General features: G+C 39.9%; 3 protein-coding genes, 2 long non-coding RNA genes, 1 other non-coding gene and 4 pseudogenes across 10 annotated transcripts; 7 read left to right on the top strand and 3 right to left on the bottom strand.

The window, feature by feature from the left end:
• Positions 1 to 28,216: 28,216 nt before the first annotated feature.
• Positions 28,217 to 31,150, top strand: LOC143658078 (uncharacterized). Its single transcript, XR_013163113.1, has 3 exons — positions 28,217 to 28,280; positions 29,721 to 29,755; positions 30,785 to 31,150. It is a non-coding gene; the product is annotated as an uncharacterized LOC143658078 (long non-coding RNA).
• A 60,213-nt stretch (positions 31,151 to 91,363) lies between these two features.
• Positions 91,364 to 91,915, top strand: LOC143656876 (ras-related protein Rap-1b pseudogene; annotated as a pseudogene).
• Positions 91,916 to 96,442: 4,527 nt separating this feature from the next.
• TRNAK-UUU (transfer RNA lysine (anticodon UUU)) lies at positions 96,443 to 96,513 on the bottom strand. Its single transcript has one exon. It is a non-coding gene; the product is annotated as a tRNA-Lys (tRNA).
• A 23,618-nt stretch (positions 96,514 to 120,131) lies between these two features.
• Positions 120,132 to 139,864, top strand: LOC143656874 (uncharacterized). The gene is made up of 6 exons (XM_077128636.1): positions 120,132 to 120,309; positions 120,468 to 121,294; positions 132,736 to 132,798; positions 137,565 to 137,718; positions 138,121 to 138,205; positions 139,487 to 139,864. Exons 1-5 carry the CDS (start codon positions 120,132 to 120,134, stop codon positions 138,123 to 138,125), a joined length of 1,227 nt encoding a protein of 408 aa, XP_076984751.1. The 3' UTR covers positions 138,126 to 138,205; positions 139,487 to 139,864.
• An 8,229-nt stretch (positions 139,865 to 148,093) lies between these two features.
• Positions 148,094 to 184,558, bottom strand: IL20RB (interleukin 20 receptor subunit beta). 3 transcript variants are annotated; one of them, XM_077130216.1, is made up of 8 exons: positions 184,339 to 184,526; positions 175,417 to 175,543; positions 174,444 to 174,634; positions 170,448 to 170,572; positions 168,215 to 168,365; positions 164,740 to 164,882; positions 161,309 to 161,345; positions 148,094 to 148,945 (listed from the first exon to the last, which is right to left on the bottom strand). In XM_077130216.1, exons 1-8 carry the CDS (start codon positions 184,409 to 184,411, stop codon positions 148,863 to 148,865), a joined length of 930 nt encoding a protein of 309 aa, XP_076986331.1. In that variant the 5' UTR covers positions 184,412 to 184,526; the 3' UTR covers positions 148,094 to 148,862. The 3 variants fall into 3 exon arrangements, with proteins under 3 accessions (XP_076986331.1, XP_076986333.1, XP_076986332.1); XM_077130218.1 differs by lacking the exon at positions 175,417 to 175,543 and having other exon boundaries at positions 184,339 to 184,558; XM_077130217.1 differs by lacking the exon at positions 161,309 to 161,345.
• On the top strand, positions 157,432 to 165,060 carry LOC143657633 (uncharacterized). Its single transcript, XR_013162933.1, has 2 exons — positions 157,432 to 157,808; positions 164,659 to 165,060. It is a non-coding gene; the product is annotated as an uncharacterized LOC143657633 (long non-coding RNA).
• A 9,560-nt stretch (positions 184,559 to 194,118) lies between the features above and the next one.
• On the bottom strand, positions 194,119 to 284,995 carry NCK1 (NCK adaptor protein 1). Of its 3 annotated transcripts, none has more exons than XM_077130213.1 (4): positions 284,889 to 284,995; positions 214,375 to 214,618; positions 196,595 to 197,307; positions 194,119 to 194,773 (listed from the first exon to the last, which is right to left on the bottom strand). In XM_077130213.1, exons 2-4 carry the CDS (start codon positions 214,598 to 214,600, stop codon positions 194,579 to 194,581), a joined length of 1,134 nt encoding a protein of 377 aa, XP_076986328.1. In that variant the 5' UTR covers positions 214,601 to 214,618; positions 284,889 to 284,995; the 3' UTR covers positions 194,119 to 194,578. The 3 variants fall into 3 exon arrangements, with proteins under 3 accessions (XP_076986328.1, XP_076986329.1, XP_076986330.1); XM_077130214.1 differs by lacking the exon at positions 284,889 to 284,995 and adding an exon at positions 197,734 to 197,933 and having other exon boundaries at positions 214,375 to 214,455; XM_077130215.1 differs by lacking the exons at positions 214,375 to 214,618; positions 284,889 to 284,995 and adding an exon at positions 211,848 to 212,380.
• LOC143656873 (ubiquitin-conjugating enzyme E2 S pseudogene) lies at positions 220,784 to 230,993 on the top strand (annotated as a pseudogene).
• Positions 233,013 to 234,753, top strand: LOC143656872 (chondroitin sulfate synthase 1 pseudogene; annotated as a pseudogene).
• Positions 234,801 to 235,673, top strand: LOC143656871 (chondroitin sulfate synthase 1 pseudogene; annotated as a pseudogene).
• Positions 284,996 to 288,358: the final 3,363 nt, after the last annotated feature.

Below are 288,358 nucleotides of genomic sequence, written 5' to 3'. Positions count from 1 at the left end.
CACAATGGAACAAAATATTTGGAAACCACATATCTTCTGAGAGTTTAATGTCCTTACTATATAAAGAAACTCTACAACTCACCACCAAAAATGACAAACAGCACAATTTGTTTAAATGGGCAAAAGACTTAGTAGACATTTCTCAAAGAAGAAATACAAATGAACAAAAACCACATGAAAAGATGCTCAACATCATTAGCCATCAGAAAAATGCAACTCAAAACTGTAATGAGATTGATTGTGTACCACGTACGGCCTGAATGTGTGTGAAGATTTGTCAACAAAAATATTTAAAAAAAAAAACTATGAGAGGTGGGGCACAATGCTGACATACTGAGGTGTGGAATTTAGTTTGTCTTCCAGAGCAGCTAGTAAATAGTCTGTAACTGTATAAAACAACTGCTGGGGGACATCAGTGACCTCACACATAGTGTACAGCAGTCTGGAATAGGTGGAATTTCTGAGAACTCCCCCAAGCTGCAGAGGCTGGTACTCTGTCCCATGAGCTTGGCAGGCTGGTTCCCCAAGGGAAAAAGAAATAGATTTTACTAGTAGCAAGGGCTTAGCTCAACCAAACTCCAATTGTGGAATTAATGGACAAATTCTGAAAACAGGCTCTGAGCACAAATAAACCTGTAACGAGTACTAAAGGAAACAGGAATTTTCAGCCCACCAGAGAAGGGGCAGGGCTGACAGAAAAAGAAACATTAAAACAAGAGGCCTTTTAAATTCAACAGCACAAAATACTGGAAAGGGGCTAGACTCCAAGAAAAGAGGGCACAAAGAGCCTCGAGATACACAGAGCAATGCACTGACTCAAGCTCCTGATTAGCAAATCTAGGGAGCTGGGATCCAGCCTGAAAAGGCTTTTTTCTTTTTCTTACTTCTTAACAGCTCATTAGATAGAACTGTAACCACTCTCAGGCTCCAGCATTGCCCCAGTCAAGAGTGGAATTTAGGCATGTTTGAGAGACAAAATAACTAGTTAGGTAAGGGGTTAATTCCCTAAAGGGCACATCTTCTCCAAGAAAAGGAGGATGGGGCCCAGCTCAACTGGAGGCTCTCATTCAGAGAATTCAGTCCTCAGGGGCTGGAAAACAGAAGCAATCAAAGCCCACCTACTACCTCAGCCACTGTCTCAACCATACCACTGGCAGGAAGAGGCTGCTGAAATTAGAGGCACTGCATCACTTTACCAAGGTGGGGAGCTGCAGGCTGACAAGCATCACATGCTACACAGGATAGGAAAAACACAGAATCTAAAGGCTTCATATGAAAGTCTGACAACCTGCTGGAACTCACCCTCAGGAAAACTGATGGGGTCTATAATATCTGAGGAGAGACTCCTTTAAAAAAAAAAAAAGGCTCCATACACACAGGGCAAGAAACAGAAAAACAAGAACTGAAAAATTCTGATCAATTAAACAGAACCTAAGCTAGAGATCTAGAATAAGTGCAACTAAATGTCAAGGAAAAAAATAGAACAAAGCCACCCATCAAGAAAACCCTAGGTAAAAGAGGGAAAACAACCTACAGAATAAAATAATTAAGGAAAACAAATGCCTACACTCCAGCAAAAAAAGAATGAGTCGTACTAGGAAAATCAAAGATATGGCCCAGACCAAGGAACAAACAAACACTTCAAGTGAGATACAGGACTTGAAATAACTAATTCAGGATACTAGAACAGACATGCAAAATCTCATCAAAAATCAAATCAATGAGTTGAGGAAGGATATAAAAAAGATATTGGGTGAACATAAAAACTCTAAAGTTTGAAAAATTAAATTGCAGAACTTATGGGACTGAAAGAACAATAGAAGAGATGCGGAAAAAAACAATGGAAATGTACAATAATAGATTTTAAGAGGCAGAAGGAAGTATTAGTGAACTAGAGGACTGGCCATCTGAAATCCAACACACTGAAGAAAATATAGAGAAAAGAATGGAAAAATATGAGCAGGGTTTCAGGGGATTGAATGACAATACGAAGCACAAGAATATATATGTTACAGGTGTCATAAAAGGAGAAGAGAATGGAAAAGAAATAGAAAGACTAATAGAGGAAATAATCACTGAGAATTTCACATCTCCTATGAAAGACATAAAATTACAGATCTAAGAAGTGTAGTGCACCCCAAACAAAATAGAGCCAAATAGACCTACTCGAAGACACTAATTAGACTGTCAAATGTCAAAGACAAAGAGAGAATTTTGAAAGCAGCAAGAGAAAAGCAATCCATCACATACAAGGGAAGCTCAATTAGACTATGTGTGGATTTCTCAGCAGAAACCATGGAGGCGAGAAGGCAGTGGTATGATATGCCAACCAAGAATTCTAACCCCAGAAAAACTGTTCCTCAAAACTTAAGGGGGAGATTAAAATATTTTCAAACAAATAGTCACTGCAGAAATTTGTGACTAAGAGATGGCTTTATAAGAAATGTTAAAGGGAGCACTACAGGAAGATAAGAAAAGACAGGAGAGACAGGACAATATTATGCTGGAAGTTCCAGCCAGAGCAATTAGGCAAGAAAAAGAAATAAAAGGCATCCAAATTGGAAAGGAAGAAGTAAAACTCTTTTTGAAGATGACATGATATTACATGTCAAAAACCCAAAAAAATCTACAGCAAAGCTACTAGAGCTAATAAATGAGTACAGCAAAGTGTCAGGGTAAAGATCAACACCCAAAAATCAGTAGCATTTCTACACACTAGTGATGAGCAACTTGAGGAAGAAATCAAGAAAAAAATTCCATTTACAATAGCAACCAAAAGAATAAAATATTTAGGAATAAATTTAACTAAGGACACAAAAGACCTATACACAGAAAACTACAAGAAATTGCTAAAAGAAATCAAGGAAGACCTACATAAATGGAAGGCCATACCTTGTTCATGATTTGGAGGACTAAATATAATTAAGATGTCAATTCTAATGTCAGGTATTTATGTGACACCTGAGATTCAGAGTTAGATCTCTGAAGCTATGAAAGTCAACAGTACCCCATACAGGAACCTTTGAAAAAGTTGAAAAAGTGATCAGACATTGAGTAGAGATATGAATGAAGCTGATCTGGATAGGACTAAGGATATCAGAAGACTGGATAAAGGATGATAGCATCCATATTTTTAAACTTCAACTTCTGTGTGAGACTAAAGGGAGAAATGTGTATTTGGTGCAAAATTTATATTTTGGGTAGTGCATTTCCTAATTTAACTGGTATGGTCAGTTTAATTGAATACCACAAATACATGGAATCTTGAATAGGGCATGAGATTTTGTTAGTTTGTCCAGGTCAGTGTGATGCCCCAATAAATCCCAGAGTAATTTGGACAGTGAATAAAGAAATATTTGCAAAGTGAGAAAGTATTTGCATGGTGAGAAAGGGGGAAATACTCAACTTCCCCATTTGAAGAATTTCTGATACTCTCACAAGCAGTGGAGACAAACAAATCAATAAGCCAATCCCTCAATCTTGGGGTTCTCCCTTGTGAAACCTATCCCTCCCAAGGATAGGCAAAGCCTACTTAAAATTAGGCCTAAGAGTCACCCCAGAGAACATCTTTTGTTGCTAAGATGTGACTTCTCTCTCTCTCTAAGCCAACATGACATGTGAACTCACTGCCCTCCCTACCTACATAGGACATGACTCCCAGGGGTGTAAATCTCCCTGGCAACATGGGACAGAAATCCTGGGATGAGTCTGGACCTGGCATCAAGAGATTGAGAAAACCTTCTCGATCAAAAGGGAGAAGAGATAAATGAGAAAAAATAAAGTGTCAGTGGCTAAGAGATTTCAAACAGAGTCAAGAGGTGTTCTAGTTTGCTAGCTGCCGGAATGCAACACACCAGAGATGGATTGGCTTTTAATAAAAGGGGATTTATTTCGTTGGTTCTTCAGAGGAAAGGCAGCTAACTTTCCACTGAGGTTCTTTCTTACATGGAAGGCACAAGATGGTCTCTGCTGGTCCTCTCTCCAGGTCCCTGGGTTCCAACAACTTTCCCCAGGGTGACTTCTTTCTGCATCTCCAAAGGCCTGGGCTGAGCTGCAAGTGCGGAGATGAGGAATGCCAAGCTGCTTAGCTATGCTACCTTGTGATCTCTCATTTAAGCACCAGCCAATTAAGTCAAACGTCACTTATTGCAGCAGACATGCCTCCTAGCTAACTGCAGATGTAATTAGCAACAGATGAGGTTCACGTACCATTGGCTTATGTCCGCAGCAACAAGACTAGGTATGCTCACCTGGCCAAGTTGACAACTGAATCTAACTAACACAAGAGGATGTCCTGGAGTTTATTCTCATGCATTATATAGATATCCCCTTTTTAGTTTATGGTGTATTGGAGTGGCTAGAGGGGAGTACCTGAAATTGTAGCGCTGCATTCCAGTAGCCATGTTTCCTGAAGATGATTGTATAATGATATACCTTTTACAAGGTTGACTGTGTGATTGTGAAAACCTTGTGTCTGATGCTCTTTTTGTTTGTTTGTTTTGTTTTTTTGTTTTTTGTTTCTTTTTTGCATAGGCAGGCACCAGGAATTGAACCCGAGTCTCCGGCACGGCAGGTGAGAACTCTGCCTGCTGAGCCACCGTGGCCCGCCCCGATGCTCCTTTTATCTAAGGTATGAACAGATGAGTAAAAAAATATGGATTAAAAATAAACAAATAATAGGGAGAACAAAGGTTAAAATAAATTGAGTAGATTAAAATACTACTGGTCAATGAGAAGGAGGGGTAAGGAGTACGGTATATATGAGTTTTTTCTTTTTTCTTTTTTACTTATTTGGCTGGAGGCAAATGTTCAAAAAAATGATCATGGTGATGAATATGCAATTATGTGATGATATTGTGAGCCATTGCTTGCAACCATGTATAGAATGCTTGTATGTATAAGTTTTTACAATAAAAATATTTTTTAAAAAAGGATGTCAATTTTACCCAAACTGATTTATAAATTCAATGCAATACCAATTAAAATCCCAACAACTTATGTGGCAGAAATAGAAAAACCTATAATCAAATTTATTTGGAAGGGCAGGGTGTCCAAAATAGCTAAAAAATCCTGAGAAAGAAAAAAGAAGTGGGAGTTCTCAAACTACCTGACTTAAAAGCATATTACAAAGCTACAGTGGTCAAAACAGCATGTTACTGGCATAAAGATAGATATGCTGACCAACGGAATCAAATTGAGGGTTCAGAAAGAGACCCTCTCATCTATGGACAATTGATCTTTGATAAGGCAGTCAAGCCAACCTGCCTCGGATACAGCAGCCTCTTCAATAAATGTTGTTTGGAGAATTGGATATCCATATGCAAAAGAATGAAAGAGGACCCATATCTTACATCCTATACAAAAATTACCTCAAAATGAATCAAAGACTTAATATTAGAGTTAAGACCATAAAACTTTTAGAAAAAAATGTAGGGAAATATCTTATAAATCTTGTATTAAGAGATGGTTTCCTAGACCTTACACCCAAAGCATGAATAATGAAAAACGAAATAGATAAATGGGATTGCCTCAAAATTAAACACTTTTTGCATCAAAGAACTTTGTCAGGAAAGTAAAAGGGAGTCTGTGCAATGGGAGACAATACTTGGAAACAACACATCAGATAAGGGTTAGTATCCAGAATATATAAAGAGATTCTTCAACTCAACAACAGAAAGACAAACAACCCAATTTAAAAATGTGCAAAAGACATGAAGACACTTTTCAGAAGAGGAAATCCAAATGGCTAAAAGGCAAATTAAAAGATCTCAACTTCGCAATGAGATATCATCTCACACCCACTAGAATAGCCATTATCAAAAAAAAAAAACCCAGAAAACAACAAATGCTGGAGAGAATGTGGAGAAAGAGGCACATTTATCCACTATCGGTTGGAATGTAAAATGGTACAATTGCACTGGAAGGCAGTTTGGTGATTCCTCAGGATACTAAGTATACAGCCATATGATCCAGCAATCCCATTACTAGGTATATATATATTCAGAGGAACTGAAGGCAAGGACACAAATGGACATTTTCACACTGATGTTTATAGCAGCATTATTTGTGATTGTCAAGAAATGGAAGTAGCCCAAATGTCTATCAATGGACAAGTGGCTAAACAAGCTGTGGTATTGTTCTAGTTTGCTAGCTGCTGGAATGCAACACACCAGAGATGGATTGGCTTTTAATAAAAGAGGATTTATTTTGTTAGTTCTTCAGAGGAAAGGCAGCTAACTTTCCACTGAGGTTCTTTCTTACGTGGAAGGCACAGGATGGTCTCTGCTGGTCTTCTCTCCAGGCCCCTGGGTTCCAACAACTTTCCCTGTGGATGACTTCTTTCTGCATCTCCAAAGGCCTGGGCTGAGCTGCGAGTGCTGAGATGAGGAATGCAGAGCTGCTTAGGCAGTGCTACGTTTCGCTCTCTCATTTAAGCACCAGCCAATTAAGTCAAACATCACTCATTGCAGCAGACACGCCTCCTAGCCGACTGCAGATGTAATTAGCAACAGATGAGGTTCACGTACCATTAGCTTATGTCCGCAGCAACAGAACTAGGTACCTTCACCTGGCCAAGTTGACAACTGAATCTAACTAACACAGGTATATATATATACATACGATGGAATCAACTGTAAGACAGAATAAGTCATGAAGCATGTAACAACATGGATAGATCTTGAGGGCATTATACTGAGTGATATTAACCAGAAACAAAAGGACAAATACTGTATGTTCTCACTGATATGAACTAACATTAATGAATGAACTTGGAGAATTTCAGTTAAGAACACAGGTTATCAGGAAATAGAAATAGGGTAGAGATTGGGCATTTGGTGTTGAAGGAATACAGGATGTGCAACAGGACTGACTGTAAAAATTCCAAAATGGATAGCACAGTACCATCTGATGGTAGCACAAAAATCTAAGTACACTGAAAGAAGCTGAATATGAGTACGGTTGAGGGAGAAGGGTTGGGGGCACATACGAAACCAGATGGAAAGATAGAGGATAAAGACTGAGATGGTACAATTTAGCAATGCCTAGAGTGGATAATAATGGTGATTAAACGTACAAATACAAAAATATTTTTGCATGAGGGAGAACTAATGAATATCAGCATTGCAAGGTGTTGAAAATGAGATGGTGTGCTGGTTTGAAAGGAAGTATGCACCCTAAAAAAGCCATGTTTTAATCAAAATCCCATTTCATAAAAGTAGGATAATCCCTGTTCAATGTTGTATGTTTGAAACTGTGATTGGATCATCTCCATGGATGATGTGATTTAGTCAAGAGTGGTTGTTAAATTGGATTAGGTGACGACATGTCTCCACCCATTTAGGTGGGTCTTGATTGGTTTATTGGAGTCCTATAAAAGAGGAAACATTTTGGAGAATGGGAGATTCAGAGAGAGCAGTACCACAAAGCAGAGAGTCCACGAACCGGCGACTTTTGGAGATGAAGAAGGAAAAACGCCTCCCGGGGAATTTCATGAAACCAGAAGCCAGGAGAGAAAGCTAGCAGGGCACCATGTGCCCTTCCAGCTGAGAGAGAAGCCCTGACTGTGTTCCCCATGTGCCTTCTCACTTGAGAGAGAAACCCTAAACATCATTGGCCTTCTTGAACCAAGGTATTTTTCCCTGGATGCCTTAGATTGGACATATCTATAGGCTTGTTTTAATTGGGACATTTTCTTAGCCTTAGAACTGTAAACTAGGAACTCATTAAATTCCCCCTTTTAAAAGCTGTTCTGTTTGTGGTATATTGCATTCCGGCAGCTGGCAAACTAGAACAGATGGTATACAGGAAAAAGTACAATCAATGCAAGCTAGGGTCTATAGTCAACAGTGGTAGTGTAATATGCTTCTACTGAATGTAACAAAGGCATTATGCCAAAATTAAATGTCAGCAGGTGGGGGGCATGGAGGAGGAGTATGGATTCTTTGTGGAAGAAAAGGAAATGTCTTCATATAGATTATGGTGGCAAAGACCACATGACTAATGGTTTTATGATGTGCAAATAAAACTGTTTAAAAATGAACAGAGAAAAGCAAGTGCTAGAGAAAATTCAGAGAAAGAAATGTACTTATTTACTGCCAGTAGGGAAACTGAGAGGTTTCCTCAGTATTTACTGAGCTCCTTGGAGGGCGGCGGCGTGTTTCCATAGGAGGTTAGGGGTGAGATTGCCATATAATCCTGAAACCACATTGCTCAGAATATACCTGGAAGAACTGAGAGTGGGGACACAAATGGACATTTGCACACTGGTGTTTCTGGTGGCAGTGTTCACAATCCACAATGGATGAAGGTGGCATAAGGGTACTACAACTAAGGAATGAAAGGAGGAACTGTGGTGTATACATACAACAAACTGCTGAGTGGCCACAAAAAGGAATGAGGTTGTGAGACATGCAGGTAAGTGAATGAACCATAAGGACCGTATGTTGAATGAAACATCAGGAACAAAAAGATAATTATTATGCCTCAATCATATGGACTAACTATAAAATAAAAACTCAGTGAACAGAAGTTAAAAGCATGGGTTATTAGATTGGAGCCTATTGTAAATAATCCTAGATTGTAAACTCTTAAAGCAGTCGCATATATTTAGAAGTTGTAACTGTTATTTCTAAATTCTGAGATACTGAGCTATTTGTGTATAACTAGTCACTCCCAGAAACTTCGGGTATTTATGTGACACCTGAGACTCAGAATCAGAGCTCGGAAGCTATGAAAGTCAACAGTAGGCCATACAGGAACTGTTTAAAAAGTAATAAAAGGGATCAGACTTCAACTAGAGATATGAAGGAAGTGGCTCTGGATAGGACTAAGTTAGAGTAGAATACAGGGTAAAGGGTGATATGGTCCATATTTTAAAACTTCAATTTCATGTGAGACTAAGGAAGTTTATTTGGTACAAGATTTATAGTTTGGGTAGTGCATTATCTAATTTAACTTGTATGGTCAGTTTAGTTGAACATCATACATGGTGTTACATGGAATCTTCAATAGGGCATGAGATCTTGTTGGTTTGTCCAGGTTAATGCCCTGATATATCCCAGAGTAATTTGGGTAGAGAATAAAAAAGTATTTGCAAAGTCCCCTTGGGGGACTGGGGAAAAATGAAGAAATATTAAATTTACCCATCTGGGGAATTCTTGATATTCTCATAAGCAGTGAGGACAACCAATTCAATAACTGAGCACTTAATCCTGGGGTTTGGACCTATGAAATTTATTCCTGAAAAGGAGAAACTAAGCCTACTTATAATTATGCCCAAGAGTCACCCCCCAGAGACCCTCTTTTATTGCTTAAATGTGGCCTCTCTCTCTAAGCCAACTCAGCAGAGGAACTCATGTGGGACATGATTCTCAGGGGTGTAAATTTCCCTGGCAATGTGGGATGAGACTCCCAGGATGAGCTGGGACCCCTCATCATGGGATTGCAAAAGCCTTCTTGACCAAAAGGAAAGAGAGAAATAAGACAAAATAAAGTCTCAATGGCTGAGAGATTTCAAACAGAGTCAAGAAATTATCCTGGAGGCTATTCTTATGCATTAGATAGATATCCCTTTTTAGTTTATGGAGTATTGGAGTGGCTGGAGGGACATACCCAAAACTATTGAACTGTGTTTCAGTAGCCTTGATTCTTCAAGATGATTGTATAACTATATAACTTTTACAACATGACCATGTGATTGTGAAAACCTTATGTCAGATGTTCTTTGTATCCAAGGTATAGACAGATGAGTAAAAAAATATGGATTATAAATAAATGAATAATAGGGGAGTGTTCTAGTTTGAAAGCTGCTGGAATGCAATATACCAGAACTGGAATGGCTTTTACAAAAGGGACATTTAATAAGTTACAAGTTTACAGGTAACCCAAATTAAGGCACCACCCAGAGATTACCTTAATTCAAGAGGGTCCCTGGGTTAGGAGCACCTTTGTCAGTTGGATAGTCATGTGGCTGGCATCTGCCTCTCCAAGTTCTGGCTTGCTTAACATCTCATGGCAATGTCTGCTGGGCTCCAAGCATCTCCAAACATCTGTGTCCCTGCTCTCCAAGGGTTCACATCTCTGTCAGCTGGGCTGTGAAATTTCTGTTGGCTCTGAGGCTTCTGTCATTTCTTTAGGCTCTGTTATTTCTGAGGTTTCTCCAAAATGTTTCTTCTTTTAAAGGAGTCCAGGAAACTAATTGAGACCCACCTGGAATGGGTGGAGTCACATCATCTAATCAAAGATAATATCCACATCTTCATGGAGATAATCTAATTAAAAGATTCCAATTTACATTATTGAATCAGGATTAAAAGAAAGGGCTTCCCTACAAGATTGGATCAGGATTAAAACATAGCTTTTCTGAGATACATAATACTTTCAAACAAGCACAGGGGAATAAAGGGTAAAAAAACTGGGTAGATTAAAATACTAGTGGTCAATGAGAGGGAGGGCTAAGCTATGTGGGATGTTTGAGCTTTTCCTTTTTTCTTTTTATTTCATTTTTTGGAGTGATACAACTGTTCTAAAAATGATCATGGTGATGAATGCATAATTATGTGATGATATTGTGAGCCATTGATTGTGAACCATGTATGGACTGTGTTGTATGAAGATTTCTCAATAAAAATATTTTTTAAAAAACTACAGTGAGATACCATTTCACTCTTACTAGAATGGCTGCTATTAAATAAATGGAAAAGTACATGTATTAGAGAGATGTGAAGACATAGCAACATAGATTCATTGTTGGTGAGAATGTAAAATGGTACAGCCTCTGTGTAAGACAGGTTGGCACTGCATCAGAAAGTTAAGTATAGAATTAACATATGACCTAGCAATCCCACTTCTAAGTATATTCCCAAAAGAATTGAACACAGGGACTCAAACAGAAATTTCACACCAATGCTCATACCATCATTATTCACAATTCCCCAAGAATGGAAGCAACCCAAGTGTCCACCAACTGATACATGGATAAACAAAAGTGTAGGATATACATACAATGCCATATGATACATCCATAAGAAAGGAATGAAATCTGATACATGCACCAACATGGATGAACCTTGCAGATATAATGTTGAGGAAAATAAACCATGCACAAAAGAACAAAAGAATTAGCATAGGAAAATTCATATATTCAGAAATCAGGATATAGATTACCAGGTGCGGGGTGAGGATAGGGAATAGGGACTTAAGATTGGCATTATACAGAGTTTCTATTTGGAGTGATTGGAACGTTTTGGTAACAGATACTGGTGAAGGCAGCCCAACATTGTGAAAGCGGTTAATAGCTAATGGCTCTGAATTAAACATTTGAACGTGGGTAAAAGGAGAAATTTTAGCTGTTACCAGAATAAAAATATTTTTAAAATTACTGTACAGCACTGTGAACCCTAATGTAAATCATTTACTATAGTTAATAATAAAATTACAAAATGTTCTTTCATCACTTCTAACAAATGTACCACACTAATGCCAGGTGTTAATAATAGGGGGTATATGGGAACTCTGCGTATTCTACATGACTTTTCTGTAAACCTACAATTTTTCTAATAACAAAAAATAAACAGCCAGCCATGGTCCAGCCCACCGGCTCCTCACGTGGTCCGTGTGTGAAGAGTCTAAGAAAAATGCCCTAAAATTCACCCTGTTAAGAACAAGCTGAAAGAGCATGTGCCAAGGCTAGACTCCACTTTCTGCCCCTTTATGTCCCTTTGTCATCAGCCTCTTCGCAATGAAGGCCCCAAAGAAATAATTTTGTAAGAGGCTCAAGTATTCCATTTTATATTGGATAAAACCAGTACACTCCACAATCACAATTGGTGGAATGCAATCATCAAATATTTCTATTTGTCTTTCTGCACCCCTTCAAATTTTTTCACTCAAGTAATTATGCCCCTAAATTCAGGCTAGTTCCATGACTTTTCTGATGACTTACAGAACCCCACAGGCACAGTTTTCAAAAGGCAGTTAGAATGTCCAGCCTCAGGTAACAGTTGAACCTTCTAACTTCATTTAAAGTTGTTCTCCTTCTTCCCGAAAAGCACTTGCTACCTAGGGAAAGGAAGTAATTGATTCCATCTTTCTTCTTCCCTCCTCTTTCATTCACCAGATGCTTCTTCCGACAGTACAGGATTGGGGGCTCAACGGAATAGGAGAGTAAGGGGAGCAGGAAAGCTGTTACTGGATTGCCACAATCTCAAGTTCGACAGTTATTACTTCATGGCACTATCTTATCCCGATTCCCTTGTGCAACACTTTCATGAGTTATCTGGTGCTTTAGTTCCCCAGCTGCCAAAACAAATACCATGCAATGGGGTGGCTTAAACAATGGGAATGTATTGGCTCCAGGCTGTGAGGCTAGGGGAAATCCAAACTTGAAACATCAACAAGGCAATGTTTATTCCCAAAAACTGCCATCCTGGGACTGGCTGCCAGCAGTCCTTAGTTCTTGGTTGTTCTGCCACACCATAATGCATATGGTGGCATCTTCTCCTCTCACTTCTTGTTTTCATATATTTCCAGCTTCTAACTGTTTCCTGTGGCTTCTTTCTCCCTCTCCCTCTCTCTCTCTCTCTGACTTTCACTTTGTTTATCAAGGGCTCCAGTAATCTGGATTAAAGCCCAATCTAATTCAATTGGGCCACACCCTAACTGAAGTAACATCTTGAAGATATCTTATTTATAGTCAGTTCACAGCCACCAGAATGCAGACCAAGCCAAGAAGATGTCTGAGCTGGTTTGAAAGGATGCATGAGCCCTAGAAAACCATGTTTTAATCCTAATACCATTTTGTAAAAGAAGTCATTTCTTCTAATCCCTACTCAGCACTGTATGCTTGAGACTATAATTAGATCATCTCCCTGGAGATATGATTTGATCAAGAGTGGTTGTTAAGTTGGATTAGGTGGAGGCATGTCTCCACCCACTTGGGTGGGTCTTGATTAATTTCTGGAGTCCAATAAAAGAGGAAACATTTTGGAGATTCAAGAGATTCTGAGAGCAGAACGCCATAGCCATGAGAAGCAGAGAGCCCACCACCCAGGGACCTTTGGAGATAAAGAAGGAAACCACCTCCTGGGAACTTCATGAAACAGGAAGTCAGGAGAGAAAGCTAGCAGGTGATGCTGTGTTCACCAGGTGCCCTTCCAGCCGAGAGAGAAGCCCTGACTGTGTTCGCCACATGCCCTTCCAGCTGAGACAGAAGCCCTGACTGGGCTTGCCATGTGCCTTCTCACTTGAGAGAGAAACCCTGAACTTCATTGGCCTTCTTGAACCAAGGTATCTTTCTCTGAATGCCTTTGATTGGACATTTCTATAGAAGTGTTTTAATTGGGACATTTTCTCAGCCTTAGAACTGTAAACTAGCAATTTATTAAATTTCCCTTTTAAAAAGCCATTCCAAAAGGACTTAAGGGCAAAGACACAAACGGACATTTGCACACCAATGTTTATAGCAGCATTATTTACAATTGCAAAGAGATGGAAACAGCCAAAATCTCCATCAACAGAAGAGTGGCTAAACAAACTGTGGTATATACATACGATGGAATATTATGCAGCTTTAAGACAAGATAAACTTATGAACCATGTAATAACATGGATGGACCTAGAGAATATTATGCTGAGTGAATCCAGCCAAAAACTAAAGGACAAATACTGTATGGTCCCACTGATGTGAACAGACATTCGAGAATAAACTTGAAATATGTCATTGGTAACAGAGTTCAGCAGGAGTTAGAAACAGGGTAAGACAATGGGTAATTGAAGCTGAAGGGATACAGACTGTGCAACAGGACTAGATACAAAAACTCAAAAATGGACAGCACAATAATACCTAATTGTAAAGTAATCATGTTAAAACACTGAATGAAGCTGCATCTGAGCTATAGGTTTTTGTTTTGTTTTGTTTTGATTTTACTATTATTACTTTTATTTTTTTCTCTATATTAACATTCTATATCTTTTTCGGTTATGTTGCTAGTTCTTCTAAACCAATGCAAATGTACTAAGAAATGATGATCATGCATCTATGTGATGATGTTAAGAATTAATGATTGCATGTGTAGAATGGTATGATCTCTAAATGTTGGGTTAATTTCTTTTTTTCCGTTAATTGAAAAAAAAAAAAAAAAGAGAAGGGATAATTGGAGATGAAGGGATACAGACTGTACAACGGGACTGGATATAAAAACTCAGAAATGGACAGCACAATACTACCCAATTGTAATGCAATTATGTTAAAACACTGAATGAAGCTGCATGTGAGGTATAGGTTTTTTGTTTTTGTTTTTTTTGTTTTTTTCTCTTTCTATTATTGTTTTAATTCTTATTCTGTTGTCTTTTTATTTCTTTTTCTAAATCGATGCAAATGTACTAAGAAATGATGAATATGCAACTATGTGATGTTATTAAGAATTACTGATTGTACATGTAGATTGGAATGATTTCTAATTGTTTTGTTAATTCTTTTTTTAATTAATAAAAAAAAAAAAAAAAGCCATTCCATTTCTGGTATATTGCATTCTGGCAGCTAGCAAACAAGAACAATGTCCAAACTGAGGTACACAATTCAACACTCTACATTCAGAGATTCTATTGCTATTGATTTCTCACCTGCAATTTCCTTGACTCAAGCAAATCCATCTCTTGTACAGTTGGTCACTTTCTTATATCCATAGTTCCTAGGCAATCTACCTCCAGTTTCTACAACTGGGTCCCATTGCCCCTCCAGAAACTTCTGCTGGAGAGGACTCCAGCTCTTTCATATGCATGCAATCATCAGGTCCATAGGAAACACTCAAGCCTCTTTGCCCTGACACAGGCTGTTACCAACACAGATACTGTACCTCTGAATCATCCATCAGCAGTAAGCTAACATGTACCTACCACTTTTAGACTTACCAGTGGGAGTCACACACCAAGCCACAGTGCCCTCCATTCTGCAGGGTTCGTGTGCTAAGCCCTCTAAGATCTATTACAATGCCCATCACTAGGCTTGAGTTGAAGTCTGGCACAACTCACCTCTTCCATGGGGGGTGGGGGTGAGGATACCCACCACGAAGCTCTCTCCAAAGAAAACCTCTTTGCAAATTCTCTGTAATCTCCAAAATAAAACCTAAATGCCTTTACCTGTAATGTGATGCATGTTGAAGAGGCAGAAAACTGTGTTTTTAATATATTTTCTCTGAAGTTTGCATCATGATCTGGCCCTTCACTGCAGTATCTGTCCACCAGTACCTTTGAGTACCATCAAAACTTTCATTTTAATACTTAGTTACTCAGTCTTTTATGGCCAGAATTGCCTGTGTCCCTCAAAGATTCCCACCCATGAAGCCAGGAACTCCAAACAAGTCTTCCTGTGGAACCCAATCCATGCTAGCTCACCCCACTGTGGGTTTAACGGGGAATCATTAAAGAACCAATTCTGCCTGGTCTCTTCATCCTTTCTGGTCTCATTATATCTGATTTCTAAGTGTTTGGATCCAAAAGCCAAAGGCTGATGCCTTGTGATTCAAACCAGCCAATTCAGAGCATGTGTTCTGATTGCAGTACAATAAGATTGCAACTTACAAGAAAAAAATGACCTCACCTAAAAAGACCCATGAATTTGGGATTTATAAATTACACTTCTAATTAACCTGTGGGCTAAAGAAGAAATCACAGCAAAGTATAGAATATTTAGAATTCAACAATGTAAAAGCTAGATATCAAAATCTGAGAGATATATCTTTAAAAAAGGTACTGAGAGGAAAGTTTTTAGTCTTGAATGCATATTTTCAAAAAGAAAAAAATGGAAAGTAAGAAACTAAGCATCCAACACAAGAAGAAACAAACAAAATCAAAGACAAATAGAAGTAAGGAAATAATAAATAATAAAAATCAATAGTAATAAATAAGAGGAAAAATCGATGATGTTTATAACAAAAGAAACAATAGGAATAGCAATAAAATAGACAACCTCTGACACAATTGATCAAGGAAAAATAAAGAGAGAAAGTACAAAAATTAATTTGAGGAAAAAAGAAAAAGCTCTAACTATAGGTTCAGTAGCTATTTAAAAATAAAAAAGGAATGCTACAGAGAACTTAATGAAAACAGTTGAAATGAGAAAGATAACTTCCAAAACTGTCTCAAAAAAGAAGCAGAATGCTGGATTAGAACCATAATCAGTAAAAGCATCAAGCTCTGACAGTTCTACAGTTAAGTTTTATCAACCTGTAAGTAGCAGATAACCCCTACCTTATCAAAATATGCCAAAGAATAGAAAAAATAAGAAAGGTTCCCCAACCCATTTTACAAAATTCATAAAACCTTGACACCAAAACTGGACCAAGAGAGTACAAGAAAGAAAATTTATAAGCCAATCTCATTTATGAACAAATAAGAAAAATCCCAAATAAAATACGAGCAAAGTGAATCAAGAAATTTATTTATGAACAAATTAGTTATGACAAAATAGAGTTTATTATAGTACAATTCTTGTACTGGAACATTCAGTTAAAAATCTGTTAACTACTTCACAAAATTTCAAATGGCCAATAAGCATAGGAAAAAGTTCCTAATATTATTGGTCATCAAGGAAATTCAAATTAAAACCACAATGAGATTCCACTTCATATCCACCAAAAAAAGACTAAAATTAAAGACCAACAATACCAAGTGTCAGCAAGGACATGGAACAACTGGAATTCTCATATGTTACTGACAGAAGTGAAAAATGGTAAGGCCACTTTGGAAGGCTGTTGGGCAATTTCTCATAAAATTAAATAAACACCTACCCTATACCCAGCAGTTCTAACTCCTAGGTGTAAAATCATGGTAAATGAAAATATATGCCCACACAGAGATTTGTTTTAAAATGCTCATAACAGCTTGAGACCCAAGAAACAGCCCAAATATTCATTAACAGGAGAATGGATAAATAAATTGTATAGTCATATAATGGACTACTACTTAGCGATACAAAAAGAACAGATTACCAATACATGCAACAACTAGTCTTAATCTTTAAAACATATTTATTTTAAAAGCCATGCATAAAAGAGTACACTCTGTATAATTCTATTAATATGAAATTTAGAAACAAGCAAAGGAAAACTGTGGAAATAGAAATCAGCATAACTGCTATCTGAGGGGAGCTGTTATCTGGTATCCAGAAAGAAGGGAAGGACATTTTAAGAGATTGATCTGGGTGGTGTTGCATGGGTCTACACAGATAGAAAAATTCACCTAAGATTTATGTATTTTATGTTATCTTTAGAAAGGCAAAAACAATTATTAATGTAATTCCTCACATGTACAGATTAAAGGAAAATTTTTCAATAAATGGAAAGAAAGTATTCATTAAAATGCAATGCTACTTCTTAACTTTCAAAAAAGGAAAAGACTTTCAGAAAATTGGGAATAGAGGGGAACTTCCAAAACTGACAAGGGGCCTCTGCCAAAAGCCTACAGCAAAGTCGTACTAGAGACACATTAGAAGCTTCACTTAGACTCAGGAATAAGGCAAGAACTCCTGCCATCACTGTCTCTATTTAGTATTGACTGGGCCCAGCCAGCAAAATAAGGCAAGAAAAAAATAGAAGGCAATGTAATGATTAGAATGGAAATTGTAATCATTATTTTCAGACATTATGATTGTCTACATTAAAATGAAAAAAAACCTACCAAAATAAATAGATTTATTTACTGAGACAATTTAGGACGGTGGTGGCCAGGAACTAGATCAATATACAAAAACAGCTTTTTTTTTTTTCACAGTTATAATTCAATCTAAACAAAGATGTTTGGAACTTTATGGATAAAATTATGAAGTTTTATTGACGGCCATGAAAGAAGATTCACATTAACCCAGTGAAATCAATCCAATAAAATCCCGATCAAAATTCAAAATGGATTTTTTTTCTGGAACTTGACGAGCCAACGGGAAAATTCTGTGACCAAGTAAAGGGCCAAGAATTGCCAAGAAACTTTTAAAGAAAAATAATAAGGAAGAGAGACTCACCACGATCCATATTAGACAGCTGTCATAAAACTGGTAGAATTAAAACCAGTGTGGTATTGACGGACAGAGCAGTAAAACAGAACAGAAATCCTGCAAATAGTCCCAGCATTCATGGAGCTTGGTATATGATTAAAGAGGTATTATAAATCAGAGGAGAAAAGATGGTGCTGAAACATATGACAAAGAGTGTCTTAACCAAAGATGGGGTTTATTTCTTCCTTGGAACAAAAAGACCTGGCAAAAGGTAGCCCAGGACTGGTGCACTGGCTCCAAAATATTATCAACATCTAATGCATCTTCCATCTTGCTACATAATCATCCTTCGCAAAGACTTCAGGTCCCCAGAGTTATGAGATGAAAGCTCCATCTCTTGGCAGCTTGCCTCTGATCCATTCAGGAAGAAGAGCCAAAATCCTTTTGTCTTAGCGACTTTCCCCATCTCTCATTGACCAGAATTGTATTTCATGTCACTCTCAGTTGGAAGGGGAACTACCGAATCTGGAAAACAAAAATATTCACTAATATGTGAAAAAATATTCACTAATATTTTTGTTTTCCAGATTCCGTAGTGGGGGAAGATGAGGAAAAGGAAACTGTGAATAGAAATGCCTGCCACAATAACGAAAAAGATAACATAACTGTCTACCTCACACTGTTCATGGGTTAAAAAAAAAAGCAAAAAAAACTTGAGAAGGATCAAACACCTAAATTGAAAGGCAAAATAAATAAAAAGAAAGATCAGAGCATTTTGTGATTATAGGGTAGGATAGGTTTACTAAACAAGACTAACACATAAACACATGGAGAGCACAATTTAAAATGGAAATAATCAGTATTTAATCACATCAAAATTTTAAACTGCCATACACTAAAGGACATGTGGCAGCCCAATGTCAGGCCCCCTCCTAAAAGCTTGTAACAAACCTGCTCTAGCCAAGGAAATAAAAGAAACAGTCTCCCCAGAGAGGGAAGAATATGACCATGAATATAAAAAATGGCATTGATTATATCTTAGTCTTAAACACTAACCTTAATAAAACATCAGATCTTAGGTCCCTTTAATGATTACATAGAGACCCAATATCCTTACACTATAAGTAATGTCTTTGTTCTGAAATAATACATTGCCTCGTGCATTTCTGTTCCCTTTGTGGAGCGCTACCATCCGGCTGGCCATCACCGGAAAACTCCTATTCGTAAGTCCCAATAAACCCATGTCCAGATCTGTGCCTGGTGTGGTTTTGGGTCTAGCAGCCGCTCCCTCCTGGGCTCTGTATGAGCTTGGTTTGGGCCCAAACAGACAATATAAACAAAAATAAAAGACAAGCCACAGAATGTGAGAGTATTTTTGCAATATACATAGCCACTAAATGATTAGTATCAGAATGTATATTGATTTTTAGGACAAACCAATAAGAAGAATATAAGAATAATCCAATAGAATTAGACAGTCAATTCTCTAAAGAGGAAACTCAAATGCCCAATACATATACAAAATGAAATCCAACCACACTATTAGGGAAACACAACAAACTTCACCAATTCATCAAACTGTCAGTTGGACAAGTGGGGAAAAGGCTGTTCTAGGTAGAAGGAACAAGTGTAAGGGTATTCAACATTATAAGAACACACATCTCCATTTGTGTTTCTGTCTTAAGAGCACAGCAAATTTTTTTAATTCAAGCAAGCATCAAATCTGGACAAAGAAATGCTTTTCTCTGTATCTTGGCACCAACCCACATGAAAGTCCAGTGGTTTGAAGCTGTGTGCACCCCAGAGAAACATGTCCTTAAATCTAATCCACTCCTCTGGGTGTGAACCCACTGGAAGTAGGGCCTTTTGATGAAGTGACTTCAGTTAATGTGTAGCCCACCTCAGTCAGGATGGGTCTTCATCCTATTACTGAAGTCCTTTAAAGGAGAATGAGATTCAGACAGAGAGAGGGAAAGCCACAGAAGCAAGAGCTGAGAAGGAACCCAAAGTGGAGGACGTGACCAGGAGACACTGCAGTGTGCTAGGGACTACCGGTCACCAGTGGCCAGCCCCAGGACGCCAGTGAAGGCATGACCTTGATGACTGATGCCTTGGTTTGGACATTTTCCCAGCCTCAGAACCGTAAGCTAGTACATTCCCATTGTTTTGCTGGCCCATTTCGTGGTATTTGCTCGAGGAGCCTTGGAAGCGAAAACAGGGCCCCTGGCCACAGTGATTAGATAAAGATGCCATTGCTTCATTTTAGCAACGTCACAGTCAAAGAAGATAAGACAAGGTAGGATTTGAGACAGATTTAAATCCAAATCCATTGGATTTAAATGGACAAATGCCTGGAAACATAGAAAACATCAAGACCGTTATCTCTGGCTGGACACATAAGAAACTGGCAACCACATTTATCTCCGAGGAGCATGGGAGAAGGTGGTGGGATGGAAAGGAGACTTAGTTTTCACCGCCACCTTCCTGGTCAGCTTGATTTTGTTTTAACCACAAACATGTGTGCATGTGTGTTTCTCAAAAACAAACATGGAAAAAATAAAACCATGAAACGGTTTTAGCAGTCATTACTCCCTAAAGGGCAGCATCATCTTTTATGTGTTGGGTTTTTGAGAAACTACAGTTCTGTATTCAAAATCTGTTCACCTTCTATTTGAGCCTTATTTAAAATATTAAAAGAAAAAAGGAAAAGGCCCTTTAAGAAATGGCACAGGCTGTAAAGTGCTAAAATGGCAACGAGAAAACCTGGTTCAACATGAGTTAAGCACTAAAAAGGTAGTGCTTACGTGAATGCAAAGACCAGCCTAACATGGATTAACACAGTAATTCTCTCACCCAACTAATTATCTCATGCTTGAAAGTTAAGGGTCACAGGGTCCCAGGAAAAGCTAAGATTCACCTGTCCAAGGAATTTAGTCTCGCTCTGATTTTTTTATATAAACAGCAACAGCAGGAAAAATATAAAAGAGATAGGTTTTAAAGGCCAGGTTGAAGAGCAGAAAGAAAAGGAGGTAAGGCAGCTACTGCAAGCAAGCTCATCAAGGTCATGTGTGCACCAGAGAATAAAGTCTTCTGGAGGCTATTTTCCAACAGAGGCCTGGTGGGATGGCTGAGCACACTCTGAGGAGACTGGAGGGGGTGCCCTTTGGGCCTCATGAGCTGTCATGTCACCCACAAATGAGCCAACCCCTAGGGACCTCACCCTTCTGAGGGGCCCTTTTAGACATGTTTCTCCTACCCGCCCTCCCAACCAGGTTTTAATACCACAGATATACTATTTACCTGCTTATGCGATGCATGCATTTCTGTGTTCTATACATTAAAAGAGTAAGAGGCTTTTGCCTCAAAAGTACCAGTTTTCACCACCACCCCGCCCTACCCATGGGGGGGCAATATTCTCCCATTTGAGGATACATGGTCTAGGCCAACAAGCTTTCCTCCAGTCTTGCCTCCGGTGGCATTTCATCCCAACACAATCAGCATGAAACTCTTTTCTTTGTATGCTGTGTTGCAGGGGCACATTTCATCATTTTTCCATGTGGGTATCCCGTTATTTCAGCACCATTTGTTGGTTTGTTTGGGGAAGTACATGGACCAGGAATCGAACCCAAGTCTCCCCCGTGGCAGATGAGAATTCTACCCGTGAACCACCCATGCACCCCCGAAGCTCTATTTTTCTAGAAGAAGCAGAAGGAAGGAATTCCCCGCGGGCGGTAAGGGTCTGCGGCCTCCAGAGAGGTTTTGTGTTTGTTCACAAAAATCTCGCACGTACCTGTCTGTCTCCACTTAGCGTCTGTCTCAGAATTTGTATTCTGTGAAGCCCCTCCAACCAAGCAGGCACGTCATGCTTTGTGGCTCAAAGTTAGTATTGTGGAAAAAACCTAAGTCTTATTTCTACGAAAATTTCCAAATGCAAACCATATTATAAATTTTAATGTGATTTTTTTTCAGGCCATATTGTCTCAAAATCCTGATGCAGCATCCTCGCGGTGGGAGCAGGGAACCCACTCTTCCGAAAAGATTGTTACCAAGTGGAGGGGGCAAACATTTCAAATTTGGCTGAAAAGGGGAAAAAAGCCTGGTTAAAGTCAACTAACTAACCACCCAAGTGGCTCTTGATTCAACTGAACCTTTTCAAATTGGGATACATTATAATACTAACTGTGATCATAGGTCCCATCACTCCAGTAACCTGAGAGGTTATTAGCCCCATTTTACGGATGTGAAAATGGAGGCCGCACCTCGCCGGCCACCACGTGGCTAATGAAAGCAGCAGAACGGCAGTTCACATTCAGCTCAGCTGAACCACTAATCCTACATTCTCCCCACAGCACGGAGCACCCTCGTGCAGACAAAGCCTTGTGGGGTGATAGGCGTGTCCAACGTCAAGCACAAATATTTCTGCTAAAACGTAAGCTGTGTCACTCAACTTCGTGGGTTTTTGAAAAAATTGGACAACAGCTCCATCCTTCTAAAGCCAAGCAGGTTGGAAGAGCCACCGTGAAGATTTGTTTTCACATCTGAGACCCACTCCGAGAGGGTCTTTGGCGTTCGGCAGACGGTGAAAAATCATCTACCTCTACCCACGAACAATTGGCGCGCAGAACCCCGGCTCTCTATCAACCTCCCGCCTCCAGCCGCCCGAGAGGGCTCTCTGCTTTGCATGCGACTGCACAGAGGCAATTTATTTTCTCATTGGAAATGGTGATGCCGAGACAGCAGAGCCGGGTCACACTTGGGGAAGCCACCACTATAGGAGCAGAGGCTCCTTCCAGCTTGGCTTAGCTGCCATCTTTCAGCCAGAATGGCCGCATACCCAATCCCCATCGCAGGCAGGATTGAGAGTGTCTCAAATCCCTGCCTTCTTAGAGAGAATAATAGCAAGGGTCCGTGGGGGAGAAAGGGAGGGGAGCCTCTCCCTTCAGACCCCGACGACTGGGCTCCTTAAAGATGGATTAGCATTTCACAGATTTATTCTGTTTCTTGGGTAGAGAAGCTGACTCACAGATACTGTAAATTTGGACGAGATCTTTTAGAGCTAACTCTGTGTCCTTAAGCAGAATCCTAAAGCAATAATTTTGAGAAGGCATAATGATGCGCTGTGACAACCCCCGAACTCCGTAAATAAGGAGTAGCACTCCTCTTATCTGATATTCAAGCATCAAGCACCCTCAGCTCTCCAGACCTACTGAAAACACAGAAGTTTCCCCAGCAGCCACCTGGCACCGGCAGGAATGAAAAGACCAGGGAAGAGCCTGAGAGGACCGATTACAGAAGGAGCGATATGATTGGTGGGTTTGCAATGAAAGCAGCACCTGCATAGGTAAGCGATGCCTCCAAGAATCAAATGCCATTAGGAGCAAAAAGAAGGAATGGGAGAGAAAATGAAAAGAATACAAAAAAAAAAAACCAAGTCCTAGAGAAACACACTATTCAGCAGCACCGTCCAATAGAAATATGTGAGCTGCAAATGCAAGCCACGTGTGCAATTTTCAATTTTCTAGGACCCACACTAAAAAATAAACAAGAACAGGTAAAAATACTTGTAATGATTCCTTTTATTTAACCCAATTCATTATTTCAACATGTAATAAAAATTTTTTCATTTTGGGGATATTTTGCATACTTTTTTTTTTGCACTAAGTCTCTGAAATCTGGTATGTATTTTATACTGATAGCACTTCTCAGTTCAGACAAGTTACATTTCAAGTGCTGAATAATCATATGTGGCTTGGGGCTGTTGTATTGCCCAGCAGTACAGCACGTGCCTGAGGGAATCACAGAGAGCAATACAAGGACATCCATTACAGCACTGTTTGTCGGAAGGAAAAAAAAAAGCAGGTGAATGGATCATGTAATTGTATAAGATGCAATAATGAAATACAAAGCAACAGTTAAAATGAATAAATTGGATCACCCTGATAGCACTCAAAAACATAATGCCAAATGACAAAAATCAGTCTGTATGTTTACCGGTTAGGTAGGTAAAGTTTTAAAATATACCCCCAAGAAAGTCATGTTGAAACAAACATGTAAGAAAAATGTAATATCAGGCAGAAGGAATAGTCGCTAACTTTGAGGTTAGTTCTGCTGAAGAAGGAAAGAAAAAAAAGAAGAAGGAAAAGGGTTTTGAGAAAGCAATGAGTCATAAATGGAATATGTACTATTTTATATATTTAAAAAATAATCTGACACAGCAAAATTTTAATACCATTAAATCACAGCAGTGGGTATGAAATTGCTCATTATATTATTCTCAGTCTTCTGTATGTTTGATCTATTTCATGAAGGAAAGAGTGAGGGAGAGAGGGAAAAAGAAAAAGACACAAGAGCATTAAAAAAATTAAGAGAAAAATAAAAAAGCCTGACATAGAGTTGGAGCGAGGAGCAGCCAGCGACCAGCCCAGAATTTCTGACGCGTTCCGCTTAGACTCTGCTTGCCGGGAACAGTAGGTCCCGTTTGACATCCACTCACAGCATGCACTTTTGTCGCGCTCCCTCCAAATGCAAACACCTCGGGGCATTCAAAAATGAGTAAAGACACACAGGCTCGTAGCTATGAACCTAATGAACAAGAAAATATTTCATTTTTTTCCATTCATTCTATGATGGCAGAAGAACATTTCGTTTTATTTAAACGAACCTATTTGTAAAGGTGACATAGAACTTTTAGCACCCAAGGAAGTTAATTTTCAGTCCCCTGGAACCCCGGCTGAGCGGTTCCCCTATTTGGCAGTAATGGATAGCTGATGGGTTCCATGCTCACACCGCCAAGCCCCCACCTTCATCACCGCACCGCACTGCAGCTTCCATACCTTTGGACTTGGCACACTTATACCTGGTCCCCAACCTTCCATCCATCCATCCATGTGCATGCACACACACACACACACACACACACACTCACTATCTCTACACTGCCTCCTCTCCTTCCCTCTCAGTGTGCTTGACTCAGCCCAGCTGGAACACGGTGCATTTCGTGTCGTCTGCAAATGGGAAGGTCTTAATGTCCTTCATGTGTTTCCGGTCATTTATTACAGATGCCTCACAGCGCCAATCCAGCGTGCTCCCCAATGTGTGCACTTCTTTACGCACCAGGTACCCATTTATCCCCAACCTTTTTTTTTTTTGTATTATCTGAACTCGGTTCTTCTCTAGGAATAATGGCTTTCTTAGTTCCATAGAAACAGCCTTCAGTATTAAACACTATCATAAATTTGTTGTTCATTTAAGTTTATGCAATTACCTTTTTCACACTGACACTTTGTTTTTTGACATGCTTACCCCAAAAAAATGAGACTTCCCATTCCAAAAACCAGTCTCTGGGTCTGACAAATTATTTTATTCTCTGGTGAATCTGTTTTGAGCTTTCTAGGTGTCCACGTGAGGCTGGCCAGCCTAAGGTTTCCAGGGCCCTTTCAGACTTTCTTAGTGATGATTATTTATGGACTGAATTCCTGTGCTTCCATTAGGAGATCTGGCAGCCCAGAGAAAGAGCTCTATTTCCTTAAATGAGGAATTCTTACTTTATGCCAGTGTTTAAAAATTTTTTTCAAGATAAATTTCTGTTGTTTAATAAAAATTTCGAATTCTCATGGATCACAGAATTCCCTGAAGTGTATTTATTTTAATGAAGGCTAGCATTTAGCTGTCCATAAATATATACTACTTGGGGGTGGGTACAAAAGAGATTTAAATTTTTTATCATCCAGACAAGTGTTTTTAAACAATCTGGAAAAGTCTTAAAATCATACGACTTCCAGCTCATGAGTATTGTTTACACATATGGACATGTTAACGTTGCAGAAATAAAAGCAGAGAAGCTCTAGATTTGTTTCATAAATTTAATGGGGAAAAAGTAGTAACGTTTTAAATGGTTCCTGGATATGTTAAGTACATCGAGATAGAAATTTATCTTTTCCCCGGAAGCTCCCCAGGATGAGGCTGCAGAAAGAAATTTCCTGCCTGTCCGTTTCAGCCCTTCTCAACTGTGCACTGCGAGGAGTGAAAACTGGGGGGATTGTCTTCCCTTAGAGTCTGAAGAAAGAAAGACCTTGTCTTCAAAGAGAAGGGTCCTAGCCAGCCACAAATGCTTTCAGCGCCTAGAGGCAAAACACAATTTGTACTTAGAATAAATGTTTAAGTCCCATTCTTAAATCTTTTAAAGGAGACCCTAGTTTTGTTCTATAATTTTAATACTTTGCTACTAAGACTATAAACGAATCTGTGACCCTCTGTCGGTGAGTTCATCCTTTCTTCATTTTCCTCCTTGCCCTCTTCAGATCCCTCTCCTTCCTTGCATACCCTATTTTCAGAGTTCTGCTGCAATTCCTTCCTCCAGCGAAAAGCAACATACTTTTGTCTTTGGCGCCCTCTTCTGGCCACTTTGTTATTATTAGTCACAGGGTCTTGCAATTTTAGTCCAGAGTAAATCCCCAATAAGGAATTTAGCCATTTTAAGGCTGAAAAACCATGAACAAATTTAATTTAATATGTTTCTACAGAATGCCAACAAACCATTCATCTAACCAGCTGAGGACCAAATTCCAAACTCAATGGGTCCAAGGGATACTTCCTTTGATGATGTCCCTTCTCTCCTTCTCCCTTCACTGCCTGAAGAACATAATTCCAGGCTGTCACCTGCAATGCATGTCCCATGGAGTAATCTTAGCTTCATCCAATCCTCTCTCAGAAATCGTCTTCCAAAACCATACCACCTTTTTAACCACGCGGTGATTCACGTCACAGGGAAACCTTCAAATTCCGTCTACTGTGTGAATGCGTTCATCCCTCTAAGCCCAGCGCTGGACCTGGGGCACAGGCCTCTCCTTCCCCAGCCTCTCAGATGCTGCAGCAGTTCCTGCCACACCTCCCAAATTGCAGCTGAAATGCCATTTCCTCTGGAAGTCTTCCCCAACTCTCTGGGATGGGCTTGACAGCACCACATCTCATGGTCTCTCCAGGAGTCCTACTTTCTCCATAATGGTCATTAACCAATGGCACCTTTCCCAAAGTAAGCTCCACGGAACTAACTTCCCTCTCCAGGAACCTCCATGGAAAAGGGTTCTGTGAGCAAAATACAATAGGACCTATTGTGAAGGTTGGGTTCATGTGTCAACTTGGCCAGGTGATGGTATCCAGTTGTTCGGTCAAGCGAGCACTGGCCTAACTGATACTGGGAGGACATTTCATGGGCTTAAATCATCATCAAGTTAATTGCATCTATGACTGATTACATCTACAATCAACTGAGGAGATTGTCGTCAGTGATGACTTTCATCCAATCAGTTGAAGCTTTTAAAAGGAGAAGTAATGATATCAGCAGTGAGAAGAGAGAATTTTTTTTAATTAATTAACGGAAAAAAAGAAATTAACCAAACATTTAGAAATCATACCATTCTACATATGCACTCAGTAATTCTTAACATCATCACATAGATGCATGATCATCGTTTCTTAGTACATTTGCATCGGTTTAGAGGAACTAGCAACACAACAGAAAAAGATATAGAATGTTAATATAGAGAAAAGAAATAAAAATAATAATAATAGTAAAAAAAAACAAAACAAAAAAAAACCTATAGCTCAGATGCAGCTTCATTCAGTGTTTTAACATGATTACTTTACACTTAGGTATTATTGTGCTGTCTATTTTTGAGTTTTTGTATCTAGTCTTGTTGCACAGTCTGTATCCCTTCAGCTCCAATTACCCATTATCTTACCCTGTTTCTAACTCCTGCTGGACTCTGTTACCAATGACATATTCCAAGTTTATTCTCGAATGTCCGTTCACATCAGTGGGACCATACAGAGAAGAGAGAATTTTAACCTCTACTTCAGCCGGCCAGCTTCTCCTAGGGAATTCATTGAAAACCTACATTGGCGTTTCCAGCTTGCAGCCTGCCCTATAGAATTTGAACTTGTGCATGTCCATAGTTTCATGAGACAGTTTTATAAAATCTCATAATATTTACAGATATCTTCTATCAGATTTGCTTTTTTAAAGAACCCTGACTAATACCATGCCGTATCTTCTTGAAGATTCCTCATGCATAGATTTATACTTTTGGAAACACTACCTTTCTGTCATGTTAGTACGTATGCATTCTCCTCTGAGGAGCCATGTCTGACCCACCTTTTATCCCTAAGGCAGAACTGTTTAGTCTTTACTGCTATCTCTCTGGGAGACCTCGGAACGCTCTACCCTCACAAAGAGCTCAGAGAACACTGCTAAGTGAGGATCAGACATCAACCTCAAGCCTCTCCATGCCTATAGGTGTTCAGTGGTTGACTTTCTCACTAATTCCTTGACTTCTTAATGCTCAGCACTCCCTTCCAATCCTCCCCCCACGCCCACCTCTTGGCTTGTCTACACAGACACCAGAATCTTGCTCAGTCCTGGCCTTTTGCCACACAATTTCCTGATTCTCCTGTTTGCCTGGGTAGGGACTCAACCTGCAGGAACTGTGCAAGCCCAGGGACTTCTGGCTTCTGGTCAGTGCCACACTGTCCCTGCCCTGATGTCCTGCCTTCCTCTACACACCACAGCCTCTCAGCCCCCAGGCATTTTGTTCTCGCTCTTTTAGGAGAATAAAATGGCACCTTAGTCAATTCTGTCTCCCATTATCTCCAGAATCTTCCCACTTCTTTCTGACCCTCCACACACAAATTCAGGCCACTTCATTTCTCCCCTGGATCACTACAGCTGGTCTCCTGCCTGTCTCCTTTCCCCCACCTTTTCAAAGTATTCTTCCTAAAATGCAAATCTGATTGGGTCACTCCCCTTTACAGAGACTTGCAGTGGCTACTTGTAGCCATCTGGTTCAAGACCAAATCCTTCACAGCCGAGCCCGTACCTGCCTCTCCAGCCTCGTCTCACCGTCTCCAGCCCTCCATGCTACAGCCACATAGAAGTTCTTTAGGTTCTTAAAGCACAGCTCTTCTCCCATGCCCAGCAGAGACTGCTCTCTTTGTCTGGAGCTCTCTCCCCCTCTGGTCCACTTCACCTTGCTCACCCTTTTCATTCTTCAAACCTTGACCTTAGACTCACTTTCCCCAGAGGCTTAGCTCACCTGACTCCTGGATTGGGGTCCCACTCTCCAGGGGCTCCCATGGGCTCCCTGCCCTCCCTCTGTTATAACACTCAGCTCACTTTGGTTTAATTAGCTGCTGAACGCATTCTAATTCATTGGCTCATTTGCCCCGCTGCAGTGCAGGTAGCACAGAAGGCAGAGGCTCATTCCCTACCCCAGCACCCCGCACAGGTCCTGGCACATGCAGTGTCTACTAAACATTTGTTGAATGAAATTTGGATCCTGCAATTTCCTTGTAACCATGGATATGCACTTACCCCCAACAATAGTTTTATGTTCTATTTGAGCTTTATGTCCTATTTTCTTCACTATCACACAAAGAAACGCATTTCTCAATGCTTTCTTAAAATCACCCTTTCCTTCATTGAACCCCAAACTTAAATCATGCCTAAAATAAAAACTAACTAAATCTTATATCACTTAAGAGGTCTTTCTCTTCCCATATTATCAAACATTCTGCCAACTAAGGTCAAGTTTGTAGTAAGAATAGCATTCTTCCTGTCTTAACACCTTAGGGTTTTCTAAGTGTTTTTACATGTATTATTGCACAATGTAGAATATGTATTCTTAAACAGTTTTATATGTATAGTTGCAAATTACCGTCTTCTAATTTTGTTTTTTAGGTTCCCAAAATTATTCTTCATTTATGCAAACACAGGTAAGTCCCTACTTCCACTATGTCATATTCTCAAGCTTGTAAGTGGTTTCTTGGAAAAGATGAGGTTCCCAGACCTGAGTGAAAAGAGGGGCCATTATACTGCTAGCCCATTGTACTGTTTAATAGCACGTGGCCCTGTGGACCCACAAGCCTCGGAAAGAATAAGGGAAAAAGAATCTCCTTCCCTTATTTGCCTGGAATCGAATCCTGTCCAAGTGGGAGAGATGGACAAACGTATCCATTCAAGTTAGAATAATCCTCCCTTCCTGCTCTTCTCTTCCTTCTCATGATAATAACCATGGCCAGCTACCACTTGAGGCCCTCTTCTTATAACAGGGATGTGCGAGCACCATTCTAGGCGACTTCCATATATCATCTTTGATGCTAGCCCCAAGACCAAATCTTCAGAGCAAAGCTTGGATGAGGAAGCTGTGGTTAAGAGCAGCTAAACACTCACCTAACAGCCACACAGCTAAGTCTGTCCAGATCCAAAGCTCTTTTCTTTGGACTGGACACCCCCTGTTCTCCAACTTCCCTCTCCATCCCATCAGGCAAGCCATGCATTCAATAGCTCCCCTGATGTAGCTCACTCAGGCCAACACACCTCCCCAAATTATTCATGCATCAAAATGCCATGCCTTCCTCTTCCTATCAAAGCATTCTGTGCTTCAATGCAGTTTACCATAATTCACTATTAGAAGAAAGTTGTGCCATTAAATTAATGACTTAATTAATGTAAGAGTCTGTGTGACAGACTGGCATAGAATAAGGACAATAATCATAATAAATTAATAATAACTCACATTTTTGAGACCTTACTTTATGTCAGGCTTTGCCCACCATTGCACTAATCATCACAACAACCCTATCAAGTAGAAATTATAATTATTCCCATTTTACAGCTGAAGTAATGAGGCTTAAAGGAGGTAATTTCATAACAGCTCAACCACTTATTAGTTAAATGATCTTAAGCAATTTGACCCCAAAACTTTCATTCTTAACAACTATGCCATTGAATTTGTAATACAGGAATTTGACAGCCAAAATACATGACAGAGATGGGAATTTTTCTCCAGACTAAGAAGATGGAGAAAAAAATCCTCGTGGTAAGGTGAACACATACTTTATCACTGTTTATAACTGAAATTCCACCAAAATGACAGTAACAGAACATAAAGGAAATAAAATGCAAGAATAAAAAGAGCAGGAAAAAGGACAACAGCAGAGAAGACAAGAAACACAAAGAGAAATGGCAGCTAATGCAGCAGAGCAGAAGCTGAATTCTAAATGCCTGCAAAAGGTTCCGACCAGAAGGCTGAAATCTCAGAGGCTTCATGAATTAAGGAAAGCATGGCAAAGGCTGCGAGCTGAAGGTCTATATATGAAGCTGTTAGACACACAGGCCATCAAGCTGCCAGGTAAGTACCCCACCCCACTCACATCTCAAGGAACCAGAAGGTCTCCAGACTCAGCGATCCCACGTGGAACAGAGCAGAAAGTGGAGCACCAAGGAATCAGGTTGAACACAAGGGACCACTACCTAGTGAATGCTGAGTTTCCCAGCACCTGCCCCACTCACTTCCCAGCAGCTCTGTGGCCAGGTATATGTCTGTTCTAGTTTGCTAGCTGCCAGAATGCAACACACCAGAGACAGATTGGCTTTTAATAAAAGGGGGTTTATTTTGTTAGTTCTTCAGAGGAAAGGCAGCTAACTTTCCACTGAGGTTCTTTCTTACGTGGAAGGCACAGGATGGTCTCTGCTGGTCTTCTCTCCAGGCCCCTGGGTTCCAACAACTTTCCCCGGGGTGACTTCTTTCTGCATTTCCAAAGGCCTGGGCTGAGCTGCAGAGTGCTGAGATGAGGAATGCCAAGCTGCTTTGTCTGTGCTACGTTGAGCTCTCTCGTTTAAGCACCAGCCAATTAAGTCAAACGTCATTCATTGCAGCAGACACACCTCCTAGCTGACTGCAGATGTAATGAGCAACAGATGAGGTTCACATACCATTGGCTCATGTCCAAGCAACAGAACTAGGTGCCTTCACCTGGCCAAGTTGACAACTGAATCTAACTACCACAATGTCCTAGGCAGAATAAGGGAGGAATCTTCTTATAGAAACAAAGGATCTTGGTGGTAGGGATCTATAGTTACTGGCATCTGAGCAGCCTCCCAGGAAAATGTTGGCTCCCCACCATTCAACAGACCCTATCCACACAAAAAGCTTCCAATCTCCAATAAGTACCTTATCCTCCATCAGGGTTCAAGCAAACTGCTGTCTTTGAACTGAGAATGTTTTTCACATCTTTAAAGGGTTGTAAAAAAGAAAGCAAAAAAGAATACGCCACAAAGACTGCTTACCACCAAGCTGTTGACAACAGATGTTTGCTGACCCTTGATCTGTATGGAGGGACAGCCAAGAGTAACTAGACATTTGAGAACAGTCTCCAGTGTAAAACACAAAGATCAAAACAAACAACCAGGAAAATGCAGACCCAGTGGAACTAGGGACAATAAGGGAGTGGCATAAAATTACCACTATGGCCTCAAAGACAAAAGAAAGCACTGCATTCACAAAATAAGGACAAGATGCCGCACAAAAGGAAAAGTCAGAAAACAAAACAGAGGAGCTCTTGGGAATTAAAAATAATGACAACTGCAATTTAAAGTGTAATGAAAAAGTTGGAAGATAAAATCAAGGAATGTTCCAGGAAGTCGAATAAAAAGACAAAAGTTTAGGCCACAGGAAAGAAAATATTTTTTTTCAAATGTAATTTTCCTGAGATATATTCATAAACCATACAATCCACCCAAAATATATGATCAGTGGTTCATTGTATCATCACATGGTTGTGCACTCATCACCATGGTCAATCTTAGAACATTTGCATTACTCCAGAAAAAAGAAATAAAAAGAAAACCCCAAACATGCCATATCCCTTATCAAATGCCCCCCTTATTGACTCCTAGAATTGCATTCTAGACAATTGAAAGACACACAATAAAGGTAATTTAACTAAGACAGTGTAGTATTGTCAGAAATAGATACATACATCAGTGGAACAGAATAAAACATCCAGAAGTAGATCCCTAGCAACATAAGCAACCAGCATTTTTTTTTCCATATAGCTATATAATCATTATCGAAGTTCAGGGCTACTGTATTATAGCACAACAGTTTCTGGTATTTCTTTCTAGTTATTCTAATATACTACAAACTAAAGAGAAATATCTATATAATGAGTATTTATAATCATTTGTTAAATCCGAATTTCTCCCTCTCATTTAATCATTCTTTCAGTCCTCAGGGCTATCTGGGCAATGACCATTCTACCTTCTTCATGCTGGAAACGGGTGTTGACCTTATGGGCTAGAAGAATGAAACTGGTTAACCGGTACCTCTGGGTTTTAGGGTTTATCTAGCATAGGATCAAACTGATGTCTTAAGTTTCTGAAAAAATAAACTTCCTAGGTAAAATATTTATAGAGCCCAGGGTATTCTTTAGGGTTTTGGGGAATATTATTGATTGGGGCTTGGCATACTGTGGCAATCTGCAGTATCTGGCTAAAGCTTGCATAAGAGCAACCTCCAAAATGACCTCTTGACTCTATTTGAAATCTCTTAGCCACTGAAACCTTATTTTCATCCGTTTTCTTATCCCCTTTTGTTCAATAAGGCATTTTCAATCCCACAATGCCAAGGCTAGGGTCATCTCTGGAAATCATGTCCAATGCTGCCAGGGAGATTTACACCACTAGGAGTTATGTCCTATGTAGAGGGAAGGATAGTGATTTTATTTGCAACATTGGCTTAGACAGAGAGGCCACATCTGAGCCACAAAAGAGGTTTCTGGGAATGGATCTTAGGCATAATTATAAGTAGGCTTAGCTTTGCCATTGCAGAGACAAGTTTCATAAGGGCAAACCTCAAGATCAAGGGCTTGGTTTATTAAACTGAAGTCCCTAATGCTTGAGAGAGTAACAGGAATACCTCAGGTGGGGAAGATTAATAGTTCCACATTTTTCCTCAGTCCCTAAGGAGACATTGCAAATACTTTTTCATTTTCTGCCCAAAATACTCTGGGATATATCAGGGTATTGCCTTAACCTATGGAAAATAACCAGATCTCATTACCTATTCTACTTTCCATGTAATTAGGTTGTTTAGATAAACTGACCAGACAGGTTAAATTAGATAGCGTGTTACAGAAAATTTAAATTTTGGACCAAATAAACATCTCTTCCTTTGATCTCATATAGAAGTTAAAGTTTTAAAATACAGACAATATCATCCTTTACCATGTATTCTGATTTAGTCCTAAGCAGACCCATTTCATTCATATCTCTAATTGAAGTCTGATCTATTAAGAAATTTTTTTTTAATTAGAAGATCAAACTAGGAGTCTAAAATGCAATTAAAGGGAATTTCAGAAAAAAAGATAGGAAAAAAGCATGGGTGTGAATTCATATATATTCCTATAGATATATAAAATGTTCCCTTAAGAAAAAAAATGACCCCCCAGATTGAAAGAAGCCAACATAAGGAAAGATGAAAACACCTAAATCTGCCAGGGGAACAAGTACTACAGCAGCCACTCTGGAGAAAACTCTGTCAGTACTGAGTGACCTTAAGACCCTCACATTTCCCTCTGGGGAAAGGTAAGCACGGGTCTGTAAGAAGACCCTAGCAAGGAAGTTCTTTGTACCGTTGTTTGTGGTAGTGGAAGGTGGAGGCACCTTAGGAGTCCCTCCCTGGAGGAGCGAATGAGGCATTTTCAATCCCACAATGCCAAGGCTAGGGTCATCTCTGGAAATCATGTCCAATGTTGCCAGGGAGATTTATACCACTAGGAGTTATGTCCTATGTAGAGGGAAGGACAGTGATTTTATTTGCAACATTGGCTTAGACAGAGAGGCCACATCTGAGCCACAAAAGAGGTGAACACTTACCAAGGGAATACTATACAGCAGTCAGAGGGGGTACCCGAAAGTGTGGACAGCAACATGAATAGAAGTTAAAACACAGTGTTGAAGGGTGGAAAGCAAGAAATTGAATTAATCAAGGGCACAATATCAATGATAAATATTTAATAGAAACAAATATACATAAAACAACAGTAACAAAAGTTTTATGTTTTTAAGACACATCTTCACGAATATACATCAGAAGTCACTGGAGTGGATGCCAAGGACACTAAGGAATAGGAATGAGGAGAAAAGTGAGGAAAGACAAAATTCAAGTCCTGGGATGGTGATGACAATGATCACATGATGATGGCGATGATATTGAGTCAACTGAGGACCAAAAATGAAAATAGAAACAGGAAAGAAGGAAGGAAGAGAGGAATGAGAGAAATAGGAAAAGAAGGGAAAAGGAAAGGGAAGCAAGGAAGGAGGAAGGAAGGAGGGGACAAAGAGAGAAAGAAGAAAAGAAAGGGAAAGGGAGGAAGGAAAGAAAGACACCAAGGACATCTTCATGATATTTCAGAACACTGGGATAAAGGGAAAATGATCAGAAAGACACTGGACTTCTCAACACTGGATGCCGGAATATGGTAGAGCAATGACTTCAAAGTTTTGAGGAGAAAATTATTAACAACTAGAATTGTTTATACTTTGCCAAACTATTGGTCAAGTGTGAGTGTCCAATGAAGACATTTAAGAAATTGGTTTTCCATATACTGGAAGGTTTGCTACAGCAAAGGGAGGGAATAAACAAAAAAAAAAAGAGGAGACATAAGACCCAGGAAACAAGTGCTCCAAACAAGGAGAGTGGTGAAGAGACATCTTAGGATGACGGCTAGGGACTGGAGAACAGCCAGTCCAGCTGAGAGCAGGGCAGAGGGTAGGGCACTGAGTACTGCTGTACAGGCTGTATCCTGCTCATGGACATTCCACTAGAAAGATAAGTGGGAGCTGGAATCCAACCCATGCTTGGCTCACCCAGTCCAGTGTTCTGATGTATGGCTCAGTACTTCAAGCTTTCTTCTAAGATTGGGGGACCTGAAACCCCTGAAAGAAGGCATGGGGGACAGATGGGAGTGGGAGGAACTGACAGAACATTTGAAACTTTTCTTGAGAGCTTGGAAAAACTATTGATAGGCTCATTGGAGCATTTGAAAAACATCAGCCAGAGTCCCATAGTAGACTAAGAAAATGAAAAGCAAAGTAATTACTAACTCCAGGAAAAAATAAAAGTTATAGGAGAAATGACCATAATATGCTAGCTCATGCTATCTGGTCAACAGTAAATGATATTTATATCATTGTTATAATATAAACACTGATTATGTTTTAACCAAAATTTGTGCTGTTGAGGGAATGGAGGCCAGAGATAATATAGGAGACAGAAGAGAGTGAGAATTAGCAGGTAAAATCCTACACCATGATAAATGAAAGATAATTGATAAAGTTCAAACCGGTGTGCCGGTTTGAATCTGTGGTGGACCCCAGAAAAGCCATGTCTCTTAATGCTCATTCAATATTGCTACCTGGGAGCTTTTTGAGTGGAGATGTGACTCACCCGGTTATGGGTATTAAATTTTTATTAGAGGGAGATGTGATTCCAGGTGGGTCTTGATTAGTTTACTGGAATCCTTTAAAAGAAGAAATAATTTGGAGGGAGTCCCTTCTTTTTAGAGCCACAACAGAGCCTGTGCAGTCAGAGACCTTTGGAGATGAAGAAGGAAAACGCCCCTGGGGAACGTTCATGAAACAAGAAGCCTGGAGAGAAAGCTAGCAGATGCAGCCATGTTCACTATGTGCCTTTCCAGTTGAGAGAGAAACCTTGAACTTCATCGGCATTTCTTGAGTGAAGATAATCTCTTGTTGGTGCCTTAATTTGGACATTTTTATAGATGGGACATTTTCTTGGCCTTAGGACTGTAAATTTGCAACTCAATAAACCCCTCCTTTTAAAAGCCATTCTGTTCCTGGCATATTGCATTCCTGCAGCTAACAAACTAGAACAACCAGTAACTCAAAAAAGAGCAGAAAAAAAAAGATTGTTTAGAGCTTTGGTAGTAAACAACTTAAAAACAGCTAAAGTAGCTGAAAGTCGTTGCATTTGAGAAGAAATCAGGGATGGAAAGAAATGAAGAAAGGAACTACTACTGAATTTTATTAAAAGCTTTATGCACTATTTAATGCTTTAACTATGTGCATATATCACTCTGGTTTAAAATTAATGTTAAAAATGTTTAGCTCTTAAATAACTCAAATTTTCACAATTGGGGAGGGTCACTGACACACAGACTCATGCTGTCATGTTAATTTCTTTGTGTACAAAATCCGGAATAATCTCCTCTCACCTGTTTAATTGAAACATATTCTAAGTTGCAAAAACAGCTCTTTAAAATCTCTTACCATTTACAACTACTCTTTTGTGTGGAATGGAATTGTCGCAAAACTACAGCCAGGAAAAAAATCAGAAATAAACTATTTCCTGAGCTTGTCAAACCACAGCGATCCAGAATCCAGTTTCAAATGTACGTGTTCATAAAAACATACTAATTATTCTCAATTACTTTATAATAAGTAAATGTTTTCTATTTTTCCTAATAAAATGCTACTTTATCTCTTCTACTATTTTTTTTTTCAGATAATGGGAGGAAAGATGTCATAGTTTGCCAGAACTGCTATCCCAAATACCACATAAAGGATTGGCTTAAATAACAATCATTTATAGTTTTCCAGCTAGAAGAAGTCCCAAATCATGGCATTAGCAGGCGAGGCTGTCTCCCCCAAATTTGTAGCATTCTGGGGCTGGCTGCAAAATGGTCCTTGGGCCCCTTGGTTTATCTCTGCCTCTTGTTGCCTACTGATGTCTTCTCTCTCTCTTCTGTGACTTCAGCATTCCTTTATAAGGCTCTAGTAATCCCACCTTCAGTTGGGTCACGTTGTCACTAAAAATAACATCTTCAAGGAGTCCTATTTATCATGAGTTCACACCCACAGAGACATGGATTAAGAAAAAGAACATATCTAAATTGGAGTTCATAATTCAACCTATTACAAAAGACATTTAGGAAGGCTGATCTTACCTGGGGGCTCCTCTTCCCTTTGTCTACTTAAGATTTCCAATCTGGTTGAAATTTACAAGCCTTTCATTACTGCAACAGGGGTGCCAGAGAAGGGGATGAGGGCACAGTCCTTGGAGTCCACTGCCTAGGCCAAGGACTCTCTAATTGTCCGTTCTTCCCACTAGTTTTGATAAATTATACAACTATGAAATTCCAAGCTTCGGCGTCCCTTTTTACATGTGATACAATAAATTATCTTTTCAGCTCATTTATAATACTCACGTGCAAATGTTAAATAAATATTTTGCCCCAAGGTTAGCTGAATATAAATTCTTATTCTTTATAGAACTATGCTTAAACAGTTCTTAAACTTTAGTAGCAAAACCAGGTAACAGCCTTACGCTGATTTGAAGGAAAGCAACTTTAATGAGTTCTTAATCAAACCTCCTGTTCTACTGCAAGTTGACATTTGAAGTTTCTTAGCATCCAGGATGTATTTATTGTCTGTTTCTATAGTTACTTGTTTACTGAAGAAGCAGGATAGTTTTATGTATATATATGATCTCAGGCTTTAAGTATCCAAAGGGAGTTTTACATAAGACCAAAAGTTTTAGAAAAAAAACAACACAATTCTCATTAATGTCACATTTTGGTCACATTGAAAGACTAAGTTTTCAAGGCTAGGGGATTTTGAATATCTTCCCAGATGCTCGGTATTCACCTCTGGTACTGTTACTTGGTGATAAATAATCTTCCATCATTCTCTTCCTCCTTCTACTCCTCCACCTCATCATTTTTGTCCTTCTCAATTTAGCATACAAACAGACATAAATTCCTTTGGAGACAGATAGCCCTCTTATCTTACTTGTGTTTTTTATAAACTTATAAACTAAAAATATAATCGCATATTGAGACCAGGTATGGCAAAGTCAAATGCCCACAGAGACCAAGCACATGATTATGTGAGAAAGGCACATATCAAGGACCTAGGAAGCCCTGTCTAAACTGGGCTCCTGCTAAACTCTTCCATGTTGCCATGTTGGCATGAGATTGCAATGCTGCTGATCATTCTGACTTTTCAAGAGAAGCTGGGATTCTTGATTTTTATGTGAAAAATGTCATTTTTTGTGCTTTTTCAGCCAAACCAAACTTTAAAAGGAAATGTGTAAGCTGTACAAAACAGGGCTATGGCCTTGACTCATGCCAACGGCTGCCAGTTTCAATTTCTAATTTAGATGATGATAAGAGATTCTCTGGCCATTTATTGAGCCATAAATTATACCATACAGGGTGTTAACTAACACTTCTAGGTTAAATGGGAGTAACGGTTACAAACCTAAACTGGGAGTAACGGTTACAAACCTAAACTATCACCAGTCCCTACTTTGAAAAGTAACTTATTTTTTTCTCCCCCCAACAGGATGTCTCAGGTCATGACCCTGCTTTGACTGGTTACTTGTCCCTTGGCTCTCTGGTCAGTTCCCCCCATTTGTGTATCAGCAGGAGTGGGGAGTGGGGGAGTCACCGGACCCCTGCAAACCACAACTCCCAGACTTTCTTCCCAGCTGATTTCCAGTTAGGTTCAGCCAATGCGGGGGTTGGCACTGGAGGAAACAAAAGAGTAGGAGCAGAGAAGCCATTGTTCACTCTCAAGCTCTCTCTCCCCTTCCCTTTCTCCCTCTCTCTTTCTAGGAGTGACCCCCAGAAGTAGCTAAACTTAGGTTCCTGGAATCAGCTCAACAGCAGACATCTCGGTGGCCTCCTGAGTTCTGAATCACCCTGCCTCTCAGTTTGCTCAACCAGCTCCAGGGTACTTGTGCTTTTCTGCACTTAGGACTCTTTGGGTTACATCACCTTTCCTTGTTTTGTCTTTCTAGCCCTTACAACTCCCTTGAAATTCTAATTGTTGGAAAATTTTTCTCCCCTAAAATGCCTACAGGAATTCTGTTCTTTTGTTTCAAACCTGGCTATTAAAATACTTGCCCATTTCTCCTTATGTTCAATGGCGTAAATACCATTTGGTCCTGAATGTTGATTGCATCTGCAAGGCATATCTTGTGCCCCTGTCATTCTTAGAAAAACTCCAGGGAACTTCTTTTTCATATTCAAGTTACCTGCCACTCTATCGATGGTTCTTGAAGTGTAGAGCAAAGCACTTTTCCTAATTTCCTTATGATATGAATTGCCTAAAGGCACTTATTTGAAAACAGTTTCACAAACTCTCCCTAAAACCAAGGAATCAAGTCTCTTGGGAAGTGATTGAGAAATATGTACTTCTTACAAACACTTTAAGTAGTTCTTAGCCTCAGAAAAGTTGGAGAAACACTCGGAGGGCCACCCATTCTAAGCCACAGTGATTCCTATGCCAGTTAGATTTGAAAGCCCCTGCCCCAGATGTTAATTTGGCTGAAGTCGGAAATCCAGGCAATCATTTCTACCTCTGGACACTTTTACAAATAAAAAACTTTATGGTCACTGACAACTTTACTTTTTAAGACAAAATTGATCTTCCTAAAGTCCCCTTGTGGGACTGGGGAGAAGGGAGGAAATAGTCAACATCCCTGTTTGGAATATTCCTGATATTCTCATAAGCAGTGGGGACAAACAAATCAATAGGCTGAGCCCTCGATTTTGAGATTCACCCCTATGATACTTATTCCTGCAAAGGAGAGGCTAAGCCTACTTACAATTATGCCTAAGACTCACCCCCAGAGAACCTCTTTTCTTGCTCAGATGTGGCCTCTCTCTCTAAAGCCAACTCAGCAGGTGAACTCATTGTCTACGTGGGACATGACTCCCAGAGGTATAACCCTGGCAACGTGAGACAGAAATCCCAGGATTGACTGACACCTGGCATCATGGGATTGAGAAAGCCTTCTTGACCAAAAGGGGGAAGAGAGAAATAAGACAAAATAAAGTTTTAGTGGCTGAGAGATTTCAGAGTCAAGAGGTTATTCTGGAGATTATTCTTAAGCATTAGGGAGATATCCCCTTTTTAGTTTATGGTGTATTGGAATGGCTGGTGGGAAGTACCTAAAACTGTTGAGCTGTGTTCCAGTAGCTTTGATTCTTGAGGATGACTGTATAACAAGATAGCTTTTACAGTGTGACCGTGTGATTGTAAAAACCTTGTGTCTAATGCTCCTTTTATCCAGGGTATGGATGGACATATAAGGAAAAAAGTACAGATAAAAAATAAATAATAGGGGGATAGGGGTAAAATAAATTGGGTAGATTGAAAAACTAGTGGTCAATGAGAGGAAGGGATAAGGGATAGGGGATGTAAGAGTTTTTTCTTTTTATTTCTTTTTCTGGAGTGATGCAAGTGTTCTAAAAATGAGTGTAGTGATGCGTACACACCTATGTGATGATATTGTGAGTTACTGATTGTATACCATGTATGGACTATATATGAGTGTATATTTGTCAGTAAAAAATAAAGGTAGAGAGGGAGGGGGCAAGATGACAGTATAGTGAGGTTTAAAAAAAATTCACCTGCCCAATTAGTGAACATAGTAATAAAATTGTCTAGTAATTTTTAAATAGGAAATATGTCATTGAAATGAATCCATGTTAGAGTTGGAAGTTGGCAGTTGAGAGTTGGATACTGTGGTAGTTAGATTCAGTTGTCAACTTGGCCAGGTGAAAGCACCTAGTTCTGTTGCTGTGGACATGAGCCAATGGTAGGTGAATCTCATCTGTTGCTAATTACATCTGCAGTTGGCTAGGAGGCGTGTCTGCTGCAATGAATGACGTTTAACTTAATTGGCTTGTGCTTAAATGAGAGAACGCAATGTAGCACAGTCAAGCAGCTTGGCATTCCTCATCTCAGCACTTGCAGCTCAGCCCGGGCCCTTGGAGATGGAGAAAGAAATCACCCCGGGGAAAGTTGTTGGAACCCAGGGGCCTGGAGAGAAGACCAGCAGAGACCATCCTGTGCCTTCCACGTAAGAAAGAACCTCAGTGGAAAGTTAGCTGCCTTTCCTCTGAAGAACCAACAAAATAAATCCCCTTTTATTAAAAGCCAATCCGTTTCTGGTGTGGTGCATTCCGGCAGCTAGCAAACTAGAACAGAGTTGGTACCGGTGAGTGGGGTGCTGCTGCGGTTTGCAAATGCCAGATCTGTTGGAACTGTGTTTTGGATGGCTAAGGGGAAGACTTTGGAGGAACTGTGAAGAGATTGATGGAGAAGTCCTGGAGGGCTTGAAGAGACTGTTGGTATAAATGGAACCACCGCCAATCTTGACAAAGGAGGACACAAAAGGGAGAGATTGGAGTTTGCAGAGTGAAAACCGTGGAAGTTCGGGTCTGAAGCCAAGAAACCTCGGCCAGGAGAGTGGACCCACCTGTATGTGTAGAGAGGGTGAGTTTACACTGAAGGGCGAGGATGAGTCTCCCCTCTCATTGCAGTGGAATAGTTGTGCAGCCTCGGGCCTTGGAAAAGGCGTAGCATGCTCCTTGGGGGACTGGGAGAGCCTGGCTGCCACCATGTGGAGGGGTTGAGCGTGTGCCCCAGAAATGGCAGAGAGCCCAGGGGTGGCCCTGATGCCTGAAGAGAGTGGAGCCCAGAGGTGGTCTCCTGGATGTTCCCCGAGGTTGATTTGGAAAGAGGCCGGCCACTGCATAGGCCCTTGGAAGGGGTGGGACTGCCGCTTTCTACAGCCGAAGGATAAATGACTTTCAGACTTGGAAATCCAATGGTGTTTGCCTGCAGATCTTCCTTCCAATTTCTCCCTATGGAAATGACAATCTATATCCTGTGAATATCCTCCTTTGCATCTTGGCACTAGACAACTTATTTTGAGATTCACAGGTCCACAGCCAGAAGAGAATATTTTGCTCCTGTTTAAGGTGATGTGAGTAGTTGCCAAGTTGACAAGGGGTGGACATGTGGTAGTTAGATTCAGTTGTCAACTTGGCCAGGTGAAAGCACCTAGTTCTGTTGCTGTGGACATGAGCCAATGGTAGGTGAATCTCATCTGTTGCTAATTACATCTGCAGTTGGCTAGGAGGCGTGTCTGCTGCAATGAGTGATGTTTAACTTAATTGGCTTGTGCTTAAATGAGAGAACGCAATGTAGCACAGTCAAGCAGCTTGGCATTCCTCATCTCAGCACTTGCAGCTCAGCCCGGGCCCTTGGAGATGGAGAAAGAAATCACCCCGGGGAAAGTTGTTGGAACCCAGGGGCCTGGAGAGAAGACCAGCAGAGACCATCCTGTGCCTTCCACGTAAGAAAGAACCTCAGTGGAAAGTTAGCTGCCTTTCCTCTGAAGAACCAACAAAATAAATCCCCTTTTATTAAAAGCCAATCCGTTTCTGGTGTGGTGCATTCTGGCAGCTAGCAAACTAGAACAGATACGAATATCTTCAAAGTCAAAAATATTATCAGAGACAGAGGGTTATAATATAATGATAAAATGGTCAATCCACCAAGAAAACAAAGCAATCCTAAATGTGTATGCACCAGAAAATACAGCCACAAAAGATGTGAAACAAAAACTGACAGAACTGAAAAGAGAAATAAACAAACCTGTAATTATGAGACTTCAGCATCCCTTCTATCAACAATTAATAGAACAATTGGACAAAAAAAATCAAGGATAAAGAGAACTCAACATTAACCAACAGGATCTAATCAACATTTATGGAACATTCTAACCAACAACAATAGAATACACATTCTTTTCAAGTGCTCATGGAATACATACCAAAATAGATCATGTCCTGAGTCTTAAAACAAACCTCAAAAAATTTAAAAGAACTGAAATCATAAAAAGTGTGCTCTACAACCACAACAGAATGAAACAAAAATTCAAAAACACAAAGATAACAGAAAAATCTCCAAACACTACAAAATTAAACAATCACTTTTAAATAATCCACAGGTCAAAGAGAAAGGCTCAAGGGCTATAAAAAAAACTGAAAGTACAAAATACCAAAATTTGTGGACATAGCTAAGGCAGTGCTGGGAAGGAAACTTAGAGCACCAAATGCATATATTAGAAAGGAAGAAAAATCTTATGTCAATAATCTCCCACCTCAAGAAACTAGAAAAAGAAGACCTAAAATAAACCTAAAGGAAGGAAATAATAAAGATCATCACAGAAAGCAATGAAATAAAAAACAGAAAAACAATAGAGAAAATCAATGAAACAAAGAGCTGGTTCTTGGAGAAGACCAGTGTGATTGACCATCCTCTAGCATGACTGGCAAAGAAAAAGAAAATGAATATACAAATTGCCAATATCAAGAATGAAACAGGGAGATCACCACAGACTCTTAGACATAAAAAGGGATAATAAGGAAATACTACTAACAATTCTACATAATAAATATGACAACTTAGAAGAAATGGACCACTTCCTCAAAAAAGTTCAAGGTCACACAAAACATAATGCACCCAATCAAAAATAGAGAATTTGAATAGCCCTAAAATTATCAGGAAGTTAAATTGATCATTTTAAAACTACCAAAAAATAAATCTCCAGGCCCAAATAGTCTCACTGGAGAACTGTACCAAATATTTAAAGAACAAGCAACATTAATTGTACACCATTCCCGCTAGCAAATAAAAGAGAATGGACACTTACCAATTCATTTTATGAAGCTAGTATTATATTCATGCCAATACAAAAGAAGAAAACTGCCAATGTACATCCCTCTTAAATACAGATGCAAAAAAAATCCTAACATAATATTAGTAAATAGAATTCATCAGTATATACTTAAAAAAAATTAGATACAATGTGACCAGGTGGGCGGTTTCCAGGGATAGAAAGCTGTTCAATATTTATAAATCAATCAATAAAATCTACTGCATTAACAGGCAAATGAAGAAAAACCATGTGCTGATATGAATCAATTCAGAAAAAGCATTAGACAAAATCATTTCTCAGGCCATGCACTCAAAAAAAAAAAAGAGTCGAATACCCATTCATGATAAAAACTCTCAAAAATTAGGAATACAGAGGAACTTCCTCAACCTGATAAAGAACATTTACAAAACAAAAACATTACAGGTAACATTATACTTAATGGTGTGAGACTGGACGCTTTTCTCCTAATATTGAAACCATGGCAAGGATATCCACTCTCATCACTCTTATTCAACATAGTACTGGATGTTCCAGCCAGTGCAATAAGGCAAGAAAAAGAATTAAAAGTCATACGTACTGGGAAGGAAGAAATAAAACTGTCCCTATTTCCAAATGACATGATTCTGTATGTAGAAAATCCCAAGGAATCTATTTTTTAAAAGCTCTAAGAACTAATCAGTCAGTTTGTCAGTGTCATAGGATACATGGCAAACATAAGAGAAATCTGTTATATATATACACACACACTAGCAATGAACTCATGAATTTAAAAATATAATGCGATTTACAATTTCTCAAAAAAATGAAATAGACATCTGATGAAACATGTACAAGACTTGTGTACTGATAACCATACAGTGATTGGAAAAAGTTAAAGAAGCTCTAAGTAGATGAAGAGATATACAATTGTTCATGAATTGGAAGACAACATGGTAAAGATATCAGTTCTCTCCAAATTGATATCCAGGTTTAACATAATTCCTATCAAAATCCTAGCAAGATTTTTTGTAGATATGGACAAGATTATTCTAACATTTAAATGGAAAGGGAAAGGCACTAAAAATAACTAAAACTTTTGAAAAAAAAATAATAAAATGAAAGAAATCAATCTACCCAGTTTCAAAATATAGTAAGTGTATAGCTACAGAAATAAAGTCTGTGTGGTTTTGTATAAGGAGATAAAAAATGGCATTTTGGAATGCTTTGCATAATCCCTGAAGATGTTTCAATGGTATACTTGGTTGAGTCTACACATCACACCTGAGTAAAATAAAAATATCGAGTCTCTCATTTGTCCTTGAAACTGAAGAACAACCCTCTGGATTTTGCATTTGCTCTTAATACAATTGTTCCTTATGTTTGCTTTTAAGAAAAAAAATTAAAGCATGAAATACTGGAGAAGGGAGAAGTTAGTTGTTCTACATCCAGATGGATGAATGCGCTGATTCAAGAGATAAAGCAAATATAACTGTATGCTGTGGGAAATTAGAAATTTTGAATAGATTTACCGGACGTAAATTAAATTTCTACCTCTAATGAGATGGTAAGTCATAACAAAGGGAGAAACTAAGAAATTATACCGGGTTTCCCCCCTGACAGTATTTTCAGCTGAAGAAAACACAGAGGAACAATTACATTACCTCACTACTAGCCTGAAGGTGAAAAGAACTCTGGTAGAACGGTCCTCCAAAAATAGCCACTGCTCCTCCGAAAAACAAGTGCGAGTTGAATAGAGCTGGTGATAGACAGCACCGGCCTCCCAATTCCAGTGTAGGACAAAAGCTGTCGGTAGGAGAAGGCCAAGAAATGGGTCACCTGCACTTGCAGATTGCTGAGGCCTTGCTAAACAAGGCGCGCTGGTATCCGAGTACTCAGGAGCACCCGTCCCTCTTCAATACTAAAAAGCAACATTTAGAGCAGAGGTTCTCACGTTTGAACATGCATCAGAAACACCTGGCCGGCTTGTTAAATCGCATTGCTGGGCAGTTTCTGATTCGGGAAGCTTGGGCAGGGCCGGAGAGTCTGCATTTCTAGGAGCTCCCAGGTGGGGCAATGCTGCCAGCCCAGAGACCACGCCCATTTGAAGGAACACTTGTTTGGTATTTAGTTATGAAAATTCCTATTAGAACTTCACCCCAGGATAAAGTCTCCCCCACAGATGCACTGGTATGCCTCCATTTATCAGACCCAATATATTTCTTTTTAGTTCTGGGAAGCTTCGAACTATATTTTATGATCATTTTATATTAAAATACCAGCTAAGGTTTGGAGTACATCTACTTGAGTTTTTGGCCCTCAGTGGTTTCTACTTTTATTGAAAGGTGTTTTAGTTCCTTTTAAGAGGAAGACAGACAGAATGAATGAGTGAATGGATGAATGAATGCCCTGACTCTCATTGCACCTCATTTCTGGCCCAGAAATATAGGAATAATAAGCTAGTAACACTCACTAGCTATAGGCCTTAAAATTCTAAAAAATTTTTTCATAAAACTGTAGCTGCCAAGTGATTCTGTCCCCGATGCTTCCACCATTCCCCCCATAAGCTCGAGAAAGGCTAATGAAAGAAGAAGTTTGGTGTCCACGTGGCTTTGCTATGGAGCCTGTTCATCCTGCTGACCCCCTACCCGGCTTGGTGGGCTGAAGCAGGAGATGTATTCCTGCGTAAGCGGCACCGCAGCAGAGCTCCAGGCCAGAGCTTAGCTCATGAGCCACCGAGTTAGGTTCCCTCTAACTGTTTTTCATTGCACGGGGCATGCAAGGTTCTAATAAAAATCAGTCTTTGAATTCCCTGTTTAGACATTTTCTCTCTACTCTGACAGCCACAGCAGGGGCAGCCTCAAGTGGGACCCAAGCCCATTGGTCATTCCTAAGTCTTGGTAGGGTCCTATCATCTACCAAAGGTTTTATCAGTCTCTGTTCCCAATCATGCAACCCCTCCAGCAACCCCCACTGTTTTTCTTGTTCACACAAAATGTGTGCACATAAAAATGCACATGTGCACAAGCATTCTCTGACACTGCTTTATAAACTCCTACGTATGGTGTTTTACAGAAAGTCACTCATGAAAGGAAATAATAACCACACGCACAAACTGGTTTGAAAAATAAACGCTGAATTCTTCCTAACGAATGTTTTCTCTAATCATAATCGAGATATTTCAGATCCATCTCGCTGTTAATTTGCTGTTAGCTGAATTCAACCGGTAGTTTTCAGAATGTTCTTGTCAGCTGATTCCAATCAAGCTTTTGCTTTACCTATAGTTCCCCAGGGTAGACTCAGGGAGAGGAGCCTGGAAGGGAATCTGAAATGATGGTGTGTGTATTGTCTGAAGGTGGGAGGGTCTTGGGGTGCTAATCCATGTAATCAGGAAGCCGACTCCTGAAAAGAGAAGCTACCATTAGTCAGCATCTCCCATATGCCAGGCATCTTGCATTTAACCTTCACCAACAATCCTGCAAGACTTCTAATAGCCTCCCCAGTTACGGATTCTAAAGCCCAAAGAAGGTGAATGGCCAAGGCAGGAGGTGGCATGACCCAATTCAACGTTGTTGACTCGGGGACCTATCTCTCTGCTATGCCCTGTGGCTTCCTTCTAGGTTCATAAAGAATCTCATTGACCCCTGGTCCTTTGACCCTCCCCCAATCAAAGTGTTCCACCAGCTGGATGAAATTCCAAAGTTATCTTGAAAGATGGAAAAAATAATGAAAACATTAAATACGTGTTGGCCTCTGGATTTATTTAAATTCAAAAGTGTTTTCATGTCCAGATAATGACTATGGCTTGTTTTAGTTTGTTTTTGTTTTTCCCTTCTTGTCTAAGCCCCTCCTTTCCTGGTGGAAATGCACACGCATACATTTGCATACACACTGATAGTGTGGTGGACATCCGCTGAATTTATCTGCCCAGCCATCACTCTGGTTGTATACCTGGATGAAGGGTAAGCCCACCATGAACCCAGGGTGCATAACCCAGGCATTACCAATCCTCCTGGTTCTGCTGGACATTAACACTGATCCAGGGCCAGGTCCATAATCCAAGTTGATCCAGTCCTCATTCCCAGGACTTCTGCCAGAGCAGTCAGGAAAAAAGACACTGTATGTCTATAGGATATAAACCAATCGAGGTAAACCTAGAGAACAGCCTGACTGGATGAAGAAAACAGAGAAAAGTGGGACTTGGATATAAGGAAAGATAGAATCCCGATGACATTGTCTGGAACCCTGGATCCAACATGCTTGAAACTTAGCTACCCCCAAGAATGCCCAGTTATGTGTGACAGTATACTACCATTAAACCAAATTGAGTCAGGTTTTCTGTAGCTTACAATTGAATGGGTTCTGACAGAGCATTTATAAACCCCAGTTCTTAAAATAAGGGCTCACCTGGGTCTGCTACCAGCTCCATCTCCCACCTCTTGTCCTACTTCTTTTCATCACACTTATAAAGATATATGTGAAGCAGTGAGGAAGAGGGAAGGACCTGAAATCCATGAACAGAGATTCCCATAGAAAAAGGGGGACAATAGGAGTAAGTGAATCTCTACTCTTCCACTCCATGTTAATAGGACACAGCTATTGCCAGTTGTCTTCTCTAGCCCTGGCTTGTCCATTTCAGCCACCCAATGCTAATTTCTTTAACTTAGCATTGCTCTGCCCTGAGTCCCTGCTTCATCATAACGTTGACTCCCCACAACTCCTTCTGGCATCCACTCTTCCTCAAGACGTCTTCACTCATCTTCAACTCTGGTTCCTCACAGCCTCTTTCTTATTGGACTAGCTCCACTTTTTGTGCAGGGCAAACTTGTAGGTTGCTAACCAGTCTAGACTGTGAAGTGACTGCAACGTGACGGATCCCATCAGCTGCAGCCAGGAATAGGATGTCTTCATTTTACTTAGATTGTAAACAAAGCGAGCATCATGATTGGCATGTCTAGTGCATGTCTGACTTATCTAGTGCATGTCCGCTCTCCCCCAGCACACCCAACCACATACTTTTCTTTTTGCATAGAATGATTTTTCTTTCCTCTCCTGGTAATGCGTTTCTCCTGGAGAAAAGTCACCTCATAGGTCAACTCTTCCAGGAAGAGGCAGTGTTAAGTTGTCCCTCCTTGATCCTCTGTCCATTGTAACATCAACAATGTGATGGTGTCATTGTGTTAGGGTTCTTCAGAGAAACAAAATTAACAAGATATATGTATATATAAAGAGACTTATTAGAGGAGTTGACTCATGCCACCATTGGGACTGGCAATTTCGAATTCCACAGGGAAATTCCTATAAAGGTGAAGTTGAACTCGCCAGGGGAAACTGGCTGTATGAAGTAGAAGAAATTCTTCTTTCTGATTTTGGAAGTCCTAGCTTTTAAGACCTCCAACTGATTAAATGAGGACACTTCCCTCATTGCCAAAGGCAATCACTTTTATTAATTATAGATGCAATCAGTCATAGATGCAATCAACTGATTATAGATGGAAATCCATCTACAAAATACCTTCACAGCAACAATCAGGGTAATGCATGCTTGACCAAACAGCTAGATACCATAACCTGGCCAAGTTGACACAAGAAATTAACCATCACAGTCACTAAGCAGATAAGAGGATAAGTTTCAAATATTTTAATTGATGTGATTTTCTCCAAGATGTCCTAATACCTTGAGACTCTCTCCTCTTTGGGCAACTAAACTTTAAGAACATAGGAAAACATAGGAGCTTATTCTCACCTTTTACAGCTTCAAAAATCCATTGGGGAACACTAACCTGGATTTTTTAGCTTTCATTTACTGAGAAAGAAAAGAAATAGTCCTTGGCATGTGGGAGTTGGCTTGGTACTGTCAACCCGGCCTTGATGTTGCTGGGAGTCAAACTGACCATCATAACTGGGTCTCAGTATTCTCCTGTTAAACATAAACAGCTTCAAAGAACATCAACATCAGACAGAGCTACAATGAGGCAACGATGGATCAGGACAAAAGCAGGACCACTCTGTAATCATACCTGTGCACTAACAAAACATGAACACTGTCCAAGCCACAAAACATACCTCATCCCAGTTAACACGAATGACTGCTGCTTCTTTATCAATTATTGATCTAGCCTCTGTCTAGGCGTCCCCTGTTCTAGATAAAATTTATTGATACCTAATCATGGAATTACCCTGCCTTCTGACAGTGTCAAATTCAGAAAGAAACCTCATTTTCTTAAACATTTCCCGAAAGTGTCTAAGACAAGCCCCAATCCTGTCAGTCATCCTTTCTAACATCCTTACTGAGAATACCGTGAGTCCCACAGTATGTAGGACTAGTTAGCTACACCAACTTGTTCAACTATAGGGATGCTCCTGCTAGTCTTGACTGGGGGAAATGGCATTCTGAACCTTGAAAGAGTCAAGGCATAGTTGACCATAGAAGATTTTAAGGAATGCGTGCGGTCATTCAAAGGCAGTTTGGGTTTTTTCCCAACCACCACCCTTAATAGACTGCACAAAATCCGACAGTGAGGAGGCAGGCCATGGTGGCTCAGCAGGCAGAGTTCTCGCCTGCTATGCTGGAGACCCGGGTTCAATTTCTAGCACCTGCCAATGCGGAAAAAAAAAATCCTATAGTGAGGGCAGGCCATGGTGGCTCAGCAGGCAGAGTTCTTACCTGCCATGCTGGAGACCTGGGTTCGATTCCTAGTGCCTGCCCATGCAAAAAAAAAAAAAAAAAATCCTATAATGAATAGTACAGGGAGCTAGGTAAGAGGGAGAGGCAATCAAAAAAAAAAATACACTGCCATGATGCTACTAAAAAAAAGCACACTACATGAGAATATTGGGATATGAAAAACCAGTATCACAGTCACTAAATAGGAAGGAAGAAACTTGGACCCTGGTGACAGAATTTCCAGATTAATTTGGAGATCCAAGAGTTAGGAGGACCTGTGCTCAATTTTCAGATACAGTTCATGACTTGGCAAAACTCACAAAGTTTTTAAAAGTCCAGCATAGTATGAGAAAAGCAAAAGCATAAAATGGTCATATAGGGGTCCTAGAAGTCAGATCTGAAGCCACCTCTCGGAGTCCCCAGTCTTTCCAGCATAGGGCATGGAACAGCCAACTGTCTGGGGACAACCAAGAGGGTTGCAGGAGTACCTAAGGAAGACCCAGACTTGAAAAAGTCTTGTGGTTGAGCAGATACAGCTGCAATCTATGTGAACCAACACTTAAGTAGCAGATAGGAATGAGATGCTCAGCAGATGAGCTCTCCTCATCCTCTCAATGTCTCAGCAGTCTGATGCCCCCCCAGAACTCAGTCACAACCCCATGCAAAGGAATAGAGCAGGAGATCCTGAACTAACCAAGATTACTTACACTGATTGAAATTATATGCCCATCAGTCATCAGTATAGGAACTCAACATAGAAATTAAGTTCTGTTCTAGAAAAACTAAGGTAGTTTCATTTCCGGGCACCTGAATTTGTGGACCGTGATCAACCCATTGTCCTCCCCTCTGGTTTGCAGGTGTCTTGAGTCCATGACCTGAGTGTCATGGTCACAACACCTGCCTCTCTCCCTTACTCTACCCTAAGTCCCTGGAACATCAGAATGCCATATTACTTGTCATTGACCTGCCCCTACCTAGCACTGTGCAGGTTGTTACCTTTCGTTCTAGATCAGACATCAACCAGCTAAATAGCCTTAGGCAAGTTACTTAGCTGCTTTGAGTTTCCATTTTCTCACCTTAAAATTAAGGAATTGATGAACAAAAATTAAGGAATCTGCTGGCAAAAATATTTATGCTGGTAATAAATACAGATTATAGAATATTTTTTAAAGAAATGTGTTTTTCTATTTTAAAGGAATATACTACTCAGAACTAGGTTAACTAGATTCAACTACTGCTTTAATCCAAGGGATTCAGAGTAGTCCTTAGGGAACCTAATTTAATGACTAGATAAGGCAAATTTGTAATTAGTGTATCAACTGATTATATGGAATTAAGCTTTTCCAAAGAGCTTAAAGGTACTTGAAACAATTTATCTTAAGTAAACTAATAGTTCCTAAACTGGGCTCATCACCCAAATCGCATGTGCAGCTTTTTAACCGCAGAGATCCCTGAGCCCACAGTGAAGATTCTGATCCATGAGCCCTGGATTCTCTCTGGAATCTAGATGTTTAAAAATTATCCCCCACTCCCACCAAAAAAAGTCATCCCAGCCAGGTTTGAGGATCACTGCTTTAGAAAAAAATAATAATAATAACTAAATGCTGGAAACTCCAAACCTATTTGATAGAGCATAGATTCCAAATTAATTTTTCACTCTTATTTTATATTAGAACATGATTTTTCTTTCTAAATCCACATATTGCTGGTAAATGCTATGATGTCTGGGAGTTGCTTGGAAATAAGCTGGAGGGTGATGAGTGACCCGGGTTGTAGGATGAAACAAGATTGGCCATGAATTGATAACCATTGTTGAACCTGGGTGCTGGACATACGTATTCTCTCTATTTTATTTTTATTCTCTTATTCTCTCTATTTTTGTGTGTGCTTGAATTTTTCCTTTTTTTTTAAATAAAACTGAGTCATATAAATAATAACTTAAGCCTTTCTTTTTCTTTTCCCCACAATGTCATTCCCTGGTAATGACTATTCTTAGAAGTTGGCTGTATATCCTTCCAGATATTTGTGCATGTGTATTACGTTTGAACTTCCATTTATTTATTCCATTTATCCACCGACCTTGTGCCAGATCCTGTACCGAAATTGGTTTAAGAAGTGTGATTAGAAATTTTTCACAGAGAAAGCACTGTGCCTCTCCCCCACCCCCCACCATCTCCTCTTTTCCTCCCATTGCGAGCAGATGGAGACATCTTAAATCTACATTTTCTTCATAGCCCAGGGGAGGGTGTTTGCTATTTTTCCCTCCTTGAGAGCTGCAAAAGGATTTGAAGGTAGCTGACCTGAGATCAAGCCCTAACTCTACCACTCTCTAGTTGGGTACATCACTTCATCTCTGCCACCCTTGGTTTTTCCATCTGTGCTATGTATGAGGTTACCAACTCTTAGGGGTTGCTGTAATGATGAAAGGAAAAATACCTGATACAGTTTCATTATTGCTTCCCTTCTGTGGTGGTTTGGAACTGTATATACCCCAGAAAATCGTGTTCTTCAAGCTAATCCATCCTATGAGTGTAAACTAGAGTAAACAGGACCTTTTGATGAGGTTTCTTCAGTCAAGGAATGGCCCAGAGTGGTCTTAACCCTCTTTCAGGACTCCTTTATAACAGAATGAAATTCATACAGAGAGACAAAGTCACAGACACAAGAAGCTGAAGTCAGCAAAACCCAGGTGAGAAGGGAGAGACCAGCAGACACCACCATGTGCCTTGCTATGTGGCAGAGGAATAAGGTTCACCGCAGCCGGTCTTGAGGAAGAAAGTATCACCTCGACTGGACATTCCCACAGCCTCCACTGTAAGCTAGTAAATTCCCATTGCTTAAAGCCAACCCATTTCATGGCATCTGCTTTAACCAGTCTAACAAACTAAAACAGCCTCTGAGAATCCTCTCCTTAATATTTGTCAGTGCCGCACTGCATGTATCTGCCAGACTCACACACCCAACCCCAACTCTAACCTTACACTCACACACACACACACGTATGCACTAAAACCCCTCCCAAATAGGTTGAAGCTTCAGGTTTTGGTGAGCTAAAATACAAAAGAATCAAAGTATTTATTAACTTATTTTCTTCAGTCTCCTCCCAACAAAAAAAAGTTATCTTTCCATTGAGGGGAAAAATGGATTGATACATGTTATGTAGATATACATGAATCACAAACAGATTTTTATCAAAGCCCAGGTACCTAACTCCTTTTTTGTTTTGTTTTGTTATTTTGTTTGTTTTTTTCCTTTCTTTTATACTGTAAAACAATTGGCCATCAATTCTACCCAAAGTGATTTACAGATTCAACGCAAAATCAATCAAAATTCCAATAGGATTCTTTGCAGAAATGGAAAAGTTAATAATAAAATTTATATGGAAGGGTGCAAAGAGCTGAAAATAGCTAAAGCCCTCTTTTAAAAGAGGAACAAATTTGGAGAACTCAAATTTTCCAATCTTAAAACTTATTACAAAGCCATAGTAATCAAAACAGCATGGTACTGACACAAGAACAGACATATAGACCAATGGAACAGAATTGAGAGTTCAGAAATAGACCTTCTCATTTATGGCCAACTGATTTTTGACAAGGGAGCAAAGTCTTCCCAACGGGAAAAGAATATTCCCTTAAACAAATGCTGCTGGGGAAACTGGATTCCATGTGCAGAAGAATGAGGGTGGACCCATACATCACACCATGTACAAAAATCAAACCACAATGGGTCACAGACCTAAATATAAGAACCGGAACTATAAAACTCCTATATAAGAAAATGTAGGGAAGCATCTTCAGGATCTTATGTTAGGAAAAGGTTTTTTAGACTTTCACCCAAGCACAAAGCAACAAAAGAAAAATATAGTAAGTGGGACCTCATCAGAATTTAAAACTTTTGTGCATCAAAGGATTTTATGATGAAAGTAAAGCAATAAGCTATTCAATGGGAGAAAATATTTGGAAACCACATATCCAGTAAGAGTTTAATATCCAGATTATATAAAGAACGTCTACAACTTGGTAACAAAAAGACAACGCATTTTAAAACTATTCAAAAGACTTGAATAGACATTATTCCAAATATTTACAAATGGCAAAAGCGCATGAAATTATGCAAATCAAAATCACAATGAGATACAACTTCACACTCACTAGAATGGCTACTGTTTAAAAAAATAGAAAATGAAAAATCTTGGAGAGGATCCAGAGAAATAAGAACACTTGCTCATTGTTTTTGAGAATGTAAAATAGTGCAGCCATTGTGGAAGACAGTATGGTATTTCCTTATGTGACCCTCCCATATGATCTGATACTCCAACTTCTATATTTGCACACCAATGTTCACAGCATCATTATTCACAATTGTCAAAAGATGGAAGCAACCCAAGTGTCCATTCACTGATAAATGGATAAAGAAAATGTGGTATATACATACAATGGAATATTATTCAGCCACAAAAAGGAATGAAGTTCTGATACATGTGACAACATGGATGAACCTTGAAGACATTATGCTGAATGAAATAGACAGACACAAAAGACAAATATTGTATTTTGATTTGAAATAATTAGAATAAGCAAACTCAGAGTCAAAGTCTAGAATATAGTTTACCAGGGGATGGGGTGAAGGTAGGGAGTGAGGAGTTAATGTTTAAATTGTACAGAGCCATTTGGGTTGATCATAAAGCTTTCATAACGATTGGTGGTGATGGCGGCACAACATTATAAATCTAATTAAGAGCACTGAATTATGTATGTGAATGTAGATAAAAGGGGAAATTTTAGATTGTATTTATGTTACTAGAATAAAATATTTTAAAATGTTTTTTAATTGTGAAATATATATATATATATATATATATATATATATATATATATATAAAAGCAATAAATTTCCAAGTACATTTTAACAAGTAGTTATAAAACAGATTTTAAAGTTTGGTATGGGTTATAGTTCCATGATTTTTCATTTTTTCTTCTAGTTGCTCCAAGACACTGTAGACCAAAAGAAATAGCAATATAATGATTCACCAATCATACTCATTCATTAAATCCTGTCTTCTCTGTTATACTCCTCTTTCTCTTTAAATAACACACATACATAAAACAATAAATTTCAAAGTACACCTCAACAATTAGTTGTAGAACAGATTCAGAGTTTGGTATGGGTAACAATTCCACAATTTTAGGTTTTTATTTCCAGCTGCTCTAAGATACTGAAGGCTAAAAAATACATATCAGTATAATGATTCAGCACTCATACTCATTTGTTAAACTCGATCTTCTCTGTATAACTCACCATCACTTTTGATCTTTCTCCAACTCTTTAGGGGTTTTGGGGGCTATGGCCATTCTAACTTTTTCATGTTGGAAGGGGTGGTCGATAATATGGGATAGGGGGATGGAACTAGCTGACGTTCCTCAGCATTTCGGGACCCATCTGGTCCAGGGACCCATCTGGAGGTGGTTGGCTGGAGAGTTACCCCAGTGCATGGAACGTTTGTAGAAACTTGTATGATGTCCTAGGTATTCTTTAGGGTTGGCAGGAATGGTTTTGGTTGGGGGTTCACAAGTTATGATTGGTATAGAATAAAAATATCTTTAAACAGAGCCTATACAACACAATGAACCCTATTGTAAATTGTACAACATAGTTAATAGAACAATTATAAATTGTAATAAATGTACCCCACTAATGCAAGGTGTTAATAATAATAGTGGTGTATGGGAATATTATGCATGATTTTTCTCTAAACCCACAACTTTACTAATAAAAACAATTTTTGAAAAATCAATTGGCCATAGATGTGTGGGTTTATTTCTGAACTCTCAATTCAATTCCATTGGTATATGCCTATCCCTGTGACAGTACCATGCTGTTTTGATGACTGTGCCTCTGCAATAACCTTTAAAATTGGAAGAGTGGGTCCTCTAATTTCATTCTTTTTCAACATGTTTTTGGCTAGTCAGGGCTACCCTTCCATATGAATTTGATGATTAGCTTTTCCATTTCTACAAAGAAGGATATTGAAATTTTTATTGGATTGTGTTAAATATGAAAATGGCTTGGGTAGAATTGAAATCTTAACAATATTTAGTCTTCCAATCCATGAACACAAAATTTCCTTCTGTTTATTTAGTGCTTCTTTGATTTCCTATAGCAATATTTCTATGTATAAGTCCTTTACATCCTTGGTTAAATTCATTCCTCGATATTCTTTTAGTTGCTATTGCAAATGGAATTTATTTTCCTTATTTCCATGACAGCTCGTTCATTACTATGTATATAGGAAACACTGCTGGTTTTTGCTTGATGATCTCATACTCTGCCACTTTGCTGAATTCACTTATTAGCCCTAGTAACTTTGTTGTGGGTTTTCCAGGATTTTCTATATGTGGGATCATGTCATCTGTACATAGGGAAAATTTTACTTCTTTCTTTCCAATTTGGATGTCTTTCATTTTTTCTTCTCACCTAATGGCTCTGGCTAAAACTTCCAGTACAATGTGGATTACAGTGGTGACAGTGGGCACCTTGTCTTGCTCCTAATCTTAGAGGGAAAATTTTCAGTTTTTCACCACTAAGTTTATTGTTAGTTATGGGTTTTTCATATATACCCTTTATTAAGTTGACCTATTCCTAATTTTCCAAGTTTCTTCATTAGGAAGAAGGGTGCTGGATTTTGTCAAATGCTTTTTCTGCATCGATTGAGATGAACATGTGGTTTGCATTTGTTCTGTTAATGTGGTACATTGCATTCATTGATTTTCTTATATTGAACCATCCTTGCATACCTGGGATAAATCCCACTTGATTGTGATGTATTATTCTTTTGATGTGCTGTTGTATTCAATTTGTTGGCATTTTGTTGATGATTTTTGCATCTACATTCATAAGACTTATAAGTTTGCAGTTTTCTTTTCTTGTGGTCTATTTATCTTGCTTTAGTATAAGGGTGAAGTTGGCCTTGTAGAATGAATTAGGGCATGTTTCCTCACTTCCATTTCTTTGGCATAGTCTGGGCAGAATTGGTGTTAATTCTTTTTGGAATGTTCAGTAAAATTCCCTTGTGAAGCCATCTGGTTCTGGGTTTTTTATTTAGGGAGGTTTTTGACTACTAATTCAATGTTGTTACTAGTTAATAGTTTGTTGAGATCTTCAATTTCTCCTAGAGTCAGTGTTGGTAGTTTGTGTGTCTCTAGAAATTTTTCCATTTCATCTGGGTTACCTAATTTGTTGGCACACAGTTGTCCATAGTATCCTCTTACAGTCATTTTCATTTCAGTGGGGTTGTTGGTAGTGTCCTCCTTTTCATTTCTGATTTTAGTTATTTACATCCTTTTTTTCTCTTTAACAGTCTAGCTAAAGGTTTGTCAATTTTACTGATCTTTTCAAAGAACCAACTTTTGGTTTACTTGTCCCTATTGTTTTTTATCTTCATTTCATTTATCTCTGTGCTAATCTGTGTTATTTCCTTCCATCTGCTTGCTTTGAGTTCAATTTGTTCTTTTTCTTCATCTTCCAGTTGTAAGGTTGAGTCTCTGGTTTGAGATTTTCTTTTTTAACATAATCATTGAGCTATAAATTTCCCTCTCAACAAAATTTGGCTACATCTCATAAGTTTTGATATTTTGTGTTTTCCTTTTCATTTACCTCAAGATAGCTCCCAATTACCATTGTGGTTTCTTCTTTGATGCATTGTTTGTTTAAGAAAGCATTGTTTACTTTCACATATTTGTTAATTTTCCAGTTCTCTCTGTGATTGATTTCTAACTTCATTCCATTGTGGTTCGGGTAAACACCTCGTATGGTTTCAATATTTTTTAATTTTTTGAGGCTTGTTTTGTTACCTAGCTTATGGTCTATACTCAAGAATGACCCATGTGCACTAGAGAAGAATGTGTATTCTGCAGCTGTTAGGTGAAGTCTTTTAGGTCTGGTTGGTTTGTATTATGGTTCAAATCTTGTGTTTCCTAGAAAGTGTCTCCATAATTAAAAGTGGTATATTAAAGTCTCCTACTGTTAAAGTAGAACTGTCTATTTCTCTCTTCAAATATATCAATATTTGCTTCATATATTTTGGGGTGCAGCCAAATATAGTTGCTATGCCTTCTTGTTGAATTGACCCTTTTATCAGTGTGCTGTCACTTTCTTTGTTCCCCTTAACAGTTGTTGACTTAAAGACTATTTTATCTGATATTAGTACAACTACCCCAGCTCTTCTTTGGTTACATATATTACATATATAGTAATTTTTCCCATCCTTTCAATTTTGACCTACCTGTGTCTTCAAATGTAAAGTGAGTCTTTTGTAAACAGCATATAGTTGGATCATGCATTTTTAATCCATTCTGCAAGTCTGTCTTTTACTGGAGAATTTAATCAATTCATGTTCAGAGTAGCTACTGATAATGAAGTACTTCTTTCTACCATTTTGCCATTTGACCTTCATAAGTCTTACGCCTTTTTTTGTCCCTCAATTCTTTTGTTAATGGCTACTTTCATATTTATTTGATTTTTCATATTACACATTTTGAGTCTTTTCTCATTTCTTTCTATATATATTTTTCATATATTTTCTATGAACTTACCATGAGAAATATAACATCTTTAACATTTTAGGTCTATAATAATCACATTTAATTCAATACCTATTTAACTTCAGTAGCATACACTATACTGTCTCTATAACTCTCCAGTCCCCCACCTTATTGTTGCATTTGCTACAAATTATATCTTTAGGCATTGTACGTCCAAAACCAAATGTATATCACTCCTTTTTATGACTTTACATTTTAGAACTGGTAAGATGTAAAAAGTGGAGTTAGGTAACAAAATACAATACAATAGTACTGACATTCACAGTTATCTACATGCTTACCTTTACTGGAGGTCTTTACTTCTTTATGCTGTTTCAATTCACTGTCCAGTGCCCTTCCCCTTTAGTCTGAACATCTCCCTTTAGCATTGCTTGTAGGGAAAGTATACTGGTGATGAACTCCTTCAGCTAGTCTTTATCCAGGAATGTCTTGATCTCCCCTTATTTTTGAAAGACAGTTTCATCTGATATAAAATTCTTTGTTGGCAATTATTTTCTTTCCACACCTTAAATATTTCATGTTGCCTTCTTGCATCCAAGGTCTCTGATGAGTCATTGTCATTAATCTTATTGGGACCCGCTTTTACATACCATGCTACCTTTCTCTTGCAGTCTTCAAAACGCTCTCCTTGTCCTTGGCATTCAATAGTTTGATGACTATGTGTCTGAGCCTGGCTGTCTTCATGTTTATTCTGTTTGCAGTTCATTGGGATTCTTTAATATGCATATGCATCTCTTTCATTAGATTTGGTAGGCTTTATGCCATTTTTTCTTGAATATTCCTTCTGTCCCTCTCTCTCTTTTTCCTCCTTCAGAGGCTCCCATAATGCATATATTGATATGCTTGATGGTGTCCCACATGTCTCTTACGCCCTGTTTGGTTTTTGCATTCTTTTTTCTTTCTGTTTCTCAACCTGAAAATTTTCAATTGTCTTGTCTTCAGGTTCACCAATTCTTTCTTCTGCCAGTTTCAATGTGCTCTTAAAACTCTCTAGGGAATTTTTCATTTCTGTTATTATGGTCTTCAACTCCAGTATTTCCGTTTGGCTCCTTTCTAAATTCACCATCTTTTTATTGAGATTCTTGTGTTGTTCATTCATTGTTTTCCTGGTGTCCTTTAGTTTTAAATCTATGTTGTCGTTTAACCCCTGAGCATATTGTGGATCATTTTTAAAGTCTTTGTCTGGTATTTCCAAAGTCTGGTATTCTTCATTGATGGGTTCTGGATTTTCATCTTGTGTCTTTGGAGGGGGGGCAATCATTTTCTGTTTCCTTACTTGTCTTGTAATCTTTTGTTGCACACTGCACGTTTAGCATTTTAAAGTGTAAAGTCTGGGATTTAGTCCCTGGGATGGTCCTGAAATTTGCATCTAGCTAGTGATAAGAGAGAGATTTCCTTGAGTTCCAGGAACTAACAAAAACAAACAAACCAAGACAGAAAATACCTTTCACAGCCTTTGCAAGTTGGCTCTGCACTGGCTCATGCTCCCGTCCCATCCTGTCAAGAATAGCAGCCTGGGGCAAATGTGAAGTGCAGGGTCCTCTGTCTTTTCTGAGCCTGTGTTTGTACTGGGGCTGCACTTGCTTGAAGCCTTGGGAATTCCCCATTTACAGGAATTTGAATGCCCCCTCCACTCCCTATGAAACAGACTTCCTCCCTTCTGGGTGCAGTACTATATTACTTAAAGCAGGTAATATTTGCCCCATAGTGCATTGACTTAATTGTTTCTTTTTTTGAATGCCTCCCTACATAGATGTATTTCTATATCTACACACATACACACACACACAGAGGCAGATATGTGATATGTATGTCATAGGGAATTTTGTTCACAACAGTTTGTTTGTTTTTTTCTGTTGTTTGTTGGGTTTTTTTGCTACAAATTATATATATATATATATATTATTTTTTTTTTTCTACAAAGGTATCTAAGGACGGGGGGTACATGGGCTGGGAACCAAACTGGGTCTCCCACATGGCAGGTGAGAATTCTGCACTGAACTACCCTTGTACCCCTGACTTAATTGTTCCTTAAACTGCTTTAGCCATCTAGAAGTTGTTTCTGCCTGCAGGCCATGACCTGGATGAGCCAAAGAAGAGTTTCCTGGTTCAGGCTTTCAGACTGCCACATGGCAGATTGGCACTGACATACAAGCCCCACAATATACCTGTAGGAGTTTCTCTATTCCCTCCAGCACAGGACCAGGGAACCCCCCCCCCCCACCCCAATGGAAGCACAGGCTGACTGCACATTGTACTGTGGAGGAGGCTGGGAGTTAGCCAGCAAGGGCACCATAGGTTTCTCCCAACATTTTTTAAAGATGTGTTTTCTTGATTCAGTACTCACCCAGTTACTGTAGATGGCTCTGCAAGTTTTGGCTAGCTGTTCAAAGACTCTGTGAGGAATGGCACCCTGGGGTGTCTTATACCACCATACTTGTTGACCAGAAACTTATGCTGTGGCCTTTCTCTGAGCCGGGTCTGGCCTGGGCTGCACCACCCCACTGGGTTGTTGGTGACAGCAGTGGCACACTCTCCACCACTGAGGCAGACCAGTTGTCCTCATTTCTAAATCTTCAGCTCATTCCTGTCTTTTCCAACTCCTTCTTTAGATATGATGATGCACTGCCTCCAGCAATAGGTATCGAAGGCGATATTAATCCATCAAAGCTGTGCTTGCAACAAATTTCCCACAGCTTGTTTGGGTGGGTGTTTCCCTGACACCAGATTCCATTTTATCTGTGTAGACATCTGGACAGACATTATACATCAAAGTATATGTATATATACACAGACATTCTTACACATGGGTCTCACTTGAATTTCTCATTTGTAACCCAAATATTTTGGCTCCACGTATTCACAGGCAGGGAAACACACACTTCTGTGTGCACACCATGGCATAAGAGCATGCACATACAAACATATATATAAACCTTTCTTTGACCCTATCGTGTACACAGTTTGAAAAGTTTGTTAGGAGACCCAGCCTGGTAATAATTCACTGCACCTCATGTATAATAAGCATAAATGCTCTGGCCTTTATGATGAATTGCCACAGTAACACAGAGACATCTTGTTTGCATTTCAATGCACCGAGTGTCAGATTCTTATTTCATTACTCGCCAGCACATTAGTAGATGGTTTTTAATTTCTTTTACTTCCCCCCTTTAGCAAAGCCCCATGGAGACCTCTCGCTCTTGCCACTTGCATCAGGAGCAAGGTTGCATTATTTTTAAATGCTCTAGTGTTTGAACCTCACTCAAAAATGTTGCTGAATTAACAAAATAAATGAGAGTGTACCACCAGCAGTTCTACCTGGGGGTTTTTTGTTTGTTTTTTTTTTTAACCCAAAATTTCTCTTGCTGTTATTGAACTTATCCTATAAAGGAAGATTAGGAGATTTGCAGCATCTTCTTCCTATTTTTTGATGGAAGATGTTCTGTATTTTTAGTTTGGTTTGGTTTGGTATTTTCTTCCATATAGATTCATATTGTCCTTTGCAGGTAATAACATGAGAAGCTACAAGAAGCTATTTTTAGGGAAAATGAGATTTTGAAACACCCTGCAGTCACCTTGGGACTGCTAGATGCTCAAACCTCCCATGACGCCCCCTGACCTGCCCCCTGCTTGAAAGCAGCACCCCAAATGTCGATGCCATGAACTCTAAAAGCAGATTTAAAAAAAAAAATTTCCAGAATTTTGAAGTAAAAATTTTTTCTATTTTCCCAATATTTTCTCTGCCTTCCAGAGACCATAAAATAAGTCTTGCCTCTCAGGTAGTGATTCTCAAACTTTAGTGGGACTCAGAATCAGCTGGAGGGCTTGTACAGCATAGATGCCGAAGAAGGGCATCTCTCCAACTGCACGCAGCGAGCCCACGCGACCACATCGGAAGTGTGCCCTCCTTGTTTTTATTGTTTTTTCTTATTTTTTTATTCTTATTTTTTCCAGTTGTTGGAGGTGTTTATCTCCCCCATATAGTTTCTAGTTTGGGCTTGGCTGGATTATTGGGCAATCTCTTCCAGGAGAACCCAGAAAGCAGAATCGAGGAGACCTCGCTGGAAAAAACTGGCTTAGGCAGTGGGTTCAAAATGCTGCCATTGAAGAATTCTAGAGGTTTTTTAAAAATGTATTTTTTGAATGACTTAGCTTCCCAACATATATTTTTTCTAAATATAATAAAACCAATCTGGCATCAGCCTTATGCCTAAAAAACAAAACATTGCTGAGCCCCATCCTGAATTTCTGACTCCGATCTGGGATGACGTTTGAGCATTTGCATTTCTAACTAGCTCCCAGGTGATGCTGATGCTGAGGGTAGGAGAATACATTTTGAGAATCACTCCAGGTGGATTTTAAGCCCAGCTCTATCATTTACCTTCTGAGTGGCCTTGGAAAAGTCACTTCACCTCTCTGAGCTTTAGATTCCTCATCAGTGAAATTGAGGTAATAATAGCACTTTCCGCCAGGGTAATTGTGAGGAGAAATGAATTACATATAAGCACCAGGCAGAGTACCAGGCACATAGTAAGTGCTCGGTCAGTATTATTTCCTTTCCCTTCCTCTTTTCCTTCTCATGGAAAGGAGAGGAAGGTTCCTGCAGTCCAGTTCTCCACCCAATGCAGGAGACGCTCCTCCAACCTCCCTGCCACAGACAGGCACTCCTGACAGGCCACCTCCAGATGTGGGGAGCACACGACTGCGCGTAAACCCATCCCTTCATCTCTCATTGGTAGGGGCTTATGTTAAGTTGAAACCTGTCTCCCTAAAATTACATTTAATTGCCTTCCAGCCCCATAGACTAAGTCTTGCCTCTCATTTCAAAGCATTGAGTTCAGGGCATCCCATAGGCTTATCAACCCAGTGAGTGGGTTTCCCCAGAGGCAGATCTTGAGCTGGGTGGTGCACCTGGGTTTGTTCATTAGTGACTTGAATGGTGAATTCTTTCACTTGTTTACTCTCTCACTAAGCAGAGGATGTGAGAAGAGCTCTACCAAAGCTGGCAAAATGAGAGAAATAGATCATGGAGGCTTATGTGGGCCAGGATAAGGGCTCTAGGTTTTATTCCCGAAGTGAAGGGAAGCCCTTGGCAGATTTTAAACCAGAGAGTTAATGGTCAAATCTGTATTTCCTCAAGATCACACCAACAAGAGTTTGAAGAATACATTGGATGTGGTGAGACTAGAACCAAGAAGACAAATTAGAAGATTATGGGGAATGAAAAATAAATAGAACAGATGTCAAGAAGGTAGAAAGAGGGGGACTTGGCCATCAGTTTCATGTGAACGATGAAGAAGAGGGAGGTATCTAAAATGATGCTCAAGTGTCTGGCAGATGGATAAACAGAATTAACATTTGCTGAGAAAGGTAATATTTGAAAAGGATCAGGTTGTCTAGGAAAGATTGAGTCCAATTTGGGGCATGTTATGTTTGAATTATCTCTGAGGCATCCTGTAGGCAGTAGAACTCAGGTCTGCAAAGGGAGAGATGTACATTTGTTGCAAAATTTATATGTGGGGTAGTGCGTTATCTAATTAAACTTGCATGGCCAGTTTATTTGAACATCATAATTACATGGAATCTTGAATAGAGCTTGAGATCTTGTTTGTTTGTATAGGTTAGTGTGATGCCCCATACATCCCAGAGTAATTCAGGCAGTGAATAAAAAAGTATTGGTAAATTCCCCTTGGGGGTCAGGAAAAAATGAGGCAATATTAACCTTCCCCATCTGGGGAATTCCTGATATTTTCACAAGCAGTGGGGACAACCAGTAGTATGTTGAGTCTTCAATCTTGGAGTTTGTCGCTATGAAACTTATTCCTGCAAAGGAGAAGCTGAGTCTACTTATAATTAGGCCTAAGGGTCACCCCCAGAGAACCTCTTTCGTTGCTCAGATGTGGCCTCTCTCTAAGCCAACTCGGGAGGTGAATTCACTGCCCTCCCAGCTACATGGGACATGACTCCCAGGGGGTGTAAATCTCCCTGGCAACATGAGCCAGGACCACGGATTAGCTGGACCCAGTAATATGGGACTGAGAAAGCCTTCTTGACCAAAAGGGGAAGAGAGAAATGAGATAAAGTTTCAGTGGCTGGGAGATTTCAGAGTCAAGAGGTTATCCTGGAGGTTATTCTTATGCATTTTATAATAATATATATTTTTAGTTTGTGGTATATTGCAATAGCTAGAGGGAAGTATCTGAAACTGTTCAGCTGTATTCCAGTAGCCTTGAATCTTGAAGATGATTGTATAACTACATAGCTTTTACTATGTGACTGTGTGATTATGAAAACCTTGTGTCTGATGCTCCTTTTATCCAAGGTATAGACAGATGAGTAAAAAAATAAGGACAAAAAATAAACAATAAGGGGGGAATAAGAGGTAAGAAAAAAATTGAGCAGATTGAAATACTGGTGGTCAATGAGAGGTAAGGGTAAGGGGTATGAGATATATGATTTTTTTCTTTTTTCTTTTTATTTCATTTTCTGCAGTGATGCAAATGTTCTAAAAATTGTCATGATGATGAATATACACTATGTGATGATATTATGAGTATTGATTGTATACTTCAGATTGTATGTATGAGAAGATATTTCAATAAAAATATTTTTTAAAAAATGAAAGGGGGTTGATTAGGTTGGAATTGCAAATCCAAATGCTTCCAAGGGCCAAGTACATAATAGAAACATCTAAGAATATTCATTTCTTCCACAAAAAGATACAGTCTCTTTGGACTTCTTTTCTTTTTTTAATTAGAGAAGTTCATTTACAGAAAAATCTTGCAGAAAATACAGAGTCCCCACATATCCCCCCACCATTATTAACACCTTGCATTAGTGTGGTATAGTTGTTACAATTAATGAAAAAATACTATAATAATTGTACTATCAACTATAGTCTGTTGTTCGCATTAGGGTCCCCTGTTTGTGTTATATAGTCCTATGTCGTTGTTGTTTTTATTTTTATTCTGGTAACATACAGAAAACCTAAAATTTTTCCTTTTAACCAATATATAATCAATGCTGCCAATCAATTTCTCCTTCATATATATCAATGCTGTTAACTACACTCACAAAAGTGTGCCACCATCCCACCACCCATTGTCAAAACTTTTCCATCAACCCAAATTGAAACTCTGTATAATTTAATAAACTCCTCGGTCCCTACCCCCACTTTGGCTCCTGGTAAACTTTATTCTAGTTTCTGATTCCATGAATTTGCTTATGCTAATTATTGCATATGGGTGGCATCACACAGCGTTTGCTCTTTGTGTCTGGCGCATTTCACTCGGCATGATGTTTGCAGGGTTCATCCATGTGGTCCACATGTCATGCCTTTTTGCCGCTGAGTAGTGTTCCATTGTATGTATATACCACACACACGCAAAAAAAGAATGCGTAGGTCTGGGGCAGGCCACAGTTCTTGCCTGCCATGCTGGAGACCCAGGTTTGATTCCCAGTGCCTGCCCATGAATGAAAAAAAGAATGCATAGGTCTGGAATCTCTGGAAAAAGATCTGAACTGTAGATACAGATGTGGGAGTCAATGACTTAAAGGCTATAGTCCAAATTTTAGGGAAAGAAGATGACTGGGATAGAACTTTGGATAATAGTGACATCTGAGGGGAAGATGAAACAAAAGGAATCCACCGAATTGTGGCAATACAACATTGTGAATGTAATTAACACCACTGAAGTGTGTATTTGAAAGTGGTTAAAATAGAAAATTGCGTTGCATATATGTTATCACAACAAAAAAAATTTTTTTAATCATCTGCCATTCTGGAGACCCCGGTTCGTTTCCCAGTGCCTGCCCATGTTGAAAAAAAAAAAACGAAAATACCCTACAGAACTGTACAATATAAAGAGTAAACCAGAATATAAACTATGGACTTTTGGCTATTGGTTCATCAATTTTAACAAATGTACCATGCTAATGCAAAACATTAATAGGGAAAATTATGGGGATGGGACGGTATATGCAAACTTTTAAGTTTGCAAGCTGCCAGAATGCAATAAACCAGAACTGGAATGGTTTTTTAAAATGGAAATTTAATAAACTACAACTCCACAGTTCCAAGTCTATGAAAATGTTCAAACCAAGGCGTCCAGGGAAAGATACCTTAATTAAGGAAGGCCAATGGGTCAGGAGCACCTCTGCCAACTGAGTAGTCATGTGGCTGGCATCTGCTGGTCCCTTGCTCCTGGGCTCCTTTGCTTTCAGCCTGTTCCTGTAGGGGTTCCTCACTTTACTTCTCCAGGGCTGGTTTTCATCTCTTGACTTCCCTTGGCTCTCTCCAGGTTCTGGCTTGCCTAACATCTTATGGCAATGTCTACTGGGCTCCAAGCATCTCCAAATATCCGTGTCTCTGCTCTCTTCCTGTCAACTCTGCTCTGAAGTTTCTGTTGGACCTGTCATTTCTGGCTCTCTCCAAAATGTTTCCTCTTTTAAAGGAGACCAGTAAACTAATCAAGGCCCACCTGGAAAGGGTGGAGTCACATTTCCATCTAATCAAAGTTCACGCCAACAATTGGGTGTATCACATCTCCATGAAGAGAATCTAATCAAAATTTTCCAGCCCACGGTATTAAATTAGGATTAAAGGAAATAGCTGCCTCAACAAGATTGGATCAAAATTAAAACATGGCTTTCCTGGAAAGCTTTCAAACTGGCACAGAATTCTACTTTTTGCATAATTTTCCTGTAAACCTACAACTGCTCTGGAAAGTAAAGCCTAACAGAAAAAAATAAAAGAAAAAAGGAATCCACCCAGGACAATCAGACAGATGGAAGGAGATCTAGGAGAGATCAGTAATGCAGACGTCAAAGAGAAAAGCAAAACGAGGGCAAGGTCAGCAGTATCCAGTGACACAGCCGGGGACTTTCAGGTAAATACTAAAAGAGGCCTATTGGATATGACATTCCAGAGAGAGTCTTGGTGAGTACGTGTCTGGCGCCATGGTGGTGAAATCCAGATAGCTGCACTTGCATGCGAGAAAGGAGGAAAATGAGAATGTGGAGGCATTGAAAGTAGACTTTTTTCAAAGAGACTGGAAGGGCTAGAGAAAGAGGTAGATAGGATGGGTAAAGGAAGGGCTTTTTCTTTTTTTTCTTTCTCAGACAAGAACTCTGCCTGCTGAGCCACTGTGACCCACCCAGGAAGGGCATTTTTAATAATGGAGGAAAATGAGTATTATTTGCAGAGGAATGGAAACCAGCAGGTCCGGCCAACCCTTCTCTTAAGGGAGCTCACATGCTTGCATGTGGCTGAAGCTTTGTGACTAACAGACATCAGCCATAGCAGCATCAAGAACAATAAGAAAATGAATTTGTGTGATGGGAGAGATGTCAGCATTAGGCGGGGATTTGGCTTGATGCCTAGATTATTCTGATTTGTTGGGAAATGAAGCTACTATTAATTTTGTATCTACTGCCTACAACTTCAGGGTTTCTGTATTTCCAGAAAATGCAGTGTTGCAAGGAGGAAACTCAAGAGAAGATACCAGAAAAATGACTCTGATACTTGGGGACAGACATCTGCCCCATGACCCTGCCACCAGACCATGCCATGAAGGTAAAATCCAGCCGCTGTCCCAGGTTTTCACCCACGCTCTCCTTGGCCCATCTCCCACCCTCAACCACCAGCAAATCTGACTCCCTGGCTCCAGTATCGAGCTCCCTCCGCCTCATTTCTGTTGACTCATTCCGACACCTTTCTTTAGTTTATCTCCTCACTTCTCTCTACTGTAACTTAGTTAACCAGCACCAGAGAAGATCCAAACTCCCCCAGTTTGCTGCCACACAAAACACCCCACCAGCCAGACCAGTACACAGTAGGTGCCAAATTAGTCCCAGCCCCACTACCCCTGTGTCCCAAGCACCCGCCCACAACAGGGTGGCATATTGCACGCTCTCGGCAGCAGTGAATGCGGCTGCTGCAATTCCCGAGCTGAGTCACGTGATAGCAGCTCTAAATGGAGTACACGGGTAGTGGAACTAGATGGATCTTTAAAGTTTCTCAAGCAAAAGAAAATTGTGAAATGCCCCACTGGGGCCACGAAGCAATCTCTCCTAGACCAGACTTGTGCCCAAAGCCAGCTGCTTGGGCCGGGAGATAACGGGGCCCCATGCTGAGCCGCCACCAGCGAACTCAGGAAAGTAACAAATTGACAACATTCAAGAAGAAGATTCCTCATTTCCAATAGTATCATCTATACCCTGTGGCATAAAGCACCTCCTGCCTTATTAACGTCTTTTACATTTTTTTAGTGCTGAATCCAAGGTGAAAAGGAGGAGGGGGAGAGGGTATATCCGTACCAGAGTCCATTAGGAACCAAGAAAATGCTGTGGCAGAGATGAATTGTAGACCCAGAAATAGCATTTTGGGGATGAAATGTATAATGTTCACTCTTTTTCAAAAAAAAAAGTTTAATACAGCCCAAATTACATCGTATCAGGTCAGACAGAACAGAAAGAAGGAAGAAAAATACTGAACATGAGAAGAAAGTAATATGGACAGGAGCTTCCTAAAATGGATTCTACACGGACTCCCGCACACACTGAAGACCAGAAAGAAAACTCTTCACCAAAAAAGGCCTCTTCCCTTACCACCTCAGATACCAGCCAGACTCATTTAGGCTTTTAAAGTATCTGCTGCATTTCAAATATTAACATCAAAATTAATTTAGTCGGTTCTCTCTCTCTCTCTCTCTCTCTCTCTCTCTCTCTCTCTCTCTCTCAGTAGGAGAAAGCCTTATCCTAGTCACCAAACTAACTTCAGTATAATTCACCCACACAGAACCTCTCCAAGTGCCCCCCACCCTGGCTCCCCCTTTTCAGTTCCCATGTTTCGCACCTCCTGAAAATATAGGCAGTTGTAGGTGTCACTGAATACAAAATTTTAGAGATTAACATGTACCCGTTAGTCTTCTGGTGGTTACAAGTAACTGAAGCCCAGACCATCTCACTTAAGCAAAAGGAAGCGGGGAGGGGATTTATTAATTTTAAGGCCACCAAACTGCCTTATGGAATCCAAGAGAAAGAATGTAGTCTTTCTCAAGAAAGAAGTGGAAAGCGGAACTGGAAGTTCGTTCTGATTCTCTCTGTATCTCTGCTCCCCTGCCTTGGCTCCGCAGACTGACATTTCCTGATCTTGGGTTCGTAGGGAAGATTGTGAAACCCATGGCTCCTGAGACACCCTGTGTTGCAGCTCCACAAAGAAGCTAAATAACTGGTTGTCTCTCAAGCTCAATTCCAAATTTCTGAATACAGGAACCTAGTTGGCCCAGCTTGGGGAAGGTATCATCTCTGCCCCAACCAGCTGGGGCTAAGGGGGCACATCCTGCAGTGCAAACGTGGTTGCTCTGGACTCACTCATAGCATCTGGGACTGGTTCCCGGGGTAACGGGCTACTACATGTTTCGAAGGTCCTGAACCAACACTACCCCATGGACCACGGTGTCCTGTCCAACTTCTCCCAGGAAATATGAACCTAGTGAAGAAAGAGAAGGATTTGGGAAAGAGAGATGCAGGAGATAGAGATAGATGATGAGATGCCTACGAAGCACAGCATCAACAGATCACCAGGAAGCCAAACAAGGAATACACATACTTTGGCATGATTTTCAAATAATCATTTATCAAGAAAGAAATTGTATACAGCTGAAACTTCAGACCGCTGAAGTAGGAAGATGCAACATTGTCAGTGCAGAACGTTGACATGACATGACTTAGGTTACACCAAAGGGCTTATGATTTTCTTTGTTTCCCTTTTTCCATGTTAATGAAAACTTCATGATTTGTATAAAGTCCTAGTACTAATAAATCCTAATGTATATAGCATTGCTTTTAATGATTCTATCACATTTTTAAATTTAATTCTTATTAAGATGAACCATGGGAATCTGCCATTTTCAAAAGCCAAAACTGTCACACATGAGCAATTTCAAATGGTTAAATAAAATATTTATCAAGACAATACATAGACATAGTTTTACATAAAACTACAAGCTTCAAATGACAGCATCAGTCCTCAGAACCATTCCTCCTTACCTCTGACTCCACTTTCAACTTCCAGGCTGTTTGTTTGGGTTTTTTTAACTGTTTTTTTCTGATTACTTATTTTAAATAATAAACAAATATATTGTTATGTCTTGATCTTTCTATTTTATAATATATGTGTCAGCTTCCTATTATGGGAGATATGGACCATCTCAGTGCCATCAAACACATCAGGCAATCTACCAGTTCCAGTTGTTTGCTTGGAGACATTTCCATTGGAGCCTTCCATTCTTCTGCTCAAATCTTAACCAACCAGTTGCACTCCTGGAAGGTCCCTTCCCCCTTATCCTGGAACTCCCCTTCCCCTCTCTTCTGGTTGCTTCTCCCCCAAGTGCCTCAATGTTCTCCTCTTTGTTGGTTTTCAGTCTCATTTGGTGGAGAACATACCCAGTAGCTTTTGAAAAGCACGCAAAGGAGATAAAATTTTTAAGACCCTGCGTGTCTGCAAATGTCATTATCCTACCCTCCACTTGATTAATGGTTTGGCAGAATATGGAATTCTTGACTGAAATGTATTTTTTCTAAAATTTTGAAAGCATTTCTCATTGTCTTCTAGCTTCCTGGGTTTGTACTGATAAACTCCATTCCATTCTGATTCCTGACCCTTTGTATCTAACTTCTTGTTCTCTTTAGAAGCTTTTAGAGCCCTGTCTTTAGTCCTGCTGTTCTGAAATTCCATAAAAATGTACATGTAGTCAAACTCTGTTCATCCATTGAACTGGGTCTTCAAATCTGGAAATTCTTGTCCTTTACTTCTGGCAATTTCTCATAGTGTTTTTTTTTTTTTTCTTATAGTATTTTTTCAATAGTTTCCTCTACTCTGTTTTCTGTTCTCTCTTTGGGACTCTTATAATTCAAATGTTGGCCATCCTAAACTCATACTTCAATTTGTCTTTCTTTCCTATTTTCCATTTCTATGACTTTTTATTCTATTTATGAAAGAGATATTATCTTCCATGTTATCTTCTTCCATGTTGTCATCCATCCAATTTATTGGATATTTAATTATAGGTGTTCTCTTTTGAAGCTTTCTTCCTTTTCTCATTTGTGTTTCCTCAGAGTTGCTTTCTCCTGTTTGCTGGTTGTCTCCGTCTTTCCTATAGGAGGTTAACTCTCAAATGCATGATGATCTTTGGTTTTCCATTTGTGAATAGAGCCCTAAAAGGCTGATTGGAAGCTCTGGGTGTTTGATGAGGCTTGTTGGCTGATGGGATTTATAAGCATCAGGTGGGAACCCAACCATTTTGTTTGGGGGCTTCCAAATATCAACGTCTGTCTGTTCTGTTCCCTCATGTTGGGTTTAAAACTTTTTTAATTCATTCAGTGTCATTTCAGTGAGATTTGAGTCCGGAAAAGAAGTAAGTGTATGGATTCAATCTACTACCCAGAATTGGAAGTCTTCTGTTACATTTTTGACAATGGGGCAGTGCGACGGTGGCGCAGTGGCAGAGTTCTCACCTGCCATGCCAGAGACCCGGGTTTGATTCCCAGTGCCTGCCCATGCAAAACAAACAAACAAACAAAAAACATTTTTGACAATGTTTTCTTTCTGGGAAATTGAAGGTTCATGTGCCTTTGAAGGTCCCCCAACACTCGTTCATGCCTGCTAGTAAATCAGCCTTCAGAAGTCAAGAATGTCCCCTTCTCTTCTCTCTCTTTGTCCCTGGAGGCTTCTGACTGGGGGTTCTTATTTGTTTATCTGCTTCATGGTGTGCAAAACACAGTAAGCATACTTGGGGAGTCACTCACTACTTCTTCCCTCCTGTTATAGCTGAAGCAGCAGGGACGTGTTTGCCAGAACATGTCTGTTACCTCTACGTGCAATGTGGTTCTCACAGCTCCACCCAGCAGAACCAGTCTGCTGGTGATGACGCTCATCTTTGTTACTCCTCAAGATTAACAATTGCAGTGTGGCTTTGGGGCCTTATAGACCCTTCCGTGCATCTCAGAACCTGGCATCTGACCTCCTTGTGGGAAGTAGCATGGTATGGGGAAAAGGCATCTGCTTTAAGACAACCCTGGGTTTTGCCCCAGCTTGGACACTAGCTTGATCAAACATTCAACTTCTTCAAGCCTTAATTTCTTCATGTGTGAAATAGGGATAACATTAGTATAGTGAAATAATATTTCAAAGCATTAGTTAACATGCTGCTGTACAAATGCTGCCTTACCCACAGTTCATTTTGGGAACAAATATGCCACATTTTTCTTTTTTTTTCTTTCTTTCACATTCTTTTAAGGTCAAAGAACAACTTCTGGGTGTGAGACAGAAAGAATTTGAAATGGGGATGCCAAGGGACAAAGCAGGGTTTTCTTTCTACTTTACAGCAAATGGAGAAGCTTCAAGCTGGAGGAAGAAAAGAGTTTTGAGAACAGAAAGAAGGAGACACCGTGTAGGAGCCCCACTTCCTGTTTCTCAACCAGGTACCTTGTCAGGGTGAATCTGAGAGTGGTGAGGGATAGTACCCTGTCTTCTCTAGGGCTCTGAGAGTCCATTGGCAGCCTTGCAGAGATGATGGTGAGGGGTTAGGGGCATGGCTTGTGAAGCCCCAAAAGTTTCCACAGGCTGGTGTGAAGAGCAGAAGTTCACTGAGAATGAGCACCTACGAGCCAGCCTGCAGTGACCACAGCACAAGGCAGTGGACTCCACTGCCAAGACTAGGGAGGTCAGTCCAGACAGATCAAAGGTAGCTCTCTGTAACTGAACCTGAATGTCAATAGCAAGTGGGCTAAGTCAGCAGAGAAAGATATCCCTGCTCCAGGAACAAACCCAGGCCCAGCTTGGGATGGGAAAAGAGCAAAGAGGAACATCTGTACCCAGTGGTGCATGAGAGGCACCTGCCACCCCAATGCCACTGGCTTCTGAAGGCTCCTTTGAACAAAATGTGCATATAGGGAGAACAGCGGGGGCACAGACCTTGAAATTACTAAATTTTGAACCGGAAGTGACAAAAAATTTAATATGCTGAGTTGAAACGCTTAAAACATTACCAGATGACATTTTCGTCTAGCAACAGGAACAGGGATTCCATTCAGTAACCCTAAATGTGATGTCTATGGGCAAAGTAAGAACCACAACATGGCAGGCAAAGGGACAGCACCAGCCCAGGAGGACCAGAACAAGGAGGCATTTCAACGTTTTAAGTCCAATGTTAGAGAAAGTTTTCGAGTTTCATTTCTTCTCACCTGTCTTATGGACTACTGTTACTGTGACTGTAAAAGTCCATGCCACTGTCCATGCTTCATATCGTTCTCACCACTGTGGTTAAATTAGGCACCATCTACAAAGTCCCCAGCACTGGGCTTAGCACATAGTAAGAACTCATAGAAGTGAGTAAATCCCACCTGACTTTGCCTACCCACTTCCAGAATTACAACATGTGGCCTTAGAGCAAGGAGATGTGAAATAATGCAGGAGGCAGACATCCTCACCCTAGGAGCAGGGCATTTTCCTGCCCACTTCCATCCCTCCAGCTGATAAAGCCTCTGAACACTGTCACTTGCCCAGCCCTGCACTTCCTCTCTGCAGAGCCTGCCAGGCTGGTTCCTCATTCTGGTCCCTCTGGGCTGCCACTTTGCCAACCACACTCTGGGTTCTCTACTTCACCCAAAGACATTATTCTCTACCATCACCACATCTCCCTTTCTTTCTTTTTCCCATGTCCGTGTGAAGCCAGAGGCATACCCACAGTCATGCTGCCTGACCGTTAGATGAATACTGTAGCTCACTTAGACACTGCCTGTTCAGTTCAGCTTGCATTAAAGAGAGACATTGTGGAAAGGCCCCAGCAAGGGGACAAAAATCTTTAGCTCAGCTGTACAGAGGGACAAATTCAAAGCATCTGTGGCCAGAATAAGAAAGGCTGTCAATGAGTTCCTTCTGCCATCAAGAGGGCCCTAATTTTGTACCCTTGTAACAGGCTGCTTCCCTCATTTTATAGGCCTTCAGCTGGGTCTGCAATTTGATGTGCAATTTCTTCCTTCTAGAAAAAGATGAGCTACTAGGCAGCAGAAGATGAGATCTGGGGGAGAAAGTTAAAGGAGCTTTATAGCCTGTTTGTGTCATTCATACTACCCAATGACAGCTGGGCCTTCATAAATACTTATTAAAATTAATATTGTTTGAGCAAGTCAAAAGAGAAGAAAATACTTCTGCAAGTCTATGCATAACATAACTCTTCCCCGCACAGCACCTGACACTGGGACCATGATGGCTTGTAATGCCATTGTGATGGAAAGAACATTGTGCAGGCAATGAATAAACTCTGCCCAAATAGCATTTTGGAATAACACTCCCAGGGGTGATGGGTAGGCCTGGGATTAGAAATCTGACTGTCATTCACTCCACCCTCAATACCAGAGGCATCCACAAACATAATATTACCATCTGGCCATTGTGATATCAATTTGATGAAATCTCAAGTCAAACCTCACCCCCAAGACACAGCTACAAGCCTACAGTTGGCACCTTCTATTTAACCTACATCTAAGGTGTTGAACCACTCTGCAGATGCCAGAACTACAAAGAAACTATGCCAAAATTGAGCGTCATCTGCCATCACTGTTGGAAGGACCACTTGTGCACCTGTGCCAATTTTGACATTCCATCAGTGAATCAACAAGTATAATGTAATGCATACATATATGATGGTGTGTGTAATTTATAAAGGAGTTTTTGCCAACTTTGCCCCATTAATCTTCACGATGTTAAGAGAGTAGTTATCATTATCCCTATTGTATAGGGAAGGAAACTGAGGCTCATAGAAAATAAGTGACTTGCTCAAATCACAAAACTAGTAAGTGATAGCATTTGCACCCATGTCCTCTGATGTCATGTCCATTTTCATTCCATCCAACCCCTGTGTATTGTAGCAGGACATAGGGATGTTAATTGAGGCTTGTTTTATTCCAAGTTATTCCCCTGTTGCCTGTGACCCTTCCCTATTTTCAGGCAGCATCTAGGACAGTCTGGGCTTATTGCATTGGAAAGGGAGGGCATGAAAAATGAAGAACAAAAAATGAGGTTTTTGAGTTTAAAATAGAGTTTGGGAACTTCTGAAAGAGAAAATACATAAGATCCCAAAATCCTGGCTTCTGAGTACAAAAAGTCAATGTTCTATAAATGAAAGAATTGAGAAGACATTCCTAGGGAAACTCAAGTCAGTTCCTTACCCAAGACTCCACAAGCCAGAAGAAGACAAAGAACTGGGGGCGAGCCAGAGGTCAATGCAGGAGTGGGAGCCCTACACCCTCTCGGGTCCAGAAGGTAGGCCCTGCAGTGGACAGGCCCCAAGGTGGCCCCATGACCCCTGTTCCTGATATCCATGCCCTTGAATAATTTCCTCCCTTTGAGTTGGGTGAGGAGGTGGCAGCAATAAAAGAGGGGCCTTATAGCCAGGACAAGGAAAACATAGACCAATGACCCACAACCAGCCAGTAGAAAACTGCAAAGATGAAGTTGTATAGGTGTTTGTGTGTACATAATTGTGCCACATATGACTATAGTGCCCATCTTGCAAGGGGACATTCACCCTTTTGGCTTTGAAGAAGCCAGATGCCATGCTGGGAGCCCCCTGTGGAAAGACCCCACGTGGCAAGGAGATAAGAGCAACTAGCAACCAACCAACAACCAGCAAAAGCCTGAGGCCCTCAGTCTGGCAGCCTGCAAGAACTCAGTGCTGCCAATGCCCACGTGAACTCAGAAATGGGTCTTTCTCCAGTTGAGACTCAGATACAACCCTGGCCAATACCTTAATTGCAGCCTTGAAAATTATGTTATGCCCAGACTCCTGACGCAAAGAAAGTGTTTTAAGCCTCTAAGTTTGTGGTAATGTTGTTATGCATCAATAGAAACCGAATACAGACCCCCCATGGATAAGTACAGGGACCAGTGGGAGAAAGCATGTGTGTCACTTCCAGGTAAGAGTCCAAAGGACAAGCAAGGTCCTGGAGAGCTACACAGCCCCGATGTGGTACAGAGCAGTAGAACAAAAATGGTGGCAGAGAATGTCGGAGAAAATGGTACCTGACAAAGCCTCGCCTGCGCTTTCCTCAGCCAAGTGGTAGCTCAGGAGTGCATCCGTGAGTCTCAAGGATGTGTCTGAGGAGGGGGCAACAGAAAAAGAGGGGTCTTACAGTCAGGACAAGGACATAGAGCAAGGACCCAGACATCTCAGCAGAGCACCCTCAGAGTAGACCCAAACTTCAGAGGGGAGAAGTCACATGTTCCAGATGCCAGCGTAGACTCTTGTCCCTGGCCAGAGACCAGGACCTCCCTGTGAGGCTGAAGCATCTACAAACACATGGACTTGCTGTTACTCCAGGGAGAGAATGTGGGAGGGTTGGAGGTGGAATGCTCCTGAGCAGTCTTGTTGCAACTAGAAATGACTATGTTTGCCCATAAATGACTATAGGTGCATGTTCTGCCATCAGTGGAGGAGGAGGACAAATGAAAAACCTGAGAGTACAGGGTGAAGAGTGCTGGGATACCAGGAAATGCGGGGGGCTTGAGGATGTGGAGGAGGGTCAATAAAGGCTTCCTGGAAGAGGGGATACCTGAGTTGAGTATTAAAGATTGGTTAAAATGAGATTCTATGAATGTAAATTCCAAACTTTTATGGTTCTGAGTTTAACTTTTCAAGGTTCTAAGATTCTTTGTTCCTAAAGACTGAAGATCAAAGACTCCCTGCTGGCACATTTATCTATTGGGGCCCTGCTGGGTGGGGTTTGGGGGGCACAAACCAATATATCTGAAATGTGCCTGAATCAGCCCCCTGTTGCTCCTCATTTCCTGCACCTCAGTCCACTCTGCCTGAAGGGCTTTCCTTTTAAATTTATTCTTTTATTTTTAATAAATGTTCACATGCACACAGATTCAAGAGTCAAATTGTTTTAAAGGACTGAATGAAAAGCAGCAATTGCCCACGCTACTGTCTCCCACTCCCATTTCTCACTACCCAGAGGAAACCACTTTTAATTTTTAGTTCTTTTTGGATTTCCCCCCTTCCATTTCTGTAAGAAACATGCTGCTACTGCTACTTCTTGATTTTTCAGTTTCACCATCCACTGACTTTCCAGTATGTAAGATAAGAATTTTTCTCCACTCTCTAATCCTGCCCCACACATATCTTCCTATTACCATCTCCACAATGGAGTTGATACTTAATTTAGTCAAATTAAATGTATCCAATATTTCCATTATTATTATCACACACCTTCTATTCACAGCTGAGTCACAAAATTTATGAACTATGATTATTTTTAATTTTTAACATATTTTCCTTCTGAAATTGATGATCACCTTATTTTAACTTGCTGAGATTTTGATTTTCTTATTAATTCAACTGAAAACTCTTCCATATATATATATATATATATATATGGAATTATAAATATATATAATCTTCTCAATATGTTCAAATTCATTAGGCACTCTATCATTTTCATCTTCTTAAATAATTTTCTCCCAGTGTTTTGACCTGCTTCATGTTTGCATGGCTATCATCTTGGGATTTGCCTTTATCATCATCCTGGGGATTCCTTTGTTTCTCTCCTGTGTTACAGTGTCTGTTTCCTGTAGTCCAATTTGTAGTGTCATATCCCATTTCATCATTTGTTGCACATACACACACACATACACACTTTCTGGCTTCAATGCACATTTGTTTTCAAAAGCCAGCACTCTTCTTTGAAAGACAGCTCTTGTTTTCCAGAGGTGTTTCATCTAAAGCCAGAGATCCAGTGTGCCTTGGAATTTTCATCCCAACCCTCTCCTCCAGAATCCCTTGACCTTTGATGGACTAGCATGGGAGAATGTAAGTCAGATCCCTTGCTTCAGTTGAGACATCTCTGAAGTAACTTACACCCCAGAAGGATACTGTGGTGGTTTGGGGCAATATAACCCAGAAAAGCCTGTTCTTAAACTTAATCATTCCTGTGGGTGTGAACCCTTATAAACAGGGTCTTTTGATGAGGTTATTTCAGTTAAGGTGTGGCCCAACTCAATCAGAATTGTCATAATCCTATTACTGGAGTCCTTTATAAATGAAATTCAGACAGAGAGAAAGCCACAGAGGGAAGAGCCAGAAACTGAAAGTCAACAGAACCCAAAGGGAAGGGAGAAGCCAGGAGAGGCCATCACGTGTGTTGCCATGTGACAGAAAAACCAAGGACCAAGGATCACTGACAACCAGCCCCAGAATGCCAGTCTTCTAGAAGAAACTCTAACTCTGGTGATGCCTTGATTTTGGACTTCCTCTAACTTCAAAACCATGAGCCAATAAATTCTCATTGTTTAAGCCAACCCACTGCATGATATTTGCTTCAGCAGCCAGGAAACTAAAACAGATGCACTTCAAGATCAGACTGAAGTCACCCTCCACATGACTCTGCCTTTATCACACTTTGTCTGCCTTCCTGCCTGTCCTTGTCCTGCTTCCCCCCACTCTCTTATAGGTCTCTTTAATAAATCACTTGCATAAAAATTCACATTTCAGTGGCTTCAAGGGAGTCCAACCTTAGAACAAGTCATTCCTTTTATTGGTTTAATCACCTGACTTATTAGAGCATGTCCTCCAGTTACTTCCAGGGAAAGAATGTATGGTACGTAAAAATTTTGAGAAATTTCATGCCTGAAAATGTCTTATTCTAGAGGCACATTTAATTGATAGTTTAGCTGGGCATCAAAGTCATCTCATCCCAGTATTTCGGTGGTGTTATTCCATCATCCTCTGCTAGCTCCCAAATGTTGCCTTTGAGAAGTCCAATATTATTCCATTCCTGGCCCTCAGGAACCTAATTTTTCCCTCTAAAAGCTTTTAAATTCTTTCCCAATGTATTAAAATTTCATGATGCATCTTAGAGTTTCTTTTTCTCTCATTGTGTTTAACACTCAGTGAGAGCTCTTAATTTGGATATTCAAGTTTTTCAATTCTAAAAACTTCTTATTTCTCTGATAATGTCTCCATTCTCTCTTCCTGGAACTTTGTGATTATTTGGATATTGGGTCTCCTATAGTGGCTCTCTTATGTTCTTATGTTGTCTCTCCTACTTTCTATCATTAGACCTTTTTCCTACTACCTATTCAGAGATTTCTATTTAGTTTTTTATCCCTCATAAATTTAAATCTATAACATTTATTTCTTTAACAGCAGTCTTTCTCTGTTTCGTGGATCAAATATCTTTTTTTTAGCTCTCTCAGGATATTAATAATAGTTGCTTTCACATTTTTTCTACTGCAGATTATTGACTCCAAAATACTTGTATATACTTATTTTAGTCTCTCTCATATATCTAAGGTTTGTTCATAATATAGAGATTCTAGGTCATCTGCTCATAAGACTGGAAATTCCTAGTGTGTGGCTGGAGTTCATCAACCATCATCTTCACAGTTGGGTGATCTGGCTGGGCCGTTTGACAGAGAGACCCTGATCTTTAAGTTTCTTCTCTTTGCCTGATCAGATTCCTCAGAGAAATTTCTTCTTGTCTCTTACAATAAGGGAGGGAGGAGCAGTTCTATGGTATAAATTGATTTACTTCTCAGATTTCCCCATGGCTAAATTAGGATTCAGTTTTCTCAAATATGTCAAGTCAGTTGCCACTTATCCATCTGCTTTCCAATCTCTGACACTTAGTTGACTCCTCTCCCTTTCTTTGCTTTGTGGATTTATGACTTTCAAAAATATTCCTTTTCTGGGGCTACAGGAAGAAGCAAGGAAGAATATGCATATGTTAATACAATATATCATCTCTAACTGAAAGTCCTCCCAGGTTTTTTAATCCCTCAAAACACATTGCCTAAACCCTACCTTTTCCTGCATCTTGTCCTGAGTTGAAAGAATACTCAAGAGACTTAACTTTCTTTCCCCTTATTCAAAATGATACCAAGTGCAAGTGAAGGGCTGCCTACTTAGATGTGTCTCCTATGAAAATCCCAGTCACCAAAGTGAAGGTTGGTCTCTCTCTGATTCAATGCAGCTGAAAACTGCAGCAGTGTATGAGATGGATGAAAAGCACAGTTATCGAGTGAGGTACAGCCCTAACAGCCACAGTCTCTAGAGGGTCCCTGCCCAAGCTCCTTATTTCAGAGATGAGGACACTGAGACCCAGAGCAGGGAAGAGCTATGGTTCACTGGATGTTCCTCAGACAAACAAGTTAATCCATTTCCAGTGAGTATTGTTGATACTAGTGGGGCAGTTGTAGAATTAGGGCCGTGGCTTGCTGATCAAAGAAGCAGTCAGGCCACAGGAAGAAAGATATCTCTGAGAATAATAGCAATAAATAGCACACGGGGGCCAATGGACCCCACCTGAGCAAGTCATGCAAGCTCAAGCATCTCAAAGGAAGGAGAAGGGAGGGTAGTAAAATGGTTAATAAAAACTATAAAAGGAACAAAAATCTATAAAGGCAGATTTCCCCATAGCATCGAGGTCTATCACCTATCACCCCTCTTTTCTTTCAAGAGTGCCCGTGTGTCTTCTCACATGCGTATCTAATAAACTTTTTACCAGCTTATGCTCTGCTGTGCTGTGCCCTAGAATTCTTTCTCATGGTATGGCAAAGAAACTAAACCCAAATCCAGCAACTTTAGGAGCACTGGTCTAGGGTCAGGAAACAAGATGGTCTGGGTAGCATTCTACCTTACCTCATGTTTGAACAATTTTTTAAACATTTTTTACTGTAAAATATAACATATATACAAAAGACAATAAATTTCAAAGTACATTTTAACAAGTAGTTATACAACAGATTTCATGGTTTGGTATGGGTTACAGTTCCACAATTTCAGGTATTTCTTTCTAGCTGCTCCAAGACACTGGAGACTAAACAGAAATATCTATATAATGATTCAGCAGTCACGCTCAATTGTTAAAACCTACCTCTCTGTTATAATTCCACCTTCTCCTTTGATCCCTCTCCCAATCTTTAGGAATGTTTGGTCTATGTCCATTCTAACTTTTCCATGTAGAAAAGGGGTGTAAGACAATATGGGATATGGGGATGGAATTAGTTGATGTTCTGGAGAGGTTGGCACCTCTGGGTTTCAGGACTTATCTGGCCTAGGAACCATCTGAAGGTTTTAGGTTTCTGTGGAATAATCTTAGTGCATGAAACTTTTGCAGAAACTCAGACAGAGCCCTGGTAGTTTTTTAAGGTTTACAGGAAAAATGTTGTTGGGGGTTGGCAAACCATGGCAATTAGTATTATCTAGTTGATGCTTGTGTAAAAGTAGCCCCCAGCATAGCCTCTCAACTCTATTTGAGCTCTTTTAGCCACTGGTACCTTATTTTGTTACATTTCTTTTCCCCCCTTTGGTCAGGAAGGCATTGTCGATCCCACAGTGCCAGGGCCAGACTCATCCCTGGGAGTCATGTCCCACATTGCTAGGGAGACTCATACTCCTGGGTGTCATGTCCCACATATGGGGGAAGATAATGATTTTACTTGTAGAGTTGGGCTTGGAGAGAAAGTCCATATCTACTCAACAAAAGATGTCTCTGGAAGTAATTATTTTACTTACATAATTATAGGTAGGCTTAACTTCTCCACAGCAAAAATAACTTTTATAAGAGGAATTCTCAAAACCAAGGGCTTGACCTATTAACTTAGGAGTCCTTAGTGTTTGAGAGAGAATAAAGGGTTTCCCAGGTAGGAAAGTCTAATAGTTCCAAATTTTTTCTCCAGTCCCTCAAGAGACTTTGCCAATATTCTTTAATTATCTACCCAACATACTCTGGGATGTGTCAGGTTTTACATTTAAGCTATACAGAATTACAAGCCCTCATTCCCATTCTGGGCTCCATGTGTTTGGGTTGTTTAAATGACTATTCAAACAGGTTGAATTATATTATGTGCTACAGAAAATGTAAGTTTGGGACAAAATAAAGTTCACTTCCATTGGTTTCATACAGTAGGTGACATTCTAAACTACAATGTCATCCTTTACCCTTATTCTGACTTACCTTAGTCCCAACTAGATCAGCTTTGTTCTTATCCCTAATTGAAGCCTGATCTCTTTTTCAGTTTCTTTAACAGTTGTTGTATGTAGTAATGCTGACTTTCAGAGCTGCAGAAATCCAACTGAGTCTTAGGTGTCACACAGGTGCCCAAAGTCCCAGGGAAATACATACAGTGCAGAATCTCAAGATCTAGAAATAACATTTACAACTCGGGAATAAATGTGACGGCTATCTAGGCCCCAATTTTTCTATAAATATATTCTAAAAGAGACCAAATAATATTGTCCTTTCATTTCTGGTTTATTTCACTCAACACGCTGTCTTCAAGGTTCGTTCACCTGTTGCAGCCTCACGACTTTGCTCCTTTCTGTAGCCACACAGTAGTCCATCATGTTTATACACCAGTTTGCCTTTCTGCTTCTCAATGTACCCTTCGACCACCTCCATCTATTAGGCATTATGGATAAAGAAGTTTGATCAATTTTTTAACTTTAAAATTCATGTAATTTAAGCTTCAGTTAGATATTGCTACCTATCATAGGTTACCAAACCCCAACTAAAACCATTCCTGCCAATCCTAAAGCACACCTAGGACGTTATATAAAATTCTACAAAGGTTCCATGCACTAGGGTAACTTTCCAGAAATCTACAACCTCCATATGGGTCTCTGGACAAGGTAAGTCCTGAAATGCAGAGGGCCCAGCCTCTCCAGAACATCACCTAATTCCATCCCCCATCCCATATTATCAACACCCCTTTCCAACATGAAGGAGTTAGAACGGCCATAGCCCAATTGCCCCTGAAGAGTGGGAGAAAGATCAAAAGTGATGGTGGGAAAATAAAAAGTGATGGTGGAGTTATGCAGAGAAGGTAGAGCTTAAAGAATGAATATAATTACTGAATCATTATACTGATATTTCTCTTAGTCTCCAGTACCTCAGAGTAGTTAGTAGTAAAAACCTAAAATCGTGGAATTGTAACCTATATCAAACTCTGAAATATGTTCTGCAACTAATTGTTATGATGTGCTTTGAAATTTATTGCTTTTTTGTATTTTATTTTTCACAAAAAAGAAAAAAGTCAATTGTGATGATAAATGCACAGCTATATGATGAAAAAATTAATGTAATCATGCACTGCATTGAAGAATAAAGAATTTTAAATTTTAAAAAGAATTTATGCACTTTTTGCTTCCACTCCATGATATATTCTTACGTGTTTTAATATACAAATAAAACTTTGAATAACTTACCATCAAGCATATTTAATTTTTTAGGAAATTTTTTAGGATAATTTTTTAGGAAAAACTTGTGGCTACAAGTTTTAAAATGGAATCTGGAGGTCATTGTAGAGGTTACTCTTATGCAGGTCTTAGCCAGATATCACAAACTGCTAAAGTATGCAAAAGCCTCAAGCAACAATACTCCTGAAAACCCTAAGGACCTCCAGATACCACAAGCACAAGATAAAGAATTTAGTAAACTATCTAACCTGAAGGAGAATTGAGTACCCCAAATAAATCCTCCCAATCTAAAACAGCAGCCAAATAAGCCTCAATAAACCCACTGAGTGCACCAGGATACAGGACACTGTAATTACCATAAATATGGAAAAGAAACTGCCAAATCCCACCCCTCAAAATAGCAGCAACCCCCCTAACACTGCTTACCCTCTAAGAAATGAAAGCATCTCTCAATGTAACTACTAGGGCTGCCTCAGGACACTATACCGATTGTCCATGTCATATCTTTAGGCAAAATAAATCTGGTCACTGGAAACAATTAGAAAGGAGGACATTGAGACTCTAATAAATATTACAGCCAGCTTATCTGTCTTCAATCCTCCACCCTCTTTTGAATGCTATACCAACCCATTTAGCCATATTCTTTTTATCTCACCCAGAGCTTCCTCCTGGACCTTGACCAAATCAGGGCATTAAAAAAAACTTCCCTTCCTCCCAAAGCCAAAACTGTCAATTAAAAAAAAATTTTTTTGGCCCTGCAGGATATTGTAGAAATTAGACTCTTAATTTTTCTTTGATAACCCTTATTTAGGATGAAGTTTCCTAAATTATTTAGGGGAAAATGTGGGGTGCAGGAAGATAGGGGAGATATAAGGTTTAGTTTAGAATAAGTTCTTTATACTAGGCTTAGGTATTTAGGGTGATACGCATGGGAAGTATTGCCAAATAGCCGTATTTTGTGTGGTTTATCCTGAATTCTGAGGGAATTCCCTAATTTGGAATTATTTTTTCTAATAATACTTTTGTGATGGTAGTCACAGAAAAAAATCCTTATTAAAGCGTATTTATTCCCTTGGGATGAGGGTAATTAAATAAAATTCAATTGCCAAATTCCAAAAGGTCCAGTAGGTTAAAAAAACGTCCTTAAGAGCCATGGAAAAGTTCCTGGATTATGCTTGGGACAAGTCAAAAAATTGTAGTATAGCTTCCATGGCCTGATAGTATGCTTTTTAGCTTGTTCATAATTTGGGGGTGTTATGGAAACAAAGAGGTTTTTAACCTCCAATGGAGGGGAGGAAAATGCTGACTGCCTTTACAAACCTGCAATTAAATTATAGCTTAACCCTAATAATAAACCAGTTCTACCTACTTGCCTCCAAGAAAACTGTTTCAGAAATTATTCATAATATAGTTATAAGAATACCGATAAAATAGTAAACTAAAGAGAAGCAATATTTCTGAAAAACACTTCCCTAAAATAGCTACATCTTCTAAGATATCAATGTTAAGTATAATACAAACATAAATTTTATTCTACTTAAGTATATCCTCCCTGAATTTATAATAGTTTACTGATCAAATAAACTAGTATTAGATCTTTAAGACAATGAAGAATATAAACTTGTATTTAAGAAAATTTTTTAACTTTATTTTAAAATAGTCTTATAAAATGTTAGAAAACAATTCAAAAATATTTTTAATAACAAGATCTGCAGGTATGTCAAATACACAAGATGTGCTTTGTTAAGGAAAAGGGAGAATAATTTTAAAATGACTGGTTTTTGCAGAATGAGAGGCAGGAATGTGTAGGACAAAACCTAAATAGATACAGAAACTTATAGGTTGTGGAAAGGAATTTTATTTATCATGGTCAATGCTGACTAAGAATTAGTAGGCTTAATTACATAATTTTTTTAAGCTTTCAGAACAAACTTGTGTGTTTTGGTTTGCTAATGCTGCCAGAATGCAATATACCGGAAATGGATTGGCTTTTACAAAGGGGATTTATTAGGTTTCAAATTTATAGTTCTAAGGCCATGAAAATGTCCAAATTAAGGCATCAACAAGAGGATACCTACACTCAAGAAAGGTTGATCACATCAGGATTTCTCTGTCACATGGGAAGGCACATGGCAACATCTGCTGGCCCTTCCCTCTTGGGTTGGTTTCCAAAATGGCTCGCTCAGTAAATATGGGTCCTTCTCTCCTGAGTTGTTTGCTTTCTTTAAATGTTCCTGGCTCTCTCTCATAAAGGGCTCTGGGAAAGGATTAAGACCCACATTGAATGGGTGGGGTCACATCTCCATGGAAACAACCTAATCAAATGTCTCACCCAACAATAGGTCTGCCCCCACAAGATTGGATAAAAAACATAGCATTTCTAGGGTACATAACAGTTTCAAACCAGCTCATGGTGTATCCATTCAAAACTAAAGTTTCGTTTTCATTCTGTTTACATAGTGAAGTTTTCTCAAATTATTAATCTGCTCTTAGTGCAGGGCTATACAAAAATTTTTCTTAATCATCTAAATACTCTGCCAAAAGACAAATATTCTGTGTCATATCAGAATAATATCTTCATTAATGTTTGTGTAGGCATTATTATCCTTTATTGCTTTAAAAGACAAGTCTTTTCACTTTGAAAGAAACTAAGTTGGTTTTTTTTTACAGTCATATTAACTCCTGTTTACGCTTTTATTCACTTTAATTAAATAAAGAAGAAAACATTTGTTCCACAATAAACCATTTTCTGACAACTTTTAACATTTGGCTTTGCAAAATCAAACCCTAAAAGATGTCTTTTATTTCAAACTATCACAAAGGATTTGTGTTTTCACCTTGTAGGAGGAGAGATTCTAGAAATAGTTAAGTTCATTTTATTTAATTTATTATGAGGTGCATGAGAAATATTACCAAATTAAAAGGGATTCTCTAACCTTCTGCTAATTGAATTTATAAAAGTAAAATGCTGTTTGTATAAATACTTAGAAATTGTATAAGATTCCTAAATATTTGACAATGTCCTAACTACCCATAATATATACTGATACTGATCTGCATGATATTAAAAGAAAATACATTATTATTAATCATGGTTTTAGTTATTCTTTTTAAAATGCTATGTCACATGGAACAGAACTCCTGGATAAGCTGGGACCAAGCATCATGGAATTGAGAAAGCCTTCTTGACCAAAAAGGGGAAGAGAAAAACGAGACAAAATAAAGTTTCAGTGGCTGAGAAAGTTCAAACAGAGTCAATAGGTTATCCTGGAGGTTATTCTTATGCATTATATATACATTCCTTTTTAGTTTATAGGGTATTGGAGTGGCTAGAGGGAAATACCTGAAACTGTTGAGCTGTGTTCCGGTAGCCTTGATTCTCTAAGACAATTATATGATTTAGCTTTTACAATGTGACTGTGTGGTTGTAAATACCTTGTGTCTGATGCTCCTTTTATCCAGAAGAGTAAAAAAAATATGGATAAAAAAATAAGTAAATGGGGGGATAAGAGGTAAAATAAATTGGGTATATTGAAATACTAGTGGTCAATGAGAGGGAGGGGTAAGGGGTATGGGATATATGAGATTTTTCTTAGTTTTTTAATTTATTTTTCTGGAGTGATACAAATGTTCTAAAAATGATCATGGTGATAAACATACAACTATGTGATCATATTGTGAGCCAGTGATTGTACGCCATGTATATATGGACAGTATGGTATGAAGATTTGTCATTAGTTTAAAAAAAAGAAAAAAAAAACTAAAAGAAAATTTAGAAATCTCCACTGATCCAAGTAGAGATTGGAAAACATTTGTTATGGATTTGGGGGGGAAAAAGAATAAAAAATAAATAAATAAATGAAAAAGCAAGATGCGTATATAAATTATGTTCTGCCTGTCAATTAGCGTAACCCTGGTAAAAGTATAACAGTAAGACAGAGAGATGCCTCCAATGCAAGGTCCTTTTTAGACCTCTTCAAATGAACTTTATACAGCTATATACTTTTAAGGAATATGAGTATGTCCTGATTGTCATACGTGTGCTTTCTAGTTTGCTAGCTGCCAGAATCAATATACCAGAAATGAAATGGCTCTTTTAAAAGGGGAATTTAACAAGTTACAAGTTGACAGTTCTAACGCCATGAAAATGTCCCAATTAAAGCAAGTCTATAGAAATGTTCAATCAAAGACACCCAGGGAAAGATACCTTGATTCTAGAAGGTCAGGGTTTCTCTCTCATCTGGAAGGACATATGGCGTACATGGTAGCATCTGCTATCTTCCTCTACAGACCTCTTGCTTCATGAAGCTTCCCCAGAGGCATTCTCCTTTATCACCAAAGGTCACTGGTTGGCAGACTCTGCTTCATGGCTCTCGACATTCTGTCGTCCTTCTCTGCTCTCTCAGAATCTCCAAAGGTTTCTGGCTGGTGGACTCTGTGGTTCTCTTGGTCTTGTGGCTCTCTGCTTGGCTCTGCTGTAGCTTGCTTGTCATTCTCAAAAAGGCATTCTCTCCAACAATGTCTCCTCTTTTATAGAATCCCAGTAAACTAATCAAGACTCAAGAATGAGTGGGGCCACATCTCCGTCTCATCAAGTTTAATACTCACAATTGATTGAGTCACATCTCCATGGAGATAACCAAATCAAGTTTCCAACCTATACTGCTGAATAGGGATTAAAAGAAACCATTGCTCTGACAAGATTGATTAGGATTAAAACATGGCTTTTCTAGGGTACATAAACCCTATCAAATCAGCACAGTGTGTTTTCTGGGTGGATAGAGACTTTTCATTTCACAAGGCTACTGTCCTCACAGTAGTGAAAAACCTATTAAATTTCCCTACCTAGAGAATTCCTGCCATTCTCTCAAGCAATAAGAGCTCCTAGTTTAATAAAACTATGGTCAGGGGAGATTTGCAGGGTCTCACTCATCAACCAGGGATTTATCTGTCCCTACCACCTTCAATTGGCAGGAAAGATAAAATAAACAAATGATTAAATTAAAATTCAATTCCTAAATGAATCCCTCAATCTGCCTTGGCCCAAAGCCTTGTCTATAATCTTATTAAATCTAAAAACCCCTCATTTAAAAAAATGTAAATTATCCCCCGTTTGAACTTATATCAGGAAAACCTAGAAAAATAAACCTGGAGTAAATGAGCCCCACCTCATGAAAGAAAATATGCTACTAAGCCAAGTTTTCAATCTTGAAACTGGTATTTATGAAGTTTATTTCTGTAATGTCTAATTATAATCAAAAGTCACCCCCTGAAAACCTCCTTGTTTCTCAAATGCTGCTTTTCTCTCCCTCTCTTCCCCTCCCTCTCTCTCTCTCCCAAACTCTGAAAATAAACTCAATACCTCCCCCACAATGTGGGACATGACTCCCAGGAATGAGCTTCCCTGGCTCTGATCAAAACATTGATCAATAATGTTTTCAGGGAAAAATCATGATCAAAATGGAGAAATGTTAAAAGACAAGAAATAAAACAAAATAGTTTCTACGGCTAAGAGATTTCAGATGGAGTCAGGAGGTCATTCTGGAAGTTACTCTTATGCAGGTCTCAGCCAGATATCAAAGGCTGACACAGTGGGCAAAACCTCAGGCAACAATGCTCCTAAAAACCCTAAAGACATCCAGATACCATAAACAAGCCACATGACTACATGAACTCAACATCTCCTCAGGGGGCTATAAGAATTTATAGAAAGCTATTTTCCCAATATGGTTGTATTCACTTATAAATCTCCTAATCATGGTATTCTATTTCTTTTATTTGAAACTATACTTTTCAGTTAACATGGTAAATTTCTTTCTCAGTGACTTGAAGCCTCTGGATTTATTCTTATGCCAGGTAAGCCCTGAAATCCAGGGGTACAAGTCCTTCAAAGAGCAACAACCAAAAAAACATATTTTCAGCTCCAAACCAAGAAATTCTGTTCCTCACATCCTAATCTACTCCTTTAATCAGCATGAAGCGGCCAGAGTGGCCATCATCTTGAATTCCTCAAGATTAAGGAATGTTCAAAACTCGAGGAGGGACTAAAACTATGGGCAAGAAAAACCAGTTTGAGGAGAGAGATATCTTATAAGCTTTTCTTCTGAGCTTTCTTAACTGCAGGTCATAACCTGCATCAAAGATTACAGGGATGAGGAGTCATCTTCAAAACAAATAAAGTGCAAGATATCCCTAAAAGGGAAGATGAGACTTAGCCCACTGGTATTGTTCTACCATATACAAACCGTCCTATGAACAACCAGTCAAAATATACCAATTAAAATCTCTGTCATTGTCCCCACCTCCCTTTGTTTTCGGATAGGGCAGACAAACTGAGCTTGCCTCCTCTCTCCTCACTAGTCACACTCTCAGAAAAAAATCTTTATTTTCTCAAAATCTTGGTATCATGGTATTAGCTTCTGTATGCATCAGCAGCAAGCCCATTGCTAGGGAATATCACCTTACATGTGTATAACTACTCATTCTTGACAATGGGAAGTCCAGCTCTTTCCATGAAATTTGTTCCAGGAATTCCTGTTGAAAAGTATGATCCTATGATGATGGAAGATTCTTATAGAAAACAAGTTGAAGTAGATGCACAACAGTGTATGCTTGAAATCTTGAATACTGCAGAAATGGAACAATTTACAGCAAGGAGAGATTTGTATGTGAAAAATGGACAAGGTTTTGCATTTGTTTATTCCATCACAGCATGGTCCAAATTTAATGACTTACAAGATCTGAGAGAACAGATTCTTCTAGGAAAAGATACCAATGATATTCCAGTGATTCTGGTTGGTAATAAATATGACTTTGAGGATGAAAGAGTTGGAGGAAAGAAGCAAAGTCAAAATCTAGCAAGACAATGAAACTGAGCATTTTTAGAACCTTCTGCACAATCAAAAATAAATGTTAATTCGATCTTTTATGACCTGGTACAGCAAATTAACAAAAAAACTCCAGTACCTGGAAAGTCCAACAAAAAGACATCTTGTTCACTACTTCAGTATACTAAATGCATAGTAGCTCTGATCCAAGTTTGAAAAACTGTTGTCCAATTCAACAAGGCCAGCATTCCAACTTCATTAAACCTGCCAACATCTTAAATAGACTTTCCTGTGGTGGTACCCTTTGAGAGGCAGATGAAAACTATTACACAGTTTGCACATTCTAATCACTTTCCAGTATCACAAGATGTAATTTTACTGATATAATAGTCCTAGAGTATAGTTCTGACCCAACTTAGCTTCAAGACTTAGCTCCAAGAGCTAAGTTCTGACCCAACTTAGCTCCAAGAACAAGCCTGGCACAGAGTTATCCATGAGTTTAATTAGGGACTTATGAACAGGAGAAGATTCTTCCTGATGGCAGCTGGTTGGGAAATGGAAGCCAATGTTCCACACAAAATAAAGAGAGGACTGCCATGGGAGCAGCTTATGAAGGTTTAGATTCCCAGGGTGTGACAATGGAGTTTCAGGAGGGTCTCACAAGATTTTGTTAGGAGAGAGGAGTTTTAATGACATTCTTTCCCCTTGAGGGGTCTCTTGACCTTTAATGTCTGTCACAGTCATGTAGATAGCTGCATGCAGTGACTTGTTCTCATAATGGAGGAAGGGTCAGGGCCCAGGCCCTGGGTCCTCACAATCCACCCCAAACAGCTGACTACATTGACCATAGGACAGTGTATCCATATTCCACAACAGCATAAGAGACAACGGAACACTAGGAGTCCCCATACACAGCGATAACTACCCTACAAAGTGATGACATCCTGTGATTTCACTCTTAAATGATTTCTTTTTTTCAAAATTTTCCAATGTGCTGAATTCTACCAGGTCAGCAGGGTATTCCACACAGTTCAACTTGCAGGGGTCACCATCCAAGGCAGGCCGGTAGCACCCAACAATGACAGTTCAGTCATTGTCAGCATGCTCAGCACTGAGATTTACTGTGCACACAGGTTACCATGGAAGCCTATTGTAGAAAGGTGTTTGCTATGATGCTAAGGACAGAAAGATGTTTATGGGGAACTATGAGAAGCAAATCTTATTGATCTAATGGAAAACAAACTATTAGTAGACAGAAGTGTTCCTGGAGAAGGGATTCTATAAGGGGGCCTTAGATATCACACCTTACACCCCCCTTCATTGCAGGGAGGCTTCTGGAATCAAATCCATAGTTAGCCTGGGCATAAGTGTCCACATATTCATACATACTGTGCCTTGAGGTATGGGGGAGGGGGTCTTGGGTTGGGTACATATACACCTTTTGGCATTTTGCATATAAACTGTGTTCTAATATTTGGACGATCCCAATACTCCACGGACTTAGGATTCCCAACCAGCATGGCTGCATTGGCCAGGACATTGCCCACCATTACCAGGTCAACAGAAGGGGGAACAGCTGCTCAGGACCATGAATTGAGGTTTTGTGAGGGCCAGATACAAGCAGAGTATTCACTGCTACAAAGATCGCTTGTCATTTTTTAATTACTCCTTTAAAAGCTCACTCATCCTTTCAATTAGCTCTGCTCCTGTGGGGTTGTAACGCAAATGAAATGTCTATAAGATGTCAAGTTCAGTAGCCCAAGCTTGGATTAGCTGTCCAGTAAAGGTCCAGATAGGTGCCCCTATCACTGTCCACATGTGTGGGGACCCAGAAGAATGCATTTAGCTTTTTTAAGCTCATATTGTAGCTCTTTGGTTTGCTTTCCCAGTGGAAGGCCAGCAACAGTGCAGTGGCCATATCTATGGCTGAAAAGGCATATTTTGCACCATTAGATAAGAGAAGGGGCCCAGTATAATCTACTGGTCACCTGGTGATTGGAATCTGCTCACAGCCAATGTGACCAGTTTGATGAGGAAGCATCCTTAGGTGTTGCAGTGAACAGAAGGGGCAGGCATCCACAACATTCTGTTGTTCTCTAGTGACAGGCAGCTGAAATTGCTGTCCCAATCGCCACAGTGTGGTACCTTAGGTGTCCTGTTTTCCTGTGCAACCATTCAGCAGCTTTGTGCAATGTTGGCTCTAGGCTACAAATTCTTGCAAATGTATCTGCTTCAATATCGCCAAGTAAAGAGTCAGTATTATGGGCAAAGATATTCAACATGGTTACATTTTGCTTGTGACAGGCAGTCCAGATGTCTTTCCCACATTTTTTTCCCCATAAAGAGCAGCTGACAACAGTCCACTGCTCTTGCTTCCAAATGGTCATCTATACTGTCAGGCCCCAGTACACTGCCCAATTGTCAGTTCAAACACTAATGCATCTCCTGGTTCATGGACGATGACCATCCACATAGCTCTTAATTCAAACCAATGACGGCTTTGCATGATCCCAGTTTCCCATCAGATTAGTGTCTGTGCTAGGTTGCATAGCTACTGCCATCCAGGAGGTGGGCTGCCTACGTGCTGATTCATCAGCATACAAGGTAGACTCAGGTCACATTCTGCAACCATGGACACAGAAACAGCCACCATGGGAGGATCAGTGGGGAGGGGCAAGCATTGTTCTTCCACATAGGAAATTGGTCCTAAGATATCATACATTTCTATGCTTAAAAGGTTGTTGTTAAAAATGTTAAAAAAAAATAAGCTTTCCATTTTTTTAATGTGCTTAATTGTGCACTGCCAGAGAGAATCGTAGTGGCAGTGTCCTGTAACCACCCCTGTATGGGGATGGCTGTTCTTAATTTCACAGGACATTTCTGAGTTAGTACTTCAACTTGCAGTAAGGCATTATAAGCAGCACACAGTTGTTTTTATAAGGGGCTATATCATAGTTCAAATCCTTTCCAGAGCTGAGATCAAAAGCTGATGAGAACGTGCTTTGCCTGTTATCTTTGCCATAAGCCCCACCCAAAGCCAATATCATATTGGCCAAGTCTAATCCACAAGGCATATCTGGGTCCACCCCTGTAAAGCCTGAGCCTACATAAAGCAATAGCCCATTTGGCCTTTTCAGAAATAGCCTGCTGTGGAATATCCTATTTGTATATTTTTCCTTTTCTAACTAGGACATATAAGGGTTTTAGAATCTGCACTAAATGGGGTATAAATGGTCTCCAATAACCCAATAAATCAAGGAAAGCCATGAGCTGTTTAGAAGTATGTGGGGTGGGATAATTTTGTACGTTTTCAACAACAGCACAGGGAATAGTCTTAGTCTTACCCACAAAACAATGCCCAAGAATTTGACAGAGCATCCAGGCCCTTGTAATTTGTCCCAATTTATTGCCCACCCTTGGCTCTACAGACTTAGCAGTGGTTTCCAGTTCTTCAAGGGAGTTTCTGGTTAACCTAATGTCATCAATATAATGAAAAAGAATGACCTCTGCTGAAGGTTTCCACAGTTTTAAGTCTTGGGCAAGCAAATTGTGGCAAATAGTGAGACTATGAAGATATCCTTGTGGTAGTACAGTAGATGTCCACTGTTGTCCTTCCCACATGAAGACAGGCTGACTGGAGGGATCTACAGAAATACTGAAAAAGGCATTCACAAGATCCAACCCAAAATTAAATTGGCCTGAGTACTTTCATCCTGTAACAAAGTAACTCTGTTTAGTGCAGCCAAACAGCAGAGGAGTCATTTTATTAAGCTTTCTATAATCAGTAATCATTCACCAGACAGCACCAGGCTTCTTCATTGGTCAGACAGGACTATTAAATGGGTTGTGTGGGGATTATAAGGCCCACTCTTTCCAATTTCTTAATGGTGGCAGTAATTTCTTGATGGCCCCCTGGTAACTTATATTGATGTACCACCACCATGCATTGGGGAGAGGTTACCTTTACTGGTGACCCCTTAGCATGTTCTCTTTGAACAGTTTTAACCACATGGCACCAGAGAGGAAATTCACATACAGTACTTTGCAAAATGATATTGTGCTGGTTTGCTAGCTGCTGGAATGCAACACACCAGAGACGGATTGGCTTTTAATAAAAGGGGATTTATTTCATTAGTTCTTCAGAGGAAAGGCAGCTAACTTTCAAGTGAGATTCTTTCTTATATGGGAATGCACAGGGTGATCTCTGCTGGCCTTCCCTCCAGGCCTCTAGGTTCCAACAACTTTCCTGGGGGTGATTTCTTTCTGCATCTCCAAAGGCCTGGGCTGAGCTGTTAGTGCTGAGATGAGGTATGCTGAACTGCTTTAGCTGTGCTATTTTGGGCTCTCTCATTTAAGCACCAGCCAATTAAATCAAACATCCTTCATTGCAGCAGGCATGCCTCCTAGCCGACTACAGATGTAAACAGAAACAGATGAGGTTCACATGCCATTGGCTCATGTTCACAGCAACAGAACTAGGTATTTTCACCTGGCCAAGTTAACAACTGAATCTAACTACCACAATATTTTACAAAATATCAATTCCCAATATATATTCTGGAATAGGAGATATGTACATTATATGCTTTTGAGGTGGTAATCAACCAATCTGCATTAGTAGTTGTGTTTCTTTAATACTTACTGTACCAGTTTGAAGCTATTATGTACCCCCATAAAAGCCATGTTTTAATCCTGATCCAGTCTTGTGGGGGCAGCTATTTCTTTTTCGGGGGGGGGGGGGGATGCATGGTCCAGGAATCGAACCCAGGTCTCCCACATAAAAGGCGAGCATTCTACCACTGAACCAACCATGCACCCAGCAGTTATTTCTTTTAACTCTGATTCAAAACAGTAGGGCAAAACTTGTAATTAGATTATATTCATGGATATGTGGCATGCCCAATTGTGGGTGTGTCCTTTTGATTAGATGGAGATGTGACTCTGCCCGTTCAGTGTGGGTCTTGATTAGTTTACTAAAGTCCTTTGAAAGTGGAAACATTTTTAAGAAGCCTCAGAGCAAATGCAGACATTTTGGGAACAGTTGCTTCAGAGCCAACATGAGACGAGGGTCCAGTAGATGGTTCCATGTGCCTTCCTATGAGATACTAAGCAGAACCCAGAATTGTTTCCTAGAGGAGCTAAGTGAATGCCTACAGGTGCCAATTGAGAAACCCACCCCCACCCCCCACCCGCCCCACACACACACAGAAAACAGAGGCTGAAAGCAATGATGCTGAGGAGCCAGCCATGTGCCTTCCCACCTGACAGAGGTACTCCAGATGGCAACAGTCTTTCTTGAATGAAGGTAACCTCTTGTTGGTCCCTTAGTTTGGACATCTTCTCAGCCTAGGTGTAAACTTGAAACTTATTAAATTCCCTTTTTAAATGCTGTTCATTTCTGGTATATTACATTCTAGCAGCTTGACAAGCTAATGCAAATACTTTGGCCCTTGTACCCAGCAATGACGAATGCAGTCCTACCAGGTCACGGCTGTTTTCCATATATGAAGATGCATTCTGCTCCAGTGTCCATGAATGCCAATACCTATGCTCATTAGTAGGGGACCAAAAGATTGTAGCCTCTGATCCCCAGTGTCCCTGTATATAGCTCTTTTTTGATGATCTCAGCAGTCCCCTATGTGAAGGGAAAAGATGCTCAAGACCTCGTCAGCAGGAGGAGCAGAGGGCCCTATAGACTATAAAAGAAGGGTCTTTGGCCCCTTTCCCCATCTGCTGATCTGGCTTCAAGTTTTATGTCTTGCTTTTTGGGGGTAATTTATTCCAGAGCCTGACAAGCCCTACATTTGGCTGCCCATCAATATCTTCAATTTTAGTGCTCAAGGCTATTAGGTCAGCCCACATCTTCCTGTGTAATATATGGCTTGGGCCATCATGCCCCTTGGGGCAAGACCTGTAGCTCTTACTCTGGCCCCTCTGTGCCTTAGGCATTCTGACTCTACTAAATCAGCCATAATTTGGACGACCTTTGAAATGGTTGCCCTACCATTGGGTTAAGAATCGGTACAAGAATCCCATACCACTGATTAGGGGCACTATGCAGATAGTGTCCTTTATGTCTGTTGTGAAGGTTTCATTATCTGGTACAATAAAATTAACAGCGTAAATGGCATATTTCATTCCTAGTCTTCTCAGTACATCTTGTAATCACTGAGCATATTGCAGTGGGAAGCAACATGTGGTATGTCTCCCACATTTGGCCAAGTTTCTCTGCATTGAGTTACAAGCCAATTTAGCAAAGAATTGGATTCTGGTCTGGCAGCCAAAGTTTATATATGTTGGTGGAGAGAAGGGTATGTCATAATTGAGGCTAATTTGCTTATTTCTTCTCCTGAAAATAACACTCCCTCCACACCAGTGTCCCAATGACATAGTAACCAATTTAGCAGGACTTCTTTAAGCTATTATCTGTATTGATTCCCAATTTCATGTAATTCAGAGGTGGTATAATCCTGCCGCTGAATTACATGTGGTAACTAAGAACTTTTGGTCAGGAGAGGGTGCTGGAGCAGCTGCAGCTAAAGCAGCAGCATTAGCATCATCCTCTCCCACTGGGAGAGTATGTTCTAACTGAACTTTTTGTTGGGCCAGAGGTTGAACAAGCTTCCTTTCCTTATTTTCAATATCCTAGTCAGACTGGGACTCATCATCATCTGAAGAGAAGTCAACAGGATCCCATATTTTAGGGTCCCAGTCAGAGTATTCCTCACTTGCCTCTTTGACAGTCTATATACTCTCTTACTCTAGCATACTGGCATGCCAATATTTCAAAACTCTCACCTATATGGTGTAGCCTCTCATTCAATGCATCCTTCAAATCTTCTTGGACTATACAAAAGAAACTTTCTAACTTAAGTTCTTCTTTTAGGTGGTGAGCCACAGTTTTAGTGGCCAGGGCCTCTTCTGTGGCCAAACACACAGTTCCCAACAGGGGCGATGCAATAAACACAGCAACCTGATGGCTCTCCTTTTCTTATGAATTTCTAACTGTCCTGCAGTCTGCTAACAGTCTGGCCTGGGAGTACTGGATGTCCCCATACTCCTCAGTGGTCTCCATTCATCTAGGAGGGTAGCTACCCCTCCCCATACAGATGTTGCAGGACATTCTGGAATTCCCCCCAGGAAGTCTCCCTTCCCAGTACTCATGTCTTTCATGGCCAGCAGCTCTTTGTTCTCCTGACTGGCTCACCAAATATTCCAACCCACTCAGCCCCAAGACCAAAGAACATGCCTGGCACGGAGCTATTATCCATGAGTTTATTTAGGGACTTACAAACAGGAGAAGATTCTTCCCTATAGCAGCTGGCTGGGAAATGGAAGTCGGTGCTTCCCACAAAGGACAGAGTGAGAGAGGAGTGCATGGGAGCAGTTTATAAAGGTTTAGTTCCACAAGGTGTGACAATGGAGTTTCATCAGGGTTTCGTGAGATTTGATTAGGGGAGGGGAGTTTTAATGACGTACTTTTCCACCTGAGGGGCCCACTGACCTTTAATGTCTGTGCTAGTCATGTAGGCAGCTGCATGCAGTGACGTGCTCTCATAATGGAGGAAGCAGAGGGGCCTGGGCCCCGAGTCCTCACAAGTATACAACTGGTAAAACCAGAGGCTACATCCAGAATTACTGTTTAGGAGACATTTTTCATCCACCAATATTCTACATGTATGAAAGTGCTATGCTGTGTACTTTAACATGTCCTGTAAGTTTTGTTTTGAGAGCACAATAAATTCTAAAAGCACCAGTATCTGAGCATAATAAAAGAAATTCCAATGTGCTTCTATATAGACTACTCCAGATAACCTTGCTTCTTTGATACTTGTAGCTTATTGTAATTTTTTTAAAGAAATTCAAGGTTGTGATCATTGAATTGCACAAAATAGGTGATTTTGATTAATGCAGCTCTATAGTTTTCTTAACTTCTTAAAATATGATGGCCCTTTCAGTAAAAGGTTTTAGAATTAAAGACATTGCCTTGAATATCTTTGGTAAGGAAATGTCCAGACTCTCAAATCTTATTACGTGTTTCCTTTTTGTTTACATAGGGAATAATGTTTATAGTTGTGTGTACAATGCAGGACTACAACATGAAGTGTATGTTTTCAAATAATTTTTTAATGATTTAACAATTTTTGTAAATCATTTTCTGGCTTCTGCAACTGTAGATCCTCACTGTAAATCCCTTCCTTGCTCATAAATAAGTGTATTTACAATACCAAATATACATGTTTAGTATTTTTGCCTGTTAGTGATTGTTTCACATATGTAATGTTTTGGTTGAATGTTAAATAGTGAATATTGATGTAGGAAGAAATTTTAATACTGCACAACTGTTCACAAGGCTTAAGTCGCATTAACTATTGCTGTTTTATTTAACGGTGTCTGTTTGGTTTGTACGCATGAATGTTTGGGTGTAAAGATTATGTGTCTACACAACAGGGGACCACAGTATTTAAATTGACCTACCTAATGTTGCAATTGTTTTGAGGTGGCCAAATGTAAAGTAAAGCCTTAATTAAAGTGGTGCAATTTTGTATAACTTAGCATCAGTAGTTTAATAAATTTGGATTGCCATGAAAAAATAAAAAAAGATCAGTTTCCTGGTTTTATCCCCCCTTATATCTGAGCCTATATAAATATGGAACTATACACCAGGTGAGAACAAAAAGGACTCCAAAAGAAACCTTCTATTTCTGATAAAAGGCACGAAAAAGAAAGCCCCTAAAGGTTAAAAATAGTGGGGGAAATGTGTGTTTCCAGTCTCTCACTTAGCCCCCAGGCAATTTCATGGCAGTGCTAAGGCAACAGGACAATAGCTAGGCAGGTACCTGACACTCCAAGGGTGTGGAATCCTTTCTGACCAGAGAAATTGTGGTCTCCAGAGCATGGGGAGACGCCCCACTTTTTATGTCTTAATATATTCTCCCACTGCAGGCCCTTGGATGAAGATGCAGTCACAGGGAGTGCATGGCAGAGTGGGAGGTGGGGTTGGAGAGCACAGTGGTGTGGTGGCAGAGGCATGTAGCCAAGAAGTGTCCAGGATGGGACACCCACTCTCCAGCCAGAGGGGAAAGGTATGATTGGTCTAATCTTAGCAAATCATTGTGATCTCATTCTGCTTGATAGGAATTGATTTAGGTAGTAACATGGAATGCAATTCTGGCCAACGAGAAATGAAAGGAAGGCTGCTAGCGAATGGGATGGGGGTGGTTTCAAAAGATTTCTTTACACTTCAAAGGAGAGTAAAAGTCTTTCTGCTTTCGGGCAGTATGCCTATGTACTGGAACTACAGTAGCCACGTTGGGACCACAACCAGAGATAGCAGACGATAAGGCTGACACTCCCGGAATGGAATAGTAGAAGGAACTTGAAGCTATGGGTTAGCCAATCTAGAGATGTCCTACCCAAGGGTTTCTTTTCAGAGGGATAATGATTTTTCCCCTATTTTTTTAAACCAGTTGAGGTAGAATTTTCTGGAATTCAAAGTCAAAAACATGCTATGACTAATATCTTACAAGGTATAAGACAAAAAGGTTACTAGACCGGGGCATAAATTCAGCTCCTTACCCACCCAACTCAACCCTGCCCTCATTCACCATTGTTTTAGACCCATCCTCTGAACATCAGGTGTGAAGAATTAAAACTTCCTCAAGCTTCAGAGGATATATTGACTTCAGGAAAAAGTAAGGCATATCTGGAACAGGGAAGAAAAGTTAACCCCTCAACCATGGCCATTCACAGCTATCTGTATAATCCTTATAAAGGCTTCCTGGGCAGGTGATGACTCAACTAGAGAAAAAGTGGAGTCAGCTCCCTAACTCTCCGCTCCCCAAGAGAAGCTAGAAACATCCTACATGCTAGAAGAAAAACTGACGACATAGATTGCACAGGTAATGACGTTTTGACCACCATTTCATTTTTCACCAAATAGTAGATGTCCAACACCTGTTTAAATAATTTTATAGGAAAAGTATCCCATGAATTTAAACTCTCAGCCATTTACATCTATCAACATTTTTTTCAGACTCTTCAAAGCACATGTACCATTCATATGAAATTATAAGAAAGGATACTCTATTCTGCATTCTGCTTTGCTTGCACTTAGCATTGTGGTATATGAGGATTTTCAGTTTACATACTTTTCAATTTTAATGATCACAGAAAATTCTGATACACTGTGATTCGTTTGACCATTCCCACTCACTGGGCATTTCTGTCACTTTCCATCTTCTATTATGAATAAGCTGCCATAAATATCTTTGCAGAATAGCTTTTATTTATTTATTTATTTTTGCATTATTACCCTGGGGTATATTCCCCAAAGTGGGGAATACCAAGCCAATTTGTATTTCAGAAAAATAGGAACAATTCGCAGAGTGGCCAGCAGTATATGAAGGTTTTCTATGCAGAACCTAATATAATGGGTTTTATCTATTTTATTTATTTTTACTAGTTTACCAATTGGTACTCCAAGGCTATTCAAACTTGTATTTCTTTAATTATTTTTTTAAAAGACAGTGAATTTATCCATTATGATGATATGGTGGCATTATAAATTATAACATAAAAATGTTACCTGCCTATCTTTACATGTGAACAATATCTTAATATCTTTTAATAAACTGTCAAGTAGAACCCAGGTCTTAACCACAAATTTCCATTGTTATTTATCAATTTTGGACTACAAGCTTTATTCATAATAATTAAAATATTTTTTCTTTTTTTTCATTTCATTTGGTGTTTTGTTTTGGTACCAAAAGTTAAAATTCTACTATAATTGATTCGATTTGCCTTGTTTCTGATGACATCTTCTATTGCTTTAAATATCACAAATATATTTCTCCTTCATTGTAGAACTAAACACGCTATTTCATCCTCTTCTGATTTTTTTTTATGATTTGTTTCATGGTCATTTGTAAGATGCAAACCCAAGGTAAATTTCATTACTGCCTGACTTCTCTATGTGGTTAAATTTTTCCCTTATAACATAAACTGAGGATAAGAACACAAGCCATTTAGCTCTGAGCCTGGTGGGTTGGGGCAGAGCAGCTCAGAGTTCAGGGTGCTAGAATACCAAATGTTTCCCCCTCTGCAATGATTCCTTACTAACCAGACAGAGTTAACAGCAGGGTATTCATAAGCATCATGCGATGAAGAAAATGCATACAAAAATTTATTTTAAAGATGCATCTTTCTGTATTATTTCTCACAATTGCTTATGAATCTACAATTATCTCAAAATAAAAAGTTTCATAGAAAAAACTTTTTAAATCCATGTAAATTTAAGATATCCTCTTTCTTCTTTCAAAAATGGAAATTCTGCATTTATACACTGACTCACAACAGAAGTCCAGAAGCTTGGAGAATGGCTATTCTTTATCATCAATTCCATGATATTCAAGGTGTTTCCATTTCCCAGCTGCTATGACAATTACCACACAATGAGTGGGTTTAAACAACAGCAATTCATTGGCTCACAGTTTCAGAGACTTGAAAGCTTGCCTTCTCCCAGGCTCAGGAGCACAGTGGCTGGCCAGCCTGCCTTGGGTTCTTTGGCTTCTCCATCACATGGCAACACCCTCTGCTTTATCATCCGGGTCCTGTTGACTTCCAGCCTCTAGCTCCTACCTGGAGGTTTCTTCTCATGAGATCTCAGTCATAGGTTTAAGATCCACCCTCATTCAGTTGGCCACCCATTAACTAAAAAGTTTCTATTTACAATGGGTTCACACCACAGCAAATGTGGTTTAGGTTTAAGAGCATGTTTTTTTTCCTGGGGTGCATGATTCAATCTGCCAGATAAGGCAAGGACCATCAAATGATGAAGTCTTTGCTCTCAACCTCCCATTGTTGGAGGAATTAGTCTTCAAACACTGCAATGGTAAGGCCGGAGGCAGGTTTGGAAATGCTGGTTTTTTAACCAAATTACAAAATATTTTTTAGGGGCCACAAACAATCTTGCTTGAAAGTGGAGCCCCAGTTGTCAAGTAAACAACTTGTGGCCGAGAAAATCAATGTTTGAAAATTGCCAACAGCACTTCCCCATCGCTACAGGTGGAATTTAATTTTTGAAGCTGAGAAATTTTCGACAAGCTGGGATTTGTCCTTGGTCAGGTCTTTCCTATCTTCTGGAAGGGCCCACTCTGGTGACCTTTTTAGCCTTGCAGACAGAGATAAAGTCATTTTTTACCTCTTTTCCTGGGGACAGCTTCAGACTGAGATGCTAAGTATTTTGCCCACAAATGAAAATTTGGTTTATATTTTCACAGGACTCTGTCCTTGCAAATAAATCATTTTAAAGTATTACTTTAAACTGCTCACTCTCTGAAAATCATTGCTTGTTCATGGGAGATATGCCCTTTTTATGCCGAAGTGTTTATTCCCAGGAAATTGCCAGAGCCAGGAGACACAGAAGGCTTGGCCGTCTTCTCACAGTGAGGACAGAAGACCTGGTCGGGGCTTGGCAGGTGCTCCCTGACTGCTCAGTTGGGACCCCACACCTGGATCAGGGCTTCTGTTCACCCACCCCAGCCCCACCCTCTTCCAGGCCCTGAAACATCATCCCCAAGAGCACAGGTGTGATTTTAAGCCATGATTTCACCAGGGTATTGCCATGCGACCTTGGGCAACTCACTTTATCTCTTTTACAAAATGGGGGAAACAATACCCACTAGAGGAGTGCTGAGAAAATGATACTGCCCTGGGTTGGAGGACTTGGCCATCTCATACATATCAAAATGACCGCCAGTCGGCCTAAGGGATTGACAGCAGAGGAACGCACATGCATGCACACACGCACACAATACCAGCAGAACGAGTTCCTTGCAGCAGCTGCCTAGATGTAGGTGAGCATGGGGTGTGCCTAGGACTGCATCCCGGAAAAGGGTGGGGTGGAGATTACTGTGTCCTCAGCTCATCTCTCTTCCCCCCAGATTACAGGGGGCATTTTTCCTGCTGCCAGCCCATCTCCCAGCTGCATCAAGTTGCACCTCGTGCCTTGGTCTTCTTCACATCCTGGCTAAGAAAGCATGAAGACCCCTGCCAGGCAAATATTCTCAGCCTGGTGGGCCAACCCCCTGGGCTGCCTGGCCAAGCCCTGTTCTGTTGGTTGACACCCACTGGCTTTGCTTCTCCCCGCATTCCTGGGACAGATTTTGCTCCTTAAAAGAAATCTCCTCACACCCAGAGCCCACCCACCCCTTCCAAATCCCCACAGACTCCCTTTGCTGGTCCTATGAGCTATCCTAGATTCCTGTGTTTTGCTCCTAAGGCTTCTCACCCTGCAGTGTTCAGAAGACAAAACCCTGGGCTGCTGGAGCGTCTACCTGCAAACAGTGATGGATATTAGTGCCTGGAGTCTGTCCCTTAGGGCTGCCTAGAGCTAATGCAATACTGCTGAGATGCCTGAAAGTACAGCTCCCTGGTCCTGATGAGACACAAAACGATGCATGACTTATGCTCCAGAGCACCTCAAATGATCAGAAGGAGACCATGATGCCACCTCTGGTTTGGCCCTCCTCCTCCTCCCTTAACAGATCCCTCTCACTCCCTCTCACCTCGGGATCTGCTTCTTGGGAAACTGACCCAACACACAACACTAGCTAGCTTGTCACATACCCTGAGGAGACAGAGCCACGTGTGTGTTCTCGGGTGTGTGTAGCACATGCACATTAATGTGGAAGGGAGTGTGAGAACAGGCATACAGGTATGTAAGTAAGTGTGTGGTGCTTGAGAACAAGCTTATGCCTATTCTGAGGGACAGCATGTCTGCCTATAGTTATAGGTGTATCTGGATATGTGTGCATTTATGTTGTTGAAGTGGATATAAGAGATTGTGCCAATTTGAAACTGTTGTGCACCCCCAGAAAAGCCATGTTCTTTAATCCTAATTCAATCTTGTTGGGTTGGATCTTTTTTATCAAATTGTTTCCATGGAGATGCCACCTACCTGATTGTCAAGTGGGACCTTTTGATTAGGTGGTTTCCATTCAAGGTGGGTTATTTAATAGAGCCCTTTGAGAGGGAATCATTTTGGACAGAGCCAACAGAGCCAACATGAGATCCAGACATTTGGAGATGCAGAAAGAAAATGCTCCCAGGGAAGCTGCTTGAAACCAGAAGCCAAAGACCCCAGGAGATGCCAGCCACGAGCCTTCCCAGCTGACAGAGGTGTTTTGAACCCAATGGCCTTTCTTGAGTCAAGGTATCTTTCCCTGGATGGCTTAGTTTGGCATCTCACATTCTGGCAGCTTTAGCAAACCAAAACAGTGAGGACTGTGTGTATACTGACAAGTGTGCAAGCAGGAAGTAGGGGATGGGAGTGCATACACACACACTTGTGTCTAGCTTCCCTGCTCTGGGGTTAAGGGTGGAGGTAAATTCAAGCACCTTGACCATCTCCACAGCCAAGCAGAGCCCACATCCTCTGAGAGTCCTGCAAGCAGCTGGGTCCCGGCCCACATGAAATGCCTATCAGTGTGGCTCCTTTTATGGGTTAAGCAAACTTCACATCCACCTCCACAGGAAATCCACCGACACTTCAATGAAGGATCCTGAGAAAGTGAAATCAGTGCCACCAGGGCTGAAGAAACCCAGTCTCTATGACGATTTCCTGCACATCTGGGTGCTGGGGAGCGGGAACCAGCCCCACCCCCACCCAGGGGCTGGCATAAAATGTTCTGTTTAGTTTTGCAAACTTAGCCAAGCTACTTATCCTCTCTGTACCTCAGCTTCCTCTTCTGAATGAGAACAAGGATAGCATTATTAAGTAATAACAGCATACTTACCTTATAAGATTCTTTATGAGGATTGAAATGAGCACGTTTTTGTAAAGCATTTAGATCAGTGGCTGGCATATAGTGAGCCTAAAATACTTTTTTTTACTATGATGGTGATAGTGATGGTGGTGATGATGATGATGGTGATTAAATATATTAACTTCAGAACTTTTGTGCCCTGTAATAAGATGTCAGAGTGGTTGCAAGCTGTTTGTAAAACAAAATATAAAAAGCTTTGTAATATTCAAAATTGTGAAAGAAAAGATAAAATCCCTCCAAAACCACTTACTCTTGGGTTTCGTGAGACTAATCTCTATGAGTCCATGCTGTATTTGAACTTAATTTGTCGACAGCAAAACCCAACATACCAGGTAGGCAAAATAAATCCACCTTTAAACAACTCTCATTCTAACAAATGTTTATACAATCACATCTGTGAGGAACACTCTTTCACACCACATTGCAGCTCATGGTAAGTAAGCAAAACCAACCCCAGGAAAGAGACAGAAGATGGGACCTTGCCTCAAGGAATCTCTTTTTTCATTAACTCACTGCTCTGAAATCAAGGAACCCTAGAGAGAATGGAGAGGAGATCTTTGAGTGCGTTGTTGAGTTGAAGGCTCTGGAAAGTTCCAAGGACGAGTACTATATTTGTGTGTCTGTATGGCACAAGCCAATCAGGAAGCCCCCCATCCACTGTTATCCAGTAAGAAATGGAAATGGCTTTCTCTGAAACACCAGCCAGGAGCACAGAGGCCAGGTCTGCTGAGTGAACCACACCGGGTCCTGGAACTGACGTCCAGTGTGCTTCAGCTCTGCTCCTGACCACTGACAGACCTGCCTCCTCTAGGGCAATATCTGCACCACAGGTCAGGCCTGAAAATCACTGTTGCCTCAGCCAGCCAGCTACTCCTCCTAAGGGCTAGCTAAAGGTGCAAACAGTTATTTAAGGTAATGCAGTTATTAATGTAAATGAGTTACTTAGAAAAAAAATATTGCATCGGCATGCATTCAGCTATAAGAAACAAAATCTAACTAACAGACTCACACATTTATAGGCATTTATTGTATTCTAATAAGAAGATGGGAGAAAGGTGATCTTGGGATTGGTTCAGCAGTATAATGATGTCATCAAAGAACCAGGAGTTTTCTATCTTTCCATGCTCCATCCTTAGCTTGTTAGCTTTTGCTGCTTCCTCTTGTTTGTGGCTATCCCTGGTAATATCTCCTCCCTTTTTCTCTCCAACCTAGGGCTGGGAGCAGCCTCTTACTATCGCTAATTTCTGGGCTACCTTACTCACTGTTTGTCTTCGCAGCTCCTCTATCACCTGTTTAAACAAACTCCTGCATTAAATCCCTTCTGTTGCAATAATTGAAGAGGTTTTGTTTTCTCAGCTAAAACCTGACTGACCATACGGCTAAAGCAGTAACAACCCCATACCCTCAGAGACCAATGTTTTAGAAGCCTGAAGATCATTTTTGGTAGAAATTAACAAAACTCAAAGTAGATAATAAGAAAATGATATTGAAAATGAGTACCAGTGAACACATGACAATGGCAGTACCCCTGATAAGTGGGAAGGTAGAAGAAGTCAACTACCCTCCTAGTTTGTTTTGGGCAAAACCCCTGGCCAAGGGGGTATACAGGACTCAGATTCAGGTTCAGCCTATGCTCCACTTACCGTGCACACACCCTACATGAAGCTGCATCCCCAAGAAAGGGGCACCTTTTCACAATTCGCACAAAGTTTACACAAGTTGATGCACAGAGCAAGTGTTTTTCTCTAATTCCCATAGGTTTGCCTTGACCATGTCTAGAGCTGCCAAAATTCATGGTAGGCAGGAGAAGAATGAAGAGGTACACAAAGAACAGCAACAGAGCTAAAGATGAGTCCAACCTGAACCCTGAAGAGCTTTGCTTAAGGATTTTAGTGTCCCAAGAACACAAGGCAGGGAGACTATTAAAAAGGAGCCTGCCTATCTCAAAGGCAAAGCTAAGGTTTAAGTTAGAGAACCCACCTTGTGGAGAGACAGAGAGAGGATGTGCCTGCAGCAAACCTGATGGAAAATGCCTGATTAGAAAGGAACCACTCTTCTGACAACTGACCTGCTCTCTATAGTGGTAGCCTCCTTTTCATTTCGCTGCCATTTGGACAGGTGGCCTAGGGACTTAGCGAGTCAACTTTGACTTCTGATTATGTAGGGCTCAAATAGCTACAGGTTTGATCTCTGACCCCAGACAGACAAAAGTGTACCCAATTATTTCTGGGAATCCTCAAGGGAGAACCTGCCACATATTTATAAGCCAACCCATGCTGTTGCCACCAAGTGTCAGCCGTCCCTTCTTATCCACCCCACTTCCCATGTGTCCATGTCCCCTACCACAACACTGCTTACAGAAGTCTCCCCTCTGCCAGCCCATGCAGGAATGCCATCATCTACGCCAGAAGCACTCTGTTGGGAGCTACCAAAGCCATCCTCAAAAAAAAGACCTTCCGGTTACCTAGCAAAAAGGAGGGTGGCCTCTCCTCGGCAGAGGAGAGCATTAAAGGAGGAGCTGTACAGAGTTAAGGCAATCTTGGGGGAGACAATTACTGCCTCCTTCCTAATAATAAGGTGCTCAGTCTATCAACCACAAGCCCCAGCTTGACCTCCAGGCCTGCAGGTGGCGCAGCAGGAATGCCCTGAAATGACAGGGATATGGGAGGAGGCCATCTATCTCCCCATCCTCTCTCTTCTCCCGCCTCCCTCCCTTTCTCTTCATTTTCACCTGTCTCTCCCTCCTACTCCTTATCCTACAACTTCCTCTTCTCCCCACCCCCCTCCTCTTTCCCCTCTCTCTCCATGACCACTTGTGGGCAGAGCTCTTTACTAAGTGCTACTGGAAGAAGGAAGAGAGTTGGTGAGGAGTTAGTGAGATAAGAAACAATGGCAATGCCAAGCAAAGGGGTAGGGCTGAGAGGAAGATGGCTTTGACCCCTCTCAAATGCTTCTTCTGCCTTCAGCCCGTTGCCCCAAGAGACGCTGCTGGATCTGCTCAAAGCCTCGCTGATGTCTGCGTAGTGACACAACTACATTTATCTAATGAAAAACAAGAAAATAAAGAATTTTCTATGGGGGGATCATTTATTTCATTTTTTAAAGACTATAATATTCTATTTGAATATATTTTTGAATAAAAGTCTTTTTTTCAAGTCCTCATGCCCTACGAAGTGTGTTATTGTCAAAAGTCTTATCAGACACAAAGCCAGAACACTGTAAGAGGGCCATAAATGTTGTATGTAAAATCACATCTTGACAAACATGGTAAGCTCAAACTTTGTATTCAAAGAGAAGGAAGCCAGATGGGAGAAAATTATTCCTTTCTAATTGGGAAAGGTCCATGCTAAGGGTTTTCTGGGGTCAGACACACAAGAATGCTTCTTTTTGGTGTCTAAGAAAGACAGAGTCAGGTCTGCTGAGCATAAAGTCATTTTCCCTCTTGTACAAAGAGTCGGGGATTTGGGCTCTTAGTGTAAAATGCTGGCTGAGCACGTGTGACTTCCCAAGCTGAGTAAATACTACTGAGACCAAAGCTCTGGCACATTCCAGTTGAGCCAAGCAAGAGTCAATACCACCTACTCCAATTTGGGAGTAGAAACTAGGGGTAGATGAGCAGAGAAATTAGTTGGTTCTTTCTATGTTTTGTATTTCTTTAAATTTTGCCCTAACATAGTAGTCTGGATCACACATATATTATGTTAATAGGAGTCAACTCTACATTAATTGGGATTTTAATAGAGCATCAGAAAAGGAAGCTAAATTCTCTTTCAGCTTCCCAGTGCAAGGGAAGCCTGGCAGGTGACCCTCACATCCATAGCCTAGGCATCTGTATTAGCTTCCTGTGCCTGCTATAAAAATTACCACAAACTTGGTGGCTTTAAATAACAGAAATTTTTCCACTTACAGTTCAGGAGGCCAGAAGTCCAAAATCAAGATGTCACCAGGGGCACGCTCCCCCCAAAGGCTCTAGGGGAGATTCCTTCCTTGCCTCTTCTGGTTTCTGATGACCTCCAGCATTCCTTGGCTTGTGGATACATCACTTCAATCTCTGCTTCCATCTTCACACAGCCTTCTTCTCTCTGTACTTCTCTGTGTCTTCTCCTCTTCTTATAAGAACACCAGCCGTTGGATTTAGGGATGATCCTAAATCCAAGAATGATTTCATCTTGAGATTTTTACCTAATTACATCTGCAAAGACCCTATTTCCAAATAAGATAACATTCTGAGGTTCTGGGTGCATGGATTTTGGGGGGACGTTATTCAAACTACTACAGCACCATCAACCACATGGCAGCTACCTGAACTGGAAGCCCTTGTGCAACTCCTGCCTAATCAAGGCAGCAGGTCAGGGTCAAGAAAACAACTAACTAAGCAAACCAATGACTCAGACAAAGCAGAAGGGGAAATGGATAGCAGCACACATTTTCCTGTTGATCTCCCATAGCTGCTTCCCCAATGCCTTTGGATTAAAGATGATGGACAGGAAAACTACCTTCTGTCAATTAATTCCAGAGTATAATTTGTAGCCTGTGCCCATTTTGGAAGATCCTGGGCTGCTAACAAACCATGACACTGCTTTAATTTCTCGTTTGCCCCCACACTTTATTAAAACCTAGAATGGGTTCCATCAAATATCCCTTCAAGGAAAAAACAGAGAGAGGGAGAGAAATGAAGCAACATTTGTCTCAATGCAAAATGAAAGATTAGAGTTTGCTGGATAAAGAAAGAGAAGGGAGGGGGTAGGAATTTTTGTGAAACACACGCACACACAGGGACACACACACACAATTTCTCTTTTGCAATGACCTCCTTGTGCCCCATCCATCAGCCTGGGGTTGGCTTATTCTAACTAGCAGATTCCTTTATTCTGTATAACAGGCCCATCAGACACAATCTGCATGCCAATTACTGCCACAGACCCCTTGATACCAAAAAATGGAAATTAGCTGTCAAGGAAAGGCGTCAGCCAGTCCAGTCTCTTTCTCCCTCTCTATTTCCAGCTCATATACCCCCTCGCTCTGCTCAGTGCCTGGCTCTCACTGGGGAGTCCCCAGTGGAAAAAGTCATCTAAAAAATACAAACATATTTTATTGTTATTAGTATTAGTTGCTGACTTTCTCAGCACAATGTGAAATTCACCAGTGGGCAAAAGCTGCTTAGGGCAGAAATGGGTGAAAGAGGTTGATTTCTGATAATTGCATTTCTGTGGGAGCAGATCAAGGCGTCCCATGAAAGGACATTCAAAGAAATGTGAGGATAAGGGCAAAAGAAAACAGACCAGAAATGGGATTCTGTAGCCAGGATAACAATCAGAACTTTCATACTCAGGAATGGGCCTAGGCAGAGTTGAGGGGGCAGAGGTGAGACAAGCTCAGTGAACAAGCCTGCCTTACTGCTCTGCATCCTAATCAGCTCTCACAAAACCAGGCTGCGGCCAATCCAGAGGACTTTCCACGGACACAGAAACACTCCATGTGTTTTCCATCCACTCCGAGCCCCCCACCACACACACACAAACAAGGTTTCTGTTCTGTGAGTTCCCAGAATCTCCAAAAGGGTAAATTTGATTACATAGCTTCTCTTCTCTTTTTTCTAAGTTTCAGCAGGAGGGAGTTTATTTTCCAATATCAAAGACCCAGGGTCCATGTTGGAATCGCATTTGGTGGAACGAAGGAACCCATATGAATCACCATGACTTCTAGATTGTCCTGGAAGTCCCAGTGCCTGCTTCAGGGACACATCCAATTCGAGGCCAGGGCAGCCCCCAGCCTTAAATTTTGTAGTAAGGGATAGTACTATACTTTATTTTATAATTGTGCATAGATACACTTTCAGTTGCTTGGATCCATCCAAAAACAATAATATTGTATTCATTGCATCGTCATGATCACACAAAGACATGGTCAAAATCTGGATTCCTTTGTGGGCAAGTGGAGAATATTTTTGCTTGCACATAAACTCTTTTTCTCATGCATTCTGGGGGCTAAAATTGTCAACCAGGAAAATCCATAATTTTTTACAAGCACAACTTTCCGAACACTATATCTAAAGAGTTTAATTCCACCAATAAATATAGTGAATGCCTACTATGTGCCTGGATTAGAAAGATTTGTAGAAAGAATGTCAGGCATTGGGGTCGGTGCTGGAAATAGGTTGGTAAATAAGACACATGCCGTGACCTTGAGGAGCTCAAAGCCAGCTCTAGGTGAAATCCTTCGTCACTCATTTCTTGTTCCTGCAGGTTTTATGCAGTTGCTGTTAATAAATGTCTTCTTAGCTTCCACTAGAGGATGGCTTATGTGTTCCCTCACCCAAGTACTCTTCTCCAAATGCCTAGTCTTGAGATAATGGTTTCCAAAAATGGTATTTACTTTCTCATTACCCAGAAGAACTATTTTTGTCACTGAAACAAAAAGTAACTTGGTTTAGGATCTGGCAACATTTGATTCTTCTGACCACTCTCTCCTTTTGCTTCAGGAATGTTTCAGCAGGCATTCCTCGTTTTCTCCTATTTCTCTGACTGCTCCTTCTCATGCTCCTTTGCAGATTCTTCTTTCTTTCCTTAAATATTGGTGTTCCTCAGAATCTACCCCAGGTTCTCCTCCTTTACATGTATTCAGGCTCCAGGACAACAAAGAAGGCAAGGTGACTCAAAGCTGACACACAACTTAGCAAATAAAGACCATCCTAGTCAGGCATATTTTGGTAGCAAGGAACAGAAATCCACTCAGACTAGCTTAAGTAAAAAAGAATTTTGTAAGGGAAAAAAGAGCTGTCTCAAAGAAATGCGGGAAAAGCTGCACCCCGAGGCGTATGAAAAGGCAGAATCCAAGATTGCTCCAAGAAATAGACAAGCACTTACCTGCTGCTCACCCTTGAGAGTCTACTCAATGCCTCTGATTACCTCTGCTTCCTTGCCATCCTTCCAACAACACGCTTTTGAGATTCCCCTCTTCCCCAACAGCAACTGGCCCTTTATTGCCATCTGCCTAATTTCCTAAGGCTCCATAACAAAGTCCCACAAATCAGATGGCTTAGAACAACAGAAATTTACTGACCCAATTCTGGAGGCTAGCAATATGAAATCAAGGTGCTGGTGGGGCCATCCTCCCTCTAAAGCTTGCAGGGGAGAATAGTCTTTGCCTCTTTCTAGCTTCTGGTGTTTTGCTAGTAGTCTTTGGTGTTTCTTGGCTTGTCTTTCTTCTCTGTTTTCACATGGCCATCTCCGCAGTGTCTGTCTATCTGTGCCCAATTCTCCTATCCTAATCCAGTTGACCTGATCTCAACTAATCATGTCATCTTCAAAGACCCTATTTCTGAATAGGGTCACATTCATGAGACTGAGGTTGGGACTTGAATATATCTTTTGGGAGGACACAATTCAAACTATAGTGCCTCAGCCACATTTCCACCACAGCGTTTCAGCTCCAGTAACTACCATGAACTGAAATTTTTCTTGGTACCTCTTAGGTCAGATTCCCCAGAGTGGGAACCTGGTTAGCCCAACTCACATTTTATAAGTCAAGCCATCTTATCAGTGAGCTCCCCTTAGAAAAAAATCAGGACCCTAGTCCAATAGGATATGGCTAGTGGTGGGGTCAGGTGGCCCACTGCTATCTACCCAGCAGGGGCTGTGAAAGAAGATTCTCTAAGAAGGGGGTATGCATGAGGCCAGCATCCCCAAATGTTTCAAATAAAATGGTATCATTAAGCATAGGCATATCTTACAAATACTCATAGTGAAAACACTGAATGCAAAACAAGAGAAGAGGGTTGAGGCTTGAAGTTCTATCATTTAGGAGGAAAGAAAATGAACAGGACTACCGGGAAAAAAAAACCAGAAAATTCTATCATTTAAGATGTCACAACCCTGGGAGAAGACAGTTGCTGAGAAGTGTACTAGTTTCCCATGGCTGCTGTAACAAATTATCACAAATTTAGTGCCTTAAAACACAGATTTATCCTCTTACAGTTCTGCAGGTCAACAGTCTGAAATGGTTCTTTTGGGGCCAAAATCAAGATGTCAGTACAACTGTGTTCCTTCTGTAAGCTCTTGGGGAGAATCTATTCTTTGCTTTTCCCAGCTTCCAGAGGCTGCCAGCATTCCCTCACTAGTGACCTCTGCTTCTGTTATCACTTGTCCTTCTCTGACTCTGGATCCTCTGCCTCTCTTTCTCCCTTTTAAAGATCCTTGTAATTACCCACACAGCCCAGCTGGATATGCCAGTATAATCTCTCCGTCTCAACATCCTTAATGTAATCACACCATTTTGCCACATAAGATAACATATCCACAGGTTCTGGAAATCAGCACAGGGATGTCTTGGGGCCATCAGTCTGCCACCACAAGAAAGACATGATGGTCACACAGTCTCAGTAAAGCCACAGAGTCTGGGCATTATGGCCTCATCTGTACACTTTAAAAAATCATTTTCATAAAGTGGAAATTAAATGTCAAGAAATTAGGTAGTGTGCAATTAAGTCAGGGATGCTGACCATTCCTTGGAGAAGTTTGGCAATGGAAAATGAAGAGAAAACTTTAGTCTGCAGGATCATCAGGCCAACAGAGAATCAGGGGTCATAGTTATTGAAGTATTGTAAGTTGGAGGTGAAGAACTTCCTGAATCAAGAGTAGGCAGAAATCAACCAAGCTTTGATTGGTTCAGGCATGAAGGCACTTCTGAAGTGTCATGGAGAGGACCCAAGAGGAACAGAAGTTCGACATGCCTTTCAGGTGTCCTGAGGATGCTGGAGTTAGCTGTTGATTCAGCCCCCGTGGCTTTCCAGTGCAGACCCAGGAGCCTAGATAGAGATCAAAGAAGGCAAACAGCAAAGAAGTTTGGGCTGGAGGTTTGGTAGGACCATTTAACGAGATTCTAGGACGTGCACAGTGATGAGGTGCCAGAGAGAGCAACAGTAGAAAGGCTGAGCAGGCAGAGAGACCAGGAAAGGCCGGGGACCTGAGAACTAGGGGAGGGCGAATAGCAACCCCTTGCATGGGGCCCAGGTAAGGAACTCCACCAAGACTTGTTGGGTGATTGCACAAACTGAAGAACAAATAGCCAATCCAAGGAGTGTGATGGAGGAGGAGGAGGCTGTGATCAGATGGGGGAGGCTGGAAAAGAACAGCAGGATGTCACCAATTGTGCAGACCCCGATGGCTCACAGATGAAAATTACGGGCTTTCTTAGCTATGTTCTGTTGCTCGATACAATCTGGGGACCCCTGCGCACCTGGAAGAAGACTCAAGGTTATCCTATCAGCACTGCCAACCTAGTTTTTAGACATTGTTTAGCCCTATAGATCTTTTTCAGGTAGGGCAGGCAACCTGTTCTGGAAAAGTCATCCAAACACCTAAACTCAAATAAGCCATAAATGCACCATCTCCATGTGACATGCACATGTTTATTCAGGCTTGTCAGCTGGACATGGGGAGAAAGCACACTTCTCCCCTGGAGAAAAGAAAGATGTCACTGAAATTATCTTGGGTTCCATAGGTGACATTAGTGCAGCCGGAGACTGGAACATCAAGTGCCAATTTCCATGTTAGTTTCTGTTGTGCTAAATAGAAATCCAACCCTTGTTGTGTTAATTATGTAAGCGGGAAAACTCCCCACTGCCCCCGAGCCTGGTGCTGGGCTGTGTGCAAGCCCCGGGGCCACTTGTCTATTTGTGCGGTAATTCTTTGCTGCTTGGCTCTGGAGGAACATGCATCTTATATAAGGTGCCGCTCCATAGATAAGCCTGTTGTTAATATGCCTCAGAGTGCCTTTGCCATGGCTATTATCCTGGATCCATGAGATGTACATCTTTTTTATCGGTGTGCATTGTACTTGTGGTTAAAAAAAAAAAAAAAAAAAAAAAAAACAAGGGAAAGAGACCACAGGATGTTATTTGTCATTTAAGAAAAAAAAAAGGAAAAAAATTTGCTACAAATCCAACCCATACCACATATTATCCCTGATGTGTAAAACTGGAACATCAGACATGCATTAGTCAAATTTGTGGGTTTTTCAGAGTGCACTTTCCCATAGTTTAGTGTGATGCTGCAGTATTTCCAGGACATTATGTCTGAGCTGAATGAACTAGTTAAATACAGCCAGTTACGATTCTGCCTGTCATTATTGTTTTAAAATGTGTGAAACTTTTCTCCCCCAAAATAGAGGAAGACCTTAATGCAAGCTGTTTTAGCTGAGGGAATAGAGGAGGGGAGGTGGGGTCAGATAAGTCCTATCATCCGACTCTGGGCCATTTCTTCTTCAATATCCAGGAATAGATCAGTCTAGGGAAACTGAGACAGCTCAGCCTGATGTTTTTCCAATAGGAGTCTACCGCAGAGTGAGCCCCCACCACGTTGGTGGAACTCTCCTGCCCTTCCTTTGAAGACCCTCCCCTAAGCAGGGGATCAGGGCTTCAGGAGGCACTTTGGGGGTGGGGAGAGACGGTTGGGGCTGTGACAGGACAACAAGGTACCTCTCCACTGCCCTGGGCCAGGAAAGGCAAAAGCTCGAATGGTGAACAGTGAGGAAGCCACCAAGCACGTCCAGGGCCCACGAACAGCGTCCATGGAGGTGACGGTGGCCGGCATGTTGACTGCCCCGTGTCGGGTGGAGCACAGGCCAGGATGGCACTGCCTCCTCGGCCGTCCTTAGCCCACAGGACCCTGACCCGCCCATTCACAGCCATCAGCAGCCACGGGGAGGGCAAGCCCGGGCCCCTCCTTCAGCTGCCCTGCAACCCCTCCCAGGAGAGAGGGGCTGAGACCCCCGACACCCAGGACAGAATCACAGAGTCAGCCCCAAAGGAGGAACCGAGAGGTGGCCCTGTCACCCTTCTCCCCCGCCGTCACACCAAGTGCTAGGGCCAAATGTCACTGGGGCCCTTCTCACTTCATGGCGGAATATGGTAGGCTGGTATCCTGATGTAAAGCAAATGGCATAGTTTTAGGCGTTGTTTTCAAGTTTATTTACATCATTTTATCAAAAAAATAATGTTACTTGTTTACTACTAAAAGTAAAGTTGGAAAAATAAGTCCCATTTATAATGAGGATGCCACATTAGACTTTGCCTAGCTTCTTGTTTGTACTCAGCTGCATCTCGAATGAGGGATTACTTCCATTTTTCACCTAAATTTGCAGGGAGCTTGTTTTTGTTTGCTTGGTTGGTTGTTTTGGAGGTTGGGGAAGGGGTGTCCGCGGTCCTGACACTGGGCTCCAGAGCAGGTGCTGCAGGGGCAGCAGGAACAGCGAGAGGCGAGTGACCAGGCTTCTTTCAGCTCCAGGCACCAGGTCCCAGCCACCTCCTAGGGGTCAGCACAGGGCCCCCTGCTGTCAAGTAGGGGGTGAAAGCCTGCCCTCCCCCTAATGCACTGCGCAGCCAGACACCCATCCTCCCTCTGGGCGTCCCCTTCTGTGCGAGGCCTGCAGTGGACTCAGTGGCTAGTGCCGTCCCCTGTGCCCTCACTGTATGTGTGCATGCCCATCATACAGGTTCTATCTCACACCAGTCTGATTTCTCAACACATTTCTCATTTCCTTTCTCATCAGGAACAGCTGAGGGGCTGGCTGTGACTGCTGCAGCACTGGGCGAGCCCACCCAGAGTTGGTGATAAAAGGAAGGAAGCCCCAGAAAAGTGGATCTGAGCACAAGGATGGGGACTAGGAAAAGAATGTGGCTCTGAGGGTCAGAAGCCTCCAAAACAAACGTGACCCCTCAGTACAGGCTGGCCACGAGTCTAGTCCCAACACTTGCCCCAGGAGGGCACATGTGGACAGGCTCCAATTTCAAACAACAGGCAGAAAGGCAGCACTGAGATCAGAGGGGACACTGTTGGGGCTGCACCCCAACCCCCTAGGATCCTTCTCACCACTCTGAGCACCCTCTCCTGGCTTCCATGTGCTTTCACTCTAATGACCCCACCAGCTCCATTTCTGGAATTCAGTATTGACTTATCCAGCAGAGACCAGTCCCGAGCAGGACTGGAAGCTACAAAAGAGCCTTAGACATTTTCTGGAGCTTGGTCCAAGTCATCAGAGCTCTCTCTATACTATGATGCATGTATCCCCAGTTCATGGCCCCTCTCATATCTGGCTGCTGATCCCACCCCCCAACTGACTGCTGATCAATCGAGAAGCCAAGCTCATGTGGCCTTCTACCTGGTATTGAACATGAAATAGTTATAAATCAGGAACTGCAACCACCCCCAAACACACACATACACAATCATTTACCCCCAGAAGCTAAAGCATGGAAGCATATTTAATGTTGTCACACAGAAAGTATCATGTGTCTTGCCAGACCCAAGAGGAAAACTTTTCTACCCAAAGTGGCTCAAGATGTCCCTCCCATACAGACTGTGCAACAGGACTAGATACAAAAACTCAAAAATGGACAGCACAATAATACCTAAATGTAAAGTAATCATGTTAAAACACTGAATGAAGCTGCATCTGAGCTATAGGTTTTTTTTTTTGCTTGTTTGTCTGTTTGTTTGTGTCTTTTTTTACTATTATCATTTTTTTTATTTTTTCTCTATATTAACATTCTATATCTTTTTCTGTTGTTTTGCTAGTTCTTTTCCTAAATCGATGCAAATGTACTAAGAAATGATGATCATGCATCTTCGTGATGATGTTAAGAATTACTGATTGCATATGTAGAACGGAATGAGTTCTGAATGTTGTGTTAATTTCTTTTTTTCTTTAATTAATAAAAAAAATTTTAGTTCTCAGTAATATTCAGTATATTTACCTGTTTAATGATCTTTTATTGTAGCCCCCAGAATTTTCTTCCTGCCCATTGAACACTGATGAAGAGGTCAATAAATGGTTGCATTTTTATGAGAAAAAAAAAAAAGATGTCCCTCCCGTTATAACAGCAGAGAGCACTGAGCAGGACAGGGAACCTGGCATTCAGACCACAGAACAGGTGTGTGCTCAGAATGAGGGAGGAGAGTCCAGGGAACCAGAAGGCAAGAAAGTGAGAGGGGAGAGAGCCTGCGGCACACACCACCGAGCCACTCACCCAGGCGGGTGGAGCCGGAACCAGACATTTCACAGCGGACCAGCAGAGGCAAACCTGCATTCATTCATTCAAAGATAGAGATTGCCTACCACGTGCCTATTCATGTGAATAAACTAAGAAAGAGTTCATCTTTCGAGATTTTACATAGGACGTTTGTAGAAACAACAATAAAAAGCTTTCCCTCAACAAAAAAGAAACTAGGTGCAAAGTGAGTCAAAAACTGGAATTACACTGACTGCCTCTTAACCCACCGGGTCTTGTGTCCTTCGGGTGACTGTTCTTCACTAGGCAACTAAAAGGCCAGTAATTACTTCACTGCTGGTGCCCGGGAGGAGGATCGGACCAGGATCCCGTGGCACTGCCAAGGCCTGAGACCCCTGGGTCTGCAGAGCTCCGAGAGGGCTGAGCAGTCGGCATGAGGACCTCAGAGCCCTGAAGGTCTGAAGCTAAGGCGTGAGGAGGACAGAGACCTGTCAAGGTGGACCAGGTCTGCGTGCAGAGACGCGGAACTTGGGCTAGGGGCCTGGGTCTGAGGGTCTCAGAGAAGAACTCGGTCTGGCAGGGGCTTGGCTGGGGCATGCAGTGGGCTCCGAGGGCGAGTGGATCAGACGAGACTCTACTGAGCAAGTCACGGATCGATGCCAGCGTGAGAACGAAACCGCTGAGACCAGGCCTGCCTCTTCGGGACCAGCTCGGGCAGGGACGCCGGTCTGGTGCCCACAGCCGGGCAGCTGTGGGCCTGGAACCGCGAGGGGGTGGGCAGGGAGACCTTGGGGGCGATTCTGAGCAGCCTGAGTCAGGACTCGGGGTAGAAGTATTAAATCAAGACAGAGAATTGTGCTCCAAGCTGGAGATGTGACTCAAGCCAAGTAAGGACCTTAAAACAGAACAGCCTCCCAGGCTGAATAAACAGAGGCTCGGCACAGAGGGAAAGAAGAGAAGAAAGACTCATCGGCCGCCCTTGCCCGAGGGTGGGGGGCTCCGAGCTCTCTAGGGGGCCTCCCACCAGCGCCCCCCCACCCCAGGCCTTCCCAGGAACCCCTGCGCGCTCTCACTCCCGAGTGCCCGGCCGGGCCCCCACCGGCTCTTCGGTCCTGTGCACAAGGCCGGGGGCTGGAGAGCGTGTCCACGTGGGGCCTGGCCCGGCGCGCCCTCCAGTCCGGCCTCGATTCCCAGGCCAGAGTAAGCCGGGGGTGGCCGCCCTTCCGGCTGACAAGAGGCGTCCGCCAGCGCCGCTGCCCATCCTGTCGCCGGCGCCGGGCAACGGCCGTCTCTGCCGAGCCTCGCAAATCACCGGACTCAGGTCCCCGGGCGGCGCCGAGGGCCGCGCGGCCTCGCCTCCCAGACGATCCGTACGTGAGCCGGGAGGCGCCCGGGCCTGCGGTGAGCGGCTCCAGTAGCGGGCGATGGCGTTATCGGCAGCGCCTTGCTCCCTCGGCGTCGCACGCAAACGCCTGCGGTTCCGAGTCCTTCCCAAAGAAAGTGCCCGGCACTCGGACACTCGTTACCGCGCGTGAGAGGACGCCCAGGCCGCCCCGGACTCCAGGCGCGCGCCCAGCCGAGACCGACGGCGACCCCCTGCGGCCGCGCGGGGAACTACCTCCGGCTGCGGCGGCTCCTCGGAGAGCCGAACGCGCCACCTATCCGCAGACTTCCGAGGACCGACGAGGAGGACCGAGGGAGAAGCAGGTTTTTACTTTGCACCAGATCTCTGGTGATCGGGAATCCCACGCTGCGTCTGTAAGTGTCTTAACTCGGCAAGGAGAGGAGGAAATTGAAGTCATAACTCTTTCATTCTATCTCGGGGTAAAGCCAGGTCATAGAGAAAAGGGAACAGAGGAACACAATTGACAATCAGACTTCAAAGTGCACGTAATCTCCGACTCAGCAATTAAATTTGGGGGTTATGGCTTATATGTACTCAAATAAGTGTGCAATGATAATCGTTGCAGCAGTAGTTGGAATTGAAAACATATACATTTTTATATATGTACACATTTTCAAGCAGTGTAACTTACGTGTACTTGCTATAACTTTTGTTGTTGTTCCATAATTCACGTTTACCTGTTTTGGGGAGTCTCCATGCCTCCTGACAACAGAAAATGTCATAATAGCAATTTCTAGGTAAAAGCAGGCATTTTGTTTAATTCAGTCAATTCGCATGATTGCTTTTCCTTCCTCTGGCTTCTAGGTTTAGGGGCTTACCTCCTGCAACAGTTCCAAGAGGAGGTATCTGCTCCCCACGTCTTCAGATGAAACTTTGTCACTAACACCTCTGTTCCTGAGTCCCCAAACTTTATCTGGAGAGTTTTGTAACACCCCCACATTTTATATCTAACCCCCAGGGAAGGGCTTGAGGAACCTCCCTTCTTGAGGACCCTGATTATTTTTCTTTTACTTCTTCTTCATCTCCCCTCTTCTGCCTTTTCAGCTCTGCCTAGTCTGGGGAGAAAGGAAAAACCTGCAATACATGATCTGCTCAATCTTTTCTATCTATCTGGAATGAGGCTTTTTAGCCTAAAATTTAAGAATGTGACATGTTTCTTCTCTGATTCCACTGCAACGATTTCCCTGAAGTTCCTTCCCAAATAGGTGGTGGAGGAGACATCTAGGGTAAAAGATGTGTGAGGTGGGGTGATCCCACACGCTGGTGACATTTCACATATCCTGTCTCAGACAGAGTAAAGAATCCGGAAGGAAACAACACATAACAGAGTTCAGAAAAAGACCTGCTTAATCAGCTTTATGGAGATAGACAGAATAGTAGAAAGTTGTGGGGGCTGCAGTCACACGTTCTCTATTCTCACATCCTAAACTCAAGAAAACGGAAGATACTCATGACCCAGGTTTTTTCTTTGATAAGGAAGTAAAAAGTATATGGCCCCACAGCGTCACTGATGCGGGATCTCTAGCTAGTGTTTCCAGGGAGGCACATTCCTTCAGGAGAGGTTGTCTGGTTTCTCACTACTTTACCCTCATCACAGTCTGTACTTTTCTGAACTGGAATTTTATTTAAATTATGGAAATATTTTGGCGATTAATTCCCCAAAGATTTCCTCTCCCCTGTTCTCATGACTTTTCTCATTCAGGAACTCTTCTTGAATGTGTGTTGGAACTTCTCAATCTCTTCTCCATATTTTACATTTCTTTCTCTTTCAGTGTTGTTTGACGTGATGTTTTTTCTCTATCTATTTTACCTCACTTATCTCCCTTCAGCCAGTCTAGCCCTTTGTTTATTCTGCCTTTTATAGTTTTTATTTACCCCACAGAAATCTTTTTCATAACTATTTGTAATTGTTTAATTATCCCCTGCTTCATTGCAAGGATTCTGTTTCCTCCTTACCTTTCTAAACATGTACATCATGTTGTTAAAATTAAAAGGAATATTCAAAAACCAAACCCATTACCCACTGCAAGGATATGAAAAAGACTAGATTGTTGGACATTGCAGAGGATTTTTGAAGAAGATGTCTTTGGAGATAGTTATTAGAGTGCTCTAAGTCCCTGCCCCCAGGGAAAAGGTAGAAAGAGGGGAGTTTGTTTCTTAACTCTAAGTCTGGTGGTCTGATGTAGAGAGCTTAAAATGTCCTCCCTGGCATTGGGAAACAGAGATTGTGTGAGCTGCTCTCTTTAAGTTGGCCAAGGGGTCTGTGAATACAGAGTGGAAGGCAGTGTACGGGAAGTCACCACACTCATCTGTGATGGCAGGTAAAAGGTGCAGGAGGGTTTCCCATGGACTCAATATGGGTCATGTGGAAAGAGGGATACCATGAAGAGTTTTAAGATATTGATCTAAAAGTTTTAAAATCTTGCCCAAGACATTGATCTAAAAGGATAATAGGACTTAGAGACACCTTGTATTGAGTAACCATGAGAAAACCAGAGGGTGAGGCGGAAAGCTGCAAGTGAAAAAATAAAATTCATTGCCTCTATCACAGGAGTTGTGGTCTGAGATATTGGGAAAGCACACAAAAACCACAAAAGTGCCCATATAAGAAAGAATCAACGTTAAACCTCAGCCAGGGCCAGAGAGCTCATAAACAGCTTTCAGTTGTTCCAGTCGAGTAATAACTTTTCTGAGCTCCCTTTCCCCTCTTCCCTTTAAAGTCTAATTTCAAATGGGTCTATAATGGCAGCAGGTGAAAGGAGGAGGGAGAGAGAGAGAGAGAGAGAGAGAGAGAGAGAGAGAAGCTGACCACGTAGTTCTCCGTGATAAGAAAGCCCACCTGCTGGAGACAGAAGAAGCCTTATCTCCCTCTAATTCATGGCCAATTGATTTTTTACAAGTGCCAAGTCCACCCAACATGAAAAAGAATGAAAGTAGGCCCCTACTTCATTCATACTGTATGCAAAAATTAACTGAAAATGGATCAGAGACCTAACTATAAAGACTAAAACTATAAAATTCCTACAAGAAAGCATAAGGAAAGCTCTTCAAGCTATATTATTAGGTAGTGGATTCCTAGACTTTACACCAAAAGCACAAATAACAACAGCAAAAAAACATATAAATTGAACTCCATCAAAATTAAAAACTTTGAGCATCAAAGAACATTATTCAAAAAGTGAAAAGACAACCAAGATAATGGTAGAAAATATTTGGAAAGCATATATCTGGTAAAGGTTTCATATCCAGACTATAGAAAGAATTCCTACAAATTAACAGCATACACACACACACACACACACAAATTTTAATGGGTCAAGGATGAAAGAAGATATACAAATACCCAAAAAACAAAGATGTCCAAAGAAAATATATATATGGACAGTAAACACATGAAAATATGCTCAACATCATTAGCCATTGGAAAACACAAATAAATACTGTCTCATACCCACTAAAATGACTATTATTTTTTAAAGAATGGAAAATAACAAGTGTTGGTAAAGATGTGGAGAAATAGAAACCCTCATATATTCTTTTTTTTCTATCAATTTTTTTTTATTAATTAAAAAAAGAATTAACAAAACAATTAGAAATCATTCCAATCTACATGTACAATCAGTAATTCTTAATAACATCACATAGTTGCATATTCATCATTTCTTAGTACATTTGCATCGATTTAGAAAAAGAAATAAAAAGACAACAGAATAAGAATTAAACCAATAATAGAAAGAAAAAAAACAAAAAAAACAAAAACAAAAAACCTATACCTCACATGCAGCTTCATTCAGTGTTTTAACATAATTGCATTACAATTGGGTAGTATTGTGCTGTCCATTTCTGAGTTTTTATATCCAGTCCCGTTGTACAGTCTGTATCCCTTCAGCTCCAATTATCCCTTCTCTTTTTTTTTTTTAATTAACGGAAAAAAAGAAATTAACCCAACATTTAGAGATCATACCATTCTACATATGCAATCATTAATTCTTAACATCATCATATAGATGCATGATCATCATTTCTTAGTACATTTGCATTGGTTTAGAAGAACTAGCAACATAACCGAAAAAGATATAGAATGTTAATATAGAGAAAAAAATAAAAGTAATAATAGTAAAATCAAAACAAAACAACACAAAACAAAACAAAAACCTATAGCTCAGATGCAGCTTCATTCAGTGTTTTAACATGATTACTTTACAATTAGGTATTATTGTGCTGTCCATTTTTGAGTTTTTGTATCTAGTCCTGTTCCACAGTCTGTATCCCTTCAGCTTCAATTACCCATTGTCTTACCCTGTTTCTAACTCCTGCTGAACTCTGTTACCAATGACATATTTCAAGTTTATTCTCGAATGTCCGTTCACATCAGTGGGACCATACAGTATTTGTCCTTTAGTTTTTGGCTGGATTCACTCAGCATAATATTCTCTAGGTCCATCCATGTTATTACATGGTTCATAAGTTTATCTTGTCTTAAAGCTGCATAATACTCCATCGTATGTATATACCACAGTTTGTTTAGCCACTCTTCTGTTGATGGAGATTTTGGCTGTTTCCATCTCTTTGCAATTGTAAATAATGCTGCTATAAACATTGGTGTGCAAATGTCCGTTTGTGTCTTTGCCCTTAAGTCCTTTGAGTAGATACCTAGCAATGGTATTGCTGGGTCGTATGGCAATTCTATATTCAGCTTTTTGAGGAACCGCCAAACTGCCTTCCACAGTGGTTGCACCCTTTGACATTCCCACCAACAGTGGATAAGTGTGCCTCTTTCTCCGCATCCTCTCCAGCACTTGTCATTTTCTGTTTTGTTGATAATGGCCATTCTGGTGGGTGTGAGATGATATCTCATTGTGGTTTTGATTTGCATTTCTCTAATGGCCAGGGACATTGAGCATCTCTTCATGTGCCTCTTGGCCATCCGTATTTCCTCTTCTGAGAGGTGTCTGTTCAAGTCTTTTTCCCATTTTGTAATTGGGTTGGCTGTCTTTTTGTTGTTGAGATGAACAATCTCTTTATAAATTCTGGATACTAGACCTTTATCTGATATATCATTTCCAAATATTGTCTCCCATTGTGAAGGCTGTCTTTCTACTTTCTTGATGAAGTTCTTTGATGCACAAAAGTGTTTAATTTTGAGGAGTTCCCATTTATTTATTTATTTCCTTCTTCAGTGCTCTTGCTTTAGGTTTAAGGTCCATAAAACCGCCTCCAGTTGTAAGATCCATAAGATATCTCCCAACATTTTCCTCTAACTGTTTTATGGTCTTAGACCTAATGTTTAGATCTTTGATCCATTTTGAGTTAACTTTTGTATAGGGTGTGAGAGATGGGTCTTCTTTCATTCTTTTGCATATGGATATCCAGTTCTCTAGGCACCATTTATTGAAGAGACTGCTCTGTCCCAGGTGAGTTGGCTTGACTGCCTTATCAAAGATCAAATGTCCATAGATGAGAGGGTCTATATCTGAGCACTCTATTCGATTCCATTGGTCGATATATCTATCTTTATGCCAATACCATGCTGTTTTGACCACTGTGGCTTCATAATATGCCTTAAAGTCAGGCAGCGCGAGACCTCCAGCTTCGTTTTTTTTCCTCAAGATGTTTTTAGCAATTCGGGGCACCCTGCCCTTCCAGATAAATTTGCTTATTGGTTTTTCTATTTCTGAAAAATAAGTTGTTGGGATTTTGATTGGTATTGCATTGAATCTGTAAATCAATTTAGGTAGGATTGACATCTTAACTATATTTAGTCTTCCAATCCATGAACACGGTATGCCCTTCCATCTATTTAGGTCTTCTGTGATTTCTTTTAGCGGTTTTTTGTAGTTTTCTTTATATAGGTTTTTTGTCTCTTTAGTTAAATTTATTCCTAGGTATTTTATTCTTTTAGTTGCAATTGTAAATGGGATTCGTTTCTTGATTTCCCCCTCAGCTTGTTCATTACTAGTGTATAGAAATGCTACAGATTTTTGAATGTTGATCTTGTAACCTGCTACTTTGCTGTACTCATTTATTAGCTCTAGTAGTTTTGTTGTGGATTTTTCCGGGTTTTCGACGTATAGTATCATATCGTCTGCAAACAGTGATAGTTTTACTTCTTCCTTTCCAATTTTGATGCCTTGTATTTCTTTTTCTTGTCTAATTGCTCTGGCTAGAACCTCCAACACAATGTTGAATAATAGTGGTGATAGTGGACATCCTTGTCTTGTTCCTGATCTTAGGGGGAAAGTTTTCAATTTTTCCCCATTGAGGATGATATTAGCTGTGGGTTTTTCATATATTCCCTCTATCATTTTAAGGAAGTTCCCTTGTATTCCTATCTTTTGAAGTGTTTTCAACAGGAAAGGATGTTGAATCTTGTCGAATGCCTTCTCTGCATCAATTGAGATGATCATGTGATTTTTCTGCTTTGATTTGTTGATATGGTGTATTACATTAATTGATTTTCTTATGTTGAACCATCCTTGCATACCTGGGATGAATCCTACTTGGTCATGATGTATAATTCTTTTAATGTGTTGTTGGATACGATTTGCTAGAATTTTATTGAGGATTTTTGCATCTGTATTCATTAGAGAGATTGGTCTGTAGTTTTCTTTTTTTGTAATATCTTTGCCTGGTTTTGGTATGAGGGTGATGTTGGCTTCATAGAATGAATTAGGTAGTTTTCCCTCCACTTCGATTTTTTTGAAGAGTTTGAAGAGAGTTGGTACTAATTCTTTCTGGAACGTTTGGTAGAATTCACATGTGAAGCCATCTGGTTCTGGACTTTTCTTTTTAGGAAGCTTTTGAATGACTAATTCAATTTCTTTACTTGTGATTGGTTTGTTGAGGTCATCTATGTCTTCTTGAGTCAAAGTTGGTTGTTCATGTCTTTCCAGGAACCCGTCCATTTCCTCTAAATTGTTGTATTTATTAGCGTAAAGTTGTTCATAGTATCCTGTTATTACCTCCTTTATTTCTGTGAGGTCAGTAGTTATGTCTCCTCTTCCATTTCTGATCTTATTTATTTGCATCCTCTCTCTTCTTCTTTTTGTCAATCTTGATAGGGGCCCATCAATCTTATTGATTTTCTCATAGAACCAACTTCTGGTCTTATTGATTTTCTCTATTGTTTTCATGTTTTCAATTTCATTTATTTCTGCTCTGATCTTTGTTATTTCTTTCCTTTTGCTTGCTTTGGGATTAGTTTGCTGTTCTTTCTCCAGTTCTTCCAATTGAACAGTTAATTCCTGCATTTTTGCCTTTTCTTCTTTTCTGATATAGGCATTTAGGGCAATAAATTTCCCTCTTAGCACTGCCTTTGCTGCATCCCATAAGTTTTGATATGTTGTGTTTTCATTTTCATTCGCCTCGAGGTATTTACTAATTTCTCTTGCAATTTCTTTTTTGACCCACTCGTTGTTTAAGAGTGTGTTGTTGAGCCTCCAGGTATTTGTGAATTTTCTGGCATTCTGCCTATTATTGATTTCCAACTTCATTCCTTTATGATCCGAGAAAGTGTTGTGTATGATTTCAATCTTTTTAAATTTGTTAAGACTTGCTTTGTGACCCAGCATATGGTCTATCTTTGAGAATGATCCATGAGCACTTGAGAAAAAGGTGTATCCTGCTGTTGTGGGATGTAATGTCCTATAAATGTCTGTTAAGTCTAGCTCATTTATAGTAATATTCAGATTCTCTATTTTTCTTTATTGATCCTCTGTCTAGATGTTTTGTCCATTGATGAGAGTGGGGATGAAGTCTCCAACTATTATGGTATTTGTGTCTATTTCCCTTTTCAGTGTTTGCAGTGTATTCCTCACGTATTTTGGGGCATTCTGGTTCGGTGCATAAATATTTATGATTGTTATGTCTTCTTGTTTAATTGTTCCTTTTATTAGTATATAGTGTCCTTCTTTGTCTCTTTTAACTGTTTTATATTTGAAGTCTAACTTGTTGGATATTAGTATAGCCACTCCTGCTATTTTCTGGTTGTTATTTGCATGAAATATCTTTTCCCAACCTTTCACTTTCAACCTATGTTTATCTTTGGGTCTAAGATGTGTTTCCTGTAGACAGCATATAGAAGGATCCTGTTTTTTAATCCATTCTGCCAATCTATGTCTTTTGATTGGGGAATTCAATCCATTAACATTTAGTGTTATTACTGTTTGGATAATATTTTCCTCTACCATTTTGCCTTTTGTATTATATATATATCATATCTGACTTTCCTTCTTTCTACACTCTTCTCCATACCTCTCTCTTCTGTCTTTTTGGTTCTGATTCTAGTGCTCCCTTTAGTATTTCTTGCAGAGCTGGTCTCTTGGTCACAAATTCTCTCAGTGACTTTTTGTCTCAGAATGTTTTAATTTCTCCCTCATTTTTGAAGGACAATTTTGCTGGATATAGGAGTCTTGGTTGGCAGTTTTTCTCTTTTAGTAATTTAAATATATCATCCCACTGTCTTCTAGCCTCCCTGGTTTCTGCTGAGAAATCTACACATAGTCTTATTGGGTTTCCCTTGTATGTGATGGATTGTTTTTCTCTTGCTGCTTTCAAGATCCTCTCTTTCTCTTTGACCTCTGACATTCTAACTAGTAAGTGTCTTGGAGAACGCCTATTTGGGTCTAATCTCTTTGGGGTGCGCTGCACTTCTTGGATCTGTAATTTTAGGTCTTTCATAAGAGTTGGGAAATTTTCAGTGAAAATTTCTTCCATTAGTTTTTCTCCTCCTTTTCCCTTCTCTTCTCCTTCTGGGACACCCACAACACGTATATTTGTGCGGTTCATATTGTCCTTGAGTTCCCTGATACCCTGTTCAAATTTTTCCATTCTTTTCCCGATAGTTTCTGTTTCTTTTTGGAATTCAGATGTTCCATCCTCCAAATCACTAATTCTATCTTCTGTCTCTTTGAATCTATCATTGTAGGTATCCATTGTTTTTTCTATCTTTTCTACTTTGTCCTTCACTTCCATAAGTTCTGTGATTTGCTTTTTCAGTTTTTCTATTTCTTCTTTATGTTCAGCCCATGTCCTCTTCATGTCCTCCCTCAATTTATCGATTTCATTTTTGAAGAGGTTTTCCATTTCTGTTCGTATATTCAGCATTAGTTGTCTCAGCTCTTGTGTCTCATTTGAGCTATTGGTTTGTTCCTTTGACTGAGCCATATTCTCAATCTTTTGAGCGTGGACAGTTGTCTTCTGCTGCTGGCGTCTGGGCATTTATTCAGATTTCTCTTGGTGTTGGACCCAGCAAGGTTGTAATATTTTTCTGTGAAATCTCTGGGTTCTGTTTTTCTTATCCTGCCCAGTAGGTGGCGCTCGTGGCACACGTTTGTCTGCGGGTCCCACCAGTAAAAGGTGCTGTGGGACCTTAAACTTTGGAAAACTCTCGCCGTCCTGGGGGTTCGCTAGCCGAAACGGCTTGAGCTGGCCCGGGGTCCGAACGCAGGGAGGGTTGCTGGTCGCCGCAGCCAGGGAAAGAGCCCGTCCGAATTTCCTAGTCGGCCCTGGGCAACAAGCGTGGCGGGAGGGCGCCAGCGGCAGCGGCCCGCCCGAGAGAGTGCACGTTCCCCGGGAGTCACGGGTTTGGAAGGGGCCTCCCCCACCCGTCACCGTTCTCCGCGTCCTGGGGGTTTCCGATCCAATTCTCTCAGTTGGTCCGGGGGCTGCGCGTGGTGTGGGCGCCAGCCACCTTGGTTTCAGGGGACCGCCTCTCCAATTCTCCCAGCCGGCCCGGGAAGGGGGAAGGGAGTAACTCCGGCCGCTTGCCACCCCGCCCGGTAAGGCCCGCGCGCCTCGGCGATCTCACCCGAGCTGCTTCTCTCAGCCAGCCAGCCGTTCCAGGATGGGGTACGCTGTCTTTTTTATCTCTGTTGTGGCTTTGGGCACTTTCTGTATCGTTTCTACTCCCCTAGTAGGTGTCCTGGAGAAGAAACTAAGATCCACGCGTCTTACTAAGCCGCCATCTTCCAGGAAGTCCAGAAACCCTCATATATTCTTGATGGGGATGGTAGCGCTTCTGTGTAAAAGAAAGTTTAATATGGAATTACCATATGACTCAATAATCCCAATTATGGGTATATACCCAAAAGAATTGAAAGTAGGGATTTGAACAAATATTTGCACACTGATGTTCATAGCAACATCATTCATAATTGTCAAAAGTGTAAGCAATCCTATATCCAAACACAGAATAATGGATAAACTAAACGTGGTATATACATACAATGGAATAGTATTTGGCTGAAAAGAGTAATGAAGTTCTGATACGTGATGTTACAACATGGAAGAGCTTTGAAGACATTATGTTGTGTGAAATAAGCCAGACACAAAAGGACAAATATTGCATGGTCTTATTAATATGAGATAATTAGAAAATTCAAATTCATAAAAATTGGGAATTAGCGTACAGGTTACCAGGGAGAATGGGAGTTAATACTTAATTGGTACAAAGTTTCTGTTTGGAATGATGGAAAAGTTTTGGTAATAGGTGGTGGTGATGGTAACACAACATTGTGAATGAAATTAAAGCTCTGAATTGTACTTGGAAATTATAAAAATGCAGTGATAGGATGCTTGCTATCCTATCTGGTCCTTGATGATTCCAGAAGACCCAAGTTCGATTCCCGGACCATGCACCCAAAAAAAAACCAAAAAAGATAAAAATGGAAATTTTTTACTCCTAGAGTTTTGTAGCTCTAGTTCACTGGATAGGACACCCAACCTCTTCATTCAGTACATGGATCCAGTCTTCCATCAAGAAGGGGAATAAGGGGTAAGCTCACCCTTATTCCCACATGAGCCATAGGAAGCCCTTCTTCCCACACAATAAGGAACCTAAGAGGGGACTCAGGACTTAGGGATAAAAACCCATGCAAATGCAGATACCACATAGTCAAACTCTCCCTCCACTTCTACAGTCTCAGTAGGCTCTGAGTGACCATGGCTCATCAGGCTCCTATCCTGTCTTGTGGCTACACTATCGTCCCAGCCTGGCCTTCACTGGGCAGCCAAGGCCTGAAACTCCAACAACCAAGGTAAGGGGCAGGTGGAGGGGGACTGAGCACTACCCACTGTTGCAGATAGGAAATCTAGGCCCAGAGAGGCAACACAGATGCCTCAGGAACTGCATTTGCTTAGCACAGGTGCAACCCATATAACCACACACACACACACACACACACCCCAGTGCCCACACCCCATTTAGAGGCAGAGCATCTGCCCAGTCAGCAAGAGACTTGGCAGACTGGAATCATCAAGGACCACCATGCACCAGCCACTGCAGTAAGAACTTTAAATACTGTATCTCATCTACTTCTCTACCCATCCCAACACGGGAAGTACTGGCTATTAGTTCTGTTTTCTAGGTGAGGAGTTGAAGCTCAAAGAGGTTAAGTGACTTGCCCAAGGAAGAGTCAAAACTCAAAGGAGGCTGTAGCTGGGCAAAGCCCTTGGTCCCTCTGCTCCACTGCCTCTGGCACTGAGGTTCTCCAGGATGCTAAGCTCATCCATCCTACATCAGCTCTCATGAGAGGTGTCCACTCTTCTGGGCAGGTCAGGAAGAGCCAGAGGACCCTCAAGGACCATATAGTACAAGCTCCTCTGTTTGTTGTGGCAGAAACTGAATGTGAGAGTTGGGTCAATGGTATATCCAAGCTCATACAGCAAGGGACCAACTATACTAGGATCAAAACGTATTTCTAAACAGCAGCAGCCTCCAGCTGAATGAACCCTAGCCATGCTTCCAAATAACCCAGTTTTATTTTTCCTTTCTTTTTTATTTTTTCAATGGCAGATACCAAAATCACCCCAGGGAATTCTTCAAGTGGTAGAGCGAAAGGCCCAGTCATCTTCTCAAGTGAGTCATTCTCAAAATAACCTTGGCATGCACCAGAGGCTGGAATCTGCTACTCCGGCCACTCTTGATTTTCTCCCCTTGATTCCTTCCTACTTCCATGCATCTAGAGGGAGTAAACTGCCACCTCTCCACTCATTATCACTCCAGCCCTCCCAAGCTCCATGCAGTGGGACCCTCAGCCCCTATATTGAAAACAGCCCTCCTGCCCAACCCACAGCCTCTTCTCTGAGCAGTACAAGATGCTGACAAACCCTGAAACCCAGAGGTGCTAGTCACTCCAAGAACATCAACCAGGTCCATTCCCCTACCTTATATTGTTGACACCCTTTTCAACATGAAAAAGTTAGAATGGGCATAGCCTAAATACCTCTAAAGACTGGGAGAAGGATGGGAGGAGAAGGAGAAGTTATAACAGAGAAGATAGGATTTAACAAGTGAATATGACCAGTGAATCATTATATTGATATTTCTCTTTAGTCTCCAGTGTCTTGGAGCGACTAGAAGGAAATACCTGAAATTGTTGAAATGGTGTAACCCATACCAAACTTTGATATCTGTTCCATAACTACTTGCTAAAATGTACTCTAAAATTTATTGCTATTTTGTATATATGTTATATTTCATAATAAAAACTGTTTTAAAAAAAATTTTTTTTAAGATGCTAACAAACAGCTCCCTCAGGTTCTAGAATACTCCAAGGATGGAAAGAGAGAACACATGGACCTCAGATCAACCTCAATTCTCTATTCTCTTACCTTGCACTACACATACTGTTCCACCCTGTGTTGAAAAGTGCTACTCCTACTGCCGTCACCCCCAACCCAACACATCCCAACAAATGTGTCATCCTCGCCTCCAAGTATGGCCCATTTACCTTCCCCGTCTCTGACATTCCCCAGACTCAGAGTCTTATCTCCTCCATCCTCTTCATTGGCCACACACACTGACCACAGGCAGGGCTAACTGTGTAATCTGGGGAACTTAGTGCAACATGAAAATGCCAGACCCCTTGTGCACAAAGCAGGAAAACGTATACTGCAGTTAAAGGTGTAAAGCTTTTTCCTTTCTTCCGCAGTCTCTAGTGTTTTTAGTTTGGTGTTTCATGTCATTCTAAATAAAAAAAAATTAAACATTTAAATTATTGTTATGAATTTTACTGTTGAACTTTATATTATGCAATGCCAATTTTAAATGCAAATATCAAAACATTTAGTTCATGTGCCAAATGACCAGAACTATACAATTCCCTTTCATGGCTTGTCCCCAGAGAGTCCCTCTAGCAGGCCAGAAGAGGTAAACACAGTTCAGACTCAGGAAGCTTGGAAGGAGCCAAAGAGGATCCCCCAGGCACAGGCAAGTGCAGACACTCGGGGAGTCTGCGGCCCCTGCCCCAGGGCTGGCCGGAGCTGCACCTCATCTGGGGAGGTCAAGCAGGTATCTGCCCTTCCTAGAGGCCCAGCACCCCAACCCACAGCAAAGGGTTGACTCCCCCAAGGATCTTTAAACCTCCATGCTGGGACTCCCTCCATACCTGACTAGGGAGTGGATGAAAGACTCACCCCGCACCATGACTCAAGGCCTCACAGGATGGTGGACCTGATCCCAACCCTCCCTGCAAGGGTACCCCAGTCCCTGCTGGGCAGACGCAGCAGGAGACATGAAGCGGGAGTAGGGGCAGGGCGACTGGACAGTCCCAGGGTGCCAGGGCATGAGGCAGACCCACCTGGGGGAGGCAGCCGAATGCGAGCCCCAGCGGTCCCCGGCACACACCCTATTGCCCATCAGATGCTCTTACAAAGCACAGGTTCCAAGATGAAATTACTAAGAATCTCTCAACATGAGACCCCAAGTGTGGGGCCCATTTGAGCATGAGGCCCGGTGCTACTGCACTGGCCACAGGCCCACGAAGCTGGCCCCAACCACAAGTTCTACCCATACTTCTTCTGAAGCACCTCACCCGCTGATGACACCACCAGACTCCCTTCCCTTCACCACCACCTGTTGTCCAGGGTGCTGCTGCCAGCTTGGGGGCCCCAGCCATAATTGGGTCTGCCCACCGTCCCTGAGCTGCTGCTCAACCCCCTGCCAGCCTGCAGGGCCCCAGAAAGGAGACAACCACAGCCAAGAGGTGCTGGGCCCAGGGGGCTGCAATGCTTTCCACTCAAGACAGCCTCCACCCTCAGCCAGAGGGCTTTGGTGGTTCCTGCTGGAGACACATTGGTGGGTTCTAACCACTCTCATCATGTGGTGGGCCCTGGCCCTTGGCTTTCTCATAGGACCCTGGCTCCATGGTCAAAATTGTTTTGACCGAGGTTGGACTCCCAACCCATGCGCTGGCTTAAGCAGACCCTCTTCCAAAAGAATGTGAACCAAGAGACTCAGATTCAGGAGTTGATAACTGATGATTCCTGGAGCTGGGAAAGTCAGGGAGCTCAGGGTCTGTGAATTGCTAAGAGAGAACAGATCCAGCCTGCACCTAGGGAAGAAGACAGCAGGTGGCCACAGGGACAAACGGTCACAGTCCAGATAGAGAGCTGCAGAGCTGATTTGCTACTGAAGACAATCCTGCAGGATTGATTCCAGGTTTGGTGGGCCCCTGAAGCATGAACAACTTGACACCTCTTTATGAAAAATAATACAAAGTTTGAATACAGAATTAGACACAAAAGTGAAGATTTAGTTAGAAATCAGAAAGTAAATCACAACATGTCAAACTGCTTGACATGCCTTTGTACTACTCCGTTTCTCACATTCTGGTGAGTACCTCTCTATAGGTCAGTTTTGTAGTGGCCCTGTCTTGAGAGACAAGAGGAAGGTAATCTGATTTTTCCTCTAGCGTAGTTGATCAAAATGTGCTCTTTCTTATGGATAGTTTAGAAAAGTTCCGCTCATTTTCACAAACAGATATTGGCAATGTCACATACATTTTTTCGGATTGTTGTCAAGTTTGAAAAAGACTCTAAAGAGCTTCCTTTACAGAAGAACTGCAGGTTTTCAGAGCATTTCAAGTTCTTCGCATTTGTATGTGTCGGTGCATGTGCAAGTGTGGGTGTGTTTTGACTAAAGTGAAATGCTGAAGCACTCTTTGAACTGATGGCACCCACTGTCCAATTTGTCATCTTTGTAGGGATTATTATGCGGTTTCTGTTGATTTACTCATTGGAAAATACTTTTTCATCAGTGTTGTGGAAATCAGACCACAGACTCAAAAAAATTTTTCAACAGAGCTTTTGCTATTTACTCAGGAACTATGTGCAGGGAGAAATGAAGGGACTGACCACTGGCCAGCATCCATCAAACCCCAGTATTTAACCATTAATTTTACAGGTTCTCTTCATACAGGGGTATAATAAAAAATATCCCGATTCAATTTTTTTAACTTCTTAGAACTATTTTAGGTTTACATTAAAAATGAGCAGAGAGCACAGAGTTCAATATATCCTTCTCCCCATCCATAATTTCCCGTTATTAACATCTTGCGTTAATGTGGTACATTTGTTACAATTGATGAACCAGTATGAATACATTATCAGTAGCTAAAGTCTATCGTTCCCATTTTGACAATGCATGATGCCATGGATCCACAATTACAGTATCATGAGGAATTGTTCCACCACCCTGTAAACTCCCGGCGCTCCATTTCATCCCTCCCCCCACCCCACCCCCAGCCACTGGCAACTGCTCATCTTCAGAATGGCATATTGTTGGAGTCACAGAGTATACAGCCTTTTCAGACTGGCTTCTTTACCTCAGCAATATGCATTTAAGTTTCTTCCCCAGGTCCTTTAATGACTTGATAGGTCATTTCTTTTTATCACTGAGCATATTCCTTAGTATGGATGTAGCACAGTTTATTCATTCAGCTGTCGAAGGACATCTCGAAGGAGGTCTTTGTGTGAACATAAGTTTTCAACACAGTTGGGTAAATACTTAAGAGTGTGACTATTAGATTATATGGTAAGTCTATGTTTAGCATTGTAAGAAACTGCCAAATTCATCCAAAGGCATCATACAATTTTGCATTCCCACCAGCAATGAATGAAAGTCTATATTTCTCCACATCCTTGCCAGCATTTGGTGTTTACAGTTTTTTGCATGCAGTCAGTTCTAGTAGGTGTGCAGTGGTGCCTCATTGTTGTTTCAATTTGCAATTTCCTAATGACATGATGTTGAGTGTCTTTTCATGTGCTTATTTGCATCTATATGTACTTGTGGTGAGGTTTCTGTCCAAATCTGTTTTTTAATGGATTTTTTGTTTTATTATTGAATTTTAAGAACTCTTTGTCTATTTTGGACACAAATCATTTGTCAGATATGTGTTTTGCAAGTAGTTTCTCCCAGTCTTGGTTTGTCCTTTCATTTTGTTACCCCAATTGAATTTTGATATTTTGTGTGACATTGTCTGACTCAGGGTCACAATTTATGGGGTCATTCAACTTCTTTCCCATCTGAGTCATAAAATACCTTCTGACTGATGTATTCGTGTTTATTAGCTTCCATAATAATAACATTATTCTATTAAAAAGACTCATCGAAAATACATTCTATTTTTTAAATTCACCTTCCTTGATGTAAACTTTTGCTCCTTTTTGCGTGTCATTTTGGACTCATGACCTTTCAGATTAACTGTCTGCCTATTCCCCACAGCCAGCGCTCTACTTTGATACTCACGTTGTCTCAATTTCAGCCAGCAGGGGCCCCTTTCAAACTGGCCCCTGTTCCCTTTTGACCTCACTGCCTCTCAAAGTGTCCAACATGTTTTTCAGGCTCACCTTGAACTTTCAGCCCAAATCATGAGTCAGCCATTTCTCCCAATGTGCTTTCAGGGGCAAAAGAGTATCAGACTCCAGGATGTAGAAGCCAAAGTACATTGTGGTGTCACATGCTCCTGGGCCATTTCAACAGACAGAGTTACAAAGGGTATGTGTTTTAAATTTAACTGATTTTGTTCTTTTAAAAGCACGAGTTAATGTTGACTCTTCCAATCTAGGTCTAATAGCACAGTGTTCCTGTAATTGTACTTCTTTTTCTCTTATGCTAAAGATCTAGATTCCCAACAAAATGAACAATTACTTTTATTTTTATCTGAGAAGAAAGTGGTTTCATAATAACAATACAACATTAATGCAAGCTATCCAATTGCCTAATATAGTTCAAATTTTTCTATTATTTTTGTTTTGTTTTGTTTGAGACTGCTTTCTGCTAAGGAATTGCAAGATCAATCTCTTTAGTCTAGAGTCACTCATAGTGTCTCACCCTGTTTAGTTCTGTGCGCCCCTAAGTGTATAGAATTTTGGTTCAACTGTTTTCCTTCACTTTCAGTTTGAGGACCTCAGCATTCAAATAGCTGACAGCTCAAAGCTGCTAGAAAGTGGAGACTGGCGGCCACTAGGAGAGAGAGGATATGGTAAGATGATTAAGACCTCTTTACAGTGAGATGATAGAGACCTACAAAGGTATAGTGGCCAAAATTCTGCATATTGGTTTCATTTCACAAAGTGATGGCTTAATACACAGGTATATGATCAAGATTTGTACATAGGGGGCGGGCCACAGTGGCTCAGCAGGCAGAGTTCTCACCTGCCATGCTGGAGGCCCGGGTTCAATTCCCCGTGCCTGCCCATATTAAAAAATAAAACAGAACAAAGGGAAGCTTACAGAGAAAAAAGCCCCGGAGAAGCTAACAAAGGACCCTCAGAAGCTCAAAGAGGAAGCCACTGAAGCCAGACGCTGAAAGCAACGAAACCCGGGAGCTAAGGATCAGCAGACACTGGCCATGTACCTTCCCATGTGACAGAGGTGTCCCAGACGCCAGCAGCCTGTCTTCAGAGTCCAGGTATCATCCTGTTAAAAATGAGTTAGGACATATTCACAGCTTAAGAACTGCAACTTAACTCACTTGAGAAAGGCCAGCCTGTCTCTGCTATTCTAGGGAGGCTCTGGGTTGTAAAGACAAAGGAATATATTCCAGGTAAAAGAACAGTTGGGCTGCTGTGCAGAGGATGCACTGTGGAGAGTAGGAACGGAAGCAGAGAGGCTGGTTCAGAAACTGACAGTTCAAGGAAGAAAAAGCGTCCATCTCCTTGTCTCCTAAGATGTGTCTTACTATATTTATCCAGGTTATCGGACTTGTGCTGTGACCAGGTGGAAACAGGGTGTTGGGATGCCTGCCATCGTTATGGCTTGAATTGTGTCCCCCCAAAAGATGTGAAGTCCTGACCTCCAGTATTTATTTGAAAATATGGTCTTTGCACATGTAATCAAGTTAAGATGAAGTCATACTAAATTAGGGTGGCCCCTAATCCAACATGACTGGTGTCCTTAAAAGAAAAAAAGAGACACGGGCCCAGTGAGGAGAATCCAGTGTGACGACAGAGACACGCAGGGGAAGAGGCCATGCGAAGGTGAAGGCAGAGGCTGGAACGAGGCTGCCAAAAGCCAAGGAATACCCGGGGCCACCAGAAGCTGGAAGAGGGAAGGAAGGATTCTTTCCTAGAGACCCCAGAGAGAATGTGGCCCTCTAACAGCCTGATATCAAACTCCTGGTCTCCAGGACTGTAAGAGAATACATTTCTTTTGTTTTAAGCTATAAAGTTTGTGGTAATTTGTCACTGCAGCTCTAAGAAACTCTTATGGGCAACCATGGACCAACTCTCTTTTCTTCTTTCTTGTTATTCACCCGAGACAGTTCCCAATCGGGAAGCCGACCTCCACCCGCTGCACACAAAAAGAGCCCCTGCACAGAGAAGCTGCAGGCGAGCAGTGCCTTCCACGTAAAATGTCAAAAGTCTCCATGTCTGAAGGAAGAGATCTTAAAAGGAAGTTTCCAAGTGGAGAGAAACAGCTGACTCACCATTTGTCTTTCCTCCCTGTATTTTCACCTCGGTGTGGGCCCCTCACTTGTCCCCAGCAGTCACGCCCCAGGGCCCCAGGGATGTGCTTTTTCTCGGGCCCTACATGAACAAGCAGCCTCTTTCTTCTTTCCTCTAAGGACACCTGAGACAGGCTGACATTTTCAAAATCAACTTTTATAAGAACTTGGGAAAGAAATAGAAATAAATGCAAGAAATGCAAATTCAGATTCCTGTGTTTACTCAGTGTGCTAAATGCTCAGTAACCTTGGTGGATGAAATAGGGCCTGGTCCTCAAGGAGTGGAGGAGGCAGGCCTGGGTGCAGGGAGTGTCCGGTGGAGGAGGCAGGCATGGGTGCAGGGAGTGTCCAGTGGAGGAGGCAGGCCCGAGTACATGGTTAGTTATAACCTAATAAGGTAAGGGCCGTACTAACAGAATGGGGAGCAATTTCTATGGCCTGCTCTAGGCGCTGGGCTGATCAGGGAAGGCTTTGAGAGAAAATGAAATTTGATCTTGACCTTCAATTAAGAAAAGAACTTGACCTGTGAAAAGATCAGAAAAGGACATTTCAGTGAAAATGGCCTATAGGAAGTACATGAATGACATAAGAGAACCGATTAGAAAGTTGGTTCAAGGCCACGTTGTACAGGCCTTAAATGCCAGGCTAAGCAGTTTTTACCTAATCCTGTAGGGCCTATGAAAAATGGGAGCCAACATGATTATATTTGCATTTAAGTAAGAAAGGAAAGCATGGTAATGGCTAAAATTTAATGAACTGGCATTTGCTATACCACAGTCTCATGTGAGTTAAGTTGGCATAAATGTACTACGTTCTAGACCTGCAGAGCTGTGCCATCCCACCCGGCAGCCCGGCTCCCTCGAAGTCTTATTCTAAATTCAATAGAGAGAAGTATTCCAGAAGGTAGGGGGGAAATAAGAAAGTTAATCCAGGTGCCAAATGCTGTTGAGCCCTGAGATGAAGACTGAAAAAAGTCCCTGAGAATTCGCAGAAAAGATGTCGGGAATGACCGTAAGAGGGACAGCTGAGTGGGGGCGCAAGAAAACTGGAGTGCAGGAAGCTTAAAATTGCCTGGTACATATTTGAATGTGGTTAAAAGAGGGAAATTTTACATTGGATATAGGCTACTAGAATAGAAATTTAAAAGCAAAGTTTAGGGTGGGCAACGGTGGCGCAGTGGCAGAGTTCTTGAATGCCATGCTGGAGACCCCAGGTTCAATTCCCGGGGCCTGCCCGTGTAAAAGAAATTTAAAAATTAAAAAAAAACGTAACACAACAGTGCATCCTAATGAAAATGTATAGCTAATAGCACAATTATAAAAATGTTTTTTCATGAGTTATAACAAAGTACCCCATTAATGCAAGGTGTGAATAGTAGGGTGGTATATGGGAACTCAGTATTTCATGCATGATTCTTCTGTAAAACTGCAAATTCTCTAATGAACAGAGAAAAGGAAAAAAAGTACAATTCTTATACTTTTTAATTCCACACACAGACATCCGGTGTCACTCATCCTATCTGGCTAAAAATAAATCACATTCAGTAAAGATAGACACAAAAAAATCCAACATATTTCAGGCTTTTTTACCCATTTACAGATTAACCGTTTATTGGGAGGGCACCTTTCCAAGAAGATGAGACCCTGAGGTCTCTATATGTCATTTTTAATTCAACAAATTTAAAATGTATTTGTAACGTTCCAGCCTTTTGTTTCTAAGTGAGCAAAATCCTTTCTCCGGAAAAAAGGGATCACCTCATAAGTTAAAACTGAGTTGTGTACAGCCACACATATTTAAACTTCAGTATCTACTCATTGCCACCGCTAAATTAAAACTCTTCATTTAAAATACGTTATCCTTCCACCTGGTTGGCCCTTCGTAATCCAGGCTTCATTTGAGGCGAGGGCCTTCCCCCATTCTGGTCTATGTCCAACTGCAAGACTTAAAAATTCAGGTTAGCCAGCGGAGGAGCTCATCTCAACGAAACAGCTTCACTTAAGAAGGCCTGTCAGTGCGTCTAACATAGGCAGGACAACATCCAAGGACCCTCGCTTCTGAGACGGGACCACTCAAGGCTAGAAGCCGAAGATGATGTCTCAGGGGCTTAATTTTATACTAAGGCAATTGGATGGAGGACTTGATGGCATCTCCAGAAAATTTAGGAGGCTTGGTAAGTGAGAGGTTTCAAGTACAGGAGCAAATTGTAGAAGTTACCAGGGCTTGATGGGGCACTTATTTTTCCAACGGCCACGTTTTCTAAGAAGGTTATAATTTCCCCCAAGGGACCCTGGTGGACGGGCCAGGGGCATGTAACTCCCCCGCCCTGGCGGGTTTGCACTTGGACTCTTAAGGCTTTTTGTGGGTGCTTGAGGAGGCTTCCCCACAGTTTTTCTTCCAAGGTCCTCAGCAGGTTTTACAACCTCTTCCTCAGGGAGGCAGGAAAAGCCTGTGCCTTCCTTTTGGTGAACCCCATCCTCCCACAACCCTGCACTCCCGCCTCAGAAGGGACTTTTTTCTTACTGTTTTAAATGCTTGAGGACCTGAGGGTCCCAGAAGCGAGCAAGAGAAAACTGTAATTTGGTGTCAACTCTGCTGTGCCAGTTCCAAATTCCCCAGACTGGAGACCACAATGGTTTACACAACTGAGAGGCAGTGCGACTCCCTCCTGCTGACCCTTGGGCTGAGGAGCACCCCCAGAAATTCAGTCTAGCCCAGGGATGAAAATAAGATACACAGAAAAAAAAAAAAAAGATACCCAAGAAACATCTTTTCTTTTTTGCCTTCAATCTTTCCAGCCTTAGTTTTTTTTTGTTTTGGTCTGTTCTTGTTTTTGTTTTTCTTGCAGTAACATATATGCAATACAACGGTTCCCATTTTAACAACTTTCAAGTTACCAATTCACAATTCAACTCACAGTGTTGTGCCACCACCACCATCATCCGTTACCAAAACAGTTCCATCGCCCAACAGAAACTCTGTACCAATTAAGCATTAACTTAATCTCTTCTTATGAGATGGAGAAGGGTAACACAGAGGAGAGATGGGCAGACTGCGCCTGCAACGTCTACCGGAAAGGACAAAAGCCTTTGCCATGGAAATCCTTGGCAGGGAGGCAAATAAGGGGAGCATGAGTGTAAGATGTGGGGGTGGGACATGTGGGCGCTCCACTGGCGACTCCCAGGTACAGAGGGCATCAGGTCATCTCCAAACCACCTCCAACCCCAGCGCGTTCTGACCGTACAGCTGCCGGGCAGCCTGAATTGCTTCTAGAGAGAGAAAGAGGCTAGAAGCAGGCCAAAGCAGCCTGGTGGAAGCGGATGGGACCTGGAGGGGTTCAAGCCAAGAACTGCGTTCTCACTTGTCTCAGAGCAGGGCGGACAATCCCCACATGCCTGCTGCTGGGCCCGCACCCGGTGAGCCTTACGGCCGTTGTCAAGTGCGGTGTCCACACACGTGGTCTCAGGAAGTCCTGTAGTTGAAATAATAGTCACCAACATCTGCACAGCTTTAACAAGGACAAGCATGTTCACTTCCTTTCTCTCGCTTCCTCAAGGGGGTCTCTGCCGTAATGTGAGGCCCTAAAGATGGGTATTGAAAACCCTGTTTTGCTGGAGAGAAAACTGAGGCTCAGAGCATTTAAGAGACATGCCCAAGGTAACACAGCTCTTCTGGTGGAGGTTCTCTGCCTCAGCCAGGAGAAGTGGGGAGACTACAGGCTGTTCCCCGAAATGGACCGCCAACCTGGGTAGTGGCATTCACGGCAAGGACAGGGCAGCCCCAGGCTGCTGTGACCCTTTCTCAGCGCGGGTGCCCCAGTTGCCGAGAGGGAAGCGGGGAGCAAGCGGGCCATGGGCCTCCGGGGCCCTCCCTGCTCTGAGACCCTGGGGTCGGGGGAGTCCAGGATCTCAGTCCCAGCAGGGCCCTCGGGGGATCAGCCAGTCCAAGTCCCAGCCCTCCTGCTCAGCTCTGGCCACTCAAATGCAAAGCCTCCAGCCCCAACAGCCCCAGGGGGTTCGCTGTCCCTCCCCCGGCCAGGGCAGTGCTGTCAACTCGGCCCTTCAAGGGGGGCGGGGGGGCAGGGGACAGAGGGCGGCATGGGTGTGCAGAGGACAGACACCGCACGAGGTGTGCAGAGGACAGACACCGCACGAGGGATGAAACGGTGGCCAGGACATTCTAATTCCACTAATGAGGAGGCTTCTTAGGGGCTGGCCCACGTCGGCGACTGTTCCCGCCCCAGGAGACGCGGGGCGACCCCCGCACCCGGCAGCGCGGGAGCGGCGGGGGCGCAGCGAGGGGCAGGCGCCGCCTGGCCACGCGGGGGCGCCGGGCGCTGGGAAAGCCCGGAGGGACCGAATCGAAGGGCTGGACCCGGACCACGGACTGCGAGAGAGAAACGTAAAGATCACAGAAACTAAGAAACAACATCCTAGTTTTTGAAACAGGTAAGGAGTGCTAAGAGTCTAGACAAACCGAATCTGCAGTCACTCCCTGAAAAGAATTAAAAGGGCTTTGGCATGGCGCCCCTTGGCGGGTGGGGAGATAGGCACGTGTGGCAGGACAGGGAGTGGGGCGGGGGGGTGGGGGGAGCCTGGCAGGAGTCCAGGTGGCACAGGGTGGTGACTTGGTCCCTGGAGCCGTGATGGTGGACGAAAGCAGATGGATCCCAAAGACACAACTGAGAAACCAGTGTGCTCCGAATTCTCATTTCTCTCAGGGCAAGGCAATGCCCCTGAAATGGGTAGCCAATAAAATACAAGACACCCAGTTAGATTTTAATTCCATTTGGGGCATACCTATACTAAAAATTATTTGTTGCTCATTGAAATTGAAATTGAAGTGGGTGTTCTCTATTTTTTTTATTTGCTAACTCTGGCAACCCTGCCTCTGGTGCCCCAAATGCATACACGAGAGAAACAGAATTTCTCAAGTCCCAGAGACCAGAAGTTTTGGCTTTACCAGGGAGAGCACCAAGTGGCTCAGAACCTTCTTCCAAAGAAGCAGTAGACCAGGGCCAGGCACACTGCTGGTGGCTCCAGGGAGTTCAGCCTCAGAACGCCTGCTCTGTGGCCATGGAAATGCTGGGGGTCCCCCTAACCTGCCTCCACACTGCACACCTATCCCACCAGCTCCCCAAGAGCAGTACCAGGAAAACCAGGCCTGCAGAGAATGCAAAGTTTTCCATTTGTGGAATATTTGTCATAAATGCAACATGGCAGGTTCCTCTTACATCTCTCAAAAACCTCTTTTTCCTTCCTAGAACTTGGCACCATTTATGGCTCTGTATTTATTTGGATTACCATGAGCTTAAAGTCTTTCTTTCACCGCCTATCTGCTCCAGGAGGCAAGAACTGTTTCCCCATTGTATTTCTGGTGCTGACCCTAGCACATGGTAAGCTTGCAATAAGTATTTGTGGGATGAATGAATAAACAAAAGGCCACAGAATCCTAAGTGCCTGCACCATCCTGACAGTTCTCACTAGGCCTGAATTCAAGACCAGCCAGCTAGGAGACAGCTGGCAGGCTGGTTTGACCCGGTGAGTCTTCTCTCCGTTGCTTGGTGAACCTGGGATTGAACCAATTGTGAGAACAAAAGAGCAGTAAGGACTGGGTTCGTGTGAAGATATCTGGGGGAAAGACAGAGTCCATAGGGCTTTCTGCTCACCCAGGACTGCCCCACTTCCTTGGCAGCCAGCCAGGCCGGGGAAGGGAAGTGATGACAATGGTGCAGCCAGTTGGGCAATGGGGACCACACTCTGAGGATATCTCCGTGGGTTTCCCCTTCTCGGTAGCCATCTTTCTTTCCCTGGGTAAACGGTGCCCTGCTGGCAACGGTGCCAGCTGAGCACCACCCCAGTTTCGATAGTCTCGAAACTAAAAGAATTTAGAGATGAGAGGGCCAGAAGGCATAAGTAGTAACGTTTATTGAAAGAGTTTATTAAAAAGAGAGAGTACACATTAGAGAGATTAATGCGGGCATGCCTAAGGGAGGGACACGCACTGAGTGGAGCGGGCCAGCTTGTTTCCTAGGAAAATTTTACCAGTGGTAGGTTTCCATAGTCACTTCTGAATACTAGGTGTCATCTTTGTTCTAGGAGGAGAGAGCTAACAGAATTCATGGTTAGTTGTCACATACCTGACATTTATCTTTGGGCAAATGGTTAACAATCTTTATGACCTTATGCTTCCTATTATTATATAGAGTTTGCTTTGGACCCAGAATTTTACAAGCTTTTATGGTTTGGGGAGGTTGCAGTGGTTTGGGGAAGTTTGGGGGCTGTACTGAAATTTTTGTTGTAGGAAGTTTGCAGCTCTGTATTAGTTCCTTTGGGCCGAGATAAGAAACAAGGAACTTGGAGTTGTCTGTTAACTCTTTCAGAGCTGAATAAGAAACCAAGGGCTTATAGTTGCCTTATTTTATCCTGCTTTACCTGCAGTCCTTCCTGCACTGGGGCCTCCAAAGCTTTACGTACCTTGAGCGAGAGAGCATCTGAGCCAGATAAATTGCTCTCAGGTAGGAAAAAGAAACAAATAATCTTCCAGGACTAGGGTGAAGAGAAAGAAAAGTAATGTTTCATTTCTTTCAATACAGTTTTGCTGTTTTCAGTTAGATTTATTCCTAGGTGTTGGACATTTTTCAACACTATTGTAAATTGCATTTTTAAAAATTTAATTTTCCAAATATGAATCACATTACTCCAGTGACTGTTTTGATGTTATTGGGGTTTGCTGTCACAGGTCTCTAATTTGTAGTGCTGGGTCAACTTATAAGATGTGTGTAGCAGGGGTCGGTGGGCGGGGGCCGTGGCAGGTGGAGGGGGTGCCGATTGCACCACACAGCCGTGGTGATGATAGGAGAATGTCACAGGGGCATAGTACTTTCTTGAGGCAATTCTTTCTCCAGATTTCTTGACCAGAATAAATGTGTTAATGTTGAGTACAGTTTTGGCCTGACAGTTCCCACTTGATGCTGAAAGGAACCGGGAATAGAAGTGAGAGTTTGAGAATGATGCAAATGTGTCTACAGGTATGGTGGGCGGGGAATGGTTGGCACAGAAGAGACCATCAGGACTATCTGAGGATGATTTCATATCATCTGAGCCTCATGTGATTGAATTGGAGTGTGGATATACTTCACGACAACTGGAAGCCCGCAGGCCTCTTGCAGTGTGCCCTGCTGCAACTGACATTATCTGCTACAGAGATGTGGGCCAAGAGCCAGAGTTTGCCAAAATTCTGGTTTGCTGGATTTGCTGGGACTGGCAAGTGGGGGTGGAGACAAACCAGTTCAGAGACTCCACAACGTGGAGGGAGTGGGAGCTAAGAAGTAAAGCAAGTTAGAAAACCAGCTTGTACAACCGACACACACACACACACACATGCATGCACGCACACACAAATCGTGAAATGTTGGAAATTCTTATTAGGGAAAAAATTGAAGCCAGTATTCAAGAAAAGAAAAAATCCAAACAACCCACCACAACCAACCAAAAAGCTTTCCAGAAAGTACAGGCCCAGACTGAGAAAACCTTCCATTTCAGAAAGGAAAATCACCCACGTTAGCAATTACACAAAATGCAAATCGACTACACACTGTAAGCAAAAGTCTAGATGTGACCGGTATAAATGAAAACAAACAAAACAGATATAGGCTGCTCGAACATCAGGCAGGACACACACACACACACACACACACACACACATAAAAGATGGGGAAATGTATAGCACAGGAACCCTAAGCCAAAGAAAGCTGAGGCAGCTCCAGGAACATTTCACCAGGGACTCAAAAAAGAGAAGGAAGGCAGAGAGGTCTTGCCCATCAATCCCTTCAACCTTCAAGAAACTTCCTCCTTCCTTTCCTTCCCTCACCTTGGCCCTTCTTACCTGGTGGGGAACGGGGGTGGAAAGAAACTTCCAGAGTTCAGTTGGAGCCTGGACTCACAGGTTGCAATGGGTCAAGGGCACCCTGAGTGAGTCATCTGAAGGGAAGAGGGTCCCGAAGGGAATTCCTGTGGCAAGAAGCTTCTAGAGAGCTTCTTGGGAGAGACCCAGGGTGTTCCTGGGAGAGACCCAGGAACACCCTGACTAGGTAAGGCTTTCATCGGCCACCTCAGTTCTCCTGTGGCTACAGGCTGCCCCCCTTCCAAAATAGCCCCTGCCTGTGAAGCCCAGGGTCTGAGGGGGTGGGAGGCAGGCGGGCAGGAAGATGGAGACTGCACCCAACCCCCCCAGCCCCATACCCTGCTTGGGTTCAGCCCCCTCCTCTCAACCAAAAGTGTTCTTCAGGGGCCCCTCTGGACCCTCTGGACAGCATATCCAGAATCCTAAAGACCACCTTTTGGCAGGAACCAAAAAGATAACCCAAAGGGACCCCTTTTTTTCATTCTGCACTTTAGCAACTCTGCAGGAAAAAGGAACACAGTAAACATCACACTTTTTATTGACATCATTCTGTACCCTCATCTCATCACACACACACACACATTTAACTGCCATCCTCAGTATGCACACACTATTTACACTTTCTAAAGTGTCTTGTATCTACAACATTCACGTGTGTCCCAGTTGCAGTGGGGGTGCGACCTTCCTCCAGGACACGTCTTGTGGGGTTTGCCCAGCCATTCACCTCTGTGCAGATATTTGGCTTGAAGTGGAATCAACGCCATTGCAGTCATCCTTCCATTCCTCTTCCAGGTTTCCTCTGGGAAAGTGAGCTCTCCAAGCCAGCCGGCGTGCAGACTCTTTGATAGCTCTTGTTACACATTTATATCTTGCTCTCCAGAAAAGGTGAACCAATTACAGTGTATGGGGTCTCCAGTGTACCCACAGCCCTTTAAAAACTGGGTTTATATATTTAACAGATAGGTAGTTTATTTCCCCTCCATTTTCAACTGAGAAAACTGAGGAGCAGAGAGTCACTTTCCCCAGGTTCACACTGCTAGTCAACAGCAGGTCCAGTTCTAGAGGTCATGTCTGCTGACCCCCAGCTAGTGCTTTTCCACCAAACAGCACTGCCTCTGAAGTTGCTTCTAGACTTGGACACAGCGGGCTCTTCTTGCTTCTCCTATCCTTTGTCCATGGAGGACAACACAAACGAAGGTCCTCATTACTGTTCCTGTGTCATGCAGTCCAGGTTCTCAGCTTCAGCTGGGCCCTTCTCTAAGCCCCCTACATCCAGACCCTGAAGAGCTCCTCAGAAGACAGCACAGCCATGGCACAGGTGCTCACCTCTTCCTTTTTGCAGCTGATTAACTTCTGGGGTGAATTGGTTATTTTCTGGAAAGTAATTTTTCATTAATATTCATTAGATGCTAGTAGTAGTAAAGAATATCATAAAAATCCCAACTATTTGGTTAATTAACTTTCAAGCAGCAAAAAAAAAAAAAAAAACCCAAAGACAGTTCTGACCCCTAGAGCAGAAGCTTCCAAAATTTGCTGAGATCATCTCCCAGTTCACTTCCCTGCAGTTCTCTGAAGCCCTGATTTGTCAGTGCTCCCTTCACTGTGACCCTGCCTCACAAAAGCCCAGAATGTAATTCTGATTAAAAAAATAAATAAATCTAAACTTCTTTCCCCAGAGAGATCTGAAAACAATGACCTGTTCTGAAACACTCTTTCTTACATATATTTCATATCCTCCATCTCCTCCTAGCAGCCCCCATACGTAATTATAACTGGTTGTGACTTTTCAGAGGAACTCTTCCACACATCACGAGCCCACTTGCCTCCACCCAGACTCTCTAGGTTCTTATGTAATTGCCTCTGAAAGCCCCTCCCATTATCCCTCCAATGAGGGATATGTGGGCACCGACACATGGTGCTATGGTTTGCCTCCACCTCAGTCCTTCAGGAAACATCAGCTTCATCAAGACAGTTGAGGAAGGGTTCTTGACCCCTGTTTGTAAGGAGTTAATTGCAGGGGTTATTCTTAGTTTGCATGGCAAATACCAATGTGAAAAGATAACGAAGGGGAGGATTATGGGAAGTTAGCAGAGCAGGAATCTCCAGGAATATGTCCCCCTTTACCAAAACAACTGCTGAACTAGCAAAGACTATCTGGATCAATTATTTTTTAACTCCAGAGTATAGGGAACACTTGTAGCATCCAAGAAAGAGCTGAATGAAGAGGGCTGGCAAATCAAGGTAAATTTTGGTGGCTATCACCTCACATCCCCAACTGCATGGCAGGCAGTAGTGGGGATTGCAGCTCATGTTCCTCGTGCAGTTTACTGGTGTCAGCATGGGCAATAAAGACCTAGTCCTCCAAAAACCAGGGATCACTGCTTTTGATTAGCATTTTTGATGGCTGGGGAAGCCAGGACAGAGGGTAGCCATAGATTCAACCACCCTCAGGGAGAAGCAGAGAAGTCTTAAAGAGACAGTACCTCTTTTTTCTTTTCTCTCTCTCTCTCTCTCTTTTTTCTCATTCAGTGTTAGAAAGCAAAAATACTATTGATAAATAGAAAACTGACAGCTCCATCCCTCCACAACAACAATCCCAGAGGAAAGGGAGAATTAGATTTCCAGAGTTACAAAAATATAACACTCAGAATGTCCAGTTCTCAACAAAAAATTACAAAGCACATGAAAGTAAGGCCCATTCCCAAGGGAAAAAAAATAACTTTATGGAAATCATCCCTGAGGAAGCTTATACATTGGAACTATCTGTCAAAGATATTAAATCAACTGTACTAAATATCTTCAGTGAGCTAAAGGAAACAATGAGCAAATAACTAAAAGAAGTTAGTAAAACATCTGAACAAAATATATATAAACTATTAAAAGGAAACAAGCAGGGTGGGCCTGCTTGTTTGGTGGCTCAGCAGGCAGAGTTCTCACCTGCCATGCTGGAGATCCCCAGTGCCTGCCCATGCAAAAAAAAAAGAGACAAGCAGAAATTCTGAAGTTGAAAATTACAATAATTAAAATGAAAAATATATAAGGGGGATTCAGCAGCATATTTGAGCAGGCAGAAGATTCAATGAACTTGAAAATGAGATCACTGAAATTATCAATGAGAGGAGTAGAAAGAAGGATAAAGAAAAATAAACAGTGTGAAGAGCCTGTGGAACACCATCAAGCATACCATTATATACATTACAAGAGTCTAGATGGACAAGAGTGAAAAAATGGGGCAGAAAAAGTATTTGAAGAAATAATGGTTGAAAACTTCCCAATCTGATGAAAGACGTGGACATATACTTCCAAGAAGCTCAACAAACACCAAGCAAGATAAATGCAAAAGAAATCTTCATCAAGATGCATTATAATGAAATTTTCAAAGTCCAAAGACAAAGAGAATTTTGAAAGCAGGAAAAGAAAAGCAACTTGTCACATACAAGGATTCATCAATAAGATTAACAGTGGATTTCTCAGCAGAAACAATGGAAGCCAGAAGGCAGTAGGCTGACATATTTAAAGTCCTTAGGGAAAAAAAGTTTCAACTAAGAATTATATATCCAGCAAAAACTATCAAGAATGAAGACAGAATTAGGGACATTTGCAGATTTAAAAAAAAAGGCTGAAAGACTTCAATACCAAAGAACTGACCTATAAGAAATGCTAAAGAGAGTCACTCAAGCTGAAATAAAAGTATATAAAGAAGTAAGTCAAAGCCAAAAGGAAAAATAAAGAACATTAGTAAAGGTAAATATAAAACCCAGTATTATATTTACTGGGTATTATGTAGCTGCTTTTCTTCTTTGATGAATGAAAAGGCAAATGTATAAAACAGTAACTAAAATCTATGTTGTTGAACATACAGTGTATAAAGAGATCATTTGAGCCAATGTGATGATAAAGAGGGAGGAAATGAAATGTATAAGAGTAGAGCATTTTTGTAATACTAAAACTAAGTTATTATTCAAACTAGGTTGTTATTAGCTAAAAAGTTAATTGTGATCACAAAAGTAACCACTAAGGAAATAACTACAAATATAGAGAAAAGGAAAAAGGAGGTACATTACAAAAATCAACTACATTTTTAAAAAGTCAATAATGGAGCAATGAAGAAAGAAACATATAAAAGACATATAGAAAACAACTAAATTATAGTAGTAAATCAGTAATCAAAAACTTCTGAACAAAAAAAATCCCAAGACCAGATGGCTTCACAGGAGAATTTTATCAAACATTCCAGAAAAAATTAATACCAATCCTGCTGAGACTCTTCCAAAAAAAAATTGAAGGGGAGGAAACACTCGTTAAATTCATTCAATGAGGCCATCACACTAAGCCAGAAGAAGATACCACAAGAAAACAAAATTACATACCAGTATCTCTTATGAATATAGATGTGAAAATCCTCCACAAAGTATTAGCAAACCAAATCCAACAATACACAAAAAATAATTATATGCCATGATCAAGTGGGATTTATCCTACATGTGCAAGGATGAATCAACATGAGAAAAGCAATTAACGTAGTACACTACATTAAACAGAATGAAGTGGAGAAAAACACATGATTATTTCAATTGATGTGGAAAAGGCACTTGACAAAATCCAGCACCACTTCTTGATAAAAACACTTAGAAAACTATGGAGAAAACTACCTCAACATTATAAAGAGCATATATGAAAAATCCACAGCTAGCATCATACTTAATGGTGAGAGACTGAAAGCTTTCCCTTTAAGATCAGGAATAAGACTGGGATGCCCACCTACATTCAACATTGCATTGGAAGTTCTAGCCAGGACAGTTGAGCAAGAAAAAAGAAATAAAATGTATCCAAGTTGGAAAGTAAAACTTAAAAAAAAAGTAAAACTTTCCTATTTGTAGATGTCATGATCCTATATTCAGAAAATCCTGAAAAATCTACAACAAAGTATTTAGAGCTAATAAAATAAATTCATTAAGTGGCGGGGTACAATATCAACATACAATAATCAGTAGAGTTTCTATACACTAGTTATGAACAATCTGAAGAAGAAATCAATGAAACAGTTTTATTTACAAACAGCAATTAAAAGAATCCAATATATAAGAATCAATCTAACCAAGGATGTAATAGAGTGTACCTTGTGAATTACAAATCATTGCTAAAAAAAAATCAAAGAAGACCAAAAAAAAAAAAGGAAAGGCACTAGATGTTCATGGTATGGAAGTTTAAATATTGTTGAGATGTCAGTTCTACCCAAAATGATTTACAGATTCAACACAATCCCAGTCAAAATTCCAACTACCTTCTTTTCAGAAATGGAAAAGCTAATCATCAAATTTATATGAAAGGATAAGGGCCTCTGATCAGCCAAGGCCATTTTGAAAAACAAAGAATGAAGTTGGAGGACTCACACTTCTCAATCTTACAACTTCCTACAAAGCCACATTAATCAAAACAGCACGGTACTGGGACAAGGACATAGACAAAGGGAATAAAATCAAGAGCTCTGAAATCAACCTATATGTTTTCGGCCAACTGACTTTTGATAAGGGGCGGAAGAGCACTCAATAGGGAAGAATAGTGTCTTCAATTGGTGCTGGGAAAGCTGGATCTCCATTTGCAAAAGATGAAGGTGTACCCCTACCTCACATCACATAGAAAAATCATCTTAAAATGAATCAAAGAGGGCGGTCACAGTGGCTTAGCAGACCAACTTCTCGCCTGCCATGCCAGGGACCCAGGTTTGATTCCCGGTGCCTGCCCATGCAAAAAAAAAAGGACACAGAAATGAACAGAAGAAAATGGATCAAAGACCTAACCATAAGAACCAGAACTATAAAACTCCTTAAAGACAACATAGGGAAGCATCTTCAGGGTCTTGTGTTAGGCAATGGTTTCTTAGACTCTATACCTAAAACACACACAAGCAACAAAAGAAAAAATAGAAAACATGATCCTCATCAAATTTTAGAAACTCTTGTGCCTCAAAGGACTTTTTCATAAAAGTGAAATTACAACTTACACAATGAGAGAAAATATTTGGAAACCATACATCCAATAAGAGATTAATATCCAGAATACATAATTTTTCAATTCAACAAAAAGACAAACAACCCAATTTAAAAATTGGCAAAATACTTCAATAGACATTCCCCCAAAGAAAATATACAAATGGCCAAAAAGGACATGAAAAGGTGCTCAAAACTGTTAGCCATTAGGAAAATGCAAATCAAAACCAAATGATTTTGAGTTTGCTCTCAAGAGGAGGTTGCTCTTACACAAGCTGCAGTTAGACCTTGCTACCTATCATAACGTGCCAACCCCCAAACAGGTCCATTCCAGCCAATCCTAAAGAACACCTAGGGCAATATATAAAATTCCACAAGGGTTCCATTCAGTAGAGTAACTTCCCAGAAACCTACTGATCCTTTATCTAGATAAGTCCTGAAACCTAGAGGGCCCATCCACTCCAAAAATCAGATAGTTCCATCTCCTTACCCCATATTAGTGACAGACCCTTCCAATATGAAAAATTAAGAATGACCAAAAAAAATGTGATACCATTTCATACCCACTAGAATGGCTACTACTAAAATTAAAATGGAAAACTACACGTTTTGGAGAGGATGTGGAGAAAGAGTAACGTTCGTTCATTGATGAAAAATGAAAATTGGATGGCTGCTGTGGGAGACAGCTTGGTAGTTCCTTATAAAGTATAGAATTACAATATGGCCATCCCCCTCCTAGGTATATACCCGAAAGAATTGAAAGCAGAGACCTTGAATAGATATTTGCACTCCAATGTTCACAGTGGCAATATTCACAATTGCTAAAAGATGGAAGCAACCCAGCAACCCAAGTGTCCGTCAACTGATGAATGGATAAACAAAATGTGGTACATACACACAATAGAATATCATTCATCTGTAAAAAGGAATAAAGTTCTGATGCATGCAACAACGTGGATGAACCTTGAAGACATCCAATTGAATGAAATAAGCTTGTCACAAAAGGACAAATACTGTATGACCTCACTAATATGAATTAAAATATAAGCAAACTCATAGAGTCAGAATCTAGAATATAGGCTACAGTGTATGGGGTGGGGGTAGGGAAAAGGTAGTTAAGTCTGAAAATGTACAGAATTCCTATTTGGGACAATGGAAATGTTTTAGTAATGGATGGTAGCAATGGTAGCAGAACATTGCAAATGTAACTAATAGCACTGAATTAGATATTTGAGTGTGATTAAAAGGGAAAAATTTAGGTCATATAGCAGTTACCAGAATAAAATTTAAAATAACAGCAGAATGGAACTGTACAACTCAAATTGTGAACCCTAAGTTAGTACAACTACAAAAATTTGGTTTCATAATTTGTAACAAATGTGTATGCACGGTATTACTAATAGGATGGCACAGGGAATCCTGTATTTTGTGCATGATTGTTCTTCAACCCACAACTCCTCTAATAAAATGGAAAGAAAGTGAAAAGACAAGCTACAGAATGAGAGAAAATACATTTGATAAGGGTTTAATATCAAGAATACATCAAGAACCCCTACAACTCGACAACAAAAAAGACGAACAATCCCATTTTAAACTGGGCAAAAGACAGTTCTCCAAAGAAAATACACAAATCACCAGTAAGCACATGAGAAGATGTTTCAACATCATCAGCCATTAGAGAAATGCAAATCAAAAGTACAAGATACCACTTCACACCCACTAGGACAGCTATTATTTTGGGAATAAACAAGCGTTGGGAAATAACAAATGTTGGATAGGATGTGGAGAAATAAGCCTTGTAAATTGTTGGTGGAAATGCGAAATGTAAAATGGTGCAGGCACTGTGGAAATAGCGTTTCCTCAGAAAGTCAGTCATAGAATTTATCACATGGCCTGACAATTCCTCTTCTGGTTATCTACTCAAAAGAATTGAGAGCAGAGTCTTGGACAGATAGTTATACAAAAATTATTCACAAAAGGTGGAAGCTACCTAAGCATCCATCAACAGATGAACGGATAAACAAACTGCGGTATGTACATAACAATGGAATATTTCTCAGCCATAAAAAGAAATGAAGTCCTGATACATACTATAATATAGATGAAACTTGAAGACATCATGTTGAGTGAAATAAGCCAGACACACTTTTGTATGATTTCTCTTATATTAAACATGTAGTTATAATAAACAAATTAATAGATACAAAAAGCAGAAACAGCAGAATAGTGGTTACGAAAGGCAGGGAGGAGGGGGGAAGGGGAGTTGTTGCTTAATGGGTTCTTGTTTCTGTTAGACAGAGGTGAAGGTTACACAACATTGTCAATGTACTTGATGTCACAGAATTGTAAACCTAAAAATGGTTAAAATGATATTTATGTTATGTAGATTTTACCACAATAAAAATTTAAAAAAAAAAAAAAAGTCAAGGAAGCCATGGACAAGCAGGGCTCATCGAGTGAGGGGTGTCAAGTGGAACCCAGCACCAGTTATTTGCTGCTGGTCCTATCAGATGCTCAGAACACTGGCTGCCTAAATCTGCAGCATTTAAACTTGATCAGTTTTTAAATTCTAGCCCAGCCCTGTCCAACAGAAATACAATAGAAGCCACACAGGCAATTTTACATGTTCTAGTGACCGTTTAAAAAAGTAAACAGAAACACATGGAATTCATTTTACTAATATGTTTTACTTAACACAATACATCCATAATATTATCATGTTGCCATGTAATCAGTGTAAAAAATATTCATTAGATATTTCAGGTAATTTTTTTTGTACTGAGTCTTCAAAATCCATTGTGTGTTTTACACTTACAGCACATCTCAATTTGGACTAGCCACATTTCAAGGGCTCAACAGCCACATGTGGCTGGTAGCAACAATATTGGACGGTGACGTCTAGAACATTTCAGGAGGTGCAAACGTGTTGACCATAGGTTAGAACAAACTTTTGAGCAAGACACAACTGATCTTTGAAAAATTCTTGAATTGTTATTTTTATATTTTTTTAATTCTGGTAAAAAATATATCATGGGGCGGGCCGCGGTGGCTCAGCGGGCAAAGTGCTTGCCTGCTATGCCGGAGGACCTCGGTTCGATTCCCGGCCCCAGCCCATGTAACAAAAACAAAGAAACAAAATACAATAAAAAACAAGAAAATGTTTAAAGATGTTTCCCTTTCTTCCTTCCTTCCTTCCTTCTATCCTTCCTTCCTTCTCTCTGTCTTTCCTTTAAAAAAAAAAAAATATATATCATGTAAAAATATTTTTACCAGTTTTAAGTGAACAATTCTGGACATTAAGTAATTGACAGTGTTATGTACCTTTCATCACTAGCTATTTCCAGAATATTTTCATCCTCCCAAACAGAAACTCCTACCCATTAGGCAATAACTTCTGTTCCCCCAGACCCCTGGTAACCACTGATCTGCTTCTGGCCCTATGAATTAGTTTTCTTTTTATTTTTTCAAACTTTTCTTTCTTGGCTCTGCCAAACCTTAGGTAATGACTTCAGTAGCAGCTGCCTTATTGAGAAATAGCTAACAGCAGAACAGAGCCAAAATTTAGGTGAGTCAATGATTCAACAATATTCCAGATTGAAGTATATATTTATTAAGCAGAAAAACACCTTGGGAGAAGTAGATTTAAATCTACTTAAATCTACAGCATTTTATTTAAATGCTGGCACTCATCTTGTAAATCCAGGTAAATAAATAACCTCTCCTATTTTTTGCTATGGATTTTTGTTTGTTTGTTTTTCATTTTCCAGTTATCTTCCCCAATTACTAAGACTGATTTGTTTTCCTGTCTCCCCTTTATGGATTAGTTTTCAACATTTAAAAATCAGAAGATTTATCATGAAATACCTGTTTTTCTGGCTTCTCTTCTAAAACTGGAAGGTCTGGTGATACTGGCTCACATTCCCTCTTAGCAGCTGAGAAGTAGCATCATTCTTTACATGGAGCATATTTGCTAGAGTCTCGCCTACCCCTCCCAACTGAATTACATTCATGGCATTACATACTCATTTGGGAGGGTACCTACTTGACCCCTCCCCTCCAAGGCATCTGAGCTCACAATCCCCACTTTCCACAAAGGATACCAGGTCATACTTAGGATGGCCCATGAAGAATTACTGACCCTCATGCTGTTACCCACATTACAGTGGAATATGACAAGAAGCAAGAACTGAAAGATCAGAATGAATTGCATCATAGAAGAATGAATTACATCACAGAAGCATTTCTGGGTAAAAGACAAAAGAAATTCTATTGTTGAATAGGGAATATACATTGGGCAGTATTAATATGATTTTCATTATATATATTTTTTTGCTTTAGACTGTTACTTGGTGATATAAACTTCAATAGAAAGAAATTTCTAATGGTATATTTCAGAGTGCAACCATCAGCAACTGTGAAATTGTGGATGTAGACATGAAATATTTAATCCATACAGAGAAATTAAACACTAACAAACTCAATAGGACTTTTTGAAGAATTGTCAAGGATTTCCACTTGGTGATTTTCCATAGTTTAATTTGGAAAGATGTGTGGATTTTGCAAGAGTGGCTGGAAATTGTTTTTTAATACTTTAGAGTATTATCTGTAAGTAACACAAATATTGACATGCAGGTGGGATAAGCTAACGTCAAGGTGGGGGGCAGTGGCAGGGAGATGGTAGCAGTGATACACAGCTCCAGACTGTTTGGGAATTAACGGAGACTAGAGATCTGTTTCTTACCCAGCACTGTTGGAGAGTACATAAACTCAAGAAAATATCCACTTTAAAAATCTGGAAGTGAAAAAAATAAAAGTTAAAATTTCATAGAACAGAATGCATGTGGGTTCAGATACTGTAATGATATCGGAAGAATAGGAAAGGAGAATAGAAAAGCAAAAGATATTCGAGGGTAGTGGTATCTATCTGCCAGGCTATAATGAAAGTGGCCTCTGAACCATGGTCTCTGGTTCTTGTCTCTGATCTAACCTACGCTGTTTGGTCTCCAAAAATTATTATTAGGGTATGGCTTATAATGCATTAGGATTCCTAGGAGTTTTTTCCATTTGAGGACTTTTCTCATGTACCTGAAATCCTATAGCTACTCTTTATATGATTATTTCTTTGACCTTTTACTTGTTCCTCACTAACAAGGCATTGGGTCCAGAGAGAATCCTACTGCTCCTGATCCTAGAATATGGAAGAAAACTTAGAATGTAGGTCCAGTAGAGGAAACTGAGGGAGGATGCTCAGAATGGAATGACTGTTATGTAGAGAGAAATCATGGGCAACAGGGTTGAGAAGGAAACCACAGAAGTTGACTAACTGGTGGAATCCAGCTAAGGAAGATTGAATATTTCACCATTTGTGGGAAAGAAGAGCTAGTGACACACCTGATCCAGGAATGCTCACTTACCATAGCCATAATTTTGGATTAGTTCAGGGACTCTTTTTCATTGCAGAGTTCCACTTATGGCATGGGAGCACAAATCAGACCAATCCCTTTATAGATAAAAACTTTTAAAACTGAAATATACCATTAGAAATTTCTTTCTATTGAAGTTTATATCACCAAGTAACAGTCTAAAGCAAAAATATATATATAATGAAAACTGACCACAATTTCCAATTAACTTTCATAAGTCACTGGAGAGCAACTAAAAGTTGACGCTTGGAGGAAGGGAATGTCACTGGATGAGTTTCCCAATTTTTACAGCCCTTGGACCCAAGGGCAGGTCCAACTTGGTGCCATAATGAGTGCAGATGTATTGGCTTGAAGAATCAGAGAACAGAGTTTGGTGTAAACACAGAAGTCAGTAAGTGAGAGGAGAAATCCAAAAAAAAAGAGAACCAGAAAGAGCCTCCAATTTTGCACATAAATTCAGCCTAACCTCTGACTGGCCTCTACACTATGCAGGTGTGGGGCAAACTCCTACTCCAGCTGAGGCTAGAAGGACTAATAGCAACTGCCCATTGCATGGGAGACCAGAGCTGAGATTTTGCATTCATCCAAGTTAACTACGTACTAAAACAAACAAACAAAAATAACACTTTTCCGAGGAATATAACAGATCTAAAATCTCTACAATGTATTGTTCACAATATCCAGAACACATCCCAAAATTATTAGAGGTACAAAGAAATAGACAAATGTGGCCCATATCAAAATAAAAAGCAACCAATGGATAATTAGAGTGACCCATTTGGTGAAATTAGCAAAGATATTAAATTTGTAGACAAACATATTATGATTATGCTTAAGAATATAGAAGTTATTCTCATATTGAATGGACAAATAGGAAATCTCAGCAGAGAACAAACTATAAGAAATAACCATTTGGAAATTCTAGAAGCGAAAAATAAAATATTTGAAATTTAAAAACAAAATGGCCTAGTTGTACTTTAAAGCATACTGGTGATAAGAGAAGAGTTAGTGAGCAAGAAAATAGTTTAATAGTGATTACCCAATTTGAAGATGAGAGAGGAAAAAAAAGGTTCATAAAAAATTAATAGACCCTCAAGGATCTGTGGAGACGATATCAAAAGGTCTAACATACATGAAATTGGAATCATAGGAGGGAAGACAATGCAGTAGAAAAAAATGATCTGAAGAAATAATGGCTGAGATTTTTCCAAATTTTTGTGAAAAATTATATAAATTTACAGATTCAAGAAGCTCTGTAAACCACAGGCTAGATAAATACAGAGACTACATCTAGGCACATTGCAGTCAAACTGCAGACAATCAATGGTAATTTGAAAGCAATAAGAATAAAAATGTCAAGTAGTAGAACAATGTTAAAAACTATAACTGTCTTCTCTCCAGAAACAATGGAGTCCAAAAGACAGTTAAACAACAGTTTTGAAGTATTGGAAGAAAAAACAATTATCAACCAAGAATTCTATATTCACCAAAAATATCCTACAAGAATGAAAGCAAAGTAGAGGCATTCAGAAAAAAGAAATCTAAGAATTTGTTACCAGTAGAACTTCATAACCAATGTACTATAGGAACTCTTTCAAACTAAAGGGAAGTCATACCAAATAGAAATAAAGATCTCAGGAAAAAAGGAAGAACCCTAGAAATAGTAAATTTGTGGGTAAATACAAAAGATTATTTTAAATCCCTTTAAAATACATATGACTATTTAAGGCAAAGAATATTGCAAGATTCTTACATTTCATGTGAAGCAATACAATATTAACTCTGCATAGACTAAGACAATTTAAGGGCATGCATATTGTAATTGCCAGAACAACCATAAAAAAAAAATAATGTGAAGAAGTGTGTTAGTTAGATTCAGTTGTCAACTTGGCCAGGCGAACATACCTAGTTCTGTTGCTGCGGACACAAGCCAATGGTACCTGAACCTCATCTGTTGCCAATTACATCTGCAATCAGCTAGGAGGCGTGTCTGCTGCAATGAGTGATGTTTGACTTAATTGGCTTGTGTTTAAATGAGAGAACACAATGTAGCACAGCTTAAGCAGCTCGGCATTCCTCATCCCAGCACTCGCAGCTCAGCCCAGGCCTTTGGAGATGCAGAAAGAAGTCACCCCGGGGAAAGTTGTTGGAACCCAGGGGCCTGGAGAGAAGACCAGCAGAGACCATCCTGTGCCTTCCACGTAAGAAAGAACCTCAGTGGGAAGTTAGCTGCCCTTCCTCTGAAGAACCAACAAAATAAATCCCCTTTTATTAAAAGCCAATCCGGGGCTGGCCAAGGTGGCTCAGCAGGCAGGAATGCTTACCTGCAATGCCAGAGGACTCAGGTTCGATTCCCGGTGCCTGCCCATGTAAAAATAAATAAATAAATAAAAAATACGCTCAGTGGCTTTAAAAAAAAAAAAAAGAAAGAAAAAGAAAGAGGAGCTTATTAATATGTAACTGCACAGTCATTACATTAAAAAAAAAAAAAGCCAATCCATCTTTGGTGTGTTGCATTCCAGCAGCTAGCAAACCAGAACAGATTTGGTACTGGAGAGTGGGGTGCTGCTGCAGTTTGCAAATACCAGATATGTTGGAACAGTTTTTGGATGGCTAAAGGGAAGATTTTGGAGGAACCGTGAAGAGAATGATGGAGAAGTCCTGGAGGGTTTGAAGAGACTGTTGGTGTAAATGGAACTACTACCAGCCTTGACAAAGGAGGACACAAAAGGGAAAAAATTGGAGTTTGCAGAGTGAGAACCATGGAAGCTCGGGTCTGAAGCCAAGAAACCTTGGCCAGGAGAGTGGACCCACCCATATACAGGGAGAGGGTGAGTTTATCCTGAAGGGCAAGGTTGAGTCTCCCCTCTCATTGCAATGGAATAGTTGTGCAGCCTCAGGCCTTGGAAAAGGTATAGCATGCTCCTTGGGGGACTGGGAGAGCCTGGCTGCCACCATGTGGAGGGGTTAAGCGTGTGCCCCAGAAATGGCAGAGAGCCCAGGGGTGGCCCTGATGCCTGGAGAGAGTGGAGCCAAGAGGTGGTCTCCTCAGTATTCCACAAGGTTAATTTGGAAAGAGGCGGGCCACTGCATAGGCCTTTGGAAGGGGTGGGACTGCCACTTTCTAAAGCCGAAGGATAAATGACTTTCGGACTTTGAGATCCCACGGTGCTTGCCCTGCAGGTTTTACATCTGTTTCTTCCAATTTCTCCCTATGGAAATGACAATCTTTATCCTGTGAATGTCCTCCTTTGCATCTTGGCACCAGACAACTTGTTTTGAGATTCACAGATCCACAGCAAGAACAGAATTTTTTGCATCTGTTTAAGGTGATGCTTGAAATTGCCAAGTTGACAAGGGGTGGACATGTGTTAGTTAGATTCAGTTGTCAACTTGGCCAGGTGAGCATACCTAGTTCTGTTGCTGCGGACACAAGCCAATGGTACCTGAACCTCATCTGTTGCCAATTACATCTGCAGTCAGCTAGGAGGCTGTCTGCTGCAATGAGTGATGTTTGACTTAATTGGCTTGTGCTTAAATGAGAGAACGCAATGTAGCACAGCTTAAGCAGCTCGGCATTCCTCATCTCTGCACTCGCAGCTCAGCCCAGGCCTTTGGAGATGCAGAAAGAAGTCACCCCGGGGAAAGTTGTTGGAACCCAGGGGCCTGGAAAGAAGACCAGCAGAGACCATCCTGTGCCTTCCACGTAAGAAAGAACCTCAGTGGAAAGTTAGCTGCTTTTCCTCTGAAGAACTAACAAAATAAATCCCCTTTTATTAAAAGCCAATCCGTCTCTGGTGTGTTGCATTCTGGCAGCTAGCAAACCAAAACAAGAAGGATAGCTAAGAAATCAATTAATAAATTAAAGTATAATTCCAAAAAATATTTAACTAAAAAAAGAAGCAGGAAAGAATTAAGAGAGAAATAAACTAAAACAGATGGGAGAAACAAACTAAATGGTAAAATGATGGATCTAACCCAACTATTTCAATCACTATAGTAAATGTTAATGGACTAAACATTCCAAATAAAGGCAGAGATTGTTGAAATGCACTTAAACAAAAAAGCAAGACCCAACTATACACTATCTATAAGAGACACACTTTAAATAGAAAGACAAATAGATTTAACGTAAAAATATAGTAAAAGATATACTATATAAACAATAAAAATATAAAAGACTATATTGCTATCAGGATAAGAAATAGTATCATAAATAATCATAATGATTATCATAATGATAAAGACTCAATTTTTAGGAAGACATATCAATCATAAATATGTATGCACCTAAAATAGAGCTTCATTATATATGAAGTAAAAATTAACATAAATAAAAGGAGAAATAGACATCTATAATCATAGTTGGAGATTTTGACAAACCTCTTTCAAAAAGTAATAAAACAACTCCACAAAAAATCAGCAAGGACAAAGATGATCTGCACAACCCTATCAAACATTTTGACCTAATATTTGTAAAACACTACATCAAAAACTGTTTCTTTGAGTCTCTTAAGTTCTTGTTGAAGGGGAATGAAAGCTCTCCCTGTCATCTTGTATTTGATAAATCATATTGTTTTTATGCTTAGTAGTAAACCATTCAGTCATTAGTATGGGCTGGAAGGGGAACTGATGAGAGGAACATTAGTAAGCCCTCTGAAAACAGCTAACTAAATCAGTTAATATATGTAAGACCTTAGAAAATTTCCTGGCCTTTAGAAAGCTCTGTACTAAGCTTGGCTAATGTAGTTATGGCTACCTGGAAGTACTAGAGAGAAAAGGAGAACTGGCATTTGGATAACAGTGTGGAGGATGTCCTGTAGACTGGATTATAAGAATTATTACTCTTGATTAGGGAGAGAATGCAAGGCCATGCAGGTGTCACAAGGCGACTAGCTCCAAAATAAAACACCTCTGGGCTGCTAAGGAGCTACAGGAATGTGTAGGTTGCAGGCAGTTCTGGCTCTTGCTGCTTCTGAGAAGCTGACTGCTAGTTTCCCCCTCTCAGGAGAGCCGTCTGAGAAATACTTGGGGTGACATAGATTTTGTTTGTTTGTTTTACTTCTTTGGTTTTGTGCTGCTGTGTGCGGTTGGGATGCTGAGAGAGGAGAGGGTGAAGGAGGCAGCCAGAGGGAACATAGGGAAAGCTGCTGGAAGCCAGCTTCTGCTTTATTCCCGCCATGGCTTAGGGCACATAGGGTCTATCCCCATGGTGAGGCTCAGACTTGCAGCCCAGAGTCCTCAGTGGTTAAGATAAGAATCCTGTGCTTGGGAGGAGCTGGGGAAACAGGTGGGGATTGCTTCCCTTGGAGAGTCACCATACAGATCCTGATTGCTTCCCCCAGTCAAAGCACAGTCTCTGAGTCCCATATTCATTCACACATTCTTCACCTGAAGAACCAACGAGGCCATTGGCCTGTGAACTGAACATGCTGTGTCAGAACACGTTATTCAATGTAGCCACTGTTATGATTGCGGGAAGGGGCCAGTCTGGAAACAAAGGACTTGGAATGACTCCTGAAATAATAGGCTCCTTTGGCCATGCTGGATCCTGGGGGCAAGCAAAGGTGGCCTGCTGGGAGCCCAAGGGAGGTAACCACTCTGGAGAAGGGAAGTCTTTTCCAGCCCTTCCGAGAGTGAAGTCCTGTAAGTGCTCTTCCCCCTTTCTCTGCAGATGCCTGTAAACCCATGAAACATGTGCCCATGCCCAACTAAGGCCCAGTGTCAGGCTGAAAGGAAAACAAAAAATTCCTACCAGGGTGTCCGGGAGCACTACCACGGGGCAACATGAGTATCGGAGCAGCTGGCCCATTTTCCAGATGGAAAGTGGCACTACCACGAGGATCAGCATGAAGCCAACGAATGCAAACAGGGCCAGGGCCAGGGGGAGGGTCTCTCCTGGAAACAAAAAGATAAGAAACAGGATTATAATGAAGATAGAATCTCTAATCCTGGGCCTCCCTCAGTTTCCTGGAGTTGTCTCTGCACATCGGCCAAGGCAGCAGATGCCGATATCCTGAGACAACAGGTATACCCTGTTGACTGAATTACCACCATTAAAACCACTTTTCTAGAATCCAGATTCAGGCATAGTTTCGAATGTCCCAGAAAAGATTACTATCATTTTCTTAGGAAAGGAAAAGGGTGGAGCATCACATATTTGGCACTAGCCATGTTAGCACATACCTTGACACCACTGCCAAGAGGGTGGCACAGTGCCAGGCCCTGGGCAGGATGGGGAACTGGGGGGTGGAACGAGAATAGCACAGAGGGGAGATGGCGATAACTGAAAACAAAGTATGCTTCACAATTTGCTCTTGGCATTGATTAGGACTATAGAAGAAAATACCAAGTTCATAAAACAGTCACATAATATATCAAACACCTATTACGTGTGCTACAGCTACTAAATCCCACAGGCATTGTGCTAAGGGCTGGGCGTGCATTCCTTGTTCTTCACAACACTGATGAGTGTCCTGCTTTCATAAATGAGGAAATGGATGCTCAGAATGGCTAAGTGGATTACCTAAGGTCACTAAGGTAGGGCTGACTCAAAGTCCATGGTCATTCTATAAATATGTGGAGCAGACAGTGCCAATCTGAGCATCTGGATACTGGGAGCAGGGGAGGGAGGAGAGAATGGGTTATTTTCTTATCTCTCTGTTTTATGTAACCTCAGACAATTTATTTAACCTCCCTGGGCAGGGACTGCTCATTGGTGATGTGAAGGGGTGGCAGAGCCAATGAAGTAGGGAAGCTGGTGAACTCACACACGATATGTTGGCCCAATGCTTTTGGAAACTGGCAGCACACACATCAAGAGATGCAAAACATGTTCATAGCATTTCATTTTTTTAAAATTATGTAGCTCCATATGTATTATCATGAATATCTGGCCTTCTTCTCTGTCCAACATGGCACGCATACACCCCACACCACCCTATAAGTGTGCTTTGATTTCTTTTCTTCATAGCAGGTACCATCAAGGGGAACTATCTCATTGGTAACTTGTTTATTGTCTCCCTAGCTAGAGGGTAAGCTCTATGAGGGCAGAAACTTTGTTCTCTACTATGTCTCAGTGCCTAGGCCAGCACCTGGCAGATAGTCAAGGTTAAATAAATATTCATTGAATGAATGAATGAGTGAATGAAAATCGTCTTCAAAAACAAATTGAAATTATCCAAAATGGGGATGATCTAAATACCCCCAAAATAGGGGATGATTTAAAATATTTGGAACATTAGCATGGTAGGCTAGTAATTTAGCTATTTAAATGAGAATTAGGATATTAGCAAGTTTGCTCATTAAAGCATATATCCAGTACATCCAGTGACAAAACACCAGGAAGCACTGAGTCTACCTATTAATAGGGAGATGGCTGCCAGTATTTTGGAGCATTCTCTATTGGCTTATTTTTCATCTTAAAAAAAATTATGTAGATCCATATGTATTGTCATGAAAAGATGTCCATAATATACTACTAAGTGAAGACAAGCAAGTAGCAGAACAGTGAGTACATAGAATGCCATTTGTGCGCGTGAGTACTGGTATTGTATTAGACAATGGCTTTAAGATTAAATCTCAAACTGTTCCCAAAGGAAATCTCCTGAGTGGTGTGGAGAAGGATGGAAAAAGTTTACCTCTTACTCTATTACTGTGTCTTGTTTGAAACTTTTAACACACTTGATTTATTATGATTTTTAAAGTCGTATAAAATGGTCATCAGAAAATCTAAATGGAAAATTGTATGGATTTGGTGTGAAAAGGCAGGTACAGAGTTTATGTACAAGCCAACTGCAACATGTGCCTACCCATGGGCAGTGACTGAAGGATATCATCCCTTTAGAGAGCAAATTGGAAACAGCAATCAAAATTCAAATGCATTTTTATCCAGGGCATGGACAAATGAGTGAAAAATAAAGGTAATAAAGAAATAAATAATGGAGGGGATCAAGGGTAAAATATTGGGTAGATTGAAATACTGGTGGTCAGCGAGAGGGAGGGCTAAGGGGTATGGGATGTATGAGTATTTTCTTTTTTATTCCTTTTTCTGGAATGATGCAAATATTCTAAAAATAACCATGGCGATGAAAACAACATGTATAGACTGTACGTGTATGAAAATTTCTCAATAAAAATATACATGCAAAAAATTCAAATGCACATCTCTTTGGCCAAGCAATTCTACTTCCAGGAATCTGTCTTTCAAATACACATGCATATGCAACGTGTCCTATATACATGCTAATTAATTGGAGCATTAGATGTAATACCAAATTTTGGGAAAAAATGAAATGCCCATTAAACAAATTAAACCAATTAAGCAATGGAATACTAGATAGCTATAAAGAAGGATGAACAAGTTCTTTTTATATAAATATGGAAAGATTGTCAAGATATATTAAGTACAGAACAGTGTCATCATTTGTGCTAAAAGAAGGGATATATATATAAATGGTATTCTCATTTACTTCTATTATGTCTTAGGAAGTCTTTACAAGGATATACAAGAAGCTAGTTCCTATAAGGAAGTGGGAATTAGATACATGGAGAAGGGGAGTAGAAAGAGAGTTTTCAGTGTATATGTTATACTTTTTTTGAGCCATACAAATATACTAAATGTTTGAAATAATAATAATTTAAGAGACTAAAAAGTTATACACAAAAATGTAACTTAGTGAGTTTGAATGTCAGGATCATGAGGTATGAGTGTTTTGTTTTATTTCTTTTCAAAAAGGTTTTTAAATATTGTAGGTTTCTCAACCATTAAAAACTCAAAGGAAAAGCTAAGTCAAATGAGAAGATTCCATAGACTTTATTTACATAAGGTTCCTGCCAGGTGAAAAAAGCTACGATATAGCACGTGGTGCCTCCTTACAGAGTTTGATCTCAGACACCCCTGGCTGTCTGTTCTGCAGCCCACCCCATGCCCCGACTGAGCCATGGGCAGTTACGACCTGGTAAGCCAGTCCTGGGCCAAGGCCCCCCAAAACTTTCAGGAGGAGAGTATTCCAGGCAGCTGCTCAAGCGACCCCACGCCCGTCAGCCCCAGGGTGAACTCCTGCCTCAGTGGAAATTAGGGTGAAGAACTTTCCCCCCACTGAGGGAATCCACCCAGCCCAGCAGGCAGCTCTGTGACACTTGGAACCAGTGGAACCCAGGAGGCAGGCAAGCGTTCCACCAAGGGGGGTGCCAGCTGTGCGGGGTTCCAGGGAATGGGCCATGCTTACCTTGCACCTCCACACATTGTGCCTGGCTGAACGCACTGTACCTCCCGATGATCTTCACAAATGTCTGCGCCTTCACACAGTAGGCGGCCCCTGGCTCCATGGTCTCCAGGTGCACAGGAGTGCCTCTGCTCCTCACCACTTTGACGTGTTCCTTTAGGAGACCAGAAACCACAGTTACACCCTGAGGGTGGTAGGACAGCAAAGGGTACGAGGTGCCAAGAGCCAGGAAGCCAAAGTGCAGACTCTTCCCGCCAGGATGCATTCAGGAACATTCCTTCTCATTCATTCATTCATGTGTATTTATTGAGCATCTACCATCTGCTAGGTACCATTCTAGAAATAGGGGCAGCACTGAACGAAAGTGACAATATCCCTGCTCTCATGGAGCTTAAGCAAAGGACACAGACAATATATAAATACATGTCAGGTGGTGACAAGAGCGATGAAGAAACATGTAGTGGGGCAAGGGGATAGAGAGGGAGGAGGGGGCACCATTTTAGACTGGGTTAGGGAAGGCCTCTCTGATAGTGTAACATTTGTGCAGAGACCTGAAGGTCAAAAATCTAAGGGGCTTGGCATGGCCGCTGCTGTCAGGGGAAATTAGTGCACAGGAGCATTGGAGCTGGTGGGCAATACCTCTTTACTCAGCCATCCATCCACCCATCTGTCCATCCTTCTGCCTTCCCCACCCACCCACTCCCACCTCACCCCAAGGCCTGTGCGCTGCATCTGATCTTGTAGAGGCTTGTCTGGGCCAAGCCCAGGTGACTCAGGTACCTGCTCCTCTCTCGGCACGGGCTGTGCCAGTTACAAAGGGTGAGAAATGGGGTCTAATCCAAAGAAACTGAAGAGCTGCAGGCCTCCTCCCTCCCCCCATGCCCAGGCCCTGACCTGGCCCCTATACCAGTCCCCAGCGAGGGCACATCCTATCCTACCACCCAGCTGTGATCCAGCCGGAAGACAACAAATGGGTAAACAACGGAAATCCATGTCACTGCCTGCCCTGCTGTCTACACGCTGTTCAGGGATCATAACCCCCACCCCCACCCCAAGGCCCTGTAGAGTGGATGGTGGAGCATGAGCTCTGCCTCCCAGAATCTGCTGCTCGATCAGGGGTACCCAATCAGGGGCCAGCAGCAACCTGCAACCCATGAGGCTTGACCTCATGAGGTGAGCAGGACCTGTCAGGTTCCTCTCCCAGGGATTGGGCCTTGAGAAACTGAATATTGGACTAAAAGCAGGAACAAAGGGGAAAGGACACAATGAGGGGGAGTCAGACCTAAGAGGTGTTGGGGGGCCAGGCAAGGTGTAGTCAGAGGCACGTGCAGTCATGCATGGTAAAGGGGCAGAGCCTGTGAGTGAGCTGGGGGTGGGCCACAGAGAGGGTGCAATGGAGGGGAGCGAGGATACCAAGGGGAGGTGCCTGCTTGTACAAGCTCCATTCGTAGATGTCCTGACAGCCCCTCATTGCTCCATATAAATCCTTATGATGAAGCCTATTTTTCCTTATGCTAATTGGAGTGGGCCTCTAGTGCCTGTCACCCAGTCAGCTTGGACAGGGATCCACAGCCTGACTGTCCCCATGTTTCTACTCGAGTTCCACCCTTCCTGCTGCTGCTGTTGTCTGGATGCTCCCTCTGTGAGAGCTGAGCTCCCAGCCCACCCCAGCTCACAGGAGGAGGGCACATCTCAGGGGCATTGTGGGTGGCACACCCCTTCATAATTAAACAGGTTGATTCATGAGCCAGCTCGAAGCTGCCTGCTTACAACTTCTGCACCCTGCCCAGAGACACACCTCAAGAGACCTGTGCCAGACTCGCATGCTTTTGCAATCGTCCAGTTGATCTGGAACAACTTGGCCTGCTACCCCTAAACATGCCAAAGGAGAGTGACTGAGGAGGCCAGCTGGAGAGGAGGAAGAAATACATTGAAGTGGGGGGTATGTCTGACTAGGTTAAAGCAAAGGCACAGACCCACAGCAGATCCGGCCTGAAAAAGCTTCCTGCCAAGGCCCGAGATGGACCAAGGCAGTTGGAAAGAAGAAGCTGCTGGGATGGTTAGCATTCTTCTCATCTCTCCTTCCCAGACCTCCTCATCCTCAGGCCACTCTGAACAGGGAGCATGGCGGCAAAGGGCCGGCTTTCCCCAGCCACCCCCCAGGGGTTTGTGCCTCTGCCTCCAAGACGACAGAGAAACAGAAGCCTGGCTCAGAGGCCAAGGCCGCAGGTCTCACCTTGGCACCAGGCTCATTCCTCCAGTAGGCCACGTGGAATGCACAGTAAGGCCCCAGGTCTTCCAGCTCAATCACCAGGTGGAAACCGTCCTTGGTGACGGCCATCTTGGGGGGGGTGAGGATGGCTGTTGACAAGACAAGGGAGGAATCAGAGCCAGCCACAGACGGGCTGGTTGTCCTGGCCCAGTGACCGAGGGAGGGGCTCCACAGCAGCATGTGGCAGGATGCACACAAATGCTCGCCTGGACTCAGCTGGCACTCAGTTAAAAGCATTTTTATGTTCTTTCCCCAAGAGACACATACACAGAAAATATTCAGTTAAAATTCTCTTTCAGTTTTAAAATTTTAAATCCCTGCTCCTGTTTTCACTTTTTCAGTAGAACTTGCTCCTACCTTGGCTTGCCTAAGTGATCAAGTGCTGCTTCTTACTGCTTGGCAAACACCTGTGTAGATAGATCTGAATCTCTACTGAGCACAGTTCTGGCACAGTCTCTGCCCCTTGGGAATGAACACACCTGGAGGGGGCATGTGCTTGCCTGTATCCCATGTAGATGAGTGACATGTACCAGCTGCTGATGGCTTCCAAAACTCAGTGCACCTGCAACTTCTGAATCCTTTGGCCACGCTATTCTCAGCCCAAGGAGTCTCCATCTCATATCTTGACTGGGCCAATGGCAAGCCAGGGTTTTACAAATTCCAATAATCAACTCCAGAAATTACAGCACAAGCACAGATGCCACCTCTCACCCTGCCGGATCCCAAACAGAGAGGCCAGCAATCCCCCTGGACACATTCGCATCAGCAGGCCAAGGGCAGAAGGCTCACACCTGCATCCTCCACTTCCTTGTTGCTGCTGATGGATCCAGATGGGCCACCCTGGACTGTTAGCCATGGCTTCAGAGGCAGGGTGGGTGTACTCTGGACTTTGAACCCAGCCCATGTCCTGGGTTCAAAGGACATGCAGGGAAAAGGCATCTCCTAGAGAGAGTTTTCAGAGAACATGACCTGTTCCTCTCATCCACCTCATCAGGGGAAGGATCTAGAGCTTCTCTAGGTATTTGAAAAGCTCTCTAGGTATTTGAAAAGCTGCCTGGATAGGGGACAGGAAGACTTGAGAAGTCAGGGGCCATCTGTGCAAAATATCCAGTCAGAGACTTCACATAACCACACAGCACCAGGGGAACTACCTCTGAAATATCTCCCTAAAGAAAAGACCTGTTTGCGTCCTCCATTTTTAAGTTAAACATAATTGAATTGGGCCATCTTTATTGAAAGCAGAATTAGAGAAAATGACCTAACACTTCAGAGGAGGATATTTTTGGCAGTGTTGGAGTAGAATCCTCAGATTATTGAGTACACAACTATGTGCCAGGCTCTGTCCCACCCACTACATATACTCCTCTCATTTAATCCTCAGTAATCTAAATGCTGTTCCTGTTGTACAGATGACATAACTGAGCCTGAGAGAGGTTAGGTGACTTCTCCAGAGTCACACAGCTCATGACCAGAATTTGAGCCCACGTCTTTCTATGTTCCTAGCCTCCCCTATGATTGGGTATATAGCTTCTTCACTGGTGGCTCTCAAGGCCTATTGCACATGAGACTAACCTGGGGAGATTTTTCTACTCCCACCCCCAGTGAATAGGCCCTACACAGATCATTTCAAAGAGATTCTGTAGGACTGGACCCCAAACATCAGTGGTTTAAATCTCCTCCTGCAGTTGCAGTGTACTCTTGAGGTTAAGAACCTCTGCTCCTTACATGGCTTCCCTTTAAGAGTAGGAGATGCTTTTCAGGAAAGCCTAACACCAAGATTCTTCATATGCCTGGGGGAAAGTCTGGGTGGTCTTTTCCAAAGGCAAATGAAGAGACTTCATGCCCTCCGAGGTCATGCTTCCACCGCCGCCCCGGTGCCAGCCTCCTGCACAGAGAATGCACAGGACTGCATCTTCCCCTTTCGGATGCAGGACTGAGACTCCTGTTTCCCAGCTACTCTCACAGCCAGACCTTTTCCTATTTACACTGTCTTCTGAAGCACCAATTGTTACTGCACACCCCCACCCACATAGTTTTGTAAGTGCTCCCTTATCTCCATCTGACCGATGCCTTCCTTTCGAACAACAGAGGCCAGCTCCCAGAGATGTCTTGGCAGGGGCTCTGTGTTCCCAGGAGCCAGAGGGAGGAGGCACTGGATGCTCCTGGGCTCTGCGGGCAGAGCTGTGGTGCCCTCCAGTGCCCTTACCGCCCCCAGTAACTGCATCCTCCCAGCACCTGGAAAAGGAGGCTCAGGCAGAGGAGCCCCTGCTCTGCACTCAAAATTCCTTTAATGGTATCCAAGCCTATTTGGCCCTATTCCTGTCTCCCACACATCTCTCCTCTGCCCTCAGGCTCTCAACTCCAGGCATCTCTAAGCAAATAATATTAATAACAATAATATCTACCAATTGTTGAGTTATCACCTCATATAATCCTCACAGCCACCACAGGGACAGGACTGTGGCCCCTCTTGCAGAGGAGAAGCCTAGACCCAGCTAGCAGGTGGCTGAGCTGGGATTTGAACCAGGTCTTCTTGACTCTAGAGGTGCCAACTTCCCCTGCAAGTCCACCTTTCCCTTAGCCCCCTTCCAGCTTTGGCCTTACTCGCCTTCTAAGCCCCTCCTGATTTCCATCCAATCTCATATATTCCTCAGTAACCTTTGGCTCATCCATTACTGCAGACGCTACCCCAAACCTTCCTCTGCCCTCACAGCAGAGGATCTTTTCCCACCCCATCCAGAAAACAGAGACCACCACGACCCTCCCCTTGCCTTTCCTGCAGCAAACTGGCCACATTCTCACCTATGCCTGTCTCAGAGGAGGATCGGCCACTTCCCACCTCCACTCAATCCTCCACCCCACCAGCCTGACCACTGCCCTTCACCCACCACAGTTCCAGGGAACCACTTTTTCAAGGGCCCATCCGGAAGCAGCCTTCAGGCCCTTCCAGCTCTTTAATCTCCCTTCCACATCCTTCAACCTGCCCAGCCTCCTGCAGGTGACTTCACTTCTTCCCACTTTTGAAACCCTGGGATTTTCTAGGACCCTGTTCTGGGTCCTCTTTGCCCCCATGTCTTGTTTCTGGACAACCTCATCTGCTCCCAAACCTTCAGCTATTAACCTCGTGTGGTATGAGGCTGGCCTTGACCTCTCTGATCCCAGGGTCTGATTTCCTGCTGCCAATCAGACATCCACAGTACAACAGCACCACACAGGCCCCTCGGTCTCAAAGAGCCTGAGGCCAGGGGTCTCATCTCTTCCCCAAGACCACTCCCTCCCATTGGATCCTCCACCTTGGATGCCACTGTCACCAACCCCAGTTGGAAGCTGGGCACCATCCCTGCCTCTCCCTGCTCCTTCCTCCAGCAACTGTTCTCCAAGCTCAGCCCTTTCTTACTCAGCCATGTCTCTTGAATTCGTCTTGAACTCATGCTCTGCCATATTCTGCTACCTATATTGATCCTTCCCTTACTTCTTTCTCAATCATTTTCTAGATGCTGTTGCAATAGAAAACATATTTATCTCCCAACGGCCAAAGAAGGGCAGATGTTTCTGGTGGTTCTGTTAAGTGTGTGAATCCTTTTGCACAAAGAAAGAGGCAGCTCATCCAGGCAGTAAATGTGGGGTTAACAAGGACTCCAGATGGAGGCCAGGAGAAGAGGTGCTGAAGTACTACCAGGGTAGAAAAGGCAGTCCTAGCCCCATCTCCTGCCAGGTCCCCAAGGTCAGCCTCCCCACCCTCTGCAGACCATGACAGAGACAGTCAGAAACGACTTTCAAAGTGAAAGGATGTGAGAGAGAGGGCATGTTGGGAAGAAGTTGGCAGGTTTTTAAATGCACAAGTTGGGATTGTTTGTTTCTGCAGTGCTCTGGCTTTGCACGACTGTTAGTTCGGGTGAGTGTGGCTTCCCGAAGGAGAGGCTGGTAGGGGACAGGGGAGTAACGAGAGAAGTGCCTTACTTGAGTTTCGGTTAAAGGGCTTCTCCAGAGTGCTCCAGGCTGAAGTCCATGAGCCCAGGCTGGCCCTGACACGCAGCTTGTACTGCACAGAGGCAGTGATGTCATCGGTGATATCGCACTCGGAGTCTTTGGTGAGTGAGCACCAGCTGCTGGGGATCCAGATGTGGCTCTTGTACAGGCTCTCGTACTCCCTGGCCAAAGAGAGGAGCACAGAGCACCACGTCACCTCCATTTCTGCAGCCTCAGCAATAGCTGCAAGGAACTGCCCTTGTTCTTCCAATTTTTATGGGCCAGCAAATCAAGAATTTGCTCCACACCCCCAGTTTTCCATGTTCCTCCCTCAGCAACCATCCATTTCCTCTCATTCCTTTTATCAACAGACAAGGGAAAGCTAGTCATAAACTCAAACTATCCATAAATTCAATCTAGGCTCGGGATCATTCCTTGCCCTGCTGAGATCTCCTGAGGGGTCGCCTAGCTCCCCCTCCTGCTGTTCCTCGAAACATTCCTCATTCAGCAAATGAGGACATTCCTCTCCTTAATTGCTTCTCTCTTCCCCATGGCCTAGTGGATTCAATGGCTTCCTCTCCTATCCTTCTCCTAAGTACGGTGTTCCCACATGCTGGCCTCCTTGCAGTTCCCACTGCCGGCCAAGTTCCTTTTGCCTTAGGACCTCTGCCCTAGCTGGTCACTCTCTCTCAATGCTCTGCCCCCTCTGTTCACATGCCTGGCTTCCCCTGTCCTCCAGATACCCTTAAATATCACATAATAGAGAACTGACCACCCAGTTCTCTATTATGTCACCACTTTAGTTTCCTCCTAGCACTGAGTACTATCTGAAATTACCTATATCTGTGCTGCCCCAAAGACTTTTCCATGATGATGGAAATACTCTGTTTTAGTGTTGTCATAACTGTGCTTCCAGGAACCAACCGCTGTCTAAGGAAGAAAAAGTATTTTTTTAAAAACTCACCCCTGGTACTCAACAGTATAATAGATTGGTTCTTCAAGCACAGTCAGTGGGCTCCAAGTGAAGAGATGCTTCATGTTGATTGAGTGTACAGAGAGGTTCTGAGGGGCAGGCAGAACGGCCACTCTATCTGAGATGGAGAGGGAGACAGACGGGCTGACAGATGGGTTCGTGCTGGGAGCTACTGCCACTTCAAATTAGTGTCTAATGAAAGGCCTCACATGTTGGTGAACCAGAAACAATTCTAATTCCATCACACTTAAATTAAGGCTAAGATTTTGTGATTATCTTTATTGTAATTCTGCCATTGATGATAAAACAATAGCACATTAATATTAATAACAGTAATAGCAAATATTTGTTAATCACCTACCATGTTCTATTGAGGCCATGTGCTAAATGGTTACATGGTTATCTTACAGTAATACAATCCTTCTGGAAGATAAGGACCTTAGTCTCTGATCAGACCAATAAAGAAACTGAGGCACACTGTTTATAAATCTTATGAAAGACTGACCTGGATCACCCCTGTTTATGTAACGACAAGCTAGTGGCAAAACCTAAGCCACCCACTCCTGCATGACAAACTCATGCAGGCTCCTGCCAGCTTCACATCACCTCTCTTTGCTTCCACTGCCATCCTCGGATACCAAAACACATCCCTTCCATCCCCCAACAAGGCTGAGTGGCAGCTGGGAAGTGATGAGAAGGAACCAAGTGAGTTCTGAGACTCTAGGAAAAGAGCAGATCCCTGAGTCAGTCTGGACACAAGCAACTGCCTGCACAGGGATCTACTGCACACAGGGGTCTACGACTTGCACCACAAATGAAAGCAGCCTGTGAAGCTGCACCTGCACTCTCAAGGGCTTTGTGCAACCTCTGGGCTCATCCTTGAGCAGTCTGGTCCCTCTGCTCTGGTCCCTCTCCTCCCTCTTTCACACGCTGCTCTTCTAATGCCCCACACCTGCCTCTCTTTGCTGTTACCGTTGCAACGATAACATCGACAGCACTGTGTGTTGCGAAGCTGGGGCCCTAGTTGGAGACTTTTCATCTCTGTACCTGTCTCCAGATTAGCACCTGCTGCTCGTTATCAGGCACCCTGACCACAAAGGAATGCAGGGCTGCCAGGGACACCCAGCCTGGTTGCCCTGCCTCTTCTCTAGTGTAAGACCCTGGTGACACACCTCCATCTCACCCTCAGCATCCGCAGGCCTCCCCTGAGAGGAAACATCTGGGGTACCCATAAGGAAAACTTCCTGTTCTCCCCAAGGCCTAGACTCACACTCATCCAAAAGATGGAAAGGAAAAGGGCTGGGTGTGGATTGGGGTGGCACAGTGGGGTGGTGGGGCTCGGTCCTCTCTGACATTCTTCCTCTGGGAAAGTTTACAAAACATTTCTTTCCACCAGCTATTTAGGGAAAATAACAGGATTAAAACATGAGGGATTCTAGCTCCTGACCAGATACCCAGCCCAGTCAAGGAATGCGAGGCAGTCAGCCCAACCCCTTCCCAGATTCCATCCTCCTCAGCCAAGAATCTTGAATCCTCTGACTTTCTCTCCTGGCTCACTCCATACCTAGTTACGTCCTTATTGTCCCCTTTTCCTTTCCCATAGGCTGAGAAAGCTGCTCCAGTCAATCCCTGGTCCCTTCCTCCCCCACCCCCAGTCCACCCATCACCAAACACCAAAGATGTCTCTTTCCATGTAGGTCTAGGTGCCAACCTCAGTTTCATATCTCCAACTGCTTTCCTTGGCTCCCCTTCTCCTGAGTGGATCCTGGAACAAGGACACTGCCTGCTGTCCCTCCGCAAGTTCTTCTTGTGCCCCGCCCATTCATTGCAAATTGACCCCTAAATTTTCAACTTCTGTGGCTTGCTCCCTCCTCCCCAGGAGGTTGCAACCCTACTGGCTCTGCATTCCACTTCAGTTATTTAATTCATGACTCGGAGGGCTGCAATGAGTATCCTCAAAACCTTGCATAGAAAATGATAGGCACAAATTAGGTGCTCCTCTTCCCTAAATCCTACGGAAGAAACTTTAGTGCCATTCTACCTCTCCCACACTTCCCCAAGAGTGTAATGAACCAGGGCTGCTGGCTCCAGCCTGTTACTGTGAGGGGTTCTACACTATTGGAGCTGGGCAGCAACTAGGGAAGTAGGGCAGGATGGAGAGCATTCCAAAAGTACACTGAGGCTGTTACGGGGACGGCAAGCAGTCCAGCAGAACAAGGTCAGTTGAGAGGACCGAAGACGCTCTCAAGAGCCAGCACCAGGAGCCTCCTCCAGCCTCCAGCTGGAGTCCTTGAAAACCACAGAAAATAGGTCATCTAAATAATTTCATAACCATTAAAGAAATTAAATTCACAATTAAAAAGCTCCTGAAAAACAAGTCTCCAGGTCCAGATGGTTTCACTGGAGAATTCTACCAGACATTTAAAAAGTAATTAACACCAATTTATACAGCCTCTTGCTGATAATAGAAAAGAAATTTATTTTGAGGCCAATATTACTCTGATACCAAAATCGAACAAAGATAGCACAAAAAAATTAAACTACAGACTAATGTATCTCATGAACTTAGATGCAAAAATCTTTAACAAAATAGTAGGAAACCAAATCCAATAATGTATAAGAGTAATTTAAAAAAAAAGAGTAATTATACACCATGACCAAGTGGGATTTATTTCAGCTATGCAAGGCTGGTTTAATAATGGAAAATCAATTAATGTAATCCACCATTTCAACAAGCTAAAGAAGAAAAATCATATGATCATATTCACACAGAATAAGCATTTGACAAAATCCAACACTCTCTTATGATAAAATCCTTTATCAAGTTAAGTATAGAGAGGAATTACCTCAATGTGATAAAAAGCATCTACAAAAATCCTACAACTAACATCATACTTAATGTTTAAAAATGGAATGCTTTCTCCCTAAGATGAGGAGTAAGACAAGGATGTCCTCTTTTACTACTCTTACTTAACATGTACTAGAAGTTATAGTGACTGCAATAAGGCAAGAAAAAGAAGTAAAGCTATACAGATTGGAAAGGAAGAAATAAAATGTCTCTATTTTACACATGACAGGATTTGTCTCTGTAGAAAATATCAAGGAACCTACCAACAAAACAAAAACCTCCTAAAACTATTGACTTCAGTAAGAGCACAGGACACAAATATTAAAAATTAATTGTATTTCTATATATTAATAATTAAAAATTAAACTAAAATGCAATATCATTTATACCCATTCAGAAAATGAAATATTTATATCTAAATCCAGTAACACATATATGGGACTTGTGTGCTGAAAACTACTCAATGCTGACGAAAAAAATCAAAGACGATCTAATAAATGGAGAGACTTAATACATTCATGGATTGGGTTATAAAGATGTCAAGTGCCCCCAAATTGATAGACAGAGTTAATATAATTCCTTTCAAAATCCCAGTAAGGGTTTTGTAGATATAAACGAAGGTTTTAATAAAATGTATATGAAAAGGCAAAGGAGTTAGAACAGCTAAAACAATTTTGAAAAAGAAGAATAATATGTGAGGAATCAGTCTACCCAATTTCAAGATTTATAATATTGGCAAAAGCACTGACACATTAGATTAATGGATCATTCTAGAGATCCCAGTAATATACCCACACAAATATGCTCAACAGCTTTTTGACAAAGGTGTAAAAGCATCTCAGTGGAGGAAAGACAGCTTTTTCAACAAATAATACTGGAGCAACTGGACATCCATAGGCAAAAAATTAACCTTAACCTAAACCTCACACCTTATACAAATAATCAAAATGAATCACAGGCTTAAAGTAAACTGTGTAACTATAAAACTTTTAGAAAAAAACATAGGAGAAAATCTTCAGGACTAGGCAAATTCTTAGACCCGACACTAAAAGCAAGATTCACAAGAGGAAACTTTGTAAGCTGGACTTCACGAAAATTAAAACTTTTGCTCTGTGAAAGACTCTGTTAAGTGGATGAAAAATCAGGCTGCAAACTCGGAGAAAATTTTGCAACCGATGTATCTGAGAAAGAGATAGTATCTAGAATATATAAAGAACTCTCAAAACTCAGCAGTACAAGAGCTAAAAATCCAATTAGAAAATGGACAAAAGACCTGCTGAAGAAGGACATAAAGGTGGAAAATAACCACATGAAAAAAAAAAAAGTTCAACATCATTAGCTATTAGAGAAAGGCAAATTAAAATCTCAAGACAGCAGTACACACCCCTCAGGATGCTGGCAAGTACGGGAAGAAGCTGGATCACTTACACACTGCTGATGGAAATATAACATGGTACAGCCACTCGGGAAAACAATCTGGCAGTTACTTGTAAAATTATACATGTATTTTACCATTGGGCCCAACAATTGCTCTCTTAGGCATTTCTCCCAAAGAAATGAAAGTTTATATCACACAAAGCCTGCATACAAATGTTCATAGCTGCAAAACTGGAATCAACCCAGATGTTTGTTCTTCAACAGGTGAATGGTTAAACAAACTATGGTATATCTACACCATATATGTGGTATATCCACACCATGGAATCCTGCTCAGCAATAAAAAGGAACACACAAGAACTTGGATAAATCTCTAGGGAATTATGCTGAGTGAAGAAAGCCAATCCCCAAAGGCTACACATAACATATAATACATTTGAAATGTCAAAAAATTCAGAAATGGAGAACAGATTATTGGTTGCCAGGGTTTGGGAGTCAGGGGTGGGTAACAGGGGAGAGGTAGGTGTGGTTATAAAAAGTCAAGCGGCTGGAGATCATTACGGTGCTGGAATTGCTGAGTATTTTGACTATGGTGGAGGATACATGAGCCTATACACACACACACACACAGTTGTACTCACACACACTCATGTGAGTATAAGTAAAACCGGGGACATTTCAGGTGGGTGGATTGTATCTTATGTCCCATCTTTTGTTGGCTATATCACGTTAATGCAATAATTTGCACTTTGTGACTCTCCCACCTGTGGAAAAGTTCCAAATCTAGCTTCATTATGTGCAAAAGTCCTCACTCAGTCTCACCTCTGTATTAGAATAAAAGTGCTTCTTTCTTTTTGAGCCTTACAGGCAACATCTCCAATGCTCCTGTGCTATTTTTTTACAGATATTCTAAATGTCTTAATTGTTTTGCTCATGATTATGTAGCACACACATTGGGTATGAGATGGGTCATTTTATGGGGTTACACAGGGGATCCATTGTATGCTAGGATGTGAAAAAGGAAAGGACTCTTGTATTTTCTGCTCAGACCGCAAAGGAAAGTGACTTTGTCCATCCACAAAATGTTTTTGAAACTTTCCAATTGCTAGAGAAGGCTATTTGTGGTCCTAAAAACACAACTAAAGGGGGAGACAGAACTTTGTTATCTACACAACAATCATGTTAACAGGTAATGTCGTCTGTCAGCCAGGAGCAATGTGTATTGAAGTCAAACTTCTGGAGGAACCAGATAATGAAGACTCTACACGATGTAAATTACAAATACAAAAGCGAAAAAAAAAAAAAAGTCAAGGAGAATGGGGAAAGCAAGCTCAAAGTGTGAACAGGAGAAGACACACTGATCACAGCAAGGAGGATGCAGAATCTGGAGGAATTCTTCCCTCGGCCACACTGGTTGGGGATCCTCACCAAAGCTTAAGAGAAATACTGGAACCTGCTGTATTATCCTTTGGTTCTTCATGAATATCTGTGTTTTTGTTTCTACAAAACAGAGTGAGTGTATGATCACTCTCACTCTGGAGGGCTGACTCAGGTGTCTCACCAAGGCCCGTGGGATGGAGTCTCCATTGGTGTTTCTAATAGAGACCTCAGCTGAGTGACCATGACCTGACTTAGGATTCTGGTACTCGGTGTGGGCAAAACTAACCAACCAAGATCTTTTACAGAGAGCTGTGTTCACATGCTCTCTCCCTCTCTTTTTCTTTCTCTTGATATGTCAGTTTTCTATTGCTGCTGTAACAAATTACCACAAATTCAGTGGCTTAAAACAACAGAAATGTATTATCTTACAGTTCTGTAGGTCAGAAGCCCAACAGGGGTCTGCAACCTAAAGAATTGTTGAAATTATGAATTTTTGATCCCAAAATTCCAAACATTTAAGTCTATTCCCAACAGGCTTTTAAATATCCTTAAGACAAGAGATTGTTTCATTCATCTCTCCCAGAGCCTGGCACTGAGAAGGCGCTCAGAAATGTCTAATGAGTGAAAACTGAACAAGTGAACCAAGTTTTGGTTCCCTTAGTGAAAATGGTCTAGGACTGACTTCTCTCCTAATTTTTCATCTAGTTTATATTAGACCTTTATGCTGCTCTAAGATTAATGATGAACTCCTATTTCCTAAAATCTTGAGGCAGCACAAGGAGGCAGCATAAAGGCTACCTGCCACAAAGCCACTGGACAGACTTTCCAGGCAGAAAATATGGCATCTCCTCCCTGGCAAGACCCAATGCCAGCTTCCCCATGGGGGCTGCTGTCACTTACCCTCATCTGAGTTCTCTTTCTCCACCATTATCTCCAACAGCCCTTATGGCAAATACATGAGGTAAGGCAGTACCATCTTCATTCTTTCCTCTATTTTCTTCCTCCCAGCTCTTTCTGGCTGGCTTCAATGTCTCAGCTTCTTCTGTAGAGAAGTTCAAAGGGCATAGCCTCTGAGACCAGCAAAACCAAGGTCAAATCCCAATTCCACTACTTACTAGTTGTGTATCCTTGGGCAAATAACTGAACCTCTCTGAGCCTGCTTCCTAGTGTATAAAAAGGAGTTAGCATCACCCACACTGCAGGATTGAAGTGAGAAGAGAATATTTTTCATAACCTAGAGCATAATATGTGCTCAGAAATGGCAGTAGTGATTATCATTGTTGTTGTTATTGTTATTATTATTATTATACGTACTTGGAATCAGTTCCCTGAAACACACATTATTATTTGGAAGAGACAGGGCAAGGCATGTGACTTCTATAAGACAGAGCAAAAACTCTAATTTGCCTAGAGCACTAGAGTAACTAGTAGAAAGAAGTCCATTTAGAATTTGCAGAATTCACTGCAGTTATCTACATAATCCAGAGAAAATGGTCAAAATTGCATAAAGGCAATCTCAGCTGAAGCAATTATCTACCAACACTATCATCTATTTGAGTGACCAACAGATAATAATTACTAACTTTTGGGGAACATCTTGACGTCTTCAAAGTGCTTTTGTTCACACCATTTCACTTCATCTCCTGCACCCTCAGGCAGCTAATACAACCATTGCCCAGGTCAGGAGACTGAAGGTACATGACTTAATCACCGAGCTAGTAAGTGAGAGAACCAAAACTCATACACAGGTTTTTTAGGCTCCAATATTGTTGTGGTTCCCACCAATACACACTTTTCGTGTGTGTGTGTGTGTGTGTGTGTGTGTTTCTTTGCAAGTTCATAGATGCCAGAAGGACACACACTCAGGTCTGTCTGAAACAGGGATTTTCAGGAAAAGGCTTAAAAGTCTAGACTGCTTCGCTGAAGAAAACGTAAAGTTAAAAAGCACTGGCCTTTCCCCTTCTCATTTGACCTCCTATCTTCCCCCTTTGGCTGAGCAGAATATCTCCCTGGCAACTTGTCCTACCAACTAATCAGTCAATTAACTAACCAATCAATCAGCAGGCTTAGCCTCTGCAGGGGCCGTGGGGGCACGAGAAAGATGCCCAGGCCCTGTCCTCAGGCTGGCAGAGGAAACAGATGCCAGAGTACATGGGACCAGCCACATGGTCAGGGGTCAAGGAGATAGAAGTCTGCAGGAGGAAAGACCCTTCTGGAATGGGCTTGGGAGAAGGGAACTGGAGATGGTGCTTCTGGTGAGAAATTAAGACATGGGCCAGGAGAGGAAACCAGGGTAAAATATGCCAACTATGAAGACAGTAGCCATGCTTCAATCCATCCTTGTTTTCAAGGAATAGTGAGAAATAGGGTCGACTTGATAGAGTGGACCTGAGTGCAGGCTGGGTAATGAGAAAGAAACAGCAGAATTCGGACATCACGTGCTGAGCAACTGGGAGTTAGGAAAGAACTCCATATATTCGGTGTTTAAACTAGTTCCAAACATTTCCAAATCATTTAGTTAAACTAACTAGAATGATTATTTATCAGTGTTAAAAAAAAAAGAAAAAAGAAAAAGAAAAAAGCATAAAAAACTGGAGGCTCCCATAGACACTTCATGGTGCCCAGAAGCCTTTAGTACTAAAATTAGAAATTTCTCTTCAACGTGATTTGACATGAAGAGACATCAAAGGCTGTGATTTGGGAATGATAAAACAGGTAGGCACAAGCAGACTTTAGCAGAGAAAATTACACAACCTCACCAGCTGGGAAAATGACCCAAATCAATCATTTTTAAAACACTAAGAAACACCTGACTTCTCTCCCTTTTCTGCAGTGACCAGGAGAGGAGAGAAATCCAATTTTTCTAAGTCTGTACCTAATATTGAGCTTGTAAATTATGTGTTTTTATTTCTGTGTATCTTGTCAGAATCATTAATTGTTTTACAGTAAGCTGTCCTCCTTGCAGTTAACATCTCCTAGGCACACACAGATAGAGATGCATCCGTTGTACCATTTGAAAAACAGATAACGAGATAAACAACAAAATGCATGGGGCTCTGGTAACCTTCAGCGCATTTACTTTGATACCTGAGCTTTCTAAATTGTTCTGTGAATGTTAGCAGAAAGATTTCTGAACAGAATATAGGCTTTCTCTTTCCTTTGGGAGGCAGGGGGAGAGGTTTAGAAAGTCAGGAACCTTTGTTTTAAAGACACAAGATGCTCTGTACATATATTTCATCACAAAACCTGGGAAAGTATTTTTCAGCTTTTTAACTTATCTTGAGTCCCAGACTAAAATTCAAGCTTACCTGTGAGCAAAGATGGGATCAAGGCGTAGAAAACCCACATGATAGGACTTGTTGAGATTTCCTTTAGAACCATCCTGAGGGTCTGTGTTTGGTGGACTCAACTTGGCCTGGAACATTGTTTCTTTCCAGGAAAAAGTGTCCTGTCCACTGCAGCCATCCTTGCTTCAGAAAGCAGATGTGGCTGAGCTCTGAGACACAGTGGAGTCTGAACTGTTCCGGAAAGAAGAGCCAGCCCAGTCAGCCCAGAAGGGGCGGGCACTACAGCACCCTCTTCTCTGCCCCAACCCAGTTGTTGCATCAGGCCTAGGAGAGTTCCAGAGAGAAGGTAACTCTGGAGAGTCTGGGATTCTGCCTGAGGGTACTATCTGGACCTTGGGCTCTGTCCTGGGGGACCCTGGATGCCCCATGGGCCTGTCTTAGTAGTGAGCAGGCATAATTATCTTTCCCTCTCATCAACTAGCTCTCTTCTTCCAATTCTCCTTCCTGTGAGTTTATTCAAGCCGGGTACTGGTTAACTCTTTCTGCCAATATATTCCCACTTCATTAAAAAGCAGAAAAGTTTAAAAAAAAAAAACTTTTTAAAAAGTCAGGAGGCAAGGAAGAGTATGTAGTTCCATATTTGCTGGAATTTGCAAAAAGAGAATCTGGGATGAAAAAAGATTGGATATCTTTCTATACTGCTTGATTACTGGACTATTTAGATATATTATAGATATATTTTTGAAAATTAATACCAACTTTTAAAATTGCAATGCAAGTCTTATTTGACCCTTGAAATGTCAGCTCTTAAGGGCCCTAAACTCTCTACAAATTCAAAAAGGCAATAGTTGAAAGAACACGGATTTTGGTTCCAGTTTCAGAATTCACTTGCAGTGTAACCCTGGGAAAGTTAGTCATTCATTTATTCGTTCAACAAATATTCACTGAGGGCCTACTATGTGTTAGATCCCAAGATATTAATAGTTCTTGCCCTCAAGAACTTCCCAACTAATGGAGGAGATGGACATGAGAATAATCATAAATCAATATTGAAAATGCAGTGACAGAAATATTCACAAGGGGATAGAGGAGCACTAAGGAGAAACACCTAACCCAATCTGGGGATCAGAGAAGGCTTCCTGGAGGACATGACTTCTGGGAAGAGTATCAAACACTTTAGAAAAGGAATTAGCCAGATCTGGAGTGTTTAGGAAACCACAGGCTATGTGTCTCAACAGGAAAGTAAAGCTTGAGTGGCAAGAGGTGGAGATCAAAGTCAGACAGAAACAGAATGTTAGAGAGCTCTGAATGCCTTGCTAATGAGCTTAGAGTTTATCCTGAGAGCAATGAAGGTCAAAGGAGGGGTTAAAAACTCAAATATTATCATGCCATTCCTTGCAGCTGAACATTAAAACAGATTATGACTGTGGTGGAGAAAGCACTGGCGAGGGCCAAACTGGAGGCAAGAGGGCCAGAAGGGAGCCATGGTGGTCAGCTAGGCAAGAGACATAGTTGGCCTCCATTTACATTTCCACTGTAGAGAGAAGTAACCAAATTCAGAAGACATGAAAGGGGTGGAACTGACAGCACCTGCATATTGAGTGGATTGGGAGGGTGGGGGAGGGAGGGGCCAAACATGCCTTTCGGGTTTTGGTTTGGATAGCTGGATGGATGGCAGCACTTCAACTGAAATAATCAAAAGGAGGGTGGAGTGGGATCAGACAGGCAGGGTTGGAGGTGGTGCAGAAAATAGTTGCATGTGTTCAACTTGAGAAACTTTGAGATGCCTATAGGGCAGGGGAGTTGCCAGTCTGCAAATGATCTTTCCTCAAGTTTATGAATTTCAAGGGTGGCACCATTTTCCCTTCCTTCAGCATTTCAGTAGTAGCTGAGATCAAGAAGTGGGTGATATCATCCAAGGAGACTAGGTAGATAAGGAGAGCCCTGGATATGTCCTTAGAGAAGGATCACATTTAAGGACAAGGACAGGAAAAAAAAATGGTGAGGAAATTGTTAAAGAGGTAGGAGAACCAACAAACTGATCCCGAAAACTGTAAAGAAAGGGCCTGTGAGTTAATCATTGAAACATGTCCCCTGGATTTAGCACCTGAAAGGCTATTTGTAACATTAGCAAGAAGAGTTTCAATAAGGGCTTGGATTAGAAGCTGGACTGTTACGAGTTGAGGCGTGCATTGAAAAAGTAGAAAGCTCAGGGCTATTGATGAGGAGTGGTAAAGCAACACCATGAATCTCATTTTTTCATTTGTAAAATACATAGTCACTTAACAGTTGTGGGAATTAAAGACTGCAAAGCACATTGGCACAGTGCCAAGAAAGCAGTAGGTCTTCATAAATAGTTATTACACTTTTTATATTAATATTAAATAAATTAGGGTAATTTTCCTTTTACTCATTAAATAAATATTAGTTGAACACCTAGGACACACTAGGTTGGGATATAACATCAAAGATGTGGTCCCTCTCAGAATTTTACATGACAGGCATGATTACAATATGACACCCCTTAAGTTTGACTCCAAGGTCCTCAATCCCTCCTGTCACCTGAAAGTGACTCATTTGCTCCAACTGGCCGGCCCTTTGCCAGCCAACCCTCTTTGGGTGTGGCCCCTGGACTAGGAAAGAGGTTTCTAGTTGGAGGTACTTACTAGGGATAGTAATTAAAAGCTTGGCTCTCTGTAAAGCGACACTGTCAGCATTCCTGTGTGCCCACTCCAAGCTCCGGTACCTGGCCCAATTCCCCAGCAGTCCTTCAGTGAGGACAAAGTTCTGCACCCGAAAGCCACCATACAGCAGACCTGATTGGCTGAAAGTTGGTCTGACCAGGGGCACAATCTTAGTGTAGGGATATTTCATCAACCTACATAATAAAGATGTTTGAGAATATAAAAGTTGAAATAAACTTCTAGAATATTAATAGAGTTATGCTCCATGTAGTGATTCCAGCAGTTCCTCCTAGTTTATCAATCTCTTGAGTTGTAAATGTGAGAGAAAAAGTTACATGTGAATATATAAAGTTGGCATTTCTGTGTTGCATCATTAAATGAAATAATAATAAAAGCATGGGCTCTGGAGCCATACTGCCTGGGTTTGCATCTAGGATAGATACTCACTAGCTGTGTTTCTTTACCTAAAGGTTTTCCATGCACTGTCTAATTTGATATAACAGCCTTGCGAAGTAAGACTCAATTCCCCACTTTTCAGATGAGGACACAAGGCTCAGAGAAATTGAGAGACTTGCTGTGATCACAGAGCGTCAGGGATGGAGACAGGAATTCCAACCAAGCTCTGCCTAACTTCAAATTCTTTCCCTTCTACTATCTTGCAATTAATACCAAAGGAGGACTCACAATGTGTCCAAAGGGCATAGGGGAGTGAGTGATGCAGGAAATTAGCAACTGCTTTACAGAATTGTGAGATGTTGCAGTAGTTAGATTCAGTTGTCAACTTGGCCAAGTGAAATGTGCCTAGTTCTGTTGCTGTGGACATGAGCCAATGGTACATGAATCTCATCTGTTGCTCATTAAATCTGCAGTCGGCTAAGAGGCGTGCCTGCTGCAATGAATGATATTTGAGTTAATTGGCTGGTGCTTAAATGAGAGACTCAACGTAGCACAGCCCAAGCAGCTCAGCCCAGGCCTTTGGAGATGCAGAAATAAATCACCCCGGGTAAAGTTGTTGGAACCCAGAGGCCTGGAGAGAAGGCCATCACCCTGTGCCTTCCCTCGTAAGAAAGAACCTCAGTTGAAAGTTAGCTGCCTTTCCTCTGAAGAACTAACAAAATGAATCCCGCCCCCCCTTTTTTTAAAATAAAAAAGTCAATCCGTCTCTGGTGTGTTGCATTCCGGCAGCTAGCAAACTAGAACAGATGTCAAAATGGAATTCCAAGGACTTATCCATTAGATTTGGGGAAAAGGAGGGATGCATTCATAGTATGAAAAGGAAACGGTTAACACGAATATAAAGTGTTAATAATGGGGAATGGGAGTACATGAGAACTCTATTTTCTGCATGGTTTTTCTGTATATCTAAAACTTCTGCAATTAAAAAAAAATAGCAGTACATTTATTTGCCTTAATTATTGTTTTAAAAAAAGGAAAAAGGAAGCGGTAAGCAAAAAGTAAATGGAAGAAATATTAAGACTCATTTAGCTATGCTGTGGGGGGAAGGAGAGTTGTTCCCAGAACCCTGAGATCTTACGATGGGTAATTATCTCTACTTGGGCATGGGTCCCTGTCCAGATAACCTTGGCCTGGTGCTTCCATGCCCTGACAGTCCTTCACAAGCCACTGCAGATGTCTGTCCTAGGTTCAGCACACCTCAAAGGGCACTGGGGAAAAGCCATCTGCCAGTCACAGCTTTTGAACCAGACTCTCAGGTTCACGATCCAATGAGGAACTGATTCATGATCCAATGAGGAACTTAGGCTATCTGTCTCTACGCAGGCCATGCTAGTGGGCAAAGACTTCTGGATGGCTGTGCCTCTCCTTCTAGCACTCACCCTAGCCTGGACACCTCTTACTCTGATCTTATCATCCTCTTCCGGCTTTGAGTGCCTCTCTTTCTACACCATCTCATCAGCTGGTGGCGATGTAGTATGCAACATGCCAACTCTACTACCTTCTATCCTGTTGCCTGCACTCTCAGGTTAACTTCCACTGCTTTAGAGATGGAGGATCATTCATACCCAAAGATGAATTGTTGGAAGAATAGACCCGTTTCCTATCCAAGCATGTACAGTCCAGAAATAGGACTTTTTTCCCTATTACGCAATTTGTCACTTAAATCTTTATGGAAGGAAAGGTACTGGCAAGCCAATAAACACAACTATGGAAAGGTAGAGGCAGTGGTGATAAGGAGGTTGGTGGACAAGGGAGGGATTCCTAAGTCCTCTGTGCCCTGTAGGGTAGGAACTAGAATGAGGCAACCAAGGATTCTAGGGCACAAAATTTGAGGCACTTACTCTTAGGGTCATGCAAATGCATGATCAGCTCTGGTGAAGTGGTGCAGACCACACAGTGAGCTATCTATTCCAATAACCCTTGGCACTGAGATTCCTCAGTATACATATTTTAGCACATTTTATGTTTAGTTGGACCTGCGTAATACTTACCTAATGTAACCCATTCCATTGTTTGTTTTTTCCTGTAACAGGAAATATAAACACCTTTGTCTTGAAGACTTCTAACTTCTGCTTATACAAAATCTGTTCCAGATGTAACTTTCACATTTTCAAGCTCGTTTTCAGGGTTCCTATATCCCTTTATCTGGACATTCTTTAGGTTGTCAATTTCTTTCCTAAGGTTTATTGTCTGGTCACCAGTACAAAGCACAAGGAACTTATTCTCCCTTGACCTCAATTATTCCCTCAAGGTGTTATCTATTAAAAGACTTAAGTCTGCCAAACAACCCTCCTTCCTAACTCTATGTGATATCTCTGACAATTCCTCTTACAATGGAGAATCAGGCTTCATTCACAATAGTCCTTTGTAGCTAAAAGAGCTCCATATTTAAACAAATATTTTATTCAATTTTAAAATTTGAAAACCAAAGTTAAGGACATGATTTTCAAGTGATTTTGGTTGCTACATTTTCATTAAATCACTAAGTCACTAATCCCAGTCACTAATGTTTCTATTATGTGGAACACACATTATGCTCAAAGGTCAATTTTATCGGGCCTCCTTTGATCATCCTATATAACACCCCCATCCTCACTCTTCAACCACCTCAACCTGCTTTATTCTTCCTTCAGAGAACTTAAATCATTTGGCATTACATCATTAAAAACGTAAGGTCTATGAAAGCTTTATCCATTTCACTGTTACACTGCTAAGGTAGAACTGTACATGCGGCACCTGGGCAATTAAATATCTGAAGTGGGTCTGACAGGATAGTCTGATGCTGGATTGAGTATCTCCAAAAGCTATCTAAACCTACATATATTCATCGACATAGATACAACAGTTCAAGCATTTTTTTTTTAACCAGGACACCAAGTGACTATGGTGTCCTGATGGAATCAAAGACTTATGTATATCACCCTTGTCTATAATTTAGAAAACAAGTAAAAGTTTGGCATAATTTCTTTCCTAAAGTCTCAAGAAAATAACTAATAACCATCCTGCATTTAACCTAAAATAAACAACACACATCTCATTCTGGAATTCATCCTTCTGTTCTCCATCGTCTCCCAAAGGTTACCTGCTAAGTATTTCTATAGTTAAAGATACAAATGATCTGAGCCCAAAAAGTAATGTAAAGCACCTAATATCTTAACTACTTTAGACATAAAGTTTTAAATGCCTATAATGTTTGTTTTCTTGTTTGAAAGTAATCATCATTCCATGAGGTACAAGAAAATATGAAGAGGAAATTGAATACTTTGGGTTTTTGTCTTCTGTTAACTCTTGTCATCACTCCATCAAGCCTAATTTAGTTTCTACTCACTAAACAAACATGTATCAACATACTGTGTATGCTTCTAGATCCAAAGAGCACCTCATTAATAAATTAGAAAAATACGTTTTAGCCCCTCAGCCACTTGGTTTAAATCCCATATTAGCAAGATCTCAAGGTGTGGAGGAGGCATAGCATGCTGACCTGCCAAATGTTCAGATGACAGAGCTGAATCAGATAAACTTGCTAAACCAACAAAACCAGCTTATCAGAAGGGACAAACCACTGCTTCCTACTTTGCAAAAGTAAAATAATGGCTTCTCCCCCACTAAGAAATTTGGCATTTTTAAAAGTCCACTGGATGCTGTCCATTGAATGAGTATCTGTATCAAAGTTACTTTTACAAAGGACCCCCTTATCTTGCAGCAGATTAAAATGAAAAAGTTTAAGCATGCTGTAATGCTACACTCTTTATCGAATTTGACAAGGTATCTGAAGTGGTTCTGTAAAAGAATGGTTACCAGATTCCAAACCAAAACTTTTCCATGTTAGAGGAAAAATAGGGAGTACCAGTGACTGAATTGGAGACGGTTTTGAAGGGAGACTTTTTTAAACTGCTTGAACTTTTTTTCTTCTTCCTTGTGCACTGACTGAAATAAGGGAGCACCCATACTAGGCTGTTTTATTATCACCTTGTAGGAAACCGAATTCCAGTGCTGTCAGCTCTGGACAAGGGAATTTTTTCAAGGGAAAAAAGAATTCTGAATTTTACATGGAATCCCCCGATTTTAAGTAGTTAACAAAAAAACAAATCATTTTTAAAGCACTGTATGGGTCCGAGTATTCCATGCCATTGTGGTTGGCTGTGCCCTTAACAAAAGACCAGGCCAAGACGGGGGTGAAATTCAGACTTCTCTCCAAGGAAGGGGCTGGTTGTATCTGGTGGATGCATTGCCTTTTTATACTTCTCACAAAGGTATATATTATATGGGTGGTGGCAGCTTGTTTCTTTGCAATCTCTGTATTAGATGATATAAAGCTAGATATGATTTAAATGCCATGTAGCTACAAGGCTGACCTTATTCTAACAACCCTAGTTACTCATTTGTTGGGCCTTTTAATTTCTTTCAGCAATGGCAATGGATTGTACTTAGCCTTCATATTTCATTTAGTGATGTATCTGCCTAACACTGCCTTAACTAGTGTTAAGTGTATGTGATTTTAAGGTATATATAGAGTGCATGTGTGAATATAATTTCAGCACAACACTAAGGATTTATAACCAAATAAGGGGATATAGCAGTGATAGCTTTCCTTTGTTTATATAAAGTTGTGAATAGTCTCCTTCCAAGATTGTGGAAAAGTTATTTGTGGAAGCGGGATGGGCAAGGGGTGTGCATATTTAAATTGGTACTAAGTATCTCCTCATATATGGGAAAAAACCTCTGTATAACACTCTCCTGTGGGTCTAAAAATAAGCATACAGAGGGCAGTGTGTTGTGATACAGAGTGACTAGGCTGGGAATAAGGAAACCTGGTTTCTAATCTCAGCCCCGATATTATCTAGCTATGTATATATTTTCTAAGGTTGCTCTAGTTCTTAAAGAATATTGCTTCAAGTAAAATTCGTGCTCATAACAAGTCATCAGTAGGAACTGGTTTAAGATTATTTTAAAACTGATAATATGTTACAGAAAACCAGTGAGGTTTTCATCCCATTATAAGAAGGGTACACAATAGATATGACTGGCACACATGTGCTATCTGGAAACCCTCTAGTTAGTTCTGTGCCAAATCTGCTTATGGCAAAGAAATATGCATTCTATATTCAGTGCTAATTCTACTTTCTCAAAATCATGCTCTATTAAAATCTGCTCAGTGGAATTTCCTGTAAATAGTTCTTCCCCTTATTCACTGCTCCCTTTTTACTAACAACTTTTCCCCCAATAAGGGGATCCACAAAGAGGTGGAGAACAAAAGTAAAGCATCATCAGAAATTTGTAAAAAATAAATTAAAAAATTTTTACTACTCATTTTACAACTCACTTTAAAACTTATTTTCCTTCTAAGTTTTTCCTTCAGTTTCTATTAGTGTGGTTTCACAGCAAAAAAAAAAAAAAAAAGATATGTATACATGACTTATTTCCATTAATTAAACTTAACCATTAATAACTACCTTATTAAACAAAGTGGCACTGAATTAGAAAGATAATGAAATATGAACTAAAACATTTTAAAAGCAGATGTAATGAAGATGAAGATTCCGTACAACAATGTCTTAATACTATTTACTGCCTCCTGTTGCTTACTGGGAGAAGCCAGAGCTGCCACCCAGTGGCAACATATATTTTCAAATGACTTTAAAATTTAAAAAATATTTAAAATAAAACAATGAAGTTAAAAAAACAAAACTCATGAACTAGACAACTTCAAAATGTTTTACTAGTAATTCTGACGTATTGAATGCCTATTTATTGCATATCTGATGTAAACATCCGTATGTTTAAGCAACACTGAGGAAATTTTTGGAAAGATCTTATGACTTTCTACTGTTTATTAAGTTACACGATTGTAATATTCAATTAAAATATTGACGTTTCCTTTCCTTAATTTTAAACCTTTGGAATCAAATTTTATAATGGTGGGGAAGTAAGCTGTAACTGTAAAAAACAAACTGATTTTCTTTCACCTACAGAAGTAGGTTTACTACTTTACAGTAGTCTTTCATTTGTCATCCAAAATCTTGCTTGGTAAACAAAACCATAATAGAAGCACCTGCAAAAATAAGATTCAAAAAACAAAATAATTTTTTCTAACCATGAGCCCATCCCATTGTTCCCTCAGGAACTTGAGAAAAATACATCATTTTAGTGTCCCAGTCAACAAAACTTAAAGGACATGCATACGTGAAATACTATGTTTGACAGTTATTGATGTTTGGGGGCGGCAAGATAAGCATCTCCTTCCTATTTCCCCAAAACTTCACCAAAGCTATTTCACATTGGCACAAGTACAGCATGTCCAAATACAAGACGCTTTTCTAGGGAAAGAGAAAGACTGCTACAGTATCCATTTACACGTTGAGAAGCTAAATATTTCACAAAGACTCCTTTGTTCTCTTGAATAACCAGATGAGAGAGAGGCACACAAACACAAAAAAAATTCTTAAGAATTCTGACTTTGGTTTCCAACATTTGTAAACTAAAATTGTACAAGATGGTTCCAACCTATGTTCCATCTGTTTTGCTTTTGCATTGAAGACAATGAGTGAATTTTTTAAAATGGCAGACAAAACATACTTGGTATTTACACTGGCTGTTATAAATACAATACCTGAAAATTTCTAATTTTTCATTTATTATTGCTATTCAATCACAGAAAAGATTAACACGCTCCAAGATATTTATTTTAGCATATGCCGTATATCAATATAAGAATTTTATATGAGGAGAAACCATGGTGGAAAAACTGGCTTATAAGGAAACAAAAGAAAAGCAATAAAGAAATTCTTCCATGTGAAGACTTATGATCTGCATTATTTGATTTTTTTTCAAAATACATACCTTAATATTAAAAACAAAGAGAAAAACAGTAAAGAAAACAATAAAACAGAAGACCAAGGATAAGCAATGGTTTTATGCAGACGCTCTGCATACGTAGTATATATGTATGTGCTCAGTTATAACAAAAATACTTAGGTATTACAGTCAATTCTTAGAGTTAGGAAGAGTAATTTCCAATCAAATATGATTGGACCAACATTTCCTCAGTCTTCCAACATTTTCCCAGTCTTCAAATACATGACAAATTAAAGCTGTGTAGCAGTCACTTATGATCAACAGTATCATGATAAATGCTTGACAAGATACAATTTTTCTCCTTGTTCACTTGTAAAAATTGGTGCCTTTTTGTAATGTTCTACGAGTTCTTCCATGGTGCTGAATTTGCGCTGCCCAATGCAGTAGACAGTTTCTTTTAGTTGGACTTTAAAATGCTTGTTTTTCCCTTGTGCTTTTAGTGATACTGAGAAGTCATTTGGCTAAAAGAGACAAAACACCAATGGTAAACATTCTGAAAAGATATCTCTTACATTTTTATATTAAACTATTAATAAGAGCTAAAATTTTAGCAAATACCAAGTACTAGGCATTGTACTAAATTATTTACATAAATTATCTCCTTTATTCTACAAAATAAGGCCATTTTACAGATGAGAAAACTGAGGCTCAGAAAAGCTAACTTGCCCAAGATCATCCATCTTAGTTAATAATAAAACCAGTATTCAAACCCAAGTAGACTCTGAAGTCTCTTAATTAATATACTCTACAACACCCGTGGCAAAGCCTTTAGACTAACTTCTGAAACAAAAGAGCTATCTGCTTTCTAATCAGACTATTGAAAAACAAGTAAGAAAACTCCAAGACAATTTTTCAATTTCTTTCCAATTTGTAGTTGCGTTTTGAATTCTCAAAAGTGGAGGACACACGGATAAGAATTAATCTGAACTCTACTGAAAGGTCACAAACTCAAATGCCTACAAGGGCCAAAAAGTAACATAAGTATTACATAAACAAGTGACAGAATACGGGAGGCAAGGTAGATGGACAGAGGGAATGACCGTTCATGGTCAGTCTAAAGGCGGCCACTTCTCAGCTGTGATTGTTATCCTGTGGGAATACTGGCTTAATGTTTTCAGGTCTTCTTATTTTAAAATGGAAGTCCAAAGTCTGGATTTTTACAATAAAACTCCCAATATGTAAGTGTTGGAAACGAATTCAAATGTTTAAAAAACACTGTACAAGTCAAACAAAATATGAGATCACTAGCCTACAGATTATACTGCTGGAAATAATGATATATTTGGCTAATATTTGTGGCTCAGTTACTCAAAGGAAAACACACAGCACTCTGCATTCAAGCTACTTTCTTAATTAGATTTTGCTTGGTTTGGTGTTTTGACCTAACACTCTTTTGAGCAGTCTATGTCAACCCCACATGCCTCTTTTCAAGGTTACTCAAACTTTAAAAAGTTTGCTTCTTGTAAAAATATCCCACACCCATGGTTACTTTCCTATGACCCATTCCAAGACAACTCTCTTCATAAACTCCTCTGCCCATCATCGCTTGCCCTGGAAAGCAGAGGCCAACTCATGCATCTAAAAGAAAACTGATCTAACTACTCTTTCCTACCATCAACCACTTTCTCTCCTGGGGGGTGGGTCACGCAGAGGTCCCATTTTCCTAGTCTTTGTATCAGGCAATTCAATCAATCTCAATATCTATTTATCTGTCCGTCTGTTTGTCTATCTATCTCTGACACATACCATATTTACATGTTTTCTTCTGATGTTCAATTTTATAACTACATTAATACAAATGAAGCTAACAGTCATCATGATTTGTTACTGGAAAAGAAGTGATATCCTTTATCAAGGAAAAGGTCATTTTTTTAAGGGAAATGAGAGTCATCAAATTCAAGTATCTTATACAGTACCCACATAACTATATTCTTGTTTAATTTTTATGGTTTTATTAGTATTGCAGTATAATTTACTGTTCATCACTAATGAAATTTAAACACACTAAGTGTTCAAATCGGTTTCTGAGGTACATAATAAAAGTGCATTCCAACTTCCAAAACAGAAATGCAAAATCAACAAACTAGACAAGGCCAAATAATTCAGGGTAGTATCACTGCTAGGGCTAATTTTATTCAAATTAGATACAGTTCGAAACAACACTGACTTTAGCACTCAGAACATTATGTTTATGTCCCAGGTTACTATCTGATAAACTTCAGGGAAGTAACCTAACCTCTTCAATCTAACAGAAAATATTTTACCTTTGAAAACCAACTTACCGAAGATTCACTATCACGAATGAGGAAATCCCCTTCGTGCCCTCTTTCATTCAGTGCCATTTCTGCTTGATGCCTTGTGACTTTTCCATAATACCATGGATTGCCAGCAAATTTTCCAGTGAGTGAAGGCCTAATGTAGTCACACTGTGGAGGTGATGGTTCCAACCCTGAGGTTAATGGATTATTCTGCATAATGGTGACATAGTTTTTTGGCACCAGACCAATCATTCCGTTGGTCTTCCTGCATTTCCACCACTCCGGGTCATTTTCAGGTTTTTCAATAACATCCATTATATCTCCTTTCTCAAAATTAAGTTCTTCATCATTGGATGAGCTGAATGGGTAAAGAGCCTGTACGACATGCAACACTTGCCCAGTATTTAGGTTATTGACGACTGCTGCTAATTTCTCTGATAGGGAACCCACATGGTCACCCAAAGGACTATCACCTTCTTCGGTAACATAGTTTGAAGGAAACCATCCAATTTGTCCATTGTAGCTTCCCCGCCACCACCCATCACTACACTTCTCCATGACGATCACCTTCGTCCCTTTTATCAATGATAATTCATCCTCCCTTTCAGCCATGTAGTTAAATTTCACATAAGCAGGCATGTTGAGGTCATAGAGACGTTCCCCTGGGTCAACAAAGCTATCATCAGCAGGAGATGCCGAGTCTGGCACACTAGGTTTTCTTTTTACCTTTCCAATGCCTGTGTAAATAAAAAGGAAGAATGAGAAGAGAATATAAAACAATGGTTGCCAAAAAATAATTGAATTTTTATTTAAAAAGGATCTCCAACTCTTTTTATCTTAAGCCTTTAAACTTGAATTAAATCATGACTTAATTTCAGTTAAGTAACCGTTTACCTTCTCAATCTTTTCTGTTGTCAATGCCCTGAAATAATTGCACAATATAACTATGATGTTGTTCTAAATTAATAAATTTTCTCTTAAATGCAAATAAAATTGTCTGAGATCTAAATCTAAGTATACCAAAGGCTCCCCAAGTCCATACCCTTCTTTTCTTAGTTTATAAAATTAGTTTCTACAGATAGCTACACAGAAATAAAACAATGTAAATTACAACTTCATGTGCAATATAAAATTGTATATTGTTTATGTCTCAGTAATCTTACCATTTGATTTCTGTTCCCAGACTGAGGCTGCTTTATTTACCCCATTCATTTACTTTAAAATAATATATAATTTGTTTTTCTCTCATACTCCATCCACATGCAAGCTATACAAGCGAAGGGATTTTTGTTTGCATTGTTCATGAATGTAATTCCAAGAACCCTATATAAGACTTAGCACACAGAAGATGCTTAATATATATCTGTTGAAAGAAATGAGAAAAATCACCATATGGTACTATCATCAAAAATGTATATTAACCTCAACTTCAGTGAGGCATTTTCCCTGCTGTATCCCCTACAGTATTTCACTCTTAAAAATGATCCTGTGTTGGGCAGGCCACAGTGGCTCAGCAGGCAGAGTTCTCCCTTGCCATGCCAGATACCCAGGTTCAATTCCCGGTGTCTGGCTGTGCAAAAAAAAAAGAATGATTCTGTATTATTTTACCAATAACATCGAGAAGTCCTAAGCAAAACTTTCAAATACCTTCTCAGTATCTCAAAACTTAATCATTACTCTCCCTCTCTTCCTTCACACAAGTCCCCAAACCTAACCTTTCTGGGTTCTTAATATCATCTTACCTGCCTCTTTTGTGGACTCTTTTCCACTCTTGTTTCCTTGCCTTCAATTGTCTAAAACCACACTCAAGTCTCATATATTCCAAAATAGTTATTTCACCTTTGCTACTTCTTTTAAAATATAGCATTCTTTAAAAAGCTGTCTTCCAGGGCGGGCCACGGTGGCTCAGCAGGTAAGAGTGCTTGCCTGCCATGCCCAAGGACCCGGGTTCAATTCCCGCTGCCTGCCCATGTTAAAAAAAAAAAAAAAATTAAAAAGCTGTCTTCCAGTTCTCCCTACATTTTCACCACTCACTCACTCCCAAACCCTTACAATCTGGTCTTCCATCCCTGCTATTCTAAAAACTACTTATCTGAAACTATCCTCATGAAATATACGCCAACTTTTTACTGATTCAGGCCATTTTTGCAGCATCTTTTAGAATTAACAATCCAACAGCATCTTTTAGAATTGACCTTCTCAAGCTCTCTATACTGCAACAAAAATTACAGATTACTATCTCCATTACATTTTATCCTTCTGTCTTTGACTTCCTTATCTCCTCTTTTCTCTCTTGATGTCTTTAAATATTCTTGTATACCTTCATCTGGAATCCTCTAAGCCTTGCTATTATAACATTGCATTGTACTTAATTACTTGTCTGTCTTCCTTTTAAACAAAGAGAGGGTTTCCTGCGGGCAGATAAACAGACCCTAATCTCTTGTATCCCCAGTGCTTAGTAGCACCTACACAAGTGTTAAGAACAAAGTCAGTAAGTGAGTGACTGCTTAGCTGAAAATATTTCCCAAGAGGCCATGTTTAGCCTTCCCTTCTACTACTTCAAGAAAATCACCTCCTTTTATTCTCTATAATCACTATATAGACGATTTCCTGATCTCTTTATAGCTCTGCTCTTTTTAAATTCAAGCATTTCAATTCCAACTGTCACTAAATATATACCAACTGAACCACCAGCACCTTCAACCAAACAGCCATGTCCAAATAAAAACAATCTACCTCCCATACTCACAAATCAACTTCCTCATTTCCAATTTCTATACTTCTGGTTAATGGCATCATCATTTTGTAAATCCTCAACCTCAGGGGTGACATCACTGAAATGATGGTGTAGGGAATTCCATCTCTCCAGAAAAGTAACTAATGAGTCTGCAAAAATGGCCTGAATCAGCTTCTGCAGAACTCATCGAATTTAGTCAAAAACTTAAAAAGCCAAGGGAGTCATGGTGAAGAAACATGCTGCTTCTCTGCAGTAAGAGCACCTACCATCCCCCACATCCCAAATCAGTGGTGACTGTGAGGATGGTAGCCTGCATTCCTGAATTCAGGAGAGGAATATTTCACCAAATAGAAACTCTGGCACTGAAAAGTACAATAACTAAATGAAAAATTCACTAGAGTGGATTTGAGAGGGCTGAAGAAAGAAAAAAGAATGAATTAAAAACAACAACCAAAAATAAAATTAAAAAAAACAGAGCCTACGAGACATATGGGATACTGTCACTTGAACCTACATATGCCCAGAGGGAAAGAACAGAGAGAAAGGGGCAGAAAGAACACTTGAAGAATTAATAGCCAAAGACTTTTCAAGTTTGATGAGAGACACAAATCTCCATATATAAGATGCTCAACAAACTTCAGGAAAGAAAAACTCAGAGAGATCTATACCGAGACATGTTATAGTCAAACTACTGAAAGACAAAGACAAAGAGAAACTCTTGAAAGCAGTGTGTGAGATGGGTTTTCAATATAAGGGATCCTCAATTAAAATTAGTGGCCAATTTCTCTTCAGAAACCATGGAAGCCAGAAGGCACTGAGATGATAAATTTAAAGAGCCTACAGAAAAAAATGTCAATCAAGAATCCATAAGAAATTTCCTAGAGCTAATAAACATATTCAGCAAAGTTCTGGGGTACATGATCAATATGCAAAAAGCAGCTGTGTCTCCATACACAAGTAATGAAAATGTGAAAAAGAAATTGAGAAAGCAATTCCATTTACAAAATCGTCAAAAAGAATAAAATACCTAGGAATAAATTAACCAAAGTGTAAGAGGTGTTACAGGGAAAACTACAAATATTGCTGAAAGAAAATGTACAGACCTAAATAAATGGAAAAATGTGTGAGCATGGACTGGAACATTGAATATTAAGGTGCCGAAAGTACCCAAAGCAATCTACAGATTCATTGTGATCTCTATCAAAATTTCAAGTTTGTTTGTTTTTTTATTTTTTTTATTTTTGCAGAAATGGAAAAGCTGATTCTAAAGTTCATAATAAATTGCAAGGGACCATGAATAGCCAAAACAACCTTGGAATAGGAAAACAAAGTTGGAGAACTCACACTTCCTGACTTAAAAACTTACTGCCAAGGGAGAAAATTCAACTTTCCCATTTGGAGAGTTCCTGATATTCTTGCAAGCAGTGGGGACAACCAAATCAATAGACCATGCCCTCAATCTTAGAGTTTGTTCATATAAAACTTATCCCTGCAAAGGATAGGCTAAGCCTACTTAAAATTATGCCTAAGAGTTATCCCCAGAGAACCACTTTTGTTGCTCAGATGTGGCCTATCTCTCAAACAACATGGCAAGCAAACTCACTGCCCTCCTCCCTCTCTCTATGGGACATGACTCCCAGGGGTGTAAACCTCCCTGGCACCAGGGAAACGAAATCCTAGAATGAGCTGGGACTCAGCACCAAGGGACTGAGAAAACCTTCTCAACAGAAAGGGGGAAGAGAGAAATGAGACAAAATAAAGTAGCAGTGGCTGAGAGATTTCAAACGAGTCGAGAGGTTATCCTGGAGGTTATACTTATGCATTATATAGATATCCCCTTTTTAGTTGAAGGTGTATTAGAGAGGCAAGAGAGAAGTAACTGAAACTGTAGAGCTGTGTTTCAGCAGCCATGCTTCTTGAAGATGAATGTATAATGATACAGATTTCACAATGTGACTATATGATTGTGAAAACCTTGTGTATGATGCTCCTTTTATCTACGATATGGATAGATGAGTAAAACATATGGATTAAAAATAAATAAATAATAGGGGGAACAAATGCTGAAACAAATTGAGTAGATTGAAATACTAGTGATCAATGAAAGGGAGTGGTAATGGGTATAGAAAAAAAATAGGGGGAACAATGGTTAAAATATATTGGGTAGATGGAAATACTAGTGGTCAATGAGAGGTAGAGGGTATGATATGTATCACTTTTGTCTTTTTTCTTTTTATTTCTTTATCTGGAGTGATGCAAATGTTCTAAAAAATGATAATGATGATGAACATACTACTATGTGATATTGTGAGTCACTGATTGTACACCATATATGAAATGTTTGTATGTTAAGAATGTTCATGTTTGTACATTGTTTTAGCTTGTCAGTTAAAAAAAAATTGAAAAAAAGAACAACAAAAAAAAGGCATGCTGATGAATACATAACTATGAGATGATATTGTTGAGACAATGACTGTACACCATGTATGGAATATTTGTATGTTAAGACTATGCTTGTATGTCGTTTTTATCAATAAAAAAATTTTTTTAAAGATTAAAAAAAAACTTACTACCAAGCTACAGTAATAAAAACTGTGGTTATAGCATGAGGATACCCATATAGAAGAGCAGAATAGAATTTAGAGCACTTAAATACACCCATACCTCTACAGTCAAATCATTTTTGACAAGGTTACCAAGACCATACAATGAGAAAATAATAGCTTCTTTAACAAATGGTGCAGGCACAACTAGATATCCACATGTAAAAGAATGAAGTTGTATTCATACTTTTCACTTCATATGTAAAAATTAACTCAAAACTAATCAAAGATCTAAATGTAAGAGCTAAAATTATAAAACTTCTACAAGAAAACACAGGTAAATCTTAATGGCTTTGGATTTAGCAATGGATTCTTAGATATAACATCAAAAACACAAGCAACAAAGAAAAAAATAGATAAACTGGACTTCATCATAATTAAAATTGATTATGCATTAGTCCACTGACCGGGGGAGGTGCCAAGATGGCGGCTAAGCAAGGTATGGGATTTAGTTCGTCCTCCAGAACAGCTACTAAATAACTAGGAACAGTACAGAACAGCTCCTGGGGTCACATTAGTGATCAGACACACAGCATACCCCTGTATAGATAAGCTGGACTGGCTGCAAGCCCACCCAGAACCGGAGAGACTGCCAAAGTTAAAGGTACCACATCATCTTATGCTGGTGGGACCTGCAGGCAGACAAGTGCCAAATACTGGGCAAGATAAGAAAAACACAGTCCAGAGACTTCACAGGAAAGTCTTTTAACCTGCTGGGTCTCACCCTCAGGGAAAACTGGCATAAGTGGCTTTCCTCCTGACAGGAGGCCAGTTTGGTCTGGGAAAATCCAGCTGGGGTCTTTAATACCTAAGTAGACCCTCCTAAGGGTGGGGGGAAAAAGGTACCATACAGGCAGGGCAAGAAACAAGAACTGAAAAATTCTCCTCTGTTAAACAAAACCTAAGCTAGTGGTCCAGAAAAAGCTGAACTAAATGTCAAAGAACAGACAGAACAAATTCATCCAGCAAGAAAACTCTAGGTAAAAGATGTGAAAACAATCTCCAGATTAAACTAATTAAGGTAATTAAATGCCTAGATGCCAGCAAAAGACAACGAATCACGCTAGGAAAACTGAAGATATGGCCCAGTCAAAGGAACAAACCAACAATTCAGATGAGATACAGGAGTTGAAACAATTAATTCAGAATGTTCGAACACACATGGAAAACCTCATCAAAAGCAAATCAATGACTTGAAGGAGGATATAAAGAAGGCAAAGGATGAACAAAAAGAAGAAATTGAAAGTCTGAAAACACAAATCACAGAACTTAGGGGAATGAATGGCACAGCAGAAGTGATGAAAAAAACAGTGGAAACCTACAATGTTAGATTTCAACAGGCAGAAGATAGGATTAGTGAACTGGAGGACGAAACATCTGAAATTCGACAAGCAAAAGAAAATATAGGGGAAAAAATGGAAAAATATGAGCAGGGACTCAGGGAATCGAATATGAAGTGCACAAATATACATGTTGTGGGTGTCCCAGAAGGAGAAAAGAATGGAAGAGAAGGAGAAAAACTAATGGGGGAAATTATCACTGAAAATTTCCCAACTCTTATGAAAGACCTAAAATTACAGATCCAAGAAGTGCAGTGTACCCCAAAGAAAATAGATCCAAATAGATGTACTCCAAGACACTTACTAATCAGAATGTCAGATGTCAAAGAGAAAGAGAGAATCTTGAAAACAGCAAGAGAAAAGCAATCCATCACAGACAAGGGAAGCCCAATAAGACTATGTATAGACTTCTCAGCAGAAACCATGGAGGTGAGAAGACAGTGGGATGATACATTTAAATTATTAAAAGAGAAAAACTGCCAACCAAGAATTCTATATCCAGCAAAATTGCCCTTCAAAAATGAGGGAGAAATGAAAACATTTTCAGACAAAAAATCACTGAGAGAATTTGTGACCAAGAGACCGGCTCTGCAAGAAATACTAAAGGGAGCACTAAAGGCAGATACAAAAAGACAGGGGAGAGAGGTGTGGAGAACAGTGTAGAAAGGAAGACTATCGATAAAGGTAAAAAGAAGAAAAATTAGATATGACATATAAAATCCAAAAAAGCAAAATGGTAGAAGAAAGTACTACCCGTACAGTAATAACACCAAATGTTAATGGATTAAACTCCCCAATCAAAAAAACATAGACAGGCAGAATGGATTAAAAAACAGGACCCATCTATATGCTGTCTACAGGAAACACATCTTAGACCCAAGGATAAACATAGGCTGAAAGTGAAAGGTCGGGAAAAGATATTTCATGCAAATAACAATCAGAAAAGAGCAGGAGTAGCTATACTAATATCCAACAAATTAGGCTTCAATTGTAAAACAATTAAAAGAGACAAAGAAGGACACTATGTATTAATAAAAGGAACAATTCAACAAGAAGACATAACAATCATAAATATTTATGCACTGAGCCACAATGCTCCAAAATATACGAGGCAAACACTGAAAAGAGAAATAGACATATCTACCATAATAGTTGGAGACTTCAACTCCACACTCTCATCAATGGACAGAAGAACATCTAGACAGAGGATCAATAAAGAAACAGAGAATTTGAATAATACAATAAATGAGCTCGACTTAACAGACATTTATAGAACATTATATCCCACAACAGCTGGATACACCTTTTTCTCAAGTGCTCATGGATCATTCCCAAGGACAGACCATATGCTGGGTCACAAAGCAAGTCTCAATAAATTTAAAAAGATTGAAATCGTACAAAACACTTCCTCAGATTATAAAGGAATGAAGTTGGAAATCAATAATAGGTAGAGTGCCAGAAAATTCATAAATATGTGGAGGCTCAACAACACACTCTTAAACAACCAGTGGGTCAAGGAAGAAATTACAAGAGAAATAAGTACATATCTCAGGGTAAATGAAAATGAAAACACAAAATATCAAAACTTACGGGATGCAGCAAAGGCAGTGCTAAGAGGGAAATTTATTGCCCTAAATGCCTATATCAAAAAAGAAGGGCAAAAATTGAGGCATTAACTGTCTACTTGGAAAATTGATTGTGCATTAAAGGACTATCAAGAAAGTCAAAAGACAACTGATGGAACTGAAAAAAAATTTGCAAATCATATTTTGGATAGGGGTCTAATATCCAGAATATATAAAGAACTCCTAAACTTGACAACAAAAAGATAAGTAATACAATTAAAAATGGGCAAAGGATTTGAATCAGACTTTCTCCAGAAGAGATACACAAATGCCTGACAATCATGTGAAAAGCTGTTCCGTGTTATTAGCCGTTAAGGAAATTTGAATTAAAATCACAAGAAACTGCAAAAATAACTTTTTTTTTAAAAAAGGGAAAATACTCGTGTTGGAGAGGGTGTGGAGAATTAGAACCTTTGTACAATATTGGTAGAAACGTAAAATTGTGCAGCCACTGTGGAAAACAGCTTGGCAATGCCTCAAGAAGTTTAGCACAGAATTACCGTATGACCTAGCAATGGCACTGCTAGGTATATACACAAAAGAAATGAAAATAGGTGCTCAAATATTTATATATACAAGTTCAAAGCAGCACTATTCACAATAACTAAAAGAAGGAAGTAACCCAAATGCTCCTTATTGGATGAGCAGATAATAATGTGTTATTAACTGAGCACAGTTAATAACACATACAATGGAATATTATTTAGCCAGAAAAAAGGGGGGAAAGTCCTGATACATTCTACAGTGAGGATAAACCTCGAAAACATTATGCTAAGTGAAAGACACAAACCTCACGTATTATATGATTCCATATATGAAATACCCAGAATAGGTAAATCTACAGAGACAGAAAGCAGAATAGCTGTCTCCAGGGGTGGGAGAAAGGGAAAATGGGGAGTGATTGCTTTATCAGCATGGGGCTTCTTTTTGGGATGATGAAAATGCTTTGGAACTAGAAAGAAATGATTGCCGCATCCTCTTTTTCCTCCCCGGTTTGACACGGTTCCCTGGAAGGAAGGGCGGTGGCAAGGCCTTCAACGCTCCAAAAGAGGACGAGGCATAAAATGGTGTAATAGAAAAATACTGAGATTAACGACACTAATTGTGTGTTTCTTTTTGCTGGTTGTGCTCCAAGCATTATATCAAAACAAATCAGAAAGCATAAATTTTGTATTAAGAACTGAAAAAAAAAAATGATACAAATTGTACAAATTGCAAAACCTTGTTAATGACTGTTTGGAAAAAATTAGGTTGGGACGCCCCCATTAAGCAAGTCATGCTGCAGATGCAGCAGGCAGAAGTGCTTTTAGAACTAGTCACAGAAAAGTACCCCATAGAGAGTAAACACTTACAATTAAAAAACCCTGCATTGAGCCATCCTAGAAATTTACTCCCCACCACGGCGCCGGTCCATTGCTATAAAACAATAAAAAATCTAAATAAACAATGTAACCTTTTAATCAAAACAAGCTAACCTTTAACCAGATTAAAATAAGTCTTGACATATTGCCTCACCTGTAAAATAATAGGAAAAGAAAGTCTAAACTCAGAAAACTGCAAACACAATGTCTGCGGTTTAAGCCAATATCTTGCTGCTATTGAAATCTCGTGTAAATTTTCCTAAGAAAATCAGAACGTGTACTTTCGCTTTGCTTCCCTGAACCTGTAACTTTACCTAAAACGTAAGCCATGACACAACCATGATCCTGTGATACCTGTTTCCTTGCCAAGAATAAGGGTATAAAATCAGTTAAGCAAAAATAAATCTAAGCAACTCTTCTCAGAAGAAAATTCTCTAAGCTGTCTCTTGGTGTTCTTCTGGCGCCGACGACCCTCCACACCTTCAAGCCCGTTCCCTCTGCTGCGGCTGGACCGTGGCAAATGATGATTGCACAACACTACGAATGTACTAAATACAACTAAACTGTACACTTTAAAATGGTTAATTGTAAGCTATGTGAATTTTACCTCAATTAAAAGGGCTTTTTAAAAATTCTAATAAGTTCTTTAGACTTATTTTACCATGTCTCCTTACTTTCAATTCTTTCCATTCTCATTATTACTACTCTAGTTCAGGTGTATTAGGTCATAAATGAGCCTTCATGACCTTCCTAACTAGTTTTCTTACCAATTCAATTTCTTCCCGCTTCAACCCATCATTCATATCAACCAGTCAGCACCAATCACAGGACTCTACTGTTCAGAAGCCAACAGAGACTCTCCCCTGCCTATCAAATTACGAGAAACACTCTGCCTAGATCCTATGGCTCTCTCTAGAATGTCCTCAGCCTTCCTTTCCAGAAGGCTGATAATAGGCAATATTTTACAAAGTATAAATCTTAGAATCAATCAGCCTTTTGGTTCAAATCTAAAGGGATTTACAAACTGTATAATCTTAAGAAACCTTATTCCGTTTTCTGAGTTTAGAAATGGAGAAAACATCATTTACCTCATGAGAACATGAAAACTGAATAAAATAATACAGAGTAACTGCAAAGTATCCTATACTGAAATTACCCTAAATTCTAATAAAAAATGTGCTGACATTCCCGAATAATGTTTTTCATCTTCATGACTTAGTGTATCTTGTCTGTTTCTCCCCAAAAACCTTACAACCTCCACCTTTCAAAAATCTACACATTTAAGAAGTATTAATTCAAATAACAGCTTATTTCATTATTTATTAATCTTCTTGCCCCATGTTTCTCAACCTCTTTCATTTCAATGATAAAGAGCATCACCTCTATCACTTTCTACCTCTGAGATACTTGCTTTATAGCTTTTCCTATCTAAGTCCTACTACAGCCTAAACTTAACATTAAGGGGAGCATTCAAGATCTCACTAATCTTTTGTATTTCCTATAGCACCTAAGCACTGTGCACAGAGCAGATGCTCAAAAAATGTTCATTAAATTAGGTAAAATTTAATATTGATATACACAAATACAAAAATTGTTTTAAACCTGAAAGACAAGTTCCAAAATGACTTTCTTCTTTATTCTGAAAAAGATAATGCCTTAAGATTAATAAAATAAATGAAAGAATTTCAGGAAAATAAAGTCCCAAAAGAGAAAATGCACCAAAACAACCTACCACTTTCTCTTCTATCTCTACTATATCTACTCTTAAAGTTAAAAAAGGGTCCACTAGGAAAACTCTATCAAAAGACACCCTTACTTTGAATTTTAGTTCTGTTACTTATTGGTTATGTGAATTTCATCAAGTTATTTAATCTTCTCTGAACTCTGTTTCGTTTGTAAAATGGGGGGTATACCACTTACCTCATAAAATTTTTATAAGGAATTTTTTTAAATTAACATATAGAACACTGAGCACAGTTAATAACACATAGCAGGTTCATACTCATTGCTAGTTATTACCTTCCTATCTCCTGGTGCTTCTGGAATTTAATTTTTCAAAACTAGTTATAACTTTATTATTCCATTTTATAGATGGGGATGGCAGGAGCAAAAGCGGAAAGACTCAGCTCTAAGCACTACAGACAGGAGGAGAAATACAACTCTGAGGCAGTCATTTCCATCATTAGCTTTGTTTTAAAAATAACTGTTGGTGATTCGAATCTTCGCATCACTCCTATTAGTTGATCTTTCCTCTTCCTTTAGCAGTTTCTTAATCAGAATGATGCACTAGAAACCCCTCAAAAGTTTTTAAGAACCTGATTAAGTATTGTAAATATTCCATCCTCACATGATAGTCAACCTCTTCCTGAGGCAAATCTTTTACCCACAATTATTCTTTAAGCAACCTAGTTTTCAAATCCCTAATATACAGGATGTCAGTATTTAGAAGCATCTGAGTTTCTCAATCCTATTGTTAAAGTATTTATGTATCCAAAGCTCGATAAATTACTTCATGTTTCATTTGACCAGCACAACACATTAAAGAGTTATTGCATCCCTTCTCATGAGCATCTTATAGATCTGAATAAATGACACCTTGAACTATTGTAATTTTTTGCCATCTATACTACCACAGCAACTCTTCCTAAGTTTTTTACTCATATAAACTGCTGCCAGGCCAGTCTCACCAATCCTTTCAATTCCTTTTTAAAACAATGAAAATTTTACATATCTGTTCATATTCATCTTATTTCCACCTGAAGTTTTTATTTTTTATTAGGGCAGTAGCAGCTTTAGAAAAACATCATGCAGGAAATACAAAGTTTCCATATTCCCTCACACACATTCAGCTTCCCTCTTGTTAACATTTTCATTAGCACGGCACCCAATCTTTTAGCTTCCAAAATTATTTCTGAACACATTATATTAGTTATTGCTCCCAGCATTAGGTCTTCCTACTTTAAACATGATGGCTCTTCTTCATGTAAATCACTGATTTAAATGATTAAAGGAATGGGCCCACAGAAAGTAATATTGTTTCTTCTTATTCCTTAAGGAACTATAATTTGGTTTTTGTATTCTTACTTCTTCTCTAAAACCAGTTTCTCTCTCATGGATTTCCCCTGATTTCAGAGACATGTAAGACTGCTCAGTTATTTACCAGGACTATAAGACTTTTAATGTTAGAAGGGACTTTCCAGGATCATCTAGTCTTGTGCAACTCCACCTTCACAAATAAGGAACAGGAAATCAGGAAAGTTTAGTTATAAACTCTAGTATACATGGTTAGTAAGTAGTCTATCTGGGAGCAGGACTAAGGCATTTCAACTGTACAAATATAAGGTATTCTTTTCATTACAAGTTTTCATGTGAACATTTGCAATTTTCATCTGTTCATTAAATCCACATGAAATAAAATAAATTATCGATTTTGATTATTCTTTGTTTAACCTACAACAGTATGTTCTTTTGCTTTCAAAAATATTCCTCTGACTACCACAAGAAAACATATAGTTCCCTCTACTTTTCAAATGTGTTTAGGTAGAAGGAGGGTGAATAGTCTGTCTCTACTTTGACAAGTTGATTAGCAAATAAAAATTGTGGGGTGCTACAGGGATTGAGGAAAGGAATATTTTGGATATAAATCTCAAAGCTGACCCTTAGTTCTACAAGTTATTTAAGATTATTTTTCAACTCCCTGAGACTCTATCTTAGAGTAATTTTATCTTTTTAATGGTAATATTCTGAATCATTGGATCAATGATAAAATATTCTTTTTATACCATTTCTAGTTGATTAATGGTCAGCATCATTTATGACCAAACCTAGTTATGAAATCCTCTACATAAAATAACCATTATTTGCCTCCCCCTCAGAATGTCAGCTCCATGAGTATTAGTGTTAGTTTTTCACTCTGTGATTTGTGTCTGGCTTGCAGTAGGCTCTCAATAAAAATGTATCAAAAGGGTAAAGAGGCTACTCTGGAGGCTACTCTTACACAAGCTTTAGCTAGATTTTTAATTACCATGGTTTGCCAAACCCCAAACAAAACCATTCCTGTTAATTGAAAGACTCCCAGGGCTTTATATGAGACACTACAAAAATCTGATGTACTAAGATTACTTACCAGAAACCTACAACTTCCAGATGGTTCCTAGGCCAGAAAAGTCATGAAACCAAGAGGGGTCAGCCTTTCCAAGAACATAAACTACAATTCCATTCCGCTAATCCCATTATTGACACCCTTTTCCAACTTGAACAACTTAGATTAGTCAAAGCCCAAATACCCCCAAAGATTGGGAGAAAGATCAAAGGAGGAGGAATTGCAACAGAGAAGATACAATTTAGTAAATGAGTATGACTGCTGAATCATGATATTGATATTTCTTTTAGATTAAACCTGGAATTGTGGAACAATAACCCATACCAAACTATGAAAACCGTTCTATAACTACTCGTTAAAAGGTAGTTTGAAATTTATAGCCTTTTTTTGTATATATGTTACTATTTCATAATAAAACCACTTAAAAATGTATTGATAAATGAACGAATAAATTAATAAGGTCTTTAAAAGGAAAACTAACCAAACTTTCTGAAAATCGAAATGCAAAAATCTAAAAAATCAACTACCACCAAAATTTAAAAGTAGTTAAAACAGACATTCCAGAGGAATTCACTTGGCCATCAAAGCTAATTAAAGAAGCAATGAGTCTTCATATTACAATTACAACATTCTTTTGCAACAAAGTGCTTGCTCCTATTCCATTTTGCCCTTTTTCCTGGAATCTCTTGGCAGGTTACTCTTTGTTTCCGTAGACTCCTTATGCATAAGAGACTTCTACAACAAATCCTGTATTCATTTTTGGAGAAACACCAAGCAAATGTTTAAGGAGATCAAATCAAGTTCATTATTACAAGGTCATAAAAAAGCTGTCAGTAGACATACAGATTAGGCTCTTATAAATTAGTATTAACATTACATGAACTAAAAAATAATGTCAAGAATTCACCATTTCCTTTCAGGGTTTTTATTTTCTTTGTATGCAGTTGCTCTCAGAATTCATTTCAAAATATCAAATCCCAGATTCACCCAAAAAGCAATCTCTAACAATCCTACATTGATTAAATCAAAACATTCTTTTCACTAGTTTTTTAATTAAACTTTATCTTTTACATTGATCCTCTAAAATCTAGGTAAAAAGTACTAAAACAACTTTTAAGTTAATCAAGGGTTGAGGATGGAGGAACTTGATCACCCATCGTTTTTTCCCTAATGTTTTTAATACACTTACAATTCATTTAGCTAGCACCTCATATGCCTGTTCTAAGCGGAAAAGTTACTCCATTAGAATTAACTGCCTCAAAACCAAATTGTTTATATCCTTTTCCTATCTGTTATTTAAGCATTCATACAGAAACACTTAAAAATTATCAAGTCAAAACTAATATTTGATATATCACCTATAGTTTACATTATATATTCCATAAACAACCTAAAGCACCAGGTTTTTATGTTCCACGCTTTGTGGAATTTTCCTCTGAGTTCACCAAAGTGAAAAATCTAATTTAAAACTACAAGAAAACTATTGATTTAATAAACAGAATAACTTACTGAAAAAATCTTTAAAGACGCTTAACCAATCCATTTTGGAAAAATACTGTGTTCTCTTTTGTCAGATTCTTACACGGCTCGGGACAGTTCTCAGTGAGCTTCCTGGTCTGTTCTGCAACACTGAAACTTCCCACACCCAATCCATGTGACTTGGCCCACACCCAAGAAAAAGAAAATTTTTCTGAAGCTCCTCTCTTTCCCAAACTTTTTTTCACTTAAACTATAAAAGCACTTGCAAAACAAGTATATAACGATGGCCACAAATATGATCTTATTATTCAGTTACTTTGCAAGTAGGTTTAAAGCATGTATTTTTTAATAGTTAAAAATATATTTACGTATTCATTCTTTCCTACGTTTTCTTTTTCTTCTTAACTTTCAAAACAATGTCTCCACTAGCACAACCACTATGAAACAAATCCACTAATTACATAGGGCATTCATGTTAACAGAAGTGCAGAAATTCTGAGAAAAAGGAGAATCTGCTAAATTGCTAAAGCTGGTTTAAAATCATCACATGGGCTAACTATAGATAACTAACTTAAAAGAGAATGTTTCTAAGTACCCTAGAACATAGATAGTAATAACAGTACTATAATAATAAAGAGAGAATTTCTAGGACTTAAATAGACCAAAAAAATAAGAGCTGCTAAAACTGTTTCAATAATATTAGAAAATAGTAAGGCAAGCTTCCCATGAGTATTAACAACAAAAATGGTATCTAATTTGGTTTTTATAATGTATATCCAGTAATATCTATAACAGGAATATTTTTCCCCTTTGCTCTAGGACATTAGTTTTTTACCATCTTTTTTTCTTAATTAACTAGGACATATGCTCTAGACCCAGGATACCCATACATCCAGTTATATCTAAAACTGGCATATTTTTCCTCTTTGCTTATGATATTAGTTTTTTCACTATCTTTTGTTAAATAACCAGGACATATGCTCTAGACCCAGGATACCTGTATTCTCTCTAAGACTTTTAAAAACTGTAGGTATGGCCCTTGTCTTTTCTGTACCTTTACTGCTATCAGACATATTTCTTAATAAAAGTTCTTTAATTTTCCCTAATAGCTGTAATAATCAACATGTTTTAAATAAATGTCCAGTATTAACAAAACCAGAAATATTCCTGGTTCTGTAGACTCTGGTCTATTCAGCTATTTAAAGAACTCTTTCTGATTTGGCTTACTTTAAAAACCAAAAATAATGGTCTTATTTGTAAAACCTGAAAAATTTACAGGAATTAAATGCAATGGTGAAATTAAGATTAAACATTCCATTTAGCAAATCATCTTTATAACACCGGAAAATGTTTTTAGCTCAGAAATCAATATTCTAACATTTTATATCTTACTTTGAATTGTACCATATTTTAATTTTTGCTGTTCTATAATGGTTAAAAACATGAGAGATCTGTTTTCTATTGCTGATAATTAAATGATACTCTAGCCTAGAATAACAATGACAAACAAGAAATAAAACTAATGTAAAGCAATTAGTAATACTTCATATTTGTTTCCAAACTATCTTTGCAAGGACAAGTTTTATTTCTCTTCCCAAAGCACCATTAAGCAATAACATGCCTCTCTGAGTACAAAGATGAAATTCTGTCCCTCCCAATTCCTTCCTGTGAGCCAGGAGTTTAATTTTTAAAAAATACCCCCAAACAGTACACTTCCTTCCTATCAGTTCAGCCAAGCCCAGTGGGAAGCAGGCATCACTATCTCCACTCCTAATCGAGTGCCAGTAAAAAACTCTACAGTTAGAAGAAGAAAGAGAGAAGGGGAGGTAGGGGGTGGGGAGAGATCTGTTTTTTAGATTACTCATCTACAGTAATGATCCAGTTTAAAAACTCTCATCAAAAAAAAAAAATGAAACTATGGTTTGTTTTCTAAAGTTCAGTTCAAAATGTAAGCCATCAGGGCAGGCCACGGTGGCTCAGCAGGCAAGAATGCTTGCCTGCCATGCCAGAGGACCCGAGTTCGATTCCCAGTGCCTGCCCATGTATAAAAAATAAATAAATAAATAAATAAAAGTAATACAGGCTGAGCCCCCAGTCGTGGGGTTTGTTCAAATGAAACTTAAACCCACAAAAAAAAAAAAAAAAAGCCATTAGACGTTAAAATACATTAATGCGCCACGTAAAATAAGTTGTGTTATTGCCAAAAAAGCAATTCTACATCTCTCTCACTTATCGCTGCTTCAATTACAGGCAGAATACAGGTCAGAGTCAATTCTGCTCATTAGCACCACCCTGGTTTGACCCTTGAACTCAGGCAGTCCACCTGCCTAGATTTACAGACACTGTCTCTTAATATCATTTATGACCTTCACTGGCCTCTTGACTTGAACACTTTCTATGAGCCAAACTTACCTTGCCTAGATGGTATTCTAGTTCCTGGCCTTTTCAAGCCAATTCTGCCCACTGCTGTCGAAATTCTATATAAAGAACTAAGCTTCACAACCCTATTCATAGGAAGTTCTATTTGTGTTTGTTTATAAAATATAAAACAACTTACCTAAGGTATCCTTTAGATTTTTTACAATAGATGCTTTCCGGGCACTGTTTTTCCTTTCCACATAGTTAGAAGGCACAAAACCAGTTTTATTCATGGAATTTCGAACTCGCCACCAAGACTTAGAATCATCTAGAAGCCATAATCTCTCATTCTTCTTGATGTCCAGCTCTTGTTCTTGTTGGGCCACATAATCGAATTTGGCTACTACCACTACTTCTTCTGCCATTTTTCAGCAGCTTTAGCACTGTAAACACATGGAAAATATTTTTTATTTAATACTGAAATAACAGTTATCTATATGCTTTTCACAAGACACAGACACCTAAAAACCTAAGAACATTTCTGAAAGGTTGAAAGTAAAAATATGGGGGAAAAATAAGTCAGGCAAATACTAACAAAAAGAAAAGTGGTAAAGCTGTAGGATTATCACACAAAAGTACATTAGGACAAAAACCACTACTGGTTATAAACTCACCACACAACGATAAAAAGTTACATTTGACAATCTAAATTTAAATGTACCAAATAACATAGCTTCAAAATAAACATTACTAAAGACACAAAGAGAAATGGACAAATCCAGTGTCACAGAGGATAATTTTTAATATATCACAATAACAAAAACATCAAGGAGACAAAAAATTGTATGAGCTAGAGAAGAATTGACACCACAACCAACATATTTGATCTAACACACATAAAGAACATTACTTCCAAAAATTATACAAAGGAATTTCAATCAAATGTCACATCATCAACAACTTTCATGCAATTGATATCTAATAACCATATACTCAGAAATAATTTAAAAAGAACAATTCTAAAACCTCTTAAGTCAAAGAGAAAATCATAATAGAGTTTTAAAAATACTTAGAACCGAGCAATAATAAAATTTTAATCTAACCTTGGGTAGGTAGCAAAATGAGTATATAGAGGAAAATTTTTAGATTACATTAGAAAATTAGAAGAGCTAAAACAAATTAATGAACTGAGCATTTATCTTAAGACGTCAGAAGAAAAAAAGAAGAGGAAAGAAATTATAAAAATAAAAACAGAATTTAATGCAACAGAAAACAAAAGATATACCAGAAAGGCTCAACAAAAGGAAAAGATCATTCTTTGTCAAAACTTTTAAAACTAACTTATTTCTGGTAAGACAGATCAAGGGAAAAAAGTAAAAGCACACCTAAACACCGGAATGGAAAAGAGAATAACAATTAGAGAGGCTGCATACAAAAGATATGCAAAATTATAAACAACTTTACCCACAAATTGGAAAATAGGTAATATATACAAATTTATATACAATAAAAACAGCAATAGTAAAAAAAAAAAAAATCGACTGTTATTAAGAAATCTTCCCATAATGAAGACACCAAATGGTGTTTCACAGGCAAATTCTATTAAAATTTAAAGAACCAGCCACAGTGGTCAAAACAGCATGGTACAGACACAAAGACAGGACAATGAAACTGAATATCGAGTGGAGAGATAGACCACAAAATCTATGGTCAAGCGATCTTTGGCAAGGCCCCCCAAATCCACTGAATTGGGGTAGAACAGTCTTTTCAATAAATGGGCATGGGAGAACTGGATTAACGATAGACAAAAGAATGAAAGAAGACCCCTAGCTTACACTCTATACAAAAATTAACTCAAAGTGGATCAAAGACCTAAATATAAGAGCAATGTGCTGGTTTGAAGGGATATATATCCCCTAGAAAAGCCATGTTTTAATCAAAATCCCATTTCGCAAAGGCAGAATAATCCCTATATAATACTGTATGTTTGAAGCTATAGTCGGATCGTCTCCCTGGAGATGTGATATAATCAAGAGTGGCTGTTAAACTGGTTTAAGTGATGACATGTCTCCACCCATTCAGGTGGGTCTTGATCAGTTTCTGGAGTCCTATAAAAGAGGAAACATTTTGGTGAGTGAAGGAGATTCAGAGAGCAGAGTAGAATGGCATAGCCATGAGAAGCAGAGTCCACCAGCCAGTGACCTTTGAAGATGAAGAAAGAAAATGCCTCCTGGGGAGCTTCACGAAACAGGAAGACAGGAAAAGAAGCTAGCAGATGATGCCATGTTCACCATGTGCCTTTTCAGATGAGAGAGAAACTCTGACTGTGTTTACCATGTGTCCTTTCACTTGAGAGAGAAACCCTGAACTTCACTGGTCTTGAACCAAAGTATCTTTCCCTGGATGCCTTAGATTGGAATTTCTATAGACTTGTACATTTTCTTGGCCTTAGAACTGTAAACTAGCAACTTACTAAATTCCCCTTTTTAAAATCCATTCTGTTTCTGGTATATTGCATTCCGGCAGCTAGCAAACTAGAACAAGCAAGTTAATATAAAACTAGAAGAAAAAGACCTACTAATAGGAGACAGCTTTTTAAACTTTACACCTTAAGTACAAGCAACAAAAGAAAAAATAGATAAACGGGAACTCCTCAATTAAAATGCTTCTGTGCCTCAAAGGACTTTGTCAAAAAGGTGAAGAGGCAGCCAACTCTATGGGAGAAAATATTTGGAAACCACATATCAGACAAAGGCCTGATATCCTTAATGCATAAAGAAATTATATAACTCAACAACAAAAGAGCAAACAACCCAATTACAAAATGGGCTAAAGACATGAATAGACATTTTTCTGAAGAGCAAATATGGATGGCTAAAAAGCACATGAAGAAATGCTCATCATCATTAGCTGAGGGAAATGCAAATCAAGATTACAATGAGTAATCACCTCACACCTATAATGGCTGTTAAAAACAGAAAACTACAAATGTTGGAGAGGATGTGAAGAATATGGAACATTTATTCACTGCTGGTGGGACTGTATAATGTTATAGCTGCTATAAAAGACAGTTTGGTGGTTCCTCAGAAAACTAAATATTGAGCTGCCTGATGACCAGTCAATACCACTACCCAGAAGAGCTGAAAGCAGTGACACACAGACATTTGCCCACTGATCTTCATAGCAGCATTATTCACAACTGTCAAAAGATTAAAACAATCCAAGTGCCCATCAACATATGTAAATACCACATATAAACAAAATGTAGTATATTCATATGATGGAATATTACACAGCAGTAAGACAAAATGAAGTCCTTAAGGATATGATAACATGGATGAACCTTGATGACATATTACTGAGTGAAATGAGCCAGACATAAAAGGATAAATACTGTTATGATTTCACTACTATGACCTTGGTAAAAGTAAACACAGAGGCTTATAGTGTACAATATAAGGGGCCTAGAGATACAGAGAAGCTAGAGATGGGTAAACAGTTAGCTAATAGGTTGAACTTAGATGAAAGGGAATGGAAAGAAGTGAAAGCAGTTCAGTAGTGGGCCTATTAAGTAATACTGTCATAATGAAGGTGAACATGATTGAAAGGGGTTGTATAGAGCATGGATCCTAACAATTAACAGTACAAATATAAATGTGAGTTCTTACATGAACTACTTGAAAGGTATGAATCTTGCACAGAGTCAATAATAGACACCATAGGGGGACAACTACTATTGTACGTGTGACAGTTAGGTTCCGGTATCAACTTGGTCAGTTGTCTGATTAAGCAAGCACTGGCCTGACCAGTGCTGCTAGGATATTTCATGGCTGGCTGATAAATCAGAAGACTGATGTAATAAATCATCAGTGAGATGATTCCATTTTGTGGCTGATTACATCTGCCATCAACTAAGGTGTGTTCCCCCACCTACCCACCCAATAATCCAATCAGTTGAAGAAGAGAGACTTTTTCACTGCTTCTTAAGCCAGGGAGCCTCTCCTGTGGAGTTCCTCCAGACTATACATTGGAGCTGCCAGCTTCACAGCCTCCTTGCAGATTTGGACTCTTCCTTTCCCACAGCTGCATGACACCTTTATAAATCTCATATATACAGATATCTCCTGTTGGTCATACTTCTCTAGAGAACCCGGACTAGTACAGTATGCTATGGCCTACAATGAAGAGGAAGACATCAACAGTACCACAGCAATACTAGGGGTAAATTATTGAAGGGGAAGGACAATAGTTAAGGGGTGGTTTGGATTTTCTATTTGGTGAGGGTGTGTTTTTCTGTTATGTTTCTCTTTAGAGCAAATGATAATTGTCTAAAACTCAAAGTATTGACGATGGACAACTAAGTGAGGATAATGTGAGAAATGGATTGTTTACTTGGACATTATCTTTAACACCCAGTGGACTGAGGTGGCTGAACGATATGATGACTGAGAAGCAGAATGGTGAACTGTGGTGTTTAAGTTTGATGGAACATTCTGCGGCTACAGAAAGGAATGAAGTCATGAGGTATGCAACGAAGTGAATGAATCTTGGGGACATTATGTGGTGCAAAAAATTGTGAAACTGTTAACTCATATCAAACTCTGAAATCTGTGCTATAACTACTTGTTACAATGTACTTCAAAATTTATTGCTTTTTTGTATGATATTTCATAACAACAATGCTTAAAAAAAATTAAAGAACAGGTAATTCCCATTTATACAAATTCTTTTAGAAAAAAGAAAAGAAAATTACAAGGGAATCTCATTCCTGAACCCAGATGAGCAAGCACTCTCTGCTTTACTCAGAGACTGTGTTTTATATAAGCAACTATCCCTGGCTTAGCAAGCAAATAAATTCAGTTTTCTGCTTCGATATTGACTAGTAGTCTCTTCTTTCTATTATGAAGCAAATTTTTCAATGTTCCCAGGGAAAGTCATTTTAGTCTACTACACATTGTTTACCCCTTCTGAAAAAATGACTCAAAACTAAAGCAGCTGAAATGGAGGATGATGCGGTAATCAAGAAACAGTGATAGGCTGACAGATATCAGGAAAAACAAATTGTATTCTTGCAATTTTTCTACGTTTGAAATTACTTCAAAATAGAAAGTTATAACAAAGCCTAAATACTTACTGATGGCTGGTGTGAAAAATTACAACAATCAGCAACAGGCTTTCTAAGAAACTGAAAAGCTAGAAACAGAGACAGTTTTGCAGGGATACCTGGGCTTGACTGCTTCTTCCCCTATATACATCCCACTCCCAATTAATCTAAAAATTAATGCAATTTAATTCTAGATCCAATGGGATTTCTTTTGTTAACTTAAACTGATTTAAAAATTTACCTACAAAATAAACATGTAAGGAATGTTTTGGAAATATAAAAGGGCTGGTATAACGACATTATAGGTTATTTATCTAGCATTTATTTCCTAACAACATCCCAATTATCTTTCTAATTGCCACCATTGTATTATTATTATTGTAACCCTGCTACTTGAGAGATTGACCCTACCTTCAAAGGTATGCCTAGATTAATCAAAGCCCTGACAGTACATGAGAAAAACTTACAGAGCTCCTAAGAAAAGTACAGGAGTCAGGGCACCCACTTCAGAGATTCTAATCAGTCTGGAGTGCTGCCCAAATGTCAGCATTTTTAAAAGCTTCATGACTAATAGCCAGAGTTCAGAAGCCAATCATGGCAGTCTCTTCCCTCTTGCTTTCTCAGGTCACATTAGCCCAATTAAGGCTGCCAATGGGATGCAGGGTTTAGTATGTTAGGGACTTCTAGGAAAAGTTTCCTGGCTCTTGAGAAATACAATACGCAACTTCAGCTGGATTTTTTCATTGTCAGATGTGAGGTCTGAAACTACTGCAACTATCCTGCCACCAGGTGGAAAGTAAAGCTGACAAACAAGTAACTGAAGAACTGCTGGGAAACAGAACCAGAGCTGCTAAAAGAAGCACTGAAGTCTGCCCTCTGAACTTCCAATTGCTTGGGTCAATAAATCTCTTTATTATATAAGGCAATTTTACCTGGGTTTTCTGTTATTTTCAGCTGAGTTCCAAATATAGGCCAATATCAAAATACACTAAAATGCAAAGGTAATTAAAATAATACGATACTGCACAGAAACAAATACATCAATGGAATATAAACTAAGAGCCAGAAACAAATACACTATATACAGATGTTTCAGAAGCCCTAGTCTCTAATATACCATCTCTGAGTTCTTAAAGTAGATGAAATACCTCAAAATACGGATGATATAACCTGAATACAGAATGTATCTCTATGATTACAAAATATACCACCTTTCCTCCACCCACCCCTCCCCCAACCTTTTACAGTAGACTCACTCACACATAATACAAAGTGATTTTTTAAAGTGACTTCCTTTGGTGAGTCTTTCCATAGCAATTAACTTAGCTTTCATAAAAACAACTCTTCTAGCACATTTTAATTACATAATATATATAATTATAAGCACACCTGGAAGAAAAAGAGTTAGAAATTCAATACAACTGACTTTTGGCAAGCAGATACAACTCAATGGATGGGAGTAGAAATGTGTTAAACGTATCAGATTGAAAGCTGCATAAGGATAATGGAGGTATGTACTGGGTTGAATAGTGTCCCCAGAAAATTTATGTCTACCTGGAACCTGTAAATACAACCTTATTTGGAAACAGGGTGATCCCTACATCCAATGATCGGTGTTATTATAGGAAGGAAATGGGAAATCTAGACACAGAGACAAAGACACAAGAGGAAGCCCATGTGACAGAAGCAGATCTAGAGCAATGCAGCTACAAGTCAAGGAACGCCAAGAATCCTGGTAACCATCAGAAACTATGAAGAGGCAAGAAATGATTCTTCCTTAGAGCCTTCAGAGGAAACATGGCCCTGCTGACACCTTGATTTCACACTTCTAGCCTCCAGAACTGTGAGAACATAAACTTTTGATATTTTAAGCTACACAGTCTGTGGTAATTTGTTATGGCAGCCATAAGTAATTTCTACTCTATGTATAGACATACATATGTAAGAATTTCCTAGACGACATGAGTAGCATTTTAAATCATGGGAAAGAATGAGTTATTCAATAACTGACAACAAGACAAATTGGCTATTGGGGAAAAAACAATGTCCTGTTCAGTGCATAATAATATACTAACAAAAGTATATTATTAGACCAAGGATTTCCACTTCTGGGAAGATGGAGTAGATATACTTTTTCCCTATTCTTCCAGGTAAGTACAACTAAAGAATGTGGACATTATACATGAAACAGACATTAGATAACTATGAAAGGTGAAAAGAAAAAGGCAGATCTATTAGAGACCTCAGACCCCAAGAAACAATATTATTTTACTTTTTATTTTTTTAATTTTTGCCTCATATGCCCCTGACACGGAGCTGGACATAGGCAACCTGGAAATACCAACAGGCACAGATGCAAGTAGCAACAACAAAAGTCAGTGACTACCAATCAAAGGACCAAAAATGTGGTAGCCCAGCAAAACAGTAAACTTTTAGACAAAAACTGATCTACTTCAGCCAACATCCACAGAAAAAGTGTGGTCCCACCAACATCTACAAAGGTCAAGTGGGAAGCCTAGGCTTCTACCCTCACGAGGCTATATAAGGAGGTACACCAACATCTCTGCCAAAGGAGGTACCCCAACATCTCTGCCAGGTGTAAAACAAAAGTCAAGTTAGGGAAACAGGACTTTCATCTTGCTGGCCAAATGGTCAAACTTAAGTCAGCAAAGATACAAAAGAACTCAACACCATCAAAACCAACAGGATGTGACATTTATAAATATCATACCCAACAAAAACAAAATATACATGCTTTTCAAATACACAGAATATATACCAAGATAGACCATTTCCTGGTTACAAATCAAATCTAAGAAAATTTAAAAGAACTGCTATCATACAGTGTCTTCTCTGACCACAATGGGAACAAAGTAGAAATCTATAACAGAAAGATAACAGGAAAATCTCCAAACATTTAGAAATTAACAAAACTGTTTAAATGAGTCATGAGTCAGAGACAGTTTCAAGGGAAATAAAAAAATGACACAAATGAAAACAAAAATACAACATATCAAAATTCATGGGACACAGTTAAAGCAGTGCCAAGAGGAAATTTTATAGCACTAAAGGGATACATTATAAAAGAGAAAAGTCTCAGATCAGTAATCTAAGCAACCAACTCAAGAACCTAAAAGAAGGCAAAATAATCCCAAAGCAAGCAGAAGGAAATAATAAAGAGCAAAAATCAACGAAACAGAAAACAGAACAAACGAAGGAAAAAAAGCTAGTTCTTTGAAAAGAGCAATAAAACTGACAAACTTCTAGCAAGAAAAAGAAAACACAAATCAATATTAGGAATGAAAGAGGAGCTATCACTACAGAGCCTGCCGACATCAAAAGGATAAGGGAATATTATGAACAACTGTACACACATAAATTTGACAGCTTTAGAAGAAATGGACCAATTCTTAAAACAACACATCTTACCTAATATAAAACAGAACATTAAAATAGCCCTCTCACTATTCAGGAAAATAAATTTGCAATTTAGAAACTCCACCCAAAAAAATAAATAAATATCCAGGCTGAGATGGATTCACTAAGAATTCTACCAAACACTGAAGACCACACCATAGTGCTGCATGTTCTAGCTAATGGAGTAAGGCAAGAAAAGGAAATAATGTGTATACATACCAGAAATGAAGAAATAAAACTGCCTCTATTTGCAGATGACTGTCTACATAGAAGAGCCCAAGGAATCTATGGAAAAATTCCTAGTACTAAGGAATTCACCAAGGCCAGGACACAAGACGAGCAACATGTATTTCTATATACCAAAGAATACATGAACACCAAAATCAAAATACAATATAATTTACAATCATTAAAAAAAAAATGAAGAAGACTTGTTTGCTGAAAACGACAAAACACTGATGAAAGAAACCAAAGATGTAAATAATGTACATGAACTGGAAATTCCAACATAAAAAAGTTACAGGTGTACTGCAATTATTATCAAAGTCTCTTTCTAAAATACATGTGGAAAATCAAAGGAAGTAGAAAACCTAAAAAATTAAGAGAGGAATAAAGTTGGAGGTATCATCCTAATTTCGAGACATGTAGTTATAGTAATAAAAACTATATGGCATTAGCAAAGGGATAGACATATTAATCGATGTAAAATAACCAAGAACACACAGATCCACACAAAAATGCCCAACTGAACCTTTTTCTTAACATAAAATGTTTTATTTTTGGATAATTTAGCAGAATACAGAATTTTATGTTGGTGATTATTTTCTCTCAGCACTTTGTAGATATTCCTTCACCTTGCAAAGTCTCTTGTTACTGAGTAATCTTTTGTCAGTCTACATATCTATCCTCTGTAGACAACCGTTCTTTTCTTTTCTCTGATTTTTGAAAATATTTTCCCTTGTATTTGCTATTCAGCAGTTTTGCTAACGTAGTGTCTAAATGAATGAATTTTTTAAAAATGTATCTTGTTTGCAAGTTGTTGTGAATCTTCATTCTGATGACCTACTTCTTTCATTAAGCTTAGAAAACTCTCCATCTCTGTCCCTTTATACTGCCTCTTTTTTCTCTATATCCTTCTTACTGGACTCATTTAATGTACAGCGGATTTTTTCATTTTTTGTTCCACAACCCAGCTGAACTGACAAAAGTGCAAAAGTAATTCAATGGAGAAAAGATAGCCTTTTCAACAAACAGTGCTGGAACAATTATATATCCATAGGCAAAAAAATAAATGAACCTCAACCTAATGACACACCTTATACAAATACTAACTCAAAATCAATCATGAACTTGAATGTAAAAGGTAAAACTTAAAACTTTTTAAAAAAATTATAGGGGAAAATCTCTAGGGATATACAGGTAGGCAAAGAGTAATTCTTACACTTTACATAAAAAGGAAGGTCTATGAAAGGAAAACTGGATACCTGGGCCTTCATCAACTCAAAAGCTTTTGCTCTGTGAAAGACTGTTAAGAAGATGGAAAAATAAGCTAAACTGGGAGGAAATATTTGCAAGTCACATATCCAACAAAGGACTATATTTAGAATGTTTATTAAAAACTCACCAGAAGAAAAACAATTAGAAAACAGGCAAAAACTCCTACAACTCAAAACCAAAAAAAAAAAAAAAAAACAATTAAAAAATGAGCAAAGAAATTGGATAGAGATTTCTCTAAAGAAGATATACAAGTGACCAATAAGCACTAAAAAAGATGTTCAACATCACTAGTCATTAGGGAAATGCAAATCAAAACTACATTGAGATACCAGATCACAGCCACACTAAGACAGCCATTATTTTTAAAATGGAAAATAAAAAGTGTCGGTGAGGCTACAAAGAAATAGGAACGCTGTACATTGCTGGTGGAAATGTAAAATGGTGCAGCCACTGTGGAAAATGGTTTCGCAATATCGTCTATGTTAAACATAGAATTATTATGATCCAGCAACTCCACTTCAAGGGATATAACCAAACAGAATGAAAGTAGGGACTCAGACAGATACTTGTATACCAATGTTCACAATAACATTATTCACAATATCCAAAAGGTATGTTACCTAATGTGTCCATCAACCAATGAAGTGCTGATACATGCTACAACAATGGATGAACCTTGAAGAAAACATGCTGAGTGAAATAAGCCAGACAAAAAGATAAATACTCTATGATTTTTCTTTCAGGAAACACTTAGAATAAAGAAATTCATAGACATAGAAAGCAGAACAGTGACAGTGGTTTATCAGGGACTGGAGGGAAGAGGGAATGGGGAGTTATTGTTTAATGGATACAATTAACTGTTTGGGATGATGAAAATGTCCTGAAAATAGAAAATAGCAAAGGTTACACAGCAATGTTAATGTGCTTATGATCAAAGAATAGCACACATAAAAATGGTTTAAATGACTCTGATACCATGTATATTTTACCACAAATAAGACACTTAAATATAAAAAGAAAAAGAGGAAAGAAAAACAGCCAAAAGATATGAACAGACAATCACTGAAGAGGGCATATAGTTGGCAAATGAGCACATGAAAAGATATTCAGCATCAGCTATTAAGGAATGCAAATTAAAATCACAATGGGATCACCATAAACTGGCTAAAAAAATAAGTAACACCACCAAATGTCGACAAGAGTACTGCTGAAACTGGATTACTCATTATGATGGACTGAATTGTGTACCCCAGTTTGGACATGTTCGTGATCTTGGTCCACATGCTGGTGGGTGTGGATGCACTGTAAATAAGATCTCTTCAAGAAGTGAATTCAGTTAAGAGTCGGCACAACTGAATCAGGCTGGGCTTTAAACTGGATTACTGTAGGCCTTTATGAGCATAGTAGAAGTCAGACAGAGAGAGAAGCCATGGGAAGCAGCCAGAGATGGAAGTTAACAGATACCACCATATGCATTGCCATTTAGGAGAAAAATGAAGGACCAAGTGCACTGGTTTGTTAAAGCTGCCAGAATGCAATATACCACAAATGGAACACCTTTTTAAAAAGGAATTTATTAAGCTGCAAGCTTATACCTCTGAGGCCATAAAAATGTCCAAACTAAGGCATCCAGAGACAGATAACTCAAGAAAGAGCTGATGATGCTCAGGGAATCTCTGTCAGCGGCAAAGGCACATGTCAACCTCTGCTAGCTTTCCCTCTTGGTGCCTCATTTCAAATGGCTTCCCCAGGGGCATTTTTCCTCTGCATCTCCAAAGTTCTCTTGTATCAGCTCTAAAGCTTTTTCCTAAATGGTTCCTTCTTAATAGACTCCAGTAAGTGACTTCACTTTGAATGGGTAGACACATCTCCATGGAAACCACCTAATCAAAAGGTCCTACCCACAACTGGGTGGATCACATCTCCATGGAAACAACTTAATCAAAAAGATCCCACCCAACAATATTGAGCCAGGATTAAAGAACATGGCTTTTCTCTGGGGTGCACAACAGTTTCAAACCAGCACACCAAAAAATACCACGATTTTGGGGGAGAAAACTTCACCTTACTGATGCATGGATTTTGGACTTCTAGCTTGAAAACAGTGACTCAAATTCCCTGTTTAAGCCAACCCACTGTATGGTATTTATTTCAGCAGCAGAGAACTAAAACACGTATACAATGCTAATGGAAATATAAAATGGTACAACTATAAAACAATTTAGTAGCTTCTTAAACAGTCAAACATACAACCCAGGCATTTTTTCCAGAGAAACAAAGACTCATTCTTACAAAAATGTTAATATGAATGTTTATAACAGCTTTATTTGTAATAGCAAAAAAATGGAAACAGCTCAGCTGTTCTTCAACAGACAAATGGTTAAACAAATTATGGTATATTCAAACCATGGAATACTACTAAGCAGTAAACTACTGATACATGCAACAACCCAGATAAATATCCAGGGAATTATGCTAAGTGGGAAAGAAAAAAAAAATGACAATCCCTAAAGGTTATAATGATTCCATTTATATACCATTTTCAAAATTATAGAAACGGAAAGCAGATATTAGTTGCCAAGGGTTAAGGGAGGGTATGGGGATGGGAGGAAGAAAAGGTGGCTATAAAAGGGTAACATGAGGGATTCTTACAGAAATGTTCTAAATCTTGACTGTATCAATATCATGAACTTGATTCTGATATTATACTACAGTTTGGTCAGATGCTGCCATTGGGGGAAATGGGTAAAGGATACCCAAGATCTCTCAGTATTATTCCTTTCAATTGCATTTAGATCTAAAACTTCAAAATAAAAAGTTCAACTAAAATAAAATAAGCTATTAAAGATTTAAAGACAAAAAGGCAAAACTAAAAATAAAATACAGAAATAATATTTTCATATTTGTGATGGAGGGAACTACTTAGCAAGATTTCAAGTGTCAGAAACTATAAATGAAAAACTTAAAACTTCTGTACAACAATACATTAGTTTCCTATCGCTCCTGTAAGCAATTATAACAAACTTAGTGACTTAAAACAAAAAGTTTATTTTCTTGCCATTCTGGTGCCTGAAACAGATCTTACAGGCTAAAATCAAGTTATCAGCAGAGCTGAGCTCCTTCTGGAGGCCTTAGAGGAGAATCCACTCTTTGCCTATTCCAGCTCCTAGAAGCTGTTCACAGTCCTTGGCTTTTGGCCACATAACTCCAACCTGTGCTGCTGATGTTAAATCTCCTCTCACTTTGACACTTCTGCCTCCTTCTTATAAAGACATTTGTGATTACTGTGGTTCTACCCAGATAAACCAGGATAATCTCCCTATCTTAACCCTTAATCACACCTGCAAAATTATTTTAACCATGTAAAGTAACATATTCCACAGGGTCTGGAGATTAGGACCTATACATCACTGGGGATGGGGGTAGATGTGAAGGAGCATTATTATGCCTACCACCAAAATTGACAAAGTTAAGGTACTAATAAACTGGGGGAAATATCTGTTATATGTTCAAGTGCTTAGTACCCATTAGAAAATTAAAGCTCATACATAAGATGAAGCATAATAATTACAATAATATTTTTAAATACTTTATACATAGATCAACTTCTCAAGTGAAATAATTACCCTCCCCCCTACATGCGACATGACAGCCAGGGGTGAAAAGTCTCCCTGGAAATGTGACATATGACTCCCAGGGATAAGCCTGGCCCCAGCACATGGGATCAACAATGTCTTCCTGACAAAAATGGGGAAAAGAATTGTAACAAATAAGGTATCAGTGGCTACTCTTATGCAAGCTTTAGCTAGATACTTGCAAAACCCCAACTAACCCATTTCTGCCAATTCTAAAGAACATCGGGGCTTTATCTGAGATTCTACAAAGGTCCCACGCACTATGTTTATTTTCCAGAAACCTACAAGTTCCAGATGGGTTCCTAGGTCAGGTAAGTTCTGAAACCAAGAGACCAGCCTCTCAGAGAACATCAACTAGCTCCTTCTCCCAGTCCCGTATTATTGACAGCCCTTTCTAACATGAAAAAAAGTTAGAATGGGCATAGCCTAAATAACCCTAAAGACTGGGAGAAAGAGCAAAAGAGAAGGAGTTATAACAGAGAAGATAGGATTGAAAAAATGAGGATGACTGCTGAATTATTATATTAATACTTCTTTTAGTCTCCAGTGCCTTGGAACAACTAGAAGGTGAAACCTGAAACCATGGAACTGTAACCCATAAAAATTCTGAAAATCTGTTTTGTAACTAATTATTGCAGCGTGCTTTGAAATTTACTGATTTTTTTGCATATGTTATTTTTCACAATAAAAAAATACATAGATTACAAATTTAAAAATCCATGAAGTACTCTACACAGTGAACCCTAAGTTAAATCATGGACTACAGTTAATAGTACAATGATAAAAATGTGGTATCAGTAATCGTAACAAAATTTTAACACCAATGCAAGGTACTAACAATAGGGAATATGGGAATCCTGTATTTCATCAACGTTTGTTCTGTAAATTCACAACTTCTCTAATAAAGAAAAATTAAATTAAAAAAAAAACAGCTGAGATAATTCTGTGTGATCAGGAAGAACTCACAGATATGAACATAGAAAAAGTATTTTAAGAGCCTTTTCCAATACTGTGAATATTCTGCTTTGATACTACACCAAAACTCATTAGTTTTCATTTCATGTGGAGTCTGAAACCCTGAAAATGAACTTTTCATACTATTTGATATACATACATATATATATGAAGAATAACTTCCTGAGGACTAAGAAAATAAAAGCAAGCAGACGGGAAGGGGATTCAATATTTGAAAAAAGACCAGTACAACAGCTATATATTTCCTTTTGGGCCCACCCACCACCTTGCGCTTTATTTCCTGACTTGAACCAGAGGCAGGTAGGATAGGGACTCATGTGGCAGGTGCAGTCAAAATATAACTCCAAAAGAAAGCCATATGGCCAAAAGGGTAAAAAGTCTGCTGAAAGTCAGAGAAAGTGGGCTAAATTTCAATCACTAATATTTTTTCCATTTTTTTCCTCTTGCAGCCCTATCCCAAAGGCCAGCTTCATTGTGGATCTGCACTGCTGCCAAAATGGAAGAAGTGGCATGTGCATTAAGATACCAACAGAGACTTCCAGCAGACCTAGGTGGCAGCATAAGACACTCCAGGGTGCCATTTCCCCAGAGAATCCTTGAACAACTGGAAAAAACAGGCAGAGCTGTCTTCCTCAAAATTCTGGAAAGTAGTTAAAGGGTTGCAATAATTGGGTAATGGGTGAATCATGAAAAAGCACCCAGAGAAATGGTATGGTGCCATGCTAGCTCTTTGCCCACCCCACCCTGAAGACAGCCTGCACTCCCACTGTGGGTACTGCTTCTGTTCCAGAATAAACAGAATGAACCCTATACACATATTGGGCTGCCTATACACCAGTGCCAATTTATGCGGTGGAAGCATGAAGACTGAACTACATAACTTATCTTGGGCTCACCCTCCCAGAATTTGCTCAGAAGACAGAGAAGGAGTGTGAAGACAGCTAAAGCACTGTCAGAAACAAGTAAGTACAACTAATGTGGGACAAAGGGTAGACAGAAAAAAACTCCTTAGAGGGTTTCAACAGCAGATTGGAACTGGCAGAAGAAAAAATTAATGATCCTGAAGACAATTTAAATGATTTAGGCTTAGGAATAGAATGAAAAAAAAAAATTATAAAAGCAAACAGAGCCTAAAAGACATGTGGGACATCAACAAGCATTCCAATATACGCATTATGGTAGTCCCCAAAGGAGAAGAAAGAGAAAGAGACAGAAGAAATATTCAAAAAAATAATGTCTCCATGTAGCCAGACACAGGGACAGGCAGAGCAGACACAGCACATCGGTATCAGAGATGGGGAGCAAGCGGGGCTTCTGGTGCCTCACCAGGCTGCAGTGGCAGTAGCTGGGCCCCCTGTCCCGACTGGTAGCCTAAAGCGTGCAAGAAGAGAGCTGAGAGAATCCACCCCCAGCCGGGCACAGTCATAAACTCCAAAGTGAAGAACATGACCATCCACATCATCCACCTGGAATACAAGGAGGTGACTGACCTACTTGATAGCATCAAGCTCTTCCCCAATGAGGAAGAGCTAACTGACCCACAGGTCACCACTGAAGGCCCTGAGGGAGCCCTATACACCGGAAGCCAGTTCCGCAGAAAACTACTTCCTCTTGAGCATGTTGGCACAGACCTTACTGCGGGGAAGGACTTCCCTGCTTTCCCACCTAAGGGATACTTCCTGACCAAGATATCCCACCCAAACATGAGCACCCGCAGTGAGGTCTGTGTCAACATGCTCAAGAGGAAGTAGATGGCAGAAGTGGACATGTGGTACATGCAGTGCTGACCATCAAATACTTGCAGATTCACCCCAACCTCATATCTACGCTCAATGAGTTAGAGAACCACCTAGTGCTAAACAACTATGAGGAATACACAGCATGCAACTACCTGCTCACTGAGATCCAGGGAGGTGCTGATGGATCCAGAGGCAGTAAGCCTGGGTCTGACTGAGCTCTAGTCAGTGCAGCCATAGCCTCCTTCACCAGTCCCTTAGCGTCCAAGGGCCCAGGAGGGACCAACGGGCCCAAAAGCATGCAAATGAGTGCAATAAGAAGCTGGCAGCCAAGAAAAGGACGGACAAGAAGCAGGGACTGTAGCAGTTATATGGGGCTCTCCCTCTTCCTGTCCTTTCTCCCCATGAACCTATTCATTCCTCCAACGTTGTCTCTACATTCTTTAAAGTATAGCTTGTGGGTAGGGGTGTTAGGGCATGTGGGCCACTGGGACCTGGATTTGTTTTTCTAAATAAAGTTAGAAAAGTAACTCAAAAATAATAGTAATGGAAGGAAACTGCCAAAACTTAATGAAAACATGAATATGCACACTCAAGAAGCCCAAGGAAACTCAAACAGGATAAACTCAACGAGAATTACACCCACACACACAGTAATCAAACTTCCAATGTCAAGGACAAATGGAGACATCTGAAAGCTGCAAGAGAAAAGCAACAAGTTATGTATAAAGGGGTCTCAATAAGGCTAAGGTCCAGTTTCTCATCGGAAAGAATGCAGTGGGACAAAATATTTAAAGTGCTAGAAGAAAACAACTTTGAACCAAGAATTTCATATCCAGTAAGATTTTCTTATAAAAATGAGGGAAAGATTAAGACATCCCCAGATAAACAAAAGCTGAAGAAGTAAGTCACAACTAGATCTGCCCTACAAACAACATTAAAGGGAGATTTTCAGACTGAAATGAAAGGATACCAGTTAGTGGACCGAAATGGCATAAAGAAATAAAGACCTCCAGTAAAGGTAACTATACTGGGAATGATAAATGCCAGCAATATCGTATATGTTGTTATGTAATATCACTTTTTACTTCTCCAGGTTCTAAATTTCAAGGGCATAAAAAGTAATGATAAATCTATGCTAGAGACATAAAATGTATAGAGATAGAATGTGTAACAAGTACAATAAAAAGGTATGGGGTATGAGGGATAAAGGAACACTATGTATATGCTACTGACATTAAGTTGATATCAAATCAAACATGATTATTATAGATTTAAGATGTCAAATTTTAGTCCCATGGGAACCAGAAAGAAAATATATGAAAAACATATTCAGAAAGAAGTAAGAAGGGACTCAAGTGATACAACACAAAAACATCAAATAAATACGAATGTAGGCATTAACAGAAGATTTCAGGATGAAAAAAAAAGTTTAAGATTTACATGGACAAAATAGCAAATGGCAGAAGAAAGTGCTACATTATCGGTAATTACTTTAAAATATAAATGGGTTAAAATCTCCAGTCAAAAAGCAGAGATCGTCAGAAAGGGTTAAAAAAAACACATCCCAACTACATGCTATTTACAAAAGACTCATCTTAAATTCAAAGATGCAAGTAGGCTGAATGTAAAAGGTTTAAAAAAAAATACATCAGGCAAATAGCAACGAAAGAAGAGCTGGAATAGTATCCAATTTCTGATACAATAGACTTTAAATCAAAAACTGTTGCAAAATACAAAGAAGATCACTACATAGTGACAAAGGGGTCAACTCAACAAGAAGACATACAGTTATATACGCACCTAATATAAGAGCCCCAAAACATGAGGCAAATATTGACAGATTTGAAGGGAGAAATAGATGGTTATACATTAATAGCAGAAGACTACAATTCACCGCTTTCAATAATGCATACAAAATCTAGATAGAAGATCCATAAGAAAACAGAAGACTTGAAGGACACTCTAAACCAACTAAACCTAACAGACATATATAGAACACTTCACCAAACAGCAGCAGAATACACATTCTTCTCTAGTGCACATGGCTCATTCTATTCTCCAGGACAGAACATAAAAGGTCTCAATAAATTCAAGTATTTTAAAGTCATACAAGATATCTCCACCAACAAAATGGGGAATGAAGCTAAAAATCAATAACACAAGGAGAAATGAAAAATTCACAAGTATGTGGAAATTAAATAACAACCAATAGGTCAAAGAAGAAATCACAAGGGAAACTAGAAAATGTTGAGGAAAATTAGTAAAACAAAAATACAACATACTAAAACTTACGGGATGCACCAAAGGTCTGCTGAGGGGGAATTTTATAGCTCTAAACACTTACAATAAAAAAAGAAGAACTTAAATCAGACTCCTAACTTCACAACTGGAGGATCAAGAAAAAGAACAGCAAACTAAGCCCAAAGCAAGAAAGAGGGAAATAACAAGGGTTAGAGTGGAGGTTTCAAAGATGGCAGAAAAAGCCAGAGGACTGCAGCTGCTGGGGCAGCACGTACAACATAGGTGGGGCAGGCTGAGCAGAGCCAGCCAAGGAAACACAAAAAGCACAGACTTGGTGGTCACTACCAGCATTGGGGCCTGTGTGCAAATGAACAGAGCTACCACCCCATTGCACCTGAGCAGTGAGCCACGTATAGTCCCCTCTTAAAGGCACAGTCCCTGGCACTAGGGCAGACTGGCCTCTGCAGACAGTGGCAGGCAGGGGATGCGCAGAGCTGCAGAGAAGGCAGCAGTCCAGCAGAAAGAGCAGCATGGGCATGATCATACACAGCCAACTTGCCTAGGTCAGTGGGCTGCTCTGGATAGTGATGTGCTTCACGCCGGCCTCACAGCTTGCCCTACCCCATGCCTCCAACTGGGCTGCCACCCAGTCCAGGGACAGCTTCCCAGGCTGGTGGCACACAGAGCAATACACTCAAAGCCAAACCTGGGACAGCCACCCAAGTGACAAGAACTTTCTCTTTACAGGAGTCATGACTGCCCAGAAATACCTGCAGAAATACCACAAAACTTGGTTCAAGACAATTCCCGGGAGAGCTGAATTCTACTCCAGTGAGGTCTCAAATACCTCAGTACCAATCTTCACAGCGCCGCTATGGGGTATGGCAGACTACCCACCCCAGATGACGCTCAAGTACACGCATGACCACTATCTAGACAAGTCTGAATAGTTTATTAGAGCAGATGATGAATTTACATCAAAGGATATCATCTGGAAAATTTCCTGAGGAGTTTGAATAGCAGCAAACCCCTCTTTCTTGGGTACATAGGACAGGGCACCAGGGAAGAAATGGGGAAACTGGCACCTCAGGCCTGGAAAGAACTTCTGCATTGGGAAGACAGTGTGATCAAGAGCCAGCAAGTGCTTGGGAGAACAGTGCCAAACATTGCAAAATGTCTCTTAGAAATGCGCACCACCCAGGAGGATGCGGAGGTGGCGAGATGCAACCGGATGTTTGCAGGGGTGCAGTGGGTCTGTTCTTATGAGATGCAATAGCTTTTTTATGAGAATTATGAATAGAACAAAAAGGGTTACATTAGAGATCTCCAAAACAGTAAATTTCACAGAGCCATCACACTATACCCCAACAACAACTACTGACCCTATCAGTATAGACTTCACAGCTATATGCTTAGGCAACAAATAGTTGAACTTCATCAACGCACAATACAGCTTCACTGAGAAACTGTCCTAATGTGCAAATACAGTAACACCAAGATTCATAAAGAAGATCTGTAGCTGGGAATTCTTCCTTCTTTTATGGTTTCAGCACCCCCACCCCACCCCCAATAAGAGGAAACTTTGGAATGGGAGTCTCTTACTAGAAAATATTTGTACTCAGTTGTTCATTGTCAGCCCCCTCAAAGAGTGATAGGCTCTGCCCAGAGAGATGCCTTGGCTGAGACTGTTGAGCAAGTCATGAAAATAATCAATGCCAGCTCCAGGGCCAAAGAACACATCATTGACATTAAGAGATACAGTATGGTTATCATCATATTAACCTCAGGAATGGGGCTGAATAGGACATGCTGCTCCCCTATAAAAACCACAAAGGCAAGATGAGTGTTTCCGGTGAAGAAGCATGCAGAAATACCACAAAACTTGGTTCAAGACAATTCCTGGGGGAGTTGAATTCTACTCCAGAGAGGTCTCAGACACCTCAATACCAATTCCTACAGAGCCACTCTAGGGTACGGCAGACTCCTACCCACCCCAGACGATGCTCTATGAGGAGGCATGCAGACCTTCAGCAAGATTCAGTTTGTGGAGCACAAGGAACTGTATGCCAAGGAGCTAGGCAACAAAATTAACCAAGAATCTAAACCCGTATCCTTTCTCTTGAATTCTGAAGAAGCTCTCATTTCAGCTCCCTGGATCAAAAACCAAGGACACAAAACCCAAAGATAAAAAGACATATCAATTCCTTCATCTGGACATTTTGATAAGATTGTGAAATTCATAGGAGATTTTGAAAAGACATGTCTTGTTCCAAATCAGAATATCAAACTTGTTCTGCTTTTCAGTTCTAACTCCAACCATGACAAGGCTAAACAAGCTGAACTAATGAGAGATTATTGCATTATGTATTCTAAGGTTGACATGCAGATTCTGCCTGTGTCTGGAGAATTTTCCAGAGCACTAGCCCTTGAAGTAGGATCTTTCCAGCTTAATAATGAATCCTTACTCTTCTTCTGTGATGCTGACCTCGTGTTTACTACAGAATTCCTAGAGCAACATCAAGCAAATATGGTTCTGGGCCAGAAATATATTTTCTAATCATCTTCAGCAAGAATGATCCAAGGAAAAGATTGTTTACAATCTTTGTAAAGTTCCCAATGACAACCATTTTGCCTCTCCTTAAAAAACTGACTTCTGGAAAAACTATCGGGAGATCTTATCCGAGTAGGCAGCATCAATGTTTCCATTCAAGACTGAGGGTTCTGGGATGTGGACCTTTACAAAAAAGTTGTTTAGTCTTGACTCTATACAGTACAAAATGTCTTGGGATCCAAAACAGCTACGTATGGGTCCACCCAGCAATTAGCTGAAATGTGGCTAGAAAAAAATGATCCACATTATAGTAAAAGCAATAATAATAACAACAGCTAAGTGAGGACAGTCTGATTTCCAACTCTGCAGGAAAAAACAATTTTAATGCTGGAAAGGACCATTTTAATTATTTTTTTTTTAATTTTTTGTTATGACCAGTTTTTGAAATCCATACAAGGTTACACTTTACACATGATTTCCTAACAAAGGAATCCTTTAAGATTAAGACTGTGTTTTTTGAACAAAATTGTGATCAATATTTGCCTGTGAATACATTTTCTTGCTGAACACTATGTAGCAGACCACACTTAATCATGACTTGAAACGTACCTGATGAATAAAACAACTTTTTTACATTTCCTTTTCAAACTCTGTTGCTATAGTCCTATCACAGAAAACATGGATGCTCCTGCAAAGTATTATCAGAACAGAACAGTGTCACTGTGGCAGATGTTCCACTGTGATGTTAATACTGCATAGAATCTACAATTTGTTTTTACAATAATTTTTACTGTTAAAAAAAAAAGCCATTTTATGTTTCAGTTATAAAGTAAGGAAATAAGCTCATAGTTGTACTGTCATCTTAGAATAGCTTTCCAAACTCAACTGTGACCACCAAAACTGTGTTTCTTGCGGTCCTATATGTATTTAGGTGATGGGAGTGAGGAAAGCAAAATGTGTGTTGCCCTTCTAATTTTATAGACAAGGTGCCACTGGTCTGGCCCAAATGGACCTATCAGTAAATTTCAAAAAAGATTTGGCATTTTCTCTCTTCCTGACCCTTCTGTTTAAAGGATAAAATGTTAATATTTAGAATGGCAAAGAATTACTATAATAAATCTAATTATTTATAAGCTTAAAGACAAAACAACAACAACAACAACAAAAACACTCTGATGAAAGCTTGACCTGGTTTTGTTTACTTCATCCTTCCTGTCTGTTTTACACTGATGGAGATGCTTATTTCAGTCTTTAATTCCTGTTTTGTTCTCTCTTTTGTATCTGAAGTGCCTTTAATTTATTTAATATCCACTGTTGTGAGCCCTGCCATTTCTGGAATATCTACTAGTTATTAGTATTTATGTGTTTCAGAAGTATATATTTATTTGTAGTAAACTGATCTCCAAAGATTTCCCTTTGAAAACACTCCCCTCCTTAATTTTACATTCCTGTTTTATTAAATATTAAGTATTCTTTGACAATTTTGGTGCTTATGCGTTTAGGGGGACAAAAGTAAAACGAATCTGTCGTTATAGCAGAAAGTTTGCACTTACCTGCAACAGCCTATTGATCATCTGGAAAAATAAATCAGTGAACAATAAAAAGATTAGAGTGGAAATAAAGGAAATAAAGAGAAGCAACAAAACCAAAAGTTGGTTCTTAGATCAATAAAACTTGGCAAAACTTTAACTAGACTAACAAAGAATAAAGAAGAGAAGACAAATCACTAAAATCAGAAAGGAAAGTGGAGACATTACTACCCCACTTTAATAAAATGGGTTATAAGGGATACTGTGGACAACTGTATGCCAACAAATCAGATAACCCAGATGAAATGGACAAATTCCTAGAAACACACACATTACTTAATCTGACACAAGAAGAAATACAGTATCTCAACAACAACCAGAGATTAAATCAGTTATCAAAAGCCTCTCCACAAAAAGTCCAGGACTAGGTGGTTTCACTGCTGAATCTCACCAAACATTTGAAGAACACTGAACACCAACCCTTCTTAAACTCTTCTAAAAACAAAAGAGGAGGGATTATTACTTCCTAACTCATTCTATGAGGCCCACGTTGTTACTCTGACAGCAAAGCCAAATAACAACAGCACAAGCAAAGAAAATTACAGACCAAAATTGTTCATGAATATAGATGCAAAAATCATCAACAAAATATTGGCAAACTGAATTTAACAGTATATTAAAATAATTATACACCATGACCAAAAGAATTTATCCCAGAAATACTAGGGTAGTTTAACATGAGAAAAATAAATGTAATACAACCACATTACTAAAATGGAGGAAAAAAACATGATCATCTTAATTGATGTAGAAAAGGCATTTGATAAAATCCAATACCCTTTCATGATAACACTCAGAAAACTAGGAATCAAAGAGAACTTTCTAAACATGATATGGGGCCACTTAGGAAAACCCCACAGCTCACCCCATATTCAATGGTGAAAGACTTAAAGCCTTCCCTTAAGATCAGAAAGAAAATAAAGACGCTCACTTTCACCATTGTTATTCAACACTGTGCTGAAAGTTACAGCCAAAGCAATCAGGCAAGAGAAAGATACAAAGGCATCCAAATTGGAAAGGAAGAAGTCAAATTATCCATATTCACAGATTACATGATCCTATACAGAGAAAATCCCAAAGAACCCAAAAGAGAGCTACAAGAATAAATGAATTTAGCAAAGTTCCAAACTACAAAATAAGCATGCAGACATCAGATGGGTTCCTATACACCAGTAATGAACAACCTGAAAATAAAATCATTTCATTTACAATAGTTACTTAAAGAATAAAATACCTAGGAATAAATTTAACCAAGCAAGGAAGTTAAAAAACTTGTACAAATGAAACACTGCTTTAAAAAAACTAAAGAATTTGGGTTGATGGAAAACTTTTGCTAATGGATGGTATGCTGATTTAAATGTTATGTCGCCCCCAGAAAAGCTTATATCCTTTTAATCCAATCTCATGGGGGCACACCTATTGTTGGGTGGGACCATTTGATTAGGTTGTTTCCATAGAGATGTGACCCTACCCAATCATTTACAGGAGTCCTTTAAGAGAGAGACATTTTGGAGACAGCCACTGAAACCAGAACCAGGGAGAAGGGCCATTACCATATGCATACCTAAGAGACAGAGGAACCTAGATGCCATCAGCTTTCTTTAGATAGGTATCATCCCACTGATTCCTTAACTGGGACATTTTCAGGTCCTTAGAACTGTGAATTTGTAAACTAATAAAACCCAACTGAAAAAAGCCAACCCATTTCCGGTGTACTGTATTCTGTATTCCGGCAGCTTTAGCAAACCGAAACAGATGGTGATAATGGTAGCAAAGCACTGTGAACTTAATTAGTAGCACTGTATTATATAACTGAATATTGTTAATAGGGGATATTTTAGGTTGTATATATGTTACCAGAATAAAAAGAAAAGCAAAAACAAAAACAGGACTGTACAACACAATGAATCTTAATGTAAACAATGACTATAGTTAATAGAACAATTAGAGACATACCTTGCTTTATTGTGGGTCACAGATACCACATTTTTTACAATTTGAAGGTCTGAGGCAACCTTGTATCGAACAAGTCTATCAGCACCATTTTTCCAATATCATGCACTCACTTCGTGTCTTGGAGTCACATATTGATAATTCTTGTAATACTTTCAATTTTTTCATTATTATTATCTGTTATGGTGACCTGTGATTTTTGTTCACAGATTATAATTGTTTTGGACACCACAAACAGCATCCATAAAAGATGGTGAACTAAACTGATGTTATTATGGTTCTAATTACTCCACAGGCCAGCCATTCCTGTCTCTTTCCCTTTCCTCAGGCCTACCTATCCCCTGAGACACACAATATCAAAATTAGGCCAATTAATAACCATACAATGGCCTCTACGTGTTCAAGTGAAAGGAAGAGTTGCATGTCTCCTATTTTAAATTAAAAGCTAAAAAACGACTAAGCTTAGTGAGGAAAGCATTTCAAAAACTAAACTAGGCTGAAAGTTAGGCCTCTTACACCAAACAGCAGAGTTGTAAATGCAAAGGAGAAGTTCTTGAAGGAAATTAAAATTGCTAATCCACTGAACACACAAATGGTAAGAAAGCCAAACAGCTTTATTACTGATATGGAAAAAGTCTGAATGGTCTTGACAGGCGATTAAACCAGCCATTAACATTTCCTTAAGCCAAAACCTAATCAAGAGTAAGGCCCTAATTCTCTTCAATTTTATGAAGGCTGAAGAGGTGAGGAAGGTACAGAAGAAAAGCTTAAAGCCAGCACAGATTGGTTCATAAGGCTTAAGGAAAAAAGCTGTGTCTGTAACATGAAAGTACAAGGTGAAGCAGCATGTGCTAATGTAAAAGATGCAGCAAGTTATCTAGAATATCTAGCTAAGATCATTGATGAAGGTGGCTACAATGAACATTTGTTTTTCAATGTAGACAAAACAGACTTCTAACGGAAGAAGATATCATGTAGGGCTTTCATAGCTAGAGAAGAGAAGTCAATACCTGGCTTTAGAGCCTCAAAGGACAGGCTGACTCGCTTGTTAAGGGGCTAAAGCAGCTGGCTAATTCCAAGTTGAAGCAAGTACTCATTTACTGTTCCAAAAATCCCAGGGCCCTTAATAATGATGCTAAATCTACTCTGCCTGTACTCTATAAAAAGCAGAGCAGCAAAAAGTAAAAAAAAAAAATATGAATTTCATCAAAATTATAAAACTTTTGTGAAGTAAAGGATATTATCAAGAAAGTGAAAAAATCCACAGAATGGGAGAAAATATTTGGAAACCATATATTTGATAAGGGATTAATATCTAGACTATCTAAAGAACTCCTACAACTCAACAATAAAAAGATAACAACCAACTAAAAAAATGGGCCAAGGATTTGAATAGACATTTCTTCAAATGAGACATTCACATGGCTAATAAGTATACGGAAAGATGTTCAGCATCATTAGCCATTAGAGAAATACAAATTAAAACAATTTTGACTAATTCGGTGGTTATTCAATAAAATGATCTGGCTGTCAGTGTCAGTCAAAGATTAGGTATGCTATGCTTTCCAATTTAGTTCCCAAAAGTGAGATACCTCAGTTGTGGGAAAGAGACAACATAGGATAATGGAAATAGCACTGACCTAGTATCAAACAAGGACCTGGGTTCTGGTTTTAGCTCTGCCCAAAACTAGCTATGTGATATAAGGAAAAAAGCCTTACTTGCTGTGTTTCAGTTTTCTCATTTGTAAAATCAGACTCTTTCCCTAGGTGGTCTCTATGACTGTTTCAGCTCATCATGCTGTGAACTATGAATGCAAAGAAATCTTTAAAAATCAAATTGCTAAGAGAAGTCTTGAGCTTGCCAAATGAGCAAACAGAAACATAGTATTTAGGCTAGAAGTAACCTTAAAACCACCCAATGCAAACCCAGCATATTATGAATGCCCCAGCTTGAAATTTAGAACATATAGGTTTTCTTGAGGTCTTAAAACATGATAGCAGCAGATGTTCCTGCATGTGGTTTCCACTTCAGGGCTTGCTCTTCCATCCCATGTCACAGAATAACTCTCATATTATCTATTGCTGTACATACCTAAATGGAAATACACACTCAAGAAAATACAAAGACTGTAATAATTTTTCTCCACATCAGAATGAGATTAAGAAGTAATAAGACTGATTTCAGTGAGCCACAGACTGCAGAAATTGTCTTAAAAAAAAAAGTATAATGGGATACCACAAGATTGGCTATTACTTAAGTGACTGAAAATAACAAGTGTTGGTGAGGATGCAAGGAAAGAGGAACCCTTATACATGGTTGGTGAGAATGTAAACTAGTATAGCCACTGTGAATAACAGTTTGTCGGTTCCTCAGAAAATTAAACACTGAATTACCATATGGCCCAGCAATTCCACATGTAGGTATATACCCCAAAGAACTGAAAGCAGGAACTCGGTCTGCTATTTATACAGCAATGTTCACTGCAGCAATATTCATAACAGCCAAAAGATGGAAACCCAGCATATTATGAATGTCCCAGCTTGAAATTTAGAACATATAGGTTTTCTTGAGGTCTTAAAACAAGCATCCATCAATAGATGAGTAGACAAATCAAATATGGTATATATACACATGGAATGTTGTTTAGATGTAAAAAAAAAAAGGAATTAAGTTCTGATATATGCAACATGGATGAAACTTGAAGACATCATGTTGAGTGAAAAAAGCCAGATAAAAAGGACAAATATTGTATGATTTCTCTCATATGAAATACTTCAAATAAGGAACTCCATAGAGAGAGAAAGCAGAATAGTGGTTACCAGGAATGACAGGAGAGGGGAATAGGGAGTTATTGCTAAATGAATACTGTTGGTTTAGGATGAGGAAAATGGTCTGGAATGATTAAAGTTAGTTACTGCAATTACTTAATTTCAAGGAATTAGTTCCTTAAAATGGTTACAAATGATTCTTATGTATATTTATAAAATTTAAAATAATTTTTTAAAAGAGCTTAAGTGGCTATATTAATAGCTGACAAAGTAGATTTTAAGATAAGTAAAATTACCAGGGATTACCAAAGCATGAGATACTAAATATCAATTCATAAAAAAAGATACACAATCATAAATATATATGCACAATTTTCCTTATCTGCAGATTCTATATTTTCAAGACTGTTGTGGTACTTTTTCAGTCATTCAGGAACATTCACAGAGTGGCAAAAAGTTTGAGTCACCTGTCAGGCACATTCCCAGCTGAGGTTAAACAAGGTGATACCCTGCCTTTTTGTTTCAGTTCTCATATACTGAGCACCACATTTTCACATTTTGTGGGGGGGGTTGATTGATGGTTTCGCTGTTTAAAATGGTTCCAAAGCACAGTGCAGAAGTCCTTGCTGTCTAGTGTTCCTAAATGCAAGCAGGCTGTGATGTACGTTGAGAAGAAAATAAGCATGCTAGATAAGCTTCATTCAGGCACAATTATAGTGCTGCTGGCTTATAGTACTGTTGGTTCAATGTTCGATGTTGAATCGAACCTGCCCACCAATGAGATGATTAAACCTCCTTAAATGTATCTTCGGAGCTACTATTTAAACGTTGCTCTAAAATGTTCAGAAGGCAATGATACTATTTTTAGATGGAGTTAAGTGAGGGTCAGTTTCCCAAAGACTGGAGAAAACAAAGAACTTCCTAGAAAATCATTGTATGCAAATTTGAAGAAGCAAAAAATATAAGGCGTTTTTAAAGAGAAACACACTTAAAACAAAACTATTGATTGGTTGAGTAAATGTGGTGACCAGAGGCTCGCAAGAACCTAACCCTGTATTTTCCCTATGGGCATTCACCGGTCTGTTATACACTTTTACCCAGACATGATGTTGCATCATGCAATATAAATTCACTGAGTTTTAGTTACTATCATACTTCATATATCCTCTAGAAACCCTGATGTGAAAAAGGAAAATAATATCTCACTATTAGAAACACAGTTTTGGCCTTGTGGATCCCTTTAAAGATCCACTAAGGGATAAAGAATCACTAATCTAAATATGTGGATAATACCAGAACAAATACCTGGTATTACACTCTTTCCCAATATACTTTTACAAATTCATTAAGTGTAGATATATATTGCAACTAACTTAGTCAAATCATGCATCAATCATACTGTGTATAATCTGTAATTCTGCAAGAGGGCACTTTGCTATACGTACAGGTCATGACCCAGTTTTTGGCAAGCCAATTGTTACACTCTGAGAGAAATGTAAGGAACTAGCTGGTAGTAGAAAAAATTTTCTAAAGGAAAATCTCCCATGCTAGTACAAATACAATTTGAGAATCTGCTGCAACTTTAACACAGAACTTGACAGTTTCCTGTTTCTGATAAAAATCAGCAAAGTGACAATACCCAAGTGACTAACTCCGGAAGTTTGGGTGGGTTGTAGAGCTCTCAGTAAACAATAAAGGGGGGAAAATCCCCAAATAACTAACTTTAATATGCTCTAAGTAATACGAAAGGACTAGGCAGTTCTCATATGGTGATTTTATTATATTGAATAATTTTAATTTTTGAACACTCTTCCTAATTAAAACAACATGGATTAAAAACCCCACCACCGGGAAAACAGAAGTACAAGCTAGTCAGAAATACAAGCTATTTAAAATCAAGGTTTTTCGGAAACTATATGTTAAATAAAATGCCATCTTACCTATCCACTTTAGAACATATCACTCTGAAACAAACCCCAACATGGGAAAGCATAAAATAACCACAAGGGCAAAAATTCTATATACAACAAATGTTTATTCATTCAACAAATGTTTATTAAGTACTTATAGACTAGGAAAGCAATGAACCAAGGATGAAGAGTTCAGAAAGATACAGTAAACAAGAATCCTGCTCTCAAAAAAATCTCAATTATTTCTTCAACAAATTTTTTAATGCTTCATATGTGAAGAATCCTTAAATTACAATAAGCTGATCCAAGATCACATTAAAAACATACTGCCTAAATTACAATAAGCTGATCCAAGATCACATTAAGAACATACTGCCATTCTATAACCTGAAGAATATTACATTTTATATAGTCATTCTATATTACTGGCAAAGTAATCAATAATCTGGCTAATATTGTTCAATTATGAGCAGGAAAATATGGCTTAAACTGCCATACATACGTGAAAAAGTATAATATACATGAAGAATTTAATGTCATAATTAAGACAAAAAGCATGTAAACACACTAAATGATCTAATTCTTATTACACTAATTGGTAATTAAACATAAATAGCAAACTGGCCTCATGATCTACCGTAATGAAATTAATTTTATACACCAAAGTGAGCTTTTAGTTTTTCCTTTTAATTTTTCTACATGACCTGTAATCAGAAAGTCAAGTTTTCCCTAACACTATACAGCTGAATTCTCATCACATAAGTTCCTATACTGCATACGTTTTCTCAAAGATCTGAATCTGAAGCCTAAAGATTGTTGCATTTCTTTCCCCTCCAATTAACTTTCTTAATCTTTCCCCATCCCATCCTCCCCCAATCTCTTACGCAAGTCAACCACTGCACAGTGGTCCTGATTATCTTGAAATACTAAAATCTGAAAAAATAAAATAAAATAAAAATCCTAAAATCTTCAGACAGAAACTTCTGAGACAAGAAGGTTAGGGAGCTCTTTGCCTAGGGAGTAAGGGCTACGATAGCTTGCAGGAATGGGCTTCAAAAGATCCAAAGCAAAGGGGATGAGAAAAATGCAGAGCAGAGGGAAAAGAGCAACTATAAACAGTCAACTAGATTTAATGGACTCAGACTGGACAATGGACTCAGGAAAGAGAAAAGATTCACAAGGGAGAAGAAAAATTAAAACTAACTTAGATCATCTATACCTTTGCTTACGCAATCTCTCTTCTAGGAATTTATCCTACGCAGATATGTAGATAAATTATACAAATATCAGACTATAAACAGCTACACTGTCTGTAAATTGTAAAAGACCAGAAAAGCCTAAATGTCCATTAAAAGGGGACAAAATAAAGTTTGATACATATGTAATGAACATTTTGCAACCACAAAATATATATTTTTATGTACTGATTATAAAAATATCTCTAAGATATATAATTCAGAAAAAACATCAATCTATATAAAAGTGTGGACAGAACAATACCATTTGTGTAAAAAATTGGATGGTCAAAGGAAAGGAATAGGAGTAAGACTTTTTTGCCAAATATTCCTTTACACTTTAAAGTATGTAACTACGTAATAGAGCAATAAAGCAATACCTTCAAATTTTAAGTGAAAATTATTTTAACCTAAAATTCTATACATAACTAAAGCACCAATCAAGTATGAGAGAAAATAAAGTCACTTTCATACAGGCATTCTCAAAAAATTTACTTCCCATAGACCCTCTCAAGGAAACAATTTGTGATGGCTGGGTTCGGGTGTCAATTTGGCCAAGTGTTGGTGTCCAGCTGTCTGGTGAAGCAAGTACTGGCCTAATCGTTACTGCAAGGCCATTTTGTGGACTTAAATCATTATCTATAGCTGATCACATGTGAGATCAACTAAAGGAGTGTCTTCGGTTGGATTTAATCCAATCAGTTGAGGACAAATTTTAGGGGGGAGGTGATAACTTCATCAATTAGAAGAGAGAGAGCTACCCTCACTTGTGAATTCATCAAAGACCTTCCTCGTTGTTGCCAGCTCGCAGCCTGCAATACAGAACTTGAGCCCATGCAGGCCCACAGTTGTGAGACTCTTATAAAATCTCTTATTTATAGATATCTACTGTTGGTTCTATATGCCCTAAAGAACTCTGACTAATAAACAATTGGAAGACATGTTCCAACAAAATAAGGAGTAAAGCAAAGAAGACAGAATCGAGGAAGCAATGGAACCAGTGAAGAGAGGCAAAGATACTTCTTTCTGGGACGCTAGTCAAAAGAAACCTAGCTCTGAAATAGGCCTAGAATAAAGGGATCCCAAGTTGTAGAAGGATTCCAGAAAAAAGAGGGGGGGAAAATGATAGATTATTTGACAGATACGACCATGTGAAAAATTATACAAAAGTGAATTTTAGAGAACAGCTAGAGGGTATAGAAAGACTTAGATGTAAGTTAAAAGAAACCAGAGAACTTTAAGTAAGACCTAAATCTTAACAAAAATTAAAAAGTTACACAAGAAAGGAAGTTAACATACATAGCATGTGTGTTAGCAATACATGGCTACATGGTCATAATAATGAAAATGTTCAATATAGATACATCTCAAGAGAATCAGGAAAGATAAGAAAATGAATGTCCTCATTTATCTTAATAGAAAAAAGATAATATCTCAATTTAATAAATCAAGAGATAATACAGACACATTATTTAGATAAATATAAGAAAATACCAGAAGACAGCTAACAAAGTGGAAAGTGAGTATCTTTTGAGGCAAGGGGCAAGAAAAGGAATGCATACAGCAAATGACTGCTATTTTTGTTATAAGACTCAACACTACTTAACATTTTAAATTATGTTCATACATTACTTTGATAAGTAAAAAGTTTTAGAAAACCTCATTAACCCCCTTAAAATAAATTAAATCAGTCAAAATACTGAGTAGCTGACTTAAGAAACACCAGCATTCATTTGCTCTTTTTTTAGAAAAAGTATCTCAATTTCCTTGAGTAATCTCCTCTATCCCACTCCCAAGTTCTACTTCTACATTCTTCAGATGGAGTTCTACCAACCCTGGGGTAGAATATACAATTCATGCATGGTCAATCAGAGAATATTAAGTCCCTTAGTTCTCATGTCTAGTTAAAAAACAGGCTTAAAACCCAAGTTGATGGTGCACAGGTGGTTCAGTGGTAGAATGCTTATCTTCGATGTAGGAGACCCGGATTCGATTCCCGGATCATGCACCAAAAAACAAACAAACAAACAAACAAACAAAAAACCCAAGCTGTTCAAAGTGACTCTTGGGATGTGTGCAGTGATTACTGGGAATACTGGGAAGATTCTTCCCACTGAACTTAAACCTGTGAGCATGTACACTTAAGAGTACACAGGGTAGGGTGGGGGGAAGCATTACAACTTAATGCATTCAAAGTTTCTGTTTGGGGGATGAAAAGGTTTTGATAATAGATGGTGGTGAGGGTAGCACAATATTGTGACTATAATTAACACCACTGAATTGTATACTTCAAAGTAGTTAAAGTGGGAAGAAATTTTGTGTTGTATATATGTTTTGGTTCATTAAAGCTGCCAGAATGCAATATACCAGAAACAGAATGGCTTTTAAAAAGTGAGTTTATTGAGTTACAAGTTTATAGTTCTAAGGCCATAAAAACATCCAAACTACGGCACCCAGAGAAAGATACCTCAACTCAAAGTAGGCTGATGTCTGTCACATGGGAAGGTATGTGGCTGGCGTTTGCTGGTTCTTGTTCCTAGTTCCATTGCTTCTAGCTTCTGATGCCAGTGGTTTCCGTTCTGAGCATCTGTGGGTCTTCACTTAGCTCCTCTGGGTTCTGGTTTGCTTAGCATCTCATGGGAAGGTACACAGAGATGTCTGCTAGGCTCTGCATCTCCAAATATCTGTGTCTAACCGTCTGCTCTCCCCAAAGGCGTTCAAATGTCTGTGCCTTTATCAGCTTTGAAGCAACTGTTCTCTAAGAATCTGGGTTCCTCCAAAATGTTTCCAATTTTAAAGGACACCAATAAACTAATCAAAACCCACCTTGAATGGACAGTCACATCTCCATCTAATCAGAAGTCACAACCACAACTCCAAGTGGATTATATCACCATAGAAACTATTTAATCAGAAGTTCCTAACCTACAATACTGAATCAGATTAGAAGAACAAGCTTTTTCTGGGGTACGTAACAATTTCAAACCAGCACAGTATATGTTACTACAATAAAAATTAAAACAGAACAAAAATAGATACCACCATATAGAATCTGATGATGAATGTGAGGATGAACAGAGAATGAATTCCATCTTTCCAATTCCCAAATCAGGCCTTTTATGAATCCAGTTATCCCTGGATTTTCATTATATAAACCAAAAACTACTTGTTAAAGTAGAACAAACCAAAAAAGAAGAGTCAATACATAATTTATGATAATAGGCACCTGGACTGACTGAAAGAGTACTGAGTTTAAAAAGGAGAAAAGAATATTCTACAAGAAGGAAGAAGTCAGATAGAAGAAAAAATGAAGAGACACAAACATAAAGGAGTTAGGAGATTAAGGAAACCCTAATATTGGCAATTACAGGCATTCCTAAAATTAACAACTCTGCGTGTGTGTGTTCAAGCTGTGTGTACACTTGGAATGGGCTTAATGAAGACTATCACTGACCTCTCTGTGGAATTTATTAACAACCAAATTATTCATTTTACCAAGTTCTCGTTTGTATACGGTTTATCAATCTTTTTGCCAGGTATAGTATAAGGTATCCATCTTACAAAGCAAAATTTCAGATACAGTACCTATCTTGAAAGGGCCTACAAGCTAGTAGAAACACTCTTTTCTATTTCTTACTAATATTACTTTATCTGTAACACTGACTTATTTTAAAATTATTGTTTCCATTAGCATCACAACCTATGTCAACTGCACCTGTAAATTAGGTCCAATGTGCTGTTTATATATTTAGCTGCTTCTATCTTTCCATTTATAAATTCTTGGTTCCCAAGAATTAACAACCTATTTCTAAATACAATATAAAACAAAATGGCCTTGAATTCCATATTCCTAAAGAACAAAAAGTACAACAGTTTCTAGGGAGCAAGCCAAGTATCAGATATAAAACAAGACAAGCTTTGCCTCCGGCGAGGGGCCAAGATGGCGTCTTAGTTCCTCCTCCAGAACAACTACTAAATAACCAAAAACAGTACAGAACAGCTCCCAGAGCCACGACAGAGTCCAGACACACAGCATACCCCAGTCTGGACTGGCTGGACAGCTGCGAGACTCCGCTGCGGTGAGATCCCCGAGTGGCGCACGCTTCCCTGGGCCACGGCGGCTGGCAGACGGTACCCCTCCCTCCCTCCTTCCCGGGCCAGCTGAGAGTCTCGGAGAGGCAAGTTCCCCAAGCTGTGGCGGCCGGCACCCCTCCCTCGCGGGCGGCTTCCCGGACCGGCTACGAGTCTCGGATCAGCGAGATCCCCAAGCCGCAGTGACCGGTGCCCCTCCCCCACAGGCGGCTTCCGGTCTGGCGGCAAGTCTCAAATCAGCGAGATCCCCAAGCCGCGGCGGCCAGCGATGGGCGCCCCTCCCCCACAGGCGGCTACCCGGAGGGAAAGGAAAGAGTCTCCAACAGTAGCAGGGACTGAGTCCAACCAAACACCAATAGAGCATTAATAAACAAATTCTGACTACTAAAAATAGGCCCCCAGCTCAGGCGAAAATGATCAAGGTGGAAGTCGCCTATTGGGCTAACTGAAAAAGAGGAAAGGGGGCGAAACAGAGCCTTCTGCAGCTGTTTCTACGGAGGCTTGGTGCCTCTGGACTCAGCACGAAGATTACACAAGTTGCAACTGCCCCAAACGCAGAAACAGGCTGCTTTCAGGGCTCTCTACCACCTGAACCTTCCCCACGGGAGGGGTGAAATGCATCTCAGGTGGAATCCCTCTCTCAAGGAATTCAGATCCCAGGACTTCGCAATTTGAAGCCATTAAAACCAGCCTACAACCTTTCCTCTGTCTCCACCATGCACACAGCAGGGAGAGCCTTCCAAAGTTAAAGGAGCCACAACATCTTTTGCTGGTGGGACCCGCAGACAGACAAGCGCCACATACTGGGCAGGATAAGAAAAACAGAGCCCAGAGACTTCACAGGAAAGTCTTTCAACCTGCTGGGTCTCACACTCAGGGAAATCTGATTAAATGTCCAGACGCCAGCAAAAAATAGCAAATCACACCAGGAAAATTGAAGATATGGTCCAGTCAAAGGAACAAACCAATAGTTCAAGTGAGATACAGGAGCTGAGACAACTAATTCTGAATGTACGAACAGAAATGGAAAACCTCTTCAAAAATCAAATCAATAAATTGAGGGAGGACATGAAGAAAGCATAGGATCAACAAAAAGAAGAAATGGAAAGTCTGAAAAAACAAATCACAGAACTTATGCGAATAAAAGAAAAAGCAGAAGAGATAAAAAAAAACAATGGAAATCTACAACGGTAGATTTCAAGAGACAGAGGTTAGAATTAGTGAACTGGAGGATGAAACATCTGAAATCCAAAAAGAAACAGAAACTACAGGGAAAAGAATGGAAAAATATGAGCAGGGGCTCAGGGAACTGAATGATAATATGAAGCGCACAAATATACGTGTTGTGGGGGTCCCAGAAGGAGAAGAGGAGGGAAAAGGAGGAGAAAAACTAATGGAAGAAATTATCACTGAAAATTTCCCAACTCTTATGAAAGACCTAAAATTACAGATCCAATAAGTGCAGCGCACCCCAAACAGAATAGATCCAAATAGACGTTCTCCAAGACACTTACTAGAGGTCAAAGAGAAAAAGAGGATCTTGAAAGCAGCAAAAGAAAAGCAATCCATCACATACAAGGGAAACCCCATAAGACTATCGGTAGATTTCTCAGCAGAAACCATGGAGGCAAGAAGACAGTGGGATGATATATTTACACTACTAAAAGAGAAAAAGGGTCAACCAAGAATTCTATATCCAGCAAAACTGTCCTTCAAAAATGAGGGAGAAATTAAAACATTTTCAGACAAAAAGTCACTGAGAGAATTTGTGACCAAGAGACCAGCTCTGCAAGAAATACTAAAGGGAGCACTAGAGTCAGATACAAAAAGACAGAAGAGAGAGGTGTGGAGAAGAGTGTAGAAAGAAGGAAAATTAGATATGATATACATAATACAAAAGGCAAAATGGTAGAGAAAAGTATTACCCAAACAGTAATAACACTAAATGTTAATGGACTGAACTCCCCAATCAAAAGACACAGACTGGCAGAATGGATTAAAAAACAGGATCCTTCTATATGCTGTCTACAGGAAACACATCTTAGACCCAAAGATAAACATAGGTTGAAAGTGAAAGGTTGGGAAAAGATATTTCATGCAAATAACAACCAGAAAAGAGCAGGAGTAGCTATACTAATATCCAACAAATTAGACTTCAAATGTAAAACAGTTAAAAGAGACAAAGAAGGACACTATCTACTAATAAAAGGAACAATTCAACAAGAAGACATAACAATCATAAATATTTACGCACCAAATCAGAAGGCCCCAAAATACGTGAGGCAAACACTGCAAACACTGAAAAAAGAAATAGACACATCTACCATAATAGGTAGAGACTTCAATTCACCACTCTCATCAATGGACAGAACATACAGACAGAGGATCAATAAAGAAACAGAGAATATGAATATTACAATAAATGAGCTAGACTTAACAGACATTTATAGGACATTACATCCCACAACAGCAGGATACACCTTTTTCTCAAGTGCTCATGGATCATTCTCAAAGATAGACCATATGCTGGGTCACAAAGCAAGTCTCAACAAATTTAAAAAGATTGAAATCATACACAACACTTTCTCAGATCATAAAGGAATGAAGTTGGAAATCAATAAAAGGCAGAGTGCCAGAAAATTCACAAATACGTGGAGGCTCAACAACACACTCTTAAACAACCAGTGGGTCAAGGAAGAAATTACAAGAGAAATTAGTAAATATCTCGAGGCGAATGAAAATGAAAACACAACATACCAAAACCTATGGGACACAGCAAAGGCAGTGCTAAGAGGGAAATTTATTGCCCTAAATGCCTATATCAAAAAAGAAGAAAGGGCAAAAATTCGGGAATTAACTGTCCACTTGGAAGAACTGGAGAAAGAACAGCAAACTAACTCCAAAGCAAGCAAAAGGAAAGAAATAACAAAGATTAGAGCAGAAATAAATGAAACTGAGAACATGAAAACAATAGAGAAAATCAATAAGACCAGAAGTTGGTTCTATGAGAAAATCAACAAGATTGATGGGCCCTCAGCAAGACTGACAAAAAGAAGAAGAGAGAGGACGCAAATAAATAAGATCAGAAATGGAAGAGGAGACATAACCACTGACCTCACAGAAATAAAGGAGGTAATAACAGGACACTATGAACAACTTTACGCTAATAAATACAACAGTGTAGATGAAATGGACAACTTCCTAGAAAGGCATGAATAACCAACTTTGACTCAAGAAGAAATAGACGACCTCAACAAACCAATCACAAGTAAAGAAACTGAATCAGTCATTCAAAAGCTTCCCAAAAAGAAAAGTCCAGGACCAGACCACTTCACTTGTGAATTCTACCAAACAGTCCAGAAAGAATTAGTACCAACTCTGCTCAAACTTTCAAAAAAACTGAAGTGAAGGGAAAGTTACCTAATTCATTCTATGAAGCCAACATCACCCTCATACCAAAACCAGGCAAAGATATTACAAAAAAAGAAAACTACAGACCAATCTCTCTAATGAATACAGATGTAAAAATTCTCAACAAAATTCTAGCAAATTGAATCCAGCAACACATTAAAAGAATTATACATCATGATCAAGTAGGATTCATCCCAGGTATGCAAGGATGGTTCAACATAAGAAAATCAATTAATGTAATACACCATATCAACAAATCAAAGCAGAAAAATCACATGATCATCTCAATTGATGCAGAGAAGGCATTTGACAAGATTCAACATCCTTTCCTGTTGAAAACACTTCAAAGGATAGGAATACAAGGGAACCTCCTTAAAATGATAGAGGGAATATATGAAAAACCCACAGCTAATATCATTCTCAACGGGGAAAAATTGAAAACTTTCCCCCTAAGATCAGGAACAAGACAAGAATGTCCATTATCACCACTGTTATTCAACATCGTGCTGGAGGTTCTAGCCAGAGCAAATAGACAAGAAAAAGAAATACAAGGCATCAAAATTGGAAAGGAAGAAGTAAAACTATCACTGTTTGCAGATGATATGATACTATACATCGAAAACCCTGAAAAATCCACAGCAAAACTACTAGAGCTAATAAATGAGGACGGCACAGTAGCAGGTTACAAGATCAACATTCAAAAATCTGTAGTGTTTCTATACACTAGCAATGAACAAGCTGAGGGGGAAATCAAGAAACGAATTCCATTTACAATTGCAACCAAAAGAATAAAACTTAGGAATACATTTAACTAAAGAGACAAAAGATCTATACAAAGAAAACTAAAAAAAACTGTTAAAAGAAATCACAGAAGACCTAAATAGATGGAAGGGCATACCGTGTTCATGGAATGGAAGACTAAATGTAGTTAAGATGTCAATCCTACCTAAATTGATTTACAGATTCAAAGCAATACCAATCAAAATCCAAACAACTTACTTTTCCGAAATAGAAAAACCAATAAGTAAATTTATCTGGAAGGGCAGGGTGCCCCAAATTGCTAAAAACATCTTGAGGAAAAAAAACGAAGCTGGAGGTCTCACGCTGCCTGACATTAAGGCATATTATGAAGCCACAGTGGTCAAAACAGCATGATACTGGCATAAAGATAAATATATCGACCAATGGAATCGAATAGAGTGCTTAGATATAGACCCTCTCATCTATGGACATTTGATCTTTGATAAGGCAGTCAAGCCAACTCACCTGGGACAGAACAGTCTCTTCAATAAATGGTGCCTAGAGAACTGGATATCCATATGGAAAAGAATGAAAGAAGACCCATGTCTCACACCCTATACAAAAGTTAACTCAAAATGGATCAAAGATCTAAACATTAGGTCTGAGACCATAAAACAGTTAAAGGAAAATGTAGGGAGATATCTTATAAGTCTTATAATTGGAGGCGGTTTTATGGACCTTACACCTAAAGCAAGAGCACTGAAGAAAGAAAGAAAGAAATGGGAGCTCCTCAAAATTAAACACTTTTGTGCATCAAAGAACTTCATCAAGAAAGTAGAAAGACAGCCTACACAATGGGAGACAATATTTGGAAACGACATATCAGATAAAGGTCTAGTATCCAGAATTTATAAAAAGATTGTTCAACTCAACAACAAAAAGACAGCCAATCCAATTACAAAATGGGAAAAAGGCTTGAACAGACACTTCTCAGAAGAGGAAATACAAATGGCCAAAAGGCACATGAAGAGATGCTCAACGTCCCTGGCCATGAGAGAAATGCAAATCAAAACCACAATGAGATATCATCTCACACCCACCAGAATGGCCATTATCAACAAAACAAAAAATGATAAGTGCTGGAGAGGATGTGGAGAAAGAGGCACACTTATCCACTGTTGGTGGGAATGTCAAATGGTGCAACCACTGTGGAAGGCAGCTTGGCGGTTCCTCAAAAAGCTGAATATAGAATTGCCATATGACCCAGCAATACTATTGCTAGGTATCTACTCAGAGGACTTAAGGGCAAAGACACAAACAGACATTTGCACACCAATGTTTATAGCAGCACTATTTACAATTGCAAAGAGATGGAAACAGCCAAAATGTCCATCAACAGACGAGTGGCTAAACAAACTGTGGTATATACATACGATGGAATATTATGCAGCTTTAAGACAGAATAAACGTATGAAGCATGTAATAACATGGATGGACCTAGAGAACATCATGCTGAGTGAGACTAGCCAAAAACTAAAAGACAAATACTGTATGGTCCCACTGATGTGAACCGACATTAGAGAATAATCTTGGAATATGCCACTGGTAACAGAGACCATCAGGAGATAGAAATAGGGCAAGATAATGGGTAACTAGAGCTGAAGGGATACAGACTGTGCAACAGGACTGGATACAAAAACTCAGAAATGGACAGCACAATAATACCTAATTGTAATGTAATTATGTTAAAACACTGAATGAAGCTGCATCTGAGGTATAGTTTTTTTTTTATTTTTGCTTTTATTTTTTTCTCTCTATTATCATTTTATTTCTTTTTCTGTTGTCTATTTCTTTTTCTGAATCAATGCAAATGTACTAAGAAATGATGAATATGCATCTATGTGATGATATTAAGAATTACTGATTGTATATGTAGAATGGAATGATTTCTAAATGTTGTGTTAATGTTTTTAATTAATAAAAAAAAAAAGACAAATCTAGGGAGGAAGCACAACAGGTTTATACCCACTGGTTTTAAGACAAAGACTGTATTCTGGTTTTACTCTCCTTGCATAATGTGATGTCAAAAAAGAAAACTACTAGTAATTGGAGAAGAGTTTACTGATACATGTGTCATCCATTCTGGAAGTCCTGTGAAGTAAAATTATCTTCCTGAGACATGGAAGCAGGGATCTTATTCAGCCTTAGGCTGCCTTTAACTCTGAAATGTTAGAGAAAGGACCCTTATAAAGAAACATGCCCTTTACCTAAGGGGAGTAAAGCTGAAATAGGGGACTACCATTAAAACTAAAATAGAAGTCAGAAATTAGAGACCAGAAGCCATGACAGATAAACATGTAAAATTTGGGTTATCCCTTCTTTTGCTATTATCTCTAAAACACTTCATTTGCTTGTGCTATACCAAAAAAGGGGGGGGGGGGGGGCAGGAGAACTAGGAGGATTGTCTAGATTCTCTCACTCTTCAGCCAAGCTTGTGAGAAGAACCCACAAGGGGTTTTACAGTTGAAAACAATTTTAAAGAAGCAAAGGAAAGCTTACTATCTCTGAGATGATTCAAGGATGTGCAGAGAACACAAGAACCAGTCCAGGCCTCAGAAAGACTTACTGCAGAACACCTCATGTTGTTCTCACTTCTCTCATGAAGTGAAGAGATGCACCACAGGGGCTGGCACACTGTTGATTACTGCACATAAAGAAATAGGTTCTCAGGAATATTCTGTTCCACCTCCATTCTAGAAGTCCTGGGAATTAAAATCCTCAGACTATCCTTAAATGGCAGGGAGGAACCTAAGGTGCAGACTTGAAAGAAGCACTCATTCTCATGAGGGGTCCTATGAGGGCAGGGTATGCACCTGCGAGTGAGTGCCTCCTTAAATTATGCATTTTAGGCAACTTGTCTCGCCCTAGTCCAGAAACTGCTTAATCTCACCGTAAACAAAATATGCTTATGATAGCTTCAATTTCCTTTCTATCCAAATACTTGGTTTTTGAAGCCATGGCTCTGCCATTACCTTATGACTCAGAACATGACATATCAACCTTTCTCAAATTCTATTTCCTCATATGTAAAATAAGGGAATTAAACCAGACAGCATGAAAAGATTCCTTTTATGATTCTAAGCTTCCCCTCAACTTTTCTGGACTAAACAAACCCCATTTTGTCTTCTTCTCATTTTTTTCCTTAGATTAACCCTCATTTTTGGTTCTTACTCTTTACTGTACTCTAATTATGGCTTCTCTTATGATGCCACTCCAAGGTGTACATATCTCCCAAGGAATACATAAAATTAGCACAGAATTCAGGAGGACTACATTTCCCCACACTACTGTGTCATGTTATTTAGCAGCCATATACTCCTGAAATATACGTGAAATCCCAGGAGCTTTGCAAATACCAAAGCACTGTGCTTGTCTAAGTCACAGGCACCTTTCATGTTACCTTTCCCTACAAACTTTCTTCTTCTATGTTCTAAAACTCAGTAAACACCACCGCTATTAACCCATTTGTCTGGATTAATTGACACTACCCAGTCAACCCCCAAATCTCAAAGCATGCCCCTTTTACCTCCTTAAGAGGACTCAGATGAATCCAGGTTATCTCCACTCTATTAAATCTACCTTAGTAGTAAGAGGGTATTCATTTCCTTAAGTGTGGGCCTGTTTCCAGTCTCACCCTCTTCAAGTTGGAAGCATTTAAGCTTCTTGGAAAAAAAGATAAGATCAGAAATGTAAGTTTTCCTTTAAAGTCCTTTAACTATATCTGAATACCCTGTACTGAAAGGACAAAAACTAGAACTCTTCTTACAATGAAACTTTTTTAAACAGTTATATACCTTTAAACTTCCTGGGTTTAAGGTCTTCAGTTTTTGGTTTCTTTTTAAATTAGAGACTTTAGACCTTTATATTTAAGTCAGTTTCAAGTGTTGTCACCCTGTTTAAATAAATTTATACCCTGCAATAAAACAAGGTTAATAGGATAATTTTACAATTTTCAAAATGTATCAACTTTGTAAATTGTGTACAGCTGAAAGTGTGATGAGGTGGAAAAAAAATAATATCACTGTTCTGTTCTTTCCCCACAGCAGGAAAGATAATATCTGAATAATACATTCTAACAGTTCTTCCTAAACAAGACCATGTTTTCTGTTTGTTAATAATTAAGTTCTATACAACCTAGGCTCCACACCGCAATCAGAAAGATCTTTCCAAAGCACAAATCTGAGTTTGTGACTGTTGAAAATCTTTCACCAATTCCTTCTAGTCCACAGAATAAAGTCCAAACTCCTTAATATGATTATATCTCCCACCTATTCTCCAGCCCTAAATAAAGGTCTGTGTTCTGTTTTCCAAATGTCACATGCTTGAAGCCTCTCTATCTGTGTACTCCTCCTTTGGGACCTAAACTCTGTGCCCATTTCTCCAGGAAGCCTCATCAGATCACACTGAGTTAGGTCCCTTCACTGTTCCTAGAATTTCTTCTATTTATTTTATTAAAGAAATTAACATCCTGCCATTGAAACTGTCTGCTTAAATAATGCCTATTTGATTCATACACAGCAAAATCTCAGAGGGAATAGACAAAAGTTTTCATTTTATATCCTTGGCACCCCAAGAAACTATCATGTATATAGTAGTTAAAATTTTTGGAATTAACATCATGACTTTCTGCTCCCTTTGTCCTATGTTTCTGTCCTTAGTCTAGCATGACCTTCCTCCTTCAGCAAACTTCTATATATATATATCCTTAAGACCCAATTCACATTTGCTTTCTTTGCACCATTTTCCCAGACATCTCTTAGCAGTTACACATTCCCTTCTTTGTGCTTCCGCCTAATTTTTGCCTTTCTATTACTATACTTATCCCACTGAATTTGAAATTCTCTGGTACTTTGTGGTGATTTGAAGGTATATGTACCCCAGAAAAACACATTCGTAACAAATGTGTTTTTGTTACGAATTTAACAAAATTCGTACGAATTTTGTACGAACTATTACGTACGAATTTACGTAATAAATTTTTTGTCAAGAAAAACAAAAACAAAAACAGAGTAAATCTGAAAAAGCATAAGGGAAACAGAGAAGTTTAAAAAAAAAGGGAAAATCAAAAACATTATCCCAGAGTAGGGGAGGGGTTTCTCAAATTTAAGAATAAATATGGAAAACATCATTTAATGAGTAACATTTAAGTTTTCTTTCTCTAAAATCAGTTTTACATACAAAGTTCACTGATTTTTAACTGTAGAATTTGATGAGTTTTGACAAATTAATCCATTTGTGTCACTAGCACCACAATCAAGACAACATACTTCCATCACCCCAGAAAGTTCCCTTTGTGCTGGGCTACAGTCCACCTCCTCACTCCTGGCAATAACTGATGGGCTTTTGCTACAATTTTGCCTTTCCTTGAATTTTTTATAAATGGGATCATATAGTTGACATTAAAATTTTAAACTTCCATTTGTCAGAAGATCTCCTATTATCAAAAACATCAACTTACTTTTGGAAATTGTCAAAACAAAAAGTTTTACTAGAAGAAACAAAATTCTAGCAAGATTAGGATCAGTGCTGAATGCAAACAGTAAATCATCAGACTAGCTGAGGTGGCATAATGCATTCTGATTGAGCAGCAATTCATCATTACCAGAATTTACACCTGCTTTAGAAATGGATTTATCTTCCCTCCCCAGAATGTCTCTCAATACTTAATAGTACCTCCCCACCATCCAATGGCTTCAAAATGCTTGCTTTACATACATGGAATTTACCTTAACATCACCTTAAACCAAAGGATGCATTTAATGATGAAGGTACAATAATTATTCGACCATGGCATCCATGGACCTTTGATACCACATTGCCCAGAAACTACCAAACTACAGAATGATGGAATAGCGTATTAAAGGTTCAACTAAGAAATTCACCCTGCTGGTCTTCCAGGATTCCAATACCATATATTGGTTATATTCACTTAACCAATGGCTATGGTGTTATATCCTGAATCCTAGAATCCATGAGTCCAGAAACCAAGGGACAAAAGTCAGACTGACTTCACCATCATCGCAAGCAACTATTTGTGGCATTGAGTTTTCCATCCCAAACAACTTCAAGCTCCGATACATCAGAGTCCTGAGGGAAATGCTTCAACCAGAAAACACAATAACAGTTCCACTTAGCTTAAGAATATAACCACCACTCTGGTCACCTTAGGCTCCTCATGCTGACTGACCAGTCAGGAAAGGAAGGAATAATGATACTAGCAGTGATTACTGACCCTGGTTATCACCAGAAGTGGTTGCACACAATGGGGATAGGGAGCAGTCTGTCTGGAACTCAAGAGATTCATTTGGTGTGTACATGATTCGTAATAGGGTTAAGGAGGAAATTGTGGCAAGTATGCCCCCAAAATAGCAAGGCAAAAAAGGGACTTAGATTCCTCAAAGATGAAAGTCTAGAGGTCACAAGCAACCTAGACCAATTGAAGTACTACCCAAGTATAAGGGAAATCCAGGTTAGTGAAAGAGGAAATAAACACCAGTTGCAACAGTAATGATTCCGCTTGGAACACTAACCCTTCTTATATTTTCTGTTTAACAAACTGCAGCTTGCAAATTACAGTGGCTCAGAGATGGGTAAGATTCCAAACAAACCTAATCAGAGCAAGAGATGGATCACATCAGAAGCTTCTTGTACCTCATCTTCATGCTCTTGGTCTCTCCTTTGATTCTAACTATATTAGTTTGCCTAGTACTGTTTAACAAATTAACACAAACTTAGTGGCTTAAAACAACGCAAATTTATTATCTTATAGTTTTGAAGGTCAGAAGTTTGAAACAGGTCTTACATGGGTAAAATCAAAGTTTCTATTCAGGAGACTCTAAAGCAAAATCTACTCCTTGCCTTTTCTAGCTTCTAGAGGTTGCCTGCATTCCTTGGCTCCTGGCCATATCATTCTAACCTCTGCTTCCTCTGTCACATCTTCTTAGACCGACACTCTCAGCACCCTCTTATAAGGACCCTTATAATTATATTAGGCCCACCTAGAAAATGCAGGATAATGCCCCTATGTCAAGGTACCATAACCTTAATCACATCTGCAAAGTCCCCTTTGCCTTCTGTGGTGGTTTGATGCAGTAAGTATGGCCTCCCTACCCCCCCCAAAAAACATGTTCTTAAACCTAACCCATTCTTGTGGGTGTAAACCTATTGTAAAGGAATTTTTGGTAAGATTACTTCAATTAAGGTGTGGCCCATCTCAATCAGAATGAGTCTTAAACCAGGACTTATTACTGGAGTCCTTTATAAACAAAATGAAATTCAGACACAGAGAAAGAGAAAGACATGGAGGAGCAGCCAGAAGCTGAACATCAACAAAAGTCAAAAGAGGGAGAAGTCAGGAAATGCCACCATGTCCTTGCCAAGTGACAAGCTAAGGACCAAGGATTGCTGACAGCCAGCCCCAGAATAACCTAGTCTTTGGGGAAAAAGCATTGCCCAGTGATGCCTTGATTGGGACCTTTTCCCAGCCTCAAACTGTGAGTGAATAAATTCCCATTGTTTAACCTGCCCATGAAATGTCATGGTATTTGCTTGGGCAGCCTGGGAAACTAAAACACCTTGAAAGGCAATATACTCACAGATTTCAAAGATTAAGATGTAGATCTTTTTTATTTTGGGGGTGGAGGGGTGAGGGGGAAGAGGCATTATTTTGCCTTTCACATTAACTATAGCTAAGGCTAATAGTTTCCGGTAAGTTTTGACTTATTTTCTCCACAGTAGTCACTGTGATTCTTTTGCTTCCTGCCTTACAGTTGGAGGCCACGAAGTAGTGCAGCACTGAGAGCCCACCTGGCAGATTCTTGTATATAGCCCAAAAATGGGGGAAGGGACAAGAAAGGAATTATAACACCATCTCCACCACCATCATCACCAGCCACTGCTGCCAGGAAACACTTAAAATTTATAGAGAACAAGAGCAGATGGTTAAAGATTTACTTCTGTCCACCTATGAGGGTGCTGGGAATGTCAGTCTATAGTCTCAAAAGTGCCCAGTAGGAATGAAGGTGAATGTAAGAATGACAGAGGGAGGAGGCTGTGGGCACGTATGAAACCAGAAGGAAAGATAGACAATAAAGACTGAAATGGTACAATCTATGAATGCCTAGAGTGTACAATGACAGTGACTAAATGTATAAATTAAAAACTGCTTTTGTATGAGGAAGAACAAAGAAATGTCAATATTGCAGGGTGTTGAAAACAGATGGTCATTCATGTTTTAAAACTTCAACTTCTGTGTGACACTAAATCAAAAAATGCTTATTTAGTATAAACTTTATATTTTACTAGTGCATTTCCTAATATAAATTATGTGGACAGGTCAAGGGAACACTAAGTACATGGAACCTTGAACAGGGCATGAGATTTTGTAAGTTTGTCCAGCGTGATGCCCAATAAATCCCAGAGTGATCTGAACAATGAAAAAAAAGAAGTATTTGCAAAGTTCCCTTGAGGGAATGGTGAGAAAGGCGGAAAATTCAACTTTCCCATTTGGAGAATTTCCGATATTCTCACAATCTGTTGGGACAACCAAATCAATAGGACAAGCCCTCAGTCTTGGGGTTTGTCCCTATGAAACTTATCCCCACAAAGGATAAGCTAAGCCTACTTAAAATTAGGCCTAAGAGTCACCCCCAGAGAGCCTCTTTTATTGCTCAGATGTGGCCTCTCTCTCAGCCAACAAAGCAAGCAAACTCACTGCCCTCCCCCTTTCTACATGGGACACGACTGCCAGGGGTGTAAACCTCCCTGGCAACGTGGAAAGGAAATCCTAGAATGAGCTGGGACTCAGCATCAGGGGACTGAGAAAATCTTCTCAACAGAAAGGGGGAAGAGAGAAATCAGACAAAATAAAGTGTCAGTAGCTGAGAAATTTCAAACAAAGGCAGGAGATTATTCTAGAGGTTATTCTTACACATTATATAAATATCTCCTTTTTAGTTTAAGGTGTATTAGAGAAGCTAGAGGGAAGTACCTGAAACTGGAGAGCTGTGTTCCAGTAGCCATGTTTCTTGAAGATGAATGTAAAATGATACAGCTTTCGCAGTGTGACTGTGTGATTGTGAAAACCTTGTGTCTGATCTTCCTTTTATCTACAGCATGAGTAAAACATACGGATCAAAAATAAATAAATAATAGGGGGAACAAATGTTAAAATAAACTGAGTAGACTGAAATTCTAGGGATCAGGGATCAGAGATGTAGGGAAAAAATAGGGGGAACAAAGGTTAAAAAAATTGGGTAGATGGAAATACTAGTGGTCAATGAGAGGGAGGGGGTAAGGGGTATGGTATGTATGAGTTCTGTCTTTTTTCTTTTTATGGAGCAATGCAAATGTTCTAAAAAATGATCATGGTGATGAATACACTACTATGTGATGATACTGTGAGCCACTGATTGGACATAATATATGGAATGTTTGTATGTTAAGAATGTTTGTGTTTGTATGTTGTTTTGGTTTGTCAGTAAAAAAAAAAGAACAAACAAACCTGATACCTCTTTTAGTCTCCAGTATCTTAGAGCAGCTAGAAGTAAAAACCTAAAATTGTGGAATCATAACCCATGTCAAACTCAATATGTGCTACAACTAATTGTGGTGTTGTGCTTTGAAATTTGTTGCTTTTTTGTATATGTTATTTTCCACTAAAAAAAGAAAGAAAAAAGTCGATTATGGTGATAAAAGACTATTTAAGCCTTCTAGCCTCCTATATTCTGGAGTAGCTAGAAGGAAAAATCTGAGAGGATCGTATGGTAGTCCATGACAAACTCTTGGATCTGTCCTGTAACTTCTTGTTGAGGTGTGCTTTGAAAACTACTGCTTTTTATTTCTTTGCTTTGTTTATATGTTAAACTATACAATAAAAATTTTTTTAAAAAGGGGGGGCCCAGTGGGACTGAACTTTAGTTGACACAGCCATCAATATCTCGACATCACATATTCGCTCTTCTTCTTGTTTCATTTTCCCTAGTCCCTTGCTTTTGTTCACTATGATCATCTGCCAAATAAACTACCTGCACATAAATCCCTGTTTTCCGACTATACTTTAGAGAGGACAGAAGGGGCAATATGGTTGCGACAATCAGGTAAAGAATTTCAGACAGAAAAGAGAAACATGATGATTTAATAAAATGCATACTGTTTTCATACATACTAAAGTGTCTAGTCATGACTCTACTACTAATTCATTGTATAACTTTGGGCCGACTCCCTTAATTTCTCTCAGCTTCACAACTGTAAAATAAATGGTTTGACTTATGTGATTCTCTACAATTCCTTTCAACTGTAAATTTTTATGACTTAATGAACAGAATTATAGATTGGTAAAAAGGGGACAGGAGAAAGTCAAAGTTGTAAGATTATCACCAAAGAGGTCAGTCAGGGAAACTGTTCCAATATGTCAATCACAAGGTAATGTGGTAAAATTACCTTGTCAGTAAAAAAAAAAAAAAAAAAAAAAACCTGATACCTCTTTTAGTCTCCAGTATCTTAGAGCAGCTAGAAGTAAAAACCTAAAACTGTGGAATCGTAACCCATGTCAAACTCATGTGGTCTGGATTACAGCGACAGCAGAAATTATAGAAATGGGATAGAAAAAAAAACTTTTTTAAAGCTTCACATTATTTACAATTACCAAAAAATGGAAGCAACCCAAGTTCATCAACAAATGAATGGATAAACAAAACATGGTATATACATACAATGGAACATTATTCAGTTGTAAATAAGGAATGAAAGAAAAAAACATATACCTAAATTACAAAAAAACAGGAGTGAAGTCCTGATACATGCGACAACATGGATGAATCCTGAAGACACAATGCTGACTGAAATAAACCAGACACAAAAGGCCAAATACTGTTTGATCTCACTGATATGAAATAATTACAATATGCAAATCCGTAGAGTTGGAAACTAGACTACAGGCTTGCAGGGAGGGGAGGAATAGGCAGTTAATGCTTAATCAGTATAAAGTTTCTATGTGGAAAGATGGAAAAGTTCTGGTAATGGAGGGTGGTGAGGACAGCACGAAATTGTGAATGTAATTAACGTTACTGAATTTTAAATGGGTGAATAGTATGGCATGTGAACTACGTTTCAATAATGCTGTTTTCTAAAACAGCCACAATATTCAGTGACAGAATAGTAAAATGAATCACAGGGATGGTATAAAAGATTTTAGAAGAGAACAGAACTGACTACCAGTCTGAATTCCTGCTCTGCCATTTATTATCTGTGTGACAGTGAACACATTACCTACCTAACTTGCTTCTTCTGTAATACCTACCTACAGGATTATTGTGAGGATTACATAAAATAATACACAAAATGCTTAATACAGTACCTAATACATAGTTATTCCTTTCCTGCCCTACCTTCCTACTCCACCTAAAAATTCCACTACCAGTTATACAGAAATACAAATTCAATGGTGTTTGTACTGGATTTTATGATAAGGAAGGTGTCTGTTCCAGGTAGCAAATAACCCAAAAGTCATCATTTATATGCAACTGATAAAGCAATTTTCAACTGAAAATTCACTGCAAGTTGAAACTAAAGGCAAAAGGAAAGAGAAACTTTAGACAGTTTTCACCAATTATCTCATGATTTCTTTTTCTCCTCCCCTCCTTCATTTTTAAACACTTCTTCTCTCACCTGCCCACGTTTTTACCTTATCATTTATCCAAAACTACTATTCTTACTTAGACTGATATGGATCATGAGAAAGGCAAAAATTCACCTTAACATTTTATGTTAAGATGGAAATAAAATGACTGATCATGCAAGCTACAGGACTTCTCAAACTCTGTTTGAAACTGCACAGCTAACCCATCAAGTTTCCTAAAGAAGAACAAACACTAAAAAGATGAGAATGAAAAGGTATGCAAGAAAGTTCCCTCTTTCTCCTATATTAATGACTCTCTTATTTGTTTATTTGGAGACAGAATTGTGTGACATCTATAGACTGGAACTGGAATTTCTTAGCGTATTATCTATAACCAAGTTCCATTACTGCCCACCCCCAAAATAAAACATAAACAAAATCTCAGTTGCTTCAAGTTTAATACAATTTTACACATCATTAAAATATGCTTCTATTTAAAATATATCCTAATTTCATTTTAATATTAAATAAAAATTAACTTAATTCAAAGTATTCTAAAGGACAATACCTTTTTAAAGGGCACCTGTGTTATAAATGATTCCGGAATAAAATTCTGTAAAAGGATGTGGTTAAGAAGCAAAACCAGAACCGATGAACTGTCATTGTATTGCTATGATTCTGAATACTTTCAGATGAGGAATATATTACCAAAAACATTTCAAAAAGAATTCATAAATGTTATCTCTATGTGGGCTTTGAATACAAGTCTAACTTTCTGTAACATTTAAAATAGAATACATCCCTTGAGAAAAGTTGTTACAACAAGCTATGTAGCCTTTTCTCCCTCTTCAAAACTCATTAACTTTGGTGCCTACCTGTGTTGCTTCACTGAATCATTCACTTCAGAAATGCTTATCAGATACTTAGTGCAAAAGCACTTCAATACAACCAATATGTTATTAATCCCCACAACAACCTTATGAAGTAGATACAAATAGAGCCATTTTAGAACTGATGTTAAGTCAGATCTCAAAAGTTCAAGCAACTTGCCCAAGGTCATACTCGGTAAGTGGAAGAGCTAAGCCTTGACTTACTGGAAAGGTATACTCTCCTTCTTTAATTTTTTAAGAGAAATTTTCAAATATACAATAAAGAAGACAGCAAACCCCCTAAAACCCATCACCCAACTACAACAACTATTTGAATTCATGGCCACCTTGGTTCTGTCCATATTTCCACCCACTCTTGCTCTACCACTAGATTAATTTAAAGAAGAACCCTTTTCATCTATAAATACTTCATTGTATATCTCTAGAAGATAAAAACTCAACATTCTCTACCATTCACGTTAAGCTACCATTCACATCTCATCATAGAGAGGAGAAGGCCCAAGATGCCCTCCAGCCTCAAACTAATGCAAGGGAAATAACATTTCAGAACCTCCAAATAAAATGTCTATCACATGATATACCCACACCAGAAGCAGCCAAGCTAATGATCTTTCCTAAAACCTTTCTACTGGTTTTCTTAACACTATAAATCAGTTCTCCTTCTTCCTCTCCACTCCTGGTTTCCATTTCTGGCTCATCTTTCTTGTCCCCTTGAACCATCTATTTGCTCTTCTCAATATACATCCTCTCTCTCTGATAACTCATCCATTTTTACGGCTTCATCTTATTACCACTGGACTGCCAACTACAACACTGTCATTCCAACCATGCTCTCTAATCCAAGCTACTGTTCAACATTTCTACTTCAATCTCCCACTATCCCATCATCTCAAACTCTATTTGCATCAATGACAACCTACCACTATCTCCAAAAAACCAGCTCTTCTATCCTCTTCACCAATCCCAGGTAGTTACAAGCCACTATCTTTCCATTCACTTAAACTCCCCTTAGGTTAGACACCAATTTGTGTTGCCTTCTCCTTTGAAATGTCTCCAATTCATTCTTTTCTGTTTCATTGTCACTGTTGCCACAAAAAACCCAAGCCTTCAGTAATTCACCTAATTTGCTATAAGAGCTCTTGATTCAGTTCCCCAATTTATTCTGTGTTCTATTCCTTTATTCATACAATATATTTATTGAATGACTAGCGTGTGCTAAGCCCTAGCTGGGTGCTGGGGATACAACAGTAAGGCAAGCATTTCTTCCTAACAGAGGAGACAAATAAAGCAAATAAACAAAAGTAATTTTCATATACAGTAATTACAGGTCATGATAAACTGCTGTCTGTAACAGATATAAACATATACAATAAAATACTACAATAAAATGCTACAATAAAATCTGACAGAGAAAAGAAAGCCTATTTAATTAAGGCAACTGGTCTCAAGAGATGAAATTTAAGCTGAGACTTAAAGGGTGAAGAGGAGGCAATCTTGTAAATATTTAAAGTACAGAATTCCAAGCAAAGGCAACTACAAAGCACATAGGTTCCAGAAGAAAATCTTGAAACGTTATGGAAAATGACCTAGTCTAACGTGTTCAGAGAACTGTAAAGGGGAGAGCGGTACAAGGTGAGATTGGAAAAAGACATAAACAAGATCATGAAGGACTTTGGATTTTATTCTACATGTAATCTTCCAAACATGCCCACAAAATTATTTTCCATCCTGCATGTTCTTACAATATGATGTAGACCTCACCTCTCAAAGGTCTCAATGGGAAGATAGTCAATGTCCCTTCCTTGTACCTAGATAGGCTTATTACTACAGCAATGAAGAATGTGACTTCCAAGGCTGTCATAAAAGGTGTTAACAGTTTCTGCTTGGCACTCTAAGCATGCATCCTCTGGAACCCAGTCACCATGCTTGAGGAAGCCAAAACAGGTCACATTAAAAATGCACATGGAGAGGAACCAAAGTCCCCAACTGACAGCCACAATGAAGATCCCAGCCAACTGTTAGCACTATCCTGCCACCTGTGAATCTTAAAAGTGAATCCCTCCAGTATGCGTTGGTTTTGTTTAATATATGATACCATGTAGAACAAAGAGCTTGCCCTATTCAAACTCTATCCAAAAATGCAGACCTACAGGTCAAAAGAAATAGTTTTTGTTGTTTAAAAACACTCAATTTTGGAGTGAATTTTACACAGCCATAGATAAGCGACAGAATACCTGACCCTGGAGCTCAGGGCAAAGTTCTTACCTGGAGACAAATTTGTCAATCAGTCTATCAATACTATTTAAAATCATGGAACTGAATGAAATCACTTAAGGGAGAGCATGAAAGAAATCCAGGATTGAAGTTCTACAACCCAAACATTAAAAACTAAACAAATAAAACCTATGTGTTTATCATTAATTTAACCCCAAACTCTTTGCCAATCATGTAAACTACCTCTCAAGAGATACAGATAGTAGGTATTTATTAATTTCATTGTTGGAAAATTTTATCAGAGCCTTCTGACTTGCTCAGATCTGAACTTGATGCTCTCTATATCCTGTAATCAGCTAGCATTCAGGGACTCCCTTTACTAACACCTAGGCATTTCCTTTTTCTCTTTTGAATTGGATCCCCTGTTTTTCTGTTTTCACTATTTCGCTTTTTCATTCAGGATTACTCCTTTCTTTTGGTAGACAGAGCAAATCTCACAATAGCTTCCTGGAGAAGGGAGTGAAAGAAATTTTTGGAGACCTTACATGTCTTGAAATGTCTTCAACCCAGACAACTAAAAATTTGTTGAGGTAAGGAATTTCAGGTTTTATATCATTTTCCCTTGGATTTTAAGGGAATTACTGTCTTCTAGTTTCTCTATAGTATGGTCTTTCTTTCTAGAAGTTTGTAGGATGTTCTTAGCCCTTGTATTCTCAAATTTCATAGTGATATATCTATATATGCCTTAGTGTCTTGTGTGTGCTGGAATTTCACAATGGTATCCCTTAGAGTAGGTATGTGCTGGTTAAGTATTGTTCCTCAGCTTCATACCCACTCATCTCTTCTTTGTAATGCTGGGCTAGAATCCTACAACCGTATTTCTCCTTTGCTAGCTGACTCCCTGTTAGGTTTTAGCTTCTACCTTACAGGGTGCTCTAGAAAACCACTGGAAGACTAGAGGAGAGAACAAGGACATACTCCTTCAGGTCAACAACAACCAACAGTTCTTCAACCTGGTGACAGTTACAGTTTCAATAGCAGCAGGTTCAAGTAGAAGCAAATTTTTGCTTTTGTGTTTTGCCTGGTATTCCCAGAACAAGCCTCATTTTGTCTCCTAAGATACCTTTATCTCCTAAGTCAGGAAGTAACACTTCCTCAGATGTTTGCAATTCAGTTCAGCATCGCCCGTCTCCAAGCTTCTAAATTCTAATAACTCCAAATTTAATGGTCGTTCCTCTTAGGCTAGTAAGAGAAGCATCCTCCAATCTACTCAGCTGCCATAATTCTGAGACAAAAGGGAGAAGAGGCCTTACTCTAAGGGTCCCTACACGAAGCACTCACTTTAACTTAGGTGTTTCCTGTAAAACACCTGGACTTAAACTACTTTTACCGCTCTCCTTTCCAGAGGCACTGTTTTATCCTCGGCAGATAATATTTAATTCTTCTGTTGGGGCAGTAAAGGGGGCAGTCATTCAAGACCTCAAGTTGGCTTTTTTTTTCTTCTAACAGCTGTATTGAGATATAATTCACAAACCATACAATTCACCTACTTAATGTGTATGATTCTGTGGCTTTTAGCATATTCACAGTTATGCAACCAATACCATAATCAATTTTACAACTCTTTCATCACCTCAAAAAGAAAACCCACACCTACTAATCATCATCCCCAACCTCCTCTTGTTTCTCTAGCCCTAGGCTACCACTAATCTACTTTGTCTTTATGGATTCGCCTATTCTGGACATTTCAAATAAATGGAATTTTACAATATGTGGTTTTATTGTCGCTGGCTCTTTTACTTAGCATGACATTTTCAGGGTTCATCCTTTTTTGTAACACGTATTAGAACTTCATTATTTTCTATTACCAAAATAATAGTCTATTGTATGGGTATACCACATTTTATTTATTCATCAGCCGATGGGCATGATCAAGATGTTGTTTAAAAGACAATCAAGCAATATTATTTTTAGTACTACCCTCATCTCTGCATCACTCCATGCCAAAAATACCTAATGCTGCTAGTTCTTGAGCCTTAAGATTATTTTCAGCTTTGCCTGCTGCCAGTTTAGGACTGAGCATTCTTAAATCTGCTAAGAAATTTACCATCAGTCCTTCTGTTTTCTGGATTTCAAATTTCACTGTCATTTGTTCTTATACTCTCTTTTTATCTGTGTGGCTCAAATCTTATAAAAACACCCTTTACAGTCAGCACCTTTGTGGCATTGGGAGTGAAAGTAAGTAAATGCATCTTTCACTCAGCTATCCTCTCAGTTACTGCTAGTCTTTATTTTCCTAATGTACGTATTTTGAGGCTATAAAGTTTTCTGTAAATATAGCTGTACCTATATGTCATATTGCCATCACTCAGTTCAAAATAGTTTCTAAATTCAATGCAATTTCTTTGACCCCGGGGGTATTCAGGAGGATACTGAATAATTTCTAAACAGCTGTCAATTTTCTAGTTACCTTTTGTAACTGATTTCTGGGTTAATTTAAATATGGGAGAGGACACTCTAGAATTGATCATTTCTATCTTCTTTATGACTCTGCATGTGTCTAGTTGGAAAAAACTTCCATAGGAATTGAAAAAAATATCTTTATTCTGCAGGTGTTCAGTGATGTCCTATGCATGCCAATCAGGCTTGTTTTGTTATTTGTTTAAATCTTTTATATTCTTTTGGCTCTTTGTTTTATTGTTCTCCCAATTACTCAGAGAGGTATGCTAAAAAATACTGCATTATATTTATGAGTTTGTCAAATTATCCATTTAGTTTTGTCCTTTTTTTAATTTTTGCTTCTCAGATTGGAATGATAATACTGTACAAAGTTAAATACTATTTGTTGGTAAAGCTGTAAACTGGTATGCTTTTTTCTAAATAGCAACATTTATATCTTTGAAGCCATACTTACAGAAATTGATTGTAAGGGGCAATGAAACGAGCTCTTAATATGCACTAGACACAGTGCTTTGAATTTACATGGATCAATGAACTCCCACTTAAGTCTTATAATCTTTTACTTAAGTACTATTCCCATATTACAGATGAGAGAAATGAGGTTTTAGAGACTAAGTGCAAATAGCTAGTAAGTAATGGAGCTAATACTGGAACCTAAAACCATCTGACTCCAGAACTCTCAGATGTATATATACTGAAATGGAAAGAGGTTCATAAAAATCAAGTTAGAAAACAAAATGTAGCATGAGATTCAATTTTTCTTTAAAATAAAGTATGCACGAGTTTTCATATTCATAGAAGCAAGTCGAGTATACATATTAAAAAACGTGATAAATAATAAAGATCAGATACCATTTTAGAGGAAAGAAAAATAATTATACAAGAACCCTGTAATGATGGGAGACAATATTGGCAAACAAAATATCAGATAGAGGTCTAGTGTCCAGAATATATAAAGAGATTGTTCAACTCCACAACAGAAAGACAGACAACCCAATTACAAAATGGGCAAAAGACATGAACAGACATTTCTCAGAAGATGAAATACAAATGGCTAAAAGGAACATGAAAAGATGCTCAACTTTCCTGGCCATTAGGGAAATGTAAATCAAAACCACAATGAGATACCATCTCATACCCACCAGAATGGCCTTATCTATAAAACAGAAAATGACAAGTGCTGGAGAGGATGTGGAGAAAGAGGCACACTTATTCACTGTTGGTGGGAACGTCAAATGGTACAACCCCTGTGGAAGGCAGTCCGGCGGGTCCTCAGGAAGCTAAGTATAGAATTGCCATATGACCTGGCAATACCATTGCTAGGTATCTACTCAGAGGACATAAGGACAAGGACACAAACAGACATTTGCACACCCATGTTTATAGCAGCATTATTTACAATTGCCAAGAGATGGGAACAGCTCCAGTGTCCATCAACAGACAAGTGGCTAAACAAGCTGTGGCATATATATACAAACAATGGAATATTATGCAGCTGTAAGACAGAATAAAGTTATGAAACATGTAACAACACGGATGGACCTTAAGAACATTATGCTGAGTGAGATTAGCCAGAAACAAAGGACAAACACTGTATGGTCTCACTGATATAAACCAACATTAATGAACGAACTTGGAGAATTTCAGTTAAGAACAGAGACCATTAGGAGATAGAAATAGGGCAGATTTTGGGTAATTGGAACTGAAGAGGTACAGATTATGCAACAGGACTGATTGTAAAAATTTAGAAATGGATAGCACGATACTACCTAACTGTAATACCATAATGTTAGAACACTGAATGAAGCTGAATGCGAGAATGATAGGAGGAGGAGGCCTGGGGGCACAAATGAAATCAGAAGATATATGAAAAAGACTGAGATGGTTTCTAGGACTGCCTAGAGTGTATAATGATAGTGACTAAATGTACAAATTTAAAAATGTTTTGCATGAGGAAGAACAAAGGAATGTCAATAATGCAAGGTGTTGAAAACAGATGGTAATTAATATTTTAAAACTTTAACTTTTGTGTGAGACTAAAGCAAAAAAAATTTGGTACAAAGTTTATATTTTGACCAGTGCATTTCCTAATATAATTTATATATGCACTTCTCAATCAAAAGTGGGAAGAGAGAGTAAGACGCACGGGTCTTAGTTCCTCCTCCAGAAAAGCAACTAAAGAAACAGAAACAATACGAAACAGCTCCCGGAGTCACGACAGAGACCAAAAAGACAGTGTACCCCATTCTGGAACGGCTGAACGGGCAGGGAGAATCCGCTGCGGTGAGATACCCGAGGGGCACGCGTTTTCCTGGCCGGGGCGGCTGGCAACTGGGGTCCCCTCCACGCACGTGGCTCCCCGGTCTGACTGGGAACGTTGGATAGCGGGGCCCTCCCGTCACGCTTGGCAACTCGGGCCAGCTGGGCAATTTGGACCGGCACTCCCCCCAAGCCACGGCAGCCAGTGACCCCCGCCTCCACACGCGGTTTCCCGGGCCGACTGCGAGATTCGGATTGGCGAGTTAAAGGAGCCACAGCATCTTTTACTGGTGGGCCCTGCAGACAGACGAGCGCCACGAGCTTTTTTGTATATATGTTATTTTTCACAAAAAAAGAAAAGTCAATTGCGATGATAAATGCACAGCTATATATTGTGAACCACTGATTGTACACTTTGGATGATTACATGTTATGTGAATACATAATACATGGCAGTAAGAAGTAAGTAATTTAAAAAAGTAATAGCACTCTAAAAACAGCTTTATCAAAGGTAATCAGAAATTTATAGGTCAGGGCTGGTAACCTTTATCTGTAAAGGGTTAGCGTAGTGAGTTGAATGGTGTCCCCCTCCAAAAGATATCTCTTCACAGAACCTTAGGAGGTGAATCTTAATTTGGAATAAGGACCCTTGCAGATATAATTAGGGAAAGTATCTTGAGATGAGGTCATCCTAGATTAGTGTGGGTCTTAAACCCAATGACAGGTGTTCTTATAGGGGAAAGAAAAGAAGATACGCAGAGACACAGGGCAGAAGCTCACGTGAAAGACAAGAGACTGGAGCGATGTGTCTACAAGCTAAGGAACACCAAAGACTGGCCAACCAGAAGCTAGGAGAGAGGCATGGAGCAGAAGTGCCTTCAGAAGGAACCAACCCTGCCAAGACCCTGATCTTGGACTTTTGGCCTGAAAGAATAAATTTCTGTTGTTTTTAAGCCACCCAGTTTGTGGTAATTTGATATGGCAGCTAATACTGTCAGAGAGAAAATATTTTTGGCTTTTCTGGTCACACACAGTCTCGGATACACATTCTTTTCTTCTTCTTTTGTTGCTTACAATTCAAACTATAAAAGTCATTCTCAGCTTAGGGTATGTTTTTCTGAGGGGTTCCAATTAAAACAGAGATTTAGTACATGAAGAAATTTTTTTTTTTTAATGAAATTAACCGAAGGCAAGATGGTGGCTTAGCAATGTGCACATTTTAGTTCATCCTCCAGAACAACTACTAAATAACCAGAAACAGTACAGAACAGCTCCCGGAGCCACGACAGTGACCAAACACACAGCGTACCCCAGTTTGGACCAGTTGGACAGGCTGCAAGTCTCCAGAACCGTGAGTTTCCCAAGCCGCCGCAGTCAGCGCCCGGCGCCCCACCCCCACAGGGGGCTTCCCGGAAGGAAAGGAAAGACACTCTAACAGTAGCAGGGACTAAGTCCAACCAAACACCAATTGTGGCATTAATAAACAAACTCTGACTACTAAAAATAGGCACCCAGCTCAGGCAAAACTGGTCACGGTGGAGGGCGCTTATTGGGCTAACCGAAAAAGAGGAAAGGGGACGAAACGGAGGTGAAGCCCAACTCAGGTGGAATCCCTCCATCAAGGAATTCAGACCCCAGGGCTTGGAAATTTGAAGCCATTAAAACCAGCCTACAACCTCTCCTCTGTCTCCACCACGCCCTCAGCACGGACAGCCTTCCAAAGTTAAAGGAACCACAATATCTTTTGCTGGTGGGACCTACAGGCAGACAAGCGCCACACACTGGGCAGGATAAGAAAAACAGAGCCCAGAGACTTCACAGGAAAGTCTTTCAACTGGCTGGGTCTCACCCTCAGGAAAACTGTTGCAGGTGACTCCTTCCCTCTGATAGGAGGCCAGTTTAGTCCAGGAAAAACCGGCTGGAGTCTGTAATACCTATAGAGACCCTCCTAAGGGTGGAGAGGGAAAAGGCACCTTACAAGTAGGACAAGAAACAAGAAAACAAGAACTGAAAAACTACAGTCTGCTAAACAAAACTTAAGCTAGAGGCCCAGAAAAAGCTAAACTGAAGATCAAAGAACAGATAGACAGCAAACTCATTTAGCAAGAAGACCCTAGGTAAGATAAGTGAAAGCAGTCTCCAGAATAAACTAATTAAATGTCTGGATACCAGTAAAAAATAACAAATCACACCAGGTAAATTGAAGATATGGCCCAGTCAAAGAAACAAACCAATAGTTGAAATGAGATACAGGAGCTGAAACAATTAATTCAGAATATACGAACAGAAATGGAAAACCTCATCAAAAACCAAATCAATGAATTGAGGGAGGATATGAAGAAGGCAAGGAATGAACAAAAAGAAAAAATGGAAAGTCTGAAAAAACAAATCACAGAACTTATGGGAATGAAAGATACAGTAGAAGAGATGAAAAAAACAACGGAAACCTACAATGGTAGATTTCAAGAGACAGAGGTTAGGATTAGTGAACTGGAGGATGAAACATCCGAAATCCAAAAAGAAACAGAAACTATAGGGAAAAGAATGGAAAAATATGAGCAGGGACTCAGGGAACTGAATGATAATATGAAGCTTACAAATATACATGTTTTGGGTGTTCCAGAAGGAGAAGAGAAGGGAAAAGAAGGAGAAAAACTAATGGAAGAAATCATCACTGAAAATTTCCCAACTCTTATGAAAGACCTAAAATTACAGATCCAAGAAGTGCAGCACACCCCAAATAGAATAGATCCAAATAGACGTTCTCCAAGACACTTACAAGTCAGAATGTCAGAGGTCAAATAGAAAGAGAGGATCTCGAAAGCAGCAAGAGAAAAGCAATCAATCACACACAAGGGAAACCCAATAAGACTATGGGTAGATTTCTCAGCAGAAACCATGGAGGCGAGAAGACAGTGGGATGATATATTTACATTACTAAAAGAGAAAATCTGCCAACCAAGAATACTATACCCAGCAAAACTGTCCTTCAAAAATGAGGGAGAAATTAAAACATTTTCAGACAAAAAGTCACTGAGAGAATTTGTGACCAAGAGACCAGCTCTGCAAGAAATACTAAAGGGAGCACTAGAGTCAGATACAAAAAGACAGAAGAGAGAGGTGTGGAGAAGAGTGTAGAAAGAAGGAAAATTAGATATGATATACATAATACAAAAGGCAAAATGGTAGAGAAAAGTACTACCCAAACAGTAATAACACTAAATGTTAATGGACTGAACTCCCCAATCAAAAGACACAGACTGGCAGAATGGATTAAAAAACAGGATCCTTCTATATGCTGTCTACAGGAAACACATCTTAGACCCAAAGATAAACATAGGTTGAAAGTGAAAGATTGGGAAAAGATATTTCATGCAAATAACAACCAGAAAAGAGCAGGAGTAGCTATACTAATATCCAACAAATTAGACTTCAAATGTAAAACAGTTAAAAGAGACAAAGAAGGACACTATCTACTAATAAAAGGAACAATTCAACAAGAAGACATAACAATCATAAATATTTACGCACCAAATCAGAAGGCCCCAAAATACGTGAGGCAAACACTGCAAACACTGAAAAAAGAAATAGACACATCTACCATAATAGGTAGAGACTTCAATTCACCACTCTCATCAATGGACAGAACATACAGACAGAGGATAAATAAAGAAACAGAGAATATGAATATTACAATAAATGAGCTAGACTTAACAGACATTTATAGGACATTACATCCCACAACAGCAGGATACACCTTTTTCTCAAGTGCTCATGGATCATTCTCAAAGATAGACCATATGCTGGGTCACAAAGCAAGTCTCAACAAATTTAAAAAGATTGAAATCATACACAACACTTTCTCAGATCATAAAGGAATGAAGTTGGAAATCAATAAAAGGCAGAGTGCCAGAAAATTCACAAATACGTGGAGGCTCAACAACACACTCTTAAACAACCAGTGGGGTCAAGGAAGAAATTACAAGAGAAATTAGTAAATATCTCGAGGCGAATGAAAATGAAAACACAACATATCAAAACCTATGGGACACAGCAAAGGCAGTGCTAAGAGGGAAATTTATTGCCCTAAATGCCTATATCAAAAAAGAAGAAAGGGCAAAAATTCGGGAATTAACTGTCCACTTGGAAGAACTGGAGAAAGAACAGCAAACTAACTCCAAAGCAAGCAAAAGGAAAGAAATAACAAAGATTAGAGCAGAAATAAATGAAACTGAGAACATGAAAACAATAGAGAAAATCAATAAGACCAGAAGTTGGTTCTATGAGAAAATCAACAAGATTGATGGGCCCTCAGCAAGACTGACAAAAAGAAGAAGAGAGAGGACGCAAATAAATAAGATCAGAAATGGAAGAGGAGACATAACCACTGACCTCACAGAAATAAAGGAGGTAATAACAGGATACTATGAACAACTTTACGCTAATAAATACAACAATGTAGATGAAATGGACAACTTCCTAGAAAGGCATGAACAACCAACTTTGACTCAAGAAGAAATAGACGACCTCAACAAACCAATCACAAGTAAAGAAATTGAATCAGTCATTCAAAAGCTTCCCAAAAAGAAATGTCCAGGACCAGACCGCTTCACACGTGAATTCTACCAAACAGTCCAGAAAGAATTAGTACCAACTCTGCTCAAACTTTCAAAAAAATTGAAGTGAAGGGAAAGCTACCTAATTCATTCTATGAAGCCAACATCACCCTCATACCAAAACCAGGCAAAGATATTACAAAAAAAGAAAACTACAGACCAATCTCTCTAATGAATACAGATGCAAAAATCCTCAACAAAATTCTAGCAAATTGAATCCAGCAACACATTAAAAGAATTATACATCATGACCAAGTAGGATTCATCCCAGGTATGCAAGGATGGTTCAACATAAGAAAATCAATTAATGTAATACACCATATCAACAAATCAAAGCAGAAAAATCACATGATCATCTCAATTGATGCAGAGAAGGCATTTGACAAGATTCAACATCCTTTCCTGTTGAAAACACTTCAAAGGATAGGAATACAAGGGAACCTCCTTAAAATGATAGAGAGAATATATGAAAAACCCACAGCTAATATCATTCTCAACGGGGAAAAATTGAAAACTTTCCCCCTAAGATCAGGAACAAGACAAGAATGTCCATTATTACCACTGTTATTCAACATCGTGTTGGAGGTTCTAGCCAGAGCAATTAGACAAGAAAAAGAAATACAAGGCATCAAAATTGGAAAGGAAGAAGTAAAACTATCACTGCTTGCAGATGATATGATACTATACGTCGAAAACCCTGAAAAATCCACAGCAAAACTACGAGAGCTAATAAACGAGTACAGCAAAGTGACAGGTTACAAGATCAACATTCAAAAATCTGTAGTGTTTCCATACACTAGTAATGAACAAGCTGAGGGGGATATCAAGAAACGAATTCCATTTACAACTGCAACTAAAGGAATAAAATACTTAGGAATACATTTAACTAAAGAGACAAAAGACCTATACAAAGAAAACTACAAAAAAAGTGTTAAAAGAAATCACAGAAGACCTAAATAGATGGAAGGGCATACCATGTTCATGGATTGAAAGACTAAATATAGTTAAGATGTCAATTCTACCTAAATTGATTTACAGATTCAAAGCAATACCAATCAAAATCCCAACAACTTACTTTTCAGAAATAGAAAAACCAATAAGCAAATTTATCTGGAAGGGCAGGGTACCCCAAATTGCTAAAAGTATCTTGAGGAAAAAAAACGCAGCTGGAGGTCTCACGCTGCCTGACTTTAAGGCATATTATGAAGCCACAGTGGTCAAAACAGCATGATACTGGCATAAAGATAGATATATTGACCGATGGAATCGAAGAGAGTGCTCAGATATAGATCCTCTCATCTATGGACATTTGATCTTTGATAAGGCAGTCAAACCAACTCACCTGGGACAGAACAGTCTCTTCAATAAATGGTGCCTAGAGAACTGGACATCCATATGCAAAAGAATGAAAGAGGACCCGCATCTCACACCCTATACAAATGTTAACTCAAAATGGATCAAAGATCTAAACATTAGGTCTAAGACCATAAAACAGTTAAAGGAAAATGTAGGGAGATATCTTATAAGTCTTATAATTGGAGGCGGTTTTATGGACCTTACACCTAAAGCAAGAGCACTGAAGAAAGAAAGAAAGAAATGGGAGCTCCTCAAAATTAAACACTTTTGTGCATCAAAGAACTTCATCAAGAAAGTAGAAAGACAGCCTACACAATGGGAGACAATATTTGGAAACGACATATCAGATAAAGGTCTAGTATCCAGAATTTATAAAAAGATTGTTCAACTCAACAACAAAAAGACAGCCAATCCGATTACAAAATGGGAAAAAGGCTTGAACAGACACTTCTCAGAAGAGGAAATACAAATGGCCAAAAGGCACATGAAGAGATGCTCAACGTCCCTGGCCATGAGAGAAATGCAAATCAAAACTACAATGAGATATCATCTCACACCCACCAGAATGGCCATTATCAACAAAACAGAAAATGACAAGTGCTGGAGAGGATGTGGAGAAAGAGGCACACTTATCACTGTTGGTGGGAATGTCAAATGGTGCAACCACTGTGGAAGGCAGCTTGGCGGTTCCTCAAAAAGCTGAATATAGAATTGCCATATTACCCAGCAATACCATTGCTAGGTATCTACTCAGAGGACTTAAGGGCAAAGACACAAACAGACATTGCACACCAATATTTATAGCAGCATTATTTACAATTGCAAAGAGATGGAAACAGCCAAAATGTCCATCAACAGATGAGTGGCTAAACAAACTGTGGTATATACATACTATGGAATATTATGCAGCTTTAAGACAGAATAAACTTTTGAAGTATATAACAACATGGATGGACCTTGAGAACATCATGCTGAGTGAGACTAGCCAAAAACTAAAGGACAAATACTGTATGGTCTCACTGATATGAACTGACATTATTGAATAAACTTGGAATATGTTGTTGGTAACAGAGACCATCAGGAGATAGAAACAGGGTAAGATAATGGGTAATTGGAGCTGAAGGGATACAGACTGTGCAACAGGACTGGATACAAAAACTCAGAAATGGACAGCACAATACTACCTAACTGTAATGTAATTATGTTAAAACACTGAATGAAGCTGCACATGAGAATGATAGAGGGAGGAGGGATGGGGACATAGATGAAATAAGAAAGAAAGACAGATGGTAAAGATTGAGATGGTATAATCTAGGAATGCCTAGAGTGTATAATAATAGTGAAATGTACAATGTACAAATTTTAAAAATGTTTTGGCATGAGGAAGAACAAAGGAATGTCATTATTGCAGGGTGTTGAAAATAGATGATAATTAATACTTTAAAATGTCACCTTCTGTGTGAGACTAAAGCAAAAAATGTTTGTTACAAAATTTATATTTTCACTAGAGCATTTCCTAATATAACTCATGTAGATAGTTTGATTGAACGTCATAAGTACTTGGAATCTCAGGTAGGACATGAGATTTTGTTGGTTTGTCCAGAGTGATGCGCCGATGAATCCCAGAGTCATTTGATCAGTGACTGGAAAAGTATTTGCAGACCCCCTTCAGGGAATGGTGAGAGCGGGGAGAAATTCAACTTTCCCAAGTTGAATTCTTGATATTCTCACAAGCAGTGTGGACAACCAAAGCTATAGGCTGAGCCCCCAGTCTTGGGGTTTGTTCATATGAAACTTAACCCCACGAACGATATGTCAAGTCTACTTAAAATTTAGGCCTAAGAGTCACCCCCAAGAGAGCCTCTCTTGTTGCTCAGATGTGGCCTCTCTCTACAGCCAACATGACAAGCAGTCACACCACCCTCCCCCTCTCTGCGTGGGACATGACTCTCAGGGGTGTGGACCTTCCTGGTAACATGGGACAGAGATCCTGGAATGAGCTGAGACTCAGCATCAAGGGACTGAGAAAAACCCTAGAATGAGCTGAGAATTAACATCAAGGGATTGAGAGAACCTTCTAGACCAAAGGGGGAAGAGTGAAATGAGACTAAGTGTCAATGGCTGAGAGATTCCAAACAGAGTCAAGAGGTTATCCTGGAGGTTATTCTCATGTATTAAGTAGATATCACCCTGTTGTTCAAGATGTAGTGGAGAGGCTGGAGGAAACTGCCTGAAAATGTAGAGCTGTTGTTCCAGTAGCCATGTTTCTTGATGATGATTGAACAATGATATAGCTTTCACAATGAGATTCTGTGAATGTGAAAACACTGTGTCTGATGCTCCTTTTAGCTACTATATCAACAGAAGAGTAGAATATATGGAATAAAAATAAATAATAGGGGGAACAAATGTTAAATTTAGTTTGAAATGCTAGTGGTAAATGAAAGCGAGGGGTAAGGGATATGATACGTATAATCATTTTTTTCTCTATTATCATTTTATTTCTTTCTATTGTCTTTTTATTTCTTTTTCTAAATCGATGCAAGTGTTCTAAGAAATGATGAATACGCAACTGTGATGATATTAGGAATTACTGATTGTAATGTAGAATGGAATGATATCTTAATGTTTTGTTAATTTTTTTTAATTAATAAAAAAAGTTCAAAAAAAAAAAAAGAAATTAACTCACCAGGGCAAAACTGTATAGGAAAACAGAAAAGAGCAACAAAATTTTGGAATCTAAAGGACATATAGATGACTGGGAACTCAGTGGACTCAAGAAAGGTGAAGCCTAAGCCAACAGTTAAAAAGCCCATTAATAACTCAAAAACCTGAAAAGATAAAGGAACTGGCAATAGCTGGAACTTCTTGAACTAGGAGGAATTAATAAAAATGGGTAAAAGCTTTCTGAAAAGCTGTCAAATTCTTAGACATTTTCCCACCAATTCTATCTACTGATAGACTACACCACTCTCACGGACAGAAACATGTTAGTTAATTCTCTGGAAAGGGTAAAACAAACAACAACAACAATAAAAAAACAGAGACCTCAAACTAAGGGTCAGCAGATACAATAAATGGTCTGGGTACTCATCAAAAGTAAGAGAGTGAGGGCATTATGACAGTGGCTCAGTGGCAGAATTCCTGCCTGCCATGCCAGAGACCGGGGTTCATTTCCCCATGCGTGCCCATGTAAAACATAAAATAAAAGGTAAGGGAGTGAGGAATCCAGTCCCTTACCCCCAGCTTCCAAGTAGATGAAGTTTCTCTCATAACCCAACAGATACTTCCCAGACATCAAGTTTTCTCAAAAAAAAAAAAAAAAAAAAAAAGGCTCATTTAGAACATTATACAATGAAATTCAGTCTATAAGTCCCCATCAGGTAATCAGGCTTTTTAGCTGTCAATCACCAATAAACACCTAAAGACTGACATCTGATGTAATCCTCCAACATAAAAGTTAGAGACCAAAAGAAATGGAAAAAAAAAACAACTTAGAGGAAACAAACTCTGAGAGGAGAAAACAAGTTGTTTTTTAAGTAATGTTATTTCCTCAGAAATTAAAGATTTGCAAACATGAAACAAGAACTCTATACTATATAAAAACGAAATTTTAAGAGAATAAAGAACTCAAAATCTTTACAGGAAAAATGAAAACTCCAGCAGATGGCTTAGGAAATAAAATCAAGGAAACCACCCACATAAAATACAGCAAAACTACTAGACGAATAATAGAAGAAATATAAGAAAAAAGGAAACTAGTCAAAGAGGTCCAACCAAATAATAGAATGTTCAGAGAAAGAGAAAGAAAAAGGAGGTGACAGAAATACACTGAAAAAATAATTCAAAAAACTTCCCACACCTGATGAAAATAATTTTGTAGATTTAGAAGACATAATAAATGTCCATGAAAACAGCACATCCTATGAAATTTAAGAATACAGGATATACAGACTTCCAGAAAAGAAACAAACATTACACAGGAGCAGAAATAAGAATTATCTTCAGAATTCTCAAAAGGTTCACAAGCTAGAAAACAATTGAGCAACACCTTAAAAATTCTGAATGAAAAATATTTCCAACCTAAAACTGGTCACCCAATCAAACCAAGTGGGAAGGCAGAAAAAAGGTTTCCACAAATGCAAGGTCTCAACCTTTCACAGGAAGCTACTGTAGGATATACTCCTTCAAAAGGAGGGAATAAACCAAGAAAAAGAACTGCATAACTCACAGAAACAGACTTAACACAGGAGAAAGGCAAAGGGAGTCACCAGTTTTATGATAAAGGGGGAAATTTCAAAAAAACTATTATGTACCAGATACGGAGGGCAGGTTCAAGCAGCTTCAAAAACTGGTAGATACCGAAAGTGCAATTCTATTCCCAGTATATATACACCCAAAAGAAAGGAGCATGTATATCCACTGAAAAACTTAGGCAAGAATATTCACAGCAACTTTATTCACAATAGCCCAAAACTGGAAAACAAGCCAAAAGCCCACCAATGCTTAATTTAAAAGAAGAAAATTGTAGTATATTCACCCGTAGGAGTATTACCAACTGCTGCTACACCCAACATCATGATGAATCTCACAAACACAATGATAAGCTAAATAAGCTATCCACAAAAAACAGTACATATTGCTTGCATTTGCATTAAATTCAAGAACAGGCAAAAGTAATTTAATTCTCACCTAGTGACAGGTGAGAATAGTGGCTATAGGAGAGGGGGCATGAGTCTTCTGCCGCCCTGGAAATGTTCTAAATCTTGGGTGATGAATATACTGATGTCTTCCCAAATTGAACAATTCGTTGAGCAATATATTTACATTTTGTACTATTTTCTCTAAACAAAGTTAGAGAAAACAAGCTTTTTCTTTTAAAGAAATTAAGGAGATTTTTAATCCGATTCCACAACAGAAATTAATCAAAACGTCAAAGTCAAAGGAAAAACAAGAAACCCAGCAGCGCAAAGCATCACTCAATGTCTAACAAAGCATTCCATCTATGGTTCAGGTTTTACATGGGCCTCAAAGCACTGGGAAGATCTGGGCTAACAAGTAATACGTGGAGAGATACAGCAAAGAATTTAAAATTCAATACATGAACAAACACAACTGTGCACAAGACTTGTACACCCTGTAAACTGTATTTACAGATATTAGAGTTAATTCCTACAAATCACAATTTTCCCAAAGAAAAAAATCCCAGAGTTCTGGGTCAAGATGAAATGAAACTACTATTGGTTAAGCAATGCAAACCTACTGAGTAATCTAGCTTTAAGGGGATGCCTATTTAAGAACGGTCCATTACTGACAACTACAAAAAAAAAAAAACTTTTCGTTGAATTATTTCCCCCATTTAATCTGTGACCTCGCTGAAAAATGGGGGGCTTAATAAATCGTTAATGTTTTTTCATAAACCTATCAGAGTAAGATTCTTTTTTTAAATCTTGCAATACCTACCCGTTTTGACCAGACACTGAGATGCTTTTCTCCCCTCCGAAAATGAGGTTAGAAAATTCTCCTTTAAACCCTTTTTATTCTTTCCTAACTAACGGTTAGAATTTTCGGTGACTTCAATTCCTCAGCTCGACATCAGATAAGCGCCTATAACGTTACCTTCAGCTCTTGCACAACACCTAGCTTCCCAAGCTTCAAAGGGCGAAATTAACTTTTATGGAAATACATTAGGAAAGGTTACAAGACCAACCTATCAAGATAATCTTTTAACGGATATATTACAACTCAAGTCAAAATCCCGCAGCCCGAGCAACTCGCGAATGGAACTAAGGCTGGTCCGAACCATCAAAAAAAAAAAAAAACCACCCAGATTTCCCGAGGATGAGGAAAGCTGCTGGGGGTGGGGGAGGGAGGAGGGGCCGTCCATATGTCCACCCCTCAGCGCCCGGCCCGGCGCCTCCCCTCCCCTCGGCCGGGAGGTGCCAGCCCCTCCCCCGCCCGGCCCTTCTCCATCCTGTCCACACCTTCCCCGCCTCGGTTTAGGCACACGGCAACCAGCAGGACTTTCTCTAAGAAGGCAAGCAGGCTGGGAAGCGCGCGCCGCACAGCCGCCCACCCGGGCCTCGCAAGGGTCGCCGGCCGGCGCGCTCACCCCGACGCGGTGTCCCGGGGCCAGACAGGGAGGCCCGAGGGGCGCGCGGGGCCGCGGTGCGAACGCCCAGGCCCGGCCCCGCGGGCTCCCCGCCCCCCTCCGGCTGCCCTCAGCTCGGAGCCGGCAGAAGGCGCCGGGGCTGCTAACTTCGCCAGAGAAGAGGAAGCGACACGGCGAGTCACCAGCCGGGCGGACACACAGGGGAGGGAGAGAGATGCGGCCTCCCGGCGTGGCTCTGCCCCGAAGCCGCCCCGCCTCGCCTCGACTCACCTCTGCGGCGCCGAGGCCGCTCCAGCTCCCCTGAGGAGCCCACCAGGACGCCGCCGCGGCCGCCGCGATGGCCGTTACGGCACGAGGCCTGCGCTCCGCCGCCGCGTAGCTCTTGGGAGAGGGGCGGGGCGGGGGCGGAGCGCGCGCGGCCGGCGGGTGGGCGGGCGGCGGCGCCGACTGGCCGAGCACTTACCGGCGGATCCGCCCCGACAGGAAACCTCGCTCTCCCAGCGGGTCCTGATAGGCTCGCCCGTTCCCTTCTCTCCAGCCCCTCCCTCGACGGTGGTTGGTGCCGCTCTAGGATTGAGCAGGCCGAGCTGTCAATCAAGCGCTGAAGTGGGCGTGGCGGGAGCTGAGGCTGCGCTGCGACCACAGGCCAGAGGACTAGCGGGTGGGCTGCGCTGGGTCGGAGTCTCTCCGCCGCTGCTCCCCGGCTGCTGCAGCTGACGATTTTGAGCCTTGCTGCTCAGCGCCCGCAGAGCCACTCCGCTGCAAAAAGTCACTGCTTGTGGAGTTCAGCCCCAGCTGCTCTGAGAATTTACTTCCTCCCTGGATTTTGTCCCTGAGGATCTTGGCAGCTGAAGGTTCCTGGGGGCGGGGAGCGAGCAAAAGGGCTAGGAAATAGGTACATGGGAGGGGAAAAAAATGCAAGCTATATGCTTATATTTGGTCCATAAGCCGAAATGAGCTGGCGCTGAGGGCCTTGGAAGGGCAGCTTCCAGTCTCGCCTGGGGTAATCGTTCTCCGTGGCCAGTCCCGGCCACCTGCTGGGTAGGCAGTATTTAGTTCTCCCCCCCTTCCCCCAGCCCTGCAGGCCCTCCCCAGCCCCCGGCGACATCGGCCTAGTTCCCTGCTCCCTCTCTTTGTTGCTCAGTTTAAGTGTTGCTTCCTCCGAGAAGCCTGCAGGCTTACGTTACCTTTCTCGGATTGCAGATCCGTTTCCCAACAGAACTGTAGTCCTTGTTCCCATCTAAACTGTAAATTCCCTTAGGTCAGGAACTATGTCAGTGTCTGTTCAGCTTTTCCCCAGGGCACATGAAAGACAGCGGTAAATATTTGTTTAAGGCGTTAATGCATCTTTCCCTCCTTTAATCCTGTCCCTGACTAAATCCCAGGGTCATGGCAGTTATTTGTATTTAACGATTCAACTACAAAATGATCCGTTTGCGTGCTGATGTATGCATGTGGTTTGCCTGCCATATGGGGAATCACAAGGTCAAGCACAAATCGCCTGTAGTTACTTCCGGGCCTCAAGTTGGCTGCGCCAAGTAGACCGTGAAACACAGCTGGCCAACAGCTACTCTGTAGCCACATTCCATTATGAGCAACCGAATCAATAATGCAAGTGAATTTGGGGTTTGTTCTAAGGGTCTGAGTAACTTTGCGTTATCATGTCATGCTATTCTTACTTATTAAAAGATCTCATAAGGTTTATAGCTTGAGATAGTAATTCTCTCATTTTTGAAGTGTAGAAATGATTATCTAGATGTTAAATGATTTGTCCAAAAGATCACACAGCAAACTGTTAGGACCTGACTCAATTCAATTCTAGTTACGTGTTTAACACGTGAGGAGGGGGAGAGGGGTGTAAATTCAAAAACTGGTAAAATAGAATCCTAACCTTCAGGTAGCTTATACTGATATCTGAAGCAGGGAAGATAATCCCAGAAAAAAATATGCTCGAGTCATACATTTAAATTTAATTTTGTTAAGGGAATCTGTCTTTTGAATGGGCCAGTAATCTGAGCAGACCTTTCACAGATTTCTTAACTTGTATGTCAGTTATTTAAGCAATAGAAGCAACAGCTGCAAGGAAGGGAGAGAGCTTAAATCTGCTTTTTCATAGAAGGGTGTCAGTTCCCTATAAACTTAACTTTTTCCTTTAGTCTGCTTCATAACACATTCTTACTAAGAATGTTAAAAATATCTGAAAAAATGTATGAAAAAGAGTCAAAGTAGAAAAATAAGAAAACAGCCAATTTTCTTATTGAAAACTGAAATGAAAGAGGAAAGCATAGAGAGAAAGGATAGTTAGGCAGAAAATCATCTATGAAAATTTCAGTTTGGTGTACTTAGAAGGAGGGAGTTGTCCCAGAGACCACCTTTTGCACACTCTCCCCTACTTCCAAACATATACAGGCACATGGCTTATCTCTGTCAGTGGAATGCGAACCAAAAACAGGAATCATCTTTGCTAATTATGGCTCAGTGGAACAGGGACTAGCCAGAATTAGACAACAACAAAATTTAGGTAAAGACTAATGACTTGTGGACTGAAGGTGGGGTTTGGGATATGGGCAGATAACTGTCTAGAAACAAAAACAGGTAGGTGACTCATGTCATTAATCCAAAAGGATTTGGGAAGACAAGGAAGGGAAAAATGAGCCTCCATGTTCCAAAGCCTTTCCTGGGAAACTATAGATAGCTTATAGTTATAAATTATTAGAGAGAATGATAGCATCACCAACAGGCAGGAATGTTTAGACCAAAAAAGCCCTATCAGCAAAGGTAAGTAATTAATCATAGGCTCAACTGTGATGTATCAAAGTTAGTAGACCCTGGTAACTAAACAATGTCTGAATTAAACATTTTCATACTTTTATGGGAATCTGTTCTACACACATTGATTGAGGGTCCACACTGTAGTAGGTACTATAACAAGTACTGGAAATTTAAAGCTCAGTCCCTGCCTTAAAGGAGCTCTATCCATTTCAGAGAATGCCATACAAATATGGCATTAATGCAGTAAATACAATAGATATGTCCAGAGGGACATAAAGTCAAAAGGCAGCAAAGTTGTGTGATCAGGCTAGTCGGTCAATTAACTAGGCAGAAAAGAGAAGGGCATTCCATGCAGAGGGTCCTGTAGGGGGGGAAAAGGGGGATTAAAAATAGAGTATTTCTGGAACAGAGGGTGACTAGAAATGTAATCAAAGGTAGGTCGTTGAAGATCTTGTTAAGTAAAAGACCTTACACCTCACCCTATAGGCATTGAGAAGCCATCAAAGGGCTTTCTTTCAGTTGTTTAAATGTCATTCCATTGTTGACTGTCCTCCACTGTATCTAAGTTGACTGTAATTGTAGTTCTTATTATTTTTCTGTATGTCCTAGTTCTTTTTTCTGGCTGCTTTTAGGATTTTTTCCTTGATCTTTCTTTATTGGCAAATTATGATGTTTCTAGGTGCAGTTCTCCCTGTGTTTATTTTGTCTAGGGTTCACTGAGTTCCCTGGATCTGTACGTTGCTGTTTGTTTGTTTGTTATCAATTTGGAAAATTTTTGCCCAGTAGTTCTCCAAATTTGTTTTCTACCTGATTCTCTTCTCTCTCCTCTTCTGGGACTATAGTTTCACTTAGCTAGGCATTTTAGCTAAGTATACTTAGCTCTGTTCACTTTTTTCAACTTTTTCTTTATGTTTTTCAATTTGGGTAATTTCTATTGAGATCCAATGTCTAGTAATCCCTGAAAAATC

This window comes from Tamandua tetradactyla, chromosome 15 (assembly GCF_023851605.1).
Source record: "Tamandua tetradactyla isolate mTamTet1 chromosome 15, mTamTet1.pri, whole genome shotgun sequence".
Taxonomy (NCBI): domain Eukaryota; kingdom Metazoa; phylum Chordata; class Mammalia; order Pilosa; family Myrmecophagidae; genus Tamandua; species Tamandua tetradactyla.
Note: the sequence above shows the minus strand (reverse complement) of the source record. Positions and strands in the feature narration are given on the sequence as shown.

Coding starts and splice junctions, on each gene's coding strand:
- LOC143656874 (XM_077128636.1), top strand. CDS start 120,132: ATGCAGTGGGCTCCGAGGGCGAGTGGATCAGACGAGACTCTACTGAGC. Junction 121,295..132,735: donor GGGAATCCCACGCTGCGTCT/GTAAGTGTCTTA, acceptor TTTCAATGGCAG/ATACCAAAATCACCCCAGGG. Junction 132,799..137,564: donor AGGCCCAGTCATCTTCTCAA/GTGAGTCATTCT, acceptor CATGTTTTTCAG/GCTCACCTTGAACTTTCAGC.
- IL20RB (XM_077130216.1), bottom strand. CDS start 184,411: ATGGTTCTAAAGGAAATCTCAACAAGTCCTATCATGTGGGTTTTCTAC. Junction 175,544..184,338: donor GATCCCATCTTTGCTCACAG/GTAAGCTTGAAT, acceptor TCTCCATCTCAG/ATAGAGTGGCCGTTCTGCCT. Junction 168,366..170,447: donor GGAATGAGCCTGGTGCCAAG/GTGAGACCTGCG, acceptor GGTCTCCTAAAG/GAACACGTCAAAGTGGTGAG.
- NCK1 (XM_077130213.1), bottom strand. CDS start 214,600: ATGGCAGAAGAAGTAGTGGTAGTAGCCAAATTCGATTATGTGGCCCAA. Junction 197,308..214,374: donor AAATCTAAAGGATACCTTAG/GTAAGTTGTTTT, acceptor TTATTTACACAG/GCATTGGAAAGGTAAAAAGA. Junction 194,774..196,594: donor TTCGTGATAGTGAATCTTCG/GTAAGTTGGTTT, acceptor TGTCTCTTTTAG/CCAAATGACTTCTCAGTATC.